Below are 288,358 nucleotides of genomic sequence, written 5' to 3'. Positions count from 1 at the left end.
CAAATGGCATTGGAAGTCCAGCCCCAGGAGGGTAGCCGTGCAGAGGTGCGGCAGGACGTACAGGCAGAAAGTATTGAATTTCCTGCCTTGGACAGTGTGGTTCGCTGGGCAGAACCCCTTTATCTCCACCGAGTGTGACCCGGAGGCCAGGGAGATCCTTTGATTTACAGGGTGGGTTACAAGTGAACAGCGCCTTACCATGTCGGGGTGAACAAAGCTTTCCGTGCTCCCAGAGTCAATCAGGCACGACGTCTCGTGGCCGTTGATGAGGACCGTTGTTGTAGCCGTTGCGAGTGTCCGGGGTCGTCTTTGGTCCAGGGTCACCGAGGCCTGATGAAGCAGTTGCGAGTTCTGGTCGGGCAGCGTGCAGCCGGCCGTGCTGGGGGCCATGATGGCATCACCCATGGGTCGCACATGGTGTCCGGGGATGAAGAAGATGGCGGTGATGATGGACAAAATGGCGGCGCCCACCCGTCCAGCGTGGAGTCCGGGGGGCAAGATGGCCGCGCCCGTGGGTCGCACGTGGCACTAGGATAGGGGGGTGGCGGTGAGCGCTGGCCGGTCGGGGCCTGAAGGGGGGGGTTGCCGCGGCGGTCCATAGTCGCTGGAGACCACGGCCACGGCATGGGCCTGGCAGACCCTCACAAAGTGACCCTTCTTGCCGCACCCTTTGCAGGCGGCGGTGCGGGCCGGGCAGCGCGGGCGGAGATGGTTCGCCTGCCCGCAGAAGAAACAGCGGAGCCCAGCGGCGTTAGCGGGCCGTCTCGCCGCGCAGGCTTGCAGGGTCAGGGGGAAGGTCTGAGGGGCTGCCTCTGCGGGGTGCCATGCAGCCCAAGGGGCCGCCGCGCGATCGGGTGCAAAAGGCAGCACGTTTTTGTAGGCAACGCCCATGGACCCTGCCAGGGCTTGTGCCTCTGTAAGTCCCAGAGTGTCCCTTTCTAGGAGTCTTCGGTGGATATCGGGGGAGCTCATGAGCTCATACCTGCAACAAAAGCATTCCTGATTAAAAGTTCCGTGTGCTCGCTTCCCGAAACTTGCGGGCAGCCACAGTTTCGGCCCAGCACCAGTAGCGCCCGGTAGAAATCTTCCAACGTTTCCTCGGGGCTTTGCCGCCTAGTCGCAAGCAGGTGACGAGCGTAGACCTGGTTTACAGGGCGGATGTAATGTCCTTCCAGCAGTTCGATAGCGGCAGCATAGTTCTCCGCCTCCTCGATAAGGGGGTAGATCCCAGGGCTGACCTGGGAGCGCAGGAGATGCATCTTCTGTCCTTCCGTGGGGGGTGTCTATAGCCATGTCGAGGTAGCCGTTAATGCACGCCAGCCAGTGTTTAAAAATAGCAGCAGAGTTATCCGTGTGGGGGCTGAGCTGGAGGCACTCCGGTTTGATTCGGAGACCCATCCTTCCAACTGAAGTTGTAGCAGATTAAATTGATGCGCAATCAATTACACTCAAGACGAAGTGATTCACAACTGAAGGCTTTAATCTGCTAGAACTCTTCCCCAGCAGCTTCGATACAGAAAGTGAAGGCTGCTGGGACGGTACCATCTCTTAAACCCCGCCTTCAGGGCGGAGCTACATAATACAGCCAATGGTAGACTCCTGGGTCTAACCAATGGTCATCAGCCTCTCAGGTGCCGCAATACCTGGTACTGCCACATGGGTCAAGCTTCCCAATCATGGGCATTTTTAACCCACTGTTTTACGATGCTGTTGCAGCTTTTCCATTTCTCTGTTTGTTTTAAAGGCATCTCTCTTCCCCCTCGAAGTCTGAACTACAGCGTACTTGCGATCGATCCGGTTTATATTCTTCGCCAATGTGGTGGCCCGAGGCAGGGGAGACTTCCAGTATAGCCAAGGGTTTATTGGTAATGAGTAAAGGTAAACCATACACAGACACAGAGTCACTAACAAAGTCATCACTCACTGGCTCCTGATCCACTCTGCTCGGGACCCAGCTCCCAGGGCCCCGCGTTTCTTCCCCATTGGTCGGGGTTTGCGCGCTCCCGCGTGACAGTACTGAACCTTTCACATGGACCGTGAGGGCTTGCCCCTTAAAGGGGCCACGCTTCCACAGAATGTTTGTTTAACATCACTTTTTTTTTTAATCATCACATGATAAATTTCTGATATGGGACAATTATTGGTCAGTGTCATTATCGACCACTTCAATGCACTTAATTTGCCTTCTAATTTTGTGATTTCATCACTGATGAGTTGGGTAGGCTTGGTCGATGTGGACTGCACTTGATGCAGTGTAGCGAGAGACAGACCTCCAACACTTGACAAGATGCAACACAATTTTATTTAACATCTAAACTATTATACATGTTCAACTGTGGGTTGACACTATGCTGGCTTGACTAGAGACCTGATACTAGCCTAACCAGACTTACTAACTACCACATGGTGTTTGCAATGGCCAGCTCACTAACTCTGATTGTCTCAGAGGCTGGGTCCCGAGAGAGCGGGAAAACTGGTGCCCTCTGGCTTTATAGTGGTTGTGTGCTGTCTGGTGATTGACTGCTCTGTTCTGTGTGCTTACTGGGTCATCCTGTGTGTCAATCACTGCCTGTCTGCACCCCATTATAACATAGATGTACATTATAACATCTCCCCCCTTTTTTTTAATTGTTTGTGTCTAGGTAATAAATATTAAGGTGCATGTGCGTGTGGGGGTGTATATGTGCGTGACTATATACAGAATGTGCTAAAATGAACTTATGTACATAGGAAGGTGTCACTAGTGCAGATATCGGGCAGATGAAACGGTAAAACGATATTTACAGAGGTCAGAACGATAAGGTATCAAAATTGTGCAAAAGTTCAGTCTCTGAGTTTAGTTTTTGTGGCGGGTGACGAATTCTGGTTGACCGCCTCAAGGGCGGATCAGGGGCCGCCTGCCCCTGGATAGGCGGGACCGCCGCCAATGCGGTGGTCGCAGAGGTCGGCAGGATTGCTGGAAGGGCAATCGGTGGCCTCGTGGTAGGGCACATCCGGAGGAAGCATTGTGTGAGGCGGGACATCATGGTTAGGTGGCGGGCGTGGAACGCTGCGCAGCGCCCGTCTGTTGCGTCGTAGGAAGGAGCCATCAGCCATGTGGACGAGGAACGATCTTGGGGCCACTTGCTTGACCACCACAGCTGTGGCGGACCAGCCGTCGTCAGGCAACTGCACATGAACACGATCAGTTGGGACCAGCTCGGGGAGATCCGTGGCATGAGCGTCGTATGCTGATTTCTGTTGGGCCCGAGACTGCTGCATCTTTTGTATGACCGTGAGGTGGTCAAGGTCTGGAACATGGATGGCTGGAACCGTGGTTCGCAGAGTGCGATTCATGAGCATCTACGCGGGAGACAACCCAGTGGACAGCGGGGATGCTCTGTATGCCAGCAGCACCAGGTTGAAGTCGGATCCTGAGTCTGCAGCCTTGCATAGTAATCTCTTGACAATATGGATCCCTTTTTCGGCCTTCCCGTTTGACTGCGGGTAGTGGGGGCTGGAGGTTACGTGACGGAAGTTGTATAGGGGGGCAAAATCAGACCATTCCTGGCTGTAAAAACAGGGGCCGTTGTCACTCATCACCGTGAGCGGTATCCCATGTCTGGCAAACGTTTCTTTGCATGCTTTAATCACCGCCTTCGACGTGAGGTCGGACAGTTTCACCACTTCTGGGTAATTGGAGAAGTAGTCGACCAGGAGGACATAGTCACGCCCCTTGGCGTGGAAAAGGTCGACACCGACTTTGGACCATGGGGAGGTCACTGCCTCATGTTGTTGCAGAGTTTCTTTGGGTTGAGCTGGCTGAAATTTCGGACATGTGGGGCAGTTGAGGACCGTGTTGTCAACGTCCTGGATGATGCCCGGCCAATCGACTGCCTCTCGAGCTCTGTGTCGACATTTCTCGACCCCCAGGTGACCGTCATGGAGTTGGCCGAGCACCATAGCTCGCATGCTCTGCGGAATCATAATCCTATCGAGCTTCATGAGGATGCCGTGCACCACCATCAGGTCATCCTTGACGTTGTAAAACTGGGGACACTGTCCCTTCTGCCAGCCATTCGTGAGGTGCTGCATCACACGCTGTAGCAGAGGATCCTTGGCCGTTTCTTCATGAATTTGGATGACCCCCTCATCAGTGGCCGGAAGGTTGGGGGCACACAATTGCACCGGCGCATCAATTTGGCAGACAAAATCAGTTTGTTCACACGGTGTAGTGAGAGACCTGGAAAGGGCATCTGCAACAATGAGTTCTTTGCCTGGCGTGTAGGGAAATTCAAAGTCGTAGCGGCGTAGCTTGAGAAGGATTTGTTTTAACCGAGGCGTCATGTCATTCAAATCTTTCTGGATTATGTGGACTAGTGACCTGTGGACCGTCTCAACCATGAATTTTGGGAGGCCATACACATAGTCGTGAAATTTGTCGATTCCCGTTAGGACGCCCAGGCATTCCTTCTTGATCTGTGTGTACCGTTGCTCAGTGGGCGTCATGGCTCTGGAGGCATACGCAACTGGGGCCCATGAGGAGGAGTCATCCCATTGGAGGAGCACCGCCCCAATACTGTCCTGGCTCGCGTCAGTGGATATTTTGGTCTCTTTGGTAGGGTCGAAGAACGGCAGAACCGGGGCTGTGGTGAGTTTTGCCCTCAGCTCACGCCAATCGTTCTCATGAGCGGGCAGCCATTGGAATTATGTCAACTTTTTGACGAGTTGGGGGAGGGCTGTGGTGTGTGCCGCCATGTTGGGAATGAACTTCCGAGGAAGTTGACCATCCCTAGAAAGCGGAGAACCGCCTTCTTGTCCTCTGGGTTCTTCATGGCGTTGATCGCCGAGACTTTGTCAGCATCTGGCCGCACGCCTTGCTGCGAGATGTGGTCACCAAGGAATTTGATTTCTGATTGACCGAACGAGCACTTGGCTCTGTTGAGTCAGAGGCCATGCTCATGGATTCTGTAGAATACCTGCTTGAGGCGATCAATGTGTTCTTGAGGAGTTGTGGACCAGATTAAGACATCGTCAACATACACACGCACCCCCTCGATACCCTCCATCATCTGTCCCATGATGTGGTGAAATACCTCTGAGGCAGAGATGATGCCAAAAGGCATTCGGTTGTAGCAGTAGCGACTGAACGGGGTATTGAATGTGCACAGCTTGCGACTGGATGCATCCAGCTGTATTTGCCAGAACACCTTGGAGGCGTCCAGCTTCGTAAAGCGTTTGGCATGAGCCATCTCGCTGGTCAACTCTTCTCATTTTGGTATCGGGTAATGTTCCCTCATGATGTTGCAGTTTAGATCCATGGGGTCGATGCAGATTCGAAGCTCCCCTGACGGCTTCTTGACGCAGACCATGGAGGTGACCCAGTCCGTGGGTTCTGTGACCTTTGATGTGATGCCCTGGTCCTGGAGGTCCTGTAAGTGCAGCTTGAGGCTGTCCTTGAGGGGTGCCGGCACCCGACGTGGTGCGTGGATCACAGGGGTGGCGTTTGGTTTGAGCAGGATTTCGTATCGGTATGGGAGTGTGCCCATTCCGTCGAACACACTGCGGTACCGCGTGATGATGTCATCAATTTCAGCCTGGAAGTTCTCATCAGGTGAGGCCGTCGACTGTGAGGATGACATGGTGTGGACCTGCTGAACCAGGTTCAGGAGTTTGCAGGCCCGAGCACCGAGCAGGGATGCTCTGTCAGGTCCCACAATCTCAAATCGCAGTGTCGCTTTAAATGACTTATTGGAAACTCCGAGTTGGCATGAGCCACTGGCAGCTATGGCATTGCCATTGTAGTCAAGGAGCTGGTCGGCCGGTGGAAGAATGCATGGTCTGACGCGGATGGTGTCAAGATCGGATTTGGAGATGAGGTTCGCCGATGCGCCGGTGTCCAGTTTGAACCGGATGCGAGCCTTGTTGACTGTGAGGACAGCACACCACTCGTCGTCGGGATCCACGCTGAGGATCGGGAGGTGCGTCACTGTTTTGGAGAAAGGCAGCGCATGCTTCGTAATGATGCCCACCCGGTATGGAGATTTGAGGCACACAGCATCAGGATCTGTTGGGCTGTCAGGGTTGGAGTCTGGCGTGGCCTGCTGTATTGAACGGATGCTTCTGCGCCGCGGCTGGGATCGCTGGATGCTGGGCAGTGGAGCAGATCTGTAAAGGGCTGCGTAGTGGCCAAGCTTGCCACACTGTAGACACCATCATGATTTTGCCGGACATTGCCGCTTTAAATGGGCGGAGCCACAATTCGGAAACGTCATGACGCCAACGTTAGCGCGTTCCATGCCCCATCGCGCATGCGCAGTGCAGTCGAAAGACGTATGCACCTGCGGAGTCTGGTCATCGGTCTCGCCGTCCCCTGCATGCGCAGGGGCCCGGGAAAAGTACGCGAAATGGCCACTCTCGTCGATACTTAGGCCCTGCACTTGTGCGATGGCCTGCACCCGTTCCGCCTCGTGGGAGGTTAGCTTTGCAGTTTCTACCGCCCTGGTGTGGGAGTACCGATTGTTAGCATGTTCGTGGAGAACGCACATTTCGATGGCGGTGGTGAGGGTGAGCTGCTTGACTTTCAGGAGCTGCTGGCGAAGGGATTCGGAGTGGACCCCGAAAACGATCTGATCCCGGATCATGGAATCAGTGGTCGAGTCATAGTTACATGACTGCGCGAGGATGTGGAGATGGGACACCAACGACTGAAAAGGGTCATCCTTACACTGAAGCCTCTGCTGGAAAACGTACCGTTCAAAGCTCTCATTCACCTCAATGTCGCAGTGGCTGTCGAACTTCAGCAGGACTGTTTGAAATTTTGTCTTATCTTCGCCTTCAGCGAATGTAAGGGAGTTGTAGAGTTGTAGATGTGGGCCCCGGCTGTGGAGAGGAATAGTGCGATTTTCCGGGCGTCCGATGTGGCCTCGAGGTCGGTAGCTTCGAGATAGAGTTGGAACTTTTGTATGAAGATCTTCCAATTTGCACCGAGGTTGCCGGCGATGCGGAGCTGCGGAGGAGGACGGACGTTTTCCAGGTCACCGGATGGCTGTTTGCTGGTCAGCGCTGATTCACTCAAGGTAGGTCCGTCAATTTTCAGCATCACTCACTGGTACCGTGATGTGTAGGCTGGGTCGATGTGGACTGCACTTGATGCAGTGTGGCGAGAGACAGACCTCCAACACTTGATAAGATGCAACACGATTTTATTTAACATCTAAACTATTATACATGTTCAACTGTGGGTTGACACTATGCTGACTTGACTGAAGACCTGATACTAGCCTAACCAGACTTACTAGCTACCACATGGTGTTTGCACTGGCCAGCTCACTAACTCTGACTGTCTCAGAGAGCGGGAAAACTGGGTCCCGAGAGAGCGGGAAAACTGGGTCCCGAGAGAGCGGGAAAACTGGTGCCCTCTGGCTTTATAGTGGTCCATAAGACATAGGAGCAGAAGTAAGGCCATTCGGCCCATCGAGTCCACTCCACCATTCAATCATGGCTGATTTCAACTCCATTTACCCGCTCTCTCCATAGCCCATAATTCCTCGAGAAATCAAGAATTTATCAACTTCTGTCTTAAAGACACTCAACATCTCGGCCTCCACCGCCCTCTGTGGCAATGAATTCCACAGACCCACCACTCTCTGGCTGAAGACATTTCTCCTCATCTCTGTTCTAAAGTGACTCCCTTTTATTCTAAGGCTGTGCCCCCGGGTCCTAGTCTCCCCTGCTAATGGAAACAACTTCCCTACATCCACCCTATCTAAGCCATTCATTATCTTGTAAATTTCTAGTAGATCTCCCCTCAACCTCCTAAACTCCAATGAATATAATCCCAGGATCCTCAGACGTTCATCGTATGTTAGGCCTACCATTCCTGGGATCACCCGTGTGAATCTCCGCTGGACCCGCTCCAGTGCCAGTATGTCCTTCCTGAGGTGTGGGGCCCAAAATTGCTCAGAGTATTCTAAATGGGGCCTAACTAATGCTTTATAAAGCTTCAGAAGTACATCTCTGCTTTTATATTCCAAGCCTCTTGAGGTGAATGACAACATTGCATTTGCTTTCTTAATTACGGACTCAACCTGCAAGTTTACCTTTAGAGAATCCTGAACTAGGACTCCCAAGTCCCTTTGCACTTCAGCATTATGAATTTTGTCACCGTTTAGAAAATAGTCCATGCCTCTATTCTTTTTTCCAAAGTGCAAGACCTCGCACTTGCCCACGTTGAATTTCATCAGGTCGTGTGCTGTCTGGTGATTGGCTGCTCTGTTCTGTGTGCTTACTGGGTCATCCTGAGTGTCAATCACTGCCTGTCTGCACCCCATTATATACATAGATTTATATTATGACAATCACTGCTTTTGGATCACTGCTGATTACTGACTAAAGATTTTCCAGTTGATTTAGTTCCCGTGCTGAGTGAAAGTGAGTTACACGGCTAAATCTTAACAGCCCATAGTTTCCGTGCATTAAATTATCTGTTGTTTTGCAACTAAGGATGTGAAGACATCAGAGAGCGTGCAGACATAAATTCAGAAGAATGTGGTTACCCCAATTGCATCGAAAGGTTGGGGAAGTGGGGCCTGTTTCCCTTGAAGAAGGCAAGGTTGTGAGGAGATTTGACGGAGGTGTTCAGGCTCATGAGGGGCCTGGCCAGAGCGGATCGGGAGAAACTGTTCCAATTGGTAGAAGAATCGAAAACCAAGGGTCACAGGCACGTAGCACAGCGGTTAGCACTGTTGCTTCACAGCGCCAGGCACCTGGGTTTGATTCCCGTTGGGTCACTGTCTGTGCGAAGTCTGCATGTTCTCCCCGTGTCAGCGTGGATTTCCTCCGGGTGCTCCGGTTTCCTCCCACAAGTCCCGAAAGACGTGCTTGTTAGGTAATTTGGACATTCTACCCGAGCAGGCGCCGGAGTGTGACGACTGGGAGATTTTCATAGCAACATCATTGCAGTGTTAATGGAAGCCTACTTGTGACACGAATAAAGATTATGGGCGGTATTCTCTCAAAAATGGGGCTATGTCCCCACGCCGGCAGGTAAACCGCCGCCACCGACTCCGGCGTCAACGGCCCACGAAAGTGAGGAATTCTCACCTTTCTAGGGGGCTAGGTGGCCGCCAGAGTCGTCCCCGCAGTTCCAGCCGGCGCCGAAGGGCCGGCGCGTGTTCGCGCATGCGCAGAACGGCCAGCGGATTCCCACCAAAGCGCGGGGGTTTCCTTCTCCGCGCTGGCCCCCGGGCAATGTGGCCCTATGGGAGCCCGGCACGGACGAATGAAGGACCCCCACAGAACCAGCCCGCCCGCAGATCGGTAGGCCCCGATCGTAGGCCAGGCCACCGTGCCCCCCCACCCCCCCGCGTCGGATACCCCCACCCCCCTCCCCCACCCCAGGTCCCGCCATGTGTGAGGTGAGTAATTCACGCCGGCGGGACTGGGCAAAACTTGTCGGCCACTCGGCCCATCGGGGCCCAGAGAATTGCCGGGGGAGGGGGGGGGGGGCGGGGGCGGGGGGGGGGGGGGCGCTGCCAACGGCCCCCAACCAGCGTGACGCGAATCCCGCCCGCCCCCGAAAATGGCGTCGGAGAATAGGGCAGCCAGTGAGTGGTTAGGGGTTGGAATGCATGCCTGAGAATTTGTTCAAAGCTGGTTCACTCGAGGCATTCAAGGAGGAATTGGATCATTATCTGAAAAGGAAAAAATGAGCAGGGTTATATGGAAAGTGTGGAAGTGGTACAGGCAAACACCTCATTCAAGAGAGCCAAATGACAGGCTAATGTCCATCTGCGCTGCAGCCATTCAGTGAATTGAGGGCGGTAGTGAGGTGTGTCGGGGTGGGAAATTCAACCAGTGAAACAATGCTATTGGTTCCTTGCCATTTCTTCTAGAACTTTCCGACAGCAGCCATGAGCAAACATTAACTACCTTTGCGCAAATAACCAGGATAGTATCAGGGTCGAGAGAATTCAGTTGCGTTGAGGGATTAGAGAAGCTGCGATTTTTCTCCTTACAGAGGATGTTATGGGGAAGTGAAGAGAAGCATTTAATGTCCTCAAGTGTTTTGAGTGAGAAACTGAGGAGAAACTGTTTCCCGTGGCAGAAGGTTTGTTGACCAGATTTACGACAATTGGCGAGGATGAGAGATGAGATAAAGACCAATTTTTTTACTCGAGCTGTTACAATCTTGAACTCACAGCCTGAAAGGGGGCGAGAAGGTGATTTATTAATAATAATCTTTATTGTCACAAGTTGGCTTACATTGACACTGCAATGAAGTTACTGTGAAAAGCCCCTAGTCGCCACACTCCGGCGCTTGTTCGGGTACACGGAGGGAGAATTCAGAATGTCCAATTCGCCTAACAAGCGCGTCTTTCGGGACTTGTGGGAGGAAACCGGAAAACCTGGAGGAAACCCACGCAGACACAGGGAAAACGTGCAGACTCTGCACTGACAGTGACCTAAGCCGGGAATCGAACCTGGGACCCTGGCGCTGTGAAGCAACAGTGCTACCATGCCGTCCATGTGCAAAGTCCACACTGACAGTGGCCTGGGGCCGGGATCGAACCTGAGTCCTCAGCGCCATTAGCAGCAGTGCTAACCACTGCGCCACCGTGCCGTTGTAAAGGGAATAGGATTAATCTGTTAAGCAAATAAATTAGTCGGGCAAAATCTGGAAAGGGAGTGGAGTGGGATTCATTGGCTTGCCCCTTTATGGAGCTGGCAAACACAGTTTTCTCCGACACTATAAAACTCCATGATTCTATGAAACATTTCAGCAGTAAATTGAAGGGGTGTAGGTTAGGTTGAACTTAGATTAGGATAAATGGTCGGCACAACATCGTGGGCTGAAGGACCTGCACTGTGCTGTACTGTTCTATGTTCTATGGCTAATTTTATTGTTATGGGCCAGGGTTTAGAGAACCCCAAAGTGTAGATGGAGTTCACCTGACCCACAACTTTTAATAGATTGTGGTATGGGGAGCACGCGGCCCACTCTACAGGTGTGGTACAGCAGAAGTGGGAAAGTATTTTTTAAAGCAAAACAATGTTTATTCTATGAACTCAAGTTAACCTTTTTAAAACATACAGTGAACATCTTAGCAACCATCAATTCAAATACAACCCCCAAAGAATACAACACTAAGTAATCCTTAATAACTTCCCAAATAACATCCAGAAGACAAAAGAAACACCTTTCAACAGAAGCACATTAGGTTTACATTCACTACTGAGAACATTTATAATTCTGAATTCACCAAATGATCAAGAGATAGTCTTTTCATGGCAGAGAGATCAACAGTACACCTGCTCTGTCTGGCTTCAGTTCCAACTCTGAAAACAAAACTAAAACACACCCTGCAGCAAACAGCTTAAAACGAAAGTGGAGCCCAGCTCCACCCACTCTGTGACATCACTGCAGTAATATGAGCAGCCAAACAATTCTTAAAGCGACATTCTCATGACAGTATCCCCAGTAAGCAGGCACCTGGGGCTGCATCGATCATATCCGCCTTCCCACCCACTCAAAAGCAGAGTCCAAGGCATAAACTGAAGGTACATTTTCCAATCGCACCCCTATAAAACGTCCAAGCCACTGGAAAATCGAAATTTCCTGTTCGACGGTCATAGTTGCACTGGCGGAGTGATGAGTGTTAGAATGATTCACTCGAGTGGACTCCAAGTAAATTCAACTAGTTTGAATGTTAATTGTATAAATTGACCAGTTCACTGACCCATACTTGTACCAGCTTTAACATCATCCTCAAACGTTTTTAGTTAAGTAAGTTGTTAGTCTATATTTTTGTCCGATTTCCACTCGGGAGATGTAAAGCAAGCTTACTCCATTCCACACTCTCAGGCTTTTCAGATGTGCATTTCTCCTTTGATCTGATCGATCATGCAGATTGGTTTGATGACAGCACAGAGCCACCGGGAGGAACAAAAGTTCAACCGCCGGCTCACATTCCCACTCAGTAAGGGAAGCAGCCACCAAGGATTGGCACAGGAGGATCCAGCACCAGAGGGCACAGATTTAAAGTACCTTGCAACAGAAGCAATGACGTCATGAGGGAAAATCTTTTCACGCAGCAAGTGGTGAGGGTTTGGAATGCACTGCCTGAGAGTGTGGTGGAGGTTGGTTTAGTCGAGGCATTCAGGAGGGAATAGGATTGTTATTGCAAATGAAGAATGTGGAAAAAGTGAGGAAAAGAAGCTTGGTGAATTGTTCCTTACACATTCCCTGTTCCAATTTCAAAAGGGTGGTTTACTTTTTCAACTTGTTCCATCATCCGCATATTCTGTTCCATTTATAGGCAGCACCGTAGCACAGTGTTTAGCACTGATGCTTCACAGCGCCAGGGACCCGGATTCGATTCCCGGCTTGGGTCACTGTCTGTGCGGAATCTGCACGTTCTCCCCGTGTCTGCGTGGGTTTCCTCCGGGTGCTCCGGTTTCCTCCCACAAGTCCCGAAAGACGTGCTGTTAGATGAATTGGATATTCTGAACTATCCCTCAGTGTACCCGAACAGGCGCCAGAGAGTGGCGATGAGGGGATTTCCACAGTAACTTCATTGCGGTGTTAATGTAAGCCTACTTGTGACAAAAATAAAGATTATTATTATTAATATTATTTAATGCTAGCAGCAAAGGAATGCAGGGAAGAGATTTTTTTTTCATTTAGTATTCCAGGGAATGTGGGCATCATTGGCTGGGCCAGGATTTATCTAAGATTCAACCACATTGCTGTGGGTCTGGAGTCATATGTCGGCCAGATCGGGTAAGGACGGCAGATTTCCTTCCATGGAGGACATGATGGGTTCTGGCGACAAGGCTCCATGATTTCTTTTAATTCCAGTTTTTTATTGAATTTAAATTCCACTAGTTGCTGTGGTGGCATTTGGATGTGTGTCTCAGAGCAGTGACAATACCACTTTAGAGTATATAACATATGCAGAGAGATGTTACGATTTGAGATATACGACCAGAAAGGACGGCGGAAACAGATTCGGTCATAACCTTCACAAAGGATCTTGATCTAAACTTGAATAGGAAAAATCTGCTGGGCTTTGGGGAAGGAGCGGGGGAGTTGGATGAATTGAACAGCTCTTTCAAAGAGCTCGCACGTGAACAATGGGCTGAATAATCTTCTTCTGCGCTTTATCATCCTCCAGGAATTTTTTGCTGCCAGCTTTGGTCTGGGAGTGAATAACACTCGTATCGACTTTTCAAGCCACCTTACACCATCCAATTGACATTAATTGAGTTCACCTTCCTGAACCTTAATTAGGATATCCATACTGTGTGAATCCTTTCCATCCAAAATTATCAAAGAAAAAAATTGTGCAACTTGTTATTGATTGCAGAATCACAACTTACAGCTAAACCCTGAATAATCAAGAGGTACAAATTGATTTACTCAGGGTCATCTCGCAGTTTCGATTCACAAGCTAACTGATGGGTTAGAGCTACTTATCAAAATAAGTGGCAGAGCTGACAAAGGCAATTCGGCATTCACAATTGTGTTTTAAATTATAACTGAGATCCCGTTATGAGACCAGAACAAATTGGCGAGGTAAAATCAGGTTTAAGTTCCCAGATAAGTTCACAAGTTTAGAGCATGTACTCACCTGTGAACTGGATAGATTAAAGTTTCGATGTTTGTCAGACGTAATGATCCCAGAGCTTATACAACCCCGACCTTGAAACTCGCATGGTTTCCTTCCAAACTTTTCTGATCCGAATGCAGGCATTTAGAGGGCTGAGTTGGTCGGGCCTATGGTCTTTAAGTAATCAATTCCATTTGCATTCTTACTTCTGGATGATACAACCTTCAAGTGAATCGACCAAATAGTGTACTCCTCTCCATGAGTCACATTATCTGGAGATCAGTGGGTAAACCTGCCCCTGCATCCCCCTTCTCCCAAAGCTTGTGTGTATGACAGGCATCGGGTGGAACATACAACCAGGAACCAAACTGAACAGAGAAAGTTCAGAAGGGAATTGTAAAAGCAAACAAGAGAAGCAAAGAGTGGGTATAAGATGACCATATGGCAATCAGACCACAAGATCTACGAGCAGAAGTAATCCATTCGGCCCATCAAGTCAGCTCCATCATTCAACGAGATCAATGAGAAGAGACTGGAGGCTGACACCAAAGGGAATCTTAAACTCTTCTATTAGTAAAAATGTAGTGAAAGGTGGAGTTGGGTCGATTAGGGCCCAAAAAAGAAGATTTATGCATGGCGGCTGAGGGAGTAAATGAAGACTTTGCACCTGTCTTCATCAAGGAAGATGTTCATAGATGTCATAGAATTTACAGTGCAACAGAAGGCCATTCGGCCCATCGAGTCTGCACATGCTCTTGGAAAGAGCACCCTACTTAAGCCCACACCTCAACCCTATCCCAGTAACCCCAGGTAATCTTTCTTGGACACTAAGAGCTAATATACATTAATGACTTGACTTTGGTATGTGGGCACAATTTCAACGTTTTCAGATAACTTGGAATTATTGTGAATAATGAGGGTAGTGCAGAACTTCAGAACGATACAGTTGGTGGAATGGGCAGACACGTTAGAGATGATATTCAATGCAGGGAAAAGTGAAGTGATTCATTTTAGCAGTAAGAACTTTGATTTGATTTATTATTGTCACATGTAATGGTATACAGTGAAAAGTATTGTTTCTTGCATGCTGTACAGACAACGCATACCGTACATAGGGAAAGAAGGTGAGACTACAGAATGTAATGTTATAGTTATAGCAAGGTGTAGAGAAAAGAGCAACTTAATTCGAGGTAGGTCCATTCAAAAGTCTGATGACAGCAGGGAAGAAGCTGTTCTTGAGTCGGTTGGTACGTGACCTCAAACTTTGGTATCTGTTTCCTGACGGATGGAGGTGGAAGAGAGTATGTCCGGGTGTGTGGGGTCCTTAATTATGCAGGCTGCCGTTCCGAGGCAGTGGGAATTTTAGACAGAGTCGATGGATGGGAGGCTGGTTTGCGTGATGGACTGGGCTACATTCACAACCTTTTGTAGTTTCCTGCGGTCTTGGGCAGAGCAGGCTCCATACCAAGCTGTGATACAACCAGAAAGAATGCTTTCTATGGTGCATCTGTAGAAGTTGGTGAGAGTCGTAGCTGACATGCCAAATTTCCTTAGTCTTCTGAGAAAGTAGTCGTTGCTGGGCTTTCTTAACTATAGTGTCAGCATGGGGGGACCAGGACAGGCTGTTGGTGATCTGGACACCTAAAAACATGAAGCTCTCGACCCTTTCCACTTCGTTCTCATTGATGTAGACAGGGGCATGTTCTTCACTCTGCTTCCTGAAGACGATGACAATCTCCTTCGTTTTGTTGACATTGAGGGAGATATTATTGTTGTTGCACCAGTTCACTCAGAGTCAGACCTGGGGAGGCTCTTGGAGGCAGTCAAGGCCTGGAGGGATGTCCAGTTCCCCAAAGGATCCCGGAGGGCGAGCCAGAGGGCAGACCTGCTGCCTGGGATGAAGCGGCAGAGGCTGTCACTCTGGCAGCGTGACAAGGTGGGACAGGCCTCCAGTGTCGAAAGAAGGTCAACGGCCTGCACCGGCCCACATATGAGTTGGCACCGGAATCCCCCCCAGCTCCCCACGGTGAATCACGCGTGCGGCTAATGATGCCCTCTCTGTGCCCCACAGCAAAAGTTGTCCCACCACCGTCGGGAGAGGGCCAAGACTGGCGGCGGCATGCCAGGCATCAGAACCCTCACCACATTCGAAGAACAGGCCCTGGAGGTTACGGGGGTAGCTGAGGACTGAGCAGTCACCAACACGGACGCCGGCGCCCGCTGCAAAGGTGAGGATCCACCGGGCCCCACGTGAATTGTTAATGTCATTCAGGCTGACCCATCCCTCCCACTGACCACATATTTATTCTCCCGCAGGACCTCCAGCCAATGATGCAGGCTCATCCAGGCTCCATAGTTCCCCCCCTCCCCCGCCTCCCCATGAGAACACCTCGGAGGAGAGCTTTGAGGATGCCACCATAGGTGCGTCACAGCTATCACCCCCACCCTACACCAGCAAGGCGACACCTCAATGGGCAACCGTAGTGAAATGTTGGGGCACATCCTGGTGAGCACCACACACTCCTGATGCACATCAGGTGGAGGCAGGAACCCTCAGACGAGACAGCAGTCGGAGGTCTGCTGGATCCCAGGACCCAGCTGAGCCTCTGGAACAGGTTTACTGGGATGGAGATGACACGTTGTGGCCGTGATATTCAGAGGGGGCTGTCAGCGACCCTCCAGCAGGTCCATAGCCGTTTAGAGGAGTCCCAGAGGCTACGGGCGCAGGAGATGGCGCCGGCAATGCGTGGCACCCAGGTGGTGATTGCAGTGGAGAGCCTGGTGCACAATATCGGTGGCATGAGTGGAGGTGTCCAAGGGCCTCGGGCCTCGGTAGACTGTCCGACTCGCTGGGAGAAGTGACCAGTGCCAGGTGGATCTTGATGAGGCGCTAAGGGACATGTCCCGCTCTCAGATAGGCATGGACGAGGCGCTGAAGAGCTTGTCCCAGTCAGAGGTGGGCATTGCCGAGGCACTGCAGAGCATTGCCCAGTCACTGAGGAGGATCGGCGAGGGCACCGAGACTGTGGTACAGGCATTGGGGATGCGCCAGGGTGGCAGAGTCAGATGGCACAGGGGCAGCCAGGGCTCGATCCAGCTGCACCTCCATTCCGGGGTGAACCCTAGGGCCCTATGGGCACTGATCGGGTCGAGGGGGCATTGATTGCCAGCCCAACTCCTCCTACGGAATGGCGACGGTGGCCACCAGCTCCCTGGAGTTCCATCCCTCTGACGATGCCGTGTCTGACAGCCAGCACCCGGAGCAGGGTGGCATGGCAGTGCACGTGGCAGTGCACGTGCCATCGGCAAGTTCGCCGGGGCCCTCAGGCCCGAGAGGATGCCCACCAGCTGCATCGAAGGCCAAAGGGCGTGGGAAGAAGCTGGCTGCTTCCACCTCTGATGTGCATCCTGGGGACGCACTGAGACACAGCAGCAGAGCCTGGGGCGAAGCAGGTCAAGGATCACTCAGAGGACATTTGGGGGGAGGAGGTGGGGAGGGAGTAAGGAGGGGAGTTTGTGTTGAGGGAGGGGTGGGCAGGGATTTTGGGGTGCGGGGAGGGAGGGAGGGTGTGGAGAATGGGACGGCACTATCGGGAGAGTGGGGCAGTACATTGTCCGAGACAGATTAAAATATCCTCACCACAAGCAATTTGACACCGAAGACTCTTTGTTTCGCGATGCGGGCCGACCACCAATCCCATGCCCCATTCCATCAGACATGGGGTGCTTGCCACCCCCCCTCCCCACCGCCACCACCGTCACCCCCCCCTTGCACACCGGACCATACAGCCTGCACCCCAGACATCCAAACAGAACATCACCGAACCCTGGCTGTGGACATGAGACTGGGGCTGGGGCCCATCCCCTGGGTGTTCGTGCGTTGGCCACTGTGTCTGTGGTGCTGGCTCCTGCAGTGTTCAAGCACAGTGTTCAGGCAGCACAGTCTTATTGGGACGCTGGACAATGAGACCCACATGCTACGCTGCCCGCCCACCCACAGGGGTCCACTTGGGGTGTGTGAAGTGCTCACTTAACTACGATTGCTAATTCCCCATTGGCAATAGCCTTCAGCCGCATGCTCAGAGGCCTCAGCGGTCAGTGGGAGTTGTGGCTGGTCAGTGGGGCAGACAGGCAGGGGCTAGGGATTGAACCCGGAACGGATACACATGATCCAGGGATAGCAAGAAGGACCCGCACATGGTAGGTTATTCAACGCAACGATACCACTGAAACGCGCCCTTAGTCACTGGGCCCCAGGGTGTTTCTCTCCGAGCGACCCCACACTTAGAATTATCCTCCGAGATCCGGTCACCATTTTGAATAGGTGGTCCAATCTCTAAGTAAGATTGAGGGTCCCCTACACCCACCCACGGGCATTGTCACCCCTACACACATGGACACTATCCCGCCCCCCCCCCCCCCCAGTGTGGACAACCCACTATCGGATCGCTTAGGGGTCCCCCTTCGCATGCCCCCTTTAAGGCCCCCCTTTTCTAGGGTCCCCGCAGACAGTGATCCAAACCGGGAATCGAACCCGGGACCTTGGCGCTGTGAAGAAACAGTGCTACCCACTGTGCTACCGTGCCACTCAAGATGGTTCTGTTTGTTCGAGGTCAATCATTTCAGTCCCAGGACATCTTAGCAGGAGTTTCTCAGCATATTGCCCAAGGCCAAGCCATCTTCAGTTGCCTCAGCAATGACCTTCCTCTCATCACCAGGTCAGTAGTGGGAAGGTCACTGATGGTTGCACAATGTCCAGCATCATTCGTCTTCATATACAGAAGCAATCTGTGTCCAGATGCAACAAGACCCAGGGCACATTCAGGCTTGGGCTGACAAGGGGCACAGTGTCAGGCAATGACCATTTCTAACAAGAGACATCTAACCATCTCCCCTGGACATTCAATGGCATTACGATAGCTGAATCCCCCACCGTAAACATTGTGCGTGTTGCTATTCACCAGCATGTCAACTGGACCAGCCATATAAATACTTTGGTTACAAGGACAGGTCAGGGGCTGTGAATTCTGCCGTGTGTGACTCACTCCTGGTTCCCCAAAGCCTGGCCTCCACCGACAAGGCACAAATCAGGAGTGCGATGGAATATTCTCCACTAGCCTGGATGAGTGCAGCTCCGACAACACACAAAAAGCTCAACACCATCCAGGACACAGCAGCCTCTGCACCACCACTACACACTGGGAGCACAGTGTACCATCTACATGGAAGCAACTCACCAAGGCTTCTTTCACAGCACCTTTTAAAACTACAACCTCGACCATCTAGAGAAACAAGGGCAGCAGGTACATGGGAACACCACAACATGCAAATTCTCCTCGAAGCCACACACCAATGATACCGTTTCCCTTCACTGTCACTGGCTCTCAATCCTGGAACTCCCTCGCTAACAGCACAATGGGTGTACCTACACCACATGGACCGCAGCGGTTCAAGAATGCGGCTCATCACCACCTTATCAAGGGAAGTTGCAGATGGACAATAAATGCTGGCTTGTAATGTAGAACAAGGCCAGCAGCGCGGGTTCAATTCCTGTACCAGCCTCCCCAAACAGGCGCCGGAATGTGGCGACTAGGGGCTTTTCACAATAACTTCATTGAAGCCTACTTGTGACAATAAGCGATTATTATTATTACTATTATTATTAAATGCAGGATTAGCCAGCGACTCCCACATCCTGTGAAAGAATAAAAGAAAACGAAAAGCATTTTCACGCAGCGAGTGGTTAGGATCTAGAATGGACCGCCTGACAGTGTGACGGTGGTCATTCAATCGAAGCATTCAAGAGGGAATTGGGTTAGTACCTGGAACATAGGAACAGGAATAGGACATTCGGCCCATCAAGCCTACTCCATCATTCACTGGCTGATGGGCCACTTCATTGCCTTTTACACCCACTATCCCCATAACCCACTGTTATTATTAATCAGAAATCTATCAACCCCTGATCCAAACATACTGAATGTCTGAGCTTCCACAGCTCTTTGGGATAGAACAAAAACAAAAAACAAAGAAAAGTACAGAACAGGAACAGGCCCTTCGGCCCTCCAAGCCTGTGATGACCATGCTGCCCGTCTAAACTAAAATCTTCTACACTTCCTGAGTCCATATCCCTCTATTCCCATCCTATTCATGTATTTGTCAAGATGCCCCTTAAATGTCACCATCGTCCCTGCTTCCACCACCTCCTCAGGCAGCGGGTTCCAGGCACCCACTACCCTCTGCGCAAAAAACTTGCCTCGTACATCTCCTCTAAACCTTGCCCCACGCACCTTAAACCTATGCCCCCTAGTAATTGACCCCTCTACCCTGGGAAAAAGCCTCTGACTATCCACTCTGTCTATGCCCCTCATAATTTTGTAGACCTCTGTCAGGTCGCCCCTCAACCTCCGTCGTTCCAGTGAGAACAAACCGAGTTTATTCAACCGCTCGCATAGCTAATGCCCTCCATACCAGGCAACATTCTGGTAAATCTCTTCTGCACCCTCTCGAAAGCTTCCACATCCTTCTGGTAGTGTGGCGACCAGAATTGAACATTATACTCCAAGTGTGGCCTAACTAAGGTTCTATACAGCTGCAACATGACTTGCCAATTCTTATACTCAATGCCCCGGCCAATGAAGGCAAGCATGCTGTATGCCTTCTTGACTACCTTCTCCACCTGTGTTGCCCCTTTCAGTGACCTGTGGACCTGTCCACCTAGATCTCTCTGAGAACGTCAAAGATTCTGTGTGAAGGAATTTCTCCTCGCCTTGGACATAAGTGGCTTATCCTGATGTTGAAATGTTACCTGCAGCTATCCTGTCGACTGCCTTTAAGAACTTTGTAGGTTTCAATGAGATCACATCTCATTCTTCGAAAGTCGAGAGGATCCAGGCCCAGAAGCCCTTCTTGTCGGACATTCCTGCCATTCCCGGAAGGGAGAATGTGAAGAGCAATGTGAAAAAGCTGCAGGAGTGGCAAGAGGTGGTTGTCTCCTTCAGAGAGTGAGCATCGAGGTGATGGGCCGAATAGTCTCCTTATGTGCTGTGACCATTCTACGATTCAACAAATTGCATGGATTTATCTGACTTCAGCCCGGCAGAACACCTTCGATGTGCTGCAGCGTGACCTTCCAACGAGTCTGCTGCAAGATAATTGGAAGTTCATGGCTTCTTATCTCCTCCTATTCTTGTGGAATTCTTCAGCAATACCAATACCTACACTACAAAAGGAAAATAAACTGGCTGCGTGTCCCCTTCTCAATGGGAGAGTTCTTGGAAGTAATCTCTCAGTGGTGGATATCCGCAGTAGAAAGATGTTAATCTGTGTTGTTTACTTCCCGTGGAGCGGGCCACTGACATTATCAAAGCTCAGAGCCATTGAGGAGCTGCCTGCTGCTTGTGGAGATCAAAATGGCAGCTGTACAAAAAGCTGGAAGGCTTCGATTCAGCTTACAAAAGGAACTATGCAGCATTTTTTAAATCCTTAATTGAATGACAAGTCATTCATGTTGGGATTCGACACAATTCCCAATGCTTAGAATCATTGACTATCCAGCCCACCGCATCTGTGCCGACTCTTTGAAAGAGTGGTCCATCCCTCGCCACCTCCCACTTGCCCACCCGCGCTGGGATGGAAGGGCAATGGGTCAGGGAATGTGGAGTGAAGGGAGGAGGGACAGGGAGGGTGGAGTGAAGGGAGGAGGGACGGGGAGGGTGGAGTGAAGGGAGGAGGGACGGGGAGGGTGGAGTGAAGGGAGGAGGGACGGGGAGGGTGGAGTGAAGGGAGGAGGGACGGGGAGGGTGGAGTGAAGGGAGGAGGGACGGGGAGGGTGGAGTGAAGGGAGGAGGGACGGGGAGGGTGGAGTGAAGGGAGGAGGGATGGGGAAGGTGGAGTGAGGGGAGGAGGGAAGGTGGAGTGAGGGGAGGAGGGACAGGGAAGGTGGAGTGAGGGGGAGAGGGAAGGTGGAGTGGAGGGAGGAGGGACAGGGAAGGTGGAGTGAGGGGAGGAGGGACGGGGAAGGTGGAGTGAGGGGAGGAGGGAAGGTGGAGTGGAGGGAGGAGGGACAGGGAAGGTGGAGTGAGGGGAAGAGGGAAGGTGGAGTGGAGGGAGGAGGGACAGGGAAGGTGGAGTGAGGGGATGAGGGCAGGTGGAGTGAGGGGAGGAGGGATGGAGAAGGTGGAGTGAGGGGAGGAGGGACAGGGAAGGTGGAGTGAGGGGAAGAGGGAAGGTGGAGTGGAGGGAGGAGGGACGGGGAAGGTGGAGTGAGGGGATAAGGGCAGGTGGAGTGAGGGGAGGAGGGACGGGGAAGGTGGAGTGAGGGGAGGAGGGACAGTGAGGGTGGAGTGAACATAGAACATAGAACATTACAGCGCATTACAGGCCCTTCGGCCCTCGATGTTGCGCCGACCATGAAACCACTTGAAAGCCCATCTACACTATTCCCTTATCGCCCATATGTCTATCCAATGACCATTTGAATACCCTTAGTGTTGGCGAGTCCACTACTGTTGCAGGCAGGGCATTCCACACCCTTACTACTCTCTGAGTAAAGAACCTACCTCTGACATCTGTCCTATATCTATCTCCCCTCATTTTAAAGCTATGTCCCCTCGAAGTAGACATCACCATCCGAGGAAAAAGGCTCTCACTGTCCACCCTCGCCAATCCTCTGATCACCTTGTATGCCTCAATTAAGTCATCTCTTAACCTACTTCTCTCTAATGAAAACAGCCTCAAGTCCCTCAGTCTTTCCTCATAAGATCTTCCCTCCATACCAGGCAACATCCTGGTAAATCTCCTCTGCACCCGCTCCAAAGCCTCCACGTCCTTCCTATAATGCGGCGACCAGAATTGCACGCAATACTCCAAATGCGGCCGCACCAGAGTTTTGTACAGCTGCAACATGACCTCATGGCTCCGAAACTCAATCCCTCTACCAATAAAAGCTAACACACAGTACACCTTTTTTAAAAAAAATATTTTATTCAAATTTTTCGGCCAAACAAAACAATGTACAAAGGTTTTCCTTTTTACAACAATAAAACAATATAAATAACAGTGACCATTTTAACAATAAATAAATAATATATAAACTAAATGGTAACTGCCATAACAAAAATAATAATAACTCTCCAGAAATAAAATCAAACAATCCAATATACATAACCAAGTACAAATATCTATACAAAAACACCCCTGAGGACCCCCCCGAGCCCCCCCGCCCCCCCCCACCTCCCCCCTGGGTTGCTGCTGTTACCTTCCCATTTCCTTTATCGTTCTGCGAGGTAGTTAATGAACGGTTGCCACCGCCTGGTGAACCCTTGAGCCGAGCCCGTTAGTGCGAACTTTAGCCGTTCTAGTTTTATAAACCCTGCCATGTCGTTTATCCAGGTCTCCACACCCGGGGGGTTTGGCTTCCTTCCACATAAGCAATATCCTTCGCCGAGCTACTAGGGACGCAAAGGCCAAGACATCAGCCTCTTTCGCCTCCTGCACTCCCGGCTCTTCTGCAACCCTGAATATAGCCAACCCCCAGCCTGGCTCGACCCGAATACCCACCACCTTCGAAAGCACCTTTGACACCCCCACCCAGAACCCCTGCAGTGCCGGGCATGACCAAAACATGTGGGTGTGGTTTGCTGGGCTTCTCGAGTATCTCCCACACCTACCCTCTACCCCGAAAAATTTACTGAGCCTTGCTCCGGTCATATGCGCCCTGTGCAAAATCTTGAATTGTATCAGGCTTAGCCTGGCGTACGAGGACGACGAGTTTACCCTACGTAGAGCATCAGCCCACAGCCCCTCCTCAATCTCTTCCCCCAACTCCTCTTCCTATTTCCCCTTCAGCTCATCCACCATGATCGCCCCCTCGTCCCTCATTTCCCTGTATATGTCCGACACCCTACCATCCCCCACCCATGTCTCTGAGATCACTCTATCCTGAATCTCCTGCGTCGGGAGCTGCGGGAATTCCTTCACCTGTTGCTTCGCAAAAGCCCTCAGTTGCATATACCGAAATGCATTCCCTTGGAGCAACCCATATTTTTCCGTCAGCGCTCCCAGACTCGCAAACGTCCCGTCTACGAACAGATCTCTCAGTTGCACAACCCCAGCTCGCTGCCATGCTCCAAATCCCCCATCTATTCTCCCCGGGACAAACCTATGATTATTTCTTATCGGAGACCACGCCGAGGCTCTCGTCCTTCCCCTATGTCGTCTCCACTGCCCCCAAATTCTTAGCGTTGCCACCACCACTGGACTTGTGGTGTACTTCTTCGGGGAGAACGGCAACGGCGCCGTCACCAGTGCTTGTAGGCTGGTTCCTTTGCAGGACGCCATCTCCAATCTCTTCCACGCCGCTCCCTCCCCTTCTCCCATCCACTTACACACCATTGAGATATTGGCGGCCCAGTAGTATTCACTTAGGCTCGGTAGTGCCAGCCCCCCCCTATCTCTAATACGCTGCAAGAACCCCCTCCTCACTCTCGGGGTCTTCCCGGCCCACACAAAACTCATGACACTTTTCTCAATTTTCTTGAAAAAAGCCTTCGTGACCATCACCAGAAGGCACTGAAACACAAAAAGGAATCTCGGGAGGACTACCATTTTGACCGCCTGCACCCTACCCACCAGTGACAGGGGCACCATGTCCCATCTCTTAAAATCCTCCTCCATCTGTTCCATCAATCTTGTTAAATTAAGCCTATGTAAGGTTCCCCAACTCCTGGCTATCTGAATCCCTAAGTACCGGAAATCTCTTGTTACCTTTCTCAGCGGTAAATCATCTATTCCCCTGCTCTGCTCCCCCAGATGCACCACAAACAACTCACTCTTCCCCATATTCAATTTGTACCCCGAAAATTCCCCAAACTCCCTGAGTGTCTGCATTGTCTCAGGCATCCCCTCCACTGGGTCCGCAACATACAGCAATAAATTGTCTGCATACAAAGATACCCGGTGTTCTTCTCCTCCCCTGAGTACTCCCCTCCACTTCCTGGAGCCCCTCAGTGCTATGGCCAGGGGCTCAATCGCCAATGCAAACAGTAATGGAGACAGGGGACACCCCTGCCTCGTCCCTCTATAAAGACGGAAGTAGTCAGACCTCTGCCTGTTCGTGACCACACTTGCCACCGGGGCCCCATATAGCAGCTGTACCCATCCAATAAACCCTTCTCCAAAACCAAATCTCCTCAGCACCTCCCACAGATAGTCCCACTCCACTCTGTCTAATGCTTTCTCGGCGTCCATCGCCACCACTATCTCCGCCTCCCCCTCTGGTGGAGGCATCATCATCACCCCTAGCAGCCTCTGTATGTTCGTGTTCAACTGTCTCCCCTTAACGAACCCAGTTTGATCCTCGTGGACCACCCCCGGGACACAGTCCTCTATCCTCGTCGCCATCACCTTGGCCAGGAGCTTAGCATCTACATTTAAAAGGGAAATGGGCCTGTAGGACCCACACTGCAGCGGGTCTTTTTCCTTCTTCAAAAGGAGCGATATCGTCGCCTCCGACACAGTCGGGGGCATCTGCCCCCTTTCCCTGGCCTCATTAAAGGTTCTCGTCAAAAGCAGGGCCAGTAGGTCCATATATTTCCTATAAAATTCCACCGGGAATCCGTCCGGTCCCGGGGCCTTCCCCGCCTGCATGCTCCCAATCCCTTTTACCACCTCCTCCATCTCAATCTGTGCTCCCAGTCCCGCCCTCTCCTGCTCCTCCACCTTCGGGAATTCCAGCTGATCCAGGAAACACATCATTCCCTCCTTCCCTTCCGGGGGCTGAGCCTTATATAACCTCTCATAGAATGCCTTGAACACCCCGTTCACTCTCTCCACTCCCCGTTCCATCTTTCCCTCCTCATCTCTTACCCCACCTATCTCCCTCGCTGCTCCCCTCTTCCTCAATTGGTGGGCCAGTAGCCGACTCGCCTTCTCTCTATACTCATACTGTACACCCTGTGCCCTCCTCCACTGTGCCTCTGCCTTACCCGTGGTCAGCAGGTCAAATTCCACATGTAACCTTTGTCTTTCCCTGTACAGTCCCTCCTCCGGTGCCTCTGCATATTGCCTGTCCACCCTCAAAAGTTCTTTCAACAACCGCTCCCTTTCTTTACCCTCTTGCTTCCCTTTATGTGCCCTTATGGATATCAGTTCCCCTCTGACCACTGCTTTCAACGCCTCCCAGACCACTCCCACCTGAACCTCTCCATTGTCATTAAGCTCCAAGTACCTTTCAATACCCCCCCTCACCCTTAAACATACCCTCTCATCCGCCAATAAGCCCATATCCATTCTCCAGAGTGGGTGCTGTTCTTTTTCCTCTCCTACCTCCAGGTCTACCCAATGTGGAGCGTGGTCCGAAATGGCTATGGCCGTATATTCCGTCCCTGTCACCTTCGGAATCAGTGCCCTTCCCAAGACAAAAACGCGATCCGTAAGTATACTTTGTGAACATGGGAGAAAAATGAGAACTCCGTACTCCTAGGCCTACTAAATCTCCAGGGGTCTACCCCTCCCATCTGCTCCATGAAGTCCTTGAGTACCCTGGCCGCTGCCGGCCTCCTCCCGGTCCTGGACCTCGACCGGTCCAACCCTGGATCAAGCACCGTATTGAAGTCTCCCCCCATTACCAACTTTCCCGCCTCCTGGTCCGGGATACGTCCCAACATACGCCTCATAAAATTTGCATCATCCCAGTTCGGGGCGTATACGTTCACCAGAACCACCGCCTCCCCTTGCAATCTGCCACTCACCATCACATATCTACCCCCACTATCCGCCACTATGGTCTTTGCCTCAAACGGTACCTGTTTCCCCACTAAGATAGCCACCCCCCTATTCTTCGCATCTAAACCCGAATGAAACACCTGCCCCACCCATCCTTTACGTAGTCTGACCTGGTCTGTCAGTTTCAGATGCGTCTCCTGCAACATAACCACATCTGCCTTTAATTTCTTTAGGTGTGCGAGTACCCGTGCCCTTTTAATCGGCCCGTTCAGCCCTCTCACGTTCCACGTGATCAGCCGGGTTGGGGGGCTCTTTACCCCCCACCCTTGTCGACTAGCCATCCCCTTTTTTAACCCAGCTCCTCACTCGGTTCCCACGTACCCGTATACCCCCCCGACGGTGCCCTCCCGCCTCGACCACCCCATCCCATAACAGCTCCCCCTTCTCCTTAGCAGCAGCAACCCAGTTAACGCCCCCCCCCACTCCGCTAGATCCCCCTCTAGCGTAGTTGCACCCCCCATGTTGCTCCCAGAAGTCAGCGAACTCTGGCTGACCTCGGCTTCCCCCTTTGTCCTCGGCCCCCACTGTGCGAGGCCCCCTCCTTCCTGCGTCCCTGTTCCCGCCATAATTACCATAGTGCGGGAACAAAGCCCGCATTTCCCACTCGGCCCCGCCCCTATTGGCCGGCGCCCACAGTTCCTCATACTCCCCCCCCCCCCCCCCCTCCAACATGGGGAAGAGAGAAAAGTTACAGGAACACAAGATTAACAAATTGAAAAATCATCCCCCCCTTCCCCTTCCGCTTCCTCGCCCCACATAATCACCCCACCACTTTGTCCCAAAAGCTCTTTCTCTCGCCAGACTATTCCAGCTTCTCGTCCACAATGAATGTCCACGCCTCTTCTGCCGTCTCAAAGTAGTGGTGCTTCCCTTGGTGTGTGACCCACAATCTCGCCGGTTGCAACATTCCAAAGTGGACCTTCTTTTTGTGAAGCACCGCCTTAGCCCGATTGAAACTTGCCCTCCTTCTCGCCACTTCCGCACTCCAATCCTGGTATACGCGGATACGTTCTCCCACCTACAGCTCTGAGTTTTCTTCGTCCATCTGAGGACCGTCTCTCTGTCATTGTAGCGGAGAAACCTCACCTCTATAGCTCGAGGTATCTCTCCAGCCTTTGGTCTTTGCGCCAGAACTCGATAAGCTCCCTCCACCTCCAAAGGGCCCGTCGGGGCCTCCGATCCCATTAGCGAGTGAAGCATCGTGCTCACATATGTCCCGACGTCCGCTCCTTCTGTGCCTTCGGGAAGACCCAGGACTCTTAAATTCTTCCTCCTCGAATTATTCTCCAGTGCTTCCAGCCTCTCCACACACCTTTTATGCTGTGCCTCGTGCGTTTCTGCCTTCACCACCAGGCCCTGTATTTCATCTTCGTTTTCAGCAGTCTTTGCCTTCACGACCCGAAGCTCCAGCTCTTGGGTCCCCTGCTCCTCCTTTAGCCCTTCAATCGCCTGTAATATCGGGGCCAACAGCTCCTTCTTCAACTCCTTCTTCAGCTCTTCCACACAGCGCCGCAGGAACTCTTGTTGCTCCGGGCCCCATAACAAACGGCCACCTTCCGATGCCATCTTGCTTTGAGCTTCCCTTCCTTGCCGCTGCTCCAGAGGATCCTCCGCAATCCGGCCGCTATCCTCTCCATTTTCCATGCGTGTCCGGGGGGATTCCCTTCTGGTTTACCGCACAGTGTTTTTGGCAGTTTAAATTAAGAGCCCAAAAGTCCGTTCCAACGGGGGCTGCCGAATCGTGCGACTTAGCTGGTCATCGCCGCACCCGGAAGTCAAAAACACAGTACACCGTCTTAACAACCCTCTCAACCTGAGTGGCAACTTTCAGGGATCTATGTCCATGGACACCGAGATCTCTCTGCTCATCCACACTGCCAAGAATCTTACCATTAGCCCAGTACTCTGTCTTCCTGTTATTCCTTCCAAAATGAATCACCTCACACTTTTCTGCGTTAAATTCCATTTGCCACCTCTCAGTCCCTCTGTAACTTGTAACATCCTTCCGCACTGTCCACAACTCCACCGACTTTAGTGTCATCTGCAAATTTACTCACCCATCCTTCTACGCCCTCCTCCAGGTCATTTATAAAAATGACAAACAGCAGTTGCACCAAAACAGATCCTTGTGGTACACCACTAGTAACTGGACTCCAGTCTGAACACTTCCCATCAACCACCACCCTTTGTCTTCTTCCAGTTAGCCAATTTCTGATCCAAACTACTAAATCTCCCTGAATCCCATGCTTCCGTATTTTCTGCAGTAGCCTACTGTGGGGAACCTTATCAAATGCTTTACTGAAATCCATATACACCACATCAACTGCTTTACCCTCATCCACCTGTTTGGTCACCTTCTCAAAGAACTCAATAAGGTTTGTGAGGCACGACCTACCCTTCACGAAACCGTGTTGACTATGTCTAATCAAATTATTCCTTTCCAGATGATCATACACCCTATCTCTTATAAACCTTTCCAAGATTTTGCCTACAACAGAAGTAAGGCTCACTGGTCTATAGTTACCGGGGTTGTCTCTACTCCCCTTCTTGAACAAGGGGACAACATTTGCTATCCTCCAGTCTTCTGGCACTATTCCTGTTGACAAAGGTGACTTAAAGATCAAAGCCAAAGGCTCAGCAATCTCCTCCCTAGCTTCCCAGATAATCCTAGGATAAACCCATCCGGCCCAGGGGACTTATCTATTTTCACCCTTTCCAGAATTGTTAACACCTCCTCCTTATGAACCTCAAGCCCTTCTCGTCTAGTAGCCTGAATCTCAGTATTCTCCTCGACAACATTGTCTTTTTCCTGTGTGAATACTGACGAAAAATATTCATTTAGCACCTCTCCTATCTCCTCGGACTCCAAGCACAACTTCCCACTACTGTCCTTGACTGGCCCTACTCTTACCCGAGTCATTCTTTTATTCCTGACATATCTATAGAAAGCTTTAGGGCTATCCTTGATCCTACCTGCCAAAGACTTCTCATGTCCCCTCCTGGCTCTTCTCAGCTCTCTCTTTAGGTCCTTCCTAGCTAACTTGTAACTCTCGAGCGCCCTTACTGAACCTTCATGTCTCATCTTTACATAAGCCTCCTTCTTCCTCTTGACAAGTGTTTCGACTGCCTTAGTAAACCAACGTTCCCTTGCTCGACCACTTCCTCTCTGCCTGACAGGTACATACTTATCAAGGACACGCAGTAGCTGTTCCTTGAACAAGCTCCACATTTCCACTGTGACCAACCCCTGCAGTTTTCCTCTCCATCTGATGCATCCTAAGTCTTGCCTCATCGCATCATAATTGCCTTTCCCCCACATATAACTCTTGCCCTGCGGAATATACCAATCCCTTTCCATCACCAAAGTAAACTTAATCAAATTGTGGTCACTATCACCAAAGTGCTCACCTACCTCCAAATCTAACACCTGTCCTGGTTCATTACCCAGTACCAAATCCAATACGGCCTCGCCTCTCGTTGGCCTATCTACATACTGTGTCAGGAAACCCTCCTGCACACATTGGACAAAAACTGACCCATCTAAAGTACTCGAACTATAGAGTTTCCAGTCAATATTTGGAAAGTTAAAGTCCCCCATAACAACTACCCTGTTGCTTTCGCTCCTATCCAGAATCAACTGTGCAATCCTTTCCTCTACTTCTCTGGAACTTTTCGGAGGCCTGTAGAAAACCCCTAACAAGGTGACCTCTCTTTTCCTGTTTCTAACTTCAGCCCATACTACCTCAATCGACGAGTCCTCATCAAATGTCCTTTCTGCCACCGTAATACTGTCCTTGACTAACAATGCCATCCCTCTCCCTCTTTTACCACCTTCCCTGAGCTTACTGAAATATCTAAACCCCGCCACCTGCAACAACCATTCCTGTCCCTGCTCTATCCATGTCTCCGAAATGGCCACAACATCGAAGTCCCAGGTACCAACCCATGCCGCAAGTTCACCCACCTTATTCCGGATGCTCCTGGCATTGAAGTAGACACACTTTAAACCACCTTCCTGCCTGCCAGTACACTCCTGCAACTTTAAAACATTACTCATGACCTCACTACTCTCAACCTCCTGTATACTGGAGCTACAATTCAGGTTCCCAAGCCCCTGCTGAACTAGTTTAAACCCTCCCGAAGAGCATTAGCAAATTTCCCCCCCAGGATATTGGTACCCCTCTGGTCCAGGTGTAGACCATCCCGTTTGTAGAAGTCCCACTGACCCCAGAATGAGCCCCACCCACTCTCCTGCACCATCCCTGTAGCCACACGTTCAACTCCTCTCTTTCCCTATTCCTCGTCTCGCTATCACGTGGCACGGGTAACAACCCAGAGATAATAACTCTGTTTGTCCTAGATCTAAGTTTCCACACTAGCTCCCTGAATTCCTGCCTTACATCCCTATCCCTTTTCCTACCTATGTCGTTGGTACCTATGTGGACCACGACTTGGGGCTGCTCCCCCTCCCCCTTAAGGATCCCGAAAACACGATCCGAGACATCACGCACCCTGGCACCTGGGAGGCAACACACCAACCGCGAGTCTCTCTCGTTCCCACAGAATCTCCTATCTATCCCCCTAACTATGGAGTCTCCAATGACTAATGCTCTACTCCTCTCCCCCTTCCCTTCTGAGCAACAGGGGCAGACTCTGTGCCAGAGACCTGCACCCCATGGCGTACCCCTGGTAAGTCCCCCCCCCCAACAGTATCCAAAGCGGTATATTTGTTACTAAGGGGAACGACCACAGGGGATCCCTGTACTGACTGCTTCCTCCCAGCCCCTCTCACCGTCACCCATCTATCTTTATTCTTCAGAGTAACTACATCCCTGAAGCTTCTATCTATGACCACCTCTGCCTCCAGAATTATCCGAAGTTCATCCAGCTCCAGCTCCAGTTCCCTAACGCGGTTTCTGAGGAGCTGGAGATGGGTGCACTTCCCACAGATGAAATCAGCAGGGACACTGTCGGCGTCCCTCACCTCAAACACTCTGCAGGAGGAACATTGCACTACCTTCCCTGCCATCCCCTCTAGATAAAAAAAAGAAAAAGAAAGAAAGAGCTTACCTGTTATTCACTCCCCTTCTCAGCAAGCACTCACTCAGCAACCTCTGCGCCCTGCACGATAACACCTGAGGGAAAATAAAAGAAAAACTACTTACCAGTCACCAGCCAATCCCTTACCTGCAGGTTGTGGCGTCACGGTTCAACTTCTTTCTACTTCTACCTAACCTCGAGCCTTCCTCTTGATCCTTACAGCGGTTGTTTGTTTTTTTTGGTTAGAGGAGGGGGTAGGGAGGGAAACACTGAAGAAGTGTTTCGGGTTTAAGTGTCACTTGACAACAGCTCCTCCACAAACCATCTTCAAGTTACGGTGACCACAACAGAGGTATGCAAATTTCCCTTGCCAATCAGCAGCTCCACTCTACTGCCCTCTGCTGGATGCTTGTCTTCACTCGAACAGCTAGGGTCTCTAACTCAGGTACACCTTCAAGTTAGGGTGACCACAACAGAGGTATGCAAATTTCCCTTGCAACAGCCAATCAGCAGCTCCGCTCTACTGCCCTCTGCTGGATGCTTGTCTTCACTCGAACAGATAGGGTCTCTAGCTCAGGTACACCTTCAAGTTAGGGTGACCACAACGGAGGTATACAAATTTCCCTTGCAACAGCCAATCAGCAGCTCCGCTCTACTGCCCTCTGCTGGATGCTTGTCTTCACTCGAACAGCTAGGGTCTCTAGCTCAGGTATACTTTCAAGTTAGGGTGACCACAACGGAGGTATGCAAATGTCCCTTGCAACAGCCAATCAGCAGCTCTGCTCTACTGCCCTCTGAAGGGAGGAGGGACAGGGAAGGTGGAGTGAAGGGAGGAGGGAGAGGGAAAGTGGAGTGAGGGGAGGAGGAACAGTGAGGGTGGAGTGAAGGGAGGAGGGACTGGGAAGGTGGAGTGTGGAGAGGAGGGACAGTGAGGGTGGAGTGAGGAGAGGAAGGACAGGGAAGGTGGAGTGAGGGGAAGAGGGAAGGTGGAGTGGAGGGAGGAGGGACAGGGAAGGTGGAGTGAAGGGAGGAGGGAAGGTGGAGTGAGGGGAGGAGGGATGGGGAAGGTGGAGTGAGGGGAGGAGGGACAGGGAAGATGGAGTGAAGAGAGGAGGAACAGTGAGGGTGGAGTGAGGGTGGAGTGAGGGGAGGAGGGACAGTGAGGGTGTAGTGAAGGGAGGAGAGACAGTGATGGTGGAGTGAAGGGAGGAGGGACAAGAAAGGTGGAGTGAAGGGAAGAGGGATGGGGAAGGTGGAGTGAAGGGGGAAGGGGCTGAGAAGTTGTGAGCGATTATTGGGGGTACCATTTGGAAGGGTGTGGGAGGTTTTGGGGAGGTGGGACAGGAGCTGCTGGTGGCCGGGCCTCTTAGTTGGCAAATCAGGAGGTGATGAGGTTGTTCCATGTGTGACAGACGTGGAGCACACGTTCTGCGGGGTTCCTGGAGCACGTGTGGCGGGCCTGGAGCACATGTTGGGCGGGGGCCCCGGAGCACACGTTGTGCAGCCTGCCCTGCCAGCCTGAACGCCATGTTTGGTTCTTCCTCGTCAGATCTCATTCTCTTCGTCAGATGAGGCCTGGCCTCCCTCCTCCTCCAGCATGCCCCCTCTGCTGTGCAGGATGCAGCAGGTCAGAGATGTACAGTGTTCGAGACCCTCCGGGGACTATATTGGAGAGTCCCACCGCAGCAGCCCAGGCATCAACGCACATCTTTAAGACGCCAAAACATATCCCAATGATTCTTCTGGTTGCTGCATGGGAGTCATTATAGTGGTTATCAATGTCAATCTGGGGCCTCTAGACAAGCGTCATTAGCCAAGACCTCAGCGGGTAATCCTTGCTACCCAAGAGACAATCCCTCATCCGAGGGAGTGCCTCAAATGTGCCACCCCCAATTGGGCCGGTGCTTGTAGGGAGACGTGTAACCCATCAATCACCCCTTGGATCCTGGGCATGCCAGTGATGGAGGCAAACCATGCTGCCAGGGCATCCTGTGAACCTGGTCCAGACTGAGGGTTGTATAGTCCGCTGCCTAGGTGCGTTGGGCGTCCATCACAGCACGGATGCACCTGTGTACAGCTGCCTGCGAGGCCCCAGAGAGGTCCCCACTCGATCCCTGGAAAGACGCAAAGGTAAAAGGTTCACGGTCTCATTGGTTAGTCAAAGTTGTCGGTGGCATATACATTTCAACAGCTCCTCGAAGGACAGATGTCGATGGTAGATACGTTCCTGGGGGTCACCATCACCCACGGTCTGTCCTGGTCCACTCACATTGATGCGACAGTCAAGAAAGCCCAACAACGTCTCTACTTCCTACGGAAGCTAAAGAAATTCGGCATGTCTGCATCGACTCTCACCAACTTCTACTGTGCCATAGAGAGCATCACAGAATTTACGGTGCAGACGGAGGCCATTCGGCCCATCGACTCTGCCTGGCTCTTGCAAATAGTACCCTACAAAAGCCCATACCTCCACCCTGTCCTTGTAACCCAGTAACCCCACCTAACAAAAGGGCAATTTAGCATGGCCAATCCACCTAACCTGCACCTCTTTGGACTGTGGGAGGAAACCGGAGCACCCGGAGGAAACCTACGCAGACACGGGGAAAACATGCAGACTCCGCACAGACAGTGACCCAAGCAGGGAATTGAACCTGGGACCCTGGAGCTGTGAAGCAATTGTGCTCATCATTGTGCTACCGTGCCGCCCAAATCCTAACTGGCTGCATCACAGCCTGGTATGGCAACTGCTCGGCCCAAGATCGCAAGAAACTGCAGAGTGTGGTGAACTCAGCCCAACGCATCACACAGGTTTGCCACCCCTACATTGATTCTGTATACAGGAAGGCAGGCAGAATTGTCAGAGACCCCTCCCACCCAGGCATTGCCTTCTCCCAGACCCTTCCATCAGACAGAAGGGACAGAAACCTGAAGACCCGCACAACCAGACATAGGAACAGCTTCTTCCCCACAGCTACTAGACTCCTTCACGACTCCCCCTCGGACTGATCTGTTCCCTGTAAGAACACTATTCTCGACGCCTTACGCTGCTTTTGTTCATGTATTTGCTTTCTTTGACCCCTTGTTCCGCACTGTAACCAACCACTGTTTGTCGATGTATCATTTGTCAATGTACTCTGTCGATTATTCTTTTTTGTCTATTATGTACGTACTGTGTAAGTCCCCTTGGCCACAGAAACATGCTTTTCACTGTACTTCTGTACATGTGACAATAAATCAAATCAAATCAAATTAAATCACACCTGATCCTTGTTAATTAGGAATGAAATTAAATCAATAGCACTAAACGACATAGGGTCGGATGATGTGGAGTCTGTGTGGGTAGAGTTGAGGAACCATAAAGGCAAAAAAAACCATAATGGGAGTTATGTACAGGCCTCCGAACAGTGGTCAGGACCGGGGGCACAAAATGCACCACAAAATAGAAAATGCATGTCAGAAAGGCAAGGTCACAGTGTTCATGGGGGACTTCAATATGCAGGTGGACTGGGTAAATAATGCTACTAGTGGACCCAAGGAAAGGGAATTCATTGAATGTTTACAGGAGGGCTTTTTGGACCAGCTTGTGATGGAGCCCACGAGGGAACAGGCCATTCTGGACTTAGTGTTATGTAATGAGCCAGACTTGATTAAAGATCTTAAAGTAAGGGAGCACTTAGGAGGCAGTGTTCATAATATGGTAGAATTCAATCTCCAATTTGAAAGAAAGAAGGTAGAATCAGATGTAAAGGTGTTACAGTTAAATAAAGGTAACTACAGGGGCATGAGGGAGGAACTGACGAAAATCGACTGGGAGCAGAGCCTAGTGGGAAAGACAGTAGAACAGCAATGGCAGGAGTTTCTGGGAGTAATTGAGGACACAGTACAGAGGTTCATCCCAAAGAAAAGAAAGGTTATCAGAGGGGGGATTAGGCATCCATGGCTGACAAAGGAAGTTAGGGAATGCATCAAAGCAAAAGAGATAGCCTATAAAGTGGCAAAGAGTAGTGGGAAGTCAGAAGATTGGGAAGGCTACAAAAACAAACAGAGGATAACAAAGAGAGAAATAAGGAAAGAGAGAATCAAATATGAAGGTAGGCTAGCCAGTAACATTAGGAATGATAGTAAAAGTTTCTTTAAATACATTAAAAACAAACGGGAGGCAAAAGTTGACATTGGGCCCCTCCAAAATGACGCTGGTAATCTAGTGATGGGAGACAAGGAAATAGCTGAGGAACTAAATAAGTACTTTGCGTCAGTCTTCACAGTAGAAGACATGAGTAATATGCCAACAATTCCGGAGAGTCAGGGGACAGAGTTGAATATGGTAGCCATCACAAAGGAGAAAGTGCGAGAGAAACGAAGAGGTCTAAAAATTGATAAATCTCCAGGCCCAGATGGGCTACATCCTAGAGTTCTAAAGGAGATAGCTGAAGAAATAGTGGAGGCGTTAGTTATGATCTTTCTAAGTCACTGGAGTCAGGGAAAGTCCCAGAGGATTGGGAAATCACTGTTGTAACCCCCGTGTTCAAGAAGGGAACAAGGAAAAAGATGGAAAATTATGGGACAATTAGCCTAACCTCGGTTGTTGGCAAGATTCTAGAATCCATTGTTAAGGATGAGATTTCTAAATTCTTGGAAGTGCAGGGTCGGATTAGGACAAGTCAGCATGGATTTGTAAGGGGAGGTCGTGCCTGACAAACCTGTTAGAGTTCTTTGAAGAGATAACAAATATGTCAGACCAAGGAGAGCCAATGGATGTTATCTATCTTGACTTCCAAAAGGCCTTTGATAAGGTGCCTCACGGGAGACTGCTGAGTAAAATAAGGGCCCATGGTATTCGAGTCAAGGTACTAACATGGATTGACGATTGGCTGTCAGGCAGAAGGCAGAGAGTTGGGATAAAAGGTTCTTTTTCGGAATGGCAACCGGTGACGAGTGGTGTCCCTCAGGGTTCAGTGTTGGGGCCACAGCTGTTCTCTTTATATAGTAACGATCTAGATGATGGGACTGGGGGCATTCTGGCTAAGTTTGCCGATGATACAAAGATAGGTGGAGGGGCAGGTAGTATGGAGGAGGTGGGGAGGCTGCAGAAAGATTTAGACAGTTTCGGAGAGTGGTCCAAGAAATTGCTGATGAAATTCAACGTAGGCAAGTGCGAGGTCTTGCACTTTGGAAAAAAGAATAGAGGTATGGACTACTTTCTAAACGGTGACAAAATTCATAATGCTGAAGTGCAAAGGGACTTGGGAGTCCCAGTCCAGGATTCTCTAAAGGTAAACTTGCAGGTTGAGTCTGTAATTAAGAAAGCAAATGCAATGCTGTCATTCATCTCAAGAGGCTTGGAATATAAAAGCAGGGATGTACTTCTGAAGCTTTATAAAGCATTAGTTAGGCCCCATTTAGAATACTGTGAGCAATTTTGGGCCCCACACCTCAGGAAGGACATACTGGCACTGGAGCGGGTCCAGCGGAGATTCACACGGATGATCCCAGGAATGGTAGGCCTAACATACGATGAACGTCTGAGGATCCTGGGATTATATTCATTGGAGTTTATGAGGTTGAGGGGAGTTCAAATAGAAACTTACAAGATAATGAATGACTTAGATAGGGTGGATGTAGGGAAGTTGTTTCCATTAGCAGGGGAGACTAAGACCCGGGGGCACAGCCTTAGAATAAAAGGGAGTCACTTTAGAACAGAGATGAGGAGAAACTTCTTCAGCCAGAGAGTGGTGGGTCTGTGGAATTCATTGCCACAGAGGGCGGTGGAGGCCGGGACGTTGAGTGTCTTTAAGACAGAAGTTGATAAATTCTTGATTTCTCGAGGAATTAAGGGCTATGGAGAGAGCGCGGGTAAATGGAGTTGAAATCAGCCATGATTGAATGGTGGGGTGGACTCGATGGGACGAATTGCCTTACTTCCGCTCCTATGTCTTATGGTCTTATGGTCTTATGATGCAGCGCCACCTTCACACCTCCTCCTTGCCCTGTTGGACGGCCAGCACTCCAGCCTCACCACTGGCCCCTGCTCTTCTGGGGCCGGTTCCTCTTGTGCAGAATCCTCCCTGAGCTGGCCCTGTGCCCCCAGCCTCCGTGCGCCCGCAACGGCAGCTGCAGCCAGGTAGATAACGAGCACTGCCGCTGTACTCTGAAATTCATTCTCTGTAGATCCTCTCGATAGAGGTGTACTAGGTGATGAGAGGCATGGATAGAGTAGATAGCCAGAGATTTTTCCCCAGGGCAGAAATGGCTGTCAGGAGGGGACATAGTTTTAAGGTGATTGGAGGAAGGTATAGGGGAGATGCCAGAGGTCGGTTCTGTTGTATTGGGCGCTCTGGATCGGTGGAACACATACAGGCCACCAACACTTAAAATAGTACAACACTATTTTATTAAGTCAGAAACTGTTGAATATACTTTCACTTTGGATAACACGATATTAGATTGAACTAAAGACCTATGCCTTGTCCTAACCAGTCTATGCACTCAGCACATGGTGAGGATCTGTGCTGCAAGCTGTAAGCTCTGTCCTACTAGGAGGCTGCACCTCGAATGAGCGGGAACTCTGATGCCCCCTGTCTTTATAGTGAGTGTGCTCTAACTGGTGATTGGCTGTGGTGTTGTGTGGATTGATTGGTCCCACTGTGTGTCCATCAGTGTGTGTGTCTGCACCATGATATACTGGTGTATATTATGACAGGTTCTTTACACAGAGAGTGGTGGGTGTGTGGAATGCACTGCCAGCAGAGGTGGTGGAGTCAGAGTCATTAGGGACATTTAAGCGACTCTCAGACAGGCACATGGACAGCAGTAAATTGAAGGGGCGTAGGTTAGGCTGATCTTAGATTAGGATAAATGGTTGGCGCAACATCGTGGACCGAAGGGCCTGTACAGTGCTGTACTGTTCTATGTTCTCTCGGTTCTGTAGGGGAAAGAGAAGACATGTTAGCAAGATGGGTATCCCCTTGCACATCCAACGCCAACAGGTTGCTCAGTGACTATGGGTTGCACTTCAGTGCCACCCTCAACATGTCCCCCACAACCCCACCCCCACCCCTCAGCCAGTTCCTCACCCGATATGTTGCCTTCCACACCGCAACCCTGTCCCCACCGGGGAATCTCTATCCTCATTACCCGTCCCTGTCAACAGGGGTAAAGGTGGGAGTTACAACCAGTGTCAGCGATAGGCTCTGCGGCCCCTATCCTGCTTCCTCCAGTGGGATCTACCGGTGGGTTCCTCACGGGTTGGGCCATGTTTTGCCCGCCATCGGGTTGGCACCTGGTTTTGCGGTTGAGAGGGTGGCCTTGTGCCACCAAAGATCTCCATGCTCAGAGGCTAGTGAGTGGTTAGGTCGTACAGATGGGGGGGGGGGGGGGGGTGAGGCAGGGAAGTGTGCATCTGCTGGGAGTGTGGGTCCTGGGTGTGACACACAAGCTGACCAGGGGCAGGGTGGATGGGAACAGGAGCACGATGGACAGGCTGGGCTTGGAGACAGCTGGTGATCCTGAGGGGTGGGTGTGCTGACAGTGTCAGTGGTGAGGCCTCTGCCCTGAGTGAGGCAGTGTGCCAGGGAGTGTGCCAATGACCAGAGGCTCTCTGAACATTTACAGGACACAGTGAGCAGTCAGTAGAGTGAGCAGCCAGGGGAGGCACCAAATGGGTCCGTTTAAAACACAGACTGCAGCAATGGCAATCAGAGGCAGACCACCGCGATCCCGAGGGGGACAACCCGAATCCATGGAGCTGTCATCAAGTCACTTCGCGCGACTCGCCCAGCCCAGGCCGCCACCACCCCCCCCGATGGGCGACGATGGGCTTTTCACAGTAACTTCATTTGAAGTCTACTTGTGACAATAAGCAAATTTCATTTCAAATATACCTGCATGTCTCAACCAATGACTCCAGTGTCGTTGATTCCAGATCTCAGAGAACTTGTACTGTTACCCGGCCAGGGAGAGTTAGTAAACCACGTACATGATTTAGAGACTCTTATATTTTGGATGTGAGATTTAACATCAGTGTGAGGGGGAGGGGTTGGCAATAGTAACCCAGAGACTCAGGGTAATGCTCTGGGGTCCCAGGTTCAAATCCCACCTATGCAGATGGTGAGAAATTTGAACTCAATAAAAGTCTGGAATTAAAGCTCAAGAGGTGACCATGAAACCATGGTCAATTGTTGTAAAAAAAACTATCTGGTTCACTGAGGCACGATCAATTTGACTAAGACGAAAGTTGAATCCAAACTTTCCAAAATCCAAAGCAAATTTCATTTCATTTCACATCTCCCTTAAACTTTCCCCCTCTCACCTTGAAATCGTGACCCCTTGTAATTGACACCCCCACTCTTGGAAAAACCTTGTTGCTATCCACCCTGTCCAGACCTCTCATAATTTTGTAGACCTCAATCAGGTCCCCCATCAACCTCCATCTTCCCAACGAAAACAATCCTAATCTACTCAACCTTTCTTCATAGCTGGAACCCTCCATACCAGTCAACATCCTGGTGAACCTCCTCTGCACCCTCTCTAAAGCATCCACATCCTTCTGGTAATGTGGCGACCAGAACTGCATGCAGTATTCCAAATGTGGCCTAACCAAAGTCCTATACAACTGTAACATGACCTGCCGACTCTTGTACTCAATACCCTGTCCGATGAAGGCATGCATGCTGCATGCCTTCTTGACCACTCTATCGACCTGCGTTGCCACCTTCAGGGTACAATGAACCTGAACTCCCAGATCTCTCTGTACATCAATTTTCCCCAGGAATCTTCCATTGACCGTATAGTCCGCTCTTGAATTGGATCTTCCAAAATGCATCACCTCGCATTTGCCTGGATTGAACTCCATCTGCCATTTCTCTGCCCAACTCTCCAATCTATCTATATTTTGCTGTACTCTCTGACAGTCCCCCTCGCTATCCGCAACTCCACCAATCGTAGTATCATCTGCAAACTTGCTAATCAGACCACCTATAGCTTCGTCCAGATCATTTATGTATATCACAAACAACAGTGGTCCGAGCACGGATCCCTGTGGAACACCACTAGTCACCTTTCTCCATTTTGAGACACTCCCTTCCACCACTACTCTCTGTCTCCTGTTGCCCGGCCAGTTCTTTATCCATCTAGCTAGTACACCCTGAACCCCATGCGACTTCACTTTTTCCATCACCCTGCCATGGTATGTATGCTTCCTTGTGGGAAACTTTATCAAACGCCTTACTGAAGTCCATGTATATGACATCTACTGCCCTTCCCTCATCAATTAACTTTGTCACTTCCTCAAAGAATTCTATTAGGTTTGTAAAACATGACCTCCCCTGCACAAAACCATGCTGCCTATCACTGATCAGTCTATTTTCTTCCAAATGTGAATCGATCCTATCTGTCAGTATCTTCTCCAACAGTTTGCCTACCACTGACGTCAAGCTCACAGGTCTATAATTCCCTGGATTATCCCTGCTACCCTTCTTAAACAAAGGAACAAGATTAGCAATTCTCCAGTCCTCTGGGACCTCACCCGTGCTCAAGGATGCTGTAAAGATATCTGTTAAGGACCCAGTTATTTCGTCCCTCGCTTCCCTCAGTAACCTGGGATAGATCCCATCCGGACATGGGGACTTGTCCACCTTAATGCCTTTTAGAATACCCAAAACGTCCCCCTTCCTTATGCCGACTTGACCTAGAGTATTTAAACATCCATCCCTAACCTCAACATCCATCATGTCCTTCTCCTTGGTGAATACAGATGCAAAGTACTCATTAAGAATCTCACCCATTTCCTCTGACTCCACGCATAAATTCCCTCTTTTGTCTTTGAGTGGGCCAATCCTTTCTCTAGTTACCCTCTTGCTCCTTATATACGAATAAAACGCTTTGGGATTTTACTTAACCCTGTTAGCCAAAGATATTTCATGACCCCTTTTAGCCCTCTTTATTGCGCGTTTGAGATTTGTCCTACTTTCCCGATATTCCTCCAAAGCTTCATCAGATTTAAGTCACCTTGATCTTATGTATGCTTCCTTTTACATCTTAGCTAGTCTCACAATTCCACCCGTCATCCATGGTTCTGTAATCTTGCCATTTCTATCCCTCATTTTCACAGGGACATGTCTATCCTGCACTCTGATCAACCTTTCCTTAAAAGACTCCCACATTTCAAATGTGGATTTACCCTTAAACAGCTGCTCCCAATCCACATTCCCTAGCTCCAGCCGAATTTTGTTATACTTGGCCTTTCCCCAATTTAGCACTCTTCCTTTGGAACCACTCTCGGCTTTGTCCATGAGTATTCTAAAACTTATGGAATTGTGATCGCTGTTCCCAAAGTAATCACCGACTGAAACTTCAACCACCTGGCCAGGATCATTCCCCAATACCAGGTCCAGTGTGGCCCCTTCCCGAGTTGGACTATTTACATACTGCACTAAAAAACTCTCCTGGATGCTCTTTACAAATTCTGCTCCATCTACGCCTCCAACAGGACATGAGTCCCATTCAATGTTGGGGAAGTTAAAATCTCCCATCACAACCACCCTATTGCTCCTACATTTTTCTATAATCTGTCTACATATTTTTACCTCTACTTCATGCTCGCTTTTGGAAGGCCTGTCGTAAAGTCCCAACAATGTTACTGCACCCTTCCTATTTCTTAGTTCTACCCATATTGCCTCAGTGCTCGAATCCTCCATAGTGCCCTCCCTAATCACAGCTGTGATATCATCTCTGACCAGTAATGCAACTCCTCCACCCCTTTTACCTCCCTCTCTATCCCTCCTGAAGCATCTATACCCTGGGATATTTAGTTGCCAATCTTGTCCTTCCCTCAACCAAGTCTCAGTAATACCAATAACATCATATTCCCAGGTACTAATCCAAGCCCTAAGTTCATCTGCCTTACCTGCTACATTTCTCGCATCAAAACAATTGCACCCCAGACCACCTGTCCCTTTGCGTTCATCATCACTTCCCTGCCTACGCTTCCCCTTAGTCACAATGAGTTTATTATCTAGTACCTTACTGGCTTTAGTTGCTGCCTCTTTACTGACCTCTAACTTGCTAATCTGGTTCCCATCACCCTGCCACATTAGTTTAAAACCTCCCCAACAGTGTTAGCAAAACCCTCACTCCCCAATGTTGTTGAGGTCCCTGGGAATCCCCCTCACCCCACCCCTCCTCCAATTGGCAAGGCCTCATTGGGCCCGACCCCTAGAAGTGTCAACCTGGAACCCAGGCACCCTGGCATTGCTAGCTTGGCACCCTGGCAGTGCCCCAGGCATCTTGGAAGTGCCACCCTGGCGACAGCAGACTCCCTGCAGAGGTACCGAAGATTTGCAATTTGCTCAGATTATATGAGGTAATCACCCCGAATGGGGCAATGTTGAGAGGACTAAATGTCTGCTGAGAGAATTACCCAACAATGTTAGACCCAGTCTTCCTGCAGCATCATGGACACATTCGCATCCAAAGTCTGAGAGCGGAGTTAAGGAAGAGAAACAACACTCTCATGTGAAATATGACCACTCTCATGTGAGGGGCTGGTTTAGCACAGGGCGAAATAGCTGGCTGTTAAAGCAGACCAAGGCAGGTCAGCAGCACGGGTTCAATTCCCGTACCAGCCTCCAAGAACAGGCGCCGGGATGTGGCCACGAGGGGCTTTTCACAGTAACTTCATTTGAAGCCTACTTGTGACAATAAGCAAATTTCATTTCAAATATACCTGCATGTCTCAACCAATGACTCCAGTGTCGTTGATTCCAGATCTCAGAGAACTTGTACTGTTACCCGGCCAGGGAGAGTTAGTAAACCACGTACATGATTTAGAGACTCTTGAATGATGGATGTGAGATTTAACATCAGTGTGAGGGGGAGGGGTTGGCAATAGTAACCCAGAGACTCAGGGTAATGCTCTGGGGTCCCAGGTTCAAATCCCACCTATGCAGATGGTGAGAAATTTGAACTCAATAAAAGTCTGGAATTAAAGCTCAAGAGGTGACCATGAAACCATGGTCCATTGTTGTAAAAAAAACTATCTGGTTCACTGAGGCACAATCAATTTGACTAAGACGAAAGTTGAATCCAAACTGAGGCTTTATTGCTATCAGATGTGTGGCCTCCCACAGCAGCTGACGAAATGGCTGCGAACAGGAGGACACGCATATTTATACCCCGCCTGCTGGGCGGAGCCAGCAGGCAGGGGCCACAGGCGAACCTGTAGTGCAGGTTCTACCGTACATCCTCTAATAGAGGTACAACAGTGGTTTACCACATTCACCCCCTGTTAAAAATGAGTCCGGCGGGGGTGGTGAATAACTATATACAATAATGATTTTAATATTTACGAAGCAAAACAAATGTCCTTTGACGTCTGGTGGACCGGTCAGAGGTTCAGCCGGTCCGGCCTTGATGGTCCTTTGGGGGTGACAAAGTGGTGACGGCGATGTTGGTGCTGACCTGGTCGAAGGTAACTCCGGGAGCGTGCCGAAAACCTCTTCATCGACGGGTGTGGGTAGGGGAGGAATGGACGGTCCTGGGGGTGGTGGTGTTGTGAGCGGCGGGGGAGGGGAGGGTGGCACCGGGTGCGACGGGGGTGGTGTGGGGGTGGAACCTGCTGGTGCCAGGTCCCTGAGGGAGACGGTATCCTGGCGGCCGTCGGGGAACGCCACGTAGGCGTACTGGGGGTTTGCGTGGAACAAGTGCACCCTCTCCACTAATGGGCCCACCTTGTGGAGTCGGACATGTTTACGGAGAAGCACGTTTCCCGGAGCTGTGAGCCAAGTCGGGAGCGACACCCCGGTTGTGGACTTCCTGGGGAAGGCAAAAAGACGTTCATGCGGTGTACTGTTAGTAGCAGTGCAGAGTAATGAGCGAATGGAGTGGAGTGCATCAGGGAGGACCTCTTGTCAGCGGGAGGCCGGGAGGTTTCTGGACCATGGGGCCAGTTGGACGGCCCTCCATACCGTCCCATTCTCCCTTTCTACCTGTCCGTTTCCCCGGGGGTTGTAGCTCGTCGTTCTTCTGGAGGCAATACGCCTGCTGAGCAGCAACTGATGCAGATCATCGCTCCTGAATGAGGATCCCCTGTCACTGTGGATGTAGGCGGGGAAACCGAACAGAGTGAAGATTGAATTGAGGGCTTTAATGACCGTGGCATACGTCATGTCGGGGCATGGGATGGCGAAGGGGAACCGGGAGTATTCGTCGATCACACTGAGGAAATATGTGTGATGATCGGTGGAGGGGAGGGAGCCTTTGAAGTCCACGCTGAGGCGTTCAAATGGGCGGGGGGCCTTCACCAGGCGTGTGCGGTCCGGCCGGTAGAAGTGCGGCTTGCACTCCGCACAGAAATGGCAGTCCCTGGTGATTGTCCGTATTTCCTCGACGGAGTAGGGCAAATTTTGTGCTTAATGAAGTGGTACAACCGTGTGACTCCTGGGTGACAAAGGCTGTCGTGCAGGGCCCGGAGTCGGTCTACCTGTGCGCTGGCACATGTACCTCGGAATAGGGCGTCTGGGGCCTCGTTGAGTTTGCCAGGGCTATACATAATCTCGTAATTATAGGTGGAGAGCTCGATTCTCCACCGCAAGATTTTATCATTTTTGATCTTGCCCCGCTGTGTGTTGTTGAACATAAAGTCGACCGAAGGTTGATCAGTGAGGAGAGTGAATCTCCTGCCGGCCAGATAATGCCTCCAATGCCGCAAAGCTTCAACGATGGCTTGGGTCTCTTTTTCGACAGATAAGTGCCAAATTTCAGAGGCATGAAGGGTACGGGAAAAGAGTGCCACGGGTCTGCCTGCCTGATTGAGGGTGGCGGCAAGGGCGACGTCTGATGCGTCACTTTCTTCTTGGAAGGGCAGTGTTTCATCTACAGCGTGCATTGTGGCCTTGGCAATATCAGCTCTGATCCGGGCGAAGGCCAGTTGGGCCTCGGCTGTCAGGGGAAAGTGGGTGGACTGGATGAGTGGGCGGGCCATGTCCGCATAGTTTGGGACCCACTGAGCGTAATATGAAAAAAAACCCAGGCAGCGTTTGAGGGCCTTGGGGCAGTGGTGGAGGGGGAGCTCCATGAGGGGGTGCATGCGGTCGGGATCGGGCCCCAGAACTCCGTTCTGGACCACATAGCCAAGGATGGCTAAGCGGTTCGTGCTGAACACGCACTTCTCCTTGTTATACGTGAGGTTTAGGAGAGTGGCGGTGTGGAGAAATTTAGCAAGGTTGGCGTCGTGGTCCTGCTGATCATGGCCCAGATGGTGACATAGTCTAGGTACGAAAACGTGGCCCGCAAGCCGTACCGGTCGACCATTCAGTCCATCGCCCTTTGGAAGACCGAGACCCCGTTAGTGACGCCGAAGGTGACCATAAGGAAGTGGTATAGGTGGCCGTCTGCCTCGAAGGCGGTGTATGGATGGTCCGATTTACGGATGGGGAGCTGGTGGTAGGCAGATTTCAGGTCTACCGTTGAGAAGACCCGGTACTGTGCAATCTGGTTAACCATGTCAGATATGCGTGGGAGGGGTCCATGTCAAGCTGCGTGTACCGGTTGATGGTCTGGCTGTAGTCCACGACCATTCGGTGTTTCTCCCTAGTTTTAACTACTACCACTTGGGCTCTCCAGGGGCTGTTGCTGGCTTCGATGATGCCTTCCCGAAGCAGCCGCTGGACCTCGGCCCTGATGTCCTGGGTTCTGTACCATCTGCTCCTGGTGGCGACAGGTTGCCATCTGGAGTTAGATTGGCAAAGGGGGAAGGTGGGTCGACCTTTAGCGTCGCGAGGCTGCACACAGTAAGGGGTGGTAAGGGTCCGCCGAATTTCAGGGTTAGGCTCTGGAGGTTACACTGGAAATCCAGGCCGAGGATTAGTGCAGCGCAGAGGTTAGGGAGGATGTAGAGGTGGAAGCCGTGGAATTCTACGCCCTGGACCGTGAGCGTAACCTTACAGTACCCCCGGGTCGCTACGCAATGGGATTGGCGGGGTGTACGTGAGGGAGCAGCGCCTTACCGTATCTGGGTGTATGAAGCTTTCGGTGCTCCCGGAGTCCAGCAGGCAAGAGGTTACATGGCCGTCGACTTTCACGCTGGTGTGTGCGTTGGTCAGGTTATGCAGGCGAGATTGGTTGAGTGACATGGAGGCGAGCCTTGGTTGGTCGTCGGGTAAAGGCTAGGCCGTTGAGTTCAGGTCCTGGAATGCTGATGGTTCCCATGTGCTGAGGGGTAGACAAGATGGCGGCGCCCGAATATTTGTTTCTTGGGGGGTGGTGTCATGTGAGGGTACCTTAAAGACATGGATGTTTAAGCAATGTACCTTGAAGAAAACAGTGATGTCATAGAGTGGGTGGAGCTCAGCTCAGTTCAGCCATTTTGCAGTTAGGTTTTGCAGTTTGAAAAGTGCCTGGCTGGTTTTGCTGAGCGCAGTTTAAAAGTGCCTGGCTGTTTTGCTGTGAGCTGATTAAAAGGAGAAAGCCAGTTTGAGACAGCAGCTTGAGAAGTTCTGGTTTGCTGTGAGTTGCTTGGAGGGAGAAAGCAGTTTGTGTGTGTCTGTGTGTGTCCAGAGAGCTGCAGGAAGAAAGCAAGGTGCTGGAGCTGAAGTCACCCAAGCTAATATATCTCTGCCATTCTACAGAAAATATATATATCCTTTAACCTGATGTGATACTGTTTAAAGTTGTTACGTCTCTGGGAAGTTTGAAGGAACATTTTAAGGAATTATTTACTGTTGCAATATTTTCTGAGTTATCTTTGAAGTAAGGGGTGTTAAGAGATCCAATGTTTATTTAAGATATTAAGTTGAGTTCATGAAATAAATAGTGTTTTATGTTTAAAAACCCACATGTCCATAATTGTAATTCCACACCTAGGGAAAAAGCCGCGTGCTCGGAAAAGCAACAAATCCATTAAAGGGAGAGGTTGGTTGAACTCCATGATACATTTTGGAGTTTTGAAAACGCCTCGCCCATAACACGGGTTACAAAATGGCGGCGCCCATGGAATGCACGTTGCGGGGGTGGGAGAAGATGGCGGCGCCCATGAAAGTCACGTGTTGCGCGGAGGGGAAGAAGGCGGCACCCACTGGTCGCGCGTGGTCTGGGGGAGGAAGCGATGGCCCTGACTTCAAAGATAACTACAAAAATATTACATCAGTAAATAATTCCTCAAAATATTCCTTCAAGCTTCCAAGAGACTTAACACCTTTAAACAGAATCACATCAGGTTAAAGGCTTTACTATTATGAGTTTAAATCACCCAAATGATCCAGAGATAGTCTTTCATGGCAGAGATCCAGCTCACTGCAATCACAGACACTCCCAAGCTCTTTTCCTCCAAACTGCAGCTCGCTGGAAACACACAGACATACACAAGCTGCTTTTTCAAACTGAAACTTCCAAAATGGCTGACCTAAAACCCAGCTCCACCCACTCTCTGACATCACTGTTTTCTTAAAGGTACATTGCTCAAACATCCATGTCTTAAAGGTACTCTCACATGACACCACCCCCCAAGAAAAAAAAACCCATCAACTTCAAGATGGTTTCAGTTTTCACTTTTGCACCATCCACTAAGAAATGTACACAGTAAATATACCTTTTCCTTTTTTAATAAAAACAACACATGCAAACAGGTATAATAATATAGTCCATTTTTCTTTGTTTTTCTTCCTCCAACCGAAATCCTTCTCGATTGACAGTCTCTTTGAACAAAGTCTCTGCACGATCCATCCATTCCTCTACTCCTCGGCATTTCTCTTTAGAATCAGATACTTTAGTTCAATCTGACCACAGAGTTCCTTGCAATTCTCCAATACAGGAGCATTGGTGATCACAGCTTTCAGGTGGTCAAATGCCTGTTGAAAGTCCGCTGTCCCTTGAAATTTTTGATATTTCTTTAGCAATTCCATCAGTGGAGTTATCACGTCACAAAACCTTTGCACAAATGTTCGATCCAATCCACTCATGCTAAGAAATCGCATTATTTCCCTTCGTCTTGAGGGTATCGGAAACTCCGCAAGGAAAGTGATTCGGGCTTCTCTAAATTCACTTTTGGCTGGGCTCATCACCAAACCCGCCACCTGAAGTTGATCGAAGAACTCCATACGATGTTTTAAATGTTCTTTCCATGTCTGTCTGTATGTTGGAAATAAAAGCAGATTGGCCCAATTTCTCAATGCAATCCTTCAAACGCGGGATAGGATAAGAGTTCGTTCTTGTCACTGCATTCAATTTTCGATAGTCCACACACAACCGTTGGGTACCGTCTGGTGTAGGTACCATCACTATGGGTGAGCTCCATTTGCCGCAACCCACTTCAATTATGCCATTCTTCAGCATACTCTCAATCTCTCTGTTAACCTGTACCAATTTTAAAGGATTAAGTCCATATGGATGTTGTTTGATAGGAACAGCATTTCCCACATCTACATCATGTGTAGCCATTTTAGTACTTCCCAATTTATTTCTACAAACTTGCCCATGTGATATTAATAACTCTTTCAGGTCAGTTCATTTTTCCTCTGGAAGGTAACGTAACAATTCATCCCAATTTTTAAGAACATCCTCATTTTCCAAATTAATTTGAGGTATGCCAAATTCACAGTCATCTGGATTTGGTTGTTACTTTGAGTTAGAATCTTTTTCTCTCCTTCCCTTTCAAAGTACCTTTTAAGCATATTCACATGGCACACTCGGTGAGTCTTCCTTCTTGATGCCCGATCAATGACCACTAAAGCGAGGTTGTAGTCCAACTGAAGGCTTTAATAAGCTAGATGTTACCCCCTGCAGCTCAGGTACATAATGAAGGCTGCTGGGGCGGCACGGGCTCTTATACCCCACCTTGCAGGGCGGAGCTACCATACAGCTTGACCAATAGGAAACATACAATATCTACCAATGGTGTTCCAGCATTACCAGGTACCGTAATACCTCTACACAGGCTACCACATTCACCCCCTGTTAAAAAAGAGTCCGGCGGGGGTGGTGATATTACAACATGGTAACGTGGTAGAAATTATAGTTATGGAGGTACCGTAATACCTCCGTACAGCGTTTTGTAACTATTTATAATTCTATTTACTATTTACAATTTATGATTCATAATTAACTGTACACTTTAAAATGAAGCAATCAGTTGATCGGGGGCCCTGGTCGTCCTCTGTGATTGTCGGAGCCTCGGTGATGGCTCCGGTGGAGGCTCGGGTGTCTGTGACTCTGGGAGCGTGGCCTCGATCTCTGTGGCAGCTTCGACACCCCTAGATGGCGCTGGTGGGGAAAACGGTTGACCTGGGTAGGGAGCTTCTGCGGGGTGCGTCGGTGGGTGAGGGGGCCTAGACGGGGCCGGCGGAAGGACTGATCCTCCTGTAAGGTGCACTGGTGGGAGAGAGGGTGGGACTGGTGTCTGGGGTGTGCGTGGGGCTCCGGCGGGCCCCAGGTCTCGTAGGGAGACCGTATCTTGTCGGCCATCGGGATACACCACGTAGGCGTACTGGGGGTGAGCGTGGAGAAGATGGACCCTCTCGACCAACGGTCTGATTTGTGCGCCCGCACGTGTTTTCAGAGCAGGATGGGTCCGGGAGATGCCAGCCAGGTCGGGAGCAAGGTCCCAGAGGAGGACTTCCTGGGGAAGACAAGGAGACGTTCGTGAGGTGATTGGTTGGTTGTGGTACAAAGCAGTGACCGGATAGAGTGGAGGGCATACGGGAGGACTTCCTGCCAGCGGGAGACTGGGAGATTCCTGGACCGTAGGGCCAGTAGAACGGTCTTCCAGACCATTCCGGTCTCCCTCTCTACCTGTCCGTTACCCCGGGGGTTGTAACTGGTCGTTCTGCTCGAGGCGATGCCCTTGCTGAGCAGGAATTGACGCAGTTCGTCGACCCTATCACTATGTACGTAAGCGGGGAACCCGAACGGTGCAAAGATGCTATGGAGGGCCTTGATGATGGTGGTTGCGGTCATGTCGGGGCAGGGCATCAAGAGGCTCGTTTAGCTTCCCGGGACGATACAAGATCTCGTAGTTGTAGGTGGAGAGTTCGATCCTCCACCGCAAGATCGTATCGTTTTTTATCTTGCTCCGCTGTGCATTATCGAACATGAAAGCAACCGACCGTTGGTCAGTGAGGAGAGTGAATCTCCTGCCGGCCAGGTCATGCGTCCAATGTTGTACAGCTTCTACTATGGCCTGGGCCTCCTTTTCGACTGAGGAGTGGCGGATTTCGGAAGCATGGAGGGTACGTGAGAAGAAGGCCACAGGTCTGCCCGCTTGGTTGAGGGTGGCTGCCAGAGCTATGTCAGACGCATCGCTCTCGACCTGGAAGGGGAGGGACTCGTCGATGGCGTGCATCATGGCCTTTGCAATGTCTGCTTTGATGCGGCTGAAGGCCTGGCGGGCCTCTATCGACAGGGGAAAAACTGTGGATTGGATCGGGGACGGGCCTTGTCCGCATAGTTGGGGACCCACTGGGCATAGTAAGAGAAAAACCCCAGGCAGCGTTTCAGGGCCTTGGAGCAGTGAGAGAGGGGGAACTCCATAAAGGGGCGCATGCATTCAGGGTCGGGGCCTATAACTCCATTTCGCACTACGTAGCCGAGGATGGCTCGGCGGTCGGTGCTAAACACGCATTTATCCTTGTTGTATGTAAGGTTAAGGATCTTTGCGGTCTGGAGAAATATTTGGAGGTTGGTGTCGTGGTCCTGCTGGTCGTGGCCGCAGATGGTGACATTATCGAGATACGGGAATGTTGCCCGTAAACCGTACCGGTCTACCATTCGGTCCATCTCGCGCTGGAAGACCGAGACCCCGTTGGTGACACTGAAGTGAATCCTTAAGAAGTGATCGAGCCGCCCATCTGCCTCAAAGGCAGTGTATTTGCGGTCACTAGTGCGGGTGGGGAGCTGGTGGTAGGCGGACTTTCGATCCATCGTGGAGAAGACCTTATAATGCGCGATCCTGTTTACCAGGTCAGATATGTGGGGGAGAGGGTACGTATCCAGCTGCGTAAACCTGTTGATCTGGTCTGACTGTAGTCGATGACCATCTTATGCTTCTCCCCGGTCTTTACGACCACTGCTTGAGCTCTCCAGGGACTGTTGCTCGCTTCAATGACTCTTTCCCTCAGTAGCCTTTGGACCTCTGACCAAATAAAGATCCGATCCTGGGCACTGTACCGTCTGCTCCTGGTGGTGACGGGTTTGCAATCCGGGGTAAGGTAAGCGCCTTACTGTGTCGGGGTGTATGAAGCTCTCCGTGCTCCCAGAGTTGATTAAGCAGGACGTCTCATGCCCGTTGGTTAGTACAGTTGTAGCCGTTGGGGGTGTTCGAGGCCGGGACTGATCCAGGGTCTCAGAGGCGAATCTCAGCAGTTGAGTGTTCTCTTCGGGCGGTGTGTGGTCAGCCGAGCTGGGGTCCTGGGAGTCCATCCAAGATGGCTGCTCCCATTGGTCAGACATGGCTGGGGGTGCACAAAATGGCGGCGCCCATCCATCGAACGTGGCGTCCGCGGGACAAGATGGCGGCGCCCGGGGGCCGCACGTGGCCCTGGAGTCGGAAGGTGGCGGCGCCCGCTGGCCGCACAGGGACCGTGAAGAACTTTGTGGTGGCGGTCCGCATTCGTCGCACGGAGACCGCGGCGACCGCACGGGCCTTGCATACCACCACGAAGTGGCCCTTTTTACCGTATCCCTTGCAGGTTGATGCGCGGGCCGGGCAGCGCTGCCGGGGGTGCTTGGCCTGCCCGCAAAAGTAGCAGCGGGACCCCCGGGGTTGCCAGGCCGTCTTACAGCACAAGCTTGTGGGGGTATGTCTCGGGGTCGGTTGCAGAGGGGTTCCACGCTGCCTAGGGGGCTGCCGTGCGGTCGGGAACGTAAGCGCGGGCGTTTCTGGAGGTCACATCCCGGGAGCCTGCAAGAGCCCGTGCCTCCTTGAGGCCTAGGGTGTCTTTTTCCAGCAATCGCTGGCGGATTTGGGAGCACAGCATACCTGCCACGAAAGCGTCCCGGATCAAGTGTTCTGTGTGGTCGCTCGCCGAAACTTGTGGGCAGCTGCAGTTTCTCCCCAACACCCGGAGCGCTCGGTAGAATTCTTCCAGCGATTCCCCAGGGATTTGTCGCCTCGTTGCTAGCAGATGTCGGGCGTAGACCTGGTTTACCGGGCGAATATAATGTCCTTTTAGCAGCTCGATTGCTGCATCGAAGTCTTCCGCGTCCTCGTTGAGGGTGTAAATTTCCAGGCTCACCCTCGAGTGCAAGACTTGTATTTTCTGTTCTCCCGTGGGTGTGTTTTCGGCCGTTCCGAGATATCCTTTAAAACATGGCAGCCAGTGCTTGAAGACTGCCGCTGAGTTTGTCGCGTGGGGGCTGAGTTGCAGTCACACCGGCTTGATTCGGAGCTCCATCCATTTAAATCTAGCTTATTAAGTTGATGCACGATCAATGACCACTAAAGCGAGGTTGTAGTCCAACTGAAGGCTTTAATAAGTGAGATGTTTCCCCCAGCAGCTCAGGCATAGAATGAAGGCTGCTGGGGCGGCATGGGCTCTTATACCCCACCTTGCAGGGCGGAGCTACCATACAACTTGACCAATAGGAAACATACAACATCTACCAATGGTGTTCCAGCATTACCAGGTACCGTAATACCTCTACACAGACTACCACACTTCTATCTGGTGTTTTTAACCACATAATTCACCTCACTTAATTTCCTTTCAATCTGATACGGTCCAGAAAACCTAGCTTTTAAAGGCTCACCTACTGACGAATGTGATATAAAATAGTTAGTTTGCTATATTAGTTACAGTAATGTAGATGTAGGCCGGTCTAATTCTAGTGAGTTCACAGACAAAGGATTTCAGAAAGCATGGCAAGGAAGGGGGAGGGGTGTCTGGTAGAGGAGGAGAAAAGGATGCTGGGTAACAAGAGGCCAGGGTTAAGGAATGAGAAGTGAGCCAATTAGGATGTATGGCCAGGTCAGGAGGGGTATAGGATGACCTATGGGAATCGTGTATGTGAAAGTTGATGCCATTTGAATGTATTTGCAGAGATCCCTTTGTCTCTTTCTTCATTCGTTTCCAAGGGGTCCAGGAGACTGGTTCTGTGTTCTGTGTCCCTGAGAAGCAAGTCAGACTTGCAAGTTGGTTAAAAATAAATAATACTATGCCTACAAATCCATCTCGAGTCTTATTGAGGCCAGACTGACGGCTAAAGAATTCAATGTTTTGTCACTACCACTGGTAACAACACTAAAACTTTATTCCCACTGACAAAACTACGAACTTTGGATTTCTTGTCCGCTACCCGTTTCATCACATTTTGTGCAACTTTTAAATGTTGTCTAGCCAGTTCACCTGCTCTATTTAATCATTCCCAAAATTTGACACATAATCCAATTCACCTGCTCTATTTAATCGTTCCCTAAAATTTGACACGTAATCCAACAGTGTTATTTCCGATTTGTCACCCAACAATTTTTCCTTAATCAATTTAAGTGGTCCTCTTACCTCATGACCAAAAATTAGTTCAAAAGGACTAAATTTGGTAGACTTATTAGGTGCATCCCTAATTGCAAACAATACGAATGGAATTCCTTCATCCAAATCCTCTGGATAATCTTGACAATACGCCCTCAACATTGTCTTTAATGTCTGATGCCTCCTTTCTAACGCTCCCTGCGATTCTGGATGGTACGCAGTTGATTTAAATTGTTTTATTCCTAAGCTATCCATAACTTCTTTGAATAACTTTGAAGTAAAATTTGATCCTTGATCCAATTGAATTTCTGTGGGTAGTCCATATCTAATAAAGAATTTAAGTAACTCCTCCACACTGAGAGCTGAATTTGGTGCATTTGAGTGCTATAGTGAGAGTTTGGTGACTGAGGGAGTATAAGGGTTCATTTTTATCTAAAGTCTCGTCTTTCTTTTATTGAGTTAATTAACCTCAAAGTTGCTGTTTGGTTTAGAAGAAGGTGAATTTTCAATCAGCTTTCAACAAAGCTTCTACTTGTAAGCACTTGCAGCTGGAGCTTGTTAATTAGTTAATTGGATTAGGCCAGTTTTCAGAGGCTAGATTCACAGTATAAAAGTGATCCCCTACAGTGCAGACTTTGTTTGCACTGAGTGTTGAATTTGGTGCATTTGAGTGCTATAGTGAGAGTTTGGTGACTGAGGGAGTGCTGAATTTGGTGCATTTGAGTGCTATCGTGAGAGTTTAGTGACTGAGGGAGTGCTGAATTTGGTGCATTTGAGTGCTATAGTGAGAGTTTGGTGACTGAGGGAGTTAGGTGAGGAGGGAGTAAGGTGCTCCTTTCATTTTGTTTCCTACATTTCCGCAAAGAGTGAGAAGAGAGCCAGGAGTTTATAGAGAGTGCAGCTGACTGGGAGCAGAGTCGGAGGGCGGAGACCCAGTTGGTCCACAGGGCAGCTATATTCTGTAAGGTAAGAGGGGATGGAGGCTAGGCCAGTTGTATGCTCCTCCTGTAGGATGTGGGTGGTGAGGGATACCACCGGTGTCCCCGCTGACTATACCTGCGGGACGTGCACCCAACTCCAGCTCCTCAAAGACCGTGTTAGGGAACTGGAGCTGAAGCTGGATGAACTTCGGATCATCCGGGAGGCAGAGGGGGTGATAGAGAAGAGTTACAGGGAGGTAGCCACACCCAAGGTACAGGACAAGAATAGCTGGGTTACAGTCAGGTGAAAACAAACAAACAGGCAGACAGTGCAGGGATCCCTCGTGGCCGTTCACCTTCAAAACAAGTATACCGTTTTGGATGCTGTTGGGGGGGATGACCTACTGGGGGAAGGCCCTAGCGGCCAGGTCTCGGGCACTGAGTCTGGCTCTGCGGCTCAGAAGGGAAGGGGGGAGAATAGAAAAGCAATAGTTGTAGGAGATTCAATGGTTAGGGGAATTGATAGGAGATTCTGTGGTCGCGAGCGAGACTCCCGGAAAGTATGTTGGCTCCTGGGTGCCAGGGCCAAGGATGTCTCGGATCGTGTCTTCAGGATCCTTAAGGGGGAGGGGGAGCAGCCAGAAGTCGTGGTGCACATTGGTACCAATGACATAGGTAGGAAAAGAGGTGTGGAGGTAATAAACGAGTTTAGGGAGTTAGGCTGGAAGTTAAAAGCCAGGACAGACAGAGTTGTCATCTCTGATTTGTTGCCGGTGCCACGTGATAGCGAGGCTAGGAATAGGGAGAGAGTGCAGCTGAACACGTGGCTGCAGGAATGGTGTAGGAGGGAGGGCTTCAGGTATTTGGATAATTAGAGCGCATTCTGGGGAAGGTGGGACCTGTAAAGGCAGAATGGGTTGCATCTGAACCAGAGGGGCACCAATATCCTGGGAGGGAGGTTTTCTAGTACTCTTCGGGAGGGTTTAAACTAATTTGGCTGGGGGATGGGAACCGGATTTGTAGTCCAGCCACTAAGGTAGCCGATATTCAGGATGCCAAAGCATGTAATGAGGCAGTGGGGAAGGGAACACTGACAAAGGAGAGTACTTGCAGGCACGGAGATGGGTTGAAGTGTGTATACTTCAACGCAAGAAGCATCAGGAATAAGGTGGGTGAACTTAAGGTATGGATCGGTACTTGGGACTACGATGTGGTGGCCATCATGGAAACTTGGATAGAAGAGGGGCAGAAATGGTTGTTGGAGGTCCCTGATTGTAGATGTTTCAATAAGATTAAGGAGGGTGGTAAAAGAGGTGGGGGGGTGGCATTGTTAATTAGAGATAGTATAACAGCTGCAGAAAGGCAGTTCGAGGAGTATCAGCCTACTGAGGTAGTCTGGGTTGAAGTCAGAAATAAGAAAGGAGCAGTCACCTTGTTAGGAGTTTTCTATAGGCCCCCCAATAGTAGCAGAGATGTGGAGGAACGGATTGGGAAACAGATTTTGGAAAGGTGCAGAAGTCACAGGGTAGTAGTCATGGGTGACTTTAATTTCCCAAACATTGAGTGGGAACTCTTTAGATCAAATAGTTTGGATGGGGTGGTATTTGTGCAGTGTGTCCAGGAAGCCTTTCTAACACAGTATGCAGATTGTCCGACCAGAGGAGGGGCAATATTGGATTTGGTACTTGGTAATGAACCAGGGCAAGTGATAGATTTGTTAGTGGGGGAGCATTTTGGAGATAGTGACCACAATTCTGTGACTTTCACTTTAGTAATGGAGAGGGATAGGTGCGTGCAACAGGGCAACATTTACAATTGGGGAAAGGGTAAATATGATGTTGTCAGACAATAATTGAAGTGCATAAGTTGGGAACATAGGCTGTCAGGGAAGGACACAAGTGAAATGGGGAACTTGTTCAAGGAACAGGTACTACGTGTCCTTGATATGTATGCCCCTGTCAGGCAGGGAAGAGATGGTCGAATGAGGGAACCATGGTTGACAAGGGAGGTTGAATGTCTTGTTAAGAGGAAAAAGGAGACATATGTAAGGCTGAGGAAACAAGGTTCAGACAGGGCGTTGGAGGGATACAAGATAGCCAGGAGGGAACTGAAGAAAGGGATTAAGAGAGTTCAGAGAGGGCATGAACAATCTTTGGCGGGTAGGATCAAGGAAAACCCCAAGGCCTTTTACACATATGTGAGAAATATGAGAATGACTAGAGTAAGGGCAGATCAAGGACAGTAGCGGGAGATTGTGTATTGAGTCTGAAGAGGTAGGAGAGGTCTTGAACGAGTACTTTTCTTCTGTATTTACAAATGAGAGGGGCCATATTGTTGGAGAGGACAGTGTGAAACAGATTGGTAAGCTCGAGGAAATACTTGTTAGGAAGGAAGATGTGTTGGGCATTTTGAAAGACGTGAGGATAGACAAGTCCCCCGGGCCTGACGGGATATATCCAAGGATTCTATGGGAAGCAAGAGGTGAAATTGCAGAGCCGTTGGCAATGATCTTTTCGTCCTCACTGTCAACAGTGGTGGTACCAGGGGATTGGAGAGTGGCGAATGCCGTGCCCCTGTTCAAAAAAGGAACTAGGGATAACCCTGGGAATTACAGGCCAGTAAGTCTTACTTGGGTGGTAGGCAAAGTCATGGAAAGGGTACTGAAGGATAGGATTTCTGAGCATCTGGAAAGACACTGCTTGATTAGGGATAGTCAGCATGGATTTGTGAGGGGTAGGTCTTGACTTACAAGTCTTATTGAATTCTTTGAGGAGGTGACCAAGCATGTGGATGAAGGTGAAGCAGTGGATGTAGTGTACATGGATTTTAGTAAGGCATTTGATAAGGTTCCCCATGGTAGGCTTCTGCAGAAAGTAAGGAGGCATGGGATAGTGGGAAATTTGGCCAGTTGGATAACGAACTGGCTAACCGATAGAAGTCAGAGAGTGGTGGTGGATGGCAAATATTCAGCCTGGATCCCAGTTACCAGTGGCGTACCGCACAGATCAGTTCTGGGTCCACTGCTGTTTGTGATTTTCATTAATGACTTGGATGAGGGAGTTGAAGGGTGGGTCAGTAAATTTGCCGACGATACGAAGATTGGTGGAGTTGTGGATAGTGAGGAGGGCTGTTGTCGGCTGCAAAGAGACATAGATAGGATGCAGAGCTGGGCTGAGAAGTGGCAGATGGAGTTTAACCCTGAAAAGTGTGAGGTTGTCCATTTTGGAAGGACAAATATGAATGTGGAATACAGGGTTAACGGTAGAGTTCTTGGAAATGTGGAGGAGCAGCGAGATCTTGGGGTCTATGTTCATACATCTTTGAAAGTTGCCACTCAAGTGGATAGAGCTGTGAAGAAGGCCTGTGGTGTGCTAGTGTTCATTAACAGAGGGATTGAATTTAAGAGCCGTGAGGTGATGATGCAGCTGTACAAAACTTTGGTAAGGCCATTTGGAGTACTGTGTACAGTTCTGGTCGCCTCATTTTAGGAAGGATGTGGAAGCTTTGGAAAAGCTGCAAAGGAGATTTACCAGGATGTTGCCTGGAATGGCGAGTAGGTCTTACGAGGAAAGGTTGAGGGTGCTAGGCCTTTTCTCATTAGAACGGAGAAGGATGAGGGGTGACTTGATAGAGGTTTATAAGATGATCAGGGGAATAGAGTAGACAGTCAGAGACTTTTTCCCCGGGTGGAACAAACCATTACAAGGGGACATAAATTTAAGGTGAATGGTGGAAGATATAGGGGGGATGTCAGAGGTAGGTTCTTTACCCAGAGAATAGTGGGGGCATGGAATGCACTGCCTGTGGAAGTAGTTGAGTCGGAAACATTAGGGACCTTCAAGCAGCTATTGGATAGGTACATGGATTACGGTAGAATTATATAGTGCAGATTAATTTGTTGTTAAGGGCAGCACGGTAGCCTTGTGGATAGCACAATTGCTTCACAGCTCCAGGGTCCCAGGTTCGATTCCGGCTTGGGTCACTGTCTGTGTGGAGTCTGCACATCCTCCCTGTGTCTGCGTGGGTTTCCTCTGGGTGCTCCGGTTTCCTCCCACAGTCCAAAGAAGTGCAGGTTAGGTGGATTGGCCATGATAAATTGCCCTTAGTGTCCAAAATTGCCCTTAGTGTTGGGTAGAGGTGTTGACCTTGGGTAGGGTGCTCTTTCCAAGAGCCGGTGCAGACTCAATGGGCCGAATGGCCTCCTCCTGCACTGTAAATTCTATGATAATCTATGATTAATCTAGGACAAAGGTTCGGCACAACATCGTGGGCCGAAGGGCCTGTTCTGTGCTGTATTTTCCTATGTTCTATGTTCTAATCCTTTTAGCTGTAATATTACATACTGGAATGGCCTCTGGAAACCTAGTAGATACATCCATTATAGTCAAAAGTTATTGATTCCCACTTTTTGTTTTAGGAAGCGGTCCTACACAATCAATTATGACCCTCGTAAAAGGTTCCTCAAATGCCAGAATGGGTATTAAGGGCGCTGGTTTTATCACTGCTTGAGGTTTCCCTATCACTTGACATGTGTGACATGATTGACAAAATGTAATTACATCTTTATATAGTCCAAGCCAATAAAAATGTTTCTGGATTTTAGCTTGAGTTTTCCTTATTCCCAAATGACCTCCCACTGGTACCTCATGTGCAACTTGCAACACCTCCTTTCTATACCCTACTGGCAATACTACTTGATGAATTTCTGCCCACTTTTCATCCGCCTGCTTATGTACAGGTCTCCATTTTCTCATCAAGACATCATTTTTACTGTAATAACACTCTGGAATACTCTCAGATTCCTCTTCCACATATGCTTTCTGATATATCCGTTTTATTTCTACATCTTTCTGTTGTAACTCGCCAATTTTCCTAAACTAAAAATATCTGCCTCATCCTCCACCTGTTCTTGTTCTTTTTCAACCATCTGATCAAAAATCGTTTCTTATAATTGCACTTCAACTTCATCTTCACCCTTTGATTTCTCCTCTTTTCTTAACCTGTGACTTTGCGACCTTGTTACTACACAATCCGTAAAAATCTCAGGATATTCGTAGTTCAACACTTCAGTTGTCTGATTTTCCACTGGCTTATCAACCACAGTAGGCATCACTCCCACCTGCAATCCAGCTATATCATTACCCAAGATAAATTATTCCTGGACAAAATAGTTTATCTATTACTCCTCATACCACTTTACCACTCTTCACTGGACTTTCCAACCTTACCTCAAAGAATGGAACGCTACTCCTCTCACCCTGAATTCCACATATTACCACCTTTTCTGGCAACATTCTTCCCAAACTACATAATTCCTCATCTTTTACCATTAAAGATTGACTAGACCTTGTACCTCTTAAAATTATGACTTCTTTACCTGCTCCTCCTGACACACATGAGTAAACTTTACCCACAAAGTAAATTCTTTAAATACATCTGGCACCTTACATCAGGTTAAAGGCTTTATTATTATGAGTTTAAATCACCCAAATGATCCAGAGATAGTCTTTAATGGCAGAGATCCAGCTCACTGCAAACACAGACACACCCAAGCTCTTTTCCTCCAAACTGCAGCTCTCTGGAAACACACAGACGCACACAAGCTGCTTTTTCAAACTGAAACTTCCAAAATGGCTGACCTAAAACCCAGCTCCACCCACTCTCTGACATCACTGTTTTCTTAAAGGTACATTGCTTAAACATCCATGCCTTAAAGGTACTCTCACATGACACCTGGCTGTAACGTCCTGGCAGTCACAGTCCCGGACTAGTGGGATTAGGGCCCTCCAGAAGTCTTCTGTGGACTCACCAGGTAGTTGAGAGCGAGGGGCAAGTGCATGCCTGGCGAAGAGCGTGTTTGTCTTCTGCTCGTAGTTGTCCTTGAGTCGAGTCATGGCTTCGTCGTAGTTCGGCACGTCCTGGATTAGTGGGAAGACTTTGGAGCTCAGTCTGGAATAAAAGATCTGAATCTTCTGAGCCTTCGGAACAGGGGTTGGCGCCACGTTGATATCCGCTTCGAAGCAAGCTAGCCAGTGCTGGAAGTCCTTTCTGTCGTCGCTTGAGTGTGGATCCAGCTGCAGGCGATCCGGTTTAATCCGGAGGTCCATCCTTCGAAACTGATAGCAATAAATTGAGGAACGATCAATTTGACTAAAGACAAAAGTTGAATCCAAACTGAGGCTTTATTGCTATCAGATGTGTGGCCTACCACAACAGCTGGCGAACTGGCTGCGAGCAGAAGGACACGCATATTTATACCCCGCCTCCTGGGCGGAGCCAGCGGGCAGGGGCCACATGCGAACCTGTAGTGCAGGTTCCTCTAATAGACTATAAGACCATAAGACATAGGAGCGGAAGTAAGGCCATTCGGCCCATCGAGTCCACGCCACCATTCAATCATGGCTGATTTCAACTCCATTTACCCGCTCTCTCTCCATAGCCCTTAATTCCTCGAGAAATCAAGAATTTATCAACTTCTGTCTTAAAGACACTCAACGTCCCGGCCTCCACCGCCCTCTGTGGCAATGAATTCCACAGACCCACCACTCTCTGTGGCAATGAATTCCACAGACCCACCACTCTCTAGAGGTACAACAGTGGTTTACCACATTCACGAATCCTTTCGCGAAGGAAATCTGTCGCCCTTAGCAGGCCTGTGACATGTGACGACAGAGCCACAGCAATATGGTTGACTCTTAACTGTCCCCTTAAGGGCAATTTGGGATGGGGGGCATAATATATGCTGGCACAGCCCTTGACGCCCCCCTCCCATGAACAAAGAAAAAAAATAGGGCGGGATTTTCCCGCAATTGGCGGGGCGTGCAGTACCGGCACCAAAGAGCGGCGTGAACCACTCCGGCATCGGGCTGCCCAGAAGGTACATTATCCTCCGCACTTCCGGGGGCGAAGCCGGTGCTGGAGTGGTTGGCGCCGCGCCAACCGGCGCTGAAGGACCTCCGCCGGCCGGCGCGGGTTGGTGCATGCGCAGAACCGCTGGCGTGATTCCTACGCATGTGCAGGGGGTTTCCTCTCTGCGCCGGCCATCGCGGAGCCTTACAGAGGCCAGCGCGGAGGGAAAGAGTGCCCCCACGGCACAGGCCCGTCCGCATATCGGTGGGCCCAGATCGCACTGTGCCCCCCCCCCCCCCCCATCCCCCCGGGGCCGGATCCCCCTGCGCCCCCCTGAGGACTCTGCAAGCCGCTGTCAAAGCCAGGCCCGCTGGTATGGACCTTGTTGAATCCACGCTGGCGGGACTGGCCAAAAACGGGCGGCTGCTCGGCCCACCGGGGCCCGGAGATTCGCCGGGGGTGCCACTGCCAACGGCCCCCGACCGGCGCGATCCCCGCCCCCGCCCAAAAAACCGCCACCGGAAAATTCGGCAGCCGGCGTCGGAGCGGCGGGGCGGGACTCATGCTGCCCCCCCCGGCGATTCTCCGACCCAGCAGGGGGGGTCAGAGAATCCCGCCCATAGTTTTTACAATGATCCCATTCTGTTATGTACTGTGCAATATTACTATTTAAGAAAACTGGGGAATATTGCAATATTGATTAAATGTATGTCATGCAGTTTTCTGATTCGCAGATCACTGAATAAGTTTATAGTTAAAATACATGTAACACAGTGTCACAACTCCCTGGGCTAGTACACGGTCAATTCCAGTCCACTGGACCCGAAGTCACAGCACAGGTGAAATTAGATTTTATTTCAAATACCTGAGGTTCTTGGTTGAGTCCAGTAAACTCTTAGGAATATAGAAAATCAGAGTGATCTGGGCGTGCAGATCCACAGATCTTGCAACGCAAGTGGACAAGATAGTCAAGAAAGTATATGAATGCTTGCCTTCATTGGACAGGGCATCGAGTATAAAAATTGGCAAGTCATGTCAATGTTGTACAGAAGGTTGGGAAAGCTGCACTTGGAATATTGCGCACAATTCTGGTTGCCACACTACCAGAAGGATGTGGATGCTTTGGAGAGGGTGCAGAGGAGGTTTACCTGGATTTTACCTGGTCTGGAGGGTGTTAGCCATGTGGAGAGGCTGAATAGACTTGGGTTGTTTTCATTATAAAGATGGAGGTTGAGGGGTGACCTGTTAGAGGTGTACATGACTATGAGGGGCATGGATAGAGTGGATGGGTAGGCAGCAGGCGCTCTTTCCCAGGGTGGAGGGGTCAGTCGCTAGGGGGCATAGGTTTAAGGTCCATGGGGCAAAGTTTAGAGGAGGTGTGCGAGGTAGGTTTTTACATAGAGGGTGGTGAGTGCCTGGAACGCTTTGCCGGGGGGGCGGGGGGGGGGGGGTTGTGGAAGCAGATACATTAACGATGTTCAAAAGGCATCTTGACGAATACATGGATAGGATGGGTATAGAGGGATACGGCAGAAGGAAGTGCTGAGAGTTTTGGCCAAGTTTTCCCAACCCCCCTTCCTAACTCGCCTCACCCTCTACACACACGGGCAAAAGGGGAAAAGACAGTGTAAAAGGAAAGAAAATATTAATAAAAATAAAAGGATAAGGATCTTTGATGAACTGGGATGACATCCAGTCAATGTCCTTCTGAAGTTCAAGCTTTTGTTTTGATACTTCTTCCTTCTAGGCTTCAGATGGTTTTCTCTGGCAAGGTTATTTATCTTCTCCGTAGACTCAGCATCATTTCAGGTTCATAGCAAAGTGTGTGCCAGAAACCCACTGCATTCAGAACAATAGAGCAGTTCTTTCACTTCAGCAAGCAGGGGAGAGAGAGCGAGAGAGAGAGAGAGAGAGAGAGAGCGAGAGCGAGAGAGAGAGAGGGAGAGAGAGGGAGAGTTCCTTTCACTTCCAAGGCGTGAGCATTTCTGCCAAGTTCTTTCAGAACGCAGCAGGTAGAACAATGTGCCTGGCCAACACACCCAGTCAACCAATCGAACCGACTCCCTCCACAGCTGTTTCCTCAGATCCACTCGGTGCCGAGGAGTCTGGCTTCTCCTCTCCTAAACACAAAACCTGGGGACACAGTGTCCTGGGAAGCAGGCTATGGGCAGGTTTCTCCAGTCCCCCAGTCACGTGGTTCCCGGCGACTCACCGTTCTGTGCCAGCAGCATTCTCTCTTCCCGTCGCTTGTCAATGGCATTTCCCATTGAAGCCACCCCACACAGCCCGGAAACCCGCAGGCGAGAGTGCGCTGCCAGCGGGAAGAGAGAATCCCAACTGCCGGAGAATTCCAGCCTTCTGCTTCTGTGGTGATACACCACTGTACCTCCCTACCATTGTACATAGTATATAATAGTTGTGCGTAACGTGGCCCTGTAATACTGTGTATTGTACTGTAACTCTGCAGAGGTTCGGTCACTGGTAGGTAACCCGACCTGGCCACGGAGAGCTCCGCCTTAGCCACTCCCCCGGGAGTCAGTATAAGAACCTCTTCTGGGACAGCCCCCATTCTGTCTGGGGTCGTCTGTGTCGGGTAAGCCTCCCTTGTAGTATATTAAAGCCTGAGTTAAAGTCTCACATGTCTTTGTGGTTCTTGACGCTTAGCGCATCAATTTAATATACTACAGTTATAATGGAGGCTGCTCTGAAACCCGACAAGCTCTCGCTCGACCCCCACGCTCCACGCGCAGACCATCTTTTCAACTGCTGGCTCCGGTGTTTCGAGGCCTACCTGGAAGCATCCTCCGCCTTCGCCAAAACGGACGCCGACCGACTCAATCTCCTGTGCTCACGGCTCGACTACGGGCTTTTCGACCTCATCACGGGAACAACGACCTACGCCGATGCCATCGTGAAGCTCAAAAGCCGGTATGCACGAACTGTTAATTCTATTTACGCCCGCCACCGCCTCGCCTCCCGGCACCAGCAGCCGGGTGAACCCCTATCCGTGTTTGTTCGGGACCTCCGTGCCCTCGCGCTCACCTGCAACGCGCCAGCAGTCTCCGCTGAGCAGAACACTGAGGCCCTGGCGCTTGATGCCTTTGTAGCTGGCATCGCTTCCGTCCCAATTCGCCAACTCCTTCTGGCACAAACTACCCTGACTCTGGACACGGCAGTCACTATGGCAGAGGCCCAACAGGCAGCCTACGACAATAATGCATCCTACACGTCTGCACGAACTTCCTATGCTCCTGTCCACGCTCCCTACGTGGCCGCTACCTCCCAGCAACAACCCCTGCAAGTCAGGGCCCACCCAGCCACTCCAGCAGTAAAAATGCCTGGGCCCCAGTGTTATTTTTGTGGCCAGGCAAAACACCCCAGGAAACGCTGCCCTGCTAGAGATGCTACCTGTTCAGCCTGTGGCAAGAAAGGCCACTTTGCAAACGTCTGCCGCTCCACTGCTGCCTCGGGGTCCAACGCCGCGGTCTGCTACTCCGGGGTGCCGCCGTCCTCCGTTCCCGGCTCGCTGTTCAACATGTGCGACGCAAGGGCGCCGCCATCTTTGATCATCCCCGGCCCGGCTCACTTCACTCCCGGTTCGCCGATCGTCACTTCCGGTTCGCCGATCGTCACTTCCGGTTCGCCGATCTTCGCTTCCGGTCCGTTGCCGATCGTCACTTCCGGTCCGTCGCCGATCGTCGCTTCCGGGTCCGCCCCGCCACCGAATTGCATCACTTCCGGTCCACCGCCGATCGTCACTTCCGGTCCTGCGCACTGGACCGAAATGCTGCAAACAAAGGAGATGCAGCCACCAACAGCAACCTGGCCTCCAGCAGCAGCCTACGACGCCTGGGCGCTGCCACCTTCTCCCACAGGCCGCTCCTCGGATCCGGCTCCCTTCTCCAACAGCTCCACCATCGCATCCATCGTCCTCGACCAGGACCGACCGCATCAGCTCGCCAGATCCACCATGGAGGTTCAGGTAAACTGTTTCACTGTCACCTGCCTCTTCGACAGCGGCAGCACGGAGAGCTTCCTCCACCCGGACACCGTGCGCCACTGCTCCCTCAAGGTACTACCCACGCGCAGGCATATTTTCATGGCCTCCAACTCCCAGTCGGCCGAGGTTTTGGGCTACTGCGTCGTCACCCTCTCAGTGAACGGCGCGGTGTTCCAGGATTTCAAATTCATGGTCCTCCATCACCTCTGCGCCCCCGCGCTCCTCGGCCTGGACTTCCAATGCCACCTGCGCAGCCTCACCTTGCATTTTAACGGCCCCCTCCCCCCCCTCTCGGTCTCCAACCCCCAGTTCTTCCCTGATTCCTCCCCGGATCCCACCTGTGGTCTCTCCACGCTCAGGATCCCCCCCCCTTCACTGTTTGCTAATCTCACCCCCGACTGCAAGCCCGTGGCTACTAAAAGTCGGCGTTACAGTTTCGGGGACCGCCAATTCATTCGAGCGGAGATTAAGCGCCTTCTCTCGGAAAATATCATTGCTCCCAGCACCAGCCCCTGGCGAGCCCAAGTGGTGGTAGTCAAGTCTGGTGAGAAACACCGCATGGTCATTGACTACAGTCAGACCATCAACCGGTACACGCTGCTTGATGCGTATCCCCTGCCCCGCATATCTGACATGGTCAACCAGATTGCACAGTACCGGGTGTTCTCCACCATAGACTTGAAATCCGCCTACCACCAGCTCCCTATCCGCCCGGAGGACCGTAACTTCACGGCCTTCGAGGCGGACGGCCGCCTCTACCACTTCCTTAGGGTACCCTTTGGCGTCACCAATGGAGTCTCGGTCTTCCAACGGCAGATGGACCGAATGGTGGACCAGAACAGACTGCGGGCTACCTTCCCGTATCTGGACAACGTCACCATCTGCGGCCACAACCAGCAGGACCATGACGTCAACCTCACGAAATTCCTCCAAACTGCCAAACGCCTCAACCTCACGTACAACGAGGCAAAATGTGTGTTCAGCACCACCCGCCTCGCCATACTCGGCTACGTGGTGGAGAACGGTGTCCTCAGCCCCGATCCCGACCGTCTGCGCCCCCTTCTCGAACTCCCTATTCCCACCTGCCCCAAAGAACTGAGGCGATGCCTCGGACTCTTTGCCTACTATGCCCAATGGGTGCCCGAGTACGCTGACAAGGCCCGACCCCTCCTCCGTTCCCCCTCATTCCCCCTCCCGCCCGAGGCCTGCCAGGCCTTCCACCTCCTGAAAACTACTATCGCCAGAGCCACCATGCATGCGGTAGACGAGTCTGCACCATTCCAAGTCGAGAGCGATGCCTCCGACTTTGCCCTGGGTGCCACCCTCAACCAGGCGGGCAGGCCCATCGCCTTCTTTTCCCGCACACTCCAAGGCCCCGAGATCAGCCACTCCTCTGTTGAGAAGGAGGCACAAGCCATAGTGGAAGCCGTCCGGCACTGGAGGCACTACCTGGCCGGAAAACCATTTACCCTCGTTACTGACCAACGATCAGTTGCGTTCATGTTCGACAACAAACAACGAGGTAAAATCAAAAATGATAAGATATTACGGTGGAGGATCGAACTCTCCACCTACAATTATACTATCTTATACCGGCCAGGTAAGCTCAATGATCCTCCTGATGCCCTGTCCCGTAGTACTTGTGCCAACGCACAGGATGACCGGCTGCGGGCACTACATAATGACCTCTGTCACCCGGGCGTCAGGCGGCTCTACCACTACATCAAGGGCCACAACCTACCCTTCTCAGTCGAGGAGGTCAAGGCCATGACTAGGGACTGCCAAGTCTGTGCGGAGTGCAAGCCGCAATTCTACAAACCAGACAAGGCGCACCTAATCAAGGCCACCCGCCCCTTTGAACGTCTCAGCATTGACTTCAAAGGGCCCCTCCCCACCCACAACCGCAACACGTACTTCCTCAACGTCATCGACGAGTACTCGCGGTTCCCCTTCGCCATTCCCTGCCCTGACACGACCTCCGCCACTGTCATCAAAGCGTTGCACGACCTCTTCATGCTGTTCGGTTATCCCAATTACGTTCACAGTGACCGGGGCTCCTCCTTCATGAGCGAGGAGCTGCGTCGGTACCTGCTCGCCAGGGGCGTTGCCTCGAGCAGGACGACCAGCTACAACCCCCGGGGGAACGGACAGGTGGAGAGGGAGAACGCGACTGTTTGGAAGGCCGTGCTGCTAGCCCTCAAGTCCAAAGGCCTACCAGTCTCCCGTTGGCAGGAGGCCCTCCCGTCCGCACTCCACTCCATCCGGTCTCTTTTGTGTACTGCAACGAATGCTACCCCTCATGAGCGGATGTTTCTCTTCTCCAGGAGATCAGCATCCGTTACATCGCTTCCGTCCTGGCTCCTGTCCCCGGGAGACGTCCTGCTCCGCAAGCACGTGCGGACCTCTAAGGCGGAGCCCCTGGTGGAGAGAGTCCGTCTCCTCCACGCCAACCCACAGTACGCGTACATAGCGTACCCCGACGGGCGTGAGGAGACCGTCTCCATCAAGGACCTGGCCCCCTCTGGGGCCCCTGCCGCCCTCGCCCCGCAACCTCCACCCCACTCCCTCTCTGCTCCCGTCAATCCCTCGGCCTGTTACTACTCCGTGCCAGCCGCTGTCATCCCGCAGTTTCGCCTCGAGCCAGCCGAAGCGGTGGGGGAAGTCATGCCGCCTCGCGAACCAGCACCACCGACCGCACGGATACCGCCGGACACTACCTCAGCGCCGCAGCTCCGACGTTCAAAGAGACCGACCAAACCCATCGTTCGTCTCGACCTTTGACGACACGGAACCTCCTGATGGACTCTGTTCACTGCTCCAAATTTTCACCCCGGACGTCCTTCTAAACAAGGGGTGAATGTGGTGATACACCACTGTACCTCCCTACCATTGTACATAGTATATAATAGTTGTGCGTAACGTGGCCCTGTAATACTGTGTATTGTACTGTAACTCTGCAGAGGTTCGGTCACTGGTAGGTAACCCGACCTGGCCACGGAGAGCTCCGCCTTAGCCACTCCCCCGGGAGTCAGTATAAGAACCTCTTCTGGGACAGCCCCCATTCTGTCTGGGGTCGTCTGTGTCGGGTAAGCCTCCCTTGTAGTATATTAAAGCCTGAGTTAAAGTCTCACATGTCTTTGTGGTTCTTGACGCTTAGCGCATCAGCTTCAAGGCAGATTCCGATTATGAGTCCTCCGGTCTGAACAAAAAAAGAAAAGAAACAAAATGGGAACAAAGGAAAGAAACAAAAAGGACTCTCACAGCAACGCTTGGAGCAGAGTTGATCCGCGGATGGCAGTGTGTGTAAAGTTTTCCTGTAACCCGGGATAGAATCGGTTGTTCATCTGTCAGGAATTCAAGCGTTTGGCGCCATCAGGATGTGATTGATACGTTCGTGTTTTAGGCCAATAATGCAATGGTGCTCTCTGTTACATTCTGCCTAACCTCAATCTGCAACGCAGTCTCTCCATGGAGCAGATGGAAAACACAGGAGCCTTTTGGCTGGCGGTCAGCTTTTTAATCCACACCTCAGCATTTCACAAGAGAAATTGTGGATTTCTTTTTTCCCCCTCCGGATCCGTCGGAAAGGTGCAAAATGGTAGCTGTCAGGATCAATCGTGTCAGGTGGAAGTCAAAGCTGGAAGCTGTTCTAACCAATTTCCCCTCACTGGTAATGGCAACCTGGCCATTGCCAAATCTGAGGAAGCTTTCCAAGTTGCTGTCACCATACACAACTGCAACAACAATCAGCCTCTAGTTCCTCTTGGGATGACAGCCTTAAGGGGACAGGGCTATTCAACCGCAGCAGGACAGACTTCTTCAAGAGAGTCCTCGCCGTTTAGCACCACGCCATCAAGACACATACATTCGACAGTGATGCATGTTTTAATGCATGGCGGAGGCAGTGATGTAGTGGTATTGTCACTCGACTCGTAATCCAGAGACTCAGGATAATGCTCTGGGCACCAGGGCTCAAATCCCATTTGAATTAAAACGGTTTCAAGAAAGGAAGTCTTGAGGAGGATGTATAAATAAAGACTAACAGGTATACGGATTGGTTTCGGGCAGGATTCTCCCCTACCCAGCGGGGAGGGGGGGGTCCCGGGGCAGAGGTGTGGCGTGAACCACTCTTGCGTCAGGCCGCCCCAAAGGTACGGAATCCTCCCAACCTTCAGGGCTAGGCCGGCCCCGGAGTGGTTTGCGGCGCGCTGGCCGACGGGGAAGGGGCTTGGCGCCATGCCAACCGGCACCGAAGGGACTCTGACGGCCGGCGCAAGTTGGCGCATGCGCAGGAGCTCCAGCATGTGCTGGCGTCATCCCAGCGCATGCGCAGGGGGGAGGGGTTCATCTCCGCGTCGGCCATCGCCGAGGACCACAGCGGCCGACGCGGAACAACAGAGTTTCCTCACGGCACAGGCCTGCCCGTGGATCAGTGGGCCCCGATCACGGGCCAGGCCCGCGTGAGGGCACCTCCCGGGGCAAGATCCCCCCGCACCCCCCCCCCCGAGGACCCCGGAGGCCGCCCGCGCCGCCTGATCCCGCCGGTAAGGACCTACTCTAATTTACGCCGGCGGGACCGGCAAAAAACAGGCGGTCACTCGGACCATCGCGGGCAGGAGAATCGCGGGGGCTGGGGGGGGGGCGCTGCCAGCGGCCGCCGACCGGCGCGGCGCGATTCCCGCCCCCGCCAAATCCCCGGCCCCGGAGAATTTGGCAGCCGGCGGGGGCGGGATTCACGCACCCCCCGGCGATTCTCCGACCTGGCGGGGGGTCGGGGAATCCCACCCTAAGTGTGGGAAAGATTTGGGCAGGTGGAATATAATGTGGGAAAATGTGAGTTTGCCCAATTGGTGGGAAGAATAGGAATTTACAAGGATGAGGGGGGGATCTTATAGATACATATAAGATTATGAAGGGAATAGATAGGATAGATGCGGGCAGGTTGTTTCCACTGGCGGGTGAAAGCAGAACTAGGGGGCATAGCCTCAAAATAAGGGGAAGTAGATTTAGGACTGAGTTTAGGAGGAACTTCTTCACCCAAAGGGTTGTGAATCTATAGAATTCCTTGCCCAGTGAAGCAGTAGAGGCTCCTTCGTTAAATGTTTTCAAGATAAAGATAGGTAGCTTTTTGAAGAAGAAAGGGATTAAGGGTTATGGTGTTTGGGCCAGAAAGTGGAGCTTGTGGTGTTGGATGCTCTGAGGCCACTGCTGAAAGATATACCTCTCAAAGCTTTCATTGACCTCAACGTTGAAGTGCTGGTCGAGCTTGAGGAGGACCGTGTCATATTTAGATTTGTTCTCGCCTTCCGCGAACACCAAGGAGTTGTATACATCGATGGCGGGCTGACCTGCGGTAGTGAGGAGCATGGCAATCTTTGTTTCGTCCGAGGCCCCCTGTTTTTCGTTGGCTCGCATGAACAGTTCGAATCGCTGCTTGAAGAGCTTCCAATTGGTGCCCAGGTTCCCAGCGACTTGCAACGGCTGCGGTTTGTTGTGGGTGTCCATGGCTCAGGATGGCAGATTTGCCAGTAAGTATCGATTCACTCACTGGTACCATGTGGTGTTGGGTACTCTGAGGTACAGACGAACCAACACGGTTGCGATTGGTACAACGCAGTTTTATTCCAACTAGTTATTTACACATCTGACTTGGTACTCAGCACGTGGTGACTGTGTGAGTGTCTTGTTCATGAGGCCCTGGCCTTGTCCTGTCTCCAGATGGACTGACCAGGAGGTGTCGTGTTTCTTGTCTTATACTGTGTCTGCTCTTGTCTGTGATTGGCTGTCGTGTTATGTGTGCTAATTGGCCTGTTGGTCTGTCTATCATGATGTGTGTGTTGTGATGTGTATTTGAATATCATGACAGAGCTGAGTCCACAAAAGATCAGCCATGATCTCATTGAAATGTGGAGCAGGCTCGAGGGGCCAGGTGGCCTACCCCTGCTCCTAGTTCTTATGAATGTCGGCTGTCATTAAATGGCGTTAATCTCCAGGGTGCTGCAGTACAGAGGGACCAGGGAGTCCTGGCACATGAATCGCAAAAGGTTAGCAAGGAGATTCAGCAAGTGATTAAGAAGGCAAATTTAATGCTGGAATTTATGACAAGGGAGTTGGGGTTTAAAAGTGGGAAGACTTGCTGCAGCTGTGCACAACTTTATTGTCCTTAAGCAAGGATATCCAAGTTTGACCAGGCTGGTATCTGGGATGAAGGGGTTACTTGGAGGACTGAGAGGTTACCTTGTTGAAACATTTGTTGGGGGGTTTGATAGAACATAGAACATACAGTGCAGAAGGAGGCCATTCAGCCCATCGAATCTCCACCGACCCACTTAAGACCGCACTTCCACCCTATCCTCCAATGACCCCTCCTCACCTTTTTGGACACTATGGGCAATGTATCATGGCCAATCCACCTAACCTGCACGTCTTTGGACTGTGGGAGGAAACCGGAGCACCCGGAGGAAACCCACGCACACACGGGGAGAAGGTGCAGCCTCCGCACAGACAGTGACTCAGCGGGGAGTCGAACCTGGGACCCTGGTGCTGTGAAGCCACTTGTGCTAACGTGCTGCCCGTAAGTAGGGTCGATAGGGTCGATGCTGAGGGAATCTTTCTTCTCGTGGGGGCATCTCGACTCGTGGCAGAGGTTACTCACAGAATGTTCACTAGTCTGATTCCAGGGATCGGGGCGGGATACTCCGTCGGCCAATGTCAAAATCGGGGAAGGCGATTGGGCGGAGAATCGGTCGGGAAGCGAAAATCGTGGTGGGCGGCGTGCGTAGGCCAGAATGCCATGCTCCGGTGCCTTGATAGCGGCGTCAATGCGTTCTACTCCGCATGTCAAGTAATTGTTGTTCACAAATAACCAACGGGCCTGAGCCGGTATTCTCTGGGCCCTCTGCTATTCTCCGCCTCCGACAGGAGGAATTACAAATGGCAGGTCTCACTGGTGGTTTCAGAAATCAGGAAAGGGGCACCGTGGCTGATGAGGGAGAGAGAGGAGGTGGGGCTTGCAAGGGGGCGACCGTGGGCTGCCGAACCTGCCAGTCGCAGGGCTGGCTGGAGGGAGGGGGGGGACATCTGCCAGGCCCGGGAGTGTGGGAGGGGGGGGGGTCAACGGGGGGTGATGAGGGTGAGGGGGTGACCAGGGGAGCACGTAGGGCAGCACGGTAGCATTGTGGATAGCACAATTGCTTCACAGCTCCAGGGTCCCAGGTTCGATTCCCGGCTTGGGTCACTGTATGTGCGGAGTCTGCACATCCTCCCCGCGTGTGCGTGGGCTTCCTCCGGGTGCTCCGGTTTCCTCCCACAAATCCCGAAAGATGTGCAGGTTAGGTGGATTGGCCATGATAAATTTCCCTTAGTGTCCAAAATTGCCCTTAGTGTTGGGTGGGGTTACTGGGTTATGGAGATAGGGTGGAGGTATGGATCTTGAGTAAGGTGCTCTTTCCAAGAGCCGGTGCAGACTTGATGGGCCGAATGGCCTCCTTCTGCACTGTAAATTCTATGATAATCTATGAGGGGATGGGCCGTGGGGTCAGGGTGATCCCTCAAGGGACTTTGCCGCAAAGCAGCCACCTTACTGCTCACTCCACTGAACGCCCATCGTGGTCTGTGGCCCAGCGGTATGGGTGCCAGTACCCCACCACACCCACACCCCAACCCCCATCCTCCAGCCCACCACACCCACACCCCAACCCCCATCCTCCAGCCCACCACACCCACACCCCAACCCCCATCCTCCAGCCCACCACACCCACACCCCAACCCCCATCCTCCAGCCCACCACACCCACACCCCAACCCCCATCCTCCAGCCCACCACACCCACACCCCAACCCCCATCCTCCAGCCCACCACACCCACACCCCAACCCCCATCCTCCAGCCCACCACACCCACACCCCAACCCCCATCCTCCAGCCCACCACACCCACACCCCAACCCCCATCCTCCAGCCCACCACACCCACACCCCAACCCCCATCCTCCAGCCCACCACACCCACACCCCAACCCCCATCCTCCAGCCCACCACACCCACACCCCAACCCCATCCTCCAGCCCACCACACCCACACCCCAACCCCCATCCTCCAGCCCACCACACCCACACCCACACCCCCATCCTCCAGCCCACCACACCCACACCCCAACCCCATCCTCCAGCCCACCACACCCACACCCCAACCCCCATCCTCCAGCCCACCACACCCACACCCCAACCCCCATCCTCCAGCCCACCACACCCACACCCCAACCCCATCCTCCAGCCCACCACACCCACACCCCAACCCCCATCCTCCAGCCCACCCCCCATCCTCCAGCCCACCACACCCACACCCCAACCCCCATCCTCCAGCCCACCACACCCACACCCCAACCCGCATCCTCCAGCCCACCACACCCACACCCCAACCCCCATCCTCCAGCCCACCACACCCACACCCCAACCCCCATCCTCCAGCCCACCAATCCCACCACACCCACACCCCAACCCCCATCCTCCAGCCCACCAATCCCACCACACCCACACCCCAACCCCCATCCTCCAGCCCACCACACCCACACCCCAACCCCCATCCTCCAGCCCACCACACCCACACCCCAACCCCCATCCTCCAGCCCACCAATCCCACCACACCCACACCCCAACCCACATCCTCCAGCCCACCAATCCCACCACACCCACACCCCAACCCCCATCCTCCAGCCCACCACACCCACACCCCAACCCCCATCCTCCAGCCCACCACACCCACACCCCAACCCCCATCCTCCAGCCCACCACACCCACACCCCAACCCCCATCCTCCAGCCCACCAATCCCACCACACCCACACCCCAACCCCCATCCTCCAGCCCACCACACCCACACCCCAACCCCCATCCTCCAGCCCACCACACCCACACCCCAACCCCCATCCTCCAGCCCACCACACCCACACCCCAACCCCCATCCTCCAGCCCACCACACCCACACCCCAACCCCATCCTCCAGCCCACCACACCCACACCCCAACCCCCATCCTCCAGCCCACCACACCCACACCCCAACCCCCATCCTCCAGCCCACCACACCCACACCCCATCCCCCATCCTCCAGCCCACCACACCCACACCCCAACCCCCATCCTCCAGCCCACCACACCCACACCCCAACCCCCATCCTCCAGCCCACCACACCCACACCCCAACCCCCATCCTCCAGCCCACCACCCCACCACACCCACACCCCAACCCCCATCCTCCAGCCCACCACACCCACACCCCAACCCCCATCCTCCAGCCCACCACCCCACCACACCCACACCCCAACCCCCATCCTCCAGCCCACCAATCCCACACCCCAACCCCATCCTCCAGCCCACCAATCCCACCACACCCACACCCCAACCCCCATCCTCCAGCCCACCACACCCACACCCCAACCCCCATCCTCCAGCCCACCACCCCACCACACCCACACCCCAACCCCCATCCTCCAGCCCACCAATCCCACCACACCCACACCCCAATCCCCATCCTCCAGCCCACCAATCCCACCACACCCACACCCCAACCCCCATCCTCCAGCCCACCACACCCACACCCCAACCCCCATCCTCCAGCCCACCACACCCACACCCCAACCCCCATCCTCCAGCCCACCACACCCACACCCCAACCCCCATCCTCCAGCCCACCACACCCACACCCCAACCCCCATCCTCCAGCCCACCACACCCACACCCCAACCCCCATCCTCCAGCCCACCACACCCACCACACCCACACCCCAACCCCCATCCTCCAGCCCACCACACCCACACCCCAACCCCCATCCTCCAGCCCACCACACCCACACCCCAACCCCCATCCTCCAGCCCACCACACCCACACCCCAACCCCCATCCTCCAGCCCACCACACCCACACCCCAACCCCATCCTCCAGCCCACCACACCCACACCCCAACCCCCATCCTCCAGCCCACCACACCCACACCCCAACCCCCATCCTCCAGCCCACCACACCCACACCCCAACCCCATCCTCCAGCCCACCACACCCACACCCCAACCCCCATCCTCCAGCCCACCCCCCATCCTCCAGCCCACCACACCCACACCCCAACCCCCATCCTCCAGCCCACCACACCCACACCCCAACCCGCATCCTCCAGCCCACCACACCCACACCCCAACCCCCATCCTCCAGCCCACCACACCCACACCCCAACCCCCATCCTCCAGCCCACCAATCCCACCACACCCACACCCCAACCCCCATCCTCCAGCCCACCAATCCCACCACACCCACACCCCAACCCCCATCCTCCAGCCCACCACACCCACACCCCAACCCCCATCCTCCAGCCCACCACACCCACACCCCAACCCCCATCCTCCAGCCCACCAATCCCACCACACCCACACCCCAACCCACATCCTCCAGCCCACCAATCCCACCACACCCACACCCCAACCCCCATCCTCCAGCCCACCACACCCACACCCCAACCCCCATCCTCCAGCCCACCACACCCACACCCCAACCCCCATCCTCCAGCCCACCACACCCACACCCCAACCCCCATCCTCCAGCCCACCAATCCCACCACACCCACACCCCAACCCCCATCCTCCAGCCCACCACACCCACACCCCAACCCCCATCCTCCAGCCCACCACACCCACACCCCAACCCCCATCCTCCAGCCCACCACACCCACACCCCAACCCCCATCCTCCAGCCCACCACACCCACACCCCAACCCCATCCTCCAGCCCACCACACCCACACCCCAACCCCCATCCTCCAGCCCACCACACCCACACCCCAACCCCCATCCTCCAGCCCACCAATCCCACCACACCCACACCCCAACCCCCATCCTCCAGCCCACCACACCCACACCCCATCCCCCATCCTCCAGCCCACCACACCCACACCCCAACCCCCATCCTCCAGCCCACCACACCCACACCCCAACCCCCATCCTCCAGCCCACCACACCCACACCCCAACCCCCATCCTCCAGCCCACCACCCCACCACACCCACACCCCAACCCCCATCCTCCAGCCCACCACACCCACACCCCAACCCCCATCCTCCAGCCCACCACCCCACCACACCCACACCCCAACCCCCATCCTCCAGCCCACCAATCCCACACCCCAACCCCATCCTCCAGCCCACCAATCCCACCACACCCACACCCCAACCCCCATCCTCCAGCCCACCACACCCACACCCCAACCCCCATCCTCCAGCCCACCACCCCACCACACCCACACCCCAACCCCCATCCTCCAGCCCACCAATCCCACCACACCCACACCCCAATCCCCATCCTCCAGCCCACCAATCCCACCACACCCACACCCCAACCCCCATCCTCCAGCCCACCACACCCACACCCCAACCCCCATCCTCCAGCCCACCAATCCCACACATCCCGCACCCCCCCCCCAACTCTCCACCCACCAACGCCCCCCCTCCCCCAACCGGTTGCCCCCACCAACGAACCAACACGCGGCCCCCCCAAGGGCAACACACACAGTAACCACTGCAGGAGGGCACTGGACAGGGGCTGCAGAGTGTACCCCTAGCATGGGTAGCGCCAGCGTACCTCCGGTAACAGGTACAGATGCCAGTGTCCCTCACGGTGCCAGGTACCGTTGGGGCCAGGGGTGTAGAGAGCAGAGTCCCAGGGGAAAGGCCGTGGGTGGGTGTGGGGATGGCATAGGAGGGGGGGGGGCATGCTGGGGCAGGGTCTGCAGTGCAGGGCGTGGCCATCTGTAGCCCAGTGGATCTGGTCGTACATGGGGTTACGTACCACGCTAACATGCCTGACTCTCACTCCCTGCAGACAATGGACTTCAGAATTCAACCTGGAATGGTGGCCGTGGCCCTGGGGGATGCAGTGAGGCTCTCCCAGCTGGAGCTACTTGAGGAGGACCCTGCAGCAGTTGAGCCTGCCACAGAGGAACAGGAGGGAGCTGGTGGGGATGGAGAGTGGGTCACCCAACAGGTCGAAAAGGTGGTGGAAAGGAAGCTACACATCAGGCCTCGTTTGTACCAGTCGCGCCTGTCATTGGAGGACCTGCCGAATCGGACAGGCCATCAAGGACTCCGGCTGAGCAGGGGGACAGTGCGACATATCTGCTGGATCATGGCGCACCTGTCACCGCGGGGGAATGGCGAAGGACACATGTTCCCGGTGGCCTTCAAGGTGACAGTTGCCCCGAACATTTACGTCACTGAGCCCTTCCAGGCATGGAGTGGGGACCTGTCCGGGATGTCAGAGAGCTCGGTGCACTGGTGCATCCTTGCTGTCACAGAGGCCCTATATGCCCGGCCGGCAGAATACATCGAATTCAATGTGGACCGAGCCCAGCAAGATACCTGGATAGCGGCGATCACCGCCATCACCGTGATGCCCCAGGTTCACGAGGTGATCGACGGAATGTATTTCACCCTTCGAACGCCTGCAGATGACAGGCCGGTCTTCACAAACTAAAAGGGGTTCCACTCGATGAACGTGCTGCTGGTGTGTGACCGTCAGATGCGCATCATGCACATCTGCACCCGATACCCGGGCAGTGTGCACGACATCTTCATCCTGGCACACTCGATGGTTCCTGGACTCTTCGAGGCCCCCCCCACCCAACCCACCTTCCCCCCCGCCCCCTCCACCACCCCCGGCTGGGGAGTTAGCTCCTGGGCGACAGGGGTTATCAACTGTGGTTATAGCTGATGACGCCCATCCGGAGGACACAGACCGACACGGAAACCCGTCACAATTCTGCCCATGCCACCACCTGGGGCCTAATCAATGCTTAAGCATCCTGAAGATGTGGTTCAGGTGCCTGGGCCACTTTGGAGGGGCCCTTCAGAATGGTGCTGAGTGGGTCGCCCGCATCGTGGCGACCTGCTACGTCCTACACAACATCACGCAACAGAGAGGCGACGTGCTGGAGGAGGAGGAGAAGGTCAGTTCTCGTCCGACGAGGAGGAAGCGGGCTGAGTTCTTTGAAAATCACTCCTGCATTGCCTTGGAATGGGCTAAGAGTGTTATATTAATGCAAGCCTTCAGGTTATATTGTGAAACGGAAAGCTCGGTTGGCTGAGAGGCAGGACAGAGAATCGTGCACCGCCCCAGCCCACTGTCTTGCTCCGCAGGAAGTGGGGCAGAGGCTGGCCTGCCAGAGGGAGGGTCCTGAGCCACACCAGGCAAGAGTTTACCACCATTCAACAAACTATAAAGTCTTATAAGATGGAAGGTCATGTTTTGGAAAATAATGAAAGTTCAAGAAAATTCCAAAAAGATGTTTTGGCTGAATCTGGTGGGGTGAAAGTTTGCAGGAGGGGACAACTTTAAGCTGGAAGATTAATTTGGAATGCAGGCTATAATTTAAATGCACTTTTGTAGCAGTACTCTCTTTTCATTCCAATGCTTAAGAGGACACGTGGAATATATCTTATTATTCGTCAGGGAAATAGGACCCTAGGTTCATTGCTCTGGTGACTCATCAAGCTCATTAACTGCACTGAGAGATTTTACTGCAGAGGTTCAGCTTCAACTGCAAATAGGATCTTCCTGCTTCACTGATGTTTTAAGGATTTAAATCTCTGCTGTCTTTCCATTCTCTTATCTGCTCTCGATGCGTCGCGCGGAAATTTGTGCTGGCAGGGCTTTTCAAAATCAGAATAAAATCTTGACAGAAGTGAAAAGGAACTGCATTTTGGGAAGGTAAAGCTGCCGTAGTCCCCTCCTCTTTGAGGGGCAGAGGCGATTCAACCTGAGGATCACCATACCTCAGGGCAAGGGGCAAGGTGGGGTTTTCATGACTAACATCAGCCAGGCCAGGAACTGAACCCTTCGCTGGTGGCCGCGACTTTGTGTTCTAAACTAGCCATCCAACCAACTGAGCTAAACCGGCCCCAGAGCTGGCAAGAAGATGAAGCAATGTAAAGTAAATGATTCAATTTCAAAGGGGGTGAAGAAACAAAGAGACCAGGGGGGTTTACACTCACATACGCGCACACACGTTTAGCACAGGGCTAAATCACTGGCTTTGAAAGCAGACCAAGGCAGGCCAGCAGCACGGTTCAATTCCCGTAACAGCCTCCCCAAACAGGCGCCGGAATGTGGCGACTAGGGGCTTTTCACAGCAACTTCATTTGAAGCCTACTTGTGACAATAAGTGATTTTCATTTTCACACACTCTCACGCACGCACCTTTGAAGATTGCGGGGCAAGTTGATAAAGCTGTTAACAAACGTACATAGATGGGGCAGCGGGATTCTCCGTCGACGGGATCCTCCGCTTTGCCGACGGCGCACTCACGCCCACGGATTTCCCGACGGTGGAGGTGTGGCCACAATGGGAAACCCCATTGGCCGGCTGCCGGGATGGATAATCCCGCCCGGCATGTTTGTTTTTATAAGTAAAGGCAAGATTGAGAAACTAAAGAGTCAAGGATACAAAGGGGTAAATTAGTCAGTCCCGGTCGTCATGGGGAAGTACGGACAACTTGGCACACCATTTAAAGGTCTGTTGACCTAGCAGAATGTTTTTGTTTTGGGGGGTGGGGGGGTCAGAAAACAGGGAATTATAGTCCAATAAGCAAGATGTCGATACGGGGCAAACTTCCAGAATCCATTGTCAAAGATTTTATAGCAGAGCACTTAGAAAACAGTGGCAGGACTGGACAGAGTCAGCATGGATTTATGAAGGGGAAATCATGCTTGACAAATCTGCTGGGAATCTTTGAGGATGTAACTAGGAGAGTTGATGAGGGGGAGCTACTGGATGTGGTATATTTGGAGTTCCTAAAGACTTTTGACAAAGTCCTACATATGAGATTAGTGTGTAAGATTAAAGTGCATGGGATTAGGGTTAGTGTATTGGGATGGATAGAAAACTGGTTGGCAGACAGGAAACAAAGAGTAGCAACTAACAGGTCTTTTTCCAATTGGCAGGCAGGGATGAATGGGGTACACGCATGTGTGTCAGCGAGGTGAGGGCAGGGTTTCTCAGTTCTGTCTGAAGAGAAAAGTACAAGGGTGGAGGAGCAGAAATGAACTGAATGGTCAGTTACAGGATTCAGCAACGTGATCAGTGCAGCGGTGGAGCTACTGAAACGGTGAGTGTAAAATGCAGCTATTTTGGGGCGTCGCGGGGAGAGATACGATTGGGGAGAGAAGAAGCATCAAGTGCGTGCTCAGGGATTCAGCGGATGAAAAGCGCTTGTACGTGGTGCCATGGCAGCACCGAAGCGGGAAGCCTTTGTTTCAAGTTAGTGGTAACTCTTCACTGGTTTATGTGTCTGTAAAGGTGCTACTGGGTAAAGGCATATTGGGAAATTGCACCATCGCCTCGGCCTGAATCTCATGCCGACGGGTAGGGAAGCAGACGTAGCATCCGCCCAGGGGCAATGCAGCTTCACCCTGAGTGGTCAGTTAAGGTCCGCCCAGCATGGAACGCATCTTCTGGATGGCCTGGCAGTGCAGGCTGGGGTGGGAACGGGTCGGCCCACTGGTATCCCCGCGGACATTTGTAACTTCAAGTTAAATTTCCAGTGGAAATACAGATAGGTCCTTTAACATGGAACCAAATTAGGTGTTGGCACTGTGGCTTTTCAGCGAAGGACAGATCCTGACAAAAATATTCACTGATTCAATCGCCAAGGTTTTCTAGCCATTCCCGTCAATGGGGTCCTCTGGTCCTGCCCACGGTGAGCCCCCACCCTGGATTCTCCGGCAGCAGAGGATGCAAACAACGGGAAAGCCCATTGACAGTGGCAGGACTGGAAGATCCTATTTGCACCAATGGTTGACCACCTCCACTGCCGCAAAAAACCTTGCAGGGTGGGGGTTTGGGGGGTGAAAAATCCCACCCAATGTATTTGTATATAGTAGCCCTGAAATATGCATTGAACCTGCCACTGGTACGAATGAACTTTGTGGCAACATTGAGGACGGTGTGGGTGGGGGATCGAGGTAAGAGTTGGGGTGGGGGTTCCCTTCCTCTGCTTACATCAGGGATGAAAGAAAAAAATGATGAATAAACATTTCTCCGCCACCTTTCGTGACTTCAGGACTCCCCAGAGTGGGTGGTCACTGCTGTAATATGGAAAATGTGGTGGCCCGCCACTGCAAGCTCGCGTAGGCAGCAAAGTCAAATCTTTTACATCCGTCTCAGAGGGCAGACGTGGTCTCAGATTAACATTTCACCTGAACAATGGCAGCACGGGCAATGCGGCACTCCCCCAGGACTGCGCTGGGACTGTGAGCTCACGTGCTCAACTCTCTAGAGTGCGACTTGAATCGACTGAACTCCAGAGAGCAGGATGCTCCGCTGTCCATGCCCGGCAAGGGTGCATGTGGTCTACCAGCTGCGGCAGTATCTCTGGATCCTGGCTGAGGTGGTGCAGCTAGAGCTAGTGGCCGTGGTGTTGGGGGGGGTTTGTTGGATGGTGAGTGTGGGAGGAGCTGCAACAGGTTGAAAACAAAGGACGGAACTCTCTAGACGTTCGCTCGCGGCGGGATTCTCTGGGCCCGTCGGCAGTGCGTCCCCGCCCACGGGTTTCGCGGCGGCGTGGAGTGCCTTCAATGGGAAATCCCATTGACAGCGGTGGTAGTAAGGAATCCCGCTGCCAGCGAATGACGTGCCGCCTCCCGCGGGCGAGAAGCCCGCGACTGGGAGGCCGGAGAATCCTGCCCAAAATGCTGTTGCTTCCTTTTGAAAAAAAAACTGTTTTTAATTCTGCAGGTCCATGGAATTCGGATTCTGTCCTTTCACTCGGCGTTTAGCAGGACATTCAGCCCCTCGAAACTGTTCCGCCATTCATTTGGACGACGGCCGATTTGCATGTAAAGTCCATCTATCCGGCCGTAACCAGTTGGGTAACTGCCCTCGCTCCCCACTCGCACACCCCACTCTCTTTTGTGCAAATAATTAATATTTCTGGATATGACCTCCAAATGGCCCAGCTCTAATGTTTAAGATTATACCCCTCTGCTCGGAACTCCCACATCCAGGTGGGGACGTAATTAATCCCTATCTCTTTCAAACTACTTCAAATGCATTTTTGTTTCAATATTAATATTCTTGGCAGTTTGTTAAATTAACTCATTTTACAATTATTAATCATGAAATTGAATTGGCGAAAAATTGCCGGCATACATCTGCAGGAACGAGTCTAATTTGCTGATCAGAAGATTGTGCAGTCGGTGTGTTCACGAGTTGAAAGTTGGCAGCCTCATATAAAAGAATTTAATTAAGTGAAAATGGAAGATATGGTGATGTGACTGCAAAGAAAAGATTAAAACCGTAGGTTACTAATAACCCTGGATCATAATTCTTGAAAGGCTTCCCAGATTTTCATGCATCAGAATATTGCTTAGAACTCTGTATGGTACAGCATAAATAATTTAGAAGTTTATCCCTGCTGGGTGCCGTGAATATTTCCCTGCGGCAGTCAGAGCCTATTAATCCGAGTCTCCATCGGGATACAGTGAACATGAAAGGAAAGAACTCAACAGAACTCACCGCCAAGGCAAATTGGACCACAACCCGATTGATGGGAAAAATTAAAACGCCTGAATTTTTAGTCGATAAGAAGGTAAGACTGGAAGAAATAGTAGCAGGAGCAGGCCAGTGAGCCTTGACGTCTGCTCTGCCGTTCCATAAGATCATGGGTGATTTTGTCCGCCAATTGCGGTTACCCACACTACCCCTATACTCCTTGATTTCCTCAATAACCCCCAAATTTATCAATGTCTGACTTTGATTTATTCAATGACTGAACATTGTTACAATCCCAGTTGGTGTTAATGCTGAACCAGTCAGATCCCAGAGTGAAACCTTGCCTGATGGATCCCCTGCAGGATTCTCCGTCGGCGGGATCCTCCGCTTTGCCGGCAGCGCACCCACGGCCAGGGGTTTCCCGACAGCGTGGGGGAAACCCCATTGGCCGGCTGCGGGAGTGGAGAATCCCGCTGCTCGGGGGGGGGGGGGGGGGGGGGGGCGGGTGCGTGCCGGAAAACAGGGCTGGCGAGGCGGATAATCCCGCCCCTTATCTTCCCTTTTGAAACCATGGAGGAAAGTTACTGAACAAATTCACAAGATTCTGCTGATAATAATCTGATGACTTAGATTGTTTAATACCTCAACTGTTAATTACTTCTTTGAACATTTGTGATATAACATTTGAGGCTTGATCTGATTGCATTTCCTTAGCTAATCCATAGCTTGTAAAAAATTTAACTAACTTTCCCACATACCTCATTTTCCATCTTTTCTCCCAAAGGCTGTGCCTCAGCAAATCCTGTTGAAACATTCATAATTGTTCTATGATATTAATTACCACTTCTGGTTTTTGGTAGGGGTCCTACACAATCTGGTAAGACCCTGCTAAACGCTTCTTCAAGAACTGTGTATCGGAATTAAGCGTGCACGTCTAATTGATGATTGGGGTTTCCCCACTGCCTATCATGTATGACATGTCTGACAGAATTTATCCATGTCTTTATACAACCCTAGTCAATAAAAATGTTTCAATATTTTAGCCTGTGTTTTCTCACACCAAGTGACCTGCCATTGGAATTTCCTAAGCCACTTATAAAATTCCAAGATGATATTCAGCTGAAACTACCACCCATTCCTCATCTGTTGGTATTTGAGGTGGTCTCCTTATGAGCACATTGGGCATGATTCTCCGTCCCGCTGGTAGTGGGATTCTCCATCCTGGCAGCCAGCCAATGGAGTTTCCCATTGTGGGTACTCCCACGCCATTGGGAAATCCGTAAGTGTGAGTGTGCTGCCGGCAAAGCGGAGGAACCCACCGATGGAGAATCCATCTCTGAGTAGGCTATTTGCTACGGCTCCTCTCAACTCAGAATCAACCTGTAGCATTTCTACGAAAGAGGTTGGGCTAAACTTGTCAGCCTCATTCCCCTTACCTTCCTGCTTTTTGCTTAGCTTTTTGAAAAGAGTGGCGGCATGGTAGCCCAGTGGTTAGCCCAGTAGCTTCACAGCGCCAGGGTCCCGGGTTCGATTCCCGGCTTGGGTCACTGTCTGTGCGGAGTCTGCACGTTCTCCCCGTGTCTGCGTGGGTTTCCTCCGGGTGCTCCGGTTTCCTCCCACGAGTCCCGAAAGACCTGCTGTTGGGTGAATTGGACATTCTGAATTCTCCCTCAGTGTACCTGAGCAGGCGCCGGAGTGTGGCGACTAGGGGCTTTTCACAGTAACTTCATTGCAGTGTTAATGTAAGCCTACTTGTGACAATAAAGGTTATTATTATCATAACTGAGGGTGGAATTTTCCGGGTATTCCCACGGCGTGTTTTCCGATGGCAGAGGATGGGTGGCCCTTGGCTGCCAGTAGGAACTCCTTGTCCCACCGGTGTCTATGGCATTTGGCGTGGCCCGTCTGTCCCACTGCTAGGGAACCCGCCGTTGGGGGAGGGGGGGGGGTCTTCATTGAGACCGGAAGACCCGGCCAGCGGGAAGGGTCAAAAAATTCTGCCCTCTTGAATTTCTACGTCATCTCCCTTTTGTGTAGTTTCTGCCTCTTCCTGTCTAAATTAATCTGTCTGTGACACCGACAGAAAACAATGTCCCTCCTTCATGAAGTATCTCAGTTTCTTTCACTTCCGCTGGTTCTTCCAACACTCTTGGTGTGGCTAATATTTGTCAGCCAGTCAGGACATTTCTCGAGACAAAATCAATTCCTGCTCTCGGCATTTTATGCTTGGCTCTCTATCGCTCTCTCCCCATGTCCTGCTCCTTGGGTCTCTGCAACGGCGCCCTGTTTCAGGTCACCTGACCTGCAGTTTCACTCCGAGTCACATCTGTGTTTCTTTTCCTGATGCACATGTATGCCTGTTTCAAGCCTGAAGAAGAGAGGAAAGGTGGACTGCGCACCTGCAGCCATTTCCCAGCCTGCGCGTGCACAGAGGTCCCAAGCACCGACCCCTGGTAATTGTGGTTCCCAGGCTGTGACCGCCAGTGGCAGATTACCAATTAGTGGTGCTCTGTGCTCGGCTTCACCACTGCCCCCCACTTTCCTTCACTTGCCTGCACATCTGCCCCTGATGGCCACTGATTCAAAACTAAGGAAAGTATCCAATTTCATTGCCGCAACGCCTGGCACGGAGACTTCCAAAGATTCCAAACTCGTGATTGAATAAACTGCGATGGAACTAAGAATTTGTCATATTTTATATTTCTTTTGCAGTAATGTTATTAAAACCCGGGTTAAGGTGCATACGTACAGTATGACTGTTAAAGCTTTGATTAAGGGGTAGTAAAATTGAGTTAATCATTGATTTTGCGTGTGAGGTTTTCTGCTCATATATTTGAGAAACCACCTACTTGTTTACAGATAGCTAGCTAATGGAATATTGTTTTTATTTCAAGGACAACTGGGGTGTAGATCATTTATGAGGGGCGCTGTGTTTGTTCCTGTATAAACAGGCCATGGGATATCGTATGGGAGGAGAGAGAAGAATGTCTTGTGAGTTGGGTATAGGTGATATAATTAAGGGCAGGAGCCAGGTCTGTCTGAAAAATTTAGTGCTTCTTTGCAGTTGTATCAGGACAGAGGTGTTGCAGCTTTGGCCCTGAAAGGTTCTCTTTCCAAAGATCCTGCATGGAGAAAAGGAAGTATAAACCTGGTTGTTAACTTTCTTCATGAGTGGTATCTGAACACTGAAGACCACCATCATACCGGTGCCAAAGAAGAACCAGGCAACGTGCCTCAGTGACTACCGTCCAGTGGCCCTGACTTCAGTCGTAATGAAGTGCTTTGAGAGATTGATCATGAAGCGCATCACCTCCATACTCCCAGAACGCCTTGATCCACTGCAATTCGCATACCGTCGCAACTGGTCCACAGCAAACGCCATTTCCCTGGCCCTACACTCATCCCTAGAGCATCTTGACAACAAGAACTCCTACATTAGACTCCTATTTATTGACTACAGCTCCGCCTTCAACACCATAATCCCAGCCAAGCTCATATCAAAGCTCCAAAACCTAGGACTTGGCTCCCCACTCTGCAACTGGATTCTCGATTTTCTGACCAACAGACCACAATCAGTAAGAATGAACAACAACACCTCCTCCACAATAGTCCTTAACACCGGGGCCCCATAAGGCTGCATACTTAGCCCCCTACTCTACTCCCTGTACACACACGACTGCGTGGCAAAATTTGGTTCCAACGCCATCTACAAGTTTGCTGACGATACGACCATAGTGGGCCAGATCTCGAATAATGATGAATCAGAATACAAGAGGGAGATTGAGAACCTAGTGGAGTGGTGCAGCGACAACAATAGTCACATAGCTTTATTTCAGCATGGCACCTGATATTGAAAACTAAAGAGCTGGTCATTGACATGAAGAAGCAAAGTACTGTACACACCCCTGTCAGCATCAACGGGGCCGAGGTGGAGATGGTTAGCAGTTTCAAATTCCTAGGGGCGCACATCTCCAAAAATCTGTCCTGGTCCACCCACGTCGACGCTACCACCAAGAAAGCACAACAGCGCTTATACTTCCTCAGGAAACTAAGGAAATTTGGCATGTCCACATTAACCCTTACCAACTTTTACAGATGCATCGTAGAAAGCATCCTATCTGGCTGCATCACAGCCTGGTATGGCAACTGCTCGGCCCAGGACCACAAGAAACTTCAGAGAGTCGTGAACACCGCCCAGTCTATCACACAAACCTGCCTCTCATCCATTGACGCCATCTACACCTCCCGCTGCCTGGGGAAAGCGGGCAGCATAATGAAAGACCCCTCCCACCTGGCTTACTCACTCTTCCAACTTCTTCCATTGGGCAGGAGATACAGAAGTCTGAGAACACGCATGAACAGACTCAAAAGCAGCTTCTTTCTCACTGTTAGCAGGCTCCTAAATAACCCTCTTATGGACTGACCTCATAAACACTACACCCTGTATGCTTCATCCGATGCCGGTGTTATGTAGTTACATTGTATACCTTTTGTTGCCCTATTATGTATTTTCTTTTATTCCCTTTTCTTCCCATGTACTTAATGATCTGTTGAGCTGGTCGCAAGAAAAATACTTTTCACTGTACCTCGGTACACGTGACAATAAACAAATCCAATCCAATCCAACAATATTGGTTGGCTTAATTGGAATATAGTGGTAGATTTAGAAAGTAAATGAAAGTTTCTTCTTTCACTTCAGAACTGTTGTAACAGATAACTGTAAAGCTATTTCTTTGTTGTTAATGTGGTTAATTTTGCATTCAAATTAAAGTTTGTTTGAGCATAAATTATGCCTATCGGTCAGTGTTATCGCTTCTGTGGTGCAGGAACCTTTTACAAATTGAAAATAGTTGGCTCCTCATCTGGGATCCTTACAAAACTGTTTACTCATCCCAACAAATATCTTGTAAATGCATTGCCATCTTGCAATATTATGATGAGTCGTGCTAATCTTGCATTTGTTAAAGTAGTCCACTTTCTCGTAATAATGAACTCTTAAATTTTCAAATGCATTAGCCTAGGCTAAGTGGATAGCACTCTTTACTCTGAAGTTTGCAAATGTTGTCTCACTACAGAGACTTGAATTCAAAAATGGATGCAGACACTCCAGTGCAGTATTGCGGGAGTGCTGCTCTGTTGGAGGTAACACATTTAGGCAGCACTGATGTCGCCTTTAGGCATCTCATTTTTCACCTTCAGTGATTGTTCTCACCACCAACAAATACACCCAGGATGCACAACCCTTTCCACTTCACTCCTTCACACCCTCGTTCCTTCCTTGGATCCCTGTTCCACTCCTCCAACTTCCCCCCCAACTTGGCCCCTGACTCACTCTTTCCGGTCCCAAGCCTCTGTGCAGGCTGCCGTCGTCCTGCTCACCTCCTTCATGCCGCGGGTTTCAACAGGAAAAACCTCACATGCGACTGCTCAAAGCTGACTGCAAGGGCGGCACATGGCACAGTGGGTCAGCACTGCAGCCTACGGGCGCTGAGGACCCGGCTTCGAATCCTGGCTCTGGGTCACTGTCCGTGTGGAGTTTGCACATTCCCCCCGTGTTTGCATGGGTTTCAGCCCCACAACCCAAAGATGTGCAGGGTAGGTGGATTGGCCACGCTAAATTGCCCCTTAATTGAAAAAAATAAGGATTGGGTACTGGCCGTCACCTTCCAAAGGGTCATGAGCTGATTTTATTCTGGGTCCGATATTGCTATTTGTTCAAAGTATTACGGCCCTTCCCGCCTGGCGGGCTGTTTTTGGTCCCGCCTATGGTGACCCCAGACGGTGGAGGGTGCACGGCACATAAGACCCCGTAGGCTTTGACGTGACTGGAAGATCCTACCATCAACCAATGGCCGGCCGCCTCCTCTGAAAATACTCCGTGCATGGCGGGGGGGGGGGGGGGGGGGGGGGGGGGGGGGGCGGGGAAGTACTGTTCATCACTACGATGCTTTCTGTCCTGTAGCAGTGTTACCACTACCAAGGGCATTATTAGCACGTAGCTCAGTACTGGAAATCAGGCCTGTAGCCTCCAGTAAGACCACTCAAGGCACCCGCCATGGTAACTTTATCTGTGTAGATATAATGCAGACTGAATCAATATACAGTTTATTGTGGGCACCTGCGAATCATCTGAATGCACCTTGCTCAATCTTTCACAGTCCAATGTCAGCTTCAAACCTTTATTTTTACTCCAAGCATTATCACACAGCTAAAGCCAATGTTGTGCACATGCGTGTATTGGGGGGGGGTCTTACCATTTGTTCTCTACTCTTAACATGCACTCCCGCTCACAGGCCGGGATTTTGCCGCACCCTCCCCCGCGGCAGTTTTTCAGATGGCAGAGGGGGCTCGCCATTAGCCGGCGACGGGATCGTAAGGTCCCGCCAAAGTCATTGACCATTTGCGTCGTTCGCCGGCCAGGCCACTGGGGAACCCAGCAGCCAACCTTTGTTTGTTCTGCGTCTCCTGTTAATCCTGGCCTTCAATCTGCGGTCTACTTGTTAGCTGCTGCAACTATAGATTTTGGGCACCCTGAAACACCAGGCCGAGGCTCCCCTTCAGGTTCTCTGGCAGATCCCATGATGTCACTTTGATAGACTTGGCAAGCAACCAATCATCTCATTTGGAATCCGGGCCTTGGAACAATTCTCATTTGGCATTGGTGGAGCTCTTCAGCAACTTCTGGAACAGGTGAAGCCAGCGCCATTTTGTCAGTTCTGAGAAGGGTTCAGTCCTGATGCACTTGAAGGTTTTCCCTCTGTTCCCTCTCACTGCCAGGAGCCTTTAGAAGCTGCCAGTCAGACCTGTGACGGCTCTGTGCTCAACAGACGCAGACAGCAAACTGTCAAAGAGATCTCTGGGATGAGAATGTGCAAACCATTTTTCCACAGTGATGCATGATCAATTACAATTAAAGACGAGGTAGTAACATAACTGAAGGCTTTAATAGACTAGAACTGTTTCCCAGCAGCTTCGGTACAGAATGAGAGCTGCTGGGACGGCACCGGTTCTTATACCCCGCCTGTCAGGGTGGAGCTACATACCAAACAGCCAATGGTAAACTCCTAGGTTTAACCTAGGGCAGCACGGTAGCATTGTGGATAGCACAATTGCTTCACAGCTCCAGGGTCCCAGGTTCGATTCTGGCTTGGGTCACTGTCTGTGCGGAGTCTGCACATCCTCCCCGTGTGTGCGTGGGTTTCCTCCGGGTGCTCCGGTTTCCTCCCACAGTCCAAAGATGTGCAGGTTAGGTGGATTGGCCATGATAAATTGCCCTTCGTGTTGGGTGGAGTTGCTGGGTTATGGAGATAGGGTGGAGGTGTTGACCTTGGGTAGGGTGCTCTTTCCAAGAGCCGGTGCAGACTCGATGGGCCGATTGGCCTCCTTCTGCACTGTAAATTCTATGATCTATGATAACCAATGGTCTTCAGCCTCTCGGGTACTGCAATACCTGATAATACCACATTCACCCCCTGTTAAAAAAGAGTCCGTCGGGGGTGGTGGCCAGTGGTTACAATTGCAGTTAACATGGTATGATCAGATATGGAGGTACCGTGATACCTCCTTACAGAGTTGTCGAGAATATTTACAAGCGTGGAAGATATATACATTCAGTGCTCATTTACAGTTACAGTTACAGTTACACTGAAGCAATCAGTTGGTCAGGTGGCCTGGTTGTCCTCCTGGATCATCTGAGCTTCGGTGGTGATTCTTGTGGGGGTCCAGGCGCCTGCGACTCCGGGAGCGCGGCTTCGGCCTCCATGGCAGCTTCGTCACCCCTAGACGGCGCTGGTGGGGCAAACGGTTGACACAAGAGGGGGCGCCTGTAGGGGGCGTCGGTGGGTGGGAGGGCCTAGGCAGGACTGACCCTCCTGTGAGGTGCTGTGGAGGGGGGGGGGGCGGTAATGGTTCGGGTGCGCGTGGGGCTCCGGCGGGCGCCAGGTCCCGAAGGGAGACTGTATCTTGCCGGCTGTCAGGGAACGCCACGTAGGCGTACTGGGGGTTAGCGTGCAGCAGGTGGACCCTCTCGACGAACGGGTCCGACTTGTGCGCCTGGGTGGGTCCGGGTGCTGCTCGCCAGGTTGGGAGCGAGGTCCCGGAGGAGGGCTTCCTGGGGAAGACAAGGAGACGTTCATGAGGTGTCTGGTTGGTAGTTGTACAAAGTAGTGACCGGATGGCGTGGAGGGCTTCCGGGAGGACTGCTTGCCAGCGGGAGACTGGGAGATTCCTGGATCGTAGGGCCAGTAGAATGGTCTTCCAGGCCATTGCGTTCTCCCTCTCTACCTGCCCATTTCCCCGGGGGTTGTAACTGGTCGTCCTGCTTGAGGCGATGCCCCAGTTGAGCAGGAATTGACGCAGTTCGTGGCCTTTGCCAATACCTGATAATACCACACACAGGTCTGCAACCCTCTAACCCTCTGTCTGAGGGGCTGGGAAGAGATCAAATTGAAGCTTAAGCTGAGAGCGTTCTTTATAATACAGCCAAACTTTCTGCACAGACATCAGGCAAATGGGAGGCCTGCTAACGTTCAGCCAAAATCATGCAGAACCTTCACCGATTCCAGGACCGGTGAGGGGCTAGCAGCGGCGTCGGGTTAAAGTCCCGGCTCCCGTGCCAAAAATGTCCAGAGAATGGCCAGGTCCCAGGCAGCGCATGCACACCCCGACGACCTGCAGGGGTCGCGCCGTACGACATGGCGCCGGCTGTACACGGACCCGACCCGCCATCCACAACCCCACAGGCCACCCTCCACCAATCCCCCCAGACCGCGCAGAAGACCCCCCCTCCCCCTAGCAAAAGCTATGGATACCGGTCGAGTGTGGTGGCGCTGGACAGAGTCCGCAGCTGCCATGCCAGGTCCCCGACCGCTCAGACCACACGTCATCCGTGCGGTCGGGAATTTGGCTCCTTGGGGGCGGAGCTTTGTGGGCGGGCGCGCCGGCGACGCGCCAATGCCATTGCAACGGCGTGCAGATGCGATTACGCCACTTCTAAGGGGATTAAGCATGGTTGACCAGTGTCAAACTGACGCCGGCCCCGATTTTGGCGTCGGAATGAATTCTCCGCCCGATTGGCGATGAGGATATCGGCGTCAGGCAACGGAGAATCCCGCCTCAATAATATCTCAGGGAGGCAGAATCTCCACCTGGTGGTAGAGGGGTGGAAGCGCATCAACCTGAATCCTGTGTAAAGCTTTGCCTGGTGGTTGAAGGACGGAATTGCGCCTATTTGAAACTCTTTTGAATGAATTTATTTCCCAGAGGCCGCAACCACAGCAGTGAAGAGTCACCTCAAACATTTCTGTTAATCCCCGTGTTTAAAAAATCCTCCCCAGCCCTTAACGTGCCTCTGTCTTGTGTGTGTCTGGGTGGAGGGTGGGACGGGGTATTGGGATTAGGTAGACTGGTAGATCATCGTCCTGTTATTTCTTTACATATTCATCTTTTCCTCTTATTATTAGTAAACAGTTAGTTAATGGTTTACTTATAAGTCTGGTGTCTGTAACTCGTTGGAGCAGTCAGGGGTTAAAGATATTGGGGAAAAAATGAATTATTGGTTAATTCACTTACGTTGGGACTCCGGGGTGTGTGGGGCTCGAATTGACCCTGCATTTGCCCAGGGTGTTGTAATGTTTTAACAATGGCAACTCACCTCTGCCACCAGTAAACCCACCACGTGAGGGAGGGTGAGGGGGGGGGGGGGTTGGTGGTGAAGCAGGTAGGAACGTCCTGGCCACATTCTCCGTAAACTTGAGCTTGCTGAAATTTTGCAGTATCCATTTTAAATACTGCTCAGCCATCACCTCGATGCTCGCTGGCCCACATTGGCTCCTGCCTCCGTTTCAAAATTCTCCGTCTTCTGTTCCCCCACAACCTCACCCCTCTTGATCTCTGTAATCTGTAGCCGGTGTTCGGGGTTGAAATGTGGGGGATTGGAGAAACAGGTGTTGTGGGCCAGGGTTTAGAGAACCCCAAAGTGTTTCATGGAGTTCACCTGACCCACAACTTTTACTAGATTGTGGTATGGGGAGCACACGGCCCACTCTACAGGTGTGGTACAGCAGAAATGGAAAAGTATTTTTTAAAGTAAAACAATGTTTATTCTATGAGCTCAAGTTCACCTTTTTAAAACATACAGTGAACATCTTAGCAACCATTAATTCAAATACAACCCCCAAAGAATACAACACTAAGTAATCCTATAAGCTTTCCTTTTAACATCCATACAACTTAAAATCAAAACCTTTAACAGAAGTACATCAGGTTAAAGTCACTACTGAAAACATTTATAAATGATCAAGAGATAGTCTTTTCATGGCAGAGAGAACAGCAGTACAGCTGCTGTGTCTGGCTTCAGCTCCAACACTGAAAACGAAACTAAAACACACCCTGCAGCAAACAGCCTAAAACGAAAGTAAAAAGCGGACAGACAGCCCAGCTCTATCCACACTCTGACATCACTGATAAACACCCATTTCTTAAAGGTACATTTCTGAACCACCCATTTCTTAAAGGTACTCTCACATGACACAGGACTGCCCACATGATGATGTATGAGAGAGGCACATGTCTAGGAGTCCAGAAGTAAAAAGCCCATTCCCTAGGATGAGCAATACCTGTAGTCTTGGACATCTGTAAATAATTATGTGCTTACAATAACCCAGTTATAGATTGGACAAAGTAATGCTTCCCAGTACTGGAGAGTGTGAGTTAATGTATTTGGGGAGGAAAGCTAAGCAAGGAAATACCCAATCAACTGGACGACATTGAGAGGGGTTGAGGAAGTGCTCTGGGGTGCATGTCCACAGGTGCTTGAAGGTGGAAAGGCAGGTGGACAAGTTGGTCAAGGTGGCATATGGAATGTTGGGCGAGGTATTGAATACTAAAGCAGGGATGTAACGATGGAACTGGATGCAACGCTGTTTGGGCCACAGCTGGAGTTTTGTGTACTGTCCTGGTCACCACATTACAGGAAGGACATAAATTACTCTGGAGAGAACGCAGAGGATATTGACAAGAATGTTGCTGGGGCTTGAAAATTGCAGCGATGAGGAGAGATTGGATAGAATTAGAATTGAGGCGGCTGAGGGTGACTTATCTGAGGTGCATAAAATTGCCTTGCGTGGGAAGACAGGAAAGACTTGAATGACAGGAAGGAAGTTCTTGTTCCAGAGGGTGTGCGGCGAAGGTTTACCAGACTGATTCCTGGGATGGTGGGACTGGCGTACGAGGAGAGATTGAATCGGTTCGGATTGTATTCACTGGAGTTCAGAAGAATGAGGAGGGCTCTCATAGTAACCTATAAAATTCTAACAGGACTGGACAGGGTTGATGCAGGAAGGATGTTCCCGATGGTGGGGGTGTCCAGAATCAGGAGTCACAGTCTGAGGATACGGGGTGGACCATATAGCACAGAGATGAGGACAGATTTCTTCACCCAGAGAGTGGTCGGCCTGTGGAATTTATTACCACAGGAAGTAGTTGAGGCCAAAACATGTTTTCAATAAGCAGTTAGATATAGCAGTTAGGGCGAAGGGGATCAAAGGAAATGGGGGGGGAAAGCGGGATCAGACTGTTGAGTTGGATGATTGGCCGTGATCAGAATGAATGGCGGAGCAGACTCGAAGGGCCGAATGGCCTCCTCCTGCTCCTATTTTCTATGTTTCTATGTTTTCCTTCGCTGAATTACTGGTGGGGGGGAGAGGGGTGACATAGATTTAAAGAAATTGGTAGAAGGTTGAAACGGGACATGAGGAAAAACCTTTTCACCCAGAGGGTGGTGGGAAATTCACTGTCCAAGTTGATGTTTGAGGCTGAGAGACTCAACTCATGTAAAAAGTACCTGGATCTGCATCTGAAGTGCTGTAACCTATGAGGCTATGGAGCAGGTGCTGGAAAATGGGATTATAATGAGCGGCTAGCATCTTTTTTTCTCTTTTTTGTCCGGGGCAGACACAATGGACTGAGTGACCTCTTTCTGTGCCATTACTTTTCTGTGGTCCTTTGGTTCCTTAGCCAGTAACATGCAGTACATTCTCCTCGTGCCATCTGAGATTTGTGCCCTCCTCCCATTCTGGCCTGTCCTTTCTTATTTTCATTGCTCCACCATTGATGGCTGCGTCATTTCCTGCTCCGTCCCTGAACTCATGCATTGCCTCCGTTAGACTCTTATACGATGTGTGAAGAAACAGAAACTAATTGTTGTGTGAACGCACACATCTGGAGTACCACATCTGCAGCTGCACTGCAGCCAGGGGCTAAGCAGCGAAGTACCAGTCCACCAGTCACGTGGAGAGATGTAAGAAATACACTTGAGGGAGCTCCAATATTTGGAGTTTAAAAGCGTGATTGTCTTGAAACTCTGCGGTTCAAATGCCAAACATCCCCCCTTACCCTCTCTGCATGTTTCCCTCTCTTCCCATCTTTACTAGGCTACCTTTTCGACCAAGCTTCTGTTCAGCTTCCCTCATGATGTAGCCCAGTGTCAAATGTTGTTGCTAATCATTCCTGTGAAGCAACATGGAATGTTTTACTCCGGTACAGGCGCTATATAAATGCACGTTGCCGGAATTCTCCGGCAGCGGGTTTTTCTGGTCCCACCGGCAGCGCAACCCCGCCGGCGGGTTTACCGGCACCATGGGGGGGGGGGGTCATTGGACAACGGCGGGAAGAGAGAACAGCATGCTGCCTCCCCCTGCTGAGATACACTCGACTGGGGCGGGGGGGGGGGGGGTAATCCCACCCGGGGGGGTAATCCCACCCATCCCACCCAATGTTGTTATTAGTTTGGCTCTGAATATAGCTGCTGTTAGACTGAATCAGTGCCTGTTCTAACGTGCCTCGGCTGCGATGGCATGAGGAGTAGCTCACACACAATGGATTAAAATTTGTGCCCTTGGGAGACACGATGGAGCAGCTGGCTTGCATGTGGGAAAGTGTGCACACTAATACCTGTGGACGCAGGACAGTAACCCCGAGATACTAAGATCAAAAGAGTGCCAGAGCAAGTTGTGAAAATAGATTCCGTGAATCGCTAAATTTGTCGGGCTGGAACGCAAGAGGAGGAGGAGGCCATTAGCCCCTCACACCTGTTGCAGCATTGAATGCGATCATGGCTGACCTGTGACCTAACTCAATGCATGGGATTTAATGGGCCCATTGGGAGTTCCATCCATTGGTTGGAGAACTCCCATCAGCTCATGGGGGAGGTCCGGCAGAATTAAGTACCCGTGAGGCACTTAACAGGTCAGCATTGGATTTTTCCCAGGATTGAGGACCCCATAGGCCTCCAGAGCTACCAGCCAATTTTGCAAGTTGCTGTTGCTCGGGTTTGCTGGGCACATACGGGCGAGTCATGTTCCTCCCATTTAGTCCCTTTGCCGGAAATAAATTGTTGTGGGCTCAAGGACAATTGGTCTTAATTCGCTCATTAATTGACTTGGGGACAGTTTGCCCGATGCCAGAAATCCACTCAATCAGGCAAGTGGAGAGTATTCCATCACTCCTGACTTGTACCTTCTAAATGGTGGGCACGCTTTGGTGAGTCAGGAGGTGAGTTATTCACCACAGGATTCCTCGCCTTTGACCTGCTCAGGTAGCCACCATATTTATATGGCCAGCCAAGTTCAGTTTCTGGTCAATGGCAACCTCCAAGACTTTGATAGCAAGGGATTCAGTGAAGGTAATGTCATTGAATGTTAAGGGGCGATGGTTAGATCCTCTCGTAGGAGATGGTCATTGCCTGGCACTTGTGTGGCATGAATGTATCTTGCCACTTGTTGGCCCAAGCCTGGATATCATCCAGGACTTGCTGGATTTGGACGTGGACTGCTTCACTCTCTGAATTGTTATCTGTTGTGAATGGCGCTGTCTTGGAAATTCATGAATCCTGCCCCGTCGTCAACACTTAGTCTCAGGAAGGGAGAATTCCGCCATTTCTGTTTCAATAAGGGCAGCACGGTGACAGCACGGTGACACAGTGGTTATCACTGCTGCCTCAAAAGCTCCAGGGACCCGGGTTCAATTCCAACCTCAAGTGACTGTCTGTGTGAAGCTTGCACTTTCTCCCCGTGTGTGCGTGGGTTTCCTCCGGCTGCTCCTGTTTCCTCCCACAGTCCAAAGATGTGCAGGTTAGGTGGATTGGCCATGATCAATTTCCCCTTAGTGTCTAAAAGGTTCGGTTAGGTGGGGTTGCTGGGTTACGTGGATAAGGTGGGGGCCCGACCCTAGGTATCGTTTCAGAGGGTTGGTGCAGACTCAATGGGCTGAATGGCCTCCTTCTGCACTGTCGTTATTCTATGGTTATTTTCTATTTCAAGATTACTTTCATTCTTCTAAATTCCAGTGGATACCGATCCAACATGTCCAACCTTTCCTCATAAGAGGATTCAGCACTGAAGTCCACATGCTGATCATTATTGAACACCCAAGTTCTCCGAAAGTGTATCGCCATACCTTCAGGCTTGTTTGCTGACAGAAAAGTCAAGCTTTTATTCCTGGGTTGCTGAGAAATTGAAATGGATTATGTCACCTTAATCTTCCGCTTGATTCCCTTAGCCTGTAGCCGCACAACCTTGCGGATTCCTTGGTGGCTTGTTGTCGTTCAGTCCAGAACTGAAGTGCAGTTTCTGCAACGTCGGTATTGAGAAAGAATTTGAAGCTTAAAATGCAATTGCTGTTTAAATTGCTCTCTCCGTTGCGTTTCATTTGGTAGCTGTGTGCTCACGGTGCCGATTGCTGATTTTAGTGCTTTTCTCTCCATTACAATGCAGATTGGCATGGAAGAGTGCAATTTATTTGTGCCAATCTCCAGGGATGAGAGAGAGAAAGAGAGGGAGAGAGGGAGAGAAGGGGAGGAAAATTAATTTCTTTTTCTGGAGTTTGGAAATTTTATACTCCAAAATAACCTTTGAGGAAGGTAGTGTGACGTGACTGGCCTCCGCTCACTTCTCAGGTCACAGAAGCTCAGCCCGCTTTGGGAATTAATTTGAAGACATCACTTCAACCCATGGATGTCAACGAAGGTGATGAAGGAAACTCACATATTAAGGATGAAAAGATCAAATGCCCTGTGGGCTAACCTTCCCTCGGCTTGAGGTGACAGAGGAGTGAAAAGTACCAGAGTAACATTTTTGAAGATAAATTGAAAGTTCTTACTGGTTCGAGGGTCATTTTCCCACAGCAATTACCGTCAGATTCGCTTAGACCCATATTCTTACTCAGCATATCGACCATTCGCTTCAGTAACAAACTTGTTTTGTTGGTGGGATCTTCTGTAACGTTGCTCGGCTTCAGTTAAAAATTAAGCTGCTTTATAAGGGCGGGATGTTATGCTGCTGTTAGAATGTAATTTTATGGACTTGTGAAGCTTGATCATTTTATTGCTTCCATCGGTGACAAGGTTCTGTTCATTGTAAATAGACAGATTTCCGAAGAAAGACTTCACTCTTGGGATTTGAACACCACGGACATGGCAAATTATTGTCCATTAGGGGCTGGTTTAGCACAGGGCTAAATCGCTGGCTTTTAAAGCAGACCAAGGCAGGCCAGCAGCACGGGTTCAATTCCCGTACCAGCCTCCCCGAACAGGCGCCGGAATGTGGCGACTAGGGGCTTTTCACAGTAACTTCATTTGAAGCCTACTTGTGACAATGAGCGATTTTCATTTCATTTCATTGCGAATCGCCTTTCAGAAGGTGGTGATGAGCCGCCTTGTTCAGCTGTTGCAGTCCATGCGATGTAACTACATCCGCAGAGTTGTCAGGAAGGACGTTCAAGGATTTTGCTGCATGAAAATGTTTTTTTCCTCATACTTTGCTTTGTTTGCCAGCAAATCCGTGCCCTCTGGTCCTTGATTCTTTTTCTAGCAGGAACAGTTTCTCCCTATCTACTCTGTCCAGACCCCTCATGATTTTGAACATGACATCGAATCGCCTCTCAACCTTCTTTACTCTCAACATCTTCAATCTATCTTCTTAACTGATGTTCCTCATGTCTGGAACCATTATCATGGCTCGCTTGAACCCGCACGTTGGCCTTGCTCTGCATCCCGTATAAACATAGAAAACAGAAGTAGGAGGAGGCCATTCGGCCCTTCAATCCTGCTCCGCCTTCATTATGATCATGACTGATCGTCAAGTTCAATAACCTAATCCATCCTTCCCCCCATATCCCTTGATCCCTTTATCCCAAGAGCTATATCTAATTCCTTCTTGAAATTACACAATGTTTTGGCCTCAATTACTTTTTGTGGTAACAAATTCCACAGATTCACCACTCGCTGGGTGAAGAAATTTCTCCTCACCTCAGTCCTAAAAGGTTTACCCTTTATCCTCACATTATGGTTCCTAGTTCTGGACACCCCCCACCATCGGGAACATTCTTTCAGACTCTATCCTGACTAATCCTGTTAGGATTTTCTAAGTTTCTATGAGAACCCCTCTCACTCTTCTAAACTCCAATGAATATAATCCTAACCGACTTAGTCTCTCCTCATATGACAGTCCCGCCATCCCTGGAATCAGCCTGGTAAACCTTTGCTGCACTCCCTCCATAGCAAGAACATCCTTCCTCAGATAAGGACACCAAAACTGCACACAATTATCCAGGTGCGGCCTCACCAATGCCCGATACAATTGCAGAAAAGCATCTCTATTCCTACACTCCAATCCTCTCGCTATGAAGGCCAATATACCATTTGCCTTCTTTACTGCCTGCTATACCTGCCCGCCTGCTATACCTGTTACTTTCAGTGACTGATGCATGAGGACACCAAGGTCTCGCTGAGTATCCACCTCTCTCAATTTAACCCTTTCAAATAATAATCGACCTTCTTATTTTTGCTCCCAAAGCAGAGAACCTCATATTTATCCACATTATGCTGTATCTGCCATGCATGTGCCCACTCACTCAGCCTGTCCACATCCTGAAGCATCTCTGCATCCTCCTCACAGCTCACCCTCCCACCCAACTTTGTATCATCTGCAAATTTGGAGATAATACATTTTGTTCCCTCCTCCAAATAATTAATATATACTGTGAACAGTTGGGGTCCTAGCACAGATCCCTGTGGTACCCCACTGCCTGCCAATCAGAAATTATTCCAAATTTGTACTTCATGTCTGCCAATCGGTTTTCTATCCATCTCAAGACACTACCCGTAACCCCATGGGGTTTAACTTTACATAGTAATCTGCTATGTGAGACCTTGTCGAAAGTTTTCTGAAAGTCTAAATAAACCACATCCACCGGTTCTCCCTGGTCAACCCCACTAGTGACATCTTCAAAGAATTCTAGTAGATTTGTCAAGCATGATTTCCCTTTCGTAAATCCATGCTGACTTTATCTGATTATACCAGTGCTTTCCAAATGCTGTGCTATGTAATCCTAGATAATGGACTCCAACAACTTCCCTATTACCGATGTCAGACTCACTGGTCTATAGTTTCCTGCTTTCTCTCCACCTCCCTTTTTTGATTAGCGGGGGTTTATTCGCTACCCTCCAATCTGTCGGAACCATTCCAAAGTCCAAAGAATTTTGGAAAACGAGCACCAATGGATCTACTCTTTCATGGCCACTTCCTTCAGAGCCCACACACCAGCTGTCCAGCCAATGTAGCTAAACGGCCTGTACGGCTTGTTTAAATATTTCATGGACCATGTCTTGATGCTGCTTGGCACATGCTGTTGGTCGGTTAGACAGCTGTACCTGTCTGTTTTGGGGTTACGGCTTCTCATGATGCCTAATGACTTGTTTGACTTTGCTTTCTGGATTGGGGCTTCCAATGTCTGATGGTGCCACATGCCTTGTCAATAACATCAAAAACAGGGCATTTTCTGGGTACACAGATGAGGCTGCATTGCCCACATTGCTTCATAGGTTTGCCTCTGTTGGCTATCATGCCAGTGGTGGTGTAATAGGCAGAGCCTGTAGACTGGCCGGGATTCTCGGCCAGCTGCCGCCGGTAGCGGAGTTCCTGATGTGGCGGAGAATCCGGCGTCAGGGAGAAAACGGGATCGGCACTGGGTGCTGACCCCTTTCCAATGCTTTGGCCCCCTGCTGGCGGCAAGATTGAGGTTTGCACCCCGCGTCACCCTTAATGGCTCATTTGCATCCACATAGCAGGTCAGGCACCATCTCCTCGGGGCCATTGTGATTCTCCAGGCTCCCCCCCCTTCCCGGTGCCCACAAGCCACACAAAAAAAGACGTCAAACACACCAGCAGATACTGCATGCTCCTTGTCCAGCGATTCCGGTCCGTAAACATAGCTGTGGAAGAGGGGAACACGGTCGGACCAGATGACCTCCTCGACTGTCCACTGCCTGGGATCTGTTGGTCAGGCCGAGGAACAGGCTTACGAGGAGATCCTCCTGCTTCCTGCTCCCCTCTGAACCGGGTGGCTAAAGACCCAGAGGGTGGGATTGAAGTGCAGCGAAAACCTGAGCCGCAGCCATCTCACAATAAACTAAAAAGGGGCCTGCAACGTTGTGCGTTCTGTGTAAGCATGAAACACGGACTCTTGAGGGCCACAGAAAATATAGGTGACTTGGGAGACCGTGAATCATTATAATCTATGGTTATGAGGGGCTCTTTTGTGCGACGCCCTCCACACCAGGTGCTCGATAGAAAAGTGGGGGGATTCCCACGTAGAGAGTGCTTTGAGAGGACGCAACACCATGGTGTGTCCAGCCGGTTGGCAAGACCGAGGGAGTGAAGAGCGGGCAGCAGCATCCTGCACACGAATGCCCCTCTCTGCTGAATAAAAGACATGGAAGTAATTTCCACCAAACGATTCACTTTGTGAGACCGCAGCCCCCGAGGCAGGTTCTGGGGCTCGGGGCCAAGGTCAAATTCTATCCGAAGGAGGGCCAGTTCGGACTGGAGCCACTGCACAGTTGAGCCGCCTCGACCCGCGAGGGCAGTCGGGGCCGTGCACCGTGGTTCTCAGGCTGCGGATGGCGTTGGCCACCTGCTGGACTGGTGCACGACGCGCCAATTCGTGTGGCGTCATCCTGCCTGCTCCCCTGCCATTCAACGTGCCCCCGAATCTGGTCAGCCCAGCAGCCTGGGCCCTCCACTCTGCCGGCCACATCGATCCGAATTGGTGGGGGTGCCGATTCGTGAGCAGCCGCCCTCAGGTGGGAGCCGCCACTCCTGACGGGAGAGAGCCCCAATGCGAGGGGACCGTGCTCCAGGCTTTGATCCGGTCCTGGCAAAAGACAGGAAACTTCTTGAAAGAGGCACCGAGACCCCTTAGGTCTATAAACAGGAGCTGCAGACATGGTTGGGGCCTTCTCCAGAGCACTCGATCGGGAGGGGGCTCAGCGTCAAGGTATCCCTGTATGATCTGCAGGCAGAAAGTCACCACTTGGGTGCAAAGACACACCTGGCTGCTCTCCATAGGCTGGAGATACGGAACCTCAGCAGCAAACCCAGTGCACCATTCTGTCTCAGACGTTGATGAGATGTTTCTGTATAAGACTCACCCACATTTCCGTGGGTCTGATGACACATCCAGACGAGGATGGAAAATTCCCTTCCCCTCAAGGAGATCAATATTTTCTTTACGCCATTTGTTTTTACTCCAATCAATGATAGTTTCATGGTCATCGTTTCCGAGGCTAGCTTCCAAATTCCAGGTTTATTAATTGGATTTAGTTCCACCAGTCGCTATGATCGGATTTTAATCCATGACTATCAACTGGGCCTCTGGATCCTTCGCCCAGTGTTACAATCCCACTGCCACCATCTCCTGATAAAATGTAGATCAACAGATAGAACAATATACTTAATCGACTATTGGAACCAATGGGCTGCGGAGTTGCACAAAGTATAATTATGATGGACACAGATCGGAAGAAACTTTTCACGGTGGCACAGTGGTTAGGACTGCGGCCTCACAGCACCAGGGACCCGGATTCAATTCCGGCCTTGGGTCACTGTCTGTGCGGAGTCTGCACGTTCTCCCCGTGTCTGCGTGGGTTTCCCCAGGCTGCTCCGGCTTCCTCCCAATGCCGAAAGATGTGCAGCTTTGGTGGATCGGCCATGCTAAGTTGCCCCTTGATGTCCAAAGGTTAGGTGGGGTTAGGGGATAGGATGGAGGAATGAGGCTGGGTGGGCTGCTCTTTCAGAGCCGTTGCAGACTCGATGGGCCGAATGGCTTCCTTCTGCACTGTAGGGATTCTATGATTCTATGATTAAGAGAGGGGTCAATTAGCATGGGGCATGGATTGAAGGTAAGGGGTCACGGGATTGAGTGGGGTTATGAGGAAAAACCTTTTTCGGCCAGAACATAGAACATAAAGTGCAGAAGGAGGCCATTCAGCCCATCGAGTCTGCACTGACCCACTTAAGCCCTCACCTCCACCCTATCCCCGTAACCCCTCCTAACCTTTTTGGTCACGAAGGGCAATTTATCATGGCCAATCCACCTAACCTGCACGTCTTTAGACTGTGGGAGGAAACCGGAGCACCCGGAGGAAACCCACGCAGATACGAGGAGAACGTGCAGACTCCGCACAGACACAGACCCAGCGGGGAATCGAACCTGGGACCCTGGCGCTGTGAAGCCACAGTGCTAGCCACTTGTGCTACCGTGCTGCCCTATTGCTACCGTGCTGCCCTATGAGGGTGGTGGGAGCCTGGAACTCGCTGCCTGAAAGGGTGGTAGAGGCGAGAACCTCACAACATTTAAGAGGTATTCCGATGAGCATTTGAAACGCCACAGCACACAAGGCTATGGACCAAGTGCTGGAAAACGGGATTAGGATAGGTTGGTGCTCGATGGCCGGCACAGCCACGGTGGGCTGAAGGGCCTCTTTGTGTGCTCTACACGTCTGGTCCCACGCTGAGTAAAGAATTGCTGTGATGCCTGAGGTACTGTGGCAGTGCATGAATCAGAGCTGTGAGTTCCCATTACATGGCAGGACAGGCAGCGTGAGCGGCGGTGAGATGCTGTGCTATTAATTCTTCGAGCTACACAGGTCACGGCTGCTAAATTAACTGTCCTTAGTGATATATTAAACTCTCAAAATCTGTGACAGCTTTTGTTTCTCGTGCTTTCAAAACCTGATGGTAAGTCACATGGCAGACGTTTGGCATTGACTTTAATGCAGGGTAATGACTGACATGTTGCATTTAATGTTCCAAACCAACACCAACCTCGGGTGTTTTATTCAAAACACAACCGAGGTCCGGATTGTTAACTCCACGCTAGCTAATGACTGACAGGGAGAAGTCGAGGAGTGTTTCATTCCTCAAAACGATCCATCCTTTTCTACGTAAGAACAGAACAGACCAGAGCAGAAATGGACCCTTCTGCCCATCGAGCCTGCTCCGCAATTCAATGTGATCACGCCTCGCATTTCAGCTTCAACCCCAGTTTCCTCCCCTCTCCTCATTCCCTGAGAGACTGAAATCTGTCTCAGCTTTAACTTCATCCAGTGACGGATTGGCCCTTCAACTTGAGAGCATGCCAACTTAATTCTCCACCCCCTCTGCCCTCTCTACCCTTGACCTGCTGCCCCTGTTCACAACGGGCGAGCTTGAGGACCCACACCTGGGGTGGGATTCTCCGCACCCCGATGCCAAAATCGCGGCTGGCACCGTGGGCGCGGAATCCAGTTTCCCGCATGGAATGGGGACCGACGCCGGTTCCCCGATTCTCCGGGCCCCGAAAAGCGACGTGCTGCGCTAATGTCAGGCGGGCGGTTCAGTTTGGGCGCGCGGCCGATCAGGGGCACTATCTGCGAGGTCCAGCTCCAGAGTCCGCGTCCGCCATGGAGCATGGCGCGGCCGCTGGAGGCCACCGCCGTGGCGCATGCGCGGTCTCTGACCCGGAAGTGCGGGGGCTCTCATCTGCAGAAAAGGCTGCAAGATTCCCGATGGTTCACTCCTGGCCCCCTGCAGGGCTAGGAATATGCGGCCAGAAAAACTGGCGTGAAAGGCCACAGTTTATACGACGGTGTGGGGGACGTAGTCCCAAAACCAGAGAATGCATCGTCTTTTGGTTAGGCTCCGGACTATTTCAGACTGTAACCTCTGTTGCCATTTTCTCACACAGTCGCCGCTTGTATTAATGATGCTGTTGCCATTCACAGCTCCTCTGGACCCAGATTTTGTTTTCTCACTTGTCCTATAGCCACCCCCCTTTTCCGGTCATTCCCATTGTATAGAAAACTCCAAAGTATATCATGGAGTTCACCTGACCTACAACTGTTTATAGACTTTGGTTACAATGAGCACGAGGGCCTGTCTTTCAGGTGTTATTCCACAGAGGCCTTCAACGCTTTTAATCAAAAACAAAGTTTATTCTATGAATTGAGTTAACATTTTTATAAACACACACAGTAAGCATTTTTATCAAGTACCAACATAAATACACCACTACAGTAGTCTACAGTAATCTATGTAACACCCTCAGTAAATTCCCCCCTTTAACTGTTCCAATTTAATAACAACATCTCATAAACCAGAACACCCTTTTCAAGGATGTGGCCCAGCATACGGCACTCAAGACCTGGCATGGACACTCTTGTGTCCTTTACAAAACAGCAGGTTTGAATTCCTTCCAGAATGCAATTATCTCTTTTCAAGTTATCAAGCAGTCTGGAAACAGCTTTTAAAATGAAGATACAAAAAAAAACTTCTTTCAACCTGTGCAGAACAAAACTAGTTCAAACTCAAAGTGAAAGTAAAACCAACTCCCAGAGCCACAGCCCAGCTCCACCCACACAATGACATCACTGAAGCCAGGTGATAAGAAAAATGTTTCTTAAAGGGACAGTCCTATGGCACGGTTCCTTTTATCATTCAATCACCTCTGCCCGCTCACCCATCACAGTCCTTCCATTTTGTTCTTTTCTCCCTCCACGCCTCCCCCCGATATCCGTCCCTTCTACTCCAGACTACGAACATGAATGAGGCCATTCGGCCCCTGTGGCCTGCTCCGCTGCTCCGCTGTTCAGTCATATCATGGCTGATGTGACTGTGGCCTCCATGCCACTCTCCTCCCTATCCCCAATAACCTTTGACTCCCTTGTTAGTCAAGAATCTATCTACCTCTGTACTGAAATTATCCATTGTTGCTGTCTCCACCGCTCTCTGAGGAGGAGAGGTCCACAGACTCACGACTCTCTGAGCATAGCCATTCCAACTAACCTGCACGTCTTTGGGCTGTGGGAGGAAACCGGAGCACCCGGAGGAAACCCACGCAGACACGGGGAGAACGTGCAACCGTCACACAGTGACCCAAGGCCGGAATTGAAACGAGTCCCTGGTGCGAGGAGGCAGCAGTGCTAACCGCTATGCGACTGTGCTGCCAGGAGTGGAGGTGCAGTCAGTCAGTGGTAGAGTAAGGTGGTTAATGGGTGGAGCAGTCGGGTGGGCAGTGGGGAGGTTGTGAAGGTAATCACGGGGTGGGGTCTCAGTCAGGGGTAAGTCAGTAATCATGCAGTGGGGGTATTTGGAGGCAGGGGTAGTCAGGGATGCAGTAGTTGGGGGGTGGTGGGTGTTAGTCGGGGGGGATTGGTTATTGAGGGGTGGAGATATTTGGGGGTGAGGATAATCGGGGTGGGGGCAGTCAGCAGCAGCAGGTGTGGCAGGGGGTGGGGTCGGTGGTTGGGTGTAGGAGTATTTGAGGGTGGGGCCACTCCAGGCTGCAGTGGTTGAGGGTTAGTCAGGGGGTTATGTTGTTCTCTAAGTCTGACTGAAGACTGAAGACTTACAGTTAACACAAGCTCTTTATTCAAAGGGTTTGTTCTGTTTCCAGAGCTCAACTAGATGTAAAACAGTCAAGAGGTATGACCAGTGAAACTAAGGTAAACTGCCGATGCTGAGCTGTCTCTGTCTGCTGCTGCTCACTAGCTCTGTGCTTCTCAAAGAGGCGGATCCTACCTTGGGCTCAACCCTTTATACCCGTCTCTGATGCTGCCCTCTAGTGGTGCTGTGACTGTTACGTCTGTGCTGCAGTCCCTGGTGTATGTGCAGATGTATGTACAGATGTACAGATCACTACAGGGGTAGGGTCGGTGGTTGGGTGTAGGGGTATTTGAGGGTGGAGCCAATCCAGGCTGGGGTAGTTGGGTGTTAGCGAATTATTCGATAAAGAGATAAGAGCTGGAGCCAATGAGCGAATCACCCAAACATACAATAAATTATGCCTTCAGGCTGGGAAGGCACGTGAAGATTGGGTTCGGAGAATAATCATTCCCTTTGACAGTCTATCGGTTTCGGGTCTGGGCTTTATAATTGCTGCCCTATTATGGAAATTCTTTATGTGGCACAGCTTGCACTGAACTCACTTTGGTATTTGTGATTAGATAAGAGACATTTAGAAAAATGTATTTTTTTAATTGTAGTTACTGCACAGAATTCTCAGTTTGGGAGACAGAGGGTGTGATTCAGCGAAACAAAGTTAATGTCTGGTTTTGAGTGCGATTCGCGGGGAGTTGAGCGGCAGCTACATCGGTGAGATCGCAGCCCGTCCTTAACGGCATTTAGTGCCAAAAGCCAGCCTTCACGAGATTCTCGCCACGACCGGCTCCCTCGCCGTCCGTTTCGCCAGGTTCGCGCCTCAGCTGCTCGCCTCTAAAAAGAGGGAGCCGCTTTTGAACGCTCCCTCACCACTCACTCCCGGTTAACGCACAAGCATGGCAGCGCGCACACCTGCTCCTCCCTTTGGGGATGTCGATCTTGCCAGGCTTGTCGCCACTGTGTACAAGAGGCTGGGCACCCTGTACCCCCGAGGACGTCAGAGGACCTGCAGCAGGGTCAGCGATGCCACCTAGGAGTTAATGGCAGCGGCTGCCAGGGCGGACAGCGTGACCAGGAGGACCGCCGTCCAATGTAGGAGGACCAACAACTTCCACCGAGGTGCAAGCGTAAATGACCACCTCTCCCCTGGTATCAGGCTGTCTGCCACCCCACAAATTTCCAACCCCTCCCGCCCCCGATCCACTGGCTGACATCTCGCACTCTCCCCACATTCGATCTTAGTGCTTGTTCCTCAGAACCCCTGGAACCCACCAGCACAACCCCTATATGTCCAGGTACGATATCCACAAATACCCCCTGCCAGAGACCACCCAACACATCAAGCGTGCGAGTACCCTCTCTTTATGCTGGGAGGAGAAGAAAGCCCATGATAAATGGGAAAGGGACAAGACGGGGGGAGGAATACCAGAGATTCGAGTCCGCATCCCTTACCAGGAATGGGCCCTAGAAATTGTGGGGTTGCCCGAGGAAAGAGCTGTCACAGACAGTGAGGTCGGCCAGCACCAGAGAGGTGAGGGTCTACTGCCCCTTCACCCAGATGACCGGTTGTGGTGAACCACTGTAATAGGAGATGTAAGATAGTACCTGCACTACAGGTTCGCCGGTAGCTCCTGCCGGCTGGCTCCGCCCACGGAGAACTGTATAAATATGCATGACCTCCAGTGCCCTGCCATTTCGCCAGCTGCAGCAGGAGGCCACGCATCTGACTGTAATAAAGCCACAGTTGTACCCAACTTTAGTCTTTGTGCAATTGATCGTGCATCACCGGTCTCAAGTGAAGTTTTCATGTCAGGTGAAAGGATCCTTCCCGTTCAGTTACCACATGACCATCTGCCTCCTCCTGCTCCTCCTCCTGCTCCTCCAGCATCTCGCCCCACTGTTGTGCAAGGTTGTGGAGGGCACAGCAGACCACCACAAAGCAGGAGACTCTCGGGAGGGATGTGCAGAAGAGCGCCAGAGCTGTCAAACTGGCGGAACTGCATTTTCAGCAGCCCTATGCACCGCTCAACGACAGGGTGGGCCCATTCTATCGGGGCTCCGCCTCGTCCTCTGGCCTCCTCACCGGCACCATCAGCCATGATCTCAACTGGGTATCCCTGGTCCCCCACAAGCCAACCCATCATCCTGGGTGTTCCCTCCTCAGCCAGTTCTTCAGGGTGTCCGGTGGCCCTTGAAGGTGGGGTGCCACCCCCAGCCTGAGTTGGCATTGCTACCTTCTATGGTGTCTGCCCACCTCGGTTGCCACAGGCAACGCCAGGGCAGCCACCTCGGGATTCCCACCAGCAAACGTATTTATATCTGGAAGGATTTGGAGAAGGAGAGAGACCGACAATCAGTTCAGGCCTCCATCCCGGAACACTCAAATCCCCGAAGCCTCCCCCACTCTTTGTAAATCTGTCCCGCCTTCTCTCAGAGTGCCATCCAGCCAGTTGTGCTGGCAAACCTCACCTTGCATGCTCACCCCCGGCCATATCAGGAGCCCCTAGAACCCAGACCACTGACCTCGGCTGGGAACATTAGGTAGACTGTGATCAGCTGCCCTCCGTTCATCCACAAACTTTCCCTTTGTCCTCGAGAGGATCCTCAGTAGTGAAGCCCTCCTCTTAAGTGTTTGATTGTTGTCAGTTGCCTCTATGGTGCTGGAACTCCTAGAGTTCAGGCAGACTGTTCAAGTTTCAAGGTTTCCTGGACGTGCGGTGGGCTAATCATCCTCTCAGACATGGCACGTGTGCCCTCGAGGAGACTCTTGAGAGTCCAGGAGGGTAAAGTGCTCTCAAAACTAACAAGGCTAATTGCTCGTTTGAAATAGCCTTCAGCTGTGAAGCTAGAGGCTGCTCACAGTCAAAGGGAGTGAAATTGTCTTTCAGGAGAGAAGCTGCAGCCGGGCTCTGTCCTGGGAGAATTTGGTGGGACAGACAGACTGCAGCTGTGGTTGCTCCTGTTATGGTTCTCTGCCCCCACAGGCCCAGTGGCGACCCCTGACCTGGAATGCCAAAGCCCCCCCCGACCAAACCCAATGTGCCTGGGAGGTGGTGGCAGAGGCAGACAGCACTGCCGGCCTCACCAGGTGGAGGTAGCTGGTGATCCTGAGGGGCGGCGATCACTGGTGAGGCCCCTGCCCCGAGAGGGACAGATAATCAGGGAGGCGTCCAAAGGCCACGGGACAGGTATCCTCTGGTCGGGTGAGCTCTGCTGATCCCCTGCAATGGAACAGCGCTCAGAGAAATGCCAACACCTGCCGGGCCCCTGATTGACCTTGGCCACGCCCATCCCCTTCACGATACAGCTGGGGTATGAAGGTGTCCAGAGGGGTGGCCTGGGTGGGCTCCCAGATGACCAGAGGCTCTGTCAGCACCCAAAGGACACAGTGATCACGCAGCAGTGTGAACAGCCAGGGGCCTCTGAGTTGCACCACAGGGGTGGGTTGAAAACACATATTGCAGCAATGGCGGTCCGAGCCAGGTCATCCCGATCCGAATCCACGGACTCGGCACCAAGTTGCTCTCCGCTAGTGCTCGGCCCCGGGATGCTCCCCCGCTACCCCCCCCCCCCCCCCCCCCCCCAGCAAGCCTGACGATATTTGAGGCTTTTTCAGAGTTCTTTTAGCCCCCCGCTACCACTCTGCAGCCATGGCGCCCAGTCCCCACTTATAAATACTTGAACTAATTCACACCTGTGAGACCCCTGCCTGAGAGGGCATGACCATTAATGATGCTAAAATCCACGCAAATGATGTTTCTTTTACATTTCCCGCGATTCACGCTTCCGGCGTCGTGAGGCGCAGTATCCTAACCCCCCTATCTCTAAGTACGAAGAAAGGACAACCTCTTCTAACTGGCCTGACACATCCTTGGGAATAAAACATTCTCTCTTGCCGAATTTCTAACGTTTGTGCATCCTATCAAAACCAAGCCAAAACGCAGTTCAGACTGTGACAGAATGCAGCTTCAAAGGAAAACAATTAGAAAAAACTTTTCAACCTATTTTTCTGCTCTGCAGTTGATGCGGGGCACCAGCTCATTGGCCTCGGGATGTGATTATTTGGGGAATTTAGTTGAGGGAGTTTGCGACAGGTCCTGTGTTCAGATCCCAGAGGGGCCTCATGTGCAGTTTCCTTAAAGCATTGTTTTTGTTACTGTGGTCCTTTAAGGGACTATTAATTAATTTATTTACATTGTTTATAGACCAAAAAATAAAAAGGGGCTCTGCTGAGACATCATCAGCCCTGGGAACGTTATTTGAAATGAATGAAAATCATTTATTGTCACAAGTGGGTTTCAAATGAAGTTACTGTGAAAAGCCCCTTGAGGTACCCTCAATAATGATGCTTAGAGATTAAACTGTAAAGAAGGCTTTAGGAGACTAATAACTATACTACAGCTAGAGGTGAGAGCTGACTGTTACACAGACCATGAGGCAGGCCTTTATGTATGGCTCCCAGATGGGCGGAGCCAGAGGCGGAGTCCCCAGGGTTCCAAGCCCGGTCTTAAAGGGGACATCACCTTACATGATGATAAGGCAGTAACCGTTCATCACACCCCTAGTCGCCACATTCCGGCACCTGTTCAGGGAGGCTGGTACGGGAATTGAACCATGCTGCTGGCCTGCCTTGGTCTGCTTTCAAAGCCAGCGATTTAGCCCTGTGCTAAACCAGTCCCAGAGTATTTTAATGTACTCAAATACACTTCTCTTAAACGTTTTGATTTTTATTGCAATGCCCCTTGAGTGGGGGTGTTAATTCATTAACTTGTTTAACTGATATAATCCAAAGAGTTTAAAAATAAACTGCAGGCAATGGGCCATTGAAGGGGTCGTTCATCTTAGCTGCCTGTTCCTCTTCCGTTCCCGAGTGTCCTTGGAGAGGGGGTAGGCCCTGTCCTCCAGGGCGTTGGAAGAGCTTCACAACCACTGGGTGCTGAGGTGAATCCTAAAATGTAATTTTCATTTCCTCTTTTCAATTTTTGTTTTCCTCATAGCACCCCTCAGAGGGTTGATCATTGTTGGTGTGATTGCTGAAAGGACAATAGAACGGGAATGCCGGCTGGGACCCTGAGGTTTTTTTGGTTGGCCGGAGGCCTACCTGTGAATAAACGTGCTGTCAAGAAAGAGGATCCAAGTCTCATTTGAACCTCCACCATATGCCTCGGATCCACTCAACAGTAACCTCAACCCACCCTGGAGGATAGCAGGCTTGAAGGGATAAATGGCTTCCTTTCATTGGTATTCTTTTAAATGTGCAAAGGATTGGGATTGACAAGATGACCATCATGCAGCCAACTTGTCCTTCTTGTCCAGGCTGGTACACAAAGAGCAGCCATTGAGGGGCTAGGCCGACGCCGGAAATGGCGCTTGTTGCCCCGCCAGCTGGCGCGGAAATGCGGCGCATGCGCAGGAGCGTCAGCGGCCGCCGACAGTTTCCCGCGCATGTGCAGTGGGGAGAGACTCTTCCGCCTCCGCCATGGTGGAGGCCGTGGCGGAGGCGGAAGGGAAAGAGTGCCCCCACGGCACAGGCCCGCCCGCGGATCGGTGGGCCCCGATCGCGGGCCAGGCCACCGTGGGGGCACCCCCCGGGGTCAGATCGCCCCTTGCCCCCCCCAGGACCCCGGAGCCCGCCCACGCCGCCTGGTCCCGCCGGTAAATACCAGCTTTGCGGGACAGGCAATTTCTGGGCGTGACTTCGGCCCATCCGCGCCGGAGAATTGAGCGGGGGGTCCCGCCAACCGGCGCGGCCCGAATTCCGCCCCGGCCCAATCTCCGGTCCCGGAGACATCGGCGGGGGCGGGATTCACGGCGGCCAATGGCCATTCTCCGACCCGGCGGGGGGTCGGAGAATGACGCCCCATATTTCCACCATGACGGGATGATGTGGCACCTTCTTCCCAGTATCTGAAGTGCTCAATAGTCCTAGTTTATGTCATTTTCTAACTTAAAAGGTGAAAAACATTATTCAAAGCACCAATGATGATAGTGTTTTTCAATCAACTTGCGGCTGTGCCTCACTGCACGTTTATCCACATTGAAGTCAGTGAGCATGGCAGCAAGCAAGGCAAACGTCCCCAGCATATTGAGGAGAAACTTTCATGTTCTCCTTGAGATATTGCAGTTCAGGCGGCCAGGCTGTCTGCAAACATGTTGCTGAATGTGTTATATCTGGAGTAGCTTTGAGTGTGTCTTTGAAGGGTGACTGATTGTGAAAAAGGCTTACTATTGGTGTAAAAAATATTGTCTGTTGCGTTATCTGTCATAACTGCAATTTTTTGATATGTACGGATAGTTCAGCGTGGCTGTGTAGCTCTCTTTCATTTCAGAATGCATGACTGAACTTAATTCAAAGCTGACATTAAACAAAAAGACAAAAGGGCTGGAATAAAATTATTTCTCTTAATATATTTCAGAAGCAACTCAGGAGCATCGATGGGCGATTAAGTGGAAATGAAAAACAGTGGGAAAGGAGACTCTGGTTCTGCCCGCCATTGAGATGGTCCGCTCCCGCCGGCTATCAATGGACCTTTGGCTAGGCCGCTGAATGTTCTGCGGAGGATCCCACTATGGAACGGCTAGAGAATCCTGGCCAAACGTCACTAAGTACAGCATAGAATTCACAACACTGAAACTGGCCATTCAGCGTCTGCATGGTCTACGTGCGACAACGGATGAACGGGCATCGCACGACAATCGCCAGGCAGGAATGTCCCCTTCCAGTCAGGGAATACTTCGGCAGTCAAGGACATTCGACCTCTGATCTTCGAATAAACATTCTCCAAGGCGGCCTTCAGGACGCGCAACAATGCAGAATCGCCGAGCAGAAACTTATAGCTAGGTTCTGCACGCATGAGTACGGCCTGAACCGGGACCTTGGATTCATGTCACATTACATTCACCCCCCACCATCTGGCCTGGGCTTGCAAAATCCTACAAACTGTCCTGGCTTGAGACAATTCACACCTCTTTAACCTGGGGTTACCCCTCACTCCAGTCACACCGTCTGGACCTGTAAAGACTTAATTACCTGCAAAGACTCGCATTCAAAGTATCATTTGCAGACATATATACAGACAGACAACACATACCATACATAAGGCAGGAAGGAGAGACTACAGAATGTAATGTTACAGTCATAACTGCGAGGGAGAGAAAAAATCAACTGAATACGAGGTAGGTCCATTCAAAAGTCTGATGGCAGCAGGGACGAAGCTGGTCCTGAGTCGGTTGATACGTGACCTCAAAAGTTTGTACCTTTTTCCTGACGGAAGAAGGTGGAAGAGAGTATGTCCGGGTGTGTGGGGTCCTTAATTATGCTGGCTGCCTTTCCGAGGCAGCGGGAATTGTAGACAGAGTCAGTGGATGGGAGTCTGGTTTGCGGGATGGTTTCGGCTACATTCACAACCTTTTGTAGTTTCCTGCGGTCTTGGGCAGAGCAGGCTCCATACCAAGCTGTGATACAACCAGAAAGAATGCTTTCTATGGTGCATCTGTAGAAGTTGGTGAGAGTCGTAGCTGACATGCCAAATTTCCTGAGTCTGGGTTGGCAGTGCGTCGGTCGTTGAATGTGAGAGAACAGATTGAGGGAGTAATTAGAAAGGCACATCAGATCTTGAGCTGCACAAGGAGAAGGCTTGGCCAAGATTTTCCGGCTTCTCCCGCCGGCGGGATCTGCGTGCCGCAGTTCCGCGGTGACCGGGAATGCGAACAATGGGAGAACCTGTTGAAAGCAGCAGGACTGGAGAGCAGGGGCGGGGGAGAGGAGCAGCGTAAATCTCACCCGCGCCGGGTCGGAGAATCCCCGGGGGGGGGGGGGCGTAAGTATCGCGCCACGCCGCCCGACGACGGCTCGCCGATTCTCCGGCGCCGATTTCCGGGCGCCCACGGGATCGCCGCCGCGCCGGTCGGGGGCCGTTGGAAGCGCGCGCCCCCCCCCCCCCGGCGATTCTCCGGGCCTCAACAGGCCGCGTGCCCGCCGAGTCCCGCCGGTGTGGGTTACTCAGGTCCTATACGGCGGCACCTGGAAGGTGTCTCTGCGGGGGTCATCCTGGAGGGGGGGGGGGGGGGGGGGGGGGGGGCGGGGGGACGCGACCCCGGGGGGGGGGGCCTCCATAATGGCCCGGCCCGCGAGGACCTACCTATCGGCGGGCGGGCTGGTTCTGTGGGGACCTATGTTCCTCCGCGCTGGGCCCCTGTAGGGCTCCGCCATATTGCCCGGGGGCCGGCGCGGAGTCGAGAACCCAAGCGCATGCAGGGAAGCACGCCGGCCGTCGCGCGCATGTGCGAACTCGTGCCGGCCGTGCCGCGCCGGCTGGAGCTGCGGGTCCACTCCGGCGCCGACCTAGTCTGCTAGGAAGGGGAGCATACTGGACAATTGAGGACCGTTGACACCGGAGTGGTTCACGCCGCCTTTCACGGGTCAGAACCTGGCCGCGGGATTGGAGAATCCCGGCCACTGTGTACAAAAGCAGACAAGTTAAAGCTTTGGTTTGGTCCAAATGAGCGTATTTCTGGTCCATTTCTGGTCACCACCATTTAGGAAGGATGTGAGGTTCCGTGAGTGGTCGCAGAGGAGATTTATCAGAATAGATGCAGGTTGAGAGATTTCGGCTGCAAGGTTTGGTTGAAGAATCTTGGATTGCTCTCCTTGCAGGAACGTTGCTTGAGGGAGATTTGACAGAGGAGCAAAGATTATGGCAGATTTGGAGAAGTTTGACAGAGAAATAATGTCCTCATTAGCAGATTGTACACAAACTAGGGGGCAAGCGATGCAGTGATCTGGGGGATGGTGTGGGTGATGTGAGGAAGGTCTTTTGTACAAAGCGAATGGTAATGAGCTGGAATTCACTTCCTGAAGATGGGACGATGAACTGTTTAGAAGGACATTGGATGGACGCTTGAGGGATAAAGCGGGAAGACTGGGACTGACTGGATTGGTCAACAGAGAGCCAGCATGGACTCGATGGGTCAAGTGGCCTCCTTCTGTACTGTAATGACTCTCGTGACACTGTCTCTGCATGACTGGACTGCTTGGATTTTCCTTCCCAACAATGATGTCTTGTAGCCAGAATTATGGGGTGGCATCTTCCATTCTGGAGTTTATATCGGGTGGCGGACAGGAAAGCTGGCGAAATGCCCAATGGGCGGCAGGACAGCGGAACATGCACCATCTACCCCTTGTTCATTCTGCATCAACGAGGAGCGTGTCAAATCGCGTGACAGGGTGGGCAGGAAATCACCCACCATACTGTTACCGCATGGGGTCAAAAGTCTCCACGCCATTTTTAACTGGCACCTGGAAAGACATTCACTCAATTCAGACCAGGAGCTCTGCGTTACTCCTCCAGAATCCTTGAGGCTGCTGTTCGTAGCAGGCAGATGTGGACAGTCGCATCCCTGGACATGCCAAGGTCTGTCCGGGATAGCTTCTTACTCATTTCTAGATCAAAGCAGACTCGATGGGCCGAATGGACTCCTTCTGCATTGTATGTCCTATGTTCTATGTAAACCTACTTGTGACACTAAAGATTATTATAGTATAAATGCTGTGGCTCCAAGAGCAATTCTGAGGCTGGACCTTTATCCTAAATTCTAAAGTTCCCTCCAGAAACATTTGACCACATTAGTGGCACTATGCAAATGATAGTTATTATTGTAGATTTGCACTAAATCAATTTGGAAAATAAAGGGAGAATGTTTGAATCGGGTTGGAAGAGTAGATACTTGTCCAAGCCAGATGGGTTTTTTTGAGTCAGAGAGCTGTCATGATATCCACATTAACATATCATGGTGCAATTACACACACACTGATGGACAGGTAGATGGACCAACCAACACACACACAACATCGCAGCCAATCACCAGTGAGAGCACACGCACGATAAAACAGGGAACACCACAGTTCCCGCTCATTCTACCAGGAGATTGCTCAGAGCACAGAGCTCACAGCGCGCCACTCAGACATAGACCATGTGCTGAGTGCCTCACTAAGATAGTGTTAGGGCTGGGTCCACAGCTTAGCTGGTGAAGTACGAACCACAGCCAGAAATTAATAGTTATTATTGTACAGAATAATAAAACAGAGTTGTACCATCTACAACCGTGTTGGTTCATTTGTGTATCGGAACACCCAACACGACATGATACCAGGACTGGAAACTCGCCAGCGACTGTGAGACCTACCTGCACCTCTTCAGAAACCCGCCATCTTGAGCCATAGAACCCATCAGCCCGCCGCAGCCGCTCCGGATCGCTGGAAATCTTGGCGTCAACTGGAAGTTGTTTAAACAGCGCTTCCAACTCTTCCTAGAAGCCACAGACAGGGAGAATGCATCGGACACCAGGAAGATCGCCCTCCTCCTCTCCACGGCGGGGCAACACGCCTTCCACATCTACAACTCCCTGGCACTCGCGGAAGGCGAGGACAAGACGAAGTACGAGACGGTCCTTCTAAAATTTGAGGAACACTTCAACATGGAAGTTAATGAGAGCTTCGAGTGGTACCTCTTCCAGCAGCGCCTGCAGGGTAAGGATGAGCCTTTTCAATCTTATTTGACACACCTCCGTATCCTCGCACAGTCCTGCGGCTATGAGGCCACCTCCGACTCCATGATTCGGGATCAGATAGTTTTTGGGGTCACCTCAGACACCCTATGCCAGCAGCTCCTCAAAATAAAGCACCTCACCCTCGCCACCGCCATCGAGATCTGCGTCCTCCACGAAAACGCGACCAGCCGGTACTCCCAATTCCAGGCGGCCGAATCGGCACGGCAGGGGTCCCACGAGGCCGCGCGGGTCCAGTCGATCGAGTTCCTCCCGGCCCGCGGCCCAGACGAGGGCGGCCATTTTGCGCGCTTTCCGAGGCCTCCCGCGCTTGTACGCGCCAAAAGAGGGGACGTCGACGCAGAGGGACAGGATGCGCAGGCACGCTCCACGCAGGACCGCACCGCGCATTTGCGGTGGTGCAACGAACTCCATGACGTCACGACGTGCGGCAACTGTGGATCCGCACACTTAAAGCGGCAATGTCCGGCCAAAGCGCAACAATGCCTCCGCTGTGGCAGGATGGGCCACTACGCTGCCTGCTGTCGAGCAGCTCAACCTGCCAACTCTCCGTAATTCCGCCAGCCTCGCAGGGCCGTGCGGGCCATTTAGCCCCCATACACCGAGTCATACCCTGACGACGTGCAGACCGGTGATACCGACGACTGGGAACCCTTCTGCGTTGCGTTAATAAACAAGAACCGGATGTCCCCAAGTCGGACACACCAGCCGATGCCAGTGCACAGCATTGATCCGGGCGATGAGTGGTGTGCCACCCTAACGGTCAACCGATCACCAATCACATTCTGCTTAGACACTGGTGCCTCCGCCAATCTCATTGCATGGTCAGCCTTCCACACCTTGAAGGTTAACCCACCGATTCTGCCATCCCACTGTCAGCTGGTTGATTATAACGGAAACGTTATCCCGGCCATGGGGTCCTGCCAGCTCGAGGTTGCACACAATTCACATACAGCCACACTGTCTTTTGAGATAGTTGGATCCTCGAAGGACTCTCTATTAGGCGCACAGGCGTGCAAGATCCTCCACCTCGTTCAGAGGGTACACACTCTGTCTCCAGAAGGCACGTCCAATTTCCCGGATGCAGACTTTAGGGCGCAGCTCCACTCGCTCCTCGCCCACAACCAGGAGGTTTTCGAGGGCATGGGCACACTGCCCTACATTTACAGAATACGGCTCAAACCGGACACCACCCCGGTCATTCACGCACCTCGTAGAGTCCCAGCACCACTCAAGGACCGCCTCAAGCAGCAGCTGCAGGACCTGCAGGACCAAGGAGTGCTTTCCTGGATCACGGAGCCCACGCCATGGGTCAGCTCCATGGTGTGCATTAGAAAAGCCCTCCGGTGAGCTCCGGATCTGCATCGACCCAAAAGACCTGAAAAACAACATCATGAGGGAACACTACCCCATACCCAAACGGGAAGAGATCACGAGCGAAATGGCCTGGGCTAAGGTTTTCACCAAGCTTGATGCCTCAAAGGGTTTTTGGCAGATTCAACTGGATCAGTCCAGCAGGAAGCTGTGCACTTTCAACACTCCCTTTGGCAGATACTGCTACAATAGGATGCCGTTTGGCATCATCTCGGCATCCGAGGTGTTTCATCGCATCATGGAACAGATGATGGAGGGCATCGAAGGGGTATGAGTCTATGTTGACGACGTCATCATCTGGTCCACCACACCACAGGAGCACATCAGTCGTCTCCAGCGTGTCTTTGCACGGATACGAGATCAGGGCCTGCGCCTCAACCGAGCCAAGTGCTCTTTTGGCCAAACTGAGCTAACGTTTCTGGGGGACCACATATCCCGGTCAGGGGTGCGGCCGGATGCCGGCAAAGTGGCAGCTATTGCAGCCATGCCGCAGCCGGCAGACAAGAAGGCAGTGTTACGCTTTCTCAGGATGGTCAACTTCCTGGGGAAGTTTATTCCCAACCTTGCCTCGCACACAACGGCTCTTCGCCACCTGGTCAAGAAGACTACAGAATTCCAGTGGCTGCCCGCACACCAGAAGGAATGGGAGGAGCTCAAGATCAAGCTCACCACCGCCTCGGTATTGGCGTTCTTCGACACTACTCGGGACACAAAGATCTCGACTGACGCCAGCCAGTCCGGCATTGGGGCGGTACTCCTGCAACGGGACGACACTGCATCATGGGCCCCCGTCGCCTATGCCTCGCGGGCCATGACCCCCACAGAACAGCGCTATGCGCAGATTGAAAAGGAGTGCCTGGGTTTGTTGACCGGCATCGACAAATTCCACGATTATGTGTATGGTCTTCCGCGGTTCACTGTGGAGACCGACCATCGCCCCCTGGTCGGCATCATTCAGAAGGACCTCAACGATATGACCCCTCGCCTCCAGCGCATTCTGCTCAAGCTCCGGTGGTACGACTTCCAACTTGTCTACACCCCAGGAAAGGACCTCAGCATCGCAGATGCTCTGTCCAGAGCAGTGAACACACTGCCCGAATCGGAGGGGTTCGTTTGTCAGGTCGGCGCACAAGTAGCCTTCACATCGGCCAATCTGCCGGCTACTGATGCACATCTGGCTCACATTCGCCGTGAGATTGTGGCTGACCCCCTTCTACAACGTGTGATGCGCCACATGACGGAAGGGTGGCTCAAGGGGCAGTGCCCACAATTCTACAATGTCCGGGACGACTTGGCCGTCGTTGATGGTGTCCTCCTAAAGTTGGACCGGATTGTGATCCCACACAGCATGCACCGGCTTGTCCTCGAACAACTGCACGAAAAGTGCAGGCGGAGGGCCCGAGAGGCGGTATACTGGCCGGGCATCAGCGACGACATCGCCAACATGGTGCTCAACTGCCCCACCTGCCAAAGGTTTCAGCCAGCGCAACCCCCTGAGACGCTTCAGCCCCATGAGTTGGTAACGTCCCCCTGGGCAAAGGTGGGTGTGGACCTCGTTCATGCGCTTGGCAGTGACTACGTCATTATATTTGGGCAGCACGGCAGCATTCTGGATAGCACAATTGCTTCACAGCTCCAGGGTCCCAGGTTCGATTCCCGGCTTGGGTCACTGTGTGTGCGGAGTCTGCACATCCTCCCCGTGTGTGCGTGGGTTTCCTCCGGGTGCTCCGGTTTCCTCCCACAGTCCAAAGATGTGCAGGTTAGGTGGATTGGCCATGATAAATTGCCCTTAGTGTCCAAAATTTCCCTTAGTGTTGGGTGGGGTTAATGGGTTATGGGGACAGGGTGGAGGTGTTGACCTTGGGTAGGATGCTCTTTCCAGGAGCCGGTGCAGACTCGATGGGCCAAAGGGCCTCCTTCTGCACTGTAAATTCTATGATAATTGACTATTTTTCAAATTATCCGGAGGTCATACACTTGCACGACCTGACATCATCAGCTGTCATCAGAGCATGCAAAGAAACCTTCGCTCGCCATGGAATTCAACTCAACGTCATGTCTGACAACGGGCCCTGTTTTGCGAGCCAAGAATGGTCTTCTTTTGCCGCTTCATACGACTTCACACACGTGACGTCCAGCCCTCTGCATCCCCAGTCGAATGGCAAGGCGGAAAAGGGCGTCCATATCGTGAAGCGGCTCCTCTGCAAGGCTGCTGATGCCGGATCTGACTTCTGTTTAGCCCTGCTGGCCTATTGCTCGGCCCCACTGTCCACAGGCCTCTCACCAGCCCAGCTGTTGATGGGTCGCACCCTCAGGACCACTGTGCCGTCCATTCATGTTCCTAAACCCGACCATGCTCCAGTACTGCAGAGGATGCGACAGCAGCGTGCTCAGCAGAAGGTGGCACATGACGCTCAGGCAACTGATCTTCCTGCCCTGGTGCCTGGAGACAACGTCCACATACACCTGGCTGGTCGGCAACCGCCGAGGTTCTCCGCCGCGTGGCTCCCCGCTCGTTCCTGGTTCGCATGCCTGATGGCTCCATTCGCCAGCGGAATCGGCGGGCCCTTCGGCTGCTTCCGCGCTCGCTGCGTGATCATGCGCCGGTGCCACGTCCTCCTGTTGTCCCTGATGTAGACTTCGTGGAGCTTCCTGCCACTCTGCCTCTTCCTCTCTCGCCCATGGCCAGGCCCATTCCTCAGCCGGTGGATCCTGACCCACCCTTGAGGCGGTCAACCCGAATTCGTCGCCCACCTAATAGACTGGACTTATGAGCCTGTTTGCACATTGGACTCACTGATTTGTTTTGCAATAATGTTAACGTGTTTCTTTCTTGTCGTTCCAGAAGTTCTCTTTCGATATTTGATGATTGCACTTGTTTTGTTAGTGGTACAACCTCTTTGCTCTGTTGCACCTGACACCTTCCTCTGTATATAGTTTAGCCTCATGTACATGTTGCAAATATTGCACACACATACTCAGATGCACTCAGTACACACCAATATTTATTACCATGTAGGCACATATCCTTGTGAAAAGGGGGGGATGTCATGATATCCACATTAACATATCATAGTGCAATCACACACACACACTGATGGACAGGTAGTTGGACCAACCAACACGCACACAACATCGTAGCCAATCACCAGTGAGAGCACACGCACTATAAAACAGGGAACACCACAGTTCCCGCTCATTCTACCAGGAGATAGCTCAGAGCACAGAGCTCACAGCGCGCCACTCAGACAAACACCATGTGCTGAGTGCCTCACTAAGATAGTGCTAGGGCTGGGTCCACAGGTTAGCTGGTGAAGTACTAACCACAGCCAGAAGTTAATAGTTATTATTGTACAGAATAATAAAACAGAATTGTACCATCTACAACCGTGTTGGTTCGTTTGTGTATTGGAACACCCAACACGACAAGAGCTAGCTGGCGCAAATTTCTCTTTTCACATTCCTAGTTTGATAATGCTCCCTCTAAACCTCTCTGGTATCAAAATTGATTGGGTCCCATGGAACGCTTACACGTTATTCAATAAAGCTTAAGTGCTTTCACGTCTCCAGGAATGAATTGAAATGGTAGAAAAAAAAAGTCAAGTATAACAAGTTTAATGTATGAAGGTCAAGGGAAATCAATTTTTATTTGTCTGTAAAAATGTTTTCATTCTGCTCCAAATGTAACTTGTATTCATATATCTGTGACACTGCGAATTTTATAGTCATTACTTTTGAGGTATAACAATCAGCGATGTGAATCTATGCAAAGTTATTTGTTAATGGATTGTTGAAATCTAGAACACAAGCTGGTTCTTTCCTTTGTAAGATGGAATATTGCAGGTCAGACAGCAGCAAATTGTACTGAAGTACAAATTTATCCCTTCCACTCTCTAAGCGTATATTAAAATAATTACTCACTTCATTGGCCTGCACACAAAGGAAACATTTTTTTGCCAAAATTGGAGTTAACCTGCTCACTTGTCCATTACTGACTGTAAGGCTTGTCGTCCATCTCTTCCTGTGACAGGACTTTTTCAGCTGTTACCATGGATACCGGTGCTGCAAACCACCCCAAACATTCGTTGTTTGTCTCTTTTACTCTTCCACTGACCTCCAGCCTCATCAGCTTTTTGGGGGATAAAGTCCCAGATTTCCAGAGCGCTCTGAGCTGCATCTATTCTATCACACACTTTGATCCACTTAAAGCCCCTCAAATCAACCGCCCCTTTACCACATTAAACATTCATCACCGATGCACAATGGCAGCAGTGTGTATCGTCTATAGATCATAAGATCATAAGACAGAAGCAGAATTAGCCCACTCGGCCCATCGAATCTGCTCCGCCGTTCAATCATCGCTGATATTTTTCTCATCCCCATTCTTCTGCTTTCTCCCCATAACCCCTGTTACTAATCAAGAACCGATCTATTTCTGTCTTAAAGACACTCAGTGATTTGGCCTCCACAGCCTTCTGCGGCAAAGAGTTCCACAGATTCACCACCCACTGGCTGAAGAAACTCCTCCTCATCTCTGTCTTAAAGAATCGTCCCTTCAGTCTGAGACTGTTCTCTCGGGTTTGTCATGTGAGAGTACCTTTGAGAAATGGGTGTTTATTAAATAGCTGTAGTGGATGTACCTTTAAGACATGGGTATTATCGCATAGCTGCAGCGATGTCAGAGTGTGGGTGGAGTTGGGCTGGCTGCCTTTCACTTTCGCTTTGAACAAAAGCTGGTGTGTGTGGGTTTTTAGTTTTGTTTTGAGAGCTGGATAGCTGCAGGAAAAGCAAGCAGCTGTATAAGGATCTCTCTCTGCAATTTAAAGACTGTCTCCAGATCATTTGAGTAATTTCAAAGTGATAACTGCTCTCAGTAGAGAATTTGAATCTGGGGCGGGATTCTCCGACCCCCTGCCGGGTCGGTGAATCCCGCCGGCTGCCAAATTCTCCGGCAGCGGCCACCCCGGCGATTCTCCGGCCCGCGATGGGCCGAGTGGCCGCCCGTTTTCGGCGGGTTCCGCCGGCGTAAGTCACAACAGGTCCTTACCGGCGGGAACTGGCTCAATGGGCGGCCTGCAGAGTCCTCGGGGGGGGGGGACATGGGGGCATCTGGCCCTGGGGGGGTGCCCCATGGTGGCCAGGCCCGCGATCGGGGCCCACCGATCCGCCAGCGGGCCTGTGCTGTGGGGGCACTCTTTCCCTCCGCACCAGCCGGTGTAACGGTCCGCCATGGCCGGTGCGGAGGAGAACCCCCCTGCGCATGCCGTGGCGCCAAGCCCTTCCGCGCCAGCTGGTGCAGCGCCAAACACTCCGCCGCCGGCCTAGCCCCTGAAGGTGTGGAGGATTCCGCACCTTCGGGGCGGCCCAACGCCGGAGTGGTTCACGCCACTCCTCGGCGCCGGAGTGGGCCGCCCCGCTGGTTCGCGGAGAATCCCGCCCCTGATCTCTGTGTTAAAAAGGGTATTTGTCTTATGGATGTTGCAAGGAAAGATTAAGGATTACTTATAGAATATTGTATCTGTGGGGAGGATTGGTGCTGATAGTTGTTAAGATGTTTGCTGTGGGTTTATAAAGTTTTGACTGGTTTCACAAATAAACATTGTTTTAATTTAAAAGTACTTTAACTCTCTGTTGCACCACACCTGTAAGGTAGGCTCGTGTGTTCCCCATAACCACAATCTATTAAAAGTTGTGGGTCAGGTGAACTCCACGATACACTTTGGGGTTCTCTAAACCCTGGCCTATAACAGGTTCTAGTTTCTCTTACTAGTGGAAGCATCCTCTCCACGTTCACTCTATCCAGGCCTCGGATGCAGTGCAACATGCCGCCACAACAAGTCTCGTTTGACAGCACCTCTCAAACCCCTGACCTCTGCCGCCTAGATGGACCAGGGCAGCAGAGGCACTGGAGCAATACCACCTGCAATCTCCACTCCAAGCCACACTCCATCCTGACTTGGAACGAAATCGTCCTTCCTTCACTGTCTCAAAGTCAAAATCGTGGAACTCCTTCCAGCACTGTACGCGTGCCTTCACCACGTGGAGCTCAGTGACTCACCACCGCCTTCTCTAGAGCATTTAGAGATGTTTCTAAAATTGATTTATGGGATGAGGGCATTGCTGGTTAGGCCAGCATTTAGAAGATGTCAGAAGTTGGTAGTGAGTTGCCTTCTTGAGTCATTGAAGACCCTGATGTTTCGGTACATTCACTGTGCTGTTCGGGAGAGAGTACCAGGATTTTGACCCACGAAGGAATGGCAATATATTTCCAAGTCAGGGTGGTGAGTGACTTGGAGGGGAACCTCCAGACGGTGGGGTTCCCAGGTATCTGCTGCCCTTGTCCTTCTAGATGGTAGTGGTCGTGTGTTTGGAAGGTGTTGTCTGAGGAACCTTGGTGAGTTACTGCAGTGCATCTTGTAGACGGTACACACGGCTGCCACTGTTTGTTGGTGGTGGAGGGAGTGAATGTGGAAGGAGGAGCAATCAAGCGGGGCTGCTTTGTCCTGGATGGTGTCGAGCTTCTTGAGTGTTGTTGGAGCTGCACTCATCCAAGCAAGTGGAGAGATTCCATTACACTCCTAACGTGTGCGTTATAGATGGTGGAAAGGCTTTGGTGGGTCAGGAAGTAAGTTACTCGCTCTAGGATTCCTAGCCTTTGACCTGTCCTGGTAGCCACAGTACTAATATGGTGAGTCCAGTTCAGTTTCTGATCAATGGTAACCCCCAGGATTTTGATTGTGGGGATTCAGCGATGGTAGTGCTATTGAATGTCAAGGGGTGATGGTTAGATCCTTTCTTGTAGGAGATGGTCATTGCCTGGCACTTGTGTGGCGCGAATGCAACTTGCCACCTGTCATCCCAAGCCTCGATATTGTCCAGGTCTTGCTGCATTTGGACATGGACTACTTCATTATCTGAGGAGTCATGAATGGTGCTGAACATTGTGCAGTCATCCGCAAACATGCCCACTTCTGACCTTACGATGGAAGGCAGGTCATTGATGAAGCAGCTGAAGATGGTTTTGCCGAGGACACTACCCTCCACGCCAGGTATGACTTCAACCAGTGGAGAGTTTTTGTACAACAAATGATCACCTGGCCAACGATGTCCCCATCTGTGATCTGATAATTGAAGCAGGTTTAGCACAATGGATCTCCTTATCAATGATGATGCAGGTTATAAGTCTCAGTTCAGTCTGAAAGGCCATCTGTTCATCTTGGGCGCTCAATCCAATGAGGTGCAGGGCAGCCATCTCTTTAATAAGGCTACTTGCAGCTTTTCGGAAATGTATTAAAAATAGGATGATTAAATTTTTAATCAACTATAAAGTGCTCCACTGGTTGGGAGAACCCTCACTCAGATTTGATCATTTCGAACATGACTAATACTTTCAGGCAAGAAATTCAGTTTGAATGATTCTGCAGCTGCCTTGCTACAGTCATTCAACGCTTAATGAGGTTCGCTTTAGCCCTTTTGTGTTGCTCCGAAGCACAGAAAAACCCAATCAGAAAACAGGACTAGAGTGAAATGCTTTTGTGCCAAAAATAAACGAACGTATGAATTAGGAGCAAGAGTAGGCCCCATTGGCCCCTCGGTCTGCTCCGTCAAGGTTCAGCTGATTGTAACCTCAACCCCACATTCCTGTCTGCCCCCAATAACCTTTCACCTCTTTCTGAAGCAAGAATCTTTCCAGCTCTGCCTTAAAAACATTGAACTCTACACCTACACCCTTTTGAGGAAGTCAGTTCCAAAGATCCCCGACCCACTGAGAGAAAACATAGAACATACAGTGTAGAAGGAGGCCATTCAGCCCATCGAGCCTGCACCGACGCACTTAAGCCCTCACTTCCACCCTATCGCCGTAACCCCTCCTAACCTTTTTGGACACTAAGGGCAATTTAGCGTGGCCAATCCACCTGACCTGCACTTCTTTGGACTGTGGAGGAAACCAGAGCACCCGGAGGAAGCCCACGCAGACCCATGGAGAACGTGCAGACTCCGCACAGACAGTGACCCAGCGGGGAATCGAACCTGGGACCCTAGCGCTGTGAAGCCACAGTGCTATCCACTTGCGCTACCCTGCTGCCCTCAGATTTTCCTCATCGCCGTCTAAATTGGACAGCCCCTTATTTTTTTAAACAGTGACCCCCTCGTTCTAGATTCTCCCACACGAGTGAACATCCTCTCCATATCGACCCTTTCAATGCCTTTGTCATCTTCTTGTAACAATACAGCACCAACACCCACATCACTCGCAGCAAGGGCCATCTTAAATTGCTTATCATAATTGGGTGTTGCGGAAAGTGGTGCTGTGGCCAACACAGGTTTCAGATTGTCAAAGGCCCCCTGACGTTCTGACGTCCGATGAAATTTCCTGTTCTTTTTTTAAAAAGTTAAGCCAGTGGAGCAACCGCGCTGCTAACATCTGGATTGAAATTCCTGGACAAACCACTCATGCTGAGAAATCCCAGAACGTTTCTTGTCGTTGACGCTTTGGGAACTCCCCAATAGCTTTCGTTTTCATGCTTAATTGGGCCATGTCCAAGTGTCTGGCCTATGAACGGGCGTCACGGTGACACAGTGGTTAGCTCTGCTGCCTCACAGAGCCAGGGACCCGGGCTCGATTCCAGCCTTGGGTCACTGTCTGTATGGAGTTTGCACTTTCTCCCCGTGTTTGCATGGGTTTCCTCCGGGTGCTCCGGTTTCCTCCCAGGTTAGGTGGATTGGCCGTGGTAAATTGCCCTTCGGTGTCCAAAAGGTTAGGTGGGGTTACTGCGTTACGGAGATAGGGTGGAGGCTTGGGCTTAAGTAGGGTGCTCTTTCCAAGGGCCGGTGCAGACACGATGGGCCGAATGGCCTCCTTCTGCGCTGTAAATTTTATGATTCTATGAATGTGACTTGGGCTTTCGCAAAATTCACTTTCAGTCAAGTTTACCACCAATCCAGCCTCTTGTAATCGATCAAACAATTCCTTTAAATGTTCCAAATGTTCCTTCAACCCATCCATACAGTTTGGTTCTATCATCTGGGAAATGAGGGTCAGCATTCCACTATTGTTAAGGAAACATGGCCAAAACTAAAGGACAAAGAAAAGTACAGCACAGGAACAGGCCCTTCGGCCCTCCAAGCCTGTGCCGACCATGCTGCTCGTCTAAACTAAAATCTTCTGCACTTCCGGGTCCGTATCCCTCTATTCCCATCCTATTCATGTATTTGTCAAAATGTCGCTTAAATGTCACTATCGTCCCTGCTTCCACCACCTCCTCCGGCAGCGAGTTCCAGGCACCCACTACCCTCTGCATAAAAAACTTGCCTCGTACATCTCCTCTAAACGTTGCCCCTCGCAGCTTAAACCTATGCCCCCTAGTAATTGACCCCCTTACCCTGGGGAAAAGCCTCTGACTATCCACTCTGTCTTTGCCCCTCATAATTTTGTCGACCTCTATCAGGTTCGCCCCTCAACCTTCGTCGTTCCAGTAGGAACAAACCGAGTTTATTCAACCGCTCCTCATAGCTAATGCCTTCCATACCAAGCAACATCCTGGTAAATCTCTTCTGCACCCTCTCTAAAGCCTCCACATCCTTCTGGTAGTGTGCCGACCAGAATTGAACACTATACTCCAAGTGTGGCCTAACTAAGGTTCTATACAGCTGCAACATGACTTGCCAATTTTTATACTCAATGCCCCGGCCAATGAAGGCAAGCATGCCATATGCCTTCTTGACTACCTTCTCCACCTGTGTTGCCCCTTTCAGTGACCTGTGGACTTGTACACCTAGATCTCTCTGACTGTCAATCCTCTTGAGGGTTCTACCATTCACTGTATACTCCCTACCTGAATTAGACCTTCCAAAATGCATTACCTCACATTTGTCCGGATTAAACACCATCTGCCATCTCTCCGCCCAAGTCTCCAAATGATCTTAATCCTGTTGTATCTTCTGACAGTCCTCATCGCTATCTGCAATTCCATCAATCTTTGTGTCGTTTGCAAACTTACTTATCAGACCAGTTACATTTTTCTCCAAATCATTTATATATACTATGAACAGCAAAGGTCCCAGCGCTGATCCCTGCGGAACACCACTAGTCACAGCCCTCCAATCAGAAAAGCACCCTTTAATTGCTACTCTCTGCCTTCTATGACCTAGCCAGTTCTGTATCCGTCGTGCATTGCTCACCCCTGATCCCGTGTGACTTCACCTTTTGTACCAGTCTGCCATGAGGGACCTTGTCAAAGGCCTTACTGAAGTCCATATAGACAACATCCACTGCCCTACCTGCATCAATCATCTTTGTGACCTCCTCGAAAAACTCTAGCAAGTTAGTGCGACACGATCTCCCCTTCACAAAATTGTGCTGCCTCTTGCTAATAAGTCCATTTGCTTCTAAATGGGAGTAGATCCTGTCTCGAAGAATTCTCTCCAGTAATTTCCCTACCACTGACGTAAGGCTCACCGACCTGTAGTTCCCTGGATTATCCTTGCTACCCTTCTTAAAAAAAGGAACAACATTGGCTATTCTCCAGTCCTCCGGGACATCACCTGAAGACAGTGAACATAAGAACATAAGAACTAGGAGCAGGAGCAGGCCATCTGGCCCCTCGAGCCTGCTCCACCATTCAATGAGATCATGGCTGATCTTTTGTGGACTCAGCTCCACTTTCCGGCCCGAACACCATAACCCTTAATCCCTTTATTCTTCAAAAAACGATCTATCTTTAACTTAAAAACATTTAATGAAGGAGCCTCTACTGCTTCACTGGGCAAGGAATTCCATAGATTCACAACCCGTTGGGTGAAGAAGTTCCTCCTAAACTCAGTCCTAAATCTACTTCCCCTTATTTTGAGGCTATGCCCCCTAATTCTGCTTTCACCCACCAGTGGAAACAACCTGCCCGCATCTATCCTATCTATTCCCTTCATAATTTTATATGTTTCTATAAGATCCCCCCCTCATCCTTCTAAATTCCAACGAGTACAGTCCCAGTCTACTCAACCTCTCCTCGTAATCCAACCCCTTCAGCTCTGGAATTAACCTAGTGAATCTCCTCTGCACACCCTCCAGTGCCAGTACGTCCTTTCTCAAGTAAGGAGACCAAAACTGAACACAATACTCCAGGTGTGGCCTCACTAACACCTTATACAATTGCAGCATAACCTCCCTAGTCTTAAACTCCATCCCTCTAGCAATGAAGAGCAACATTCCATTTGCCTTCTTAATCATCTGCTGCACCTGTAAACCAACGTTTTGCGACTCATGCACTAGCACACCCAGGTCTCTCTGCAAAGCTGCATGTTTTAATATTTTATCATTTAAATAATAATCCCTTTTGCTGTTATTCCTACCAAAATGGATAACCTAACATTTGTCAACATTGTATTCCATCTGCCAGAGATCCAAAGATTTCTGACAAGGCCTCAGCAATTACTTTATAATCTTTTATTATTGTCACAAGTAGGCTTATATTAACACTGCCATTAAATTACTGTGAAAATCCCCTAGTCGCCACACTCCGTAGCCTGTTCGGGTACACTGAGGGAAAATTCAGAATGTCCAATTCACCTAACAGCACGTTTTCCGGGACTTGTGGGAAGAAACCGGAGCACCCGGAGGAAACCCACGCAGACACGGGGAGAACGTGCAGACTCCGCACAGACAGTGACCCAAATCGGAATCGAACCTGGGACTCTGGCGCTGTGAAGCAACAGTGCTAACCATTGTGCTACGGGCGGTGAAGACTCAGCAATCTTCAACATTCAGGAGGAACATGAAAGCTACAAGCAACAGACCGAGGAGCTGAAGAAGCAGCTGAATGGAAAAGGGGTGGCATTGAAAGGGAAAGCTAGGGGACTTTCCAAGCAGCGAGCAGATAATGAAGCCATGAGCAGCGCAATCACGGAACTGAAACAAGTTGAAACTGCGCCGGAGACTGACCCGGCCAACAACAAAACCAATGTGAAAGACAAGGACAAACAAAGTTCTGCTGCAGACAGAGGAAGGGAAGACAGAGATGGGCTCGGCAAGTGTAAATGCAGCACTGAAGCACAACACACTGGAGGATGGAAAAGCTGAGCCGAATGTAGATTCATAAACTTGAAAAGCGATTTAAGAATAAAACGGCAAACAAATGTTTGGCTGAAACTGTGAAACGAATGGAAAAGGACGTTCTATTTGGAACGCACATACATACAGCATGAACATGGCGGACACCACGGAAAAGGACAGTTCGAGTCCACTCTCGGAAGTTCCATTTCCTCTGGAAGGAACCAGACAAGCCCACGGTGTCGAAAAGTCGCAGACGAGTTCTCAAGAAACTGAAATGCAACTCGGAGGCGTGTTGAAAGGTGGAGCCAAGCGGCAGATACACAGAGTACGACCACCATTCCTCCAAACACAACTGATCAAGGTGGTCAGTGTCGTGTTAGGTACACTGGTATAACACTGGCTGCAACTGGATGCAGCTTAGATCAAAAAGATACTGCAGACCTTGACGTTAGTTCAATCAGGTTTATTGAACTAATAGCACAGTCAGCACAGTTCTCTGTGAGTTCGACTCTGCTAACTTAAGTGTGGTTACTCTGTCTGACTGAACCAGACTAGCTCTTAGCCACGTGGTGGAGGTGCAAGATTGTAACAACACCGTTGACTGACTCTCTAGATGTTCATCAGTGGAAAGAGGCGGAGTGTGAGTGCCTCGTGTCTTTTATAGTCAGATCCCACCCCTGAATGTCCTGCCTGCTTATTGGTCATGCCCTGTTCTCTGTGTCCATTAGCTGCTTGTCTGTGCCTGCCTGTATCTCATTATGTGTGTGTCTGCATATCATGACAGTCAGAAGAGCAAGTGTTAACATGAGACTGAAGCATAGAACTACCCACAGTATGTTGTATCGAGTTACATGATAATAGCTCAATGTTGGGGCTAGGCCGCCAAAGATGCGGAGCCTTCCGCACCTTTGGGCCGGCGCGATGCCCGTCTGATTGGCGCCGGCTTTGGCGCCAGTCGGCGGACATCCCGCCGTTGGGGGAGAATTTTGCCCGTGTTCTCAAAAAAATGACATGTTGCTCCCCATTCAGTTGCTGGGGGGTATCCACAACGATTGTCGCTAATTAGATCTCATCTCAAATTGATGGGAAACCTCTGGCTGAATTATTGAACGAGCTATGGAATATTTAACAGATCCATGGCAAGGGCATCAATCTGACTGGGTTTTTTTGGGGGGAGGGGGAGCAGAGCAGTTTAGCAACTCTTACTGAGCTCAACAATTTCAGGCATCAACCTCTGTGCCATTTTGTTTACTGTTTCTGTTTTTATCTTTTCCCCTTGCCCTCTGCACAATTTCTCAACTTTGCACTTGGTTGGCAGGCATCCTGCCATTCACACCTCCTCTACGCGCATCCTTTATTTCTTTACTTATTACATTACTGTTGTGTATTGTCACACACTTCGGTGCCCTCCTTCTGGACCTTCCAGTTCCGTCTTTCTGGGGCCTCCCAGTGCCATCCATGGGTCGTTCAGTGCCGACTCTGAGTCAGGCATTACCTCTTCCTTGAGGTCTTCATTGCCTCCTTTGAGGTCTTGCCCCTTGTCCTTTGTTCCTTCTTGTGGTTTTGCATTAAATGTTGTGCAACTTTAAATGTAGGAATGCTTTAATACTGACTACTTTTTTTTTCCTCTCTGTGCTTTTCCCGCGCTGTTGGAGTTTTGGCGCAAAACTGGCAGGTCCTCTTTTGAATCTTTGTTTTCCTAACTTAACTTTTTTGTGTCAGAATATTTTCTCAGTTGTCCTGCAGTTTTTTTCTTTATTCTGCGGGCTGGTTGTAACGTCCATTTTTCACAACTTGTTCTATGATCCACCTTTTTGCCAATTTCACTGGGAGATCGGGATGTGAAGCTTGGCGCCATTTAAAAAAAAAATTATTTTAAACTTCTGTTTTGTTTGACACAGGTTGAAGACTGTGATAGCCACAGAGAACTCTTTCAACAAGGATGAAAAGAGTTTTCAATAAATACCCTAGGGAGGCGGAGCTGGGACTGGATCAGACCAAACGGCAACTGGTGGAGGCCGAGTTCAAAATACGGGCAGAGGAGAAAGCTGGTGTATTAAATAAAGAACTTCTCAAGTCCAATCGAAGAAGTAGTTTGAGTGAAGAAAATTAGAGTTGTAAAACCTCACTGAGAACGGGGAGGCACCGTTGCCTCACAGCGCCAGGAACCCGGGTTCGATTCCCAGCTTGGGTCACTGTCTGTGTGGAGCCTGTACGTTCTCCCTGTGTCTGCGTGGGTTTCTGTAGGGTCTCTTATTTTCTCATAAGAGACGGGGTCCGGTGGTAGTTTGAGACTGAGTTTATTGCAAAAAATTGGTGAGTACACTTTCAAACACAAACAAAAGAAACACGGAAACACGGGCAGCACGGTAGCACAAGTGGATAGCACTACAGCTTCACAGCGCCAGGGTCCCAGGTTCGATTCCCCGCTGGGTCACTGTCTGTGCGGAGTCTGCACATTCACCCCGTGTCTGCATGGGTTTCCTCCGGATGCTCCGGTTTCTTCCCACAGTCCAAAGAAGTGCAGGTTAGGCGGATTGGCCATGATCAATTGCCCTTAGTGACCAAAAAGGTGAGGAGGGGTTTGTGGGTTACGGGGATAGGGTGGAAGTGAGGGCTTAAGTGGGTCAGTGCAGACTCGATGGGCCGAATGGCCTCCTTCTGCACTGTATGTTCTAATCATTCTGAAGAGAGCAAAATTAAAATGAAGACATAAGGGAGAAGCTGAAACAAAAGCACAGCAGGGCATAAGGAAGAGAGCAAAGAAGAGAGAGGGCACCGCATAACCAAAGGCTTTTTGCCCCCACGTTCTGGTACCACCCCTCTCTCTGCCCCTAATTAGCATACATGTTTTGAATTGCAACTTCTGAATGGAACTCTATACCATCACTCACGCTGGTATCTAACTTACTGGCTCTGCACATTTGCAGTCTCGATCCTGAAGGGCCAATTTAACATTTCACTTTTATCACCGTCAAACTGCAAATGTATAATCTGACCTTGACTCAGAACAATACGAGCTTGCATTTGATTGTTTATTTGCATTTCCCACAGTTACAATATTTTCAAAACTTGGCTTTAATATTCCCCCACATTTCTTCCGGGTGCTCCGGTTTCCTCCCACAGTCCAAAGATATGCATGTGAGGTGGATTGGCCATGCTAAATTGTCCCTCAGAGTCCAGGGATGAGAATGGCCTCCTCCTGCACTGTCGAGATTCTATGATTCAAAGATTCTATGAATTACAGCAAATAGAAAATGAGGTCGGAGTTTGTGACCCTAATTGAAATGAGAAGCAGCCCACCCAGCTTTATCTAAGCTAAGAAAATAAAACAAGCACTACGAGAGAAGGTGGAGGTGGTTGGAAATTTATTTGGGCCAGGAAGAAACAGTGCAACATTCACCAGCACGCAGTGAAGGAACTGGAGTTAGAGCGTGAAGATGTGCATAAAAGGGAAAAAAAAGAGTTGAGAGAAAAGGCACAAGCGGGACGCAGCAACCGAGGTCATAGCGTGGAACTCGCAGAGCCAAAGAGATGGATGCTAGCAAATTTTTGATGGGCGAGAGAACTACTAGTCACAGAGTGAAACACACCAAAGGTTTGATCCCTGGTGCTCATGGAGGACATCCTGTATCATCTACTGCAAGAGTCACCCTACTGTCGAAGCAGACATTAGACCAGGGCCTTTACTGGGAATTCTCTAGCGATCCAATTGAATGATCGAACTATCAAACATGTGGAAAACACAAATGAGATGGGAAAATTGACATTGTGCAGAGAGGCAGTTCCTGCCCGGTATTGGATTTAGAGTGCTGAAGAGGACATAGCAATGGGCAAAGCCAGAGAGGACACAACTGTTGGAACAACAGCAATTCAGGAGGATCGGCCAATAAGTATGACAAGAAGAAGGAAATGTTGAACGGAGAAGTAGCCTTTCTTCGCAACCACAACGAAAGGAACCTGCCAGTTCTCTGAAAACATGCAGAGCATGAGAAGGGGGAGATCATGATCGAATATCGTCAGAAGGAAGAAATTCAGACACAGATAAACCGAATGGATTGCAGAAGCAGAGCGATGGACTTAAGAATGATTGTGATTCTCTTCGACAAGAGAGGAGCACTCCGACAGAAAAAATAGCTGCCGTGACTTGAGGACGGACCCTGCTGTGTTTAGTAACAGAGTGTGAAGCAGGCAATAAATGTCAGCCGACTGGAGATTTCTTGCAAAGAGCTGGAAATCAAGGTCGGAATGCTGAGGGGGCAATGTTTACATGAGACAAATGGACCAAGAGCAAAACCTGCGCACGCTGGGAATGAGAATCAGGAACCAAGGAGAACAGCTTAATCGTCGGATACACACAACTCAGCTCTCAATTCAGTGAGAGATTGGGAAGGCAACAGTTGGCTGAGTAATAAGGCCGAGTTGGAACAAATTCAGAAACAGGTTGAAGACTGTGATCGCTGCAGAGATCCCTTTTAACAAGGTTGAGCCATTTAAAACCATCCGCTGGTCTCTGGGTACTCCAGATCAATATCAATATAAAGGAAAAGAGTTTTTAAAAAACACCCTCGGGATATGGAAATGGACGTATTGTCACTGGATTAGTAATCCAGAGACCCCGGGTAATTCGCTGGGGTCCTGGGTTCAAATCCCACCACGGCAGATGGCAACGTTTGAATTCAATAAATATCTGAAATTAAAAGCCTAGTGATGACCATGAAACCATTGCCAATTGTCGCAGAAACCCATCTGGTTCACTAATGTCCTTCAGGGAAGGAAATCTGCTGCCCTTACCTGGTCTGGCCTACATGTGACTCCAGACCCACACAGCGATGTGGTTGACTCTTAACTGCCCCTTCCTGAAATAGCCACTCAGTTAGGAATGGGCAACAAATGCTGGTCCAGCCAGCAATGCCCACATCACAAGAACAAATAACATAAAACTGTCTCAGACCAAACGGTAACTGGTGGAGGCTGAGTGCAAAATACAGACGGAGGACAAAGCGGATGTATTAACTGCTCAGCTCCCAGCCGCCGATTGGTGATGCAGAAGATGAAAGAAAGAATTTGAAAAATGAAGCCACTTGTGGCCATCTAAAATGGCCGACTGCAAAGGATAAAGGGAATTGTGGGCAAGTCAGGACGCAGACAGTACACAGCCCCTGTGTATTGTGCAAAGGAAAACCAGACCGAATTGAAACTTGCACCTGTTAAAGGACAATCACCAATTTCCCCAGGACAATAGACTCAAGTTAAAGAATAGCAACCGTAGAAGACTCCCCGGCGCTGCCTCCCCTTATTTGGAAAGGCCTACGCACTTGGGACAATAATGACTGGGACCCGCCCAGCCATCAAGGTATCCGCCCAGAATTGGCCAGTCTCGATCAGATTGATCGAGACCCTATCGATCCATTTATCCTGAATTAACCCCGCCCAAAAGGGCACGAAAGAGAAGAAGGATACGAGGCCCTGCGCACTAGGGGTCGATCTTTTTTGGGACCGGCCTGTGCCCACACCAATCGCAGCATAACGACCAGCCAAGTTCAAGACCCGCGGTCGCTACCTGAGAAAGACGGGCCGCAGCCGAGACGAACCTGACCATTTCCAGCCGACACACGTGGGGACTCAGATAAAGGCCTTATCTACCTGCACAGAGCTGGTCATCCAGGAGTTAAGTAAAGGTCATCTTAGTGGATAGGTGTAGTTTAATACGTAGCCGCGTGTATCATTGCACAGGGAGATAAGTCTTGTGTTCAATAATAAACTGTTTTTTGAACTAACAGACTGGTTGTGTGGTCATTTGGTCAATGCAAGAAACATACTCGCAGCTTGTGGTTCCATAATAAAAGTAGCAACACACTGCGTTGAAAGAAGTTGCGCTGGAGAGAAGTAGACAAAGCAACAATGTCGGCAGAGAAGTAAACTGCGATTACGGACCAGAGCGAGATTGCTGGAATGATCACACTAATAAGGTCTCTTGGCACGGCGGGTAGCTCCCCTGCCTCTCAGCCAGAAGCTCCGAGTTTGAGTTCCGCCCCAGGGCTTGATGTTCAGAACCCAGCCAAGCAGTTTCGAATGAACCCTGCAATATCTTTCCAACACGCAATTGGCTGGCAGTAAGAGATGGAGAGACTCCCGGTCGGCCACCCTCGATGGGGAGTGGTACCCCTCAAGCTATAAGCCCCTGGCGACAGGCTCGCGACCTGTGTGACAATTGGAAGATTTTAATAAATTGGGCTATAAATGTAGGGGGCAATTTAAGGGTTAAAAGCCCGGTATTGAAAAGGTCAGTGTTGGGAGGAGTCAGAGAGATGCACTCAGGTGAATGCAGAGGTATGTTCCAGAAACTATATAGAAACACAGTCTGTATATATGTTTCTGGAACATGCCTCTTCATTCACCTGAGGAAGGAGCAGCGCTCCGAAAGTGAGTGACATCGAAACAAACCTGTTGGACTTTAACCTGGTGTTTTAAGACTTCTTATTGAGAAAGGATGTACTGGCAGTGGAGGGGGTGCACAAGGTTGATTCCGGAGTTGAGAGGATTGCCTTATAATAATGATAATCTTTATTGTCACAATTAGGCTTACATTAACACTGCAATGAAGTTACTGTGAAACCTTGTCGAATGCCTAGTCGTCACACTCTGGCGCCTGTTCGGGTACACAGATGGAGAATTCAGAATATCCAATTCACCTAACAGCAGGTCTTTTGGGACTTGTGGGAGGAAACGGGAAACCCACGAAGACCCATGCAGACTCCGCACAGACAGTGACCCAAGCAGGGAATTGAACCTGGGACCCTGGAGCTGTGAAGCAACAGTGCCATCATTCCGCTTATGAGGAGAGACTGAGTAGACTGGGACTATACTCATTAGGATTTAGAAGAATGAGGGGGCATCTTACGGAAACATATCAAATAATGAAGGGGACAGATAAGGTCGAAGCAGGGAGGTTGTTTCCACTGGCGGTGAAACTAGAACGAGGGGGCATAGCCCCAAAATAAGCTGGAGCAGATTCAGGACTGAGTTGAGGATGAACTTCTTCAGACAAAGGGTCAGGAATCTGTGGAATTCTCTGCCCAGTGAGGCTACCTTGTTGAATGTTTTTAAGGCAAAGATAGATGGATTTTTCAACAGTAAAGGGATTAAGGGTTATGGTGAGCGGGCCGGTAAGTGGAGCTGAGTCCACAAAAAGACCAGCCATGATCTTATTGAATGGCGGAGCAGGCTCGAGGGGCCGGGTGGCCTACTCTTGCTCCGAGTTCTTCGGCTGGATTCTCCATTATTGAGACTATGACCCCCACGCCGGCGTCAATAAGCTGGAGTTTTATTCCGGAAAATCCTGGAGAAAAGTTACACAAATTCCGAGCCCTGTAGGGACCCGGAGCGAATCTCGCAACTTTTGCTGCAGCTATGGGGCCCTGCACTTCCGGGTCAGAGGCCGTGCAGGCGCACGGCGGCGACCTCCAGCGGCCGCGCCGTGCTTCATGGCGGACTCGGACCGCGTAGCTGGACCCGAAAAAGGACCCCCCCACCCCACCCCGATCGGGTGCGTGCCTGACCCTCTAACCCCGCACGAGCATTCCCCAGCCGCCTATAAGGCCCCCGCTGGCCTCCGATCGTCCCGCCCCCGATCAGGGCGGCCACGGACTGAGCCTGCAGCCGCCATGCGAGTACCCCGACCGGCAATACCAGGCTACCTCCACGTCGTCGGGAACTCGGCTGGCCGGGGGCAGAGAATGTCGGAGCGAGCCTCTGGCAATGGCCCTCGGCGGTGCGGCGTACTCCGCGGTGACGCCGCTTTTCGGTGCCCGGAGAATTGCCGGCCGGCGCCGGGCCCGATTTCGGCGTTGGGGTGCGGAGAATCCATTCCCTTATGTTCTTATGAAACAGAGAAAAGTCTGCATCAGCAACACCACTAAGTGTAGAAAGAGAGTTGGAAAATGACTTGAGGCGTTTTAATTTGTTGAAGGTGCTGTATAAATGCCAGGTCTGTGACGTGGAACACAGACCTACAAATCTTCTGGTTCAGAGTTGGAAGTGATACCCACTGAAGCAGAGCTGACACTATGTCCGCGACGTTCTTTAGCGTACAACTCAAACTCTCTGTATCACACAACCTCTGGACCGTGTGCTGTGTGTGCTTGAGGGCTGGTGAGGGTAAGACTGTAAATTATGGCCCCAGGGTTGAAAAGGGCTTTCTATCCTCTTCCCTAATGCCCATAACTAATTGTGCAGTTGGGACTGTTCTTTCGAACCTGTAATAAATATTAAACCAGCAGTATAAAATTGTCAGCAATATTTATTACCTGGCCAACCTCCCTCCTCGGTAATTAGAAAGATTTACTGTTGCTCAACGAAGTGATCTCTTGGCTTCCTGTAACCACCTTGGCTTTTAATATTGAACAGTTCCTCCTTTTAATTGATATTGCTTTAAATCACACTCCCGGAAGACAGACCAGTCCTGGGGCAAGATTGAAAAGTAGCAGTTGTTGATTTACATTCTGCTGCTGAAACTATCAGCGTCCGTTTTGAAGGAATTTGCCGTTCGATGTGTTCCATCTCGGAAAAAGATACTGCGTGTGGGAGACACGGGGCTGGATTCTCCGTGTGGGAGACACGGGGCTGGATTCTCCGTGTGGGGGACACGGGGCTGGATTCTCCGTGTGGGGGACACGGGGTGGGATTCTCCGTGTGGGAGACACGGGGCGGGATTCTCCGTGTGGGAGACACGGGGCTGGATTCTCCGTGTGGGGGACACGGGGTGGGATTCTCCATGTGGGAGACACGGGGCGGGATTCTCCGTGTGGGAGACACGGGGCTGGATTCTCCGTGTGGGAGACACGGGGCTGGATTCTCCTTGTGGGAGACACGGGGCGGGATTCTCTGTGTGGGAGACACGGGGCGGGATTCTCCGTGTGGGAGACACGGGACTGGATTCTCCATGTGGGAGACATGGGGTGGATTCTCCATGTGGGAGACACGGGACTGGATTCTCCGTGTGGGAGACATGGGGTGGATTCTCCATGTGGGAGACACGGGGCTGGATTCTCCGTGTGGGGTACACGGGACGGGATTCTCCGTGTGGGAGACACAGGGCGGGATTCTCCGTGTGGGAGACACGGGGCTGGATTCTCCGTGTGGGAGACACGGGGCGGGATTCTCCGTGTGGGAGACACGGGGCGGGATTCTCCGTGTGGGAGACACGGGGCTGGATTCTCCGTGTGGGAGACACGGGGCGGGATTCTCCGTGTGGGAGACACGGGGCTGGATTCTCCGTGTGGGAGACACGGGGCGGGATTCTCCGTGTGGGAGACACGGGACGGGATTCTCCGTGTGGGAGACACGGGGTGGGATTCTCCGTGTGGGAGACACGGGGCTGGATTCTCCGTGTGGGAGACACGGGGCTGGATTCTCCGTGTGGGAGACACGGGGTGGGATTCTCCGTGTGGGAGACACGGGGCTGGATTCTCCGTGTGGGAGACACGGGGCGGGATTCTCCGTGTGGGAGACACGGGGCTGGATTCTCCGTGTGGGAGACACGGGGCGGGATTCTCCGTGTGGGAGACACGGGGCGGGATTCTCCGTGTGGGAGACACGGGGCTGGATTCTCCGTGTGGGAGACACGGGGCGGGATTCTCCGTGTGGGAGACACGGGACGGGATTCTCCGTGTGGGAGGCACGGGGTGGGGTTCTCCGTGTGGGAGACACGGGGCGGGATTCTCCGTGTGGGAGACACGGGGTGGGATTCTCCGTGTGGGAGACACGGGGCTGGATTCTCCGTGTGGGAGACACGGGGCGGGATTCTCCGTGTGGGAGACACGGGACTGGATTCTCCGTGTGGGAGACACGGAGTGGGATTCTCCGTGTGGGAGACACGGGGCGGGATTCTCCGTGTGGGAGACACGGGGCTGGATTCTCCGTGTGGGAGACACGGGGCGGGATTCTCCGTGTGGGAGACACGGGGCTGGATTCTCCGTGTGGGAGACACGGGGCGGGATTCTCCGTGTGGGAGACACGGGACTGGATTCTCCGTGTGGGAGACACGGGGTGGGATTCTCCGTGTGGGAGACACGGGGCGGGATTCTCCGTGTGGGAGACACGGGGCTGGATTCTCCGTGTGGGAGACACGGGGCGGGATTCTCCGTGTGGGAGACACGGGACGGGATTCTCCGTGTGGGAGACACGGGGTGGGGTTCTCCGTGTGGGAGACACGGGGCGGGATTCTCCGTGTGGGAGACACGGGGTGGGATTCTCCGTGTGGGAGACACGGGGCTGGATTCTCCGTGTGGGAGACACGGGGCTGGATTCTCCGTGTGGGAGACACGGGACTGGATTCTCCGTGTGGGAGACACGGGGTGGGATTCTCCGTGTGGGAGACACGGGACTGGATGCTCCGTGTGGGAGACACGGGGTGGGATTCTCCGTGTGGGAGACACGGGACTGGATTCTCCGTGTGGGAGACACGGGGTGGGATTCTCCGTGTGGGAGACATGGGGCTGGATTCTCCCTGTGGGAGACACGCCGAGGGCTGGATTCTCCGTGTGGCAGACACGGGGCTGGATTCTCCGTGAGGGAGACATGGAACTGGATTCTCCGTGTGGGAGACATGGGGTGGATTCTCCATGTGGGAGACACGGGGCTGGATTCTCCGTGTGGGGGACACGGGGTTGGGTTCTCCGTGTGGGGGACACGGGGCGAGATTCTCCATGTGGGAGACACAGGGCTGGATTCTCCGTGTGGGAGACACGGGGTGGGATTCTCCGTGTGGGGGACACGGGGCTGGATTCTCCGTGTGGGAGACACGGGGTGGGATTCTCCGTGTGGGGGACACGGGGCTGGATTCTCCGTGTGGGAGACACGGGGCTGGATTCTCCGTGTGGGAGACATGGGGTGGATTCTCCATGTGGGAGACACGGGGTGGGATTCTCCGTGTGGGAGACACGGGGTGGGATTCTCCGTGTGGGGGACACGGGGCTGGATTCTCCATGTGGGAGACACGGGGTGGGATTCTCCATGTGGGAGACACGGGGCTGGATTCTCCGTGTGGGAGACACGGGGCGGGATTCTCCGTGTGGGAGACACGGGGCTGGATTCTCCGTGTGGGAGACACGGGGCGGGATTCTCCGTGTGGGAGACACGGGACGGGATTCTCCGTGTGGGAGACACGGGGTGGGATTCTCCGTGTGGGAGACACGGGGCTGGATTCTCCGTGTGGGAGACACGGGGCTGGATTCTCCGTGTGGGAGACACGGGGTGGGATTCTCCGTGTGGGAGACACGGGGCTGGATTCTCCGTGTGGGAGACACGGGGCGGGATTCTCCGTGTGGGAGACACGGGGCTGGATTCTCCGTGTGGGAGACACGGGGCGGGATTCTCCGTGTGGGAGACACGGGACTGGATTCTCCGTGTGAAAGACACGGGGTGGGATTCTCCGTGTGGGAGACACGGGGCGGGATTCTCCGTGTGGGAGACACGGGGCTGGATTCTCCGTGTGGGAGACACGGGGCGGGATTCTCCGTGTGGGAGACACGGGACGGGATTCTCCGTGTGGGAGGCACGGGGTGGGGTTCTCCGTGTGGGAGACACGGGGCGGGATTCTCCGTGTGGGAGACACGGGGTGGGATTCTCCGTGTGGTAGACACGGGGCGGGATTCTCCGTGTGGGAGACACGGGGCTGGATTCTCCGTGTGGGAGACACGGGGCGGGATTCTCCGTGTGGGAGACACGGGACTGGATTCTCCGTGTGGGAGACACGGGGTGGGATTCTCCGTGTGGGAGACACGGGGCGGGATTCTCCGTGTGGGAGACACGGGGCTGGATTCTCCGTGTGGGAGACACGGGGCGGGATTCTCCGTGTGGGAGACACGGGACGGGATTCTCCGTGTGGGAGACACGGGGTGGGGTTCTCCGTGTGGGAGACACGGGGCGGGATTCTCCGTGTGGGAGACACGGGGCGGGATTCTCCGTGTGGGAGACACGGGGCTGGATTCTCCGTGTGGGAGACACGGGGCTGGATTCTCCGTGTGGGAGACACGGGACTGGATTCTCCGTGTGGGAGACACGGGGTGGGATTCTCCGTGTGGGAGACACGGGACTGGATTCTCCGTGTGGGAGACACGGGGTGGGATTCTCCGTGTGGGAGACACGGGGCTGGATTCGCCATGTGGGAGACACGGGGCGGGATTCTCCGTGTGGGAGACATGGGGCTGGATTCTCCCTGTGGGAGACACGCCGTGGGCTGGATTCTCCGTGTGGCAGACACGGGGCTGGATTCTCCGTGAGGGAGACATGGAACTGGATTCTCCGTGTGGGAGACATGGGGTGGATTCTCCATGTGGGAGACACGGGGCTGGATTCTCCGTGTGGGGGACACGGGGCTGGGTTCTCCGTGTGGGGGACACGGGGCGAGATTCTCCATGTGGGAGACACGGGGCTGGATTCTCCGTGTGGGAGACACGGGGTGGGATTCTCCGTGTGGGGGACACGGGGCTGGATTCTCCGTGTGGGAGACACGGGGTGGGATTCTCCGTGTGGGGGACACGGGGCTGGATTCTCCGTGTGGGAGACACGGGGCTGGATTCTCCGTGTGGGAGACATGGGGTGGATTCTCCATGTGGGAGACACGGGGTGGGATTCTCCGTGTGGGAGACACGGGGTGGGATTCTCCATGTGGGGGACACGGGGCTGGATTCTCCATGTGGGAGACACGGGGTGGCATTCTCCATGTGGGAGACACGGGGCCGGATTCTCCGTGTGGGAGACACGGGGCGGGATTCTCCGTGTGGGAGACACGGAGCGGGATTCTCCGTGTGGGAGACACGGGGCTGGATTCTCCGTGTGGGAGACACGGGGCTGGATTCTCCATGTGGGAGACACGGGGCTGGATTCTCCGTGTGGGGGACACGGGGCTGGATTCTCCGTGTGGGGGACACGGGGCGAGATTCTCCATGTGGGAGACACGGGGCGAGGTTCTCCATGTGGGAGACACGGGGTGGGATTCTCCGTGTGGGGGACACGGGGCTGGATTCTCCGTGTGGGAGACATGGGGCTGGAAATCCCCTGATTGAGTTTAGCGATTGGCCGGAGAATCATTTTTTAATGCTAAAATCAGGGGCGGTTTTTCAAATGCTCTGCCTCCTCAAAAACTGCGTACTCCTCGAGTACGCTGCACGCTGGTCGGGCGGCCTCAGCACCTCACCTGAGGCCCTCCCCTGATGCTCCAACCCCGATGGGCCGACTTCCCGATACCGTCGGTCGCGGGTGCTCTCAATGTTTGGGGTTCTCGCATGGCGGCTGCGGACTGAGTGCAGCGATGCCTCTGTTGGCAGTGGGGGGGGGGGTTGTTGCGCTGGTAGTGGGGGGGGGGGCTTCGGCGGGGACTGTGTGTCTGGTGTGGGTTGGTACGAAGGTGGCGAGGGGGGTTACAGGGGACCACTATCAGGCAGGCCGGGTCCGCGCACGGCCAGCGACATGTCAGGCACGGCCGCCACAGGTGGAGAATTGTGGAAAGGAATTGTGTGGAATTCCCGCTCCTGATGGGAACACTGTGCAGTCAAAATTCAGCCATGCAAATGGACCAACATTCTGCCCACGCAAACAATTCCCAATACCTCTAGGGTGGGATTTTCCGTTGCTCAACACCAATATCGTAATCAGTGATCGGGCGGAGAATCCCTTCCTATGCCCAAGTCGGGGGAGACGCCGGTTTGACGCCGGTTTTCGAATTTCCGTCATCTCCGAAATGGCGGCATCGTGTCGCGTGGCGCATGCCGTTGAAACACCATTGGCACATCATCGGCATGCCCTTCCCCGGTGCTCCACTCACAATGGGACGAGATCCCGACTGCGCGGTTGATGTGTGGTCTGAGCGGTCGGGAACACAACGTGGCAGCGGCTGCGGACTGTGTCCAGCATGCCACACTCGGCCGAGATCAGTGCCGCTGGCTGGGGGAGGGGGCTTCTGCGAGGGATGGAAGGGCAGGTGGAGGGTGACCAGGGGGTGGCCTGTGGGGTCGCAGATGGCGGGTCGGGTCCACGCATGCCTGGCGCCATGTTGTACGGTGTGACCAGTGCAGGGCGTAGCCGTGCGCATGTGCGGCCGGGGACCCAGCCATTCTCCGGTCGTTTCTGGCGCGGGAGCCGGGAGTTTTACCTGGCACTGCTATTAGCCCCTCACCAGTCCCGGAATCGGTGAGAGGTTCGGCACCGATTTTGGTATCGTAAAATGCCCGCGAATTCTCTGTTTCAGCTGGCACTTAGCCGCTGAAATGTAAAATCGAGCGTCTGCGGTCTGATTTGATGGGGCCTGGTTTCGCATTAAGGTGCCTGATACGTAGGAGCTGCTGATAAGTGCTCCACTCACCACAGGCTGTCATTCCAGCCAAGGAGATGGATACATGGAGACCCGGCCCCTGATTCTCGGAGTCCGAGGTCGACCGAAAGCTGGCTGCCCTCGGCGAGAGGAGAGAAACCCTCTTCCCCAGGGTGGGGCGGAGACTCTGTCCAGCCCTACTTGACAGTACCTGGGAAGAGGTGGCAGAGGCTGCCAGTGCCGGCAACATCACCAGGAGGATGGGCCCGCAACCCTGAAAGAAGGTGAATGACCTCCTTACGGCAGCTCGGGTGAGTCACCATTGTGATGATCTTTGTGAGGGGCTTCCAGGATGGCACACGTCGTGATCGCAAAGATACACAAAGCTCTTTTCAAAGAACTAAACTAACTTTATTTTAACACTTTTAAATGTGAGTTCAACACTTATTCCAAATAGCAAACATACGTATAAGAATTAAACTACACTCACTAACACAATCTATATCTATTAACGATAACAATTGAATTTTAACTAACTTTGCAATACACTATGAATCTAATCTCCTCGAGCCCCAACCTAACCTGCCCCAGAAGTCCAAGAGCCTGTGCAAGACATTGCACTGTCCCTTAGCTCCCTCTAGTGGCTAGGTTTAACATAACATTAACTCTTTACATGCTGTACATTCGGTGCCCCTGGCATCACTCTCATCCCTTACTCTTCACATCTGCCCCCAATCTCCTAGAGGCCAACAACACCCCTCTTGCCTGCATTTCCCTTACAACCTACCCTACATCAAAGACCAACACATGTAATGCCCTCTTTGGTACGGAGCCTTGCACACACATGCCACCAGCTGCAGACACGCCATAGAACCGTCTCTCAACATCTCAATATTGACCTTCCGTGTCCTCAAGGATAAACGGGCCCACAATAGGCGCGTGCGGGAGGGGGAATTGCTGACTTTCGAATCCAGAATCCCCTCAAAGGAAAGGCCCCTGCAATTCATTGGGGGGGCTGAGGAGAGGGCGGTGGCCGCAATGGAGGTTGGCATGTGCCAAACAACTGAGAGCCCAATGCAACGCAAATGTCCCCAAAGCAAGTGTGTCGCCCATTTCCCACAGACCAGTTATAGAACTTACAGACTTAGAACTTACAGTGCAGAAGGAGGCCATTCGGTCCATCAAGTCTGCACCGGCCCTTGGAAAGAGCACCCTACCCAAGCCCAAACCTCCACCCTATCCCCATAACCCAGTAACCCCACCCCACCATTTGGACACTAAGGGCAATTTAGCATGGCCAATCCACCTAACCTGCACAACTTTGGACTGTGGGAGGAAACCGGAGCACCCGGAGGAAACCCACGCAGACACGGGGAGAACGTGCAGACTCCGCACAGACAGTGACCCAAGCCGGGAATCAAACCTGGGACCCTGGAGCTGTGAAGCAACTGTGCTAACCACTGTGCGACCGTGCTGCCCGCCGAGTCATTCCGAGGTTCTCACCATGTTATTTGTCTTGCAGGGTCACCCATCAGATGAGGGTTGCTACCCCCAGCCACATCCCCAGCGCACCCCGAAGGACCAGTCAGGGAAAGACACCGACGTTTCGCAACTGCTGTCACCTGCACCGTCCACCATCACAGAGACTATCATCTCGGTGGGTCAGGTTAGTGATCAGGAACCTGGGTCATGGCGATGGGGCCGATGCCGGTTCTTCTCACAGGCGAGGTGCTGGAACACCTCAGCGCTTCTGAATACCCCCCGCCCCCACTGGTAAATCTCATGCTCAGCAGTCAGAACAGTGTGACACGTTGTCACCTTTGACACCCAAAAGGCCACGCCAATCCACGTCCAGGGTCTCAAGGCAAACAACCGCCTAGGGTGTCACAGGGCAGAGGGTGAGGCAGGCAGGAGGTCGCCTCCACTTTGACGTACTGTTTGGGGGAACACCTGGAAGGAGCAGCAGGCCAAGTACGTTAAGGAAGCTAGATGATACTTAAATTGTCACAGGTGCAGTGTGTAGAAAATAGTCAGAGATTAGCGCACACCAATGCATAAAGTCACTGTTAAACACTTTTTAATGACCGTCCGACCTGCCTGTGATAGGTGTGAATGATAGCTGGGGCTAGATGGGGGAGGGGGGGGTTGGGCAGGTTTGGGGGTTGGGGTGAATGTCCCAAATGCCGACATCCTTGTGTGGAGTTTGCACGTTCTCCCCGTGTGTGCGTGGGTTTCCTCTGGGTGCTCAGGTTTCCTCCCACACTCCAAAGATGTCCAGGCTAGGTGGATTGGCAATGTTGGGATTATTGGGTTACGGGGATGGAGTGGGGCCGTGGGCCTAGGTAGGGCTCTGTTTCAGAGGGTTGTTGCAGATTTAATGGGCCGAATGGCCTCCTTTACCTCTGTCCCTCTCTGTTCCTCATAAAGCAGCTGTCCTTTTTACTGTGAGTTAGCACTGCTGCCTCATGGTGCCGAGGACCCGGGTTCGATCCCGGCCCCGGGTCACTGTCCATGTGGAGTTTGCACATTCTCCCCGTGTCTGGGCGGTCTCACCCTCACAACCCAAAGCCTCTCAATTGGAAAAAAATAATTAGGTACTCTAGATGTTGTGGGCGGCATGGTTAGAACATAGACATACAGTGCAGAAGGAGGCCATTCGGCCCATCGAGTCTGTACCAACCTACTTAAGCCCTCACTTCCACCCTATCCCCGTAACCAATAACCCCTCCTAACCTTATTGGTCACTAAGGGCAATTTATCATGGCCAATCCACCCAACCTGCACATCTTTGGACTGTGGGAGGAAACCGGAGCACCCGGAGGAAACCCACGCAGACACAGGGTGAACGTGCAGACTCCGCACAGACAGTGACCCAGCGGGGAATCGAACCTGGGACCTTGGCGCTGTGAAGCCACAATGCTATCCACTTGTGCTACCGTGCTGCCCTAAATGATTAGCACAATGATTAGCACTGCTACCTCACTGCGCCAGGACCCGGGTTCAATTCCAGACTCGGTTAACTGTCTGTGCGGAGTTTGTAGGTTCTCCCCGTGTCTGCGTTGTTTCCTCCGGGTGCTCTGGTTTCCTCCTGCAGTTTAAAGTGTGTCTAAAGGTTTGGTGGATTGGCCATGCTAAATTGTCCCTAGTGTCATAGGATGTGCAGGTTAGGTTAAGGGGTTATTGGGATAGTGTGGGGAAGTGGGCTTGATGCAGACTCGATGGGCTGAATGGCCTCCTTCTGCACTGTAGGGATTCTATGATAGAGGTTTGCAATCTGTCACTTGACATTTCAATAAATTTGGATAGGGTTTCTTTCCCCATGGCAACCAGATCACATAGGTTTGTCTCCAGGCCGAAGTTTATGATGACCATCATTCCCCGATCCAGAACATTCTGTTTACTCTGAAATGAAACAAAATATTTCGAAACATAACCATCTTGTGCAGCATAATATTTGTATCAATGAAAGATATTTTATTTTTTTAGTGATGTTGATTGAGTAACAAATATTAGTCGGGCACCCTGTTCTTCTTCAAAATGGAGCCCAATATCTTTTACTTCTACCTGAGCGGTCAGTCTCTGCTTTGGCCAATATTTCCTCAGTGTTATATCAGACTCTCAAATACCCTCTGAAATGGAGGGCAGATGGCCTGCGACCTCGCATCCCCTGGGTGAATAAAAATACAAGGTAAAATAGCACTCGTCATAGAATCATAAAATCACAGAGGGCGGCCATTTCGCCCAACGAATCTGCACCAACCCTCTGATCGAGGACCTTACTCGGGCCCACTCCACCTCCTTATCTCCGTAACACCACCGAAGCACTAAGGAGCAATCCCACATGGCCAATCCACTGAACTAATTGCTTAGTGTCACAAGTAGGCTTCAATGAAGTTACTGTGAAAAGCCCCTCATCGCCACATTGTAACGCAGGAAGCAGAGCAGTCAATTCATGCACAGCAAGCTCCCAATGTGCGAATGACCAAATTGACTACCTTATAGTGGTGTTTTTTTGAAGGATAAATATTGACCAGGAAAGCAAAAGCAACTCCCCTATTCTTTTTCAGGATAGTGCCGTGGGGTCCTTTATAATTTATTATTTATGTACAGGGGGGGAGGGGTTTGGGGGGTTGCTTTTTTTTAGATTGTGTTTTGTACTTAACCCTGTTGGGTTCTTTTTTCTTTCTCATTTTGTTATTGATATTTTATGAAAACCTTTAATAAATTTTTTTTTTTTTAAACGTCTACCTTGGAGGGCAGACGGAACCTAGGTTTAACATGGCATCAGACAGACCGTGAAATGGGTTATTATGGATCCTGGACTGCTGGAACCTATTTGTCGTGGGGGAGGGTAAGTGGTCAAGAATGATTGATGTGTCCTGTCAGAGAGGGAAACAAATGAAAAAGGATCCACGGCATTTTCCCTGTGACCTTCACAACCCCGAGATGTTATAAAGCAATTCAGAGTGTTGAAATTTGAAGTGTCGTCACGTTGGGATAATTTTTCCAGTCCTGCCCACTACGGAATCATCGCAGACAGGATGGAAAATTTACAAACCATGTAAAGATCCATTAAGCTTGGTGGGGGGGCGGGGTGGGGGGACAGATGTCCCAATTATGCATTTTTCCAAAAGTCAATAGCCCACCCCAGTTGGACGATCCAATCCTTGGAGCTGTCAATTTGATAGTGACCAGTGAAATTTATTTTCAGCAACATGATGACTGTGATCAGCTCATCATTTGAACCCATCCTGCCACCTGTTGTTCACCAGAACTTCCGCACCTTCAGGGGCTAGGCCCGCCCCGGCGTGGTTTGCGCCCCGCCGGCCGGAGGGAAAAGGGCTTGGCGCCACGCCAACCGGCGCCGAAAGGCCTCCGCCGGCCGGCGCGAGTTGCCGCACGCGCGGGAGCACCAGCGTGTGCTGGCGTCATCCCCACGCATGCACAGAGGGCTTCGTTCCGCACCAGCAATGGTGGACTGGTACAGCTGCCGGTGCGGATCAACAGAGTGCCCCCACAGCACAGGCCCGCCCGCGGATCGGTGGGCCAGGCACTAACATTAACTAAGAACACAGGTTCCTCTGATGATAAGAAGCTTACAAGACACAGGAAGTTATTTTTTGATGAAACTAGAGACAATTAAATCACTTCAAATTGAAAATAGAAGATCATCGTTGAGACTGCCACTGTTATTTGTGATACAGTAATGGTGCAATTGCAGAGTAGAAGTGAATCTCTGATGAAAACTGTTGGTTTATTTTGTGTGAATTTCAATAGAAGTTTAGATGAGAATGTCAGAAGCCACTGCAGCAAAAAATTAAGTGGATTCTACCAGGATGGCAGAGACACAAATCGTTCTGAAGATGAAGTGAAACAATTCATTCATTTCATCGATAATGATGAGTTATGTGCTTCAGGATCACCAGTTGATTTGTACAAACTTGTACATGATGATTTGCAGGCAACCTTTCTAAATGTGGAAACCATTCTGAAAATATTTTTTAGCAATGCCTGTCACAAATGCTTCCAGTGAACATTCTTTTCTGGACTGAAAAGAGCTAAAAATTAGTTGCGAAGTACGATGAGTCACACGTGATCAGAGGTGAGCTGGCAAGGTGGATACAGAACTGGATAGGTCATAGAAGGCAGAGAGTAGCAATGGAAGGGTGCTTTTCTGATTGGAGGGCTGTGACTAGTGGTGTTCCCCAGGGATCAGTGCTGGGACCTTTGCTGTTCGGAGTGTATATAAATGATTTGGAGGAAAATGTAACTGGTCTGATTAGTAAGTTTGTGGACGACACAAAGGTTGATGGAATTGCGGATAGCGATGAGGACTGTCAGAGGATACAGCAGGATTTAGATTGTCTGGAGACTTGGGCGGAGAGATGGCAGATGGAGTTTAATCCGGACAAATGTGAGGTAATGCATTTTGGAAGACAGGTAGGGAATATGCAGAGAATGGTAGAACCCTCAAGAGTATTGACAGTCAGAGAGATCTAGGAGTACAGGTCCACAGGTCATTGAAAGGGGCAACACAGGTGGAGAAGGTAGTCAAGAAGGCATACGGCATGCTTGCCTTCATTGGCTGGGGCATTGAGTATAAGAATTGGCAAGTCAGGTTGCAGCTGTATGGAACCTTAGTTAGGTCACGCTTGGAGTATAGTGTTCAATTCTGGTTGCCACACTACCAGAAGGATGTGGAGGCTTGAGAGAGGGTGCAGAAGAGATTTACCAGGATGTTGCCTTGTATGGAGGGCATTAGCTATGAGGAGTGGTTGAATAAACTTGGTTTGTTCTCACTGGAATGAAGAAGGTTGAGGGGCGACCTGATAGAGGTCTACAAAATTATGAGGGGCATAGACAGAGTGGATAGTCAGAGACTTTTTCCCAGGGTAGAGGGGTCAATTACTAGGGGGGCATAGATTTAAGGTGCGAGGGACAAGGTTTAAAGGGGATGTACAATGTAAGTTTTTTACACAGAGGGTAGTGGGTGCCTGGAACTCGCTGCCGGAGGAGGTGGTGGAGGCAGGGACGATAGTGACGTTTAAGGGGCATCTTGACGAATACATGAATAGGATGGGAATAGAGAGATACGGACCTCCGGAAGTGTAGAAGATTTTAGTTTAGACGGGCAGCATGGTCGGCGCAGGCTCGGAGGGCCAAAGGGCCTGTTCCTGTGCTGTACTTTTCTTTGTTCTTTGAGTCAGCAACATTTGACATGTTCAGCAATATTGACAATTGAAAATGCGTCTTCACAAGATTTTACTTACGATGATATAATTGATGATTTTGTGAAAAAAGTCCAGAAATTCATGTCAATGGAACGTCCAGTGAGTCTAAGTCTAATATCAGTGAGTCTTCTGCAGGATTCCATTTCTTGTCCTAGACGGGTGGCAAGGTCGCACCGTGGTTAGGTTGATCGATTGATTTATTGTCATATGTACCAAAGTACAGTGAAAAGTATTTTTCTGCGGCCAAGAGAACATACACATTACGTACACAGTAGACAAAAAGAATAATCAACAAAGTACACCGACAATAGTGATTGGTTACAGTGCGGAACAAGGGGCCAAACAAAGCAAATACATGAGCAAGTGCAGCATAGTCTGTTGTGAATAGTGTTCTAACAGGGAACAGATCAGTCCGAGGGAGAGTCGCTGAGAAGTCTAGTAGCTGTGGGGAAGAAGTTGTTCCTATGTCTGGATGTGCGGGTCATCAGACTTCTGTATCTTCTGCCTGATGGAAGAGTCTGGAAGACGGCAAAGCCTGTGTGTGAGGGCAGCACGGTGGCTCAGTGGTTAGCATTGATGCCTCACGGCGCCGAGGTCCCAGGTTCGAACCCGGCTCTGGGTCACTGTCCGTGTGGAGTTTGCACATTCGCCCCGTGTTTGCGTGGGTTTCGCCCCCACAACCCAAAGATGTGCAGGGTAGGTGGATTGGCCACACTAAATTGCCCCTTAGTTGGAAAAAATGAAACGGGTAAACTAAATTTATATTAAAAAAAGCCTGGGTGTGAGGGGTCTCTGACAATGCTGTCTGCCTTCCTGAGGCAGCAGGAGGTATAGACAGAATCAATGGGAGGATGACATGCTTGTGTGATTCATTGGGCTGAGTTCACCACACTCTGCAGTTTCTTGCGATCTTGGGCGGAGCAGTTGCCATACCAAGTTGTGATGCAGCCGGATAAGATGTACGTAATGTGTATGTTCTCTTGGCCGCAGAAAAATACTTTTCACTGTACTTTGGTACATATGACAATAAATCAATCGATCAATCGAGCCACGGTGCGACCTTGCCACCCGTCTAGGACAAGAAATGGAATCCTGCAGAAGACTCACTGATATTAGGCTTAGACTCACTGGGCGCTCCATTGACATGAATTTCTGGCAATAACTTATTTGATTTTATGACAGGAAGTAAGGAGGTTAACTTTTGAAACTGAATAAAGTCGGTGAAATATACTGAATGGCAGCTATGCATCTTGTTGACTGGACATAGAACATAGAGTGCAGAAGGAGGCCATTCGGCCCATCCAGTCTGCACCAAGCCACTTAAGCCCTCACTTCCACCCTATCCCCATAACCCAATAACCCCTCCTAATCTTTTTGGACACTAAGGGTAATTTAGCGTGGCCAATCCACCTAACCTACACGTCTTTGGACTGTGGGAGGAAACCGGAGCACCCGGAGGAAACCCACGCACACACGGGGAGAAAGTGCAGACTCCGCACAGACAGTGACCCAGCGGGGAATCAAACCTGGGACCCTGGCGCTGTGAAGCCACAGTGCTGTCCACTTGTGCTACCGTGCTGCCCTAAAGTATGAAGTATTTGCTCCTTGAACTGGACTGGCTCATTCTGTCCTCCACTGGCCTGTATTGCCGTGATGTGACCGGCTGATTTTTTCCATTTCATTGCTCATCAGCAAGTCCCATGTTTACTTCCCTCAAGACTCACACATCGCCAACATTGACCAGCGACGTTCTGACAAGAGGTAAGCTGGGATTTCAATTGAGAAATTATTCACACAGGCGTGTTTTTATAAGTTAAAAAGCACTGAGGCAGTAAAGCAGTGATCAATTTCTGTATTTCCGTGGCTTGTGCCTTTGCGAGGGTGGGCGGAGTTGGGAGGGGTGTGACATCATTGGGGGCGGGACGTGACATCATTGGTGGGTGGGGGACACACTGTTATTTGGTGGGGGGCACAAAGTGTAAGCCCGCCACAGCGCCCACAACATGTGAAAGAATGAACTGTCTCTCGTGAACCATCTTTCCTCACAGCTTCCTCACCCACACTGCACCACCCAATCCACTTCCCACCCCACCCCTCTGAACCTGTCACCGGGAATCTCTGCACAATGAAAATAAATAGATCTCAAATTGTCAATGCCATTAAAGAGTAACATTTTCAAATGTGGGTTTGCCGTAGAAACACACAAACTCTGTCGACGGAAACAAAATATGGCGGGGATGCCAGACGTCTGAACGAAAAGCAGAAAAGTGTAGGAAACGCACAGCCTGACCCACTGGCCATCGACCTGAAACATTAATTAAATTTTTAACAATCTTTAGTGTCGCAAGTAGGCTCACATTAACACTGCAATGAAGTGACTGAAAAGCCCCTAGTCGCCACATTCCAGCGCCTGTTCGGGTACACTGAGGGAGAATTCAGAATGTCCAATTCACCTAACAAGCGCGTCTTTTGGGGCTTGTGGGAGGAAACCGGAGCACCCGGAGGAAACCCACGCAGACACGGGGAGAACGTGCAGACTCCGCACAGACAGTGACCCAGCTGGGAATCGAACCTGGGACCCTGGTGCTGTGAAGCAACGGTGCTAGCCACTGTGCTAACATGCCGCCCCTTTAACCTGCCGCCCTGCTGAGGCATGTGGGACACTCGCCTTTATCAGTCGTGGCGTAGAATGTAAGAGCGAGGAGGTTATGTTGGAGCTGTACGGAAGATTGGTGAGGCCACAGCTGGAGTACTGTGTGCAGTTCTGGTCACCTCACTATAGGAAGGAGCTGATTGCACTGGAGTGGGTGCAGAGGAGATTCACCAGGATGTTCCCCGGGATGGAGCATCTGAGCTGTAAGGAGAGACTGGATAGGCTGAGATTGTTTTTTCTTTGGAACAGCGAAAGCTGAGGGGGGAATACGATTGAGCTGTGTAAAGATTATGAGGGGTTTGGACAGGGTAAATGGGAAGCAGCTGTTCCCCTTGGTTGAGGGGTCAATCAAAAGGGTGAGGGGGAGGAGATTCCGAGGGGATTTGAGAAAAAACGTTTTCACTCGGAGGATGGTGAGAATCTGTGAATGCACGGCCTGGGAAGGCAATGGAGGCTGCAGACCTCACAACCTTTAAAAAATAATTGGAATGGTGCTCGAAAGACCATCACACTCAAGGATGTGGGACAAATGCTGGTAAGTGGGATCAGCGCAAGATTCGGGGTAGTTCCTGTCGGTGCAGACTCGATGGGCCGAAGGGGCTTGTTTGCATTGGACGACTCTATGACTCTCTGAGAATATGCAGCGTTTTCTCTTCCCATTACTGGGGCAAAATACTCCGGTATCGGCGCGATGTCCGCCGACTGGCGCCCAAAATGGCGCAAATCAGTCGGGCATCGCGCCGCCCCAAAGGTGCGGAATGCTCCGCATCTTTGGGGGCCGAGCCCCAACCTTAAGGGGCTAGGCCTGCGCCGGACGAATTTCCGCCCCGCCAGCTGGCGGAAAAGGCCTTTGGTGCCCCGCCAGCTGGCGCGGAATTGACATCTCCGGGCGGCGCATGCGTGGGAGCGTCAGCGGCCGCTGACGGCATTCTTGCGCATGCGCAGTGGAGGGAGTCTCTTCCGCCTCCGCCATGGTGGAGACCATGGCGAAGGCGGAAGGGAAAGAGTGCCCCCACGGCACAGGCCTGCCCGCGGATCGGTGGGCCCCAATCGCGGGCCAGGCCACCGTGGGGGCACACCCCGGGGCCAAATCCCTGGACCCCGGAGCCCGCCCGCGCCGCCTTGTCCCGCCGGTAAGGTAGGTGGTTTAACCTACACCGGCGGGACAGGCATTTTAGCGGCGGGACTTCGGCCCATCCGGGCCGGAGAATCGCGGGGTGGGGGGCCGCCAACCGGCGCGGCGCGATTCCCGCCCCCGCCGAATATCCGTTGCCGGAGAATTCGGCAACCGGCGGGGGCGGGATTCACGCCAGCCCCCGCCGATTCTCCGAGCCGGCGGGGGGGTCGGAGAATCTCGCTCCTGATTCTGTTCAGTCGCTGAGCAAAATCTGGAATGGTTTTGTCAAAAAACCACCTCTTGGTTTATGAGAGAGTAATAGCTGACTTCATTACGGTATGTGTCTTCAGAATGAAAGGACGAGTAACGAGTCCTGGTGCCTTCTGATCATTAGCATTCACAGAGAACAATCTGTGCGCATCACTTTTAATGTCATTAGCATCAATGCACTGACATTCAAATTGATGTTTGTGAAGACTAATGAGGAAATGCAGATGTTGGCGAATCCCAGGAGAAGATGCCATTCGAGAAAGGCAACAGAGGAACCATAGTTGCTCCGATTCTGGCAATGCTAGCACATTTCAATTATATTTCTGTTATAGCTCATTTATTTTTTTTATGATTAGAAGGACCGATGTGAAAACAGAACTTCCAACAGTTAGCGATTGTGCAGAAATTAATGATAAGCTGCTATGATATGTTCACACACCTGTTTATTAGGTACACGAGTTATTTGCCAGTGTCTGACATTTCTTAAAGGGGGCATGGCCCCTATTTCTGCAGCCACATCGTTGAAACACTCGCTGACGTGGCGGTTACTTCAGATGGGGATGGCGACTACGGTGTTATCTTGCGCAGGCATGGATGTTATGCTGAACTGCCAGACAAGAATCCAATAGAAGAGCTGCATCTAAAACCGTGGGCGAGATATTTCAGCCCTTCCCATGGCCGGGGTCTTAGGGACCCGGCAATGGCGACCCTGGCTGGCGGGATGGTCAAGCCACACAAAAGAGCGTAGACATCGGTGGGAACAGCAGATCCTGCAGAGCTCGGCGAAAACACCCCACAGGGGGCCGGGAAATGCTGTCCTGTGGTTCCGATTGGCACTCAGAGCGGAGTTTCCTGATCAGAACTGTGTGGGTTCATGTCCCGCTCTGGAGAATCTTTCAGGCTGACGTCTCAAACTTGAGGCAATACTACACTCCCAAGGGATGCTATCTTTTAGACATATTAAACACGAGCCCCTGTCTGCGATCTTGGGCGGATAGAAAGATCCCCTGGCAACAGGTCTCGGAAGAGCAGAACTTGTCCTCCACATGTTGGCCAATATTGAACATCCAATAAACATCGCAAAAACAGATTCACTTTCGTTGATCACAATGCTGTCTGTGGGATCCTGGTGTGTGAAAATTACTTGCGACATTATCAACATTGCGATAACGCCTTTGATTCCAAAAGACCTGATTGATTGTAAACCATCTTTAGGTTGTGAAAGGCAAAATGTAAAATACAAATGCAAGTCTAAATTTCTTGCTGAACAAGATTATTTATCACTTATACTCCTGAGATAGAGGATTGTAACTGGCTGGCGGTGCAGTGGACTAGTAACGCAATAGCCCAGGATAATGCTCTGGAGGTGTGGCTTCAAATCCCACCATGGTGGTTGTATCCCACTGGTGGATTTGAAAGTTAATCTTAGTAATGGTGACCATGAAACCGCTGTTGATTGTCATTTGCCATCAACATGTGATTCCAAACCCAAAGAAATGTGGCTGCCAACTGCCCTCGCAAACTGCTACAAAGTGAGAAAGAAATGAAACCAGGTGGACAACATAAGAACATAAGAACTAGGAGCAGGAGTAGGCCATCTGGCCTCTCGAGCCTGCTCCACCATTCAATGAGATCATGACTGATCTTTTGTGGACTCAGCTCCACTTTCCGGCCCGAACACCATAACCCTTAATCCCTTTATTCTTCAAAAAACTATCTTTCTTTATCTTAAAAACATTTAATGAAGGAGCCTCTACTGCTTCACTGGGCAAGGAATTCCATAGATTCACAACCCTTTGGGTGGAGAAGTTTATCCTAAACTCAGTCCTAAATCTACTTCCCCTTATTTTGAGGCAATGCCCCCTAGTTCTGCTTTCACCCGCCAGTGGAAACAACCTGCCCGCATCTATCCTGTCTATTCCCTTCATAATTTTATATGTTTCTAAAAGATCCCCCCTCATCCTTCTAAATTCCAACGAGTACAGTCCCAGTCTACTCAACCTCTCCTCGTAATCCAACCCCTTCAGCTCTGGGATTAACCTAGTGAATCTCCTCTGCACACCCTCCAGTGCAAGTCTGTCTTTTCTCAAATAAGGAGACCAAAACTGAACACAATAGTCCAGGTGTGGCCTCACTAACACCTTATACAATTGCAGCATAACATCCCTAATCTTAAACTCCATCCCTCTAGCAATGAAGGACAAAATTCCATTTGCCTTCTTAATCACCTGTTGCACCTGTAAACCAACATTTTGCGACTCATGCACTAGCACACCCAGGTCTCTCTGCACAGCAGCATGTTTTAATATTTTATCATTTGAATAATAATCCCTTTTGCTGTTATTCCTACCAAAATGGACAACCTCACATTTGTCAACATTGTATTCCATCTGCCAGACCCTAGCCCATTCACTTAACCTATCCAAATCCCTCTGCAGACTTCCAGTATCCTCTGCACTTTTTGCTTTACCACTTATCTTAGTGTCGTCTGCAAACCTGGACACATTGCCCTTGGTCCCCAACTCCAAATCATCTATGTAAATTGTGAACAGTTGTGGGCCCAACACGAATCCCTGAGGGACACCACTAGCTACTGATTGCCAACCGGAGAAACACCCATTAATCCCCACACTTTGCTTTCTATTAATGAACCAATCCTCTATCCATGCTACTACTTTCTCCTTAATGCCATGCATCTTTATCTTATGCAGCAACCTTTTGTGTGGCACCTTGTCAAAGGCTTTCTGGAAATCCAGATATACCACATCCATTGGCTCCCTGTTATCTACCGCACTGGTAATGTCCTCAAATAATTCCACTAAATTAGTTAGGCACGACCTGTCCTTTATGAACCCATGCTACGTCTGCCCATTGGGACAATTTGCATCCAGATGCCTCGCTATTTCTTCCTTGATGATAGATTCCAGCATCTTCCCTTCTACCGAAGTTAAGCTCACTGGCCTATAATTACCCGCTTTCTGCCTGCCTCTTTTTTTAAACAGTGGTGTCACGTTTGCTAATTTCCAATTCGCCGGGACCACCCCAGAGTCCAGTGAATTTCGGTAAATTATCACTAGTGCATTTGCAATTTCTCTAGCCATCTCTTTTAGCGCTCTGGGATGCATTCCATCAGGGCCAGGAGACTTGTCTACCTTTAGCCCCATTAGCTTGCCCATCACTACCTCCTTGGAGATAACAATCCTCTCAAGGTCCTCACCTGTCATAGCCTCATTTCCATCAGTCACTGGCATGTTATTTGTGTCTCCCACTGTGAAGACCGACCCAAAAAACCTGTTCAGTTCCTCAGCCATTTCCTCATCTCCCATTAATAAATCTCCCTTCTCATCCTCTAAAGGACCAATATTTACCTTAGCCACTCTTTTTTGTTTTATATATTTGTAGAAACTTTTACTATCTGTTTTGATATTCTGAGCAAGTTTACTCTCATAATCTATCTTACTCTTCTTTATAGCTTTTTTCGTAGCTTTCTGTTGCCCCCTAAAGATTTCCCAGTCCTCTAGTCTCCCACTAATCTTTGCTACTTTGTATGTTTTTTCCTTCAATTTGATACTCTCCCTTATTTCCTTAGATATCCACGGTTGATTTTCCCTCTTTCTACCGTCCTTCCTTTTTGTTGGTATAAACCTTTGCTGAGCACTGTGAAAAATCACTTGGAAGGTTCTCCACTGTTCCTCAACTGTTTCACCATAAAGTCTTTGCTTCCAGTCTACCTTAGCTAGTTCTTCTCTCATCCCATTGTAATCTCCTTTGTTTAAGCACAAAACACGAGTGTTTGATTTCACCTTCTCACCTTCCATCTGTATTTTAAATTCCACCATATTGTGATCGCTCCTTCCGAGAGGATCCCTAACTATGAGATCATTAATCAATCCTGTCTCATTACACAGGACCAGATCTAGGACCGCTTGTTCCCTCGTAGGTTCCATTACATACTGTTCTAGGAAACTATCGCGGATACATTCTATAAACTCCTCCTCAAGGCTGCCTTGACTGACCTGGTTAAACCAATCGACATGTAGATTAAAATCCCCCATGATAACTGCTGTACCATTTCTACATGCATCAGTTATTTCTTTGTTTATTGCCTGCCCCACCATAATGTTACTATTTGGTGGCCTATAGACTACTCCTTTCAGTGACTTTTTTGCCTTATTATTCCTGATTTCCACCCAAATTGATTCAACGTTATCCTCCATAGCACCGATATCATCCCTGACTGTTGCCCGGATGTCATCCTTAAATAACAGAGCTACACCACCTCCCTTACCATCCACTCTGTCCTTCCGAATAGTTTGATACCCTTGGATATTTAACTCCCAGTCGTGACCATCCTTTAACCATGTTTCAGTAATTGCCACTAAATCATAGTCATTCACGATGATTTGCGCCATCAACTCATTTACCTTATTCCGAATACTACGAGCATTCAGGTAAAGTACACTTATGTTGACTTTTTTACCTCTGTTCTGAATTGTAGCACCTCGATCAGTAACCTCTCCGAAGTTATATTTCCTCTTCACCTTTCTCCTAATTTTCCTTGTCGTTGAACCCATATCTTCATGTAACAACCTGCCGCATCGCTTACCATTCATGTTTTCACTTCCCGTTTTATTCCTTTTAGTATTCCTGGCCCGATTAACTGAGCTCCCCTCAGTCACTGTACCTTGTACTGTCGCCCTTTTTGATTTTTGTCTATAGCTTCTCTGCCTTACACTTTCCCCCTTACTGCCTTTTGTTTCTGTTCCTGTTTTACTACCTTCCAACTTCCTGCATCGGTTCCCATCCCCCTGCCACATTAGTTTAAACTCTCCCCAACAGCTCGAGCAAACACTCCCCTCGGACATTGGTTCCAGTCCTGCCCAGGTGCAGACCGTCCGGTTTGTACTGGTCCCACCTCCCCCAGAACCGGTTCCAATGTCCCAGTAATTTGAATCCCTCCTTCTTGCACCATCTCTCGAGCCACACATTCATCCTATCTATCCTGACACTCCTCCTCTGACTAGCTCGTGGCACTGGTAGCAATCCTGAGATTACTACCTTTGAGGTCCTACTTTTTAGTTTAACTCCTAACCCCCTGAATTCAGCTTGTAGGACCTCGTCCCGTTTTTTTACCTATATCGTTGGTGCCTATGTGCACCACAACAGCTGGCTGTTCACCCTACCCCCCCAGAATGTCCTGCAGCCGCTCCGAGACATCCTTGACCCTTGCACCAGGGAGGCACCAGGAACATGTCATTGATTTAAGTACCGCAAGCCACATTTGGTAAACTCAGCCCTGTTGACTTGACCACGTCCTCCTACGTAACTTCTTAGGATTTGTGCCAAAATTGAGAGAGCTAGCCAACAGCCTGACACAGTCATGATCGCCGAATAATACATTACAGACAATGTCCCAGACACCACCATCACCATCCCTGGGTATGTCCCGTCAGTGGTATTCGGTCAGGAGGAAGTTGTCCTAGCAGACCTCAGTATCAAATCTAGACCCCATGAAGTCTCATGGCATCAGGTCAAGCATGGGCAAGGAAATATCCAGCTGGCGGCCATCTACCTCTTCCCATCCACCCCCCCTCCCCCTCACATGATGAATGAGTACTCCTCCATGTTGAACTGCAATTGGAAGAAGCACTGAGGACATTGTATGGGGCTGTTTAGCACAGCGCTAAATCGCTGGCTTGGAAAGCAGACTAAGGCAGGCCAGCAGCACGGTTCAATTCCCATAACAGCCTCCCCGAACAGGCGCAGGAATGTGGCGACTAGGGACTTTTCACATTTGAAGCCAACTTGTGACAATAAGCGATTTTCATTTCATTTTCATTTGTTAAGAAGTGCAAACTTATCCGTTTCCCTGGATGCATTATGGCCAAGGACTAGAGGTCCCGGCATACCCTGGGGAGACCCTGTGCATGCATGGAGTGAGACAGGCCATGCATGCTAAACTCAATGTCCCATGTTCTTCGGGGTCCGTTACCAATCCCTAACAAGATCATAACAGTTGCAAGGGTACAAAATGTACTCTGGGTGGGGGACTTCAATGACCACCACCAAGAATGGCTTGGCAGCTCCAGTACTGACTTGGGTTTGCCAAGTCCAGAAGGAGATCGCTGCTTGACCGGTTCCGCAGCAGGTGGTGAGGGAGCTAACAAGAGGGAAAAACCTACTTGACCTCATCCTCACCAATCTACTAGTCACACATGCATCTGCCCATGACAGTATCAGTATGTGTGACCACTGTACAATCCTTGTCGAGATAAAGCCCCGACCACCCTCCATCATGTTGTGTGGCACTATCATTGTGCTAAATTGCTAAATTTCGATTAGATCTAGCAACTCAAAACTGGACACCAATGACGGACCGTCAGCAGCAGCAGAATTGTAAACAACCAGCATCAGTAACCTCATAGCCCAGCAAATCCTCCACTCAACCATATCCGCCAAACCAGGAGATCAACCATGGTTCAATGCAGAGTTCAGGAAGACATGCCAGGAGTACCACCAGGCATGCCTAAAGATGAGGTGCCAAACTGGCGAAGTGACAACACACGATTGCTTGTACGGCAAACAGTGGAAGTAGTGCATGATTAACAGAACTAAATGGTCTTACAGCCAATGGATCAGCTCTAAGTTCCAGTCCTGTGACATCCAGATAGGAACGGTGGTGGGGAATGAAACAACTCACCGGAGGAAGGGTCTCCACAAACATTCACGTCCTCATTGACGGGGAAGCCCAACACATCTGTGCAAAGGATAAGCTGAAGCCTTCGCAATAATCTTCAGCCAGAAGTGCTGAGTGGATAAGTCTTCATGCTCCGACTTCATCATCGCTAACCTGTCCCAAGTCCTGCTGGTGTCCGAATGCCTCAGCTTCTCTCCCCTCCCTGCTTGAAACATTTGTTTTGGAAGTTTTACTGTACGATGTAAGTACAGGTTCTTGTAGACTCCTCAGGATAGCAATAAGTGCTCATTTTATCATTCTGTGTCCGGGCAAAAGTACATCTAACCCTCAAAGTACAGACTTGACTTGCCAGAAGTTGAAGGGGTAAATAGAACAAGGACTTTTTGTGGCAGAAGTATTGAACATCCAGATTCCGAATAAAATATTTGAATGCCTTCTGTCAATCTTCAGATATCCGGAACCCAGGTGCTATATCCGTCAGTGAATATTGACACGCGGGAGTTTATTTTTTCGAGAAGAGAAATGACTGAGCGGTAACCGAATGGAGGTCTTTGAGATTATGAAAGGGTTTCCTGGAGTAAGGGCAGAAAAGGGCTTTCCGCTTGTGGGGGGAGACAAGAACTAGGGACCATCAGCTGGATTCTCCCTCGGTGGGATCCTCCGGTTCGCCAGCAGCGCACGCACGCCCGCGGATTCCCCGACGGTATGGGGGTGCCCACTGTGGAAAACCCCATTGGCTGCCTGCCGGGACGAAGGATTCCCGCTGCCGGCGTGGGGCGTGCCGCACCAGAAAACGGGTGCGGGAGGACGGAGAATCCCGCCCCATATTTCTCCAATTTGTACCGCAGACCAAACTATCACGGAGCCTATCAGACAAAGCAGTCCCATACTCACAAAACACGGCTATCTTCCATAGCCGCAAATGAACTCGGTGACGGACTCACCAGGGGACCTCTCTGCTATATTAACACAAGACATTTGAATGATCACTGACGGGGTTGGGTTGAAATTTTTAACCACAGGTGCCACAAGTTGGTTGAATGTGCGAGTATCAGATGTCGCTGGGCACATAAGACTCCTGATCACACCGAACGCAGACCATCAATAGTATGACCGTCTCGCGCTCAGTCTCTGCGATGTTGTTGGCCGGGAAGAAGTAACGCATCCTTTCTGTTTTACTGGTTCCAGTCTTCAACACCGGCATCAAATGCACCCAATCACCCAGACAGAGACATGGCAAAATAATTGGTTCCAGCAAATCGGGGAAGTGGCTCAGCCAAGTAGGTCACAGCATTGACGGCAAACCAGTTTACTCCTCATCGCCAGTTTAATAAGGACACGGGGAGTCCACACCAAGTAAAAATAAAGAACTTTATTTGAAGTTACGTTGTATACAACTCCCGATCGATCCTTACCCGATCTCTTCACAATCAGTGCCTTACTGGCCAACCTTTTATACACCACTGAGTGGAGTCCCCTTAATGGGGGAGCTCGTACTCTGCGAGAACCACGGGGAAGATGATCATTCCCACCCCGTAAGTCCCGTGTGGGATATAACCCAGAAATAGTCTCTATACACGCAATAAGGCAATCGGAGTTTGCACATTCTCTCTGTGTTTATATGAGTTTCCCCCGGGTGCTACAGTTTCTTCCCACAGTCCAAAGATGTGCAGGTTAGGTGGATTGGCCATGCTAAATTACCCCTTAGTGTCTAAAGATGTGCAGGATAAGTGGGGTCACGGGGATAGGACAGGGGAGTGGGCCGAGATAGGGTGCTCCTTCAGAAGGTCAGTGCAGACTTGAAGGGCCGAATGGCCTGCCGCACTGTCGAGATTCTATGATTCCATGATTCTATGAAACGGAGAGGAGTTTGATGCAAATCTTACTCCCACGGTGAGTTATTCATAGCATTTACAGTGCAGAAGGAGGCCATTCGGCCCATCTGCACCAGCTCTTGGAAAGAGCACCCTACCCAAGGTCCATACCTCCACCCTATCCCCATAACCCAGTAACCCCACCCAACACTGAGGGCAATTTTGGATACTAAGGGCAATTTATCATGGCCAATCCACCTAACCTGCACATCTTTGGACTGTGGGAGGAAACCGGAGCACCCGGAGGAAACCCACGCACACACGGGGAGGATGTGCAGACTCCGCACAGACAGTGACCCAAGCCGGAATCGAACCTGGGACCCTGGAGCTGCGAAGCAATTGTGCTATCCATAGTGTTACCGTGCTGCCCTCTGAGGTGAACATCATCGCTGCATTGAAGGAGATGCTAGTTAAGTAAATGAGGGAGAAAGGAAGAGAAGGATATGCTCTCGGATGAGAAGAACGTGGATAGGAGAAGGCTGCCGGTGTTCACCTGAATGCTGGCATGAGCCCGATGGGCCGAACAGCCTGTTCCAGTGCTGCACATCATACGGATTGTAAAAATGAAAAGTAACACTTGACTGAAATGAAAATCGCTTATTGTCACAAGCAGGCTTCAAATGAAGTTACTGTGAAAAGCCCCTTGCACAAAGTTATTTGGAAAGCGCCACGGAGATCGAAAGCGAATGCCTCATTCAGGGAAGCAACAATTCCCTGAACATTTTATCAGACACTTCCAGACTCATGGACCAAAACAGGAGGTCAGACACAGTGCTGTGCGGAGAAAGCCAATTAAATACTGTTGAAGCACATTGAGTATCCTTGCAGAAGACAATAAGATTCAATGAGGCACAATGCAATGTCCATCTGGCATCGAAGATAACCATTGGATTGAGCACAAATGGCCCACTTGTTAATGAAGTTGAAAAGATGCTGATCGTTAATCTTCGGGGAATATCTCCATTTACGTTACAAGAAGCAACTTCATTGTTGAGCATTAGAGAGGGAAACAAATAACCCATCTGAATGCACTGGAGAACAAAACCCCTCAAAAGGACTGCACGTTTGAAGTTAGCTTTTGTGCCTTCAATAATCTGCATTTTGTTGTGAGAAAGATGTGCTGGAGGAGAAGTGGAACCAATTTCACAGTTTGTCTTGAGTGACGCACTGTGGAAACATCAAGTTACGTGATCATTTTGACAAAGAGGGATTTGATAAAGGGTGGCCATGCTTTACTTTACACCTCTTGTCTTGTCTCTTCGGCTGGCATTAAATTAGTGCACTTGGGAATTCTGATATAACTTGACTCTCAAACGGCATTTGATAGATTCCGACCCGAGCGATTTGTTAAAAAGGTTACGCCGGTGAAGGGAAATTAGATGGAAAATTGATTGGATAAAATTGACATTGGAGCCGGTAAAGAAATGAAGAATTCTCACAGCAGCAAGGGCTGGGTTCAATGGCTCTTCAGAGATCTGCCCTCGGCTTTACACTCTTACTGCCTTGATCAACATCGTGGACAAGTGGATGACAAACGAGATTTCAAATGCATCACATGCCCGCGGGCGGAATTTTTGGTCCCACTCCAAGATTATTCAGGGCTGAAATGAGGAGAAATGTCTTCGCGAAGAGGTTTGCGCACCCCTGGGATTCTCCGCTCCAAAGATTTGGGGACGCTTCGACATTGAGTGGATTTAAAACAGGGAGGAGTAGACTTTTGGTCTCTTGGGGAATCAAAGGGATATGGGGAGCGAACAGCGAAGTGCAGTTGAAACCCAAGGTTCTCCATGATCGTATTGAATGGAGGAGCCGACTCAACAAAGAACAAAGAACAAAGAAATGTATAGCACAGGAACAGGCCCTTCAGCCCTCCAAGCCCGTGCCGACCATGCTGCCCGACTAAACTACAATCTTCTACACTTCCTGGGTCCGTATCCCTCTATTCCCATCCTATTCATGTATTTGTCAAGATGTCCCTTAAATGTCACTATCGTCCCTGCTTCCACCACCTCCTCCGGTCGCGAGTTCCAGGCATCCACTACCCTCTGCGTAAAAAACTTGCCTCGTACATCTACTCTAAACCTTGCCCCTCTCACCTTAAACCTATGCCCCCTAGTAATTGACCCCTCTACCCCGGGGAAAGGCCTCTGACTATCCACTCTGTCTATGCCCCTCATAATTTTGTACACCTCTATCAGGTCGCCCCTCAACCTCCTTTGTTCCAGTGAGAACAAACCGAGTTTATTCAACCGCTCCTCATAGCTAATGCCCTCCATACCAGGCAACATTCTGGTAAATCTCTTCTGCACCCTCTCTAAAGCCTCCACATCCTTCTGGTAGTGTGGCGACCAGAATTGAACACTATACTCCAAGTGTGGCCTAACTAAGGTTCTATACAGCTGCAACATGACTTGCCAATTCTTATACTCAATGCCCCGGCCAATGAAGGCAAGCATGCCGTATGCCTTCTTGACTACCTTCTCCACCTGTGTTGCCCCTTTCAGTGACCTGTGGACCTGTACTCCTAGATCTCTTTGACTTTCAATACTCTTGAGGGTTCTACCATTCACTGTATATTCCCTACCTGCATTAGACCTTCCAAAATGCATTACCTCACATTTGTCCGGATTAAACTCCATCTGCCATCTCTCCGCCCAAGTCTCCAAACAATCTAAATCCTGCTGTATCCTCTGACAGTCACGTGATGTAATGCGAGGTTTAGTCCGCTCTTATATCTTACTTACTTCTGAGATTCGATGGTGGGATTTGCAGCGCTTTGGCAGCTGAAAAAATTAGCAGAGAACTTTCAATGCAGAAACAAAGATAATGCTGGCTGGTCTAAAATTAAATTACATTATTCATTGAGAGATGTAGCCAGAAAAGAAAAAAGTATTTGCAACAAAAGGAATTGGGAATTGCGAATGGAGTAATTACTGAAAACACGTCCAACAGAGCGCAATGAAGAAAAAACAAGCATTTGTATAACAACCTTCACAACCTCAAGTTCTTTATATCCGCTTGCAAGCTTCTGCAGCGTTGCAATGCCGTAAACACCGCAGGCAATTTGTGAACGGCAAGCTCCCACAAACAGCAACGGGATGTGAGCATCACTGGCTAGGCCAGTATGCAGTGCCCATCATATATTGCTCTTGGGAAGGCTGGTGCAGAGTTCCAGGATTTTGACCCAGCGACAGTAAAATAACGGCAGTATGGTTCCAAGTCAGTATCGTGACTTGGCGGTGAACTTGGTGGTGTTCTCCATCATCTGCTGCCCTCGTCCTTCTGGGTGGTGGAGTTTGCAGATTTAGGGAGGTGCAGTTGAAGGAACCTTGGTAGATTGCTGAATTGAATCTTGCGGATGTCACACACGGTAGGTATAGTGTGTCAGTGGTGGCACGGTGGTTAGCACTGCTGTCTCATGGCGCTAGGGACCCGGGTTTGATTCCGGCCTTGGGTGACTGTCTGTGTGGAGTTTGCACGTTCTCCCCGTGTGTGCGTGGGCTTCCTCCGGGTGCTCCGGTTTCCTCCCACAGTCCAACGATGGGCAGGTTAGGTGGATTAACCATGCTAAATTGCCCTTGGTGTCCAAAGGTGTGCAGGTTGGGTGGGGGCAGTGGGCTCAGGGAGGGTGCTCTTTCATAGGGTCGATGCAGACCCGATGGGCCAAATGGCCTCGGGATACTGTGGAGTGAATTTTAAGCTGGAGGTGGAGTGCTAATTAAGCGGGCAGGTTCCTCCTGTGTGGTGCTGATCTTCACGAGTGGTGGTGGATCTGCACTCATCCAGCTAACGCCCAAAGTGGCTTCCATGTTTTCTTATATTACAACAGTGGCAACTCTTTCGAAAGCAATTAATCGGCTGTAGGGAACAGTATATGTATCCCTCTGTCAGCACAATGATTATCAGGGCGTTTCGTTAGACATTGTTCTGCACAATTCGACCACGCTTCCGAAGTGAAGGGTGTTCGGCCATCTTGAGAGAAGGGCGTTATCGCATACATTTCTGTCCTTTTGTCAGCGTTTGCACTCTTTGTAACCCTGATCACAATTGGAAGCACTGTAGGATTCGCGTCTCGCCAACATTCGCCGAATCGCTCAACGCCCGTTGAGGAGACTGGTGCGTGTTTGTACAGGGATGCTGAATGCCTGGCAGCCACAGGGTATGCACTCCACGTTCGGTAAGTTGAAACGATGGGGGTTTCTTGGCAGGTTGGTTCAGAGACATTTAGGCATGTTTTTTTTTTCTACATGTGTTGGACGGAGAACAGGAAATAACTCGGAGTGAGTACAAATGAAGGTATTAAATATTCCAGCTACTGTTTGAAGTAAACACTGTAATTGTTTCAGTGTGCATTGAGAGGGGAATGCAAATAGCAATCTGGACTACAGGGACTGTCTGGCAACACGCACGGCCAAGAAGTCATTGCTGGCATGGTGCAGAAGTAACAAGAATAGAATCTTTGCATCAATATTCCTGGAAGGGGAAATTGTGTTGCAGGATTGCCTACCCTTTGAATTTACCTTACTGAGACCTCAGCTCCGTGATTTCACTATTTCATTTCATTGCTGAAATGAAGGACAAGTTGCCAAAGTTTTCCATCTTGCACTCATCAGGATAAATGCAAGAATGCCAAATTTCAAACAATCACAACGTTTGATGCTGCAGGAGGACGGATTTTCTTTATTTATTCAAGGATATGAGCCTGAATGGTTAGGTATTGCCTTTCTTTAATTGCCCTTGCGAAGGTGGTGGTGAGCTCTCTTCTTGAATCGCTCAAGTCAAGTAAGTACATCCACAGGGCTTGTAACGATGGGGGTTGGGGGGGTGAGGGGTCCACCTCCCTCTGGGGCTGTGTCACATCACACTGCGACTGCACCACCACCCTCTGGGTCTGTGCTACATCAGCCACCGACTGCACCATCTCCCTCTGGGACTGGATCACCTCCCTCTGTGTCTGTGCCCTGCCAGCCAGCGCCCGGGCAATGTGCCGCCGCCCTCAGCTGTGACTGGGCCTCGTTCTGGAGTACCACTGCAATGTCCAGGTGGCCCTGTTACATGGCTGACTGTGAAAGGACAGCCCAGTCCAGGGCCTTGGCCACCACCCTCACAGAGGACCCCAGCCTTTGGACATCCTGACCCATGGCCGAAACCTCCACTGCGGACGCGCACAGTGCGGTGTTGGCCTGGGTGGCACGCATGGCCGGCACCACCCACTGATCCTGCAGGCGGTTTGGATCCTCCAACTGCACTGCAGGTGCTGCACAGTTGCCGACACCACCTCGTGCAGTCCCTGGCTCTGACTGCATCTCCACGATAGATGGGACTGCCCTTTCCAGAAGCCCAAAACCCATTGAGCCGGCAGTTAGTCCCTCGGACTGGCCGTCCTCCTCCCATCCAACCCCTGGGGGGCGCCTACCTCCACCTGCTGTATCGCAGCACCTATGTAGGGCACACCAGATAGTGCCCCAGGAGCCTCTTCACTAAAGGTGCCCAACCGAGGTGAGTGTCTCTGGAGATGATGGAGGGTGTTGGATACAGCTGTGATGGAAAGTCAGTGTCATCTCCCCTCTGGGGTGTCTCCGGCTGCAGGTCAGGGGCTCGATGTCCGTTTCCTCCTACCCACCTCGCTGCTGTCCTCCTGGGGTTGTGACTGTGGTCGGAGGCGGGGGCACAAGAAGGGCCCGCCTCATTGCCAGGTGACCCTGTGTGGTAGTATGTATTGGGGGTCATGTGGGACTGGAAGCCCTAATGTCATTGGCTGACAGATCCCGGGTCCTGGTTGGCCGTTGACCTCATACTCCGCCCTGAAGGCGAAGTATAAGAAGCCGGTGCCTTCCCCCGCAGGCCAGTTTACTATTGGGCTGCTGGGGAACAGACACGCTTAATAAAGCCTCATCGACTTCACTCTTTTCGTCTCATGGAGTCTTTGTGCGCTACAATTTATTAAGCGTGCCTAAAAAGGACTATGGAGCTCAGGATCATTCCAGAATGCCTGAGGATCAGCCCCCACGCAGTGAATGCAGCAGCAGCCTTCAAACACTGGCAGACTTGCTTCGAGGCCTACCTCAGACCGACCACTGGCCGGGTCTCAGACGAACAAAAACTGCAGGTCCTGCACTCGAGGGTGAGCACGGAGATTTTCACCCTCATTGAAGACACTGACGATTTCCAGACGGCGTTCGCAGCACTGAAAAGTCTCTATGTCCGCCCAGTTAACCAAATCTACGCTCGCTACCAGCTCGCGACGAGACGGCAAGCTCCCGAAGAATCGATGGACGAGTTCTACGCCGCGCTACCCGCGCCTACGGCCCCGACCGCGCGGCAGGCCATTGGGCCCCGTACGTACCCGTCGCGGCAAACTCCCCCCCCCCCGGACACCCCACAGGCTTGCGCGGCCCAAACGCCGAGTCGCACCGGGGGCGCCCGCTGTTATTTCTGCGGCCAGGCGAACCACCCCCGACAACGCTGTCCGGCCCGCGCAGCCATCTGCAAAAGCTGCGGGAAAAAGGGCCACTATGCGGTGGTGTGCCGATCCCGCGAGGTCGCCGCCGTCCCGGGGCCACAGGGAGCCCTACAGGCAGTCTATGCCTCCCAACCCCCCCAGCACGCCATGTGCGACCGGCAGGCACAGCCGCTCTGGGTCCCGACCACCGCAGCCCCGGGAGAACTGGGAGCCCTGCACGCCGCCTACGCTCCCCAACCCCCCTCCCCGCAGTCCATGTACGACCCGCCGCCGGCGCTCCCGATTTGGGTGCCGGCCAACACTCTCCACGGAGAGGAATGGGTCTTTCGCGTCCCGAACGCCACCCTCACCCCCCTCCCGCGCCCCACGCCTGACCCGCCGGCTCCGCCGACTTGGGCCCCGACCACCGCTGTCCCCGGTGAGGGAGCTCCGCGCGGTCCTAGCGCTCGCCGCCCCACGCCTGTCCTGCCGGCGCCGCCGACCTGGGCCCTCACCCCCGTCCCGCGCCCCACGCCTGACCCGCCGACCTGGGCCCTCACCCCCGTCCCGCGCCCCACGCCTGTCCCGCCGGCACCGCCGACCTGGGCCCTCACCCCCGTCCCGCGCCCCACGCCTGACCCGCCGGCGCAACTTACCTGGGCCCCGACCGCCGCTGTCCCCGGTGAGGGAGCTCCTCACGCTCCTTGCGCTCCTTGCGCTCGCGGCCCCACGACTGACCCGCCGACCTGGGCCCTCACCCCCGTTCCGTGCCCCACGTCTGACCCGCCGGCGCAACTTACCTGGGCCCCGACCACCGCTGTCCCCGGCGAGGGAGCTCGGTCCTAGCGCCCGCGGCCCTGGCGCTCGCAGAGAGGGAGCTCCGCGCGGTCCTAGCGCCCGCGGCCCTGGCGCTCGCAGAGAGGGAGCTCCGCGCGGTCCTAGCGCCCGCGGCCCTGGCGCTCGCAGTGAAGGAACTCCGCGCGGTCCTAGCGCTCCCCAGACCCCCCAGCACACCATGTGCGACCCGCAGACGCCGCCATTTTGGTTCCCGACCACCACGAGGGTAGGAGGGGCGCCGCCACCTTGGACCGCCCCCGACCTGTACGACGCATGGGGGCGGCAATTTGGTCCACCCCCGACGCCATCTTGTGACCCCTCAGCCACGTACGATGTATGGGGGCAGCCATTTTGTCCATCCCCGATGCCATCTTGGACGGCAACAACGGACCACACCCCACTACTACAACCACGGCTCGCTTCGGTTACGCTCGATCAGGCTCGGCCCCGGACTCTCCAGACGACGACGACAACGGTCCTAATTAACGGCCACGAGACGCCATGCCTAGTCGACTCCGGGAGCACGGAAAGTTTTATACACCCCGACACGGTAAGACGCTGTTCCTTAACTACCTACCCCAGCGCACAAAAGATTTGCCTAGCTGCAGGATCCCACTCCGTACAGATCCAGGGATTCAGCATAGTCACCCTAACGGTACAGGGGAGGGAATTCAAAAACTACAAACTTAACGTCCTTCCCCAACTCTGTGCCCCCACCTTGCTGGGCTTAGACTTCCAATGTAACCTACAGAGCCTTACGTTTAAATTCGGCGGCCCCATACCCCCACTCACTATCTGCGGCCTCGCTACCCTCAAGGTGCAACCCCCGTCCTTGTTTGCGAACCTCACCCCGGATTGCAAACCCGTCGCCACTAGGAGCAGACGGTACAGCGCCCAGGACCGGACCTTCATTCGGTCCGAAGTCCAGCGGCTACTAAAGGAGGGCATAATCCAGGCCAGCAATAGTCCCTGGAGAGCGCAGGTGGTAGTAGTGAAGACAGGGGAGAAATAAAGGATGGTCATTGACTATAGCCAGACCATCAACAGGTACACACAACTAGACGCGTACCCTCTCCCCCGCATATCCGACATGGTCAATCGGATTGCCCAGTATAAAGTCCTCTCCACCGTGGACCTCAAGTCCGCCTACCATCAGCTCCCCATCCGCCCAAGTGACCGCAAGTACACAGCCTTCGAGGCAGACGGGCGATTATACCATTTCCTACGGGTCCCTTTTGGCGTCACAAACGGGGTCTCGGTCTTCCAACGGGAGATGGACCGAATGGTTGATCAACATGGGTTACGGGCCACGTTCCCTTACCTCGACAATGTAACCATCTGCGGCCACGATCAGCAGGACCACGACGCCAACCTCCAAAAATTCCTCCAGACCGCCAAAGCCTTGAACCTCACGTACAACGAGGACAAGTGCGTTTTTAGCACCGATCGGCTAGCCATTCTGGGCTACATAGTGCACAATGGGATAATAGGCCCCGACCCCGAACGTATGCGCGCACTCATGGAATTTCCCCTCCCGCACTGCCCAAAAGCCCTGAAACGTTGCCTGGGGTTCTTTTCGTACTACGCCCAGTGGGTCCCCCAATACGCAGACAAGGCCCGCCCCCTAATACAGACCACGACCTTCCCTCTGTCGACAGAGGCTTGCCAGGCCTTCAGCCGCATCAAAGCGGACATCGCAAAGGCCACGATGCGCGCCATCGACGAGTCCCTTCCCTTCCAGGTCGAGAGCGACGCCTCCGACGTAGCTCTAGCGGCCACCCTCAACCAAGCGGGCAGACCCGTGGCCTTTTTCTCCCGAACCCTCCACGTCTCAGAAATCCGCCACTCCTCAGTGGAAAAGGAAGCCCAAGCCATAGTGGAAGCTGTGCGACATTGGAGGCATTACCTGGCTGGCAGGAGATTCACTCTCCTCACTGACCAACGGTCGGTAGCCTTCATGTTCGATAATGCACAGCGGGGCAAGATTAAAAATGACAAGATCTTAAGGTGGAGGATCGAGCTCTCCACCTTTAACTATGAGATCTTGTACCGGCCCGGAAAGCTGAACGAGCCGTCCGATGCCCTATCCCGCGGCACATGTGCCAACGCACAAATTAACCGCCTCCAAACCCTCCACGAGGACCTCTGCCACCCGGTGGTCACTCGGTTTTACCACTTCATCAAGTCCCGCAATCTCCCATACTCTTTAGAAGAGGTCCGTACAGTCACAAGGGACTGCCACATCTGCGCGGAATGCAAGCCGCATTTTTTCAGGCCAGATGGAGCGCACCTGATTAAGGCTTCCCGCCCCTTTGAACGCCTCAGTCTGGATTTCAAAGGGCCCCTCCCCTCCACCGACCGCAACGCATATTTCCTTAATGTAGTGGACGAATACTCCCGCTTCCCTTTTGCCATTCCCTGCTCCGACATGACCGCGGCCACAGTCATTAAAGCCCTGAACAGCATCTTCACGCTGTTCGGTTACCCCGCATACGTCCACAGCGACAGGGGGTCCTCTTTCATGAGTGACGAGCTGCGCCAGTTCCTGCTCAGCAAGGGCATAGCCTCAAGCAGGACGACCAGCTACAACCCCCGGGGGAACGGGCAAGTAGAAAGGGAGAACGGCACGGTCTGGAAGGCCGTCCTACTGGCCCTACGGTCCAGGGATCTCCCAGTTTCACGGTGGCAGGAGGTCCTCCCGGACGCTCTCCATTCCATCCGGTCGTTATTATGTACAAGCACTAATCAAACGCCGCACGAGCGTCTCCTTGTCTTCCCTAGGAGGTCCTCCTCTGGAACGTCGCTGCCAACCTGGCTGGCGGCCCCAGGACCCATCCTGCTCCGAAAGCATGTGCGGGCACATAAGGCGGACCCGTTGGTCGAAAGGGTTCACCTCCTCCACGCAAACCCCCAGTACGCCTACGTGGAGTACCCCGACGGCCGACAGGACACGGTCTCCCTGCGGGATCTGGCGCCCGCCGGCACCACGCACACCCCCCCGACACCATCAACCCTACCGCCCCCCTTCCTGCCGCCGCCGCACCCCGCGACCGCCTCCTTCCCAGGAGGATCAGTCCCCCTCCCCTTTGCACCGACAGCTGAAACCGTGCGGCTCCCGGAGGCGACAACGCTGGTACAAGCACCACCACCACCGCCGGGGCCGAGGCGATCGACACGGACGACCAGACCGCCCGACCGACTCGTGGCGTCGATGTAAAACAAAGATGGACTGTTCAATGAACATTTTGTTTTCCCTATACCCTCTGTAAATAGTTGTAACAGGACGATACTGTCCAATACTGTACTACCATGTAACTGTTCTATCCTCCCAGGACCAGCCCTGTAAACCCTTACCACCATACGAAGCATCACCCCGCCGGGTTCATTTTTGACAAGGGGTGAATGTGGTAGTATGTATTGGGGGTCATGTGGGACTGGAAGCCCTAATGTCATTGGCTGACAGATCCCGGGTCCTGGTTGGCCGTTGACCTCATACTCCGCCCTGAAGGCGAAGTATAAGAAGCCGGTGCCTTCCCCCGCAGGCCAGTTTACTATCGGGCTGCTGGGGAACAGACACGCTTAATAAAGCCTCATCGACTTCACTCTTTTCGTCTCATGGAGTCTTTGTGCGCTACACCCTGCAAGACACAAGGTGCGGCACGGTAGCATTGTGGATAGCACAATTGCTTCACAGCCCCAGGGTCCCAGGTTCGATTCCGGCTTGGGTCACTGTCTGTGCAGAGTCTGCACATCCTCCCCGTGTGTGCGTGGGTTTCCTCCGGGTGCTCCTGTTTCCTCCCACAGTCCAAAGATGTGCAGGTTAGGTGGATTGGCCATGATAAATTGCCCTTAGTGTCCAAAATTGCCCTTAGTGTTGGGTGTGGTTACTGGGTTATGGGGATAGGGTGGAGGTGTTCACCTTGGGTAGGGTGCTCTTTCCAAGAGCCGGTGCAGACTCGATGGGCCGAATGGCCTCCTTCTGCATTGTAACTTCTGTGATGATAATCTACAAGCCAAGACATGATTGGGTCACGGGTTGGGGTGTTGGGTGGTGGAGAGGGCTGGTGTGGGTGGTGGAGGGGGCTGATGTGGGTGGTGGAGGGGCTGGTGTGGGTCGTGGAAGTGTGGTGGTGGATGTGATGATGGGGGTGACACACATGCCATGGAGTCTCACTTGCTTGCCTGATGCGAACCTCCGGCTCGGTGACTGCCCTCTCCCCGGGCCCACCGATCAGACCAAGTGCCCGCAGCTGAGCTGTAGAGTGGGGCCACATGTCCGGTATTCCCGCTCCACTTTTTTCCCTCTCCTGGCGGTTGTGGGCCGAGTTCTCCTGGTGGGAGGGGAGTGGGGAGACAGAAAACGCGCAGTGTTAGACAATAGGACGCATGCAACACAGGGGGCGGGGAGCTGGTGGCCTCTGTGGCCAGGCTGGCCTGTCCTGGCGGTGTTGCCCATGGCGATCAACCACAGTTGCGGGGGGGGGGGGGGGGGGGGGGGGATCGTGCTTCTGGCAGGAGGGGCTTCAGAGGGGCTGGGGGGGGGGATGGGTGGGGGGTGGTCCGGGAGTGGCGAGGGAGAGTCCAGGAGGACACTATTTGGCCGGCCGGGTCCGTGCGCGGCCGGCGCCGTGTTGCACGCCGCAGCCGCTGCAGGTCGCCGACGTGTGCACGCGCGACCGCGGACCCGGCAATTCTTCGGTCGTTTCTGTCGGGAACACCGGGGGTTTTTACGTGGTGCGGCTGTTCACCCCCCCCCCCCACCGGGCAGAGCATCAGTGCGGGGGCGGCACCGATCTTTTCATCGCAAGACTACACACATTCTCCGGACATAGCCTCAAAACTGGAGAATCCAGCCCTTTGTCTCTGAAATGGAGATACCCTCTGCATAGCGTTTGCTTTTTAAAAAGAAAACTTGGAGGAACAGAGTCACCGGACCGCTAATTAGTGCTAAGAAGAAGAAAAAAAATATTAAACATGGAAAGCTTGATTATACTACAATACCCCTCCCCTCCCCTGAGCTTCATATATATATACACACGTTGTACAGTTAACATGGGTTAAAACGTATATCTTAGGCCACAATGGTAACACATAGTTCCTTTAAACACACAGCCTATGTGTAGTAAGATACACTCCAGTCTGAACCCCAGTGTATTTCTGTGTATTGCTCCTCCAACTTCCCCCAAATAAATCTCACATGAGAGTTTCCAAATACCACTCCCAAAAAGGCCACGCTTTAAAATATTCTTTCACAACAATGCTTCCATCAGCGGTTTGCATTAGAAATCCATTCCAGCTTTTCCAAACTATTCTGTCAAAAAAAGCTATGGCTCTACTTTTAACTACGAAGAAATTAGTATCCAGGTTTCACATCTCCCCATTCAGGATCTCTTTGCCTTGCCTGTCACATAAACTCTACACCAACTGCTTTAACTACCAATTCCCAGATTGTATTAAGGTGGCACCAAGCTTTTGATTTACCTCTCAAGTATACTTTAAATCTGGTCACCGCAGCTGTCTCTTCAGCTCGGAACACTTAATTTGCTTTTCCCTTCAATTCCTCTGAACGGTACCTTGTTCCTTTTTTTGGTCCGTTCTCTTAAATTCAGTCTTCCTCAGACATTCTTCCGGTCCCAGTTCCCTGGTTGTTTGTTATCTACCTGGTTCTTTGGGAATTCTGCCTTTTTTCCAGTCCCCTTGTCCTGTCCAACTTTGCTTCTGGCAAAGAGATGTTCATTCCCCGGTAACCTATCTCCAACTGCAAACAAATTCAGCCAACACAAAATTCAAAAAGCCTCTCTACATAATAATAATGATCTTTATTAGTGTCACAAGTAGGCATACAATAACACTGCAATGAAGATACTGTGAAAATCCCCTAGTTGCCACACTCCGGCGCCTGTTCGGGTACACTTAGGGAGAATTCAGAATGCCCAATTCACCTAACAAGCACGTCTTAATAATAATAATCGCTTATTGTCACAAGTAGGCTTCAATGAAGTTACTGTGAAAAGCCCCTAGTCGTCACATTCCGTCTCCTGTTCGGGGAAGCTGGTACGGGAATTGAACCGTGCTGCTGGCATTGTTCTGCATTACAAGCCAGCTGTTTAGCCCGCTGTGCTAAACCAGCCCTTCTGGGACTTGTGGGTGGAAACCGGAGTACCCGGAGGAAACCCATGCAGACATGGGGTGAACGTGCAGACTCCGCACAGACAGTGACCCAAGCCGGGAATCGAACCCGGGTCCCTGGCACTGCGAAGCAACAGTGACTTACTATCTTGCCACCCCCTACCTTAAAAGGGCCCCAGTTGCTAAGCAATGATTTTAACTTCTCCAAGCGTCTCTTTACTTTGAAATCTGTAATCTCTCTCAGTACAATAGAAGCACAGTTTGAATTGAAACCAGTACCCTCACACAGACAGACACCTTTGTCCTGCAAGAATCTAATTGTAGGTTTTACCCTTCCTTACACAGGGACACTAAATTAAACCCATTTGAAACTATACCTTATTTCTAGTATTTACCAATACAAATATTAATCCCTTCCAACTACCTTTGTTTTCCTAACAACACAAAGTGGGAATACATTTGCACAGGAGATAAATGAGATTTGGATTTTCAGTTCTTAAGTTTCAAAGGGAACTCAAACTTTTTACAAAATAACTTTTTACAAGTGAGTAAACTTGGGAAAATTTTATTTGTCCCAGAAGTGAAGGTAAGAGAGAACATGGAAGAATTTTATATTTTGAAAGCAGTTGAGTCAGACAGATGGTCCAAACAATGATTATGATGCACTTTCACAGACTTTATTAGAAACACAAAAGTATTTATTAATAAAATAAGTGTACAACAGCGACATGACTGCAGCTAGTTCCCTACATTTTCCTATCTAAGAGAGGACTCTACCCCCTGAGGTTATTACCCACTCTGAGTTCCCATTGCTCCCCCAAGCGAGTGACTCTTACTCTGCTGTGTTACTCTTCATAGAATTTACAGTGCAGAAGGAGGCCATTCGGCCCATTGAGTATGCACCGGCCCTGGGAGGGAGCAGCCCACACCTCTACCCTATCCCCGTAACCCAGTCACCCCACCCAACCTAACCTTTTTGGACATTAAGGGCAATTTGAAATGAAATGAAAATTGCTTATTGTCACAAGTAGGCTTCAAATGAAGTTACTGTGAAAAGCCCCTAGTCGCCACATTCCAGCGCCTGTTCGGGGAGCACAGCCAATCCACCTAAGCATGGCCAATCTACCTAAGCTGCACATCTTTGCATTGTGAGTTGAAACTGGAGAGGAAACCCACGCAGACATGAGGACAACCATCACAATGCACATGTTTTAAATTTGAAAGAGATAAAACATATTTAAAGAGGGGTTGGAAGCTGTGCTAGAGGTGTGGCTGTGTAAGATCCTGAAGAGTGTGCTGTGCTAGGAAAGAACTGTGAAAGAAGTAAAATGAAGCAGTCTTCCCATGTGACATACCGCTCCTATCGCAACAATGGGTTGTGCCTTGTTGTAAGATTCCTGGAATTTTAGAGGTGAAATATCATAAGGAATGTTGCCTAAAGGGGGTGTTTATTCATCAGTTTAACCAAGTAAGGATCTGTTGGGGAAATGTCCTGTAAGAATTTTAACTGTATCAATGTAATCTTGTGTGTTTAAGTTGTTTTTTTGTTGAGACATAATTTTAGATTTTAAATTCCCAACAGTGTGACTGGAATTTTTGACTCCTTAATTCAGTGCATGTATTTTAGTTAATAAGATGTAGGAGCCAAACTAGGCCATTTGTTCTGCTCCGCCTTTCGATCATGGCTGATCTCATCTTGGCCTTAACTCCACCATCCTGCCCATTCTCCATAACCCTTCAACCCATTACTAATAAAAATCTGTCCAACTCCTCTTTACATTTACTCACTGTCCCAGAATCCACCGCACTCTGGGGTGGCGAATTCTCCGGTCGCTGACGTCAAAATCAAAGTTCCCGGCCAAATCGGGGGAGGTGCCACTTTCGAGATGCTCCGCCCCCTCCAGCGCCGCTACAGTCGGGGAGGACCGATCTGCAGGCGGGGGAGCGGGGGGTGCTCTTTATAAAGGACTGGGGGTACTGTGGAGGGGGGGGGGGGGGTGGTCGGGGCACGAGCCAGTGGAAGAGGGGGTCTATTTTGCGGGTCAGGTCCGCAAGTGGCCGGCGCCATGTAGCACGACTGCTGCAGGTCGCCGCCATGCGCAAGCGCGGCCACGGACCGGGCAATTCTCCGGGCTGCATTAGCAGCTAGAGCTGGGTGCTTTACGCTGCCGGCATGCTAGCCCCCAGCAAAACGGGGAATCGGTGGCCGTTTTACGCCATAGTTTCTGGTGCAACACGCCACCGTTCCCGTGCCAGCCTGGGGACATAGCCCCAGAATCGGAGAATCCAGCCCGCTGTTTCTCCTCAACTCTATTTTAAATTTGCTACCTCTTATCCGAAGACTATGTCCTCTCGGTCTAGAATGCCCCACCAGAGGAAGCATCTGCTCCACGTCTACTTTATCCATACCTTTTATCATCTTGTAAACCTCAATTTGATCGTCCCTAATTCTTCTAAACTCTAGAGAGTATAGGCCTAAACTGATCAATCCCTTCATACGGCATGGCAGCACAGTGGTTAACGCTGTTGCTCCACAGCCTCAGGGTCCCAAGGTTCGATTCCCGGCTTGGCTCACTGTCTGTGCGGAGTCTGCACGTTCTCCCTGTGTCTACGTGGGTTTAATAAGCTGCCTTCCTATTTTCCAACCAAAATGCATGACCTCACACTTATCTACATTAAACTCCATCTCCCATATTTTGGCCCACTCTCCTAACCTCTCTGTGTCCGTTTGTACTTTTCTTATTTCCTCATTGCAACTTTCTCAGAGTAATATTCATTTTGAAAGCCATTGTGATTGCCAAGTTTCCCTTTGGGATTAGATTAGCTCGGCAATTACCAGCCGCCATATCAAAGCAGCTGATTGTTTTGATAGTTAGCTTTGATTGGCCGGGCCGACAGGGTGGCGCATAGCACTGCTGCTGCCTCACGGCGCCGAGGACCCAGGTTCGATCCCGGCCCTGGGTTACTGTCCGTGTGGAGTTTGCACATTCTCCCCGTATCTGCATGGGTCTCACCCTGGCAACCGAAAGACGTGCAGGGTAGGTGGATTAGTCACGCTAAATTGCACCTTAATTGGAAAAAAATTGGATACTCTAAATTTTTTTTAAAACCTTTAATTGGCCGAGGTGTTGTCGTGGAAGTAGCAAAAAGGAACATTAGGTTTCCCAAACTCTAGGGTAATCATAAAATGTGCAAGGCTTGAACATATACCTTTTAGAACATAGAACAGTACAGCACAGTGCAGGCTCTTCAGCCCACGATGTTGTGCCGACCATTTATCCTAATCTAAGATCAACCTAACCTACACCCCTTCAATTTGCTGCTGTCCATGTGCCTGTCCAAGAGCCGCTTAAATGTCCCTAATGACTCTGACTCCACCACCTCTGCTGGCAGTGCATTCCACACACCCACCACTCTCTGTGTAAAGAACCTACATCTGACATCTCCCCTATACCTTCCTCCAATCACCTTAAAACTATGTCCCCTTGTGACAGCCACTTCCGCCCTGGGGAAAAGTCTCTGGCTATCCACTCTATCCAAGCCTCTCTTCACCTGCACACTTCTATCAAGTCACCTCTCTTCCTTCTTCGCTCCAGTGAGAAAAGCCCTAGCCCCCTCAACCTTTCTTCATAAGACATGCCCTCCAGTCCAGGCAGCATCCTGGTAAATCTCCTCTGTACCCTCTCCAAAACATCCACATCCTTCCTATAATGAGGCAACCAGAACTGGACACAATATTACAAGTGTGGTCTAACTAGGGTTTTATAAAGCTGCAGCAAAACCTCGCGGCTCTTAAATTCAATCCCGCTGTTAATGAAAGCCAACACACCATACGCCTTCTTAACAACCCTATCAACCTGGGTGGCAACTTTGAGGGATCTATGTACGTGGACCCCAAGATCCCTCTGTTCCTTCACACTTTCAAGAATCCTGCCTTTAACCCTGTAGTCAGCATTCAAATTCGACCTTCCAAAATGAATCACTTTTGTTTGAAGAGAAGAGGTCTCCATCTCTGAATAAATATCGCTTCTAAATAATTGTAAATAAATGCATTTATCTGCAAGTGTCCTTCCTGTTATTTCCTTTGTCCCCATTTCTTTTATTTTATTATCTTTGGTCCGTGGACCCAAAATCGGCATGTGCCTTTAAGCAGTGGACTCAAGCTGAAGTTGCTGGGCAGGACAATGTGTCTCAGGGTTTGTACTTTGGAGAGGAGAAAAACGACTCGCCGAGTTAATCTTAGGATCCAGCTTTGAAGGAAGTTGGTCCGATTGGCTGGCAGGCAATCTGTGGGTTGGCCAGGGACAGTGTTCTGGCTGACAGTGATTAGTTCCTGTCGGATGCCTTTCAAGAGAACTTGGCAGAAATGATCTGACCTGGAAAGGCTGAGGAACAGTCTCTCTCTCTCTCTCTCTCTTTCTCTCTCTCTCGCTGCTGAAGTAAAGAACTACTTTATTGTTCTAAAACCAGTGAGTGCCTGGCACATCTTTACCATAAATTTGAAATGATCCTGAATCGACAAAGAAATTAGACAACCTTGCCAGAGAAAACCATCACAAGCCTACAAGGACAAGTAGGGCAGCACCAGTAGCATAGTGGTTAGCACAGTTGCTTCACAGCTCCAGGGTCCCAGGTTTAATACCCGGCTGGGTCACTGTCTGTGTGGAGTCTGTACGTTCTCCCCATGTCTGCGTGGGTTTCCTCCGGGTGCTCCGGTTTCCTCCCACAAGTTCAAAGATGTGCGGGATAGGTGGATTGGCCATTCTAAATTCCCCTTAGTGTCCAAAAAATGTTAAGTGGGGGTTACTGGGCTACGGGGATAGGGTAGATACGTGGGCTTCAGTAGGGTGCTCTTTGTAAGGGCCGGTGTGATGCACAATCAATACTCTCGAGACAAAGAGGAGTCATATCTAATCGACTTTAATCAGCTAGAACTGTACCCAGCAGCCATGATACAGAAAGTGAAGGCTGCTGGGACGGCATTGGTTCTTATACCCCGCCTCTCAGGGCGGGGCTATGTACATTATCCAATGGTAGACCCCTAGGTCTAGCCAATGGTCATTCACCTCTCAGGTACCTGGTATTACTACATTCACCCCCTGTTAAAAAAGAACCCAGCGGGGTGATGGCCAGCTATTACTGTCGCCTTTTGCATGGTAGGACCAGGTATGGAGATACCGTGATGTCGAGGATTAACGGAAGAAGAGTCTATGGTGCAGCAATCAGACGATCGGGTGGCCTGGTTGTCCTTCTGGAGCGTCTGAGTTTCGGCGACGATCCTGTTGGGGGCCCCGGCGGCTGTGGCTCAGGGAACGTGGTGTCTTCCTCCCTGGCAGCTTCGTCACCCCTAGGCGGCGCTGTTGGGGCAAAAAGTGGGCAGGGGGAGGGGTGCCTGTCGGGGACATCGGTGCCTGTTCGGCGCTGGGCAGGGGCTCCGGCGGCAATACTGGTGCTGCGGGGGGGGTGGGGGTGGGGGCAATGGTGCGGGTGCACGTGGGGCTCCGGCGGGCGCCAGGTCCCGAAGGGAGACCGTGTCTTGGCGGCCGTCGGGGCTCATAAAGGAGGACCCCCTATCACTGTGGATGTATGCGGGGAAACCGAACAGTGTAAAAATACTTTGGAGGGCCTTGATGACGGTGGTTGTGGTCATGTCCGGGCAGGGGATGGCGAGAGGGAACCGGGAGTACTCGTCAATCACGTTCAGGAAGTCCGTGTTGCGGTCGGTGGGGGGGAGGGGGCCTTTGAAGTCCATGCTGAGGTGTTCAAATGGACGGGAAGCCTTTATCAGATGCGCCCTCTCTGGTCGGGAGAAGTGCGGTTTGCACTTGGCGTAGATTCGGCAGTCCCTGGTGACTGTCCTGACCTCCTAGATGGAGATGGGCAGGTTTTGGGTCTTAACGAAATGGAAGAAACATAAGACCATAAGACATAGGAGTGGAAGTAAGGCCATTCGGCCCATCGAGTCCACTCCACCATTCAATCATGGCTGATTTCAACTCCATTTACCCGCTCTCTCTCCATAGCCCTTAATTCCTCGAGAAATCAAGAATTTATCAACTTCTGTCTTAAAGACACTCAACATCCCGGCCTCCACCGCCCTCTGTGGCAATGAATTCCACAGACCCACCACTCTCTGGCTGAAGAAATTTCTCCTCATCTCTGTTCTAAAGTGACTCCCTTTTATTCTAAGGCTGTGCCCCCGGGTCCTAGTCTCCCCTGCTAATGGAAACAACTTCCCTACGTCCACCCTATCTAAGCCATTCATTATCTTGTAAGTTTCCAGTAGATCTCCCCTCAACCTCCTAAACTCCAATGAATATAACCCCAGGATCCTCAGACGTTCATCGTATGTTAGGCCGACCATTCCTGGGATCATCCATGTGAATCTCCGCTGGATCCGCTCCAGTGCCAGTATGTCCTTCCTGAGGTGTGGGGCCCAAAGTTGCGCACAGTATTCTAAATGGGGCCTAACTAATGCTTTATAAAGCTTCAGAAGTACATCCCTGCTTTTATATTCCAAGCCTCTTGAGATGAATGACAACATTGCATTTGCTTTCTTAATTACGGACTCAACCTGCAAGTTTACCTTTAGAGAATCCTGGACTAGGACTCCCAAGTCCCTTTGCACTTCAGCATTATGAATTTTGTCACCGTTTAGAAAATAGTCCATGCCTCTATTCTTTTTTCCAAAGTAAGAAGTCTTACAACACCAGGTTAAAGTCCAACAGGTTTGTTTCGATGTCACTAGCTTTCGGAGCGCTGCTCCTTCCTCAGGTGAATGAAGAGGTATGATCCAGAAACACATATATAGACAAATTCAAAGATGCCAAACAATGCTTGGAATGCGACCATTAGCAGGTGATTAAATCTTTACAGATCCAGAGATGGGGTGACCCCAGGTTAAAGAGGTGTGAATTGCATCAAGCCAGGACAGTTGGTGGGATTTCACAGGCCAGATGGTGGGGGATGAATGTAATGCGACATGAATCCCAGGTCCCGGTTAAGGCCGCACTCATGTGTGCGGAACTTGGCTATAAGTTTCTGCTCGCCGATTCTGCGTTGTCACGCGTCCTGAAGACCGCCTTGGAGAACGCTTACCCAGAGATCAGAGGCTGAATGCCCTTGACTGCTGAAGTGTTCCCCGACTGGAAGGGAACATTCCTGCCTGGTGATTGTTGCGCGATGTCCGTTCATTCGTTGTCGCAGCGTCTGCATGGTCTCACCAATGTACCATGCTTCGGGACATCCTTTCCTGCAGCGTATGAGGTAGACAACGTTGGCCGAGTCGCACAAGTATGTACCGCGTACCTGGTGGGTGGTGTTCTCACGTGTAATAGTGGTATCCATGTCGATGATCTGGCACGTCTTGCAGAGATTGCCATGGCAGGGTTGTGTGGTGTCGTGGTCACTGTTCTGAAGACTGGGTAGTTTGCTGCAAACAATGGTTCGTTTGAGGTTGCGCGGTTGTGAATCTGTAAAGATTTAATCACCTGCTAATGGTCGCATTCCAAGCATTGTTTGGCATCTTTGAATTTGTCCATATATGTGTTTCTGGAACATACCTCTTCATTCACCTGAGGAAGGAGCAGCGCTCCGAAAGCTAGTGACATCGAAACAAACCTATTGGACTTTAACCTGGTGTTGTAAGACTTCTTACTGTGTTCACCCCAGTCCAACGCCGGCATCTCCACATCATTTCAAAGTGCAAGACCTCGCACTTGCCCACGTTGAATTTCATCAGCCATTTCTTGGACCACTCTCCTAAACTGTCTAAATCTTTCTGCAGCCTCCCCACATCCTCCATACTACCTGCCCCTCCACCTATCTTTGTATCATCGGCAAACTTAGCCAGAATGCCCTCAGTCCCGTCATCTAGATCGTTAATATATAAAGAGAACAGCTGTGGCCCCAACACTGAACCCTGCGGGACACCACTCGTCACCGGTTGCAATTCCGAAAAAGAACCTTTTATCCCAACTCTCTGCCTTCTGCCTGACAGCCACTCATCAATCCATGTTAGTACCTTGCCTTGAATACCATGGGCCCTTATTTTACTCAGCAGTCTCCCGTGAGGCACCTTTTGGAAGTCAAGATAGATAGCATCCATTGGCTTTCCTTGGTCTAACCTATTTGCTATCTCTTCAAAGAACTCTAACAGGTTTGTCAGGCACGACCTCCCCTTACTGAATCCATGCTGACTTGTCCTAATCCGACCCTGCACTTCGAAGAATTTAGAAATCTCAGCCTTAACAATGGATTCTAGAATCTTGCCAACAACCGAGGTTAGGCTAATTGGCCTATAATTTTCCATCTTTTTCCTTGTTCCCTTCTTGAACAGGGGGGTTACAACAGCGATTTTCCAATCCTCTGGGACTTTCCCTGACTCCAGTGACTTTTGAAAGATCATAACTAACGTCTCCACTATTTCTTCAGCTATCTCCTTTAGAACTCTAGAATGTAGCCCATCTGGGCCTGGAGATTTATCAATTTTTAGACCTCTTAGTTTCTCTAGCACTTTCTCCTTTGTGATGGCTACCATATTCAACTCTGCCCCCTGACTCTCCTGAATTGTTGGGATATTACTCATGTCTTCTACTGTGAAGACTGACGCAAAGTACTTATTTAGTTCCTCAGCTATTTCCTTGTCTCCCATCACGAGATTACCAGCGTCATTTTGGAGCGGCCCAATGTCTACTTTTGCCTCCCGTTTGTTTTTAATGCATTTAAAGAAACTCTTACTATCATTCCTAATGTTACTGGCTAGCCTACCTTCATAATTGATGCTCTCTTTCCTTATTTCTCTCTTTGTTATCCTCTGTTTGTTTTTGTAGCCTTCCCAATCTTTTGACTTCCCACTACTCTTTGCCACATTATAGGCTTTCTCTTTTGCTTTGATGCATTCCCTAACTTCCTTTGTCAGCCATGGCTGCCTAATCCCCCCTCTGATAACCTTTCTTTTCTTTGGGATAAACCTCTGTCCTGTGTCCTCAATTACTCCCAGAAACTCCTGCCATTGCTGTTCTACTGTCTTTCCCACTAGGCTCTGCTCCCAGTCAGTTCCTCCCTCATGCCCCTGTTGTTACTTTTAATGAATGAAAATCGCTTATTGTCACAAGTAGACTTCAATGAGGTTACTGTGAAAAGCCCCTAGTCACCACATTCCGGCACCTGTTCGGGGAGGCTGTTACGGAAACGGTTATTTAACTGTAACACCTTTACATCTGATTCTACCTTCTTTCTTTCAAATTGGAGATTGAATTCTACCATATTATGATCACTGCCTCCTAAGTGTTCCTTTACTTTAAGATCTTTAATCAAGTCTGGCTCATTACATAACACTAAGTCCGAGTGACCCCCGGGTGGCAGAGGTCCTCGTGGAGGGCTCGGAGGTGGTCTACTTGTGCGGTGGCACAAGTGCCGCGGGGCAGGGCATCAGGAGGCTCGTTCAGCTTCCCGGGATGGTACAAGATCTCGTAATTGTAGGTGGAGAGTTCGATCCTCCACCGCAAGATCTTGTCGTTTTTTATCTTGCCCCGCTGCGCATTATCGAACATGAAGGCCACCGACCGTTGGTCCGTGAGGAGAGTGAATCTCCTGCTGGCCAGGTAATGCCTCCAGTGTCGCACAGCATCTACTATGGCCTGGGCCTCCTTTCGACCGAGGAGTGGCGAATTTCGGAAGCATGGAGAGTGCGGGAGGAGAAAGCCACGGGCCTGCCCGCTTGGTTGAGGGTGGCTGCCAGAGCTACGTCGGACGCATCGCTCTCGACCTGGAAGGGGAGGGACTCGTCGATGGCGCGCATCGTGGCTTTTGCAATGTCCGCTTTGATGCGGCAGAAGGCCTGGCGGGCCTCCGTCGACAGGGGGAAGGGTGTGGACTGGATCAGGGGTCGAGCCTTGTCGGCATAATTCGGGACCCATTGTGCATAATAGCTAAAAAAGCCGAGGCAGCGCTTTAGGGCCTTGGGGCAGTGAGGGAGAGGGAACTCCATGAGGGGGCGCATGCGTTCAGGGTCTGGGCCTATAACTCCATTTCGCACTACGTAGCCTACGATGGCTAGACGGTCGGTGCTAAACACGCATTTCTCCTTATTGTAGGTCAGATTAAGGAGGTGCGCGGTCTGGAGAAATTTTCGGAGGTTGGTGTCGTGGTCCTGCTGGTCATGGCCGCAGATGGGGACGTTATCAAGATACGGGAACGTTGCGCGTAAGCCGTACCGGTCAACCATTCGGTCCATCTCACACTGGAAGAGCGAGACCCCGTTCGTGACACCGAAGGGAACCCTTAAAAAGTGGTAGAGCCGCCCATCTGCTTCGAAGGCAGTGTACTGGCGGTCACTATTATGGGGGGGTAGCTGGTGGCAGGCAGACTTGAGATCCACCGTGGAGAAGACCTTGTATTGCGCAATCCTGTTTACCAGGTCGGCAATATGGGGAAGAGGGTACGCGTCCAGCTGCGTAAACCTGTTGATGGTCTGGCTGTAGTCGATGACCATACTATGTTTTTCCCCGGTCTTTACCACCACTACTTGAGCCCTCCAGGGGCTGTTGCTCGTTTCGATGACCCCTTCCTTCAGCAGCCGTTGGATCTCGGACCTGATGAAGGTCCGGTCCTGGGCATTGTACTGTCTGCTCCTGGTGGCGAAGCGTTTGCAATCCGGGGTGAGGTTCGCAAACAGGGAAGGCGGGTCGACCTTAAGGGTCGCGAGGCCGCAGACAGTAAGGGGGGGTATAGGGCTGCCGAATTTAAAAGTCAGGCTTTGTAGGTGGTACTGGAAATCCAGCCCGAAAAGGGTGGCTGCGCAGAGGTGCGGCAGCACGTACAAGCAGAAATTGCGGAATTCCCTGCCTTGGACGGTGAGGTTCGCGAGGCAGAACCCCTTTATCTGCACTGCGTGTGACCCGGAGGCCAGGGAGATCCTTTGTTTGACGGGTTGGGTGACAAGAGAACAGCACCTCACCGTGTTGGATTGGACAAAGCTTACCGTGCTCCCGGAGTTGATCAGACACGACGTCACGTGGCCGTTGATGGCGATCCGTGTGGTGGCCTTCGCTAGCGTCTGGGGCCGACTCTGAGCCAGGGTAACGGAGACCAGCTGCAGCAAGGGGGAGTTCTGGTCGGGCAGCGCGTAGTCAGCCGTGCTGGGGGCTTGAGGCCCCATCCAAGATGGCGCTGGCCATGGGTCGCACATGGAGACCGGGGACGGGGATTCCGAAGATGGCGGCGGCGAGGGACAAAATGGCAGCGCCCACCCATCCAGCGTGGTTGCCGGGGGGTAAAATGGCCGTGGGTCGCACGCCGCCTGGAGAGAAAAAGATGGCGGCGGGCGTTGGACGGCCTGGACCTGGAAAAAAGGCTGTTGGTAGTCGTTGGAGACCGCGGCCACAGCACGGGCCAGGAAGACCGCGGCATAGTGGCCTTTCTTGCCGCACCCTTTGCAGGTGACGGTGCGGGCTGGACAGCACGCGCGCGGGTGATTCGCCTGGCCGCAGAAGGAGCTGCGTTGGCCGGCGGCGGCAGCGGGCCGTCTTGCCACACAGGCCTGCGGGGTTAGCGGGTAAGTCTGGGGGGCTTCCGCGGCGGGGTGCCACGCAGCTCAGGGGGGCGCCTTGTGCGTGGGGGCACAAGCGAGTGCGTTCTTGTACGCAACGTCCATGGACCCTGCCAGGGCCCGTGCCTCAGTAAGGCCCAGTGTATCCATTTCAAGAAGCCTTCGGCGGATGTCGGGGGAAGCCATACCTGCCACGAAAGCGTCCCGAATTAAAAGTTCCATGTGCTCGTTCCCCGTCACTGCGGTGAAGCCGCAGTTTTGGCCCAGCACTATCAGTTCCCGGTAAAAGTCTTTGAGTGTCTCATCTGGGCTCTGCCATCTCGTTGCCAGCAGGTGACGGGCGTAGACCTGGTTCAGTGGACAGATGTAATGTCCTTCTAGCAGCTCCATAGCTGCAGCATAGTTCGCCGCCCCTTCGATCAGGGGGTAGATCGCCGGGCTGACCCGCGAGCGTAGGAGGTGTATCTTCTGCCTTTCCGTGGGGGTGTCGGCAGCCGTTTCGAGGTAGCTCTCAAAACACGCCAGCCAATGCTTAAAAATAACAGCAGAGTTTTCTGCGTGGGGGCTGAGCTGAAGGCACGCCGGCTTGATGCGGAGATTCATCCTTCAAAAGTGCTAGCTGATTAAATTGATGCACAATCAATACTCTTGAGACAAAGAGGAGTCATATCTAATCGGCTTTAATCAGCTAGAACTGTACCCAGCAGCGATGATACAGAAAGTGAAGGCTGCTGGGATGACATTGGTTCTTATACCCCGCCTCTCAGGGCGGGGCTATGTTCATTATCCAATGGTAGACCCCTAGCTCTAGCCAATGGTCATTCACCTCTCAGGTACTGCAATACCTGGTATTACCACACGGTGCAGACTCAATGGGCTGAATGGCCTCCTTCTGCACTGTAAATTCTATGATTCTAAGAATCTATGGTTCTGTGAAGGAAGAAGTGCTGAAATGAAAATTTGAACTCTAGAAAGACATTAACTGGAAGCCATCCTAATGTATCAAAGATTCTTTATCCTTTTATGTTTATTAATATTTTCTTTACCTCACAACCACGCTTTTCCCTCTGTGTTGGTTCTCTTTGTGTGTTTGTGTGTGTGTAGAGACAGTGGGGGGAGTTAGAAATGGGGAAGAGAGGTGATGGGAAAGGGCTATTAGGTCTTCAGTTACATTTGTGTCAGGTTAATTATATTACTGTCATGTAACAAAAGGCTATTTGTTGGGCGGCATGTGGCGCAGTGGTTAGCATTGGGGCTGAGGACCCAGGTTTGAATCCCGGCCCCTGGTCACTGTCCGTAAGTTTGCACATTCTCCCCGTGTCTGCGTGGGTTTCACCCCCACAACCCAAAGATGTGCAGGTTAGGTGGATTGGCCATGCTAAATTGCCCCCTTAATTGGAAAAAGAAAAAGAAATTTATAAAAAAGTAAAAGCTATTTGTTGTTAAATTTTACAAACCTGGGGTTAGATTCTCCGGTTCCCCGGTTCCTCAGCCGTGCGTGTCTCGGCGGGGCGCAGTTCGCTGGCAGCGGGACTCTATACTCCTGTCAGTTGTCAGCAGGGTTTCCCATTGGAGCCACCTGATGCCACCGGGAATCCTACGGGCGGGGAATGCTCTGCAAAGCAAATCGCAACAACCAGCGAATACTGACCCTGGTGACCGCAGTTTATTGGGTTCAGGGATTTTAAAATAACATCTAATTCCACTTGTGTTGTGACCCTAGGTCAAGTGGGGCTGGAATAGACCGCTCACTAGCCCAAGGGGTCATGACCCATCCTGTGATATAAATTGTTGTGAGAGTTGGAAATTTGGCACTCTTGTGTTTGTCCTGATGAGTGTGAAACAAAAAGCTTTGGCAACTCTTTTCAGCACCATCAAATTCTGCACCACCAAGCCACTATTTTATTTTAAGCAGTCATTGTTTTCAGTCGCCGCTCCAAATGCCATCCATCTCTCTTCCTGCCATTGGTCGGAAGTCGACTGCGATTTGTAACCCTGTGATGTGCTTGCATCCACGTTGCCCCACCATTTCTAAGACCGTCAATCTCTACCTCAGTAACATCGCCTGACTCTGCCTTTGTCTCAGCTTATCCGCTGTGGAAGCCCTCGACCATGCCTGTGCTATTTCGTGATCATTCTATTCCATCATGCTCCTGACCAGCCTCCTGTTCATCCATCATTCCCGCCGATCTGCATTGCCGGCTGGTTTAGCAAAGCCTTCATTCACACTTACAATTTTCGGCTTGTTTTCAAATCCATGTACAGTCGTATCCCCCCCCCCCCCCCCCCCCACCCCCCCCATCCCCCCTCCCTCCCCCCGATTTCCATAGCCTCCATCGGTCCTACAATGCTCCAACGTGTCTGTGCTCTAACTAGATTCTCTGGCGGTTCACTAATTTTAATCACTCCATCTTTGGTGCAGTCCCTTCAGCTAGCTGCTCCCTCATCTCTCTAAATCCCTTCCTAAACCTTTACGGCCCTCCGCCTCTCTCTCCTTCAGGATGTTCCTTACCGCCACTTTGACCAAGCTTTTACCAAATGACCGAATACCTCCTCGTGTCGTGCAAAACGTCATGGTGCAATTCCGGAGGGCCGGTGCGGACTCGATGGGCCAAATGGCCACCTGCTGCATTGTGGGGGATTCTATGATTCTATGAACACCTGAACAAAACACTCCTCGTAAATCCTTGTCTGTTCTTTGGCACTCTGATTCTGGAGTTTAGTGTAAGAATCTTCAAGAGGTTCAGACATCACTCCTGGACTTGCCTCTGTAAACAACTGCACTTCTCTTCATTCCTAACCAATGAAAGCCTACTTTAAACCTGGCTTTCAGCTGCCTCTCGTGTGGGGGCCACCGCTGGTGGTAGCGATGGTGATAGATATTTTAATATCAGAGGATGATAGAAACGCTTGGATGATTGCACAATGACTGTCTGAATTGATGATTTGCCTTGGCAATGTTCACATCATATATATGGATCACGTAGCTTCCAGAGCTATATTGCAAACTGGTCTGCAGCTTGTTCATACATTCCAAAATTATATTTCTGAATCCTGTGGTAAATTGGCGCTGTACGACAAATTGCTCTTTATTTTCAACAAAAAGAAAATTCAGATTTCGGAGTAATAGTCTGCGGCTTCGAAAGTCATCACTGCCTTACGGATTGCTGTAGTCCTTGCATTTTTATGTCGAAGTCATTGCTATTCACATCAGCTCCAAGGGAATATGAGCGGGCAGCTGCTGAGAATGTGTGTTTTGAGGCAGATCATCGCTGAGGAATAAGTATGACCAATTGGACTGAAGTGTCTCACAGCGCCAGGCAGGTCCCCCCCCCCCCACTCCCCCCTCCCCGCCCCCCCTGAACCGTTACAGAGCTGTACAATGGCAGTGGTGGTGAGGGATTAAGGACTTGTAATAGTGCGCAGTTCATTACAATAACCCGAATCTTCGAATCCTCAATCTGCGTTGTGCATATCCAATACAAAACTCGCACAAGTATATTGATTGGGTCATATGAGAGTATATTTAAGAATGTACAAAGGATGACTAAGCAATGTATCTTTGAGAAATGGAGCTGATCATATATACTGAAGTGATGTCAGAGGGTGGGGGGAGCTGAGCTCACTTCTGCTTTTTGAGTTTCAGTTTGAGAAGGGAGTGTCTGTGTGTTTTGCTGTGAGCTGCAGGAAGAAACACAGAGCTGGTCTGTTAATTTCTGTAATCCAAAGACTATAAATATATTGAATGTAACCTAATGCGCTCCTATTTTTGAAGTTTGAAGTCTTTTGGATGTTTAAAGGAACAGTTTGAAGGATTATTTAGTGTTGTAGTCTTTTGGGGTTATCTTTGAAGCAATGGGTGTTAAGATATTCAAAGTTTGTTTTAAAAGGGTTAACTTGAGTTCATTGAATAAACTTTGTTTTGTTTTAAAAACCACTTGTCCATTCCTGCTGTATCACACCTGGAGAGTGAGCCGTGTGCTTCCCACACCACAATCTATTAAAAGTTGTGGGTCGGTTGAACTCCATGAAACACTTTGGGGTTCTGTAAACCCGGACCCATAACAATTGGGGGCTCGAGGGGGATAAAAGTCTATCGATTGGATTGGCTTAACAAACTTAAAGACAGTGAGGGGTGAGCATATTGTGGTTGCTTTTCAGGTGTGGTATTTTAGTTTAAGTGGGGAGAGTGTTGTGGACAATGACTCTTTCAGAGGCTCAGGAGTTTTTGGGGGTGGACACGGTAACACCCAATACCTGACGGACAGAGACTAAAAGCAGCATTGCAGTTAACACGAAAAGTTGAGGTACTTACCACAGTAGCTGAGCATTTAGATTTGCCTGAGATAAATTATGACTCATTAGAAATGGCAAAGCTCCAGTTGCAGATTAAGCAATTTGAACATGAAAAAGAATTAAAGCAGCTTGAATATGCAATGAGAGAAAAAGAAAAGGAGAGAGAAGACAGAAACAAAGAAGGGATAGAGAGGAAAGGGAAAAAGAGAGAGAATTTGAACTTCATAAAATGGCTATGAAACATGAAAATCAGTTAAAATTGACAGACGCAAAGGGAAACATACAGTTAGATGAGATTGATGAGGACAGTGAGACAGAGCGTCATAGTCGAAGACGTGGTGGGGATCTGTTTAAATATGTCCAAGCATTGCCAAGGTTTGACGAGAAGGAGATAGAAGCCTTTTTCATTTCATTTGAGAAGGTAGCTAAACAAATGAAATGGCCACAGGACATGTGGGTGTTACTGATTCAAACAAAGCTGGTAGGTAGAGCTAGTGAAGTGTTTGCATCACTACCGGAGGAGGCATCTGGAATGTATGAGGTGGTGAAAAAATCCATCTTAGGTGCATATGAGCTAGTGCCTGAAGTTTACAGACAAAGGTTTAGAAATTTAAGGTAAGAATTTGGTGAAACATACATGGAGTTTGAAAGGCTCAAACAGAGTAATTTTGATAGGTGGATAAGGGTTTTGAAAATAGACCAAATGTATGAAGCTCTCAGAGAAATTATACTTTTGGAGGAGTTTAAAAATTCAATTCCTGATGTAGTGAGAACTCATGTGGAAGAGCAGAGGGTAAAAACTGCGAGATTAGCAGCAGAAATGGCAGATGATTATGAATTTGTTCATAAATCAATACTTGGTTTCCGACATCAGTTTCAGCCGGTGAGGGATAGAAACTGGGGACATGAGAAATACTCAAGTGGTAAAGGTAAAGGTGATTTGATGGGAGATAATAAAGAGAGTGTACCTCAGATTAAAAAAGAAATCCAGGAGGGTGGAAGAGAAATGAAAAGTTTCAAATGTTTTCACTGTAATAAACTAGGTCATGTAAAGTCACAATTTTGGTGGTTGAAGAAAAGCACTGGGAAGGCTGATGTGGTAAAACAGGAAAAGACAGTGGGGATTGTTAGAGTGGTAAAAGAAAGCCCAAGGGAAGCAAAGGAGGTGCAAACAATTGTACAGCCTGTTCAAGAAGTAATTGGTAAGAAGGTGCCAGATGTCTTTAAAGAATTTACTTGTGTGGGTAAAGTTTACTCATGTGTATCAGGAGGAGCAGGTAAAGAAGTCATAATTTTAAGAGATACAGGAGCTAGTCACTCTTTAATGGTAAGAGATGAGGAATTATGTAGGTTGGGAAGAATGTTGCCAGAAAAGGTGGTGATATGTGGAATTCAGGGTGAGAGGCGTAGCATTCCATTATATGAGGTAGGGTTGGAAAGTCCAATGAAGAGTGGGGAAGTGGTAGTAGGAGTAATAGATAAACTATCTTGTCCAGGAATACAGTTTACGTTCTGCACGCTCTCCCCGTGTCTGCGTGGGTTTCCTCCGGGTGCTCCGGTTTCTTCCCACTGTCCAAGGTTATGTGGGTTGGGTGGATTCGCCATGCTAAATTGCCCTTAGTGCCAAAAAGGTTAGGTGGGATTACGGGGATGGGGTGGAGGCGTGGGCTTAAGGGGATGCTCTTGTTAAAGGGGAAGCCCCGCCCCATTATCAGGGAAGTTCATACACTGTGGAGGTCACGGGAGTTGTAACAGGAATGAAGCACATCTTCACCACAATTTACTGCCCATTTGAATTTGGAGGTGGAGCTAACTGTTGGGTCAACGGGTCAGTACATGCCGAGCAAAATAATGAGCAGGCTAACTGCCTATTGTATACTCAAATGCAGGCACTGTAAAGGTAAAGTAGCCACAGTCCCAGATGACCATAGGCTACTTTCCCCTTTTGAGGGGGAGAGCTGACTGGTGGTGTTTTAACCTGAGGACCACCACACCTCAGGCGAGGCAAGGTTCAGAAGGTAGGGCCGTCATGAATAACCTCAGCTGGTGCGGGGATTGAACCCATGCTGTTAGCCTCAGCCTGCAACACGAACCAGCAGCCCAGCCAAGTGAGTTAAACCAATCCCTGGCATGTGCATACAAGCACTGTGTGTGCATGCTGTCTCTGACATGTCACTGAACCCGATTAACTGGCCGTTGTCTCGCCTCCGTTTGTGGCAGCTTGCTGTGCAGAAATTGCTCACCGCCTCTCCTACAATATAGCTACACTTTATGGACGGCACGGTGGCGCAGTGGTTAGCACCGCTGCCTCCAGCGCTGGGGACCCAGGTTCGATCCCGGCCCCGGGTCACTGTCAGTGTGGAGTTTGCACGTCCCCCCCCCCCGTGTCTGTGTGGGTTTCATCCCCACAACCCAAAGATGTGCAGGTTAGGTGGATTGGCCATGCTAAATTGCCCTTTAATTGGAAAAATATAATTGGGTACTCTAAATAAAAGAAATATATAGCTACACTTTGGAAAGTGTTTAATTAGCTGTAAAGTGCTTTGGCATGAAATAGAGAATTCCTTTAAAATCATGTTGAACGTTCTCAAATCTCTTGCTGAACAACATTGACCACAGTGAGAAACAACACATGGATCAGCCAAACAGCCACACCTGGAGTATTGTGTGCAGTTTTGGTCTCCTTATCTGAGGAAGGATGGTTTAGCTATAGACAGTGGGCAGCAAAATTTACCAGACCGATCCTGGGATGGCAGGACTGGCGTACGAGTAGAGATTGATTTGTTTAGGATTGTATTCTCTGGAGTTCAGAAGAATGAGGGGGGATCTCCTAGAAACCAATAAAATTCTAACATGACTAGACAGTGTAGATGTAGGAAGGGTGTTCCCGATGGGCTAGACCATTTGGGACAGAGATGAGGAGAAATTTCTTCACCCAGAGAGAGTGGTGAGCCTGTGGAATCCGTTACCACAGAAAGTAGTTGAGTCCAAGACATTTGATGGTTTCAATAAGCAGTTAGATATAGCACTTGGATTGAAGGGGATGAAAGGATGTGCGGGGAACGCGGGATTAGGCTATTGAGTTGGATGATCAGTCATGATCATAATGAATGGCGGAGCGGGCTTGAAGGGCCGAATGGCCTACTGCTGCTCCTATTTTCTCTATGTTTCTATGTAATGGAACATAAGGCAAGGGGAGGGGTAATGATGGTATTAAAGACACCGAGCGTTCCGAGGTTGAATATAACTGAATGGGAGCTTTGTTAACCCTACCACGCAGGCTTCATGTGTGATTGCCAAATGATTTATTTTTATTAGTGTGGCCATTTTGCTATTTAACTTGGCTGTGTACCCGCTGGCACCTCCTAGAAGCATTGGGATGCCACCGGACAGCTAAGGCTGTTTGATATTTTGTTCCAGCTCTTTGACAGAGCTGCAGTCCCATTCTCCTTCCTCTCTCTGACAGAGACCTCACACTTCTCCCACTCAATTATATATCCTATTCCCTATAGTCCCAATACTCTCCACCTGATGCGTTCTGTGCCCGGAATAACAAGATCCAACAGCTGTCCATCTGTCTTACTTTAATGCAGATATTAAAACGTTTATTGTAAACAGGCATGTGCTCGGACGACATAGATATTTGGTGGCTATGTTAATGGGTTCACTAAAGATTATCCAAAGGAAGAAAGACTTGTTTATATACATAGCGCCTGACATGACGGCAGGTCATCCCAAAGCACTTTACAGCTGGTGAAGTGTGTTCAAAGTCTGGTTCCTGTTGCAAAGTAGGAAATGCAGCTGTCAGTTTGCACACAGCAACATCCCATAAGCCTCAATGTGGTGGTGAAACAGAAAATGCATCTCAGTAAAGTTGTATGAGGGATAAATATCGGTCAGGCCACGGCGAAGACCTACCCTCTCCCGCTTGGCGCTGATGGCCATGGAGGATTTTACACCCACCTGTGAAGGCGGACGGGACTTGGACCCGCTAGATGTTGACCTAGCAGGTTTAGAATATGCACAGCGCTGTCAGTGTTACAATCAGTCAGTATTGTAATCCGCAAGAGACTGCCAGGCCTTGGGAATAGGTTTCTGTGAGGCACACATCAGCTTTGCAGGAATATTTTTAAAAATACAAAATCTGGAAATCCTGGGTGGTTCCAGTTTACACCTGAAACAAAAAAATGGGGCAGCACTATTGCCTCACAACGCTAAGGGGCCCGGGTTCGATTCCGGCCTCGGGTCACTGTCTGTGTGAAGTTTGTACGTTCTCCCCGTGTGTGCGTGGGTTTCCTCCGGGTGCTCAGGTTTCCTCCCACAGTCCAAAGATGTGCAGGTTAGGTGGATTGCCCATGCTAAATTGCCCCTTACTGTCCAAAGTTTAGGTGGTGGAGTTGGCCTCGGGAGAGTGCTCTTTTGGAAGGTCGGTGCAAACGTGACGTATCAAATGGCCTCTTTCTGCTCTGTAGGGATGTTCAATGGTCTAATGAAACCTCTTAACCTCTTCCCTTTTCAGGCGCTTGTGGCATCTATTGTGCACTCCTATTGCCAGAGTCTTTCTATTAAAAGTTTGATGAAAAACTCGCGCTTATCACCACCTAGTGGATTTATAACCACAGTAGCTTTTAGAAATTACCAAGTAGAACATTTATCTGGCCTCATGTGATTCTTAGAACAAGGTCCTTAATAAAAATCATAATTCCTCTTCCTCCAGCCTGTTAACTTGTTCCTGTCCCTCACCCACCTTGAACAACTCCTTCCAATCCAACCATCTTCAGTTAACATGACTCCCTTAAATCATCAGATTGCAAAGACGTCAAACCATCATTCACCTTACATTTATTCAGCACTTCCAACATAATAAAGCATTTCATGGTGCTTTATAATCTGTCCCACTGTCTCTCTCTTCAGGTACCGTGCCCTCATGGCGTTGGTGACCATGTTCATCTTGATCTGGGGATGTGGGGATCATCTCTGCTGGTGGCACATTCATGCAGTTTGTGAGACTCTTTGGAAAGACTCGTCCTTTGTCAGCCTCCATCTCTTTTACCATCAATGTTTCCCGTCAGCATCGGACTTGCTCAATCATTTTTTGTTATGCGTTCAAGAAATTCCAATGGTCACTTCCTGATCTTGGTCAGTAGAATTCCTTTGTCTTCAGGTTTCGCTAACAACTCTACATTGGTCGAGTGACTTGCCCAAGATATCTTCATTATTCACCTCAAAAATCCACACAGCCTCAGTTATTTTCTGCTTTGCTTCACCGGTCATCCAACACTCACTTCCACATGTCTAAATCGGTGCGATGCAGTATTCCGGGATTTTCAAGTTTGTTTTCAAGATAGGCTCGATGTGCCAAGAGGCCTCGTTTTGTGGTATTTTTTGATACTCTAAAATCTTTACACAATCCTCCTCCACTTCAAAAAGTCATTGATTCGTAGAGTTTTACAGCATAAAAAGAGGCCCTTTGGCCAATCGTGTCTGCAGTGATGAAGTGAACAAGACCTAGACAATATCCAGGCTTGGACTGACAAGTAGCAAATAACATTCGTGCCAGGAATTGACCATCTCCATGAAGAGAGAATGAAACCTTCTCCAGTCGAATAGCTGCTACGGATTTCTTCCGTTTCTGGTTGAACTAAATCGCTCTAGCTAGTTTTTTCAAAGCCAAAACCTGGTACCATGTTATACTACGCGATTGTAATACGTCGCTACTCTTTGCTTATTCCCAGAATGGTCTGATGATTGTAATTCAATGAAACTATCAGTCTTCAATTCAAAGAAAATAACATTTAATGAATAACGAATATAAATATCAATGAGTTTGTTCACTCTTCACAACTATAACTGATGATAAAGTAAATCTGAAGTTTGTTTAACTATATATACTATGTTATAACATATAAACTATGTTTAACTACACGTGCCAACTAAGCTATAATCTCTCTAAACACTCTGCTATCTAGTCACTCCTGGTTTGAAGAGGTGGGAGGATCCTCTGAGTTCAGTTTATATACATGGATCTGGTGCTGCCATCTGGTGGTTGTCTAACAGTATGATACAGCTGTTAACCCTTTACATACCAGCCAATATACAGATCACTGCAAGTTAATCAGTTATTGTAACGTATTAATCAGGGACTTAAACAGGGAGGGATGTGGTAGAGTGCCCCTTTAAAGAGACTGGTTCTCGGAGGGTCATGTGACCCAGAGGGCCAATCGGGTCGGACCCCGGAATCCTGGCTTTACCATTAGTTCGGAGTTTGGAGTCCTGGCTTAGAGTGGCCTATATCTCATCCTCTGCATGTAGTCATTTGTCTTAATGAACCATTTATTCATCAGCCTACTTGGTGCTCGCCGGTCTTTCACGATACGACATGGAGCGAGTTTCTAATTGCTGGGAAGCCAATTAATAATATTGGCTGCTGAAAACAGAGACATGTGAATGCTGAATTCTGTATGACGAAGCAGCAATGAAGGATGGGCCACCATCTTGTGCAGGCTACAGTTTATAAATAGGCCAATTAGTCTTTAAACGGGTATTACAATTACCTATTACACAGTACATTAGTTATCACTCAATTCATGTTGCCATTTGGCACAATAACACATATTTAAATTCTAATTGAACACACAATCTGAGTGAGCCCGCTCCTTCTTCAGCTTCCTTGCCATCAGCTGGTTCCTATAACGCACCAGTTAAGAGTTTCATTTTGAAAGCCGCGACACAATTGTACGGTAAATCAATTTTCCAATTTTATTATATTTGCGGCTGCCTGTTTTTCCCGGGACTGCTGTACTCTCTGTAGGCAAATTAGAGCCCAGGTCTAGGAAGCTTAATGGATTTTCTATTTCAGAACTTAAATCTCTGTCCATATTATTTCGGAATCACTTTCAGCTTTCCTTCAAACTTGCAATTTGCTGTATCAAAACTTAAAGATGGTTCTGTGATTGGTGCTAACTGAAGTTAAATGAAGTGAAATCCGTCGGGGAAAATATCAGACAGGCTCAGTCCTTGTTTGCTTCCTTGCTCAGTGTTGCAATGTGATGGACAGGATGCTGTGAATCTTCGGTACGAGCAGCTCCGACAGCACCATATCATTAGTCAACTCATCCCCTTTTGCGTATTCAAATCAACCACTTGTTTCCCTTTGTGCTTTTCCCAAGACGGACCATTGCCCACTTTTCTGTTTAGCTACCCCCAGCCGTCTCAGCGTCTTGATAGCCTTTTTTTGCAACAGGATTCTGAGGGGTCTTGACAAGGTGGGTGCAGAGAAGACTGGAACCAGGGGACATAGTTTAAAAATACGGGGCTGGATTCTCCAATTTTGGGGCTATGTCCGGAGGATCTGTGGCGTTTGATGTGGGAAAAATCGGTAAGGCCCCAAGACCGGTGAGGGGCTAGCACCGCACCACATAAAACGCACAGCCTTCCCGATATAAATGGACAGAGAATTGCTGGGTCCTTGACTGCGCTTGTGCAAGGCGGCGACCTGCCACGATCGCGCCGTACAACATGACGCCGACCGCGTGCGGACCCGACCTGCCAAATACAGCCCCTCTGGACGCCCCTTCCCCACCCCTGGGCCACCCCCAACCAGTCCCCCCCCAGCCAACCCCGGCCAGCGGCACGGCTCCAGCCCGACTGTGGCGGCGCTGGACACAGTCCGCAACCGCCACGCCGGGTTCCCGACCGCTGAGCCCACACGTGCCCCGCACAGTATCGGCAACTCGGCCCATCGGGTGCGGAGCATCGGGGCAGGGCCTTCTGGTAATGTCCAGAGGGCCCTCCCAACGGTGTGCTGCGTACTCCTCGATGACGCCGTCATGGGGGGGGGGCGGGGAGCATCCGAAAACAGGCACACCCGTGATTCGGTAGTAAAAAGCGATTCACCGCGGCACACCCACACCGAATCCGCTACCGGTGAGGGGCGAGCACCGGCTAGCATGGCACACCCACAGAACATGCGAAAAATGGTGGGGAATCGCCGAGTCCGTGATGGACATGTCCCCTGGCTGGTGGCACGAATGTTGGCGAAGTATGCCGGTACTGGACACTGTGCGCACGCCCCCTCTCTCTCTCCACAGCCACCACGGCAAGTTCACGACCTTTGAGAGCACATGCGGACCGCTCCGTTGGATGAGAAGCGAACGCAGTTGCAACTGTGCGCGCCGTGCGTCGCATAATGCCGATTTGGAGTGGACGGCGCATCACGGTTCGTCGTCAAACTGGCGCCTGTCGCGATTTTGGCGTTGGGTGCTATTCTCCGCCCGATCGCCGTTCCGGAGTCAGCCAACGGAGAATCCCGCCCTTTTTCTCTCAGAGTGTACGAATCTTTGGAATTGTCTGTTCCAGAGGACAGCGGATGGAGGGTTATTGAATACATTTAAGGCAGAGGTAGATAGATTCTTGATAAACAAGGGAGACAAAGGGGATAGATGGAATGTGGAGTTGAGGTCATAATGGGACCAGCCATGATTTTGTTCACTGGGGGAACAGGCTCCAGGAGCCAACAGTTCTACCCCTGCTCCTAATTATTTTGTTTGTATCTACGCATGTTTCTATGCACTTCAAGTGTGTTCTAACCAAAGCTCCACACAGATTTAGGATGAATTATCTGCTTTTCAATTCTCTTTCCCCGGAGATCGATCCCAGGCCTCTGTTTCCATTTTGAATGGTTTTACCTCCTGCGATTTGCCCATTCAGATTGCTTTGTTCCTCTCCCCTGTCTTAGAGTCTTTGCTTGGACCATTCAAACAGGCGTAGGGGACTGAATACGGACACAACATATATGTATAATTTTTGGTGATTACTTGAAATTTGGCCATCTTTGCATTTGCCCTGATGAGTGCACGATGAAAAACTTTGGCGACAAGTCTCTCTTTTCAACCATTTTCAGGTTCTGTGCTGCCAATCGAGCGTATGTATTCCCACGTCTTATTTTCATGCATATTGTTTGATGTCTATATGATGGGGTTTCTGAGCAATTACAGTCCTGGACTCAACGCCTTCTCAATACTGACATTAATTAATCTCAATTTCAAGGAGAAAATGATTTCACATGGTTCAATGCAATTCATTTTCATAAAGGCAACAACCTTTAGTTTAACAAAGATAAATTAAAGCTGACAAGCATGAGAGATCCCTCTAAAACCCAGATTGAATTTACCCCAACTTATTCAATATCATTTTAGAATATCAGTGAATGGTGCAATTTACCTGAAAAGGGATGTATAAAGGATATTAAGGGCCCACAATTGTTCACAATTTACAGAGATGATTTGGAGTTGGGGACCAAGGGCAATGTGTCCAAGTTTGCAGACGACATTAAGATGAGTGGTAAAGCAAAAAGTGCAGAGGATACTGGAAGTCTGCAGGGGGGTTTGGATAGGCTAAGTGAATAGGCTAGGGTCTGGCAGATGGAATACAATGTTGACAAATGTGAAGTTATCCATTTTGGCAGGAATAACAGCAAAAGGGATTCTTATATAAATGATAAAATGTTAAAACATGCTGCTGTGCAGAGAGACCTGGGTGTGCTAGTGCATGAGTCGCAAAAAGTTGGTTTACAGGTGCAACAGGTGATTAAGAAGGCGAATGGAACTTTGTCCTTCATTGCTAGAGAGATGGAATTTAAGACTAGGGAGGTTATGCTGCAATTGTATAAGGTGTTAGTGAGGCCACACCTGGAGTATTGTGTTCAGTTTTGGTCTCCTTACTTGAGAAAGGACGTACTGGCACAGGAGGGTGTGCAGAGGAAATTCACACAAGCTCTGGATCTGTCTGAGTCCTGGGTTGGCCATAATTCCCATGGTCCTTTGCAGGTGGCCATCTCAGATGGCTGCAGGGTGCACTGTTGCAGTGAAATAATCTCATTGGCAGTAATCTAATTGGTAGTTCTCTGGATACCTAACCCTCGCTATATTCGGCTTTTCATAACTACCCCACAACTAGCGTTTCTTGCTTGTCACTACTGTTCATGCTGCCAACATACTCAATGAATGTCCTACTACAATTGACCTGAGGAAGGAGCAATGCTCCGAAAGCTAGTGTTTGAAACAAATCTGTTGGACTTTAACCTGGTGTTGTAAGACTTCTTACTATTATTTATCCAAACAGACCACATTTGGAGACTGTATTCAGAAATTAGAAGGGGGATAATATAGGAGCTCTGAAGGAAGAAAAAAAGAAGGAAAGAAAGAAAGAAAGAAAGAAAGAAAGCGAGAAGTCTAAGTTTCTAAAGGGGCTTGATCAGGTGGACGGTGAGGGGATTGTTCCCGTTAGTCGGGGAAGCCAAAACTCAGTCTCGGGACCAGGATGAGAAGAAGTTACTTCACTCAGGGAGGTGATGATGTAGTGGTATTGTCACTGGACGAGTAAACCCAGAAACCCAGGGTAATGCTCTGCGGACCCAGGTTCGAATCCCATCACTGCAGATGGTAAAATATAAATTCAATAAAAAATCAGGAATTAAAATGTCATTAACACAGCTCCGGCTTATTATGTAAACGGTTCTGGATTGGAAATGACTGTCATTGTGGGGATGTGTTGACAATCTCTATAATTATGTAGGTGTAATGCTCAATGCTTCAATTGTTCATGTTTGGTTAATTTCTTTGTGTCTTTTGACTGACTGCACTTGAGGAAATGTCATATTCGACTCGAAATGTTCACTCAAATTCTCTTTGGACAGATGTTGCCAAACCTGCCAAATATATCCAGCACTTTCTGTTTTCACTTCAGGTTTCCACACTTCTTAAAAAATCTTAACAAATCTTTACAAATCAGGGGCAATTTAGTGTGGCCAATCCACCTGCCCTGCACATCATTTTGGGTTGTGGGGGTGAGACCCACGGTGACACGGGGAGAATGTGCAAATGTCCACATGGGCAGTGACCCGGGGCCGGGACCGAACACGGGACCTCGGCGCCGTGAGGCATCAGTGCTAACCACTGCGCCACCGTGCAGCCCACGCTTTCATCCATCAAACTAAATTAGCTGTTTGTTGTCACATTGCTGTCAGTGAGAATTTGCCGAGGGCAAATTGATTGCCACAATTCCTAAATTGTAACAGTGATGACATTTTAATATATTTTGTTGCCTCTAAAGCATTTTGGGGTGTCCTGCGTCCAGGGAAGGAGATGTATATTTACCCAAATCTTTCTTCCTTGAACTGGTCGTTTATCTTGAACACTGGGGCGATGAAGTGTGCGTTCTGTAATGTTGTACCACCCTCTTGTGGCTATTTTTAGTACAACAGCCAAAAGAATCAAGAAACCATCACTGTTTATGCAATTTAAGGATAAGTACTCATAGTAGTGGGTGCAGTGGGTAGCGTCCTTCCTGCTGAGCCAGAATCCCACCCCAGGGCTTGATGGCCAAGGAAGATGCGCTCGTAATGTGGTCAAACAGGTTGAGTGTTTCAACCTGTAAATCCTTCCGACGTGCCAGTGGAGGGCGGGCAGAGTGGGAGAGACTCCATGTCAGCCATGTTTGATGTGGAGTGGCGCCCCCTCAAACATAAGCCTCGACGACAGACTAGCGAACCGCTGCAGGTAAACTCGCTCTGGGCAAAGATAGAAGTCTGCCTTGCACGCCACTTGCTGTGAGACGAGAAATAAGGAGGGGCGGTGTCATCGTGGTATTCCCAGTGAACTAGTAACCCAAGGACCCGGGCTCAGCTCTAGACACCTGTGTCGAATCCCACAATGGCAGATAATGAAATTTGAATTCAATAAAAAAGAAAAACCTGGAATTAAATGCCTAATGAAACAATTGTTGACTGTCGTAAAAACCCATCTGGGTCACCGCCGTCCTTCTATTACGATCCCAGACCAGACTCCAACAGTGACCATGATACCGGACCTAAACCCAATATTTCCGTTTATTTGTAAGACTGTGCAGAAAGAATGATTCGCTCCACGAGTGATTATATAAAGGAAATAGGGCTTGGTATTTCTAAAACAAGACTTTATTATGACTACAGCAATAATAATAATAATAATCTTTCTTAGTGTCACAAGTAGGCTTACATTAACACTGCAATGAAGTTACTGTGAAAATCCCCGAGTTGCCACACTCCGGCGCCTGTTCGGGTACACCGAGGGAGAATTCAGAATGTCCAATTCACCTAACAAGCACGATTTTCGGGACTTGTGGGAGGAAACCGGAGCACCCTTTCATTGACCCCGCCCCACCCAACCCCCAACTTCTGCAATTGACCGATCCGTACAACCCCCAGTATTCCTCAGCCAATCGAAAATAACACGGACTTCTCATTTTCTGATTGGATCAGTCAAACATCCCTATTTTCCCCGTCTCCAAAGGTCTCCGCAAATAATAAACAAAGGTGTTCGAAGTAAATGAGGTAAAAGAACACGGAATAACCTTTTGTAATGCTTCCCACAATATTCCTCCTGGCTGATTCTGCACATTCTCCCCGTGTTTGCGTGGGTTTCCTCCGGTTTCCTCCCACAGTTCAAAGATGTGCAGGTTAGATGGATTGGCCATGCTAAATTGCCCTTAGTGTTCAAAAGGTTGGGTGGAGTTACTGGGTTTCGGGGAGGGTGGGGGTGTGGGCTTGGGTAGGGTGCTCTTTCCAAGGGCCGGTGCAGACTCGATGGGCTGAATGGCCTCCTTCTGCACTGTAAATTTTGTGAAATCTATGATGCGCGCAGCAGTGTCTCGGAGATTATTCCTGAACACCGGCATCTCCCGGGAATTGCCGGCGTGTTGGCAGCCCTTCATCCTGTAAACCATAAATATTGGGAATTTCTTGCGTCTCATCCCTGGTCCTTTCACGCCTGTGCTTCGATATGAGGGAAAACCCACTGTTTCCCACTAGATGGCGATAGACATTTCAGATTGCAATGGCTGCCATGGTTGAGATTGCGGGTAAACCTGCTCAACACTTTTCTGGTTCCCTTCTGGGTGTTGACACGCTTGATCATAGTGAAGTTTGACTTGGTCGGCCTGCTCCTGAATGTTACTGGCTCATGCAGACTTTATGGGCTGAATGGCCTCCTTCTGCACTGTAAATTCTATGATTCTATGATAGCAGATGCATGGAATGTAACCGACTCAAAAGATACTTGCCCCTCTTTTAATACTAAGTAGTTTGCAAGTTAGTTTAACCGCCACTAATTGATGCAGCCATGGCTTATTTGACAACAGATGGTAGCTTCTCAAAAGTGAGCAACAGTCCCCTGCAATCTAAAGGAGAAAGCTGTACAACACAGCACGGTAGCACAGCAGCTAGCACTGTGGCTTCACAGCGCCAGGGTCCCAGGTTCTATTCCACGCTGGGTCACTGTCTGTGCGGAGTCTGCACGTTCTCCCCGTGGTGTCTGCATGGGTTCCCTCCGGGTGCTCCGGTTTCCTCCCATAGTCCAAAGACGTGCAGATGGCCACCTGCAAAGGACCATGGGAATTATGGCCAACCCAGGACTCAGACACTTACAGAGCTTGTGTGAATTTGCAACCCAGATAGCTAGACCTGATTGAACCCCCCCCTCGTTTGCATTTTAATGGCCCATTGCCCCAGAACAATAGAACTCCAATCAAGAAACCGGTACATCCACAGACTGATCGGCGCCACCCCCCCCCCCCCCCTTTACTGAGAGAGCCCAACCGCCAAGGTCAATGACCGCTCAGGACCCGCCCAGCCACCAAGGCATCCGCACCTTTATTGGCCAAAATCGAAGGTAGTGATCGAAGCCTGTCAAATTACTGGGTCCAAGATTAAGGACCGCCCCAAAGAGCGTGAAACTCAGAAGGATAAAAAGGGACACAGCCATGTGTTCTGTCTCTTTTGGACCCGGCCTGTGCCAGCCCAACTGCAGCATAACAACCAAATGCCAAGTTCAAGACCAACGATCGCTTCCTGACGGTTGAGTCCAGCAGAGACAGAGCCACTTCTTCAAACCAGCCACGTGATCAAGATAAAGACCTTATCCACTTGCACAGTGACGGTCGCCTGAAGTTAAGTATAGGTTATTGCAGTTGATAAGTGTAGTTTAACTTGCAGTATATTGTGCTTGCATGTCGAAGTAACCCTTGTGTGTAAATAAACCATCTTTGAACTTGAACTGACTAACTGGTTGTGTGGTCATTTGACTGATATACGGGAAAGCCTTGTGGTTCAGTAAGAGAAATAGAAACACCCACAGTATTGGTGACGCTGTTGGGAATTAACATCATATCATAAAAAGAGCCTCAGTATCATATTGGCGATTCTAAAGAGCAACATTATTAAAGTATTCCAGTAAATTGGCAAGATTATTGGCGACCCAGATGGGACTCGATTTAGGAGTGACTTTGCCACTCCGAGAGAACCCACAAAACCTTGAAATCCAATTGCGAGAGAAAGAAAGAACCACAAGTGCAAGCCCATATCGACCAAATCACCAAATTTCGGAAGTGTGTACTCACCTGCATGCGTACTAACAGGGATATGAGGTAAACTCGTTAGATTGTGTCAAAACTATCGAGGGAATTGTGAACCAGAAAATAGCTTAGGCCATACCCACAGTTCAAATCGCCGCCTTATCCCCCGTCCCAAAGTAAAGGTAGGGAAAGAGAAATTAAAGTAGTGCATGGGAAATTAAAGATAGGAAACGAGAGGTTAAAAGTAGAGCAAGAGATATTAGAAACAATGGCCACAAAAGCGATGGAACGTTTAATGAACCCACAGGAACCCGAGGTCGCAGTGACCAACAGAGCAGAGCAATGCCCCATATGGGAGGAAGAGTTGAGGAAGTATTTGAAGGGGAAAGGATGGCCCCTTTGGTCCAATTTTTGTGCGAATGACGAGTCAGGTCCAGGAAGCATCGGACAAACTTGGTGGGACAACCTAACTGAGGTCCATAAGAAAAATGCAGCGAAAGTCTGAAAGTCGATGGCAATCATGTCCTGTTTGGCACAGTGGCGGGGCACAGAGGAGGTCATGAGGCAGTTGGTTGAGAAAGAAGAGAAGAACGAGGGAAACAGTAGTGAAGGCGAAAAGATAATCGAGCAACTCCGGGAACAGTTAGCAGCTAAAGATAAAGAGCTGGCTGATGTCAAACGGGCACACCAATCTTGTTTCGTTCACCTTAGCAGCTTTCAGACCCAGTGCGATAAAGTCTACCAAGATACACAGCGCGCAGTCCTGGTAAGAGAAGAAACAGAACAGCAGGTAGCCCAGCTAAGTAGTCAATGCGCGGATTTGAAGGCAGCTTTGCGAGCTCTCCACAGCTCCACAACAGAACAGAGACAGAGCACAGTAGACCACGCAAAATGCAAACAGATAGAGAAGTTACAGTCACTGCTATCAGTGCAGAATGGATTTAGGTATACCTTTGGACACAATTTAGATGAGGAAGATGCCCCCAATTGGCAAGAATTAAATGAAAGCACCCAGAGATATGTAGAGGATACAGGAAATCAGAATAGAGCCCCCCCCATGCCCCCAAAAGGAAAGCACCCGCACCACCGACTGCACAGGCAGCACACACCCCCATGAATCCGGTTACCACACAGCGCAAGTCATCGAATCAGGATGAGCCTGATTTTGTTTACACCACCCCACTATCCATAACCCAGTTGAGAGATGCTTGCACCAAAATTGTTCCATTCCAGCCCACCGCAGACCCGCGCAGCTTCTTTGAGGAAGTGCGCCAACAAAAAGGTTATGTACGGCCTAGACGAGAGAGAGGAAGTCAGACTCATAGCTATGAGCCTTAGCCAGTCCGTCAGATCAGCTTTGCCAGAAACCCAGAATGTAGCAGGAGGAACCCTACAGGAAATGAAAACGGCCATCAGGTACAACAAGGGGGACCCAGTAGAAGGTTTAATCAGTATAGGCAAAAGAAGGGAGAGCATCCGACCGCATTTGCAGGTCACCTATAGATCCATTTTAAAGCAGTATTTGGGGATTTGAACCGCTCACACTTAAATGAGGACGACACCACTGAATGGTCCCGCACGTTAGCCTCACACGCCACAGAAGCCGGCCAAAAGGCTTGTGTGAATTACGACCTCGCAGACCACACACAGAAAGAAGTTTGGGTTTTAAAGAGACTCTCCAGAGCATGGGAACAATCCCTACACAGGCAGGCAGATCAGGAACAGATAGAAGCAAACATGCACCCAGTTAGAACTAACCAGGGCCCAGCATGGATAAACGAGGGTCGACATGAGGGACAGCACCCCAGAGCACAGGCACCACGAGGTTGCTACCATTGTGGACACATGGGACATTACGCCCGCGTATGCCGACAGAACCCCCCCGAACCAGTAACAACACCAACAACCAACCCCCCCCCCCCCACCCAGGAACAATGTTAGGCCCATACACAGTGTTAGTGCCTGTTCAGACAATTCAGCGGTCCATTCCACAGATTGACGGTGTTCGACCTCCCCAACTTGGGTCGGTGACACACTCTGGGACAAATCAGGCAGACGAGTAGTCACAGGCACAGTCCGGGGACAACCAGTCGAATTTCTTTGGGGCACAGGAGGGTCCCGCAGCATTTTAAACTCCTCCACCATGTTTCAACGTGACAAATGGCCCACCATAGACACCATCACCCTTAGTGGATTTACCGGACACGTACAGCAAGGATACATCACAGCCCCCGTAGATATTCAGACAGGGAACATACGCACCAGGCACCCCGTTGTTTTAGTCGACCTGCCCCAAACAGCCGAGCACATTCTAGGAATCGGTTTTGTGAGCTCCCATAATCTTTCCTTTGATCCAGTGAATAAATGAGTATGGAGAATGGCCAAAGCAGCTAGGGCCACCGCCACGCTCACAGTAGGGGATTATGAACACAAAATTTGCTCAGTGGGAGACTATTGGTTTGATCCGCAAACAATTATTACAGACCAAACAATTAGAGAGGTCCTCGTGAAACACAAAGCTTTGTTTGCACAACAAAAACACGATTGTGGGAAGATCCCAGGTACGGTCACAATTTCAGGTCCCGATCCAAAGCTACAGAAGCAATACGGTTTCCCACTGCAAGCCGAGGGTGAGATTTCTAAAGTTATCAATAGTTTATTAGGCCAAAGAGTTATTCGGCCCGTAGCGTCAAAAATAATGCCCCAATTTGGCCGGGAAGAAAACCCGATGGTTCATGGCGATTAACGATCAACTACCGGGAACTTAACAATGTAACCCCTTTAGCAGCCCCCACCGTTGCCACGAGTCCCGAGACCATGCTCAAGCAGGGAGTACAGGCAAAGTACTTCACAGTGCTGGACATCAGCAATGGCTTTTGGTCCAACCCGTTAGACAAGGTCTGTCAATTTAAGTTCGCGTTTACATTTCGAGGGCAGCAGTACACATGGACATGCCTCCCGCAAGGATTCCACCACTCCCTCTCCATTTTCCACCGACAATTGGCCAACGGTCTTTCCAAATGTTCCCAACCCGAATGCCTTATACAGTATGTGGACGACTTACTCCCACAAACGGACACTAAAGAAGAGCATGTAAAGCTCCTTTCAGAATTACTAGGTCTTTTGCAATCCATTGGATGCAAGGTAAACCCCAAAAATGCCCAGATCTTAAAAGAAAAGGTTCTTTATTTAGGCACCATCATCACCCACAGGACGAGAGAAATTGAACAGAAATGAATGGAGTCAATCGTTGAATTGCCCTTGCCCCACAATGTCACTGCACTCCGGTCATTCCTAGGTTTAATAGGATATTGTAAGAATCATATAGATGGCTTTGCCACAAAAGCAGCCCCACTCTCAGACCTCCTTAAAAAGAGCGCCCAATGGGAATGGCTTCCGCCGCACACAGATGCCATCGATGAATTAAAACGCGCCCTAGGCACAGACCCCGCTTTGCAAGTTCCAGACCCACACTCACCCTATGCCATCGAAATGGCAACCACCGACCGAACCCTATCAGCAGTACTCTTGCAGGAAAGACATGATCGCTTAGGACCCTAAGTAGCCTATGCCTCAAGAGTTTTGGACCCTGTAGAGCAAGGATTCTGAGCCTGCGAACCGCACTTGCTCGCAGTCTTTGGGGCAGTACAGTATTTCACGTACGTCACAGGCCTTAACCCAGTAACGATCTTAACCGAGCACACCCCAACGCAACACTTGTTAGATGGTAGATTAAAGGACGGTTGAGTCAGCCAAATCAGAGCAGTTCGCTGGACACTGCTGTTATAAAGAAGGGACATTACAGTCAAACGTACCAAGATCCACAAATTTCTGGCCGATAATCTTCAGTATGCAGGGACCCCACATGAGTGCCAGATCATAGTAGGCCAACACCACACAGGACCCTTTATTCCAGGGTCACTACCCCCACGTGCAGGCAGTAAAACACAAAATTCCCAGACCACAGGCAACACCTTAAAGATTTATGTGGACGGTTCCTCCACGATAGAAAATGGAAAGAGAATAACTGGTTGTGGAATTTATGTAGAAGACGCGCAGGGACTGTAAGGTTTCGGGCAATTCGGCCCTTTTGGAAAAACTCAGAGACTGTAAACTGACTTTTCAGCCAAGATAACAGAACCAGTTTTCCCAGCAGGCTTAGCCCGCTGAGCTGAGTAGGGACATAAGTACATAAATATTTACAAACACCCCCCTAGGAGCTACAAGGAAGAAGGAGCCAGACAACAAGATAACATCAAGACACAGACAAAGGGGCACGGGAATACACAGGAGGCTTGCATGCAAGCAGGACAATGGGATGGTCATAGCCCCATGCAGATGTAAATGACCTGGCCTCCACCAGAGCAGAATCCAATCAACACCCCATCAACATAGCAGCTATCTCCGGAGCAGATGGAAGTCTTTGAAAATCTTCAAGGGAGCTCAACCTCGTTATCTCAAAAAACAGACTGGAGGCGGACCTAGGGGAGGTACTCCCATCTCGACAGGTCTGACCGGCTCAAAGGGGGCGGGACCAGCGGGAACTTTAAATCTTACCTTTTTCAATGCAAAAGGGGCTGGCCGATCACAGGACAAAGCCAGGTAAAACAATATAAAAGGGGCTGTGTTTTCGATTGGGGGTCTCTTCGTTCTTGGCTCGACCTCTGCACCCCTGACTTGACCTCTGCAGCCTGTGACCGTAAGTACTCTGCAGCAGCTTGCGAAACTCCCTTGACTTTAATAGTGGTTGAGGCTTTGGGGAAGGGAACTTGTTTTGTGCCTTGTGATATTGCTAAAACCTGTGTAATCATAAGAATTTTCGTTGTGTCCGCTATATTACTTTTGAATAGACATAGTGTGTATTAGAGCATAAGATTTTATTGTGTTTCTTCTGTTGATGATTTTGACCTGGGTTTTACAATAAACCTTGATTTGATGATAATTGGAGTCGTTTAAATTCTTCAATCCTTCACCAGCGATCTCTGACCAAGTCATTGTTAAAATACTCCTCACCTTAATTCCGGGTTCAAGAATCGAGGGTCATCTTGAGCGATTCACTCAGGGCAGACTGCTGGTTAGGAAATAAACAGCAGTGTCCTATTCTCTCTCTTGGGAAAGCTACTCTAGTGGAGTAGGAACTGGGTGGGTGTTGCCCCACCGGCAAGAGAGAGAATCACCTGGGTATTGGTAGGGGTCTGGAGATCTGTGTGATATAAGTCTCAGGCTGTCGGTTAGGAATAAACGGCAGGCTTGAATCAGTGCTCTCTTCAGTGGAAGTGTCCCAGTGCGACATCCCCTGGCCTCTGAAGTTTCAGTGCCAGCTGGAGAGAGACACACACAGATATTCAAACCCCAGATATCGGCCCAGTAGTGGAGTAGCGGAGATGGCACCCTCTACAATGGCGACCGCGGCAGGAGCCCGGTGGTTTGGAGTATGTGACTTGGCAGAGGGGGTGAGGGAACGAAGCAAAATGGAGGAGAGAATATCCTCGTATTTGTGGCAAAAGGTCAACCTCACCAAACCTTGGGTCTCAGAATTAATCAATGCGGAGCAACCGGTAATGGCAGCGGCTGCATGGACAGACAGTAAGGCGCACAAAAAGCACTTGGAGAAGGCAGTTTGGCTGGTTTGCCTGTCTCAGCAGGTAGTCAACGCAGAGCAAAGGATCGAAGAGTTAGAGCAGGAGGCTAGCGCAGCGGAACGACTGCGGGGGGAAGTGGCAGAAATGAAACAGGAAAGCGAGTCTAACAGATGTGAGAAGGACTATCTCCACTGCCAGATAGTGGAGGGTAAAGAAAAGGAACGGAGGCTCCAGGGACTCTATGCTCGGAGTACAGAGCAGTGTAGGAAGCTGGAGGGGAAGTTCCGGGACATCCAGGCAGCGTACCGAGTGGCTCGCGAGGAAGTAGGGGACTGTGCCCATGGGCCGTGCCAGGCACGAATAACGGAGTTGGAGGAGACCTTGTCCAAGTTCAGGGGACAGATACACCTGGTAGGTCCAGGGGGGTTCCCTAGGGGCAAGGTGCTCCTCGCAGCGGATGATTCCCCAAAGGCCAAGGGGAATAGACCGCCTCCTGAGGCACCGGGATTGTGTCCGGGTCGGCAGGGGGGGATCGGACTGCACGTTCAGGAGCAAGTCCAAGGGGGGTCGGCAGGGTACCCCCAGCTGGCGGCGTGTCCGCCTGGTTTCGTATGTGGGTCCCCATGGGATGGGGACAGACCGCTGCCTGGGATGCCGGTGATGGGGCCGGGTCAGCAGGTAGGGTTTGGACCGCCCGGTCAGGGGCAGGTCCAAGGGGGGTCAGTGGTGTATCCCCAGATAGCGGCGTCTCCTATATGGGTAGTTAGCCCGGGGACAGGGGGGCTACCCAACGAGGCAGGAGAGCTGGACAGTGGGGAGGAGGAGCAGGAACCCCAGGTAGGGCAGATGTGCCCTGTCAGGCAAAGAAGGTATGGTCCCCCGGCGGGGATGGCAAACAGGGGACCGGTTGAGGGCGACATTATCGTTCCTCATGGGGCATCTGCGCTCAGGGGGATGGTGGCCCACGTTCCCAGACTAACCCCAAAGGGGGATCCGTCGCTGCATTTTATGGAGGTGGAACAGGCTGCCAACATCAATGACTGCGACGAAGGGGAGCAAATAAAGATGCTCCTGATAACCCTAGATGCCCAGCTATGCAGGACAGTGACCTCTGGGAATGGGGGAAGACCTGACACCTGGGCGGCAGCACAGACTGCTGTTCTGGAGGCAATGGGCTTGAATCTGGGGAGCCCTTTCATGAGGGTGGGGGAAACCAAGCAGCAACCAGGGGAATCTCCCACCATGTTCGCAGACAGACTGTGGATTGTCTATATGGAGGCATGCGGGGTTCAAGCGGATAGACGGAATTTAGGGGAAAGAACCGCCCACTGGCTGAAGACCCTAGTTGCCAACTGTCTCCCTAACGTTAGGGCAAAAGCCGAACACTGGTTCGACCCGCAGAGTCCGGACCTTAATGAGGAAGAGGTCCTTAGGAAACTTACCCTCGCATATCGTAATGGGGAGAGGGGTGAGGACAAGCCCCTTAAGGGTAGGGTGCATGAAATCGCGCCAGCAGCCCCTAAGAGAGAGTGGAAGCATGAGGGCACCCGGACCTCCGACGAGAAACCGGTATGCTACGGGTGTGGGAAGGCCGGGCATTTCAAGAGGGAATGTAGAAACCCTAGCAAGCAGGAGAGGGCTCCCGCAGTAGAGAGTCAGACCCCGGCGGTAGGAGCAGCTGCCCCGGGAACCATCGAGATAAGTAAAATTTTAGCCCTTTTGCAAGGCTCAGGACAGGTGGCAATGGCAACGGGCCAGGGCCTGCCCGCACCCACACCACAAGAACCCGTATGACTACCCAGGGAGCAGCCTCAGGAAAAAGGGAGCGCAGGGGTAGTTCTAGCCCCAGACCCTGGTCCGGTCCAGGTGCAGGGTCCCATTCTGGAGGCTGCCTCAGGGGCTATTTGCAGTTTAAATACCTTAAGGTGGGACCCATGCGAACGCCACATCAGTCAATTTAAATTGTTCCACCCCATAAGGACAAGAAAGAGCAAGGTGGGGGGAAGACTGGGGGTGGTAGTAGAGAAACCCCCCGTAGAATTAACGACGGTGGGGGAGGTCCCTGACTCCACGGTCACACAACCGGTGACAAGGTGCTGTCCCGAAGGGGCAGTCCCAAAGAAACCGACCGTGCTGCAAGCACCCAGCCCAGGGACAGTAACGATTCCCAAGCCCTTACCTGTGGGTCAGGTAGCCTGCCTTAGTATAGAGGCTAAGGAGGCGGAGGAAGTGGAGGTATCACCTTGGGCTTGGGAACCAGTCGGGGGACGAGGGAGCAATCGGGTCTCCAAGCCCCCGGTAAGATGGTCCCCATCACACCTCCCTGTCACCCGGTCCCTCAGTAAGGGGGCCCGAGTGGAAGGGAGCGATGAGGGATCACCGAACCCTGTTGGGAAAGGAGAGGCAAGGGGCAGCCCGAACCCCCGGGAGGGGACGGTCTGGCCCGAGCCATTGGACCAAACAGGTGAACTGCCCCAGTTTAGCGGGGCACAGTTTTAATTTGGCCACCCGGAGACGGGTGGCATTGTATATAGCATTCCCCCCCTGTTAGTTCTAATTAGTGTGTAGTTGTGTGTGAAGTATTTAGGATCGTGGGAACACAGAAGCGCCTGGTGCAATGGTAAAATGATGAAGCACCAGGCACTAGGACCCTGGTGCAGCCGGGCTGTAAACACAGAATCACAGACAGGCTGCGGCAACTTCAAAGCAGGAGCTGCTGCTGCCACCGGATAGCGGCAGGCACTAGGACCCTGGGGAGCCGGGCTGTAAACACAGAATCACAGACAGGCTGCGGCAACTTCAAAGCAGGAGCTGCTGCCGCCACCGGATAGCACCCATGCACCTTAAGGTAGGTAGGGCTGTGGAGGCAAGGATGTGTTTTGTTTGTCTTACAGATGGGGCACCCGACGATGTGGAGTTTGCTGATCCTGGCGATGGTGGGACCGGGAGAACTCCGCAGAGGCGAGACAGAAGAGTCCTTCGACTGACCGGGTTAGGGTGACTGAGGGCAGGCGGGTGTGTTCAACCTGTGAGGGGGACCTTCCTTTGGGGAGACGGTGGTGGCCCAGGAAGCTGAGGCTGGACATGAGGGATCGGTCCTCGGACTGGGAACGGACTGGACAACACCTACCGGACCATCACGGGGTCACCGGGTAGGATCACCGTTTGCGGGGATAAGGGGTGGGCTTCTGACCAGGGCATTTATTTGTGTTCATGGGGATCTACCAAGGCATGTCCACAAGGGGCATTAATCACTTTTGTAAGGTGGTGGCAGAACCCAGGGAACGGGATAAATTGACCGCAGTGGGGAGGGATGTGTAACGCCCAGGGAAGGGATGACTGTAGAAGCTACCGAACTGCTGGTTCAGGTAAAGCGACCCCTGCCCACAGCCCAACCGATCGACCCTCACAACTGTCCGATCACCACCAGGGGGGGGCCTGAGAATGGTTTAGTGTTTGCCCCACAAAGGAAATGTTGTACAGGGGGTACATTATGCTGTCGCCTCAGTTGGACTAAACCTCTCAGCTGCAGGTATCGACGATGGAGAGTAAATGAAGAGCCCTCAACGGGAAGAAGCGAAGTGCAGCCAAGAAAGGAGGATCCTTGGTGAAATAAAACAGATGCAATTGTAAATAGTTGTATGGATTCGCAGGTCCCAGTTACTTGACTGTGATATATGTACAGGGACCCTTACGTTTGGGGTTCCGGTGAAATGTGTATATGTTACTGTCTGCTTGAATTAAGTATGGTCTTGTCTTTCCCTTTTATTGAAATCAGGGGTAGCCTAGATTAAGGGAACTGTCTTGGGACTTGTAGTTTCGCATGTTGTTGAGGGGGGCCTACGGTCCACACAAAAGGAAATAATTGCCCTTCACCTGTGTCGATACGGTCCAAGCATGTAGGGACGTATCGAAGGGGCATCTGTAAGGTTTCGGGCAATTCGGCCCTTTTGGAAAAACTCAGAGACTGTAAACTGACTTTTCAGCCAAGATAACAGAACCAGTTTTCCCAGCAGGCTTGGCCCGCTGAGCTGAGTAGGGACATAAGTACATAAATATTTACAAACACCCCCCTAGGAGCTACAAGGAAGAAGGAGCCAGACAACAAGATAACATCAAGACACAGACAAAGGGGCACGGGAATACACAGGAGGCTTGCATGCAAGCAGGACAATGGGATGGTCATAGCCCCATGCAGATGTAAATGACCTGGCCTCCACCAGAGCAGAATCCAATCAACACCCCATCAACATAGCAGCTATCTCCGGAGCAGATGGAAGTCTTTGAAAATCTTCAAGGGAGCTCAACCTCGTTATCTCAAAAAACAGACTGGAGGCGGACCTAGGGGAGGTACTCCCATCTCGACAGGTCTGACCGGCTCAAAGGGGGCGGGACCAGCGGGAACTTTAAATCTTACCTTTTTCAATGCAAAAGGGGCTGGCCGATCACAGGACAAAGCCAGGTAAAACAATATAAAAGGGGCTGTGTTTTCGATTGGGGGTCTCTTCGTTCTTGGCTCGACCTCTGCACCCCTGACTTGACCTCTGCAGCCTGTGACCGTAAGTACTCTGCAGCAGCTTGCGAAACTCCCTTGACTTTAATAGTGGTTGAGGCTTTGGGGAAGGGAACTTGTTTTGTGCCTTGTGATATTGCTAAAACCTGTGTAATCATAAGAATTTTCGTTGTGTCCGCTATATTACTTTTGAATAGACATAGTGTGTATTAGAGCATAAGATTTTATTGTGTTTCTTCTGTTGATGATTTTGACCTGGGTTTTACAATAAACCTTGATTTGATGATAATTGGAGTCGTTTAAATTCTTCAATCCTTCACCAGCGATCTCTGACCAAGTCATTGTTAAAATACTCCTCACCTTAATTCCGGGTTCAAGAATCGAGGGTCATCTTGAGCGATTCACTCAGGACAGACTGCTGGTTAGGAAATAAACAGCAGTGTCCTATTCTCTCTCTTGGGAAAGCTACTCTAGTGGAGTAGGAACCGGGTGGGTGTTGCCCCACCGGCAAGAGAGAGAATCACCTGGGTATTGGTAGGGGTCTGGAGATCTGTGTGATATAAGTCTCAGGCTGTCGGTTAGGAATAAACGGCAGGCTTGAATCAGTGCTCTCTTCAGTGGAAGTGTCCCAGTGCGACATCCCCTGGCCTCTGAAGTTTCAGTGCCAGCTGGAGAGAGACACACACAGATATTCAAACCCCAGATATCGGCCCAGTAGTGGAGTAGCGGAGATGGCACCCTCTACAGGACACGCATTAGAAGAAATCTCTTTAAAATTGCCCGGCCACCTAGGTTCACAAACAGCAGAACTCGCAGCCATAGCATATGTAGTGCAGCACCCCGACTCTTTTCCAACTCCCGCAGACATACATTCGGACAGTCTATATGTATGCAATAGCTTGACAGAATTCCTGCCCTTCTGGGAATCTAGAGGATTTGTTTCAGCCGACGGAAAACCCATACCCTCTGCCCCTTTGTTAAAGCATATTCTTAGGACTGCATCAGACCGAACGTACGGTATAATTAAAGTGAGAAGCCATCATCGTTCGTCCCCACCTGGTAATGTAAAGGCAGACGCCCTAGCCAAGGTAGGATCACGCCATGGTCACTTTTGGCAGCCCCCCGAAAGCAAACCGATACACGCAGTCCAGGTTTCCCAGACCAATATTGAGGATCTATCTCAATAAGCAGATGACACCCTCAAACAGATTTTACACGGCAACTTCCCAGCCCCCTACGATAAATGGAAGGATGCACTGACGGTACAGGACGGCATAGATTTGAAAAACGGAATTTATGTGGTCCCCACCCAGGACAGAAATCAGCTCATTTCCCAGTTTCATGATGGACACGGACATCAGGGGATAGACAATACCATTGCCCATTTAAGACCATTGTGTTGGTGGCCCGATTTAAAAACCGATGGAACACATTATGTAGAGAATTGTCTTATCTGTGCTCCGGAACGATACACAAAGAAAGGACAATTATGCCACACCCGACCTGTTATTGGCCCTTGGACAAATTTGCAACTCGATTTCATTGGCCCCCTCCCCCCTTGCAGAAATGGTTTCAAATACGTCTTAGTTATTTCTAGACACCTTTACGAAATGGGCAGAAGCATTTCCCTCACAGACAAACACAGCAAAAGCCACCGCTAAGATTTTGACCAAACAGATATTCACACGCTGGGGTCTCCCCCGCAGCATTGAGTCAGACCAAGATTCCCACTTCACCGGCAGAGTCAAGCAAAATCTTCTAACAATTTTTGGAATCAGACAAAAATTCCACATAGCATGTCACCCCCAATCCAGCGGCATTGTTGAACGAATGAATCGCACTTTAAAAGCGACCATTAGGCAAAGGGTGCAACAGAATAATACCACATGGGACACAGTCCTCCCATTTGCCCTTATGTTTACACGGAACACAGTATCCAGTTCCACAGGTTTCACCCCCCACACTCTCATGACCGGTCGACCCATGAAGGGAATTGAATATTTATTAGGTCTCGATTTGACAAGCTCCACAGTCACCGCCCTCACTCATGAAAAAGCGGTCCAACAAGTCACGGACAATATTAAAGCAGCACAGCTTGCTGCAGCTGTCCGACTAGGCACTAGATGGAAGCAGAGTAAAACCTGCTTTGACAAAACCGTCCATCTCGTAGAGTATACAGTCGGTCAGCAAGTAATGGTTTCCCTTTACAACCCCAGTTCTTTCCTCTCCCCCAAATATGCAGGACCCTATTCCATATCAGACAAAGTGAGCCCCTCAGTGTACAAGATAATGTACCCCAATGGTAAAACTTGTTGGCTCCACATCAACCAACTCAAAGTCCATGGAACCCAATGTAGCGACTCCCACCACATCTCTCTGGCAATAGGAGATGATTCCACCCCGTCCATTGACAACCAAGTCCAACCCTCCCCCAGCCATGCTAGCATGTCCACACCCACAGACCCGACCTTGCCTCCGCCCACAGGTACAGACCTCCACCTTGAGCTTGACTCCGACGACAGCGACAGCCTCCCCAAATTGATTGCTATCCCTGACCAATGGTACGATCTCTCTGCCCCCAGTCACCCCAGGCCCCGGAACCACGACAAGGATATCTTCGCCTCCCTACCTCCACTTCCACAGCCACCGCCTAACGACAGTAACTTGCCCTTCACTGCCACCGCCCCTACGCCTCACGACAAACGAACCCCCCTTTGGCATCGCGACAACTCTTGTAGACTGGTAAGACATGACGATTCGGATCCTACGACAGCCCACGCGGCCACGGCTCAGAAACGGCAGACACTAGTCTGGCAACCGGGAGATGGTGATGATTCAGATTCTGACTCTCGTTTCGGTAATCCGTTTACAACACTGTTTGGTACAGAACTCTGAGGTGTCCAGATGATGAGAAAGAGACACCGCCTAAGTATTAAGGTGTCCTAATTTCTGATGGAGCTTGCCCGCCTTTTTCCTTCTTCTTTTCTTCTTGTTACATGGTTTTAATTGATGTCGGCCTGACACCCAATTTCTTGATACAGTCATTATTACTCGTCTCACAGAGACATAGATGCCATTTACTGACCAATGGCCATTAAAGGAACAATTGTTGGATCTCACATGACTACAAATCCTTTCCGCTCGTTTCAGGTAGTGGAGTAATGGCATTAATCCCCGCCCTACCTGAGGACCCCAAATGCATCTGGTCAGTTAAGCTCGGGTAGTGGAGCAACGGCACTGATCACCGCCCTACATGGGCATTCCACCCATTCTTGCCCTGCCGCGGCCCACACGCACCTCATGTTCCTGTCACTTTGAGTACTCTGGAATGGTTCTTTACACTTTTCACTGTTTTTGGCAGGTCTTAGTTTTCCCTTCTCTGCTCTTTTATTGTGGTTTAAAGAATGCCCTTTGCCACAGCCTGTACACGCATCCCTTTACCTTCCGCCACCCTCTGGTCGTTCCCCATCTACTATTTACGCATTTGGCACACTGGTTTGCCACATATGCTGCTACACGCGAACTACCTCAGGACCCTGGGACGAAGAAACTTTATAAAACTGGCCACCCTAAAATTCGGCTGGTTAAGATGAGCCTCAACCACCTCTGGTTGCAAGTAAAGAAAAGACTGAACGAAGAAATTGTCCGCCCACTCCCCGCATCGACCACAAGCTGTGAGAATCTCTGTACTTTAAAAATTGGTAATTCTTGTCTCTCAAAACTTTATTTCAAAGAAAAAATGAGGGAGTCACACATGTGACGATCATAATGGGAAATTGGATTAAAGAGAGAAAGACAAGTAAAATGAGATATTAACCAAAGATAATAACAGATATTATGCTTGCACCGCCAGGATCACACAGAACACGGAAGAAGACAAGATGAAGCAAGGATTGCTGACATGCGTTTTTATCTTCGCTGGACTCCTACAACTGCGCGTGCAACGGACTATTTTAATGTACCCCACACCAGGACCGAACACTACCACACAACACGACACCCCTAGCACGGACACCACACCACACATAGAGATAGACACTGAAACCCCCACTTTGTGTGAAAACATCGCCAAATGGAACCCCCTTTCATACACAGTAGAGGCCCTTCTAGTAATTGCAATAACCTGCAGTGTCATTCAGACACTTCGACTCCGTAAATGTCGCAAGAGCCTCCTGCTCCCTGATATATACACTCCGAGCCCCCTTCTTTGGGATTCAACAAACTGAACAAACATTTTAACTGCTCCTAAGAATTGAAACCATGTACCTCTGTAACTTTGCTACATTAAGTAGAAATGTGATGCTGCTGCTTTTAAATTTTTGTACTGTACATAAGTTCTTTTTGATATTTGCCAGCAGCATAAGAGTAGTTTAGATAGTGTTAGTTGGAGATTCAATTGTGCGGATAAGTTAAATATTTAACGGTGAAATGTTTTGTAGTGACCAGTTAGAAATTAGTAATTTGTGATGTGTTAACAGAATTAGGTAAATGCCCCAAAATATAGGACAGAGTAGTGTAGAACCTGTCCTTGACCAAGAGTGACTGGCACACCAAGGATGATAAGGGAGCAACAGTGTGATCCACCACGCTACGCGTACAGGATCAAGAGGACGGGATGTAGCCATCTGAGATGGCCATCCAGATAGCTAGACCTGATCGAAACCCCCGATCGTTTGCAGTTTAATGGCCCAGGCTGATCAGCACCACGCCCTTTACTCAGAGAGCCAAACCGCCAAGGACCTGTCCAGCCACCAAGGCACCCGCCCCTTTATTAGCCAAAATCAAAGGCAGTGATCGAAGCCTGTCGAATTATTGGGTCCAAGATTTTCTTTTTTTAATTTAATTTATTTTTTTTAAATTTAGAGTACCCAATTCATTTTTTCCAATTAAGGGGCAATTTAGCGTGACCTATCCACCTATCCATCTTTGGGTTGTGGGGGCAAAACCCATGCAGACACGGGGAGAATATGCAAATTCCACACGGACAGTGACCCAGAGCCGGGATCGAACCTGGGACCTCGGCGCCGTGAGGCAGCAAGGCTAACCCACTGTGCCACCATGCTACCCTATTGGGTCCAAGATTAAGGATTGCCCCAAAGAGCGCGAAACTCAGAAGGATGAAAAGGGACACAGCAATGTGTTCTTTCTCTTTTGGACCCGGCCTGTGCCAGCCCAACTGCAGCAAAACGACCAGACAGCCAAATTCAAGACCAACGATCGCTACCTGACAGTTGAACCCAGCAGAGACAGAGCCACTTCTTCAAACCAGCCACGTGATCAAGATAAAGGCCTTATCCACTTGCACAGTGCCGGTCGCCTGAAGTTAAGTTATTGTAGTTGATAGGTGTAGTTTAACTTGTAGTATATTGTGCTTGCATGTCGAAGTAACCCTTGTGTGTAAATAAATCATCTTTGAACTTGAACTGACTAACTGGTTGTGTGGTCATTTGACTGATATATGGGAAAGCCTCGTGTTTCAGTAAGAGAAATAGAAACACCCACAGTATTGGCGACGCTGTTGGGAGTTAACATCATATCATAATAAGAGCCTCAGTATCATATTGGCGACTCGAAAGAGCAACATTATTATAGTATTCCATTAAATTGGCAACAAGATTAGGTGGATTGGCCATGATGAATTGCTCTTAGTGACCAAAAAGGTTAGGATGAGTTATTGGGTTACATGAATAGGGTAGAAGTGAGGGCTTAAATGGTTCGGTGCAGACTCGATGGGCCGAATGGCCTCCGTCTGCGCTGTATGTTCTATGTTCTAAGAAGGAACTGTGCATTTATCCAGTATCTCGACAAGGGGCTGGATTCTCCGGCCCCCCAGCCGTGTGGTTCTCGGGTACACCGTTTGCTGGCGGCGGGAGTACCTACACTCGCCACTTATCCATTGGATTTCCCATTGAAGCTTCCCCAACGCTGCCAGGAAATCCACGGGCGTGCGTGCCCTGCCGGCTGGAACAAAGAATCCCAGCGGCCAGAGAGGAACGGCCATTATAAAACAACACTGGACACTGATCAACAGGAGCAGAGGTATCCAAAAGTTTAGCCAAAGAGGTAGATTTTAAGGATTTGAAAGTAGAGCAAGGTAGAGATGCTCTAGCTTTTAACCCCTCCCCCTTTCAAGACTCTCCAATCAGTGGCAATGGTTTCTTTCTAACTTCCATTGATTTAAGTCTATCTACATTTTGATTTTAAACTTTTCATCTTTAATTTCAAATCTCTTCATGGCCCTGCATCTCCCTATCTGTCAGTCAGCCACACAGGCTCAAAGATATCTGCACTCCTCTCATTCTGGCCACTCGAAATTTGGCTCTCACTCCATCTCCAGGTTTGCTGACGACACGACCGTAGTGGGTCGGATCTCGAACAACAATGAGTTAGAGTACAGGAGGGAGACAGAGAACCGAGTGGTTTGGTGTAACGACGACAATCTCGCCCTCAATGCCAGCAAAACTAATGAGCTAGTCACTGACTTCAGGAAGCAAATGTCGCCCCAGTGCACCTCTGCCAAAGTACACCCCTGTCTGCATCAACGGGGCCGAGGTGGAGATGGTTGACAGCTTCAAATTCCTAGGGGTGCACAGCCCAACAATCTGTCCTGGTCCAACCACATCGACGCTACCCCCCATCTCTCCCTCAGCAGCCACCATGCCGGTTTCACGATTTTTATAAGCACGAGTGAACCGCCATCGGGAACTCGGCCCATCGGAGGCGGAGTATTGCATGGGCCTCGGAGATTACTAGATCGGCCCGTTAATGACATGCAAACGGTGTTTATTGTACGTGCGATCCGGACGGTATTGACATCGCTGTCGAGGTGATGGTGCAGAGTGAGTTGGTGTCAAACTGGCGCCCGCTACAATTTTGGATTCGGAACCTATTCCCCGCCCAATCGCATTTCCTGATTTCGGTGTCAGCCAAGGGAGACTCCCGACCAGCTTACTCATGGAATCTTGGGCCCATTTGTCAAAGGAAAGAGTGGGTGTAGTTCACACCATCACTTTGGCGAGGCGGGGCCTCATAATGGGTGGAACTAGTTCCAAAGAGATCGGGGCGCCATCCTTACAAGGCAGTCTGATTAGTGCTGCAGCCTAATGGTCCTCCAGCCCCCATGATGGAGATATGGGAGGCTCCCCCACCGCCCCCCCCCCCCCAACTGACATTCATCCCCAGGAACGACACCCCACCGCCCCCTGCCCCCCCCCCCCCCCCCCGCACCCCAACATTCATCGCAGGTAACGTGCACTACCCCCCACCCCGACAATACTCGCCGCCCCCCTCTGCTCAGTTTCCACTCTCGCCCTGCCCACTGTACATCAATGCACCCTCCCCACAATAGGGCTCCCACTAGGATCTTACCGTGACACTGCCCTGACATGTCCCTCTACTCCCCTGGGGGGCTAGACCTACCTCTGCACACTGGAGGGGTGCCTTCGACTGCCTCGTCCCTGGCTTAACCTTTTGTAAACGTTGGTGAGATAGGAACATTTCGTGAAGGAGGGGGTCATTTCGCGGAGAGGGGGGCGTTAATAATATTAAATTGAATCACATTTGTTGATACTAGGTTCCCATTCTTTGTGGGCGCGAATCTCATAAAGTCGCAGGCGAGGAGCGGGAGAAATGGAGGAACACGGTTTCTCCGGCGACAATCCCGTTTCCTAATTCTCGTGATATTTTCCACCCCCACCGTCAATCACACGGGTGGTTGATTTGATTTTTGATTTATTGTCACATGTACTGAAGTACAGTAAAAAGTATTTTTCTGCGGCCAAGGGGAAGTACACAGTACGTACATGGTAGACAAAAAAGAATTATCGACAGAGAACATTGACAAATGGTACATCGACAAACAGTGATTGGAACAAGGAACCAAACAAAGCAAATACATGAGCAAGAGCAGCCAAGGGCATCGTGAATAGTGTTCTTACAGGGAACAGATCAGTCCGAGGGGGAGTCATTGAGGAGTCTTGTAGCTGTGGGGAAGAAGCTGGTCCTATGTTTGGATGTGCGGGCCTTCAAACTTCTGTACCTTCTGCCTGATGGAAGGGTCTGGAAGAAGGCAATGCCTGGGTGGAAGGGGTCTCTGACAATGCTGTCTGCTTTCCTAAGGCAGCGGGAGTTGTATACAGAATCAATGTGGGGGTGGCAAGCTTGTGTGATGCGTTGGGCTGAGTTTTTAAAAGTAAATTTAGAGTACCCAATTATATTGTTTCCAATTAAGGAGCAATTTTACGTGGCCAATCCATCTAACCAGCACATCCTTGGGTTGTGAGGGTGAAACGGGGGAGAATGTGCAAGCTCCACACGGACAGTGACCCAGGGCCAGGATTCGAATCCGGGTCCTCCGCACCGTAGTCCCAGTGCTAACTCTGCGCCACTGGCCGCCCCACTTTGCTGAGTTCACCACACTCTGCAGTTTCTTGCGATCTTGGGCCGAGAAGTTGCCATACCCGGCTGTGATGCAGCCGGATAGAATGCTCACTATGGCACATCTGTAGAAGTTTGTGAGAGTCGATTCAGACATGCCAAATTTCTTGAGCTTCCATCGGAAGTAGAGACGTTGTTGCGCTTTCTTGACTGTTGTATCAATGTGAGTGGACCAGGCCAGGCTGTTGGTGATGATGACCCCAGGAACTTACAGCTATCGACCATCTCCACTTCGGAGCCATTGATGCAGATGGGGGAGTGGGGGGGGGGGGGGGGGGGGGGGGGGGGGGGGGCTATGCTTCCTGAAGTCGATGATCAATTCCTTGGTCTTTCCGACAGTTAGAGAGAAGTTGTTTTCAGTACACTATGCAGCCACGTGATTTATCTCCATTCTGTAGTCTGATTCGTTGTTGTTTGAGATACGACCCACCAGTCGTACCATCTGCAAAGTTATAGATTGAATTGTAGTTGAATCTCGCCACACAGTCTTGTGTGTACAGGGAGAAGAGGACTGAGCATACGTCCTTGCGGTGCCCCGGTGTTGAGGACTATTGTGGAGGAGGTGCCGTTGCCTATCCTGACAGGTTGCAGTCTGTTGGTGAGGAAGTCAAGGATCCAGCTGCACAGCGAGGGGTCAAGTCCAAGATTGCGGAGTTTGGTTATAAGTCTCGTCGGTGAGTGCAGGCTTAAGACCACGCAAGGGATCACAGTCTCAGGATATAGGGTAGGCCATTTAGGACTGAGATGAGGAGAAAACCCTTCACCCGGGGTGGGGAGAGGGTGGCGGTGAATTCTCTACCATGGATGGTTGTAGAGGCAAATTCACTGAATATGTTTGAGGAGGAATTGCTGTACTTCAAAGGCATCGAGGGGTATGAGGAGAATGCAGTAGTATGGTGTTGAGTTAGAGGATCAGCCATAATCATATTGGATGGGGTAGGCTCGAAGGGCTGAATGGCCTCCTCCTGCTCCTAATTTCTGTGTTTCTAGTGTCGTCAAATGTGACTCAGTGTTATTTTTTTATAAAGCTGCTGTAAAGCACCTTGGGAACTTTTATTACATTAAAGATGACCTATAAATCTAAGTTGTTGGAGTTGCTGTTGTACTCCATCTGTTCCCTTTACTATCTTCAAAGCTTGGATCAAATCGTCCCTTAACCAACAAAATTATTGGGTAAACAAGGCTGTCTTGTGCAATCGCCCCTTGCCAAATAACCCTTGGTTTGTCTTCAGCGTTAGCATCATATGGAATATCATTGTGAATAAAGTTTCTGCAGTGCTTTTATTTTTTGGACTACTATAAATGTAGCAACTGACTTGTGGATTAAAACGTGCTTCTGTTAGCAAAGTATTTTCTCCATGGACCCAATCACCAGAGATTCCATAAATTGAGAATTTCTAAACCGGGTCAGAAATTCAGGGGGCACATCTTAATTTGGAAAGAAGTGAGAATTTAGAACTTGCTACCACACCAAAGAGTTGAGGTGAATATCATTGCTTCATTTAAGGGGAAACTAGTTAATTATGTGAGGGAGAGAGGAATAGTCGGGTCAACGGGGTTAGATGGGAGGATGGTGGGAGGGGGACTGTGTGGAGCAAGATCACTACCACGGCTCTGTGGGGTTGAGTGGCCTGTAAAATTCCATATAATTGGGTGGCACAGGGGTTAGCACTGCCCACCTCGCAGTTCCGGGGACCCGGGGCGACAACACTCTTGACCACTGCAACTCAAAAATCAAAGGCGCCTACCGTTCCATCCCCCGACCGCACTTTGGGAAATCAGACCATAAGACGGTGCTCCTTCTCCCGGCATACAAGCAGAAACTCAAGCGGGAGAATCCAGCTAAGAAGGTTGTGCAGTGCTGGTCCGAGGAGACAGAAGAGCTCTTACGTGACTGCTTAGAGACAGTGGACTGGCCCATATTTAAGAACTCAGCGACCAATTCAATAAGTATGCCACCACCGTCACAGACTTCATCAGCAAATGTGTGGACGACTGCGTGCCAAAGAAAGCAGTACGTGCGTTCCCCAACCGGAAACCATGGCTCAATCGCGAGATTGACTACCTACTGAAGGACAGATCTGAGGCGTTCAAGGCAGACGACCCTGACCTATACAAGAAATCCAGGTACGACCTCCGCAAAGCCATCCGGAATGCCAAGAGAGAATATCAAACCAAGCTAGAGTCACAGACAGACTCTCAGCGGTTGTGGCAAGGACTAAACAACATAACGGGCTACAAAGCAAAGCCGAACAGTATCTCTGGCAGCAGCACACCCCTCCCCGATGAACTCAATGCATTCTATGCTCGGTTCGAGCAGGTAACCAGCAATCCGCTGGCGAGTGCCCCAGCAGCCCATAATTCACCCATACCCACCATCACAGCTTCCAAAGTCAGATTGGCCTTCCTGAAAGTGAACCCTTGGAAGGCGACGGGCCCAGACGGGATCCCTGGTCGTGCACTCAGAGCCTGCGCGGACCAGCTGGCAGAGGTATTCGCGGACATCTTTAACCTGTCCCTACTCCACTCCGAGGTCCCCACCTGCTTCAAGAAGACCACCATCATACCGGTACCAAAGAAGAACCAGGCAACGTGCCTCAATGACTACCGTCCAGTGTCCCTGACTTCAGTCGTAATGAAGTGCTTTGAGAGGTTGATCATGAAGCGCATCACCTCCATACTCCCAGAACGCCTTGATCCACTGCAATTCGCATACTGCTGCAACTGGTCCACATCAGACACCATTTCTCTGGCCCTACACTCATCCCGAGAGCATCTCGAAAACAAGGACTCCTACATTAGACTCCTATTTATTGACTACAGCTCCGCCTTCAACACCATAATCCCAGCCAAGCTCATATCAAAGTTCCAAAACCTAAGACTTGGCTCCCCACTCTGCAACTGGATCCTCGATTTTCTGACCAACAGACCACAATCAGTAAGAATGAACAACAACACCTCCTCCACAATAGTCCTCAACACCGGCCCCCCGCAAGGCTGCGTACGTAGCCCCCTACTCTACTCCCTGTACACACACGACTGCGTGGCAAAACTTGGTTCCAACTCCATCTACAAGTTTGCTGACAATACGACCATAGTGGGCCGGATCTCGAATAACCATGAGTCCGAATACAGGAGGGAGATAGAGAACCTAGTGGAGTGGTGTAGCGACAACAATCTCTCCCTCAATGCCAGCAAAACTAAAGAGCTGGTAATTGACTTCAGGAAGCAAAGTACTGTACACACCCCTGTCAGCATCAACGGGGCCGAGGTGGAGATGGTTTGCAGTTTCAAATTCCTAGGGGTGCACATCTCCAAAAATCTGTCCTGGTCCACCCACATCGACGCTATGACTAAGAAAGCACAACAGCGCCGATACTTCCTCAGGAAACTAAGGAAATTCGGCATGTCCGCATTGACTCTTACCAACTTTTACAGATGCACCATAGAAAGCATCCTATCTGGCTGCATCACAGCCTGGTATGGCAGCTGCTCGGCCCAGGACCACAAGAAACTTCAGAGAGTCGTGAACACCACCCAGTCCATCACACGAACCTGCCTCCCATCCATTGACTCCATCTACACCTCCCGCTGCCTGGGGAAAGCGGGCAGTATAATCAAAGATCCCTCCCACCCGGCTTACTCACTCTTCCAACTTCTTCCATCGGGCAGGAGATACAGAACTCTGAGAACACGCACGAACAGACTCAAAAACAGCTTCTTCCCCACTGTCACCAGACTCCTAAATGACCCTCTTATGGACTGACCTCATTAACACGACACCCTGTATGCTTCACCCGATGCCAGTGCTTATGTAGTTACATTGTATATGTTGTGTTGCCCTGTTATGTATTTTCTTTTATTCCCTTTTCTTCCCATGCACTTAATGATCTGTTGAGCTGCTCGCAGAAAAATACTTTTCACTGTACCTCGGTACACGTGACAACAAACAAATCCAATCCAATCCAATCCAATTCTGGCCTCGGGTGACTGCCTATGTGGAGCTTGAATTTTCTCCCCGTGTCTGCGTGGGTTTCCTCCGGGTGCTCCGCTTTCCTCCCACAATCCAAAGAAGTGCAGGCTTGGTGATTGACCACGCTAAATTGCCCTTTGGTGTCCAAAAGGTGAGTTGGGGTTTCTGGGTTATGGGGATAGGGTAGCGGCGTGGGCTTAAGTAGGGTGCTCTTTCCAAAGGCTGATGCAGATTCGATGGGCAAAATGGCCTCGTTCTGCACTGTAAATTCTACGATTCTAAACGTAAAGCAAATTCTGGCAAATATGGGCTGAGAAATCTGTTGGCACTTGCACCCATTTTATGGTGGGTAAACATCCAAAATGGCAGGAAGCAGATTACACTTATGAACATTCTGTGCAGGATGAGGATCATCCATAAGAAATAGGAACAGGAATAGACCATTCTGCCCTTCGGGCCTGCTCCACCATATCATAGCTGATCTAACACTCACGAAGTTCACTTTCCTGCCTTATCCCTGTGACTCTCAATTCCCCAGCTGATGAAAAACCTATCGATCTCAGCCTTGAGACTGTTCAAGGACTCAGGCTACACGGCTCCCTGGGGTAAGGAATTCCAAAGATTCACCACTCTTTGAGAGAAGAAATTCTTCCTCCAATCCGTCTTGAATGAGCGTCCCCTGATTCTGTGTCTATGTCCTCTGGTCCTACACTCTCCCAACATTTATCCTGCCTAACCGTCCAAGAATCCTAAGACTCTATATTACTCCCATATAGGACTTATGCCTGATACAGGAGACAGCTCGTAAAGCTCATGTAACTTTTCCTTCTCACATTGTCCTCAATTATTTCTTCAATTTGCCTCTGTGGCCTGGGATCTCTCCGCTGTGCACATATTTATTTTCATGCTCCCTTTGTTGCTTCCAGAACGTCTATCCTCATTGACCTCGCACTAGACTCTTACCTGGCTTGTCTCTTGATGCATATATCACCTTGCTAAGCGCTTAAATCCTCAAGGTTTCTTTTTCATCATTGTTATTCAGCTCTCTGCTTTTCCCATGCTGATCCTCAGGTTGCACTTATGAATTTTAATTAACTCAAATATCATTGTTCAGCTCACAATTGTCTCCTTCCAACTGCGTCACTTCTCAGTGTGTATTTTGTTTTGAATGTACTCGGTGCGTGAATGCTATTTAGACCCTCAGCGTGCCTTGTTTTGTCCTGAGAAATCATTCTGTTCGCAGTTAAATCATCTAAGAAACCTATTCCCTCAGCATTGTTGCACATTCATTTAGAGCACAAGTTGCATTCACCTCAGCCAGCCTGATTAGAAGTCGTCTCTCACTCCAGCTTACCATCAGACCTCTTAATTGGGTTAATGTAGAACAGGAAACTGGGCTGTCTTCACATAGATTGAGAGAAGGGGACATAGGAACAGGAGTAGGACATCCAGCCCCGCGAGCCTGTTCTGCTAGTCAAGTAGATCATGGCTGTTAAGTGTCTTAACTCCATCTATTTGTTTTGGTTCTGTAATCTTGAATTGGTTACCGAACGATCTATCAAACTTAGTGTTGAAGTTTTTAACTGACCCCCATCAGCCTCAACAGCAAAAGGTGAAGTGGGGTTATCGGGATAGGGTGGAGGTGTGGGCTTAAGTAGGGTGCTCTTTCCAAGGGCCGGTGCAGACTCGATGGGCCAAATGGCCTCCTTCTGCACTGTAAATTCTCTGATCCTATGAAACATTCTATGATCTCCCTTGAATGGGCCAGCTCTGAATCTAAGGAGCAGCAGAATCTAAAGAGAATGTAGCACCGTGGTTAGCACTATTGCTTCACAGCGCCAGGGACCCATGTTCAATTCCCGGCTTGGGTCACTGACTGTGCGGTGTCTGCACGTTCTCCCCGAGTCTGCATGGGTTTCGTCCGGGTGCTCCGGTTTCCTCCCACAGGTCCCGAAAGACGTGCTATTAGGCGAATTGGATATCATGAATTCTCCCTCTGTGTACCTGAACAGGCGCCGGAGTGTGGCGACTCGTGGATTTTCACAGTAACTTCATTGCAGTGTTAATGTAAGCCTACTTGTGACACTGAAGATTATTATTATTATTATTACTGGAACTTGCCCCTTCAAAAAGCTGTAGAAACCTGGCCAATTGAAACCTTCAAGATTGAGTTTGATAGATTGTTGGTCACCCATAAAGGGATAAGAGATAAGGGGCAAATGCAGGAAGAGCCTGGAAATGTTCTGACTGAATGGTGGAAAAGGCTCGAGAAGCCAAATGGATTCCTCCAGTCCCACGTCTTACCTGCTGGAGGTTTTTAATATTTGTGTTTCTGGAAAAGGGCCTATCCGCGTTGTCAGTTAATTGAGGTTTGTTCCACTGGGAGATGTAATTGGGTCCATTTTGTAGCCGCACTGTAAAGTACGGTAAAGCAGCATTTCCTATACTAATTTCCCGAACACCACCCCATTTTAACATCTGAAAATTACCACAACTCCAGATGCCAACTGAATCAAAACAGCAACAAAGTAGCAAGGCAACATTCAGTACATAATTATTAAAATTAGAGTATTATGCATCAACATGTGATGCATGTGAGGCAATCGGTGCTTTTAAACTTTGTCATTTTTTGAGGCCGATCCTGACTGAAAACAAAGGAGCAGTCTTGCAAAAAGGAAAAGGCAATTGCAAAAAGGAAACTTACCCTCACAGTTTCTCAGACAACAAAAACAAATTGAGGATTGGAAACCAAACCTTCCAGGGAGACTGAACCCAGTTGAGAGATATAAAAGGGCAGCGATCAGTCCAAGCTGGGTAGTAGTAGTTGCTGAGTCCAGAGCTGCAGAACGGACAAGTTGAAGAAGACAAGAGTCCAGATCGAGAAGTTGAGAATAAGTTGCCGCAGCCGTTTCTGTTACTGGAGGGTAACAGTGGTGGCCTCCACCATCCAGATGGGGTAGAGCAGGTTCTGCAGATGTGTGCCGTTTGTGGTGAAGGCCATGTCCATGGAACCCAGGTCGGTTGTTTGTTGCTGTCAGCTGGGGATCAGACTGGCTCTTAGAAGGAGAGCAGCTGAAACTCTTTGTGAGGAAGACACACTTTGAAGGCCTTTGTGACTGACTGTGATCACTACAATCTGAGCGGACCACTGAGCCAATTCATAAGCTCGGACTTAGTTTTGTCTGATGTTTAATTTATGCTTAACTTACATTGATGATGGATGTTAGATGCAGAACAAGGCCAGCAGCGGGGGTTCAATTCCCGTACCAGCTTACCCGAACAGGTGCCGTAATGTGGCGAATAGGGGCTTTTCACAGTAACTTCGTACTTGTGACAATAAAAGATTATTATTATTATTATTTATTTTGTAAATATGTTTCTGGTTTTAAACAGTGGTCAGCACTGTTGCTTCACAGCTCCAGGGTCCCAGGTTCGATTCCCGCCTTGGATCATTGTCTGTGCGGAGTCTGCCCGTTCTCCCCTTGTCTGCGTGGGTTTCCTCCGGGTGCTCCGGTTTCCTCCCACAAGCCCCGAAAGACGCGCTGTTAGGTGAACTGGACATTCTGAATTCTCCCTCTGTGTACCCGAACAGGTGCCTGAATGTGGCGACTAGGGGCTTTTCACAGTAACTTCACTGCAGTGTTGATGTAACACTACTTGTGACAATAATAAAGATTATTATTAACCCGTGGCTTCATAATCTTAGCAAATAACTGCGATTCCACATTTCTATACTGAGATTGAAACATACATTATAAAAATATGAAAGTCTGTACTTTGTAAGAATATTATTATTTTATGCATTCACCAGTCCATTAGTTCATCTAAGCCACTCCAGTTCGTGAACTTTAGCGAGGAAGCAGCAGATTCTCATGTTGAGTATGTGAAGGTGGTGAATGTTGGAACCCTGAGTCATCCTGTATCATCAGGATGATGGGGTTGGGCTCCGACAGGCCGCAGATCAGCAGAGGACCACCTGGGTCATGGCCGAGACTCAGCGAAACGGCTGTGGGTAGGCACCGAGGGCTTGGAGCGAGCGAGCGTAAGAGATAAACCTGGAACAGGTACGGTCCGCCCCACTTGGGCTTCATTGCCACTGTGGTGAGCAGCCTTGGAGGAGGAGGAACTTGCGACCCCTTTCGCTTGTTATCATCATAGAATCGCTACAGTGCAAAAGGAGGCCATTCGGCCCATTGAGTCTGCACCGACACTTCAAATGAACATTCCACCCACATCCACCCGCCACATCCCTGCAACTCCATAACCTAACCTGCACATCCCTGGACACCAAGGGGCAGTTTATCAATTTCTTTTGTGATCCCAATTGGGGTTGTGACCCACTGATTGGGAATTGTTGCATTAAACACCATAACATCGGATGCCAATTAGTCAGGCAGCCGGAACAGGCTGCATGTGAGCTTTCTCCCTCTGCTGTCGGCGTCGACGTGCCCCTGTCGGCCATTGCCAGTACTGATGCCACGCCTGCCCAAGTGGTAGCATTATTCACTGAGCTACTCTCTCCGGTTTGCATTCTATACAGCTCCATACCTTTCACTTCGCAATCGGGTTTTGTAAAATTCTGATTCAGGTAATTGTGGGGAGGAAGGGGCGCAGTAGCATTGTCGCTGGACCCATAATCCAGAGAGACCCAGCGTACAGTTCTGGTGATCCAGGTTCAAATCCTACCACGGGTAGATGATAAGAATCTAGAATCAAAAACCCATCTGGTTCATGAATGTCCTGAAATGTCCTCATTCAAGGGCAATTAGGGAATGGGCAATAAATGCTGTCCCAGCCAACAACCGCCTACATGAAAGAATAATTTAAAAAATAGTGCATACATGTGTGAACATGGCAAGCAATGCAGACGCAAGCTGACAAACTGAGTTTACTGACTGCCATTTAGCGTGTTTGTCATTTGGCACCAGGGAGAATCCCATAAATCCAGTTCAGCTTTTCTGCAGATCTGCTGCATTTTAATCATCAGAGATCTTCAGCCACTGTCTTCGATGGTGCACACAGTGCAACTACACTTGTGGGACCTGCGTCCTCTGCCGCGACAGTGTCACCAAACTCAGCCTGCCCCGAGCTCCGTTCTGCCAAAATATATTTTGCTGTTCAAGCTGAAAACTTGGAGTTGTGTTTTTCCGTGGGTAGTTTGTGCCGGTGGAGGCAGATTAAGCAGTAAGTTTCAGTCGGGTATCTGATTATTCCCTAAATTCTGGAAAGGTTCCATCAGACTGGAACGTGGCAAATACAAAACCTGTGTTCAAGGAGGGAGGTAGGCAGAAAACAGGAAACTACAGGCCAGTTAGCTTGATCTCTGACATGGGGAAGGTGTCAGAATCGATCATTATATCATAGATCGATCGGGAGGTTTTAGAAAAATACAAGGTCATCAGAAAGAATCAGCATGGTTTTACTAAAGGGAAATCATGTTTCACCATCTTTCTGGAGTTCTTTGAATAAACAACACGTGCTCTGAATAAAGAGGCCTGTAAATGCACTCGGACTTCCAGAAGGGATTTGCACGGTAGCACAGTGGTTAGCACAGTTGCTTCACAGCTCCAGGGTCCCAGGTTCGATTCCTGGCTTGGGTCACTGTCTGTGCGGAGTCTGCATGTTCTCCCCTTGTCCGCGTGGGTTTCCTCTGGGTGCTCCGGTTTCCTCTCACAGTCCAAAGATATGCAGGTTAGGTGGATTGGCCATGCTAAATTGCCCTTAGGTTAGGTGGGGTTACTGGGTTACGGGGGTGGGGTAGTTGTGTCAATTTAAGTGGGTGCTCTTTCCAAGAGCCGGTGTAGACCCGATGGGTTGGTTTAGCACAGGGCTAAATAGCTGGCTTTTAAAGCAGACCAAGGCAGGCCAGCAGCATGGTTCAATTCCCGTACCGGCCTCCCCAAACAGGCGCCGGAATGTGGCAACTAGGGGCTTTTCACAGTAACTTCATTTGAAGCTTACTTGTGACAATAAACGATTTTCATTTTCAAATGGCCTCCTTCTGCACTGTAAATTCCATAAGATAAGGTGCCACGTCAAAGGTTATTGTGGAAAATAAAAGCTCATGGTGTGTGTGGGGGCGGGGGGGGGTGTAACATTTGCTAAATTTCCAGATGACCCAAAGATTGGTAGGAAAGTATGTTGTGAAGAAGACAAATGAATTTGAAGACAAATATAGATGGGTTGAGTGAGTGGGCAAAATAACTGGCAGGTGGAGTATAATTTTGGAAAATGTGAACTTTTCACTTTGGCAAGAAGAATATGAAAATTACTTAAGTGGCAAATGTCTGCCAAATTCTGAGGCGCAGAGGGATAGGTGCTCTCGTTTATGAATCAGAAAACGTTAGTTTGCAAGTACAGCAAATAATCAAGAAGGCTAATGGAATGTGCACGTTTATTACAAGAGGGTCATAGAATCAGAGAATCCGAGAATATACAGTGCAGGAATTGAACATAAAAGATGCTGGATGATTTCTGTCACTCCCCATTCATCTCACAGAAACAGAAGTGCATCTCAATTTTCCAATGAGTTTCAAAACAAATTTTGTCCTTGCACATTGGCTCAATTTGCCACAGAACATTTAGTCTAATGGCATTAAGTATCCTTTCATCCATATGATCACTAACAATCAACCTCATTGACCCAGGAAATAGACAAGTTCAATTGTGGAGACTCGCTCCTTCAGGTTGAGAATTGTTGTTGGATTTCATTTTGCAACTTAATTTTCCTTTCTGCTTTTTCTTTCTCTCTTCCCTCATCAAATAACCTGTTCCCTTTCTTTATCTCTTTCTGTAGCATATTGGGCATTGAATTCACTTGCTCTAATTCACCCACCTTGTCAGTCCTTTCTCTGTTTATTTCCCAATCCCCTCGGGTAGGGAGGAAGACATCGTTCACCAAGTCCGTAGACGCCCCCTTACGTGCTCTGCACCACTATCAGCTCACGCTATCAGCAATTTTGCGGACAAAATATCTTTGGGCTGAAGTGTGCAGGGACAAGTCGAACTAACAGTGGGCGGTAGGTGCCCCAGTCCAGAAGCTTCAAGGGCCGCGTCTGTAACGAAAAGATTGGAAGTGAATAGTGTTAGGAAATTATTTGCAGTTCCTTCTGTCGTAGCAACTTATCCGGTCTCAAAATCAAAGATTGTCAAAGTCACTGCTGCATGTGTGTGGAATTAATGTGTCATTAAAAAACCCTAAAACTGCTGAAGTTACAGTGTAATCTCCTGTCGTTAAAAAAACCCGGACATTTACCATTATAAATGTGAGCGACTGTTTAGTGACTCTGGTTTGGTTCGAATGTTTCATGATTGGTTTCTGGAGCTTAGTTTAATTTGCAAAATGGTCATTTCTATTCATGGCCTTCTCCTTTTATGAATGATTGCTGCCCTACAAAGGAAAGGAATGCTTTGGAGAGTTATGTTAACATTGCACCTTCACCGAATAATTCATAAGAATGTTCGAACATCATCGTAAAGCACAGGAGACAGATTACTTTTCTGCTGCTTGACCTGCTTTTGGTTATTAAGTGGTCTCTGTACCATTTTCACTCACGTCCCTTGTGAAGCGCCTGATGCCTGAGCGTGAGTTCAGTTTCATTGGCTGGCTGCTCGTTAGCATTTCTGTTGAGTTTTCGAAATGATCCTTTCCCTTCTCAGTCTCCTGTCCTGTGGGGCATACATAATACATTGCATATTCATGAACCCTTTCAACTGGCCTTTTACCACAAAGACATTTTCCACTGATCTCTCTGTTTGGCCCGTTTTATTTTACTATCTGCCGTGCTCCATCAGGGGTGCTCTGTTCTCATGTTATTTATTATGGATATCGCTCCTGCTGAATGTGTCTGTTGAATGGTCCCAGTGGCGAAGGCCATCATTGAGTTAAGATAGTTAGAAGACTAGTTAATGCCTGAATGTGAAGTTACGTCTCAGTGGGGCCCTGGCCCATTGTATCAAATTCCCATCACAATTTCAATAAGTACCTGCAAAGTGTAGCTTTATGCTAAATTAAAATTTTCATATCTATTGCCCATCATGAGCAATATCTCATGTAATGCTCCACAAAGTTTGATTCAAACATCTTTTCAGATAGTAATGCCGGCCCACTTGATTTCGTTTTCAGACTTCAAAGACTATGGTTTGCATTTCCCCCTCATCCCACCCAAGGTGTTTCTATGGATGTCCTCCTTCAGTGCCAAGTGAAGTATTTTGTATCAGGGCACTATTCGTTCAATTAGATAAATAACGTTGCCCTGACAAGCTTTTCCAGAGAAACTAATCACTTGAAGACTTGCATTCCAATTCCAAATACTCTTCCCACCCCTTGTGCTACACTGAGCAAACCTTTGTCTCTTTCTATAGTTAGTAATCCCCAGGCACCAGTCTGTCGCCACGGGCTTATAGCTTCATAGAATCATAGAATTTACAGTGCAGAAGGAGGCCATTCGGCCCATCGAGTCTGCACCGGCCCTTGGAAAGAGCACCCCACTCAAGCACACAGCTACTCCACCCCATCCCCTTAACCCAGTAACCCCAATTAACCTTTTTTGACACTAAGGGCAATTTAGCATGGCCAATCCACCTAATCCGCACATCTTTGGACTGTGGGAGGAAACCGGAGCACCCGGAGGAAACCCACGCACACACAGGGAGAATGTGCAGACTCCACACAGACAGTGACCGAAGCCGGGAATCGAACCTGGGACCCTGGAGCTGCGAAGCAACTGTGCTAACCACTATGCTACCGTGCTGCCCAGCTTGAAGGGTGCCACTCCACACCAGGCGCAGCTGACTAGGAGTCGCTCCCCTTCTTACCGTCAGCCACTGACGTGTTTGGAAGGATTTGCAGGGTGACACAGTGAATAAGATTAAATCTGGGTTCTGTAGTGGCTCTTCAGTGAACATTGTCTACTTCACACAGTCAACCTGCTTTGATTGTGTTATGAAAGCACTTTCCTTGACCATCAAGTCCTGGGGTGCGTCCAGTTTCATTGGCTTCCCAATGAAACCCAGTAGCTTCTGGCTTGAAGGCAGGAACTCCACCCAATCTGCGACAAGACCTCCTGAAGACTCACATATAGGGTAAGAAAATACCACAATGGTCCATCAGGATGGTTTCAATGATTGGGAGATATTGCATACTCTCTCATAGCCTCAATTTCTTCCTTGTTAAATGTCTTTAATTTAACGATCACCAGTATCTACCCAAAGCGCCATTCTGCCAAAGTATTGGAAAGTATTTGCCGAACAGAAACAGGCCATTGGGCAATGATTCATCCGCTGTGTTTCACTTAAGTCTTCTATCACACTTAATCAAACTTCCTCGACTTCTTCTTCGAATCTGTTCTGGTGTATCTGGCTTATCCTTAAATGCATCTGTATAAAAAGCCTCAACACACCTCATGGCAGTGAAACAACATTTTACTCTGGGCAAACAAGCTTCTCCTTGGTTCCCTATTTGTTTACAGGCAAACATACGAACTAGGAACAGGAGTAGGTCACTCTGCCCCTTGGACCTGCTCCACCATGCAATAAAGTCATGACTAACCTCAACCTCACATTCCTGCTCTTCGATAACCTTTCACCCCCTTGTTTATCAATGACCATCTGATATTTATCATCCCTAGTTCTGATCCTGCCCACAGGTAGAAACAGCTTCTCTCGGTCTACCCCTTCAAGCCCTTTCATAACATTACAGACCACCGACTCATGTAAAGAGCCCTAATCTGTTCAATCTCTCCTTTTTGGAAAACCTCTCAATCTGGTGTCATTCTGAAAATTGTTTCTGCATAACCTCCGTATTTCTATATTCTTTCCATAATGTGGATACCTGAATGGTCCAGAGTGCTGCATGCTGTGATATTGTGCGCACCCAGATGTAATATAAAGGTGCTGGGCAGAGCAAGGGTTAACGTGGGACTGGAGAACAGCACCACCCACAGTATGATGCATAGAGTCACATGGTAAGAGACTCTGAAAGAACAGTCGAGAGAGAACACTCTCGAAGCAGCCGACCCACATCGAACCCGCGCTATGGGTGATGGTAACCTGGATCTATGACTCCTTAAAGACTAACAATAATTGGTTCATGGATAAACATACAAGTTTCAGGATCTTATCATGAAGGCAGTTAAGGACATATCGCAACACTGCAAGTGTGGTCCAACCAAGGTTCAATACAAACATGACTTAAATTCCTTACATTTTGTGCGGGATTCTCCGCCCCCCCCCACCGGGTCGGAGAATCGCCGGGGGACGGCGTGAATCCCGCCCCCGCCGGCTGCCGAGTTCTCCGGCGGCGGGGATTTGCCAGGGGCGGGAATCGCGGCGCGCCGGTCGGCGGCTGCTGGCAGTGGCCCCCCCAGCGATTCTCCGGCCCGCGATGGGCCGAGTGGCCGCTCGCTTTCAGCGGGTCCCGCCGGCGTATGTTACGACAGGTACTTACCAGCGAGACCTGGCTCCGTGGGCGGCCTCAGGGGTCCTCGGGGGGGGTGCAGGGGGAATATGGCCCCATGGTGGCCTGGCCCGCGATCGGAGCCCACTGCTCCGCGGGCGGGCCTGTGCCGTGGGGGACTCTATTCCTCCGCGTCAGCCACTGTAACGGTCCGCGATGGCCAGCGTGGAGATGAAACCCCTGCGCATGCGCTGGGATGACGCCAGCACACGCTGACGCTCCCGCGCATGCGGCAAATCGCGTCAGCCAGCAGAGGCCCTTCGGTGCCTGTTGGTGTGGAGCCAAGCCCCTTCCGCGCTGGCCGGCGTGGCGCAAACCACTCCAGCGCCGGCCTATCCCCTGAAGGTGCGGAGGATTCCGCACCTTCAGTCCGGCCCGACGCCGGAGTGGTTCGCGCCACTCCTTCGCGCCGGAGGTGCCCGTCCCGCCTGTTTCCGAAGAATCCCGCCCCTTATTTCCATCCTTCTTGAATATGTGCCTTGTTGGTTTGTGTATTCCCTACCCTCTGTGTAAAGTAATTAATTCTTAATATTTTATTCAGCCTATCACCATGTGCCATCATGTTCGAGATAGTGTGATGACACAAAAATATCCAGAATTAGTTTACTTATCGTGTTAGGGCAACAATCCTAAAATGAAAGTAATTTAAAGAATAAAGCTCTTGGCATAATAACGTACCGGCAGGCACAGAAGACTTTTACAGTTAATGGGCAGAATCTTACCAGAATTTGGCAAAGTGTCAGGCTCAGATTGAAAACTGTTGTGTAACTCTCCAGTTCCAGTTTTCTCTCGGAATCCTGAGCCTCTTAGAGAGAAAAGATTAGGGGACGCGGTTTACGCCATCACTCTGGCAGGGCGGGGCCTCATGGAACCGGGATCCAGCTCCAAAAGAGATTGGGGCACCGCTCTTAAAGGGCACCCCGGCCCGCACTGCAGCCTGACGGACCCCAGCCCGCATCACGGAGCTTTCAGGGGGCTCCCCGCCGGATCTGACAATCCTCCCTGGCATACCCCGCTACACCCACCCACCCTCTGACAATCCTCCCTGGCATACTCCCCCTACACCCACCACCGTCTGGCATTCCATCCTGGCATACCCGCTGTTGCTGTTTAAAGTCGCCAATACGATGTTATATCCCAACAGCGTCGCAAATACTGTGGGTGTTTCTATTTCTCTTATTGAACCACAAGGCTTTCCCGTATATCAGTCAAATGACCACACAACCAGTTAGTCAGTTCAAGTTCAAAGATGGTTTATTTACACACAAGGGTTACTTCGACATGCAAGCACAATATACTAAAAGTTAAACTACACCTATCAGCTACAATAACCTATACTTAACTTTAGGATGACCAGCACTGTGCAAGTGGATAAGGCCTTTATCTTGATCTCACGTGGCTGGTTTGAAGAAGTGGCTCTGTCTCTGCTGGGCTCACCCGTCAGGTAGCGATCTTGGCTGGCTGATCCTGCTACAGTTGTCTGGCACGGGCCGGATTCAAAACAGACCGAACACTTGGCTGTGTCCCTTTTTATCCCTCTGGGGTTTCACGTTCTTTGGGGCAGTCCTTAATCTTGGACCCAATAATTCGACAGGCTTCGATCACTACCTTTGATTTTGGCCAATAAAGGAGCAGGTGCCTTGGTGGCTGGACTCTCTCAGTAAACGGGAGTGGTACCGATCAGTCTGTGTCTGTATCGGTTTCGTGAGTGCAGTCCTATTGTTCTGGGGAAATGGGCCATCGATCAGGTCTAGCTATCTGGGTTGCAAATTCACACAAGCTCTGTATCTGTCTGAGTCCTGGGTTGGCCACAATTCCCATGGTCCTTTGCAGGTGACCATCTCAGATGGCTACACCCCCTACACCCACCCACCCTCTGACAATCGGTAGCATAGCGGTTAGCAATGTTGCTTCACAGCGCCAGGGACCCGGGTTTGATTCCCGGCTTGGGTCACTGTCTGTGCGGAGTCTGCACGCTCTCCCCGTGTCTGCATGGGTTTCCTCCGGGTGCTCCAGTTTCCTCCCGAAAGTCATGCTGTAAGGTGATATGGACATTTTGAATTCTCCCACAGTGTACCCGAACAGGTAGTGTGACGACTAGGGGATTTTCACAGTAACTTCATTGATGTAAGCCTACTTGTGACAATAATGAAGATTATTATTATTATAATCCTCGCCGGCATATTCTACTACAGCCCCCACCCTCTGACAGTCCTCGTCGGCACACTCCCCTACAAACCCCACCCTCTGACAATCCTTGCCGCAAACCCCCCCTACACTAGCACTCCCACCCAACAAACCTCCTTCAACACTGTGCAAGTATATCCGGCATTCTCCCCACAACACTCAGTGTCCACTCCCCCTGCCCCCACCACACATAAATCGACCCCTCCCCCCATGGTGCTCCCATTAGGGCCCATCCCTGGATCTGCCCCAGCACAGTTTGGCATTGCCAGGTTGGCACAGATCCAACCTGGCAGTGTCAACCTGTGCCAGGGGACTGAGAGCCAGCCTGATGGAGGTCGTTCAAATGAAAATGACTCCTCTGTGATAATTCTACAGCTTGCATGTTCTAATTGAACACAAACATTAGAAGGTCCAAACCAACCCATGATTTCAACAGTTTATGTCATTGGTAGATTGACAACTACAAAGACTACCACCTCAACAGCAAAGATTTATCTCACGTCCTTTTAATCCCTGATATTTCTGGTACTTTCCCCACCCCAACTGCGTGTCAGTCTTGTGTATGACTGGGCGGAGGGTGGGATGTGGTTAGTGGAGTCATTAGATGAGCAGATTGTTGTTTTATTATTAACATTACATATTGTATGTCTTCTTTTGTCATAAATAAACAGGTTTTTAATGTTTAATTACAAATCTAGTGCCTGTAACTCATTTGAGTAATCAAGGGTCAAGGATCTCGGGGCAATATACAAATTATTGGTTATATCACTTATGTTGGGGTGGCATGTGGTGCAGTGGATAGCACTGGGACTGCGGCGCTGAGGACCCAGGTTTGAATCCCGGCCCTGGGTCACTGTCCGTGTGGAGTTTGCACATTCACCCCATGTCTGCGTGGGTTTCACCCCCACACCCCAAAGATGTGCAGGCTAGGTGGATTGGCCACGCTAAATTGCCCCTTAATTGGAAAAAAATAAATAAATAATTTTACAACAAAAAGAAATGTCACTTCTGTTGGGACTCGGGCGTGTGGGGTTGGAATTGACCCTGCACTCACCCAGGGTGTCCACAGTGGAAACAATCAACGGTTTCAAACGAAAATCGGATGAGCAAGGCCACGGGAACAGAACAGCAACTGTTCCATGGGGATCTGACAAGGAAATGATGGGTTGAATGACCTCTTTCTGTGCCATAAATGACTCTCAATCTAGACACATGGGGCGGGATTCTCCGACCCCCCCCCCCCCCCCACCGGGTAGGGGAGAATCTCGGCCATGGTGGCTTCTGCTCCCGTTCTTGGTCTGGTTTGGTGACGGGAGTTAGAAATCTTGCGAGAGTCCTAAATCGCATTTCACACCGATATAAAAGTGTGACACGATTGTCACCTGGCCTCCTACCAGTGATGTAATGGGAATCCCGACATTGATTGTCGGATACAGAAGTATAATACATTTTTATATCATTATCAGGCCCTTACGCCTGAATCACGCCCTCCCCGTTGGATAGTCCACTCACGTTGGCGTAAGGGCAAACCTGCATGAACTATGAGTGGTCTTCCATGAACACTGCCTGGGCACTGCTCCCTTGCACCTACAATTCCCCTCCAAGTCACACACCATCCTGGCCTGGAGCTATGTCGTCATTTCCTCACTGTCTCTGGGTCAAAGTTACAGGCAGTTTGCATGGCTCACCAGCCCCGCTGCTGGGAACCGACAAAGGCGACCAACGTCGGTGGACCGAAAGATCCCATCGGTGGACAGGGGCTGGAAAATTCCGGCCACAATCCCAACATCACGAGTGGCCCTTCGCTCAATCTATTCCGCAACCAAGGTATTCCTATGTTAATGTGTCACTGATGAATGCACTGTGCACTCTCAATGAGAGTGCCACTCCACTTCTAAAGTTGCGCACCTCGTCTGATACGGCTGGTTATTTACCTAGGCCGGGATTCTCTTCTGCACTTCTGACTTCGCTACTGCTGCAAGCGAGGTCGGAGAATCTGGTCGCATTTCTCGCTGGTGGTGTGACTCCTTACACCCGCCGCCTGTCAATGGGTTTTCCCACTGAAAACGGCCCACGCTGCCGGGAAACCCGCTGGCAGTAGGACCAGGGGACCCCCGCCACCAGCGAACAGCTGGAGAATTCCGCCCTGGATGTTTCTTTCTTGATGTCAGCACTGCTGCCTCACAGCATCAGGGTTCGATTCTGACCTCGGGTGACTGTCTGTGTGGCGGTTTCACATTCTCCCTGTGTATCTCCGGGTTGCCTCCAGGTGCTCCGGTTTCCTCCCACTGTCCAAGGATGTGCAGGTCAGGTGGGGATCAGCCATGCTAAAAAAATTGCCCCTCGTATCAAAAAGGTTAGATGGGCTTAGGGGGAGTGGGCTCAGGTGCAGGACTATTTCGGAGGGTCGGTGCAGACCCGATGGGCCAAATGGCCTCCTTCTGCACTCTAGGCTATGATTCTTGACGCCAGCCTTGATTTTCTCAATTTCTTCAAACAGGTCCCAAAAATTCTTGCCACCTCTTCCCCAGTATGACCACACTTTTCTGGATTTTGGTTACTTTACACCCTGGCATGAACCCCATCTTGCCTCTATCATGCTTATAGAATTATAGAATACCACAGAACAGAAGGAGCCCATTCGGCCCATCAGGCCTGTCACAGCTCTTTGACGGACTTATCCAATTAATTGCTTTCACTCTGCTCTTCCTCCATATTGACTTCAAAAATATTTCCTTTACAAGGGTGCCTGCAATGACTTTTGAAAGTTATTATTCAACCTGCTTCCTCCGCCCTTTCTGGCAGCGCATTCTAGAACATGACAATTTGCCCGAGCATAAGTTGTAAATTTTACTCTACCCCAATGGTATTAAGTTTATCATCGCAAAACAGTGTCATCTGCTCCCTGGCCCTCATGCGAGCGAAAACAGTTTCTCTCCATCAACTCTGTTACAAATCCTCAGCATTTTGAACACTTATTGGGTTAATGTGGTGAAAGGATAATAACAGCTGATAAATGCGTGCTGTGCTAAAAAGACATGCCTGTTTGGATGTCTAATTTTAGCATACAATTTTGGACCTAATTGCTGATTACCATAATTTGAATTTGCCTGAAGGTGCTAAACCAGAAAGCACAGATTTATCACTGAAACGAAGATACAACACAATTTTCTTTGGTGTAGTGTAAACAGCCTTCATGCTCCCAGTTGCCCAGAAGGCGTGATGTGCTCTGGCTGACATGCAGTAATCTGTCTGAGGATGGATCAGGGATGGAGACACCACATTCTCAGAAGGCTGGCACTGGAGGTCCTGCTGGAGGAGGTCCAGAGGAGAGGAAGTGCCTGCAGTGGAGAAGGAGCCCACCGCACACCATAGAGCAGTTGGGATTGGGCTATTGAACACATTGCAGCGTGAGTTAGACAGAATTTTTATCTCCAAAGGAGCCAAGGGATATGGGATGTGACATTATCATAAATGTACAGAACTGGAAGTATTAATGTTATGTCCAAATCAACCACGAGAGGGAGTTAGATGTAGAACTATATAAGGCATCGATGCTGAGCCTTGTGGGTGAGAGGTTGAGGAGAAGGATGGAAGACAGACTGTAGAAAAGAGACTGTGAGTGAGGGCAGATCATAGTTCATGGGTTAGGTTCTCCGCACCCCAACGCCAAAATCGTGGCTGGCACTGAGGGGGAGAATCCATTTCCCCGTATGGAATCGGGACGGGTGCCGGTCCCCCGGTTCTGAGGGCCCCGAAAACGGTATGCTCGGAGAGTACGCCGCGCCGAGCGCAGCACCTACCTGCGGCCATTGCTGGAGACCCGCTCTGCCATTCTCCACCCTGACCGACCAAAGTCCCAATGGCCTGGACCACTCATGGTCCAGCCGGTCGGAAAACTAGCGTGGCAACTGCGGACTCAGTTCGCGGCCGCCCTGGTCGGGGGCGGGCCGATCAGAGGGCGGGAGGGTGGGGGTGGGGGGCTATACGCAGCCGGGCAATGTTTGGGTGGGTGGTCAGGGTCGGGTGCGTGGCCGATCGGGCAGTCTATTTGTAATGTCCAGTTTCTCGATCTGAGTCCGCCATGAAGCATGCCGCGGCCGTTGGAGGCTGCCGTCATGCGCATGCGCGGGTTCCGACCCGGAAGTGCCAGTTTTTCTCCCGTGAAAGTCCACAGTTTTCACGACGGTGTGGGGACATAGTCCCAATAACGGAGAATCCAGCCCCATATATTAGTGTAGAGATTAGTAGCAGGTGAGTGCAGATTGTATGTTTATTATCAACTCTGCACTCTATAGGAGTAAGTGTCGAACCCAGTTAAGTAGTGTAAATAAATCTATACCTTTGTTCAATTTATAAGCTGTATGTGGTCTTTGTGAACACTACGCCAACCAGTCTAGAAGTAGCAAGACAAAGAACACCACATGGGAGGCAGGCAGGAAAGTGGAGTTCAGGTCACAATCAGATCAGGAATGATCTTATTGAATGGAGGAACATGACTCAGTGGGTAAATGACCTCCCCTTAGTCTCTTTCCCAATGATCTTATCTATTCCTTGCCTTCTTTGCCCTCTCCAAGTCATTATCACACATTTCTCTGAATTGAATTCCATTTACCTCTGTGCAACTACCAGACTGGTCGATAGGTATATTTCAGCCTCCTCCTGCTTCCTTATTAGCCAGATGATTAATTTCAGTAATGTCTGAAAACTCCTTAATCGTGCCCTCGATATTTGAGCCGGAGGCATTGACACAGCGCACAAACAGCGGGAGTCCTGCTACTGAATTATGTGGAATCCCACTGGAAACAGTTTACCAGTCACAAAAACAGCCATGGGCCAAAATGCTTTGCTCCCTGCCACCGCACCAATTTTGTAAGAGTGGATGTTTTCATCAGTTCATTGATTTCTCATATATTGCACTCCACCGAGGTCCCAGGTTCGATCCTGGCTCTGGGTCACTGTCCGTGTGGAGTTTTCACATTCTCCCCGTGTTTCGCCCCCACAACCCAAAGATGTGCAGGGTAGGTAGATCGAACACGCTAAAATTGCCCCTTAATTGGAAAAAATGAATTGGGTACTCTAAATTTATATTTAAAAAATCATTGCGCTCCAACAGTGCTCCCTGTGGAGAAGCATGGGATGACTGGCAGCAGCTTATGGGTTTTGGAATTTAATCATGCACGTCCATCCTGTGGAGGATGATTTGCGTCTCAGTGGAATAATGACAGCAGATTCGGACAACTTCCCCACCATTGCTGCCGTAAATCATGGGTCGAGTATTTGCTTTTGCTCTTGCCGAAGCTAACCATCCTTAAAGTACTCGTCCATGGCTGGAATGGGCAGTCACAGAGCAATAATGTGCCTTCTTTTATGATTCCAAACCACCTTGCTTTTGAATTGCTGGCAATTGGACACATCGGTGTTATGAATTTGGTTTGAGGCCTCCACCCCGAGTTGCAAGGTCTTTGATCTTTGATGTAATTGTGACAATCTCCTAAATTCAAATCCATACTATGATTACAGGCCAGGATTTAGAGAACCCCAAAGTATATCATGGGGTTCACCTGACCCACAACTTTTAATAGATCTTGGTTATGGGGAGCACACGGGCTCGCTCTACAGGTGTGATGCAACAGAGAGTTAAAAGTATTTTTAAACAAAACAATGTTTCTTCTATGAACCCAGTTAACATTTTATAAACATGCAGTAAACATTTTATCAACGACCTACCCACGTAACCCCACAAATACAATACTCTATAGGTTACCCGTAATAACTTCCCAGACAACATCCATAAGTTAACCACTTTTCAAATAAAGACAGCAGGCTTAAATTCTCTACAGAAACAGGTATTACTTTGAAATCATCAATGAACTGAAGACATTCTTTAGCTTGTAGAGAGAAAGATCATTTCTTAGCAGCTTGCTTTGAATGCAGCTCTCCAACTCTGAAAACGAAACCAAAGACACACTGCAGCTCCCAGGTCAAAACAAAAGTGAAAGACAGACAGCCCAGCTCCACCCACACACTGACATTACTGCAGCTATTTGACAAACACCCATTTCTTAAAGGTACATCCACCTGTGTAGCCATCTGGGATGGCCACTTCCAGAATACAAAATGGACAGGGAAGATTGCAGGGAAAAATGGACAATGTTAAGAAAGCAAGCAGGCACAGAGCCTATCTGCATATTGGAGCCGCAGCTCCCAGACAAAACTGAAACTGTAGGCCCATTAGCATATGGATGGCCCATCTCCGGGAACAAAGGAAGATACTCAAGTAACCGACCTGGCTCCAGACCTCGCGAAAGCAGAAAACAAAGTAGGCCAATGGCCACCTAGGACATGCCCAGCCATCTGGGCACCCACCCCTTTATTGGTCAGGATTAATGCGGATGATCAAGATGCAGTCCAATTATTTGGGGCCAAGTTCAAGGCCCGCCCAAAAGCACGTGAAGCCCCCTTCAGGTATAAGAAGAAGGCCCCAAGAGAGAATCGTTCTCTTGGACTTGGCTCTCACAGCGGAGAGACCAGTCCACCAGCTGCACCAGAAGCAAGTAAGTCCAAGGTCAACGCTCGCTACCAGACGGATGACCGTAGCTTTTTCCCCTCTACCACTTCGACCCCAGCAGCCTCAGAACCAAACAACGGCCATTGTTCCTCTGACTGAGTGGGCGCCCAAAGCTAAGTATAAGCTTTAGCAGTAGTGATAGTTTAGTCTGTAGTATTTTGTGCATGAGTAGATATTACTGTGTGTGTAAATAAATAGTATTGACTTTGAACTAACTAATTGGTGTATTGGCTCTTTGATCAGTATTCGGGGTTGAACCTTGTGGCGGTATCAAAAGATACCTGGCGACTCTAGAGCAAACATAATTACGATTAAGGAAGGCGACCATATTGACCGCCATATTCAGAGCCAACCAACCAAAGAGAGCAACATTTACTGGCGACCCAGATGGGACTCGACCTAGAAGTGGCCTAGTCACTCCGAGAGAACCCAAATTTGATTTGAATCCAATTGGAAACAGAAAAACCACAAGTGTAAGAATAATACTGATCAAACCTCCAAGATTCGGAAGTGTGTTAATGCATGCGTACTAACAGGGATATAAGGTAAACCTGAGAGATTTTGTTGCGTAAAACTGTCGGGAGCTTTGTAGGCCGGAAATTAGCGTAAGCTGTACCCGTGTTTACATCACTACTTTATCACCTCCTGTTCCAAATGCGGTAGAAACCCAGAGATAGAGAGAAAAATGGAAATAAAGGCAATGGAGCGCCTTATGAACTCCCAGGAATTCGAGGTTGCAGCGACCAGTAGAGTAGGACAGTGTCCCGTATGGGAAGAAGAGATCAGAAAATATCTCAAAAGGAAAGGATGGCCCCTTTGGAGTGAATTCTGCGGCAATGATGAAACAGGTCCCGGAAGTATAGGGCATACTTGGTGGGAGAACCTGACAGAGATTCATAAGAAGAGCTTAGGGAAAGCTCGCAAGCCGATGGCAATCGTGTCCTACTTGGCACAATTGCGAGGCACAGAGGAGGTCGTAAGGACGCTCCGTAGAGAGATTGAGGAGAGAGACAGGAATAGTGAAGGAGATTTGAGCGAATTTGAGGTGGAGAACAGGGAATTGAGAGAGCAATTAGCGGCGAGGGACAAGGAGGTGGCTGATGCCAAGCTGGCACACCAGTCGTGTCTCGCCCATTTGAGTAGTTTTCAGACCCAATATGATAAGGCCTACCAAGACACGCAACGCACGGTCTTGGTAAGATAGGAAACCGAACAACAGGTTGAACAGTTGCAGAAACAGTGCAACAACTTAAAAGCAGCCCTACGAGCACTCCACACTTCCACGACGGAACAAAGGCAGAGCTCGGTAGATCACGCAAAGTGCCGGAAGCAAATTGCAGAATTGCAATCTCTGCTTTCCGTTCAGAATGGGTTTCAGAGCACGTTTGGACCCCAGTTAGACCAGGAAAACGGCCCCGATTGGCAGGAGTTAAATGAGACTGCCCACAGATATGTACATGGGACATGTACACAGGAAAAACCCCAGAAACGAAAAGCACCCAACCCCTGACTGCACAGGCAGAACACACCCCTATGAACCCTGTAACCACACAGTGCAGGGCCTCAACAGAAGGAGACCCAGATTTCCTGTACATGACCCTGTTAACTGTAACCCAATTACGGGACATGTGTGATAGAATTACACCGTTCCTATCCACATCGGACCCCCACCAGTTCTTTGCTAGAGTAAAACAGCAGGCGTTGTTTACGGCCTGGATGAAAAGGAGCAAGTGAAGCTCACAGTTTTAAGCCTCAATCCTTCAGTCGTGGCAGCCCTTCCCGACCCACAGAATGTAGGAGGAGGCACACTCCAAGAAATGCACACAGCGATCCTAGATGCGATCGGCTATAACAAAGGAGACCCTCCTTTGAAGGCCTAAACAAATGTAGGCAGAAAAAGACAGAGCACCCCACAGCATTTGCTGGACGCTTGTGGATTCATTTTACAGCGGTATTTGGAGAGTTAGCCCGCGCCCATTTGTCCCCAGATAATATGGCCAAATGGACCTGCATCCTAGTCTCTCTTGCGACAGAGGCAGGACAGAGAGCTTGCGCAAATTACGACCCCTCAGATGAGGCCCACAATGAGAAATGGGTTTTGAAAAGATTGTCCCGCTCTTGGGAACAGTCCATCCAAGGCAAAACCGCATTTGTTAAAACAGAGGAAGAACAGACAGACATGCATCCAGTTAGAATCATAGAATCATAGAATCATAGAAGTTTACAGCATTGAAACAGGCCCTTCGGCCCAACCAGTCCATGCCGCCCAGTTTTTACCATTAAGCTAGTCCCAGTTGACCGCACTTGGCCCATAACCCTCTATACCCATCTTACCCATGTAACTATCTAAATGCTTTATAGATCCCCGCATGGGTAAATGAGGGCAGGAACAGCCCACAGCAAACCAAATCCCAGGAGTGTTACAATTGTGGACAATTAGGACACTACGCACGAGAATGCAATGCCCCCCAGAAGAAGCAGAGAAACCAACAGACAGGCACCCTAAATAAGAATAGGGCAAAGCCAATTCACAGCGTTAGCGCCCGTTCTGAGAACGCAGATACGAATGGCACTGACTGACGGTGTTCGGGCTCCCCAACTTGGGTCTGCGGCACCCTTTGGGACAAGTCCGGTAGACCGGTAGTGGCAGGCACAGTCCGGGGACACCCCGTAGAATTCCTTTGGGACACAGGAGGGTCCCGCAGCACGCTCAATTCCTCCACGATGTTTCAGCGAGACACGTGGCCCACGACAGACACCGTTACACTCAGCGGTTTTACAGGGCGTTTACAGCAGGGGCACATCAGAGCCCCTGTAGCAATCCAGATAGAGAACATTAAAACAAAACACCCCGTAGTTCTGGTCGATCTATCCCAGACAGCCGAACACATCTTAGGAATTGACTTCATGAGCTCCCACAATCTATCATTTGATCCGGTAAATAAATGTGTATGGAAAATGGCAAAGGCAGCACGAGCCCCCACCACGCTCACAGTTGCAGAGTATGAAAATAGGATCAGCGCAGTCGGTAACTTCTGGTTCGACCCTCGAGCCATTAGTCAGGACAAACAAGTTAGGGAAGTGCTGCAGCAACACAAAGCAGCATTTGCACAGCACAAGCATGACTGTGGCATGATCGCTGTCTTAATGAACATTACAGGTCCCGGCCACAGACCCCCAAAGCAGTACTGTTTTCCCCAAGATTTCGGCGGCGTGAGAACAGCTGGTGAGTCAGTCGATTTCGGCGGCGTGAGAACAGCTGGTGAGTCAGTTTCAGCGGGAGCATTGCGGAAGGAGGTTGCTGGGAGGTAAGTCAACCTTTAAAAGCACTTGTCTTTGCAGGGGCAGGCCAGTCGATTTCGGCGGGAGAACAGCTGGTGAGTCAGTTTCAGCGGGAGCATTGCGGAAGGAGGTTGCTGGGAGGTAAGTCAACCTTTAAAAGCACTTGTCTTTGCAGGGGCAGGCCAGTCGATTTCGGCGGCGGGAGAACAGCTGGTGAGTCAGTTTCAGCGGGAGCATTGCGGAAGGAGGTTGCTGGGAGGTAAGTCAACCTTTAAAAGCACTTGTCTTTGCAGGGGCAGGCCAGTCGATTTCGGCGGGAGAACAGCTGGTGAGTCAGTTTCAGCGGGAGCATTGCGGAAGGAGGTTGCTGGGAGGTAAGGCAACCTTTAAAAGCACTTGTCTTTGCAGGGGCAGGCCAGTCGATTTCGGCGGCGTGAGAACAGCTGGTGAGTCAGTTTCAGCGGGAGCATTGCGGAAGGAGGTTGCTGGAAGGTAAGTCAACCTTTAAAAGCACTTGTCTTTGCAGGGGCAGGCCAGTCGATTTCGGCGGCGGGAGAACAGCTGGTGAGTCAGTTTCAGCGGGAGCACTGCGGAAGGAGGTTGCTGGGAGGTAAGTCAACCTTTAAAAGCACTTGTCTTTGCAGGGGCAGGCCAGTCAATTTCGGCGGCGTGAGAACAGCTGGCTGGTTAGTCAATTTCAGCAGGAGCTGAGAATTTTTCTTTTTTTATTAATTAGTTTTTTAGGCGGGATCAGGAAGTCGACCCGCGGACGTCTGGGAAGACCCTCACCAATAAATTCTGGTGGAGAGGAAACCCGAGACACTACACGTGTAGTGTCTCCCACCCGCCCTCCTCCTCTAACCTAATAATAAAACCCATTGGTCTGAGGTAAGTACCATATTTTATTATATTATTATTATTTTTTATAAAAATTTAATTTAGTTGTCAGCCAGATCTTGGTAGAAAGTTAGAGGAATGGCAGGGAAGGGAGTGCAATGTTCCTCCTGCAGGATGTTTGAGGTGAGGGATGCAGTTAGTGTCCCTGCTGATTTTACCTGCAGGAAGTGCTGCCATCTCCAGCTCCTCCAAGACCGAGTTAGGGAACTGGAGCTGGAGTTGGAAGAACTTCGGATCATTCGGGAGGCAGAAGGAGTCATAGATAGCAGCTTCAGGGAATTAGTTACACCAAAGATTGGAGATAGGTGGGTAACTGTAAGAGGGACTGGGGAAAAACAGTCAGTGCAGGGATCCCCTGCGGTCGTTCCCCTGAGAAACAAGTATACCGCTTTGGATACTTGTGGGGGGGGGGACTTACCAGGGGTAAGCCATGGGGTACGGGCCTCTGGCACGGAGTCTGTCCCTGTTGCTCAGAAGGGAAGGGGGGAGAGGAGCAGAGCATTAGTAATTGGGGACTCTATAGTCAGGGGCACAGATAGGAGATTTTGTGGGAGCGTGAGAGACTCACGTTTGGTATGTTGCCTCCCAGGTGCAAGGGTACGTGATGTCTCGGATCGTGTTTTCCGGGTCGTTAGGGGGGAGGGGGAGCAGCCCCAAGTCGTGGTCCACATTGGCACCAACGACATAGGTAGGAAAGGGGACAAGGATGTCAGGCAGGCTTTCAGGGAGCTAGGATGGAAGCTCAGAACTAGAACAAACAGAGTTGTTATCTCTGGGTTGTTGCCCGTGCCACGTGATAGTGAGATGAGGAATAGGGAGAGAGAGCATTTAAACACGTGGCTACAGGGATGGTGCAGGCGGGAGGGATTCAGATTTTTGGATAACTGGGGCTCTTTCTGGGGAAGGTGGGACCTCTACAGACAGGATGGTCTACATCTGAACCTGAGGGGCACAAATATCCTGGGGGGGAGATTTGTTAGTGCTCTTTGGGGGGGTTTAAACTAATGCAGCAGGGGCATGGGAACCTGGATTGTAGTTTTAGGGTAAGGGAGAATGAGAGTATAGAGGTCAGGAGCACAGATTTGACGTCGCAGGAGGGGGCCAGTGTTCAGGTAGGTGGTTTGAAGTGTGTCTACTTCAATGCCAGGAGTATACGAAACAAGGTAGGGGAACTGGCAGCGTGGGTTGGTACCTGGGACTTCGATGTTGTGGCCATTTCGGAGACATGGATAGAGCAGGGACAGGAATGGATGTTGCAGGTTCCGGGGTTTATGTGTTTTAGTAAGCTCAGAGAAGGAGGCAAAAGAGGGGGAGGTGTGGCGCTGCTAGTCAAGAGCAGTATTCCGGTGGCGGAGAGGATGCTAGATGGGGACTCTTCTTCCGAGGTAGTATTGGCTGAAGTTAGAAACAGGAAAGGAGAGGTCACCCTGTTGGGAGTTTTTTATAGGCCTCCTAATAGTTCTCGGGATGTAGAGGAAAGGATGGCGAAGATGATTCTGGATATGAGCGAAAGTAACAGGGTAGTTATTATGGGAGACTTTAACTTTCCAAATATTGACTGGAAAAGATATAGTTCGAGTACAATAGATGGGTCGTTTTTTGTACAGTGTGTGCAGGAGGGATTCCTGAAACAATATGTTGACAGGCCAACAAGAGGCGAGGCCACGTTGGATTTGGTTTTGGGTAATGAACCAGGCCAGGTGTTGGATTTGGAGGTAGGAGAGCACTTTGGGGACAGTGACCACAATTCGGTGACGTTTACGTTAATGATGGAAAGGGATAAGTATACACCGCAGGGCAAGAGTTATAGCTGGGGGAAGGGCAATTATGATGCCATTAGACGTGACTTGGGGGAATAAGGTGGAGAAGTAGGCTGCAAGTGTTGGGCACACTGGATAAGTGGGGCTTGTTCAAGGATCAGCTACTGCGTGTTCTTGATAAGTATGTACCGGTCAGACAGGGAGGAAGGCGTCGAGCGAGGTAACCGTGGTTTACCAAGGAAGTGGAATCTCTTGTTAAGAGGAAGAAGGAGGCCTATGTGAAGATGAAGTGTGAAGTTTCGGTTGGGGCGATGGATAGTTACAAGGTAGCGAGGAAGGATCTAAAGAGAGAGCTAAGACGAGCAAGGAGGGGACATGAGAAGTATTTGGCAGGAAGGATCAAGGAAAACCCAAAAGCTTTCTATAGGTATGTCAGGAATAAGCGAATGACTAGGGAAAGAGTAGGACCAGTCAAGGACAGGGATGGGAAATTGTGTGTGGAGTCTGAAGAGATAGGCGAGATACTAAATGAATATTTTTCGTCAGTATTCACTCAGGAAAAAGATAATGTTGTGGAGGAGAATGCTGAGCCCCAGGCTAATAGAATAGATGGCATTGAGGTACGTAGGGAAGAGGTGTTGGCAATTCTGGACAGGCTGAAAATAGATAAGTCCCCGGGACCTGATGGGATTTATCCTAGGATTCTATGGGAGGCCAGGGAAGAGATTGCTGGACCTTTGGCTTTGATTTTTATGTCATCATTGGCTACAGGAATAGTGCCAGAGGACTGGAGGACAGCAAATGTGGTCCCTTTGTTCAAAAAGGGGAGCAGAGACAACCCCGGCAACTATAGACCGGTGACCCTCACATCTGTAGTGGGTAAAGTCTTGGAGGGGATTATAAGAGACAAGATTTATAATCATCTAGATAGGAATAATATGATCAGGGATAGTCAGCATGGCTTTGTGAAGGGTAGGTCATGCCTCACAAACCTTATTGAGTTCTTTGAGAAGGTGACTGAACAGGTAGACGAGGGTAGAGCAGTTGATGTGGTGTATATGGATTTCAGCAAAGCGTTTGATAAGGTTCCCCACAGTAGGCTATTGCAAAAAATACGGAGGCTGGGGATTGAGGGTGATTTAGAGATGTGGATCAGAAATTGGCTAGCTGAAAGAAGACAGAGGGTGGTGGTTGATGGGAAATGTTCAGAGTGGAGTACAGTCACAAGTGGAGTACCACAAGGATCTGTTATGGGGCCGTTGCTGTTTGTCATTTTTATCAATGACCTAGAGGAAGGCGCAGAAGGGTGGGTGAGTAAATTTGCAGACGATACTAAAGTCGGTGGTGTTGTCGATAGTGTGGAAGGATGTAGCAGGTTACAGAGGGATATAGATAAGCTGCAGAGCTGGGCTGAGAGGTGGCAAATGGAGTTTAATGTAGAGAAGTGTGAGGTGATTCACTTTGGAAGGAATAACAGGAATGAGGAATATTTGGCTAATGGTAAAGTTCTTGAAAGTGTGGATGAGCAGAGGGATCTAGGTGTCCATGTACATAGATCCCTGAAAGTTGCCACCCAGGTTGATAGGGTTGTGAAGAAGGCCTATGGAGTGTTGGCCTTTATTGGTAGAGGGATTGAGTTCCGGATTCGGGAGGTCATGTTGCAGCTGTACAGAACTCAGGTACGGCCGCATTTGGAGTATTGCGTACAGTTCTGGTCACCGCATTATAGGAAGGACGTGGAGGCTTTGGAGCGGGTGCAGAGGAGATTTACCAGGATGTTGCCTGGTATGGAGGGAAAATCTTATGAGGAAAGGCTGATGGACTTGAGGTTGTTTTCGTTGGAGAGAAGAAGGTTAAGAGGAGACTTAATAGAGGCATACAAAATGATCAGGGGGTTGGATAGGGTGGACAGTGAGAGCCTTCTCCCGCGGATGGATATGGCTGGCACGAGGGGACATAACTTTAAACTGAGGGATAATAGATATAGGACAGAGGTCAGAGGTAGGTTCTTTACGCAAAGAGTAGTGAGGCCGTGGAATGCCCTACCTGCTACAGTAGTGAACTCGCCAACATTGAGGGCATTTAAAAGTTTATTGGATAAACATATGGATGATAATGGCATAGTGTAGGTTAGATGGCTTTTGTTTCGGTGCAACATCGTGGGCCGAAGGGCCTGTACTGCGCTGTATTGTTCTATGTTCTATGTTCTAAGAGGCAGAGGGAGAAATCTCAAAGGTAATACAGAGCCTGCTTGATCAAGGCGTACTCCAATCAGTAGCCTCCACGAATAACGCACCAATTTGACCCGTCAGGAAACCCGATGGATCATGGCGACTGACCATTGATTACTGGGAACTGAACAAAGTAACCCCAGTAGCAGCCCCCACCGTAGCCACGAGTCCCGAGACCATGCTCAAACAGGGACTACAGTAAAAAAAATTTTGGTTTTGGACATTAGCAACGGCTTTTGGTCCATTCCATTGGATAAAGCGGCTAATATAAATTTGCATTCACATTCCAGGGACAACAATATACGTGGACGTGCCTTCCACAAGGCTTCCACAACTCCCCCTCCATTTTCCACCGACAGCTGGCAAATGGATTAGCAAAATCTTCCCGACCCAATTGTCTGGTCCAATATGTAGATGACTTGCTACCAGAGACGGACACAAAGGGAAAGCATATTTCGCTTCTCGACGGACGTTTAGGACTCCTACAACAGATTGGATGTAAAGTGAACCCCAAGAAGGCCCAGGTTTTAGAGGAAAAAGTGATTTACTTGGGTACAGTAATCACGCATGGTGAACGCGAGATCGAGCAAAAGAGAATTGACCTGATGGTCAAATTGCCCCTTCACCATAACGTAACAGCCCTCCGGTCATTTCTAGGACTGATTGGCTACTGCCGAAACCACATTGACGGTTTTGCCACAAAAGCAGCGCCCCTATCCGAACTTCTCAAGAAACAAGCACCTTGGGAATGGCTTCCACAGCACACAGGTCCCAGATCCACTTTCCCCATACACAATTGAAGTTGCAAGCACCGACCGAACCCTTTCGGCTGTGCTCCTCCAAGAATGCCATGACTGATTAGGCCCCATGGCATACGCCTCACGCATGTTAAATCCTGTCGAACAAGGATTTTCTGCCTGCGAAAGGCAGCTGCTCGCAGTTTTTTGGGCAGTACAGTACTTCGCCTACATTACAGGACACAACCCCATCACCATCCTCACTGAACACACCCCAACACAGCTACTACTAGATGGTCGACTTAAAGATGGCACAGTCTGCCAGATCCGCGCAGCCCGTTGGACCCTTCTTTTACAGGGACGGGACATAACAGTTAAGAGAACCAAGACCCACACTTTCCTCGCCGATAATTTACAATATGCAGGTACCCCACACGAGTGTGAGTTCATCTCCACTAGACATAATACAGGACCCTTTATACCTAAGTCAGCTCCCAGGAAAGCAGGTACTACACCCCAGAGACCCCAGCCCACAGACACGTGCGCACCCCTGAAAATTTATGTGGATGGCTCCTCCACAGTTTTAAATGGGTAAAGAATTACCGGTTGCAGTATTTATGTAGAGGACGCGCAGGGACGTGCCCTAGAAGAGGTTTCGTTAAAATTGCCAGGACACTTAGGCTCGCAGGCAGCATAACTGGCAGCCATAGCGTACATTGTTGATCACCCCGACTCGTTTCCGACCCCAGCCGACATATATTCGGACAGTTTATATGTCTGCAACAGTTTAACCAAATTCCTACCCCTGTGGGAAACTAGAGGATTCGTTTCCGCAGACGGAAAGCCCCTACCCTCAGCCCCATTACTCCGACATATCCGAGAGACAGCTAAAGATAGGAAATATGGCATTATTAAAGTTCGTAGTCATCATTGTTCTTCCCCCCCCTGGTAACGTTAAAGCAGACGTCCTAGCGAAGGCAGGTTCCAGACATGGTCACTTTTGGAACCCCCCCGAAAGCGCCCCAGTACACGCGGTTCAGGTCTCACAGACCAACATTCAGGATTTGGCAAAGGCTCAAAAAGAAGATGAGAAGCTCAGGGAAGTTTTGAAAGGTAATTTCCCAGCCCCTTATGATAAGTTTAACAATGCAATAACCACACATGACGGTGTGATTTTAAAAGCCAGCATTTACGTATTCCCCAGCCAGGACAGGAACCAAAATTATTTGTCAGTTCCATGACAGTCATGGACACCAGGGCAGTGAACCCACCCTAGCCCTCCTCAGACCTCTCTGCCGGTGGCCTGATTTAAAGCCAATGTTACTCATTACGTCGAGAATTGCTTAATCTGTGCCCAGAACAATCCGGACAGATATGCAAGAAAAGCTCAACTAAGTCACACCCGCTCCATTAATGGCCCCTGGACAAATTTTCAAATAGATTATATAGGACCCCTACCCCCCTGCAGAAATTGTTTTAAGCATGTGTAATGGGTGGAAGCTTTTCCATCCAGAACAAACACGGCCAAAACGACAGCTAAAATCCAAACCTAGTACATCTTTACAAGATGGGGCCTCCCGCGCAGTATAGAGTCCGATCAAGGCTCCCATTTTACAGGACGAGTGATGGAAAATGTCCTCACAATTTTCGGCATAAAGCAGAAATGTCATATTGCATACCACCCCCAATCAAGTGGCATTGTAGAAAGGATGAACAGAACTCTAAAAGCCACCCTCAGAAAAATGGTACAACAGCACAATGACACCTGGGATTCAGTTCTCCAATTTGCTTTAATGTTCATACGAAACACGGTATCCACGTCCACAGGATACACCCCCCACACCCTCATGACCGGACGCCCCATGAAAGGGACAGAGTATTTATTAGGACTGGATTTGGCCGGCCCCGCAGTCACCGCCCTCACGCATGAAAAAGCTGTACAGCGGATTATTGATAATGTAAAGGCAGCCCAGCTCGCAGCAGCTGTCAGACTTGGGACCTGCAAGAAGCAAAGTAAGGCTTGCTTTGATAAAACGGTACACGCCACGGAGTTTGCAGTAGGGCAGCAAGTGATGCTATCCCTATACAACCCTAGTTCATTCCTTTCCCCAAAATTTTCCAGACCGTACTCCATCTCTGACAAAGTCAGCCTCTCTGTATACAAGATCACACATCCCAGTGGCAAGTCTGCGTGGTTTCACATAAAGCAGCTTAAGGCTTATTGCTCGCAGAACAACCATGCACACCACATCTCGCTCGCAGCAGCAGGTGAGCAGGCCCCGCCCACGAATGACATATTCCTCCCCTCCCCCAACCAGTCCAGCCCGTCCTCTGACATGACTTCGACTCCATCCCCAGAGGCACGATTCCGCCTCTCCCTTCCTTCAACCGACAGCGATAGCGATAGCGACAGCCCCAGCACACCACGCTACGATTACACACCTGCACCAAGCCCCACTCCCAGCGATTCCGAACATGAATCCAGATAACGTACATTAAAGCCCCTGACCCAGACACACCACCCGACGAAGACGGATTAAACCTTTGCAGCTCCAACCTCGACACAGTAGCCTTGTGGACAGCACAATTGCTTCACAGCTCCAGGGTCCCAGGTTCGATTCCGGCTTGGGTCACTGTCTGTGCGGAGTCTGCACGTTCTCCCCATGTGTGCGTGGGTTTCGTCCCACAGTCCAAAGATGTGCAGGTTAGGTGGATTGGCCATAATAAATTGCCCTTAGTCTCCAAAATTGCCCTTAGTGTTGGGTGGGGTTACTGGGTTATGGGGATACGGTGGCGGTGTTGACCTTGGGTAGGGTACTCTTTCCAAGAGCTGGTGCAGACTCGATGGGCCAAATGGCCTCCTTCTACACCTTAAATTCTATGACACAAGATTCTGGCACCGAGATAATTCGTTCAGGCTCATCCGGAATGATGAGATGACCCCAATTCGCCCAAAGCAGCTTTGGCAAATCTACTCCAGTCAAGAGTATGGCAGCCGGGAGAAGATGATGACATAATGTATGACTCCGACCAAATGAATCCCTTTGCTACTGAGCAATGAAGGTGTCCAGATGATGGTAAAAAGGAACCGATGGAGAGTTACGGTGTCCTTTCTGATGGAACCTGCACCATGTTTGTAATGAATGTTTGTTTGTTATTGTGAATGTTAAATTTGTTTGTTCATTTAAAGTTTTTCATGGCCCCGCACCACCACTCTTTTAACGCCCACGGGCAGTTAATGGAACAAGTTTGTCCGCGGACAACCAATCATAACTACTCTCCTGATTTGAAGGTAATCGAGAGGCAGCCACCACGATGACCACATATTCGTATCGTTCTTGGCGGTCGCTCAGGCAGTGGAGAAACGGCACAGGTCCCCGCCCTGCCTGAGGACCCCCCTCTGGTCAGCTGCGCTCGGGTAGAGCACACACGGCACTGGTCATCGTCCTACCCGGGGATTCCACCCATTTCTTACCCGCCGCGGCCCATATGCACCCCATTTTGGCTCTCTAAGTTCAAAACTTTTTGTTTGTTTATGACAACCCTTAGGTTGCTTCCAAATGCTATTTACATCCTCGAACACTGAGATAGTAGGTCGCACAGGCTGCGAGATGACTCACACTGTGTCAGTTTTTTCTCGGCTGTCTTGTCCAAAATATTTGGTTTAAAAAAAAAATAAGGGAGTCACAGATGGTGACCAATTATAATGGCTAATTGGCAATAAGAGGGCAGACAGACAGACATACGAGATCTTAAGCAAAATAATAACAGATATCATGCTTGTGTCCATAGAACTCCGGAACCTCAGGAACCTCAGAAGAAGAAAAGAAGAAGACAGAAAGAAGGAAAGATGAAGACAACCATCATGCTCTACAGTTGGATCTTAGCGGGATCCCTCCAGTTGCGCGCGGACGCAACCCCCCCCCCCCCAACCCCTTTAAGTGAATTAAAGTGCATCTGTTTTTTAGTGTGTGTTTTGTTTGTTCCGATAAAAAGAAATGTAAAACTCTGTGCTTGACTGCCAAGCCAGAGAGACCTGTGTTGCTGCTATTGTACAGTTTAAAATGTTGTAAATTCTTTTGATTGTTTGAGTAAGGATAGTTTAGTTCAGGATAGTTAAAGGTTCCAGTTTTTTAAATTTTGTAATACATGCCTGAATGTCATAGCGCCCCGTAAAGTTTTATACTGATGTATGTACATAAATAATTTAGGTAAGAGTTGCAATTCATAGGACAGAGCAGTGTAGAGCCTATGAAGTGCTTACGGGTGCCCAACTTGGGAGGAGAACGAAGACAATGCGGCTATTTGATCCTTCATGCTTCGCGTTGAGGATCACAAGGAGGGAGTATAGCCAACAGGGATGGCCACTTCCAGAATACAAAATGGACATTTGCAAAGATTGCAGGAAAAAATGGACAATGTTAAGAAAGCAAGCAGGCACAGAGCCTGTCTGCATATTGGAGCCGCAGCTCCCAGACAAGACTGAGACTGTAGGCCCATTAGCATATGGATGGCCCATCTCCGGGAACAAAGGAAGATACTCAAGTAACCGACCTGGCTCCAGACCTCGCGGCGCCAGTTCCCCAAACCGAAAGCAGAAAACAAAGCAGGCCAACGGCCACCTAGGACACGCCCAGCCATCAGGGCACCCACCCCTTTATTAGTCAGGATCAATGCGGATGATCAAGATGTGGTCCAATTATTTGGGGCCAAGTTCAAGGCCCGCCCAAAAGTGCACGAAGCCCCCTTCGGGTATAAGAAGAAGTCCCCAAGAGAGAATCGCACTCTTGGACTTGGCTCTCACAGCGGAGAGACCCGTCCACCAGCTGCACCAGAAGCAAGTAAGTCCAAGGTCAACGCTCGCTACTGGACGGACAACCCTAGCTTTTCCCCTCTACCACTTCGACCCCAGCAGCCTCAGAACCGAACAACGGCCATTGTTCCTCTGACTGAGTGGGCGCCCAAAGCTAAGTATAGGCTTTAGCAGTAGTGATAGTTTAGTCTGTAGTATTTTGTGCATGAGTAGATATTACTGTGTGTGTAAATAAATAGTATTGACTTTGAACTAACTAACTGGTGTATCGGCTCTTTGATCAGTATTCGGGTTTGAACCTTGTGGCGTTATCGAAAGATACCTGGCGACTCTAAAGCAAACATAATTAGGATTAAGGAAGGCGACCATAGTGACCGCCATATTCAGAGCCAACCAAAGAGAGCAACACCTGACGCTATACAGAAGCACGATTGTTACTGCATTAATTTTGTCCCGACCTTGGCAATGTTGCCAATGTACTCAACTTTATTCAAGCCTTTTAGCTCCTTTCCAATTTCACCATTCTTTCACCTTCATTCAGAGGCGTACTGTATGGAAGTGTCACATGTATTATGCGGCACAGTGGTTAACCCCCATGTGTGCGTGGGTTTCCTCCGGGTGCTCTGGTTTCCTCCCACAGTCCAAAGACGTGCAGGTTAGGTGGATTGGCCAGGCTAATTTGCCCCTTAGGATCCAAAGATGGGCAGATTAGGTTACGGGGATAGGGTGGGGTTTGATTTGATTTGATTTATTGTCACATTTACACATTTATTGTCACAACTTTCAGCACATCATTTGCGACCTGCCGGAAATAAAAGGTTCCAGAGACCTGAGTTCTTTGCAAACTAATCAAAAGCTCAATATTAGCTGTACATGAACTAATCCCGGGATGAAGGTTTACTGGGTATTGTCGACTCTCGAAGGCCCAGGTAATAATGTGTGGAAGTGTTGACAGCATCGAGAGATTACTCTTCCAAAGTAAACTGATAGTGATTGGCTCTCATTACTAACCATGGGGAAGCCTTGTTGCTGTCAACAAACAATAGGTCCACTTATCTCAGCCTTCGTGGAGAAGATAACTGCTCCAATTTAACAGGAGCTCAAGGCAGGCTGACCTACAATTCAGGCGCAAGAGCGGGCAAAGTATCATTACTGCGGAAGTTGGAACAACGGCAAAGACAATTTGACTAGTAGAACACAGCATGGGGATGGATCCTGCTCGAACGGGTTAGTTAAAATGTCCCCTGCACTCTTCAGCATTTGGATATCCGGAGGCTGAGATTGGTGACAGGCGCCACGCAAATGAACGTTCTGTCGTTCAGTTAGCAACTCTGGGTACCCGACGTGCTGTGTTATTGAGCCAGCACAACAGCAATACAAGCCTCACGAAGACCATTAATTTGATAATTGGACGACTATAATGTGTGGGCACTAAGTGAGAGCGTGGGCTGGACAAAGTTATTCAAGTACAGAGGAGCATTGGTCCAGACACAGTGGGTTGAATTGGCCAGTTTCTCTGTTGTAGTGGTCAATAATTATGGAATCTTGTTGAAACTACAAAGCATTTATTTTAAACAAAATATCTCAGACATCCCCTAGGTGTCACCAGATATCAATTCTCTGAGCGTGCATTGGATACATTGCATTAGAAGTAAGTGACCTGCAAATAGTTTTAACAATTGGACAGTTTATTTATTTAACACACATGGCCATCCTTATTACTGCTGTATTTACAGCTACTCAATGTCATTGTAGAACCAGGAAATGGAACAGAGAAGTTGGTATCTCCGTCACTAATAAGCAACCTCTGGCTACAAAACAAGTCCATTCGAGAAGCATAGCAGAGAGACAAGAACTATCATTTCAACAACATAAAGTATTTCAATTACTCCAGAAGAAGCATTTAAAAACACCCACTTGAGAAAGATCTACAGACTTGGATACAAAATTGACACTAATGTTTCACGGGAGAACTGAGATGCTCACCGAATCTCCAGAGATAATGATCATTTGATCTTCCATCATTTCCCATTCTCAATTTCCTGTTCAGATCTCCCCGTGTTTAATCTAGTTGGGCCATTAAAAATACATTACTGAAGTTCTTAGTTTTAACCTGATTGAGTTGACTGAATATTCTCCAAATGGCAAATGAACTGATTAACAACAAAGCAACCTGCATTTGCCTAGCGCCTTCCGCATGATAGAATGCTCCAAGATGCTTTGTGGGAGCGTTATAAAGCAATATTTGAAAGTGAGGTAGGTTTTAAGTAGTGAGCTGGAGAGAACAGAGACATTTGGGACCGGAATTCCAGAACTTGCAAACTGAAGACGGAGTGATTTAAATTGGTGTTGCTGAAGAGATCAGAATTGAATGGGCGCAAATACCTTGAAGGGCTAGGAGGTTGGAGGAGATTAGGCAGATAGAGTGGGATGAGACAAAGGAGGGATCTGAAGATAAGGATTAGAATCTTGAACAAGAGCTATGGGCGGCACGGTAGCACAGTGGTTAGCACTGTTGCTTCACAGCTCCAGGGTCCCAGGTTCGATTCCCAGCTTGGGTCGCTGTCTGTGCCGAGTCTGCACGTTCTCCCCGTGTCTGCGTGGGTTTCCTCCGGATGAACCAGTTTCCTACCACGAGTCCCGAAAGACGTGCTTGTTGGGTGAATTGGACATTCTGAATTCTCCCTCCGTGTACCCGAACAGGCGCCAGAATGTGGCGACTAGGGGATTTTCACAGTAACTTCATTGCAGTGTTAATGTAAGCCTACTTGTGACAATAAAGATTGTTATTTAAAAAAATGATTAAAAAATTATTTTTATTAATATCTGCAAATGAGGTGGTAATAATTGAATGGGGCCCAGGCTGGTAAGGATACAATCAGCGGAGGATGATGTCAAATTAATTCAAATTACCGAACAACATTATCTCAATAAATTATTTTTACTCATTCATGGAATGTGGGCGTCGCTGTCCAGGCCAGCATCTATTGCCCATCCCTAATTGCTCTTGTGGGGGTGGTGGTGAGCTGCCTTCCTGAACCGTTGCAGTCCCTGAGGTGTAGGTGCACCCACATTTCTGTTGGGGAGGGAGTTCCAGGATTTTGACCCAGCGACGGTGAAAGAACAGGCGATACATATCCAATTCAGGATGGTGGGTGGTTTGGTAACGACCTTCCAGGTGGTGGGGTTCCCAGGTATCTACTGCCCTTGTCCTTCTAGATGGTAGTGGTCATGATTCAAAAATTATTTTTATGAATATCTGCAAATGAGGTGGTAATAGTTGAGGGGGCCCTCAAGAGTATTGACAGTCAGAGAGATCTAGGTGTACAGGTCCACAGGTCACTGAAAGGGGCAACACAGGTGGAGAAGGTAGTCAAGAAGGCATACGGCATGCTTGCCTTCATTGGCCTGGGCATTGAGTATAAGAATTGGCAAGTCATGGTGCAGCTGTATAGAACCTTAGTTAGGCCACACTTGGAGTATAGTGTTCAATTCTGGTCGCCACACTACCAGAAGGATGTGGAGGCTTTAGAGAGGGTGCAGAAGAGATTTACCAGAATGGTGCCTGGTATGGAGGGCATTAGCTATGAGGAGAGGTTGAATAACCTTGGTTTGTTCTCATTGGAACGAAGAAGGTTCAGGGGCGACCTGATAGTGGTCTACAAAAGTATGAGGGGCATAGACAGAGTGGATCGTCAGAGGCTTTTTCCCAGGGTAGAGAGGTCAATTACTAGGGGGCATAGGTTTAAGGTGAGAGGGGCAAGGTTTAGAGTAGATGTACGAGGCAGGTTTTTTACACAGAGGGTAGTGGGTGCCTGGAACTCGCTGCCGGAGAAGGTGCTGGAAGCAGGGACGATAGTGACGTTTAAGGGGCATCTTGACAAATACATGAATAGGATGGGAATAAAGGGATATGGACCACGGAAGTGTGGAAGAGTTTAGTTTAGACGGGCAGCACGGTCGGCGCAGGCTTGGAGGGCCGAAGGGCCTGTTCATTTGCTGTACTTTTCTTTGTTCTTTGTTCTTTGTGAGTTTTCAATGTGCTGTCTCAAGAGCCTTCGTGAGTACATCTTGCAGTGATGCAGTGCATCTTGCAATGGTGCTCACGGCTGCCACGATGCATCAATGGTGGAGGGAGACCTAGGGGGGTTGTTTACTAGCGCTGTTGGGAAGGGTTTAAACTAATGTGGCAGGGGGATGGGATCCAATGCAGAAAGTCAGAGGGTAGTAAAGAGGGGACAGAAACAAAAGCTAGTAAAGAGAAAAGTGGAAGGCAGAGAAACAGAGAAAAGTGGAAGGCAGAGAAACAGTAGGTAAGTCCCCAGGGCCTAATGGGATCTACCCCAGAAAACTGAGGGAGGCAACGGAGGAAATTGCTGGGGCCTTGACAGTAATCTTTGTATCCTCATTGGCTACAGGTGAAGTTCCAGAGAATGTTGTTCCATTGTTTAAGAAGGGCAGCAGGGATAATCCAGGAAATTATAGGCCGGTGAGCCTTACGTCAGTGGTAGGGAAATTATTGGAAAAGATTCTTAGAGACAGGATTTACTCACAGTTGAAACCAAATGGACTTATTAGTGATGGACAGCATGGTTTTGTGAAATGAAGGCCGTGCCTCACGAATTTGATCAAGTTTTTCGAGGAAGTGACAGATGATAGATGAGGGAAACAGTAAGAAGTCTTACAATACCAGGTTAAAGTCCAACTGGTTTGTTTCGAATCACTAACTTTTGGAGCACTGCTCCTTCCTCAGGTGAATGAAAAGGTATGTTCCAAAAAGATATATATAGACAAAGTCAAAGATGCAAGACGATGCTTTGAATGCGAGCATTTGCAGGTAATTAAGTCTTTACAGCTCCAGAAAGAGGGATAATCACAGGTGAAAGAGGTGTGAATTTGTCTCAAGCCAGAACAGTTGGTAGGATTTCACAAGCCCAGGCCAGTTGGTGGGGGATGAATGTAATGCAACATGAACCCAAGGTCCCGGTTGAGGCTGTACTCATTTGTGCAGAACTTGACTATAAGTTTCTGCTCGGCGATTCTGCGTTGTCGCGCGTCCTGAAGGCCGCCTTGGAGAACGCTTACCCGGAGATCAGAGGCTGAATGCCCTTGACTGCTGAAGTGTTCCCCGACTGGAAGGGAATATTCCTGCCTGATGATTGTCGCGCGATGTCCGTTCATTCGTTGTTGCAGCGTCTGCATGGTCTCGCCAATGTACCACGCTTCGGGACATCCTTTCCTGCAGCGTATGAGGTAGACAACGTTGGCCGTGTCGCACAAGTATGTACCGCATACCTGGTGGGTGGTGTTCTCACGTGTAATGGTGGTACCCATGTCGATGATCTGGCACGTCTTGCAGAGATTGCCATGACAGGGTTGTGTGGTGTCGTGGTCACTGTTCTGAAGGCTGGGTAGATTGCTGCAAACAATGGTTTGTTTGAGGTTACACGGTTGTTTGAAGGCAAGTAGTGGGGTTGTGGGGAAGACCTTGGCAAGATGTTCGTCTTCATCGATGAAGTGTTGAAGGCTGCGAAGAAGATGTCATAGGTTCTCCGCTCCGGGGAAGTACTGGACGACGAAGAGTACTCTGTCGGTTGCGACCCGTGTTTGTCTTCTGAGGAGGTCGGTGCAGTTTTTTGCTGTGGCGCATTGGAACTGACGATCGATGAGTCGAGGGCCATATCCTGTTCGTAGGAGGACATCTTTCAGCGTCTGTAGATGTCTGTTACGCTCCTCCTCGGCTGAGCAGATCCTGCGTATACGGAGGGCTTGTCCATAGGGGATAGCTTCTTTAATGTGTTCAGGTTGGAAGCTGGAGAAGTGGAGTATCATGAGGTTATCCATGGACTTGCGGTAAAGCGAAGTGCTGAGGTGACCGTCCTTGATGGAGATGAGTGTGTCCAAGAATGCAAACGATTCTGGAGAGTAGTCCATAGTGAGTCTGATGGTTGGATGGAACTTATTGATGTCATTGTGTAGTCATTTCAGTGATTCTTCGCTGTGGGTCCAACGGACAAAAATGTCATTGATGTATATGGTGTATAAAGTCGGTTGAAGGTCCTGTGCGGTGAGGAGGTCTTGTTCAAACTTGTGCATGAAGATGTTGGCATATTGGGGTGCGAATTTGGTCCCCACGGCTGTTCCATGTGTCTGGATGAAGAACTTGTTGTCGAAGGTGAAGATGTGTGATCCAGAATGAAGCGGATGAGTTGCAGAATTGCGTCTGGAGATTGGCAGTTGTCGGTGTTGAGTACTGAGGCTATTGCAGCACTGCCGTCGTTATGGGGGTTGCTGATGTAGAGTGCCAAAACGTCCATTGTGACGAAGAATGTTCCTGGTCCATGGGTGCTGAGTTTCTGTAAGAAGTCGATCGTAACGTGACAGAAGCTGGGCGTTCCTTGTACAATGGGTTTCGAGATGCCCTCGATGTAGCCAGAGAGGTTCTCACACAGATTCCCATTGCCTGATACGATAGGACGGCCTGGTGTGTTGGCTTTGTGTATTTTCGGGAGGCAGTAGAGATCTCCAACGTGGGGAGTACGTAGGATGAGAGCACGTAGGTGCTCTGAAGGTCTGGATCCAAGGTCTTGATCAGTCTGTTGAGTTGGCGAGTGTGTTCCTTGGTCGGGTCTGCAGGTAACTATCTGTAGGGTTCCTGGTTGTTGAGTTGTCAGTAAATTTCTTTGCAGTAGTCCGTTCTGTTCAGTATGACGGTGGCCCCTCCTTTGTCTGCTGGTTTGATGACGATGTTGCGGTTGGTCTTGAGAGAGCAAATGGCGTTGCCTTGTGCTTGAGTGACGTTCGGGGCTGTCTTGTGAATACGACTGATGAATCTGGCATTGACGCGACTCCTGACGGCTTGAGCATACATGTCGAGTCTTCGGCCTTCTGCTGCCAATTTAACCTGGTGTTGTAAGACTTCTTACTGTGCTCACCCCAGTCCAACGCCTGCATCTCCAGATGAGGGAAAGGCAATAGATGTTGTATACATGGATTTCAGTAAATACTTTGACAAGGTACCTTATGGTAGACTGGTACAAAAGGTCAAGTCACATGGGATCAGAGGAGAGCTGGCAAGTTGGATACAGAACTGGCTTGAGCACAGGAGACAGAGGGTAGCAGTAGAAGGGTTCTTTTCTGAATGGAAGGCGTTCCACAGGGATCAGTTCTGGGGCGTTTGTTGTTTGTGGTGTATATAAATGATTTGGAAGAAAATGTAGCTGGTCTGATTAGTAAGTTCGCAGATGACACAATAATTGGTGGAGTTGCGGATAGTGAAGAGGATTATCAGAGGATATAGCAGGATATAAACTGGTTGGGGTCTTGGGCGGAGAAATGACAGATGGAGTTTAATCCGGACAAGTGTGAGGTAATGCACTTTGGAAAGTCCAATGCATGTAGGAATTACACAATAAATGGTAGAACTCTTGCGAGTACTGACAGGCAGAGAGTCTGGGCGTGCAAGTCCACCGATCACTGAAAGTGGCAACGTATGTGGATAAGGTGGTCAAGAAGGCATACGGCATGCTGGCCTTCATTGGTTGGGACATTGAATATAAAAATTGGCAAGTCATGTTGCAGCTGTACAGGACCTTAGTAAGGCCTCATTTGGAATATTGTGTACAATTCTGGCCGCTATACTACCATAAGGATGTGGAAGCTTTGGAGAGGGTACAGAAGCGGTTTACTAGGATGTTGCATGGTATGGAGGGCATTCGCTATGAGGAGAGGTTAGATAAACACAGTCTGTTCTCGCTGGAACGCCGGAAGTTGAGAGGCGACCTGATGGAGGTCTATAAGATTATGAGTGGCATGGACAGAGTGGATAGTCAGATGCTCTTTCCTGGGGTAGGAGAGTCAAGTATTAGGCGACATAGGTTTAAAGTGCGTGGGGAAAAGTTTAGAGCTGATGTGCGAGGCAAGTTTTTTACACAGAGGGTGGTAAATATAAGGAACACGCTGCCTGGGGAGGTGGTGGGAGCAGGTACGATAGTGGCATTTAAGGGGCATCTAGACAAATATATGAATAGGGTGGGAATGGAAGGATACGGACTCCGTAAGTGGTAACGGTTTTAGTTTAGGCGGTTACCATGGTCAGCGCAGGCTGGAGGGCCAAAGGGCCTGTCCCTGTGCTGTATTGTTCTTTGTTCTTTGAGTGAACGTTTGTGGATGGGTTGCCAATCAAGCGGGCTGCTTGGTCCTGGCTAGTGTTGAACTTCTTGAGTGTTGTTGGAGCTGCACTCACCAGGGGCAAGTGGAGAGTATTCCATCATACTCCTGACCTGTGCCTTGTAGATGGTGGACAGGTTTAGTGGAATCAGGAGGCGAGGTTACTCACCGTTGTATTCCTAGTGTCCGAGCGTCTCTTGTCACCACTTCGTTTATATGGGTCGTCCAGTTCAGTGCCTGCTCAATAGATGTTGATATTGAGGTGTCAGCAATGGTAATGCCATTGAATGTCACACCTGGCCAAACCTGTTGTAAACCTCGATAACGTGGCTTCACGTCGATGAAGTATGAATATTTGGTGAGAGGGGATCGCTTGGTGGGTTGGGGCTGCTGATAGCAGTGAAATGTATTCAAATTTATTAAAATAAGTTTCCTCATGACATCACCGGCGAGGGTCGAGAGGTGATCGGGAAACGAGATCACTCCCGGACAAGAATCGCGCTTCCTGATACTTGCGCTATTTTCCGCCCGGCGAATGGGGGCTCAAGATGACGATCATAGTTAGCATTTCGAGTCTGTGTGACTCTGGGCCATTAGTTACGCAGTTACCATAACCAAAGGCAGCTTTCAAAACTAGATTTTATTAATCGAATATACATTCCACCAGGTGCTGGGGTGGGATATGATCCTTGTCTCCTGGGCATAAACCTGGGCCCCTGGATCAATGATCCCCATGAGATTACCGCCGGGCATTAACATGCACAATACTTGCTCTATGATGTGCCCATACATATGAGAACACGATTCAAAATATTTGTCAGGTTGCTTCTGAGTAAAGCATCAACACAGCTTTTATATCAGATTTCCCTTGACGGAGATCGAAAGTTTGAAGATCTAAGTAATTGTCCAGCTGAAAAGGTCACATAAATATTTACATGCTGGATGAAGAGTCTGCGCCTGAATTGGGGAATTAGCAAACTAGCAATGATCAAATTCTTTTATTGTCCACTGCCATGCAAGGCAAGGTTTTATAAATGCTGCATCAGAAGGAGAAATTCAGCTCACTGCCAATCATGTCACCTATAATGCTGGAAGTGTACTGTTAATCTGAGACTGGGGCTTGGACAAGTTTCACAAGAGGGCAGCGTGCATTTCATGATGGATCAGGACCTGAGGCTGCATTTCTGCTATCTTTATTAGCTTGTAGCAGAGGCAAGGGGTAATTACAAAGGCATTCGCTATTCGCACAAAGCCAGTGCGCTTTTAAATGCTGGCAATGTTATTTCAGTGAGGGAATTCAAGTCAGAAGGAGAGTGGGCAGCCAGCAAAGCGAGCTTGTAAAACATAACATTTAGCACTTCGAGACAATCTTTCACGTCATGAGCATTGTTCTTTGTTTTTTTTTAAACAAGAGATTAAGCCGCTGACTCGTGAAATGGAACATTTTCACAGCATTTTCCACCAAAGACGCCTTCAGGTTTCAGGATCACGTTGAATTCACTGAATTTCAATTTTAATCTTGTTTCTTCAGCCGCGTTGTTATTTAATTGGTGTTTGCCTTGCACAAAGAGCCGCTTGCACTGCTGCTTCACAGCGCCAGGGAGCCAGGATCAATTCCCGGCTTGGGTCACCGTCTGAGCGGAGTCTGCACGTTCTCCCCGTGCCTGCGTGGGTTTCCTCCGGGTGCTCCGGTTTCCTCCCACAAAGATCTGAATGACGTGCTTGTTCGGTGAATTGAACATTCTGAATTCTCCCTTGGTGTACCCGAACAGGCGCCGGAGTGTGGCGACTAGGGGATTTTCAGAGTAACTTCATTGCAGTGTTAATATAAGCCTACTTGTGACACTAAAGATTATTATTATTATCCTAATTTGACGAGGTGGCTGCATTATCACTGCAACTCAGGGTTTGCTTGCCACAGAAAGTTAACAGCTGCTACTTAGCAGTGTTAGTACCTTCTGTTTAATGATGTGATAATTGTTAATTCAATGCAACCCCTCTGACCTAGGAAGGGAGCAATTCAAACCGCACAATCTCATTCGCCTTTGCGCATTTGCACAGTGGCGTGGAGGAATTCAAGGCGACATCGCTATTTTCAATCAGCCCGAGGTTGGAAAGTGAATCTCGAGACAATCAAGTGGTGATCAGATGCAAGGTTTGATAAATTATTACAGCTGATCCACCTACAACACCAAAGACTGCACAAAATATGCCAATAAATAGTGGGATACGGTTTCTTAGTTCACATCAGCAATTTTTTCGATGAAATTTGAGGAGGAAGAATTATGTGAAATTTCATCGGATTTACAGTGCAGAAGGAGGCCATTCGGCCCATCGAGTCTGCACCGGCCCTTGGAAAGAGCACCCCACCCAAGCACACACCTCCACCCTATCCCCGTTACCAAGTAACCCCACCTAACCTTTTTTGTGGACACTAAGGACAATTTAGCTCAGCCAATCAACTTAACCTGCACATCTTTCGACTGGGGGTGGAAACCGGAGCACCCGGAGGAAACCCACGCAGACACGGGGAGAACGTGCAGACTCCGCACCGACAGTCACCCAAGCCTGGAATTGAACCTGGGAAGCAACTGTGCTGACCACTGTCCTACCATGCCGAAATGGAAATTGTTGATTGTAGTTTCATTAAGAACAGGATACAATGCCATAGACGAAAGAATATTAATGAGAAATTGTGCTGATAAGTAGATTGTCATTTGTATTATCATCTGTGTGTAAATAATAATAAATGTATAACTATTGTAGTTCCAGCATCCGACCAGCAGGTGGTGTGAGTGTGCAGGCATGTGACCCAGACACACCATGTGTTCCAGGAGAAGGTGTTGGTAAGGAGTTGGTAGCAGTTGCATATTAGAGTAGTTCTGTAGAATCTTAGTGTAAGTTAGGCCATTATTTCCAACTGCATTCATCTTAGACATTTTAGTAATTCGTGAGTGTGGTGGTAGTTATAAATAAGTTTGTTTCTGAAACAAAATCTAATGTTCTTTATTCACATTTGTTATGGGCCAGGGTTTAGAGAACCCCAAAGTGTATCATGGAGTTCACCTGACCCACAACTTTTAATAGATTGTGGTATGGGGAGCACACGGCCCACTCTACAGGTGTGATGTGGAGATGCCGGCGTTGGACTGGGGTGAGCACAGTACGAAGTCTTACAACACCAGGTTAAAGTCCAACAGGTTTGTTTCGATGTCACTAGCTTTCGGAGCGCTGCTCCTTCCTCAGGTGAATGAAGAGGTCTGTTCCAGAAACACATATATAGACAAATTCAAAGATGCCAAACAATGCTAGGGATGCGAGCATTAGCAGGTGATTAAATCTTTACAGATCCAGAGATGGGGTAACCCCAGGTTAAAGAGGTGTGAATTGTCTCAAGCCAGGACAGTTGGTAGGATTTCGCAGGCCAGATGGTGGGGGATGAATGTAATGTGACATGAATCCCAGGTCCCGGTTGAGGCCGCACTCATGTGTGCGGAACTTGGCTATAAGTTTCTGCTCGGCGATTCTGCGTTGTCGCGGGTCCTGAAGGCCGCTTTGGAGAACGCTTACCCGGAGATCAGAGGCTGAATGCCCTTGACTGCTGAAGTGTTCCCCGGCTGGAAGGGAACATTCCTGCCTGGTGATTGTTGCGCGATGTCCGTTCATTCGTTGTCGCAGCATCTGCATGGTCTCGCCAACGTACCACGCTTCGGGACATCCTTCGGGACACCCGAAGCGTGGTACATTGGCGAGACCATGCAGACGCTGCGACAACGAATGAACAGACATCGCGCAACAATCACCAGGCAGGAATGTTCCCTTCCAGCCGGGGAACACTTCAGCAGTCAAGGGCATTCAGCCTCTGATCTCCGGGTAAGCGTTCTCCAAGGCGGCCTTCAGGACCCGCGACAACGCAGAATCGCCGAGCAGAAACTTATAGCCAAGTTCCGCACACATGAGTGCGGCCTCAACTGGGACCTGGGATTCATGTCACATTACATTCATCCCCCGCCATCTGGCCTGCAAAATCCTACCAACTGTCCTGGCTTGAGACAATTCACACCTCTTTAACCTGGGGTTACCCCATCTCTGGATCTGTAAAGATTTAATCACCTGCTAATGCTCGCATTCCTAGCATTGTTTGGCATCTTTGAATTTGTCTATATATGTGTTTCTGGAACAGACCTCTTCATTCACCTGAGGAAGGAGCAGCGCTCCGAAAGCTAGTGACATCGAAACAAACTTGTTGGACTTTAACCTGGTGTTGTAAGACTTCGTACTCTACAGGTGTGGTACAGCAGAAATCGAAAAGTATTTTTTAAAGCAAAACAATGTTTATTCTATGAACTCAAGTTAACCTTTTTAAAACATACAGTGAACACCTTAGCAACCATCAATTCAAATACAACCCTCAAAGAATACAACACTAAGTAATCCTTAATAACTTCCCAAACAATATCCAGAAAACAAAAGAAACACCTTTTAACAGAAGCACATTGGGTTACAATCACTACTGAGAACATTTATAATTCTGAATTCACCAAATGATCAAGGGATAGTCTTTTCATGGCAAAGCAATCAACAGTACACCTTCTCTGACTGGCTTCAGCTCTAACACTGAAAACAAAACTAAAACACACCCTGCAGCAAACAGCCTAAAATGAAAGTAAATAGCTGACAGACAGCCCAGCTCCACCCACACTCTGACATCACTGCAGTAACATGAGCAACCAAAGATTTCTTAAAGCGACATTCTCATGGCACACTACAAGATCGATATTTAACATCAGCCCAATCAAAGAACCTTACAGCAATCAATCACGGGACGTTATGACATGTATAGGCAGCACATAGGGGTAGGACATGTGGCTAGCACTGTGGCTTCACAGCGCCTGAGTCCCAGGTTTGATTACCCGCTGGGTCACTGTCTGTGCGGAGTCTGCACGTTCTCCCCGTGTCTGCGTGGGTTTCCTCCGGTTGCTCCGATTTCCTCCCAAAGTCCAAAGACGTGCAGGTTAGATGGATTGGACATGATAAATTGCCCTTAGTACCCACAAAAAAGGTTAGGTGGGGTTACTGGGTAACGGGGATACAGTGGAGGTGTGTGCTTGGGTGGGGTGCTCTTTCCAAGGGCTGGTGCAGACTCGATGGGCTGAATAGACTCCTTCTGGCACTGGCCATTGGAAAGAGCATCTACTTAAGCCCACGCCTCCACCCCATCCTCGTAACCCAACCTTTTGGACAGTAAGGGGCAATTTTAACATGGCCAATCCGCCTAACCTGCACTAATTTGGATTGCAGGAGGAAACCGGAGCACCCAGAGGAAACCCACGCAGACAGGGGGAGAAAGTGCGGACTCCGCACAGACAGTCCCCCGAGGCTGGAATTGAACCCAGGTCCCTGGGGCTGTGAGGCAGCCATGCTAACCAATCTGCCACTGTGCCGAGTTGATTGGATTAGATGTGAAAGGCTGGGAAGAGTCCTGTGGAGCATACACACCAGGGTGGACCCGTTGTGCTGAATGACCTGTTTTTACACTTTGAATATTATGTAAAACTATGTCAGACACGGATAAAAGAAAGGATTAAAGACTGACTACTTATTCACACACACAGCTGACAGTTATGTAGCACTCAGACAGCTCTTAAACATTTACTCAGAAAACACAACTTGAATTTATATCACAGCATTAGCATAAAGATGCCCTGCAGTGCTTTATAAAATAGTAATAAACGAGAAACCAGCTTTGCAGCAAGGAAGGATAAGATGAAGAGAAATAACAAGAAAGCTCAGTCTAAAAGATAAGCCGGAGGAGGTGGTGTTACGGGTGAAGAAAGAAGGTTGAGGGGTGACCAGAAAGAGGTCTTTACGGTTTGGGGGCCGCTACCGGGATCTTGTCCAACACCGCTGGGCGTCAGTGGACTTTTGGCAGGACCACCTCATCCCCCAGGTTCTTCCACTGTGGGATCTGAAAATCCCGGCCCAGGGATTCAAAAAGGTAGGCGCAGAGGAGGTGTTCCTGCTTGTGGGGGGGGGGGGGCTGCAAAGATCAGGGCAGCATGGTAGCACAGTGGTTAGCACAGTTGCTTCACAGCGCCGGGGTCCCAGGTTTGATTTCCAGCTTGGGTCACTGTCTGTGCGGAGTCTGCACGCTCTCCCCGTGTCTGCGTGGGTTTCCTCCGGGTGTTCCGGTTTCCTCCCACAGTCCAAAGATGTGCAGCTTAGGTGGATTGGCCATGATAAATTGCCCTCAGTGTCCAAAAATGTTAGGTGGGGTTACTGTGTTACGGGGATGAGGGCGTAGGTGTGGGCTTAAGCTCTTTTCAAGGGCTGGTGCAGACTCGATGGGCTGAATGGCCTCCTTCTGCACTGTAAATTCTATGATTCTATGATCATAAATGTAAGATACATGGCAGGTGGGCTGCCAATCTAAGTGGGTCAGGTCAGGGTGGGAGGGGAGACAGTGGAATAGCCACCTGTCACAATGTACATGCTGCCATGTCGAAAATACACCCAGCAAGGTGATGCAAACTCCAGCCCAGGAGTATAACACACCAGCAGAGTCTAATTGTGCCAATGGACTGTTTCCATGCTGCATGCTTTAAGACCATAAGACGTAGGAGCAGAAGAAGGCCATTCGGCCCATCGAGTCTGCTCAGCCAGTCAGTGAAATCATACTAATCTGAAAGAGATTATCCTCAAGTCTGCGTTCCCGTCTTCTCCCCATAACCCTCCATAAAAATCTGTGTATCCCAGCCTTGAACACACTTAACAGCCCAACCTCTACAGCCCTTTGGGGTAAAGAATTCCAGATTCAGTACCCTCTGGGAGAAAAAAATTCTCCTAATTTCTGGCTTAAATGGGCGACACATCCATGGTTTCAAGGCCGTAAGACTCTCCTTCAGAGCTCACCTTGTCTTTGTCTTAATTGGGAGGCCCGTTACTTTGATACAATGAGCCCTCATTCGAGATTCACCCGTGAAACATGGAATAAAATTTTGAACCATACCTTGTATGTTCATGACATCTTGGAAAGCAAAACATCCCAAGGCAATTCACAGGAGTGATTGTCAAACACAGAGAATCATAGAATCCCTACAGTGCAGAAGGAGGCTATTCGGTCCATCACGTCTGCACCAACCCTCTGAAAGAGCATCCTACCCAGGCGCACTCTCCCCTCCTATCCTAAACCATAAGGGGCTGGTTTAGCACAGGGCTAAATCGCTGGCTTTTAATGCAGACCAAGGCAGGCCAGCAGCTCGGTTCAATTCCCGTAAACAGCCTCCCCGAACAGGCGCCGGAATGTGGCGACTAGGGGCTTTTCACAGTAACTTCATTTGAAGCCTCCTTGTGACAATGAGCGATTTTCATTTCATTAGGAGGAGTGATCAGCAGCATGGTGGAAGAGGTAGGTTTAATTGAGCATCTTAAACAGGGAGAGAGGGTGGTAAAGAGGGAGAGAGGCTTGGGCAGGAATTCCAAGCTGAGACATCACCGTCAATGGTCACATGATGAAAACTGAGACTGCGCGAGAGGCCACAATTGGATGAGTGCAGAGTTCACAGGGAGTTGTGGGCTCGGAGGAGCTCACAGAGATGGAGTGGAAAGGCCAGGGAGGGATTTGAAAAGAAAGTTGTGAATTGGAAAATCACCTTCTTATCAGAGTGGGAGCCAACGTACGTCAGCGAGGGGGGGGGGGGGGGGGGGGATGAGTGGGGGGCCGGAATTTCCTGGGTCCCCCCGCGGTGATCTTTCCCGCGGCCGAGGCGGCTCTCCATTGATGCCCGACGGTATTTTCTTGTCCTACCGGAGTTTGCAGTGTTTTGCATTGCTGGTCCGCTCTGCCGCTGGGGAACCCACAGTGGGGGCTGCATTTGGTGGGTCCGGAACATGCCACCTGCAGGAATGACTGGAAAATCCTGCCCTTGACAGGAGTTGCTAACAGGAATTATTCAGTAAGTGTATGACGGTGTTATGTCCAGTGAAGGTGTCTCTTTGTTTATTTATTCTCTCACAGGATGTGGGCGCCGCTGGCTTGGACCAGCATTTATTCCACATCCCTAACTGCCCTTCAAAAGATGAAGATGAGCCACCACCTTGAACTGCTACTGTCCATGAGGTGTAGGTACACCAACTGTGCTGTTGGGGAGAGAGTTCCACGATTTTGACCCAGCGACAGTGAAGGAGCAGCGATATATTTCCAAGTCAGGGTGATGAGTGACTTGGAGGGGGACCTCCAGGTGGTGGGGTTCCCAGGTCTCTGCTGCTCTTGCAGGTCTGAATGGTAGTGGTTGTGAGTTTGGAAGGTGCTGCCTAAGGAACCTTGGTGAGTTCCCACCGTGCATCTTGTAGATGGTACACACGGCTGTTACTGTTCCTCGGTGGTGCAGGGAGTGAGTGTAGAAGGTGGTAGATGGGATGCCAATCAAGCGGGGCTGCTTTGTCCAGGATGGTGTCGGGCCTCTTAAGTGTTGTTGGAGCTACACTCATCCAGGCAAGGGGAGAGTATCCCATCACAAAGCCTTGTGAACAAGCTTTGGGGAGTCAGGAGGTGGGTTACCCACTGCAGAATTCTCAATCTCTGACCTGCTACAGTATTTATATGGCTGACCCCGTTCAGCTTCTGCTCAATGGTAACCTCCAGCATATTAATAGATATATTCATAACTTTATCCATTGTCTGAGCTCATATGGAATCTTCTAGAACTGTCTTTTATTTGTTCAAAATGGACACCGATGAAATGTTAAGGTGGTTGCTAAGGGGTCAGGTGGCCTTCGCTTATTCAACACAGACTATCAAGGGACTGGATTGAATTAAATAACCCTGGGTAGAAGCCTCCTCCTGGATTGGGCACACCAAAATGGACGTTATTTGTGGAATTTATACCTGTCATTATTCGAAGCTGACTCAAAACATAAAACGAGAGAGAAGACCACTGCCCTGGCGAAAATCCTCGAAATCGCCAGAAATCAGGATGCAAGCACGATGGGTCGAATGTCCTCCTTCTGCACCATAACAATTCTGTGGGTCTGTGATTCAGAAATCTAAGGGCCGACCCTGAACATGGCATCTTCCATTTTACAGAGGCGGACTGGAGTCCGGCTGGGATTCACACATGCGCAGTGAGGCAGCTGTTTTAATCACCAGTTCCCTTTGCTGAAGCGTGGTTTTGGTAAACTAGGTAACAGGAGGTAGGATTCAATTTGATAACCAGAGGTAAAGTGCACCTTATGTAGTCCTGGGACCTCTTTGGAAGAGTAAAGGCTTTGTTTGGGAAAGGTAAAGCACCCTCTGGGATTATTAGAGATAAACCGTGATGGTGCGTAAAAGGTGCTGAAACAGATTGGAACCCTTAAAGCTGTCAAAGTACTGTCAAAGCTGTCAAAGAACTGCAAATCTGTCAAGGAACTGTCAAAGGATATTATATGAGTTGTCTTGGAGGGCAAAGGGTGGTGGGGAATCAGTTGGCATGCGTTGGCACTATGTTGGCAAACCAGGCTATAATGACCCATGGGGATGTGACAGGTACAGGGGCATGGGTTGGTATTGGAGGTATGAGGTGCTATGGGGAGTGGGTGGGTTATTGGGTGGGTGCATGAGGCGCCGTAGTTTGGGATTGAGGACTGAATGTCTGTTTTTTGTTTTAATCATTAAACAAAGTGCCAGAGCACACAACCAGGCCTTCCCCTCTGCCCACTCTCATACCCAGCAACTTTCTCACCTCTCCTGGCAACAGAAGGCTCCACTTCAAATCCAGCCCAGTCCCCCCTAGAACGTTAATCCCAATTACAGTTGGTCATTTTTAAAGATCAATCATGAAGAGTTGGGAACTCTTCCGTCTCTGCGCACTCCGACCTGGGAATGAAAATCCTCGGCCATGAGCCCCCCCCCCCCTGCTGGCAGCGTATCTTCCGGTGGCAGCAGGGGCTTGCATTGGCTGCTGGTGGGGTTTTCCTGTCCCACCAAGGTCAATGGTGTTTTTGTGGCTTGCCCAGTGCTCCACCAGAAAACCCGTCATGGAAGGGTCGCCTTCCATGCGACCAGAAGATCCCACTGGCAGGACGGACTGGAAAATCGTGCCCCTAGACTTTATGTCTTCGGGTTTGCAGATTAGCAAAGGGAAGCTGACAAGACCTGCTATCCACCAACTAAGTGTAAAAGACCATAATTTATCTCCTATTGTATGTCAATGGTTTTCTGGTTGCAGGATATTCTGGATGGAGAATGTCTGTTGACCATGTGACTGAAACTGGCTTCTGATACTGAGATCTTTTATCATCCCAAGAAACATCCATCGTCAACTAGTCTGAGAGCTAGACTATGAAACCGGCTGAAAGAAATCAATCACTCAAAGTGATTAACCTGTTCCAGTTTCAAAATTCATCTGTGGACCAACCTCCCAGATTTTCGACTAAAAGAAACCTCCAATGTGAATGCCATTTTTCAAGACTTTCACTTCCATCTGAACAATCAAATCCATTCTAGAAACCCCGGCCCTGCCATATGGGAGACCACAAATCAGAAATCAGAGACTGATTCAACCGTAATCTTTATCTGTATCCAATGTGTACCTGTGCATGCATATATGTGAGAATGTGTGATGGTGTGTGCATGTGTATATGAGAGTGTGAATGTATGTGTGTGGGATAATGCATGGTTGGGTGTGTGTGTGCCCTTCTGCATTAGACTGAATGTGTGACATTTTGAGGCAAGTGCATGAGAATAAATGAGCTTCTTTATTTTTAAACTCATGAAAGCTTGCTACTGAATAATTTACTTGGAATGCACACTGCAAGGGCAATAGATGACAAACCTCCTTCAAAACAAAGCAGACTGATTGTGGGCAGTAAGAGAGAAAATGCATTCTGTCTGTGCACTGGAGAAAATAGGTTTCTCACTCATTTTAAACCTGATTAATAAAATCAACTCAACAGTGCTCATTGTATTTTGCACATTCCGCATATTCTGATTGTTAAATTGCCTTCATGTTTGACTTGTTTAGTTTGAGTGTTATTTGTTAATAATATTAACACGAGAGAGAGTTTGGCTTTTGTATTATAATAAATAGGATTCAATCATATTTTGACAGGCTAAACAGTGCAAGAATAAATCAGTCGGTGCGTTGTGCACCCGTTTGTATTGCCAAGGTGAAGATTTGTAACTCCTCTCATACAGTTCATGAAATTAAAAGAAAATGCAGCTCACAGATGATTGTCAGCTAACATTTTAGCTCCCCTGAATTCTGGGGAATTGATGCATTATTGATGAACTATTACAATGGGCTAATTGCACTTGATTCAGCTGACCCTGTACAGTAGATGTGCAGTTCCAATTGGCCAATTAAACACCGACAACCAACCCTATCACGACCAGACAAAACCACTGGCAAGTCACTTCACCTTCAATCATCCGGCATTATTCTGGTGACAATTATCCCAGCACCAGTGATTGCTCAGAGGAATGCAATGAGTGTCAAGCGTGACGGAAACAAATCACCCACCCTCTCCCTGCTTCCTCGATGCTGCTAGCCATCAATGTCCGATGAAACATAATGGTGAATATGCAGTGCAATACAACTTGTCGAAACTACGCAATGCGCAGGGAGCTACCGAAGGAAAACTTGTTGGATGCGTTGCTCGAGATGATGATGCATGCTTATTCATCAAATCAGCAAGTGGGGGGGGGGGGGGGGGGGGGCACGGTCGCACAGTGGTTAGCACTGTTGCTTCACAGTTCCAGGGTTCCAGGTTCGATTCCCAGCTTGGGTCACTGCCTGTGCGGAGTTTCTCCATGCCTGCGTGGGTTTCCTCCGGGTGCTCCGGTTTCCTCCCACAGTCCAAAGATGTGCAGGTTAGGTGGATTGGCCATGCTCAATTGCCCTCAGTGTCCAAAAAGGTTGGTGGGGTTACTGGGTTACGGGGATAGAGTGGAGGCTTGGGGCTTAGGTAGGGCGCTCTTTCCAAGGGCCGGTGCAGACTCGATGGGCCGAATGGTCTGCTTCTGCACTGTAAAGTCTATGATTTCTATGAAGGTACAGCATCAATTCTGCCACCAACAATTATAATAGAATAAAACAGCACAAAGGGAAGCCATTTGACCCAACGTGCCTATGTTGGCCCTTTGAAAGAGCTTTCCGATTAGTCCCGCTCACTACCCTGCTCTCTCCCAATGACCCTGCTTTGTTTTTCCCTTTTAAAGTGTTAATCAAATTCCCTTTTTTGCAAGTTTCCATTGAATCTGCTTTCACTGTCTCTTCAGTCAGCGTGCTCCAGATCGCAACAAATTGTTGCGGGAAAAAAATTATTTTCTCATCTTCCCTTCTGTAGGCTCCATGGTCAATTATCTTAGATCTGTGTCCTTTACTGTGTCCAACCCATCTCCCAGTGGAAACACTTCCCTCTTATGTACTCTGCCGCGGACAAGAACAGTTGTTTTTGAGAGGGACCAATTGAAACCCTTGCCATTTCTGGCAAATATCAATGAGTTCTGTTATCTGCTTCTGTAAGTTGAATGAAATTCCAAAAACAGACCCTTCTCTGTGGTGACACAGACATTGTTGCCCAGAACAAATAAGCAGTCTCGATGGATGTGCTTATCATGCCAGGGAGGCCTGGCTCTCTCTGTGTTTGTCCAGCTCCAGGACAATGACACAGCAGTGTTCCTTTTGCATTGTAGGTGAACCACAAAGAGCGGAGGTTGCCACTTGCAAGTGTTTTAAGAGACAGGAACACTGAGGTCCATCCTGTTGTTCATCATCAGTCCGGGATTGAGGACAATTATCCATCCCTATGCATTTTATAAGGTTCCCCACGATAGGCCATTGCAGAAAATACAGAGGAATGGGATTCAGGGTGATTTAGCAGTTTGGATCAGAAATTGGCTAGCTGGAAGAAGGCAAAGGGTGGTGGTTGATGGGAAATGTTCAGCCTGGAGTCCAGTTACTAGTGGTGTACCACAAGGATCTGTTTTGGGGCCACTGCTGTTTGTCATTTTTATAGGAGGGGGCAGAAGGATGGGTGAGTAAATTTGCCGATGACACTAAAGTCGGTGGAGTTGTGGACAGTGAGGAAGGATGTAACACGTTACAGAGGGGCATAGATAAGCTATCGAGCTGGGCTGAGAGGTGGCAAATGGAGTTTAATGCAGAAAAATGTGAGGTAATTCATTTTGGAAGGAATAACAGGAAGACAGAGTACTGGGCAAATGGTAAGATTCTTGGTAGTGTGGATGAGCAGAGAGATCTTGGTGTCCATGTACATAGACCCCTGAAAGTTGCCACCCAGGTTGAGAGGGTGGTTAAGAAGGCGTACGGTGTGTTAGCTTTTATTGGTAGAGGGATTGAATTTCGGAGCCGTGAGGTCATGTTGCAGCTGTACAAAACTCTGGTGCGGCCGCATTTGGAGTATTGTGTGCAGTTCTGGTCGCCGCATTATAGGAAGGATGTGGAAGCTGAGGGACTTGAGGTTATTTTCTTTAGAAAGAAGAAGGTTAAGAGGTGACTTAATTGAGGCATACAAGATGATCAGAGGATTGGATAGGGTGGACAGTGAGAGCCTTTTTCCTCGGATGGTGATGTCGAGCACGAGGGGACATAGCTTTAAATTGAGGGGCAATAGATATGGGACAGATGTCAGAGGTAGGTTCTTTACTCAGAGAGTAGTAAGAGCATGGAATGCCCTGCCTGTAACAGTAGTGGACTCGCCAACACTAATGGCATTCAAATGGTCATTGGATAGACATATGGACGAAAAGGGAATAGTGTAGATGGGCTTTAGAGTGGTTTCACAGGTCGTCGCAACATCGAGGGCCGAAGGGCCTGTACTGTGCTGTAATGTTCTATGTTCTATGTTCTAAGATCTGCTTTGCCCGAGGGGAGTTTTGTATGTTCGGGCTATTTTCATAGCTGCGATAGCTCCACCCCCCCCCCCCCCCCCCCCCCCCACCCCCCCACCACCCCCTCCCATCCACTACATGAAAGAAGGCCCCAAGGCCCCTCGGCACTGGGTTGCAATCAAACTTTGGCAGAGAACTGTACATCGTCATAGAATTTACAGTGCAGAAGGAGGCCATTCGGCCCATCGAGTCTGCACTGGCCCTTGGAAAGAGCAACCTACTCAAGCCTCCAGCCTATCCCCGTAACCCAGTAACCCCAATTAACCTTTTTGGACACTAAGGGCAATTTAGCATGGCCAATCCACCTAACCCGCACATTTTTGGACTGTGGGAGGAAACCGGAGCACCCGGAGGAAACCCACGCAGTCAAGGGGAGAACGTGCAGACTCCGCACAGACGGTGACACAGCGGGGAACCTGGGACCCTGGAGCTGTGAAGCAACTGTGCTAACCACTGTGCTACCGTGCTACCCATATTACCATAATACCTGAAGAGCCAGGTAGAGAGAGTCAGGGCTACTGCAGGTCAAAGACACCAGCCCAAAGGTCTCCAACCCCAATGTTATTCTTGCTGGACATGCGTTCTTGGTTGCTCATCACTGACCTTCTCAGACTCGCTGATCATTGCTTTGTTTTACTCCAGCTGCAAACGCTTTGATCCCTCTTCAAAGAACGCACAGGAAGACTAATCGGCGAAAAACAATAAAGACTTCCTTTATTGCCGACAAGACACGTGTCAGTGAAGCCTCATCAGGACAGACACAAGAATAACAAAGGGAACAACAATTTATACTGCACGAGAAAGGTTCTGCACGTCAGAAACTTGCCAAGTTTATGCCAAGGGCGACACGGTAGCACAGTGGTTAGCACTGTAGCTTCACAGTGTCCAGGACTGGCCTGGGTCACTGTCTGTGTGGAGTCTGCACGTTCTCCCCGTGTCTGCGTGGATTTCCTCTGGGCGCTACGGTTTCCTCCCACAAGTCCCGAAAGATAAGCTTGTTTGGCAATTTGGACATTCTGAATTCTCCCTCTGTGTACCCGAAGAGGCGCCGGAGTGTGGCAAACAGGAGATTTTCACAGTAACTTCATTGCAGCGTTAATGTAAGCCTACATGTGACAATAATAAAGATTATTATTATTAACCTGTAGCTTCATGAACTCAGCAAATAACATTTCTTTACTGAGATAATAACATACATCATAGATAGATAGGTTTTTGATCAATCAGGGGATCTGGGATTAAGGGGAGAAGGCAGGAGAATGGGGATGGGAAAAATATCAGCCATTATTGAATGACAGAGCAGACCCGATGGGCCGAGTGGTCTTATGATCTTATCATAAAATCTGAAAGTCTGTACTTTGTAAGAATATTATTATTTTATGCATTTACCAGTCCATTAGTTCATCTAAGCCACTCCAGTTTATGAACTTTAGTGAGGAAGCAGCAGATTCTCATGTTGAGTGTTAATGTAAGCCTACTTGCGACACTAATAATAAAGATTAAGTGGTTGAATGAGTTGCTACAACCTGTTGTGAGTGAGTTTTTCATGTACACAGTGAGAGGTTCTTTCAGCTTCACAAAGACATCAAAGGACCTGCACCTGCCTGTTCCGCATGGCTAGCCCATTCACTAATATCTTGCTCAAGGTAGCCATACTCATTTGCATCACCTCACTGTATCATGGAAATCTAGTCATGCTGCCGTGGTCTGAATCTGTATTCACTGAACTTCTGATTTTAACAACTCACACGATTGAATTCAGCTTCAGCAAAATCGGCTGTGCACAAATAAATGGGATTGCCTCTGGGCCAAACTCTTGCTAACGGTTTTCTTGCTTTCCATGAGAAGCTTTTTCGATGGGAAGTCTCCGAACCTCCCATCCTTTGCACATTCCTGACATATAGATGACCAGCGGGATTCTCCGCTGCGCCGGCAGCGCACCCACGCCCGCGGGTTTCCCAGCGCCATGGGGTGCCCACAATGGGGAATCCCATTGGCAGGTGGCGGGAACGGAGAATCCCGCTGCCGGCCAGGGTGCGCCGCCCAGGAAAAACTGCGGCTAACGGAGCGGAGGATCCCACTCGATATGTTTGCTATATTTGAATCTGCGCCTGCATGTAATCATTTCCTCAGACCCCTTTAAGGATTTCATCAAATTCACCTTCGAAATGGAGCAGAATAATCAGTTCCCTTTTCTCAAAATGCTCGCTAAGAAATCTGCCAATGAGTTCTTCACCACTGTCTAACATTAGCCCGCCTTCACTCGTTAATATACACATTGGGATTCCTATGCACCACAGGCGATAAGATTGACTTCATTGGCAACCTTGCTAGGCCACATTTGGAATATAGTGTTCAATTCTGGTCGCCACACTACCAGAAGGATGTGGAAGCTTTAGAGAGGGTGCAGAAGAGATTTACCAGGATGTTGCCTGGTATGGAGGGCATTAGCTATGAGGAGCGGTTGAATAAACTCAGTTTGTTCTGACTGGAACGAAGGAGTTGAGGGGTGACCTGATAGAGATCTTCAAAATCATGAGGGGCATAGACAGAGTGGATAGTCAGAGGCTTTTCCCCAGGGTAGAGAGGTCAATTACTAGGGGGCATAGGTTTAAGGTGCGAGGGGCAAGGTTTAGAGGAGATGTACGAGGCAAGTTTTTTAC

This window comes from Scyliorhinus torazame, chromosome 11, assembly GCF_047496885.1.
Source record: "Scyliorhinus torazame isolate Kashiwa2021f chromosome 11, sScyTor2.1, whole genome shotgun sequence".
Taxonomy (NCBI): domain Eukaryota; kingdom Metazoa; phylum Chordata; class Chondrichthyes; order Carcharhiniformes; family Scyliorhinidae; genus Scyliorhinus; species Scyliorhinus torazame.
The sequence above is the reverse complement of the archived record's forward strand: the minus strand, read 5'-3'. Positions refer to the sequence as shown.